This window comes from Castor canadensis, chromosome 9, assembly GCF_047511655.1.
Source record: "Castor canadensis chromosome 9, mCasCan1.hap1v2, whole genome shotgun sequence".
Classification (NCBI taxonomy): Eukaryota; Metazoa; Chordata; class Mammalia; order Rodentia; family Castoridae; genus Castor; species Castor canadensis.
In genome coordinates, this window is record NC_133394.1 from 114,717,058 (window position 1) to 114,955,785 (window position 238,728).

Sequence of the window (238,728 nt, forward strand, 5' to 3'; positions counted from 1 at the left end):
AGCCATCTAACAATCTAACATGTTCACAGATTCCAGGGATAAGGATGTAGACATCTTTGGGAAACCATTATGCGACCTTCCACAGGAGGCATGCATAAATGATGACAGAAGATCAATCAGTCCTTCATTAACAGACATCAGTTAAATGCTAATTTCCCCAGGGAAGTAAAGAAGAGACAGGAGGAATAGAGGAAGCAACACGGTAACATGATAGAGGTCTTTGTACAGGTGGAGGAATGAGCCATCTTACCTGGGCTGCACAGGGAAGCCCTCCTGCTGGAGGTGCTGCTTGTCCAAGAATTTCACTTCTTTCCACTATTTCCTGCACAATCGTGGCAGAACCAAAAAGACAAACAGCTAATGTGAGTGCCATTCTCATCATAGCTAAAGTTAATTGAGCACTTGTTGTGTTCCTTTTCCTGGTCTAAGATTTTCTACTTACAGCCATCCATTTGACCTGCACAACAATCCAATGAGGTAGCTCTATGATTATATCCATTTGTCAAGGTGGGAAGCTGAAGCTCAGAGTTTGCATAACAAACCCAGATCACATCGAATCCCAGCTAACAACCCTGAGATATTATTCTTATTTTACTAATGAGGACCTAGAACTCAGACATCAACTTAACCATGGACACCTAATCTGAAAGGTGCATTGTCAGTCTGCCTAGATCCAAAGACTGTGTTTAGAAAAAATAAGACAAGAAGATCAAGTGTGGCATTGTGGGGAGTCCCTCCAATTTCAGGTGATTACAGTCACCTGGAGGGCTTGTTACACGTAGATGACTGAACGCCCTCTCCAAGGTTCTGATTCTGTGGGATGGGGGTGAAGGGGGTGGGGTAGAATGTGTTCTAGGTGATGCCGATCCTGCTGTGAGAATCACTAGCACAGCAGTAGCTCATGTACTGGAGTTAGTTATAACTCTGAACCTGGCTGTGTTACCTTCAATAAAAGCTTAGCCTCTCTGAAACTGAATTTCACACCTGGAAAACAACAATTTCAGTTTCCTTTGTTGTGAGGATTTTAGGTGAAATAACATAGGTAGAGCTTTGGCTTCCTTTCTTCTCTACCAGTCTGCACACTGGAGAAAGGAGGGAACACAGGATGCAGCCCTGCTCTGAGCTCCTGGACTGAGTCGGCAGCTGTACTTGATCGTTGGATCTGAAGCTCTCCATGGTGTCTATGGAGAAGAGCCCCCTCAGTCTTCCAGCATATCCAAGGTATGCGCTACTTTGCCCTCAAGGACCATGAAGCTAGGAAGATGGTAGCCAAGAAGAACTTAACCACAAAACTACTCTAAGGCCTGAGCGTGGATTGCAGCCTCCCAGAAACCTGAAAAACTGTCTTATTTTGGGAAAGTGATCCTATTCTCCTGGAATGAAGCTACTTTCTGGGAACTTCTTCTGTTAAGGGAGGTGGGCAAGAGGTTTCAAACCACCTATGGCTACAGAGCCTGGGTGGCTGGTGAAACCGAGGGAGGAGTTTGGCAAAATGAACAGGTAAATGATTTAATTATTATTTTTCTTCTTCAGAAGGTTAGGATTTCAAAAGCTCCTCTTTCACTCATCAGCTTAGAACAAAAGAGTACCAGGGCCCTTAAGACTGGATGGAAGCTTAGCCTCATTTTTCCCAAGAGTGTCATCACTCTACAAACCCAAGGTGGCCTTAACCAGTGGTCACAGCCTCTTACCCACTGTCAGGCTGGTAGGTTTCTGTTTTGAGATGCTAAGATCACAAAACACAGCCATGAATTCTTTGAGAAATTTCTTGGTTATTAAGGTGTAAGAACAAAATTAGGTTCTTGGATATTTTTAACATCATCCCTTTGAACACAAAATGGGATCCTGGGAGAGTTAGTCTATAAAATGAAAATGAGAGGCCTCATGCTTCAATAGAAAGACAGCCCTTGCAGAAGTCCCACCCAGGCCCCTGGGTAAAGGCTGGTAAGCACTTAGCAGATGAGGTCATGAGCATCAGAAAAGCTGTATCTTTTGTGCATGTCGGTGGGAAAATTGGGACTTAAGAAAAGGAAGTCTAAGTCTGTATTTCCTAAACATTGCAGACTTGTGTATACTTGTGCATACACACCTTTGTTTTTTGGCAGCACTGAGAACTGAACTTAGGATCTCACTCTACCACTTGAGCTACCCTTCCCCCTCCCTTTTATTTTCCAGATAGGCTCTTGAGCTAACTTTCCCCGCGCTGTCCTCAAATTTCAATCTTTCCACCTTTGCCTCCCAAGTAGGGAGGGATTATAAGTGTGTGACACCACCCCCAGCCCACATGCACATCTTTAAAAGGGTAAGATTTGTTTTCATCAGACGATAAGACACATAGACATGGAAATGAATGTCATAAAGAAAGAAGTCCGTTCTACTCACAGCACCTGCAGGGTCCCCTGGGGAACACTGGTGGCCAGGAGGCAGGGGGAGTAAAGGAGGAAAGCCGCAAAAGCCTTCACTATGGTCATGGCAGGAAGGGATGAGCGAAGTAAGCCAGTTCACAATTGGCTAGTCTGGCAATTTTGGCAAGCTCTAGGGCACAGAGGCTGTTCTGGTTGTCTGGGACAACTCGGGTAGTGGGAGCAGGTGGACAATGGTCTGGAGTGTGGGAGTGTGATGGAGGCAGGGGTTGAAGACTTGGGGCTCGATTGGTTGGTTTGCATTTGAAAGTCTCCTTCCTCTAGGAATTAGCTGACCTGAGCCAGGGCAGTCCTCCAGCATTAGCAAGGCCCCAGCTGAATCAGAATCTTTAGAATACAGAAAATAAAACATAATGAGTACACCCTTGCACACGTGCATACAGTGCGGTCATCAGAACAGCACATAGCAAAAGGCTGGCGGCTAGCTGTCTAGCTTCAGTAGACCGTTTTGTGTTTCTTCAGTAGACCGTTGGCATTTGGACACCCAGGCTTTTTTCCCTGAAACTAACTGTGTGGGTAGCCGATGTTGCCTCGTCTCTGCAGGTACTTGCTGTGTCCCTTGCCAGCATGGTAGGGAGGAGGGACAGGACCCCAGTTAGGCAGGGTCTTCCCACTAAGAGAGCTGAGTTTTGTGTAAGTCTTCTAGGAGGGAGTGAAGGCCCTGAGGCTGCTGAGAAGGCTGATGATCGCGATTCCTATAGGTATGAAAGGTTTCTAAGAGTCAGCAGATATGCGTTTGCTCAATTATCTCCAAAAGGCTGATAATGGGCCTGGGGGAGCTTTCCCTGCTTTGGACCAGCCCTCACTTTGTTGCCCCTTTCTATACTCCATCCACACCCTTCCCACCATCACCACCACCAAGGTGGGCATGAGACTCAGGCCAAGTGAATCTGCAGGTCCCCCCATTTCTGACAACCTTGACCAAGGACCAAACTTTATGCAAGCTGGAACATCCCAGTCTCTCTCTGGGATTTCCCTGCTGGGTTCACAGAGCTGGAATTGAAAAACAAACAAAAAACAGTAAGCAATCCTTGCTGAGTATTAGGTGCTAGCCATACTCAAAGCACTTTACAGAGGTGATCTCTTTGAACTTGATCTTCACAAACACCCTAGAAGATAAGTACTATCATTATCCCTATTGTAAACCAGGAAAGACTGAGGCATGAACCAGACAAGGCACTGATCATAAACTCAGGAGTGGTGAAGTTGGGATGCTGCCTCAGGCAGCCTGACTCCTGAACCCTGGCGGTCCTCACAACTGTACATTTTCTCTGGAGTTGCTGGCAGCTGTGTTCCCTTCTATTGTGGAAAAACTGATTTGTGATAGAATAGAATAAACTGTTTCCATTAGGAATTGTTTTCAGCTGGACATAATAGAAAACCCAAATAACAGAGGCTCACACAGACTTAAGAGTTATTTCCCTTACCTAATATGAAATACAGAAGTAGGCAGCCATGGCTAGCCTGCAGGTCTTCTGTATCATCAGAGATGCAGGCTCTTTGTATCTTTCTTCTCCCCATCCTTAGTATTTAGTGTCCATCATCCAAGATGGCTGCTGGGGGCACCAACCATCAGGTTATGATTTCAGACAAGAAACAGGAAGACTAGAGAGAGAATGTGATCCTCCCAACAAAGACTCCATCCTACAACTTTTGCATATGTCCGTTGGGTCACTCTAGACTATTGGGAACTTGGAGATACAGTCTCAGGGTGGTATTGAGTAGCAATTCCCAGTCTCTGCCATAAACACAGATAGGTTCACAAGGACATTAATGAGCAAGCTTCTGTTTGTTCAACTCACTAGGTTATAGTGACAAAATTAAGAGAAGACTCCAGTCTTTTGAAGACCAGCCTAGGGCATTGGTCATCACCCAGAGAGCTCACCTCCTAAAAGCAGCAGCCAGTGTTGAATTTAGCATCCTTTTAACCTCAGAGGAAGATGCCCAAGTTCAGCAGAGTCCATCAGCATCTTTGTGCTGTGCTATCGAGCAGCTCTGCAAGGAAAGCCTCCTGCAAGGAAATTGCAGCAGGCCGATGCCATCGTCCTCCAGGGACTGCCACACAGCACGGCCAGAAGTCCCAAGCAAATGCACGGTTAGCTTTGAAGTTCTGTTGCAGCTCTCCAAAGACTTAGACCACCAAATCTATTCCATAAGAAGCTAATAATGCAGTTATAAAAAGGCCCCCAGAGCAAATGAGAATGCGTTATTCATCAAGTCAAATCGCCCTCATAAACAGGTCCTGAAGTTGGACTTCTCTCTAAATTTATGAAAGCAGTGAATTTATGCTATTTCATATATCAAATAAAAATAGACAGTGCTATGACATTTATAAGCTCCTTTCCCTCCTGTGTTATTCTTTCCTTAATATATATTCATAAGCACAAAGCATTGTTAGACCTGACTCATTCCTTAGGAAATAGATCAAGAATGCAAGAGGGAAAGCCTTGCTAGTAATGAACCCTAACCCACGTCTCTCTGTGGCTGTAAGATGGAAGAAGACACTGATTCCTCACAGATGTGTACATACTCTATGTGTGCTTTCAGATGGTCTTGAACAGCCCTCACCAGACCCACACAATCCATGGCTTTTTTGTTTGTTTGTTTGTTCATTTTGACTTCCAAGCCTTTATAGGTACAATACTCTCTGACTAGAGTACTTTTCTCCACCTTTTAATCTGATGAACTCCTATATGTCCTTCAAAACCCTATTTAGATGTCCTAGTGGTTCCTAGGATCCCCTGAACAAATTCATTGCTTTTTCCCCCATCCCATTCAGACATCATAGTAACACGATTAGCAAAATAAATTTTGACTTGTTTGTGTGTCTGCATCCCTGGTTAGACTGTGAGTTCACCAGCAGGAGCTATGCCTAATTTTTTTCTGTATCCAATGCTAGGTATCTAGAAAATACTCATGAATGTGATTGAATTTTAAAATGAATTGAATGCTAACTTACATTTTATACAAGTTTTCCTGCACTTCAAGCCCCATACTATTGTTTTCCTCCCTTATTTGCTTTTGCTATTCAAGGAATTGTGTTAAGGCCAGGCATGGTGGTATGCACATGTAATCCCAGCTACATGGGAGGCATAGGTAGGAGGATTACAGTCCAAGGTCAGTCCAGGCAAAATCATGAGACCCTACCTGAAAAGTAAACTAAAAAGAAAAAGGACTGGGGGTGTGGCTCAAATAATAGAGCACTTGCCTACCAAAGTGCAAAGCCCTGAGTTCAAACTCCAGTACCCACTCCCCACAAAAAGGAATTGTGTCTGCTATGGGAAATTCACTTTCCTCTTTGCATCTGGTCATTTTTATTATCTTGTCTGGTTCTTCCAAAGTATGTGAACCTTGGAATGTGGTGATGTGTCTTATAACTAAGCAGCTATAGAGAATTTTAGCTAAAATTCTCTAACTGATATAGGAAAATGAAGTGGATATTATTGAATCAGAAAAGTTATGCGGGAGACCCCTTATCTCTAAGTCTGATTGGCAAACTCAGCTCTGCAGGAGCCGGTGGGCTGTGTGTGAACTGGAAGACCATGGGAGTGTTTTGGCAAAGGACGTTGGAAGTGGGCAGGAGACTGGATCCACTGAGGTTCATGTGCAAGGTTACTGAACTTAGTCTTTGGATCCAATTTTCTATGTTGATGGCCCAGCTTAGGAGTTAAAGCTTAAGATCTGAATGATGGCTTGGTCAATGACCAAGAGGTGTGGGCTCTGGCACATTCTTTACTAGACCTCAGTTTCCTCCTCTGTAAAATGAGGACAAGGAGACTTAGAAGGCACCTGCTGTCACACATTGAACTTGTCCCTTTATAGCATCTAGTGACATCTGACTGGATCATAGCAAGCTGAGAATCAAACGCTTTCTTCCCCAGTTGAAGGACTTGGGTCAAGAGAGGTAGAGGTCATCCCTCCCTGTTCTTCCACCCCACCACTGCCCCTCACCTTTGGAAGAAAAAGATCTGTTTGCCTTTATGTAGAACCTGTGTAGGCACTTTGGCTCATTCACCAGATGTCCAATAGGTACTTCATTATGAATTGAATGACAGTCCTTCTCCCAAAGTCTAGGGAGAAAGACATATCAGTAAGGAGACTCCCACATACAGGCTAGAGAACAGGCTATAGGCAGATAGTGTGGTGGCAGAAGAAATGCAATTAAATCAAAGGTGCTGATTTAAGACATTTTGAAGAGATAGAAGTGATAAAAGTTGAGCGATTAGGTATAAAGGAGTTCAGAAAAAAAGAGGAAACAGTCTTTTCCTGGGGTGAGAAGAAGCAAGGCAGGTTAGACATTAAGCTTGAGATAACTTAGGGATCTCCACATTAAGCTGTCCAGCAGACAAACATATGGGCAGTTCTTGAACGCAGGAGGCTAAGACTGGTCCTAGATGGTAAATGATCTGATGTGATTATTTAGGAAGGTGTAGACTGGCTAAGCCTTTGATTGGGATATCTGAAAAAATGTTTCTTTGTGACTTTTAATTTTGAGGTTGAGTATGTCATTAGAGACTGTCTGGCTACACTGTGAGCCAAGAGTTAGCCATAAACTCAGAGACAGGAAGTTGCCATGCCCTCAAGGATCTCTAACTGGTTTTATATGGTTCAAAGATGGTGGCTGTGTCCTGGGTGACTGGGCCTCTCTACTCCAAATGAGTTTAGACTTGACTAATATTTAGGGGAAGCTAGAAATGCAGCTGGGTTGAGGCATGACAAACATAACTGTCTCCCTGACTCAGATTTTCAAAAGGAAATTCTAGGTGTGAATGAGTATGGGCAAGTGTGATAAGGTCAAGACTATCCTACTGTGAAGATGTGATGGCCCTTTCTCAAACTTCCTGCTCATGTACAATCTCCTGTGAAGAGATTAGTATCTTCTAACTAGACCTCTGGCTTCTGCCATGCAATTCAATATGTGCATAGCATGTGTCCCTTAGGTGTGTTGCTAGGTACATGTCGTCTGGCCATGTACACAGCACATAGACGAAACCTTTATTTTCCAGTCTTAAAAATGGAAATAATAATAGGCCTGGGGATAAAGTTCAGAAGTACAGCACTCACTAATGTGGGCAAAGCACTGAGTTTAATACCTAGCACCACAAAGAAAAGTTAATAAAATGAAAATAATTGTCCTACCCACTTCATTGAGTTATTATGAATTAATCCAAGTAATGTTTTTATAATGCCTAGTACATGGTAAATGTTAAATAAATGCTAGCGATTCTCATGTTTATGATTATTTTGCATCCTTTCCAGGAGGAAGAAAGTGTGCAAACTTGTCTTGGCCTCATATAGTCATCCAAGGAAAACAGCAACACAAATAAGGAATTAATGAAGAAAAGACACATGAGAGTATGTCATAGACCAGCTTCGACTGGCTGGGGTTGGAACACTGGCTGCACACAATCTGAATGCTGATGACTTGCAGGAGCTAAGCTCATTAGTGCGTTGCAAAAACCTCAGAACACCACGGAATCCAGTTAGCTCTGACCAACCACACTCTAATGACCTGGGTGCAAATGAGTCAAAAACACATGGACTAGATTTCTTCTTGAATACACGTGGGTTTAAAAATTAAGGGAAGAGGGCATCTTCCAAAAACATTTCGTAATATGCACTGAAACAGTAAATGGTTTCCTAAGCCGGAAACATCAATGGACCATCTGCAAGGCTCATTAAACTCCTGAGGCTGCAGGTTGAAACATTCAGGAAATACTTAGAAAGAGATCAAAGAAGCCCTATTCCAACAGCTATGGAAAGTGGAAATAGAAATAGATTTGGGGAGGAAGAAAGAAGGTGTTTTTTAACTCTGGTGAAGAGCATAGCTCTAAGAAAGAGAAAAAAAGACAGGTTAAACAACAACTTTGCTTCTTGGGACCAAAGGCAGGGTTGAGCTTTGGAAGACTGGATCCTGGGATCTTACTTCCAAGGTCTATGGGACAATGGACACATTCCTTCACCTAGGCTGTTTCCTCATCTGAAAATTAGGCATCTACATACGATGTCTTGGAAGGTCCCTTGCAGGTCTGAGCAATAGTCAATGGTCACAGAAAATAAGGACTCATCCTTGCCCTGTTGAGTCAGCAAATATCAGTTATGAATTAGAAATAATAAGTGAGGTGTTGGAGGATTTGGAAGAAACCATTCCAGAAGAGAAGACTTTCATGACGGTTGAAGACCTCTTCCTTTGTAAATGGGAGGCCTCCTAGGAAAACAGACAAACTCAAGTTCAGGCTGGAATGCTTAATATGGCAGGGCCCAACTGTGTGGAGTTTTTGCTAGTGGGTTTTAACAGCATCAGAAAAATTAAAGTAAATAAGAGCTGTGTCAATTCATATTTGACCAAATTCCAAGTGTCTGGATAAAAAAGAAAATCAGCATTTGTTCAAAACCAAATATCCCAGTCAAGAACATATTTCTGGACTAACAACAATAAATCTAAACTTTAATTATTACCACCATTTTAACTTCGTTATCAAACCTTTTGTTGGCTAAATTCCTAGATTCTCCATCAAGACACTGGAGTAACGGTTCCTAAGTCCTATCAGTACAGTAGTTCTGGTGCTGGTCACACTAAATAGCTGCTCACGTCACTGATGGCAAAAGTGGAGGGGAATTCTTTTAGATACTTTATTTTTCTCTAGAGCTTTCTTGTTTTCATCATATTTTATCATTTTTTCCTTATATCTGGATTTGTGGTTCACTGTGGATGTTATTGTATGTGATTATAAAGGTGTCCTTCCTTGTAAAACTCTAGATAGGAAAGTGACGTGCTGCTTTTAATTCACTCATTGAAACTCTACAAAGTTCTTTTTCTTGATAGAATCATAGCCTCATTGAGATTAAGTCATTCAAAACTAAATAACTTATTTAAGATTATTTTGTTTAAGGTTAGGAAAGCTACACTCAAAGTGATTCCACAAAGATTTGAATTATGATTTAAAAACCCCTGATCTCTATTGTCCTGCTTTCTATTATTCTTTTAATTTTTCTAAGCATTTCTTGCTAGAAAACGACATAATGTTCTTCCTAAAGTTGTCTAAGTAATGTGTTCTCCCAACGTTCATATAACAATGAATCAATTTATCTATTTAACAGTTTGAAATTTTTATTGTACATAGAAATCTTTGAAATTCTTATTGTACATAATGTTAACAGCTTTTATAATAATCAGTAATTATTGCAATGTATTCTAATGAATAACTTCAAATAAATAATAGATTTCCACATATGAAACACGTAAAGACATTTTTACATCAAGAATTTTCAATTCCATCTAAAAGAGAGTATTCAAACATTAACAAGTTTGACTAATACGTGTTGCTCACACTGCTAACTTCATTAGAATGATTAGATGTGATGGGTGTGATTGCCATCTACCCAATCACAAGTATCACTGAACTTACACAGCTCAGAGAGGCTAGAAACGACATTGAAGGAGCATCTGACCTAGTGGCCTTCCAAAAATGGAAAAGACGTGAAGTTCAATGGCAGTTTGTCCAAGGCCAACATATAGTGCATCGTGCAATGTTCAGGGGCTTCCCCCAGCCCTCCTCCACAGAATTCTTTGCTCCAACCATTTCTGGCCTCTTATTGCATCATCAGGGTTATGGGAGGAAATGACACATGACGTGAGAGAGCCACAGACCTGAACATGGAAGGCAGAAGCCCAGAATAACAGCGGCTGAAGATGGAGAGAAAGACAGTGACCAGAGGCTATGGGAGAAGCAGCTGTGGTCAAGATGCTGCTACAAGGAGAGCAGCTCAACAAAGGCTTCTGGGAAATCATGAGATCTGCTGGGTGGCAGAGGCTTCCATCCGCTGCTCTTCAAAGCAACTATTTGTGGATTCGAGACTTTGATGTGAAGTTTCTTTTCCTTTCGGTTGAATCACACACATTTATCTTTGAGAACAAGAAGGCTGAGTCTTATTCAAATGGAAAAGGAGAAAACCAACGCTATGCTAACTTTGGAATGGGAGTCACATTTAAATACATTTAAATGACTCTTAACTAGAAATGACAAATGGAAGTATGTTCCAAGCATATTAGAAATGTTCATTTGACTCAGAAATTCCACTTCTAGTCATCTGGACTAAGGAGAAACAGGGACAAAGATCTATGTACACAGGTATTCATTTTCCCATTATTTATAGGAACAAAAACACTAGAAATCTCCAAGAGGGAAATAGCTCAGTAAATTATGTATAACCACATCAGGAAATATTTTGTAGCTATTAAAATGTTTACAAAGAGCCATTTATTGGTTGGGAAAGCTCATGTATAATGAAAGAGTTTTTAACAGTATAAATACAATTTTATGAGTCTGTGGTATAAATTACCAACATAAAATATATGTCTGACCCAGGTGTTTGGTTTACATCTTCCTGAAGGTTCTCCAGGCTAAAACTTTTGGCCAGGCTCATGAAATAGACCTTAGGGCTTAAATTACTCACCTATCTATGCTTTGCAGGCCTTTGAAACCAATTTCCCCAGGGAAGAGCCTGGCCGTCTGGGATCAAGCACCTCTTCAGCTCCCTTTGAATGGAGATGAAATGGCTTTGTAAAGAGGAAAATTATGTTAGTTTTTAAAGGCGGAGCTCATCTCATTCCCTATTCCACTCTCACTTCCTCAGCCCTCACCAGAGTCACCCCAGGCTGTCCCTGAAGGCCCTTGGGTCTACAGCAGGGCCAGGGCCTTTCTCCAGAGTGTCACGTGAAACAGATGCAGCATCACTGGGAACTTGTTAGGAACAAACTCAGGCCCCACCCCAGGTCCCCAGATCCTCTGCATCAGAAATCCCTGGGGTGGGCAGGTAATTGGGGTTCTTTGGGATGCTGAGGAAGCTCGAGTTTGAGACCCACTGGTCTATACTAAACTTCAAATGATCACTTTTCAGCTGACAAGTGATAAGTGTACATATTTGTGAACTCCAAGGTGATGTTTTGATACATGTGTATATTTGGTAATGATTAAGTCAGAGCAATTGGTGTCCATCACCTCAAGCATTTACTATTCTTTTGTGATGAGAACATTTAAAATCCTCTCTTCTAGTTATTTTGAAATATAAAATATATTATAAACTGTAACCACCCCACTGTGCAATAGAATACCACAACTTTTTTCTATCTAACCACGACTTTATATCCGTTGACTGTCTACCCCAACCCACACCCCACAACCCAGCCTGTGGTCATCCACCATTCTGTGCTTGACATTTTTACTTATTTATATGTTTACTTGTGGTCCTAGGGTTTGACTTAGGACCTTGTGCTTTCTAGACAAGCTCTCTACCACTTGATCCAAGCCCCTAGCCCTTTTTGCTTTAGTTATTTTTCAGAGATGGTCTCACACTTTGGCCCAAGCTGGCCTTGAACTGTGATTCTTCTACCTCATAGTAGAAGAGGTGGAAGATAGTTGGGATTACAAGTCACCATGCTGGGTTTGTTCTTTGATATAGTGTCTTGCTAACCTTTTGCCTGGGCTGGACTCAAACCACTATCCTATTTCTACCTTCCAAGTAGCTGGGATTAGAGGTGTGGAGTGAGCTCACACAATATTTGTGTCTCAGTACCTAGCTTATTTTACTTAACACAAAGTCCTCCAGGTCCGTCCACATTGTGTCCATCAGGTGATTATTAATGGTAGACCTCACCACTGTACTGCCCAATACTTACCAACTCTGATGACTTTAAACCATTTTAATACTATGTTTATAGGTGATTAATTAAAGGATATGAAGTCCATCTATTTTCCCCTAGAATCTAGACTCTACCTATGAAGACTGAACATAAATTGTGCTGTTTCCCTGTCATCACCTTCCCTGAATCCCCTTTAGCTGAAATGACATTGGTCTTTATTAAGGGATGCTCTAAGGCAAAGCCCACAGACACAGCCCACAGTAGCATCACTGGTGCCAGGTGGGAAGTTGCTGAGGTCCGCTTCTCCTTCTCCACTCTAACATTCTCAATCCTCTCCTCCTATAAAATATTATATATTTTAAATTTATGTGCTTGTTTATCATCTGTCTCTTCCAGCACAATGCAAGATCCTGAACACAAAAACCAACAGGGCATTGCTAACACCTATCATGGTGCCTGACCCCTGGCAGGTGCCTAATAATAATGAAACTGGCATGTGATGACAACAGTACCACCAGCTACATGGCGCAAGGGCCACAATGTAAGCTTATTTGTGCCTGATCAGAAGGTCACCAACACTAGTATTTCTGATTTTAATCTTACAAGTACCAAGCATTTTAAAATTGACCAGGGTCTGTTTTTGGAATTGGTGACTTTCAAGCTTAGAGTAAACTTTGTACAGCACCAGAAGCAAGGATTAAAGTTTTTATGGTTTAGAAATTTTAGCCAATCCTTAGGTCTCTATTATGATCTCACTTTTGTTTTTTCTGTCTGCTACTCCTTTTAGATCAGTTTTTAGCTGATCTGATCACTGTGTTTTGTGACTTGGAATATCAGTGTCTAAGTTCCAGTGTTCTAGTTCAAATCCCATTCCCACCACTGACTTGCGATGTGACCTTGGGCAACTTCTAACTTTTGTCTGCCTCAGCTGGCTTCTTTGTAAAATAAGGAACGTAAGAATCTCTACTTCACAAAGGAAGATGCTAAGAACAATGCAAGTGCTTGGTAATTGTTAGCTGCTATGGTAGTGGGGGTTATTTTAAAAAACACCAAAACATAAACACACAGACATAAAGAAAATACGTTGTGTTTACAATGCTTATCTCTAGACTTGGGGGTTTGGAGAATCATTATTCTCTTCTTATACTTTTGTCTTCAAAATCTTAAACAAAGAAAAAAATGGAGTCCTGGACTTTTGGAACTGAATTTAAAACATATGACAAGAGGATTTACTCTAGTCAAATCCCTAAAGAACAATATACAGCTCTGTCAGAAAAACCTCCGCCAGCTAGTTTATCGTAGGACATGTGGATGGAGCATATGACAGTAAGAGAGAGGGAGAAACAAGATTCAGTCACAGATTGAGTTCTCCTCTGAGAATTCTGAACATCTGCATGTGGATATGAAGGAAGATAGTGATGGTTTTATGTTTCTTTCATGTGTTTTTCAACCACAATAAATGGGCTTATTTTCAGATTTTACTATTATTTCTACACTTCTACCCATTTTTATACTTAGCCTGAATTTAAATGAAAAAAGTATGAGGTAACAAACTGCAAACAATAAAAAAAAACCACAGTAATAAAACCCACGGAAACAAAGCGAGAACTTATCATCTTAGTAAAGAACATGGGATGGGGCCCTGGATCCTCTCTATTTGCTCTTTTACCTTTCACCTTTGACCTGGAGCTGCAGCCCAGGAAACTGATCTCTATAGACAACATCAGTTGGGCTCCTTTACTCTTTGGTGTCTTTCTGTTCTAGCTAGTAGGTATTCCTGGAAGCTGACTGAAGGGAAGGAAGAGAAAGACACTGAGATGTTTGGCCCAGGCCCCTTCCCTGCATGTCCCTGGGCTGCCAGTACCTGTGATCCTTCCCGAAGATCCTCTTCTTGGACAGCTGCAAGCCCCTTCTGTGTTCCAGCAACCATTTCTTATCCCTTCTTCTTCAGGCCCAGCCAGAATGGCTTGCTTCTGGCTTAAGCTAGCCCCAGGATGTTCCATCTAAATATTCTGGCTTCCTTTCCCCTTGCCCTTTGAACTCTTTCCACAGTAATCTTGTCTCCAACCACAGGCTCTGCAAGGACCCTGACTGACACAGAGGAAAACGTACTAAAAGACATCCAGTAAAGGAAGCCAGTTGTACAGCAAACAATTCTGAGCCTCCTAGCAACCAAGTCAAAAAGTATATCAGGTAGTAGAGTAATATGATTTTTTTTTCTTTACCTGGAGCTCTGAGTGCAATTTCTCACATGTGTCTTCCCACAATGAAAGACTTTTTAGTGTTCATGTATCCCACTGCTACAACGCATGAATCCTTAGTAAGAAGAAAATGGTTGGCATCCAGGGCTAATTGAGAAATGGTGCAAGAGTGAGAACTGATCATCACCATGAGGGAAGCTCATCACGTCTAGCTAAGGTCACATTGTGCCAGTGGGGTTAACATATTTCCATCAACTGTCCATCTTATTCACTGCACTTTGCCCAACACCACCTTCTAGAATAGTGATAGCCATAGAAGAGTCTCAACAAATAATCATTGAATAAAATAATGAATATCTTAAAATCTTCAGTGTCACCTTTGGCCTCTTAAATGTGACAGCCTCCAAAGCTCTTTCCCCTTGAGGAGGAAAGGTGATGGTGAACACAGGTCTTCAGCTTGGTTGTAGTTGGTCAGTTATCTGAGGAGCTGCTCAATGCAGCTGCCTGCATGCCATGCCCAGGCATTCTGCTTTCATTGGTTCAGGGTTCGTCCAGAGAATCAAGATATTTTTAACTATCTGGACTTTTCTTTTTTATTTTAGCCATTCTACCAGTGGGATTTCGTGGTAGTTTTGACTGCTTTTACCTAATGACTAGTGATATCCATCACTTTTCATGTGCTTATTAATCCATTTGTATATCATTGGGAAAATATCTGTTAAAGTCCTTAACCCATTTTTAAAATGGTTTTGTTATTGATGTTATTCTTGCTGAGTTGAAAAATCCCATATCAGATCATGATTTGCAAATATTTTCTCTCATTCTATACTTTGTCTTCTCACTTTAAATTTTGATAAAGTTCAGTTTATGTTTTCTTTTGTTATTTATGCTTTTGGTGTCATAGCTAAGAAACCATAAGCCAATCCTAGGTCACAAATATTTACTCCTATGTTTTCTCGTAAGTGTTTTATGGTTTTTATTCTTATATTTAGGTCTATGGTCCAATGTGAGTTCATTTTTGCCTGTGTTAGGAGGTAAATTGGCAACTTCGTTATTTTGTATGTGGATCTGCGTTTCCTTTCATCTGTTCTGAAACCTCTGCCACTGGGTTGACATGTTTAATGAATTCGTGCTTGCTGTTTTACTGACAAGGTAGATTCATATCTATAACTTTGTTGTATGTTGCTCCTACATACAGTATATCTTCTTTCATCCTCTCTTCCTCCATTATGCCTTCTTTGTGATTAAAGAGATAATTTCTACTGTGCCATTTTAATTTTCTTATTTGTTTTACTATATAGTCTTTAGTTCTTTTAATTGGTTGCTACAGAGATTAAATTAACATCTTAAAACAACCTACTTTGGATTAATACAAATTTAATTTCACTGGCATATAAAACTTTGGCTCCAATATAACTCCATTTCCTTTGCCTTAGTGATACTGTCATACAATTTATGTCTTTATATATTATAAACCCATCAGTGTGTTTTATAGTAATCACTTCATGGAAATACCTTTTAAATCAGATAGAAGAATTTAAACATTTGTGCTGTTCTTCATATTTTCCTAACTATATTTTATATTCTATTTATATTTTATTTTATTTTTCACCACTATCCTAACAAAGATACCTACCTATATTTTAGGCAGTTAATTTTCCTGGTGCTCTTACATTTCCTCATGTGTAGCTGTCTATTGTCCTTTCATTTCAGTCTGAACATTTTCCTTTAGTATTTCTTGGAGGGAAGAACTGATAATAATGAATTCTCAACACTTGCTTATTTGAGAATGTCTTAATTTCTCCTTTAAAAATAGACTTCATTTTTCAGAACGGTTTCACATTTTCAGAAAAAATTGATAGCTAGTACAGAGTGTTCCATGTATTACAGACAGGGTTTCTATCATTACTAGCGTCTTACATTAGAATAGTACATTGGCTGCAATTAATGAACCAGCATTGATACATTATTAATTAAAGTATGCAGGTTGTTCAGATTCCCCTAGTTTTTAACTAATGTCCTTTTCTGGTTCCAGGATCCCATCCAGGATACCAAATATATTTAGTTTTCACATCTCCTTAGGCTCCTCTTGGCTGTGACTTTGGCTTAGTCATCTTTGGCTCAAGTCTCCTTGGCTCAGCCTTCCCTTGTTTTTGATGACCTTGACTTTTTTTAAAACTACTGGTCAATTTTTATATTTTCCTTCTATTGGAACTTGATATTTTTCTCATGATTAGACTGGGGTTGTATTATAGGTTTGGGGGAGGAAGTCCACAGAAGTAAAGCTCAACTTTCATCACAGCATGTCAAAAGTACATATGATCGACATGACTATCACTGCTAATGTTGACCTGATTTAGGGTTCTTCAGGTTTATCACTATAAAATCACCCCCCAAACTATACTCTTTGGAAGGAAGTCCTAGGTGCAGAGTCTATGCTCCCCCTCCTTAAAGGCAATGTAAATTATTTAGAATTCTTCTGACAGGGAAATTTGTCTCTTCTCATTTTAAAATTATTCAGTTATTTGTTTTTGTTTGTTTGCTTGTTTGTTTTTGGTGTGACTGGGTTTTGAATTCAGGCCTTCATGCTTGCACAGCAGGTACATTCTGCTTGAGCCACACCTCCAGTGCATTTTGCTCTGGTTATTTTGGAGATGAGGTCTCATGAACCATTTGCCTTGTCTGCCTTGAACCTTGATCCTCCTGGTCTCAGCCTCCCAAGTAGCCAGGATTACAAGTGTGAGCCACTGACACCTGGCCAATTATTTCTTTATGTAAATACAGACTCATGGACAGTTATTTTATACTTTGGGTTACAGTTCAATTCTACTTTGCTTGTTGCTCAGGTTGTTCCTGTTCTGGCTGTTCAAGCTCCTTCCATTGCTCCTGAGTTCCTTTGACACCCCATCAATGTAAGTTTAGTTTTTAGTTTTTGTAGGGTTTTTTTTTTTTAGCACCTCCTTACTTCCCAGCACTACAAGATGCTCCTCTTGTATCCTTTCTGCCCTAGTCCTAGAATCAACCATTTCCTAAGAATCCCTGATTCCTTTACTGGATAATGGGATCAGAAACCAAGACATCTACCTGATACTTGATTTCTCCTGTGGCATTGTTCTTCTCTACCCTCTCACCTAAAAAAGTAAGAAAATGTGAGCTGTATTCTAATTCTTGCACTTACACATGCTGATATTAAGTTAATGTGAGTTCATACTGATGCCTAACACCATATGGATCATTCTAGTCTTCTCCACTTGCTTATCATTAAATTCTCACTTCAACAGTGGAAAGTCTGCCTCCCACTGAGTCCACTGCTCATTTAATTATTTAACTCCTATACCTAAAGAACCTTATCAGTTAGCATCTGGTGCAACTCTATTCAGTTTAAAGCCACTCAGCACCGTTTCCCTATACCACCCTCCCTGAAGTTGTTTCATGCAGTAATAATACAGTTAGAGTCTCTTGCTAAAGTCAACATTCTTTCCTTGGATCCCATGACCTCCCTAAATTACTTTCAATGTGCATACATTATGGTCCAGTCTTTGTGCTAGAAAATCCTATGGGTTCTGACAAATAAAAAGTGTCATGTGTTCCCATTCTAGTATGATAGAGAAGAGTTTTACTGCCTCAAAATCCCCTGGGCTTCCCCTATTCATCACTTCTCCTCCCTCTGAGTTCATGGAAACCACTAACCTATTTATCATCTCTACAGTTTTACTTTATACAGAATATAATGTAGTTTAAATTATATAATACATAGCCTTCTCAGACTGACTTTTTTCACTTATCAATATGCATTTAAGACTCATCCTTGTGTTTTTGTGCCTTCTAACTCACTAGTTTTTATCACTGAATAATATTCTACTGTATGGTTTATACAGTTTGTTTATCCATTTACTTATTGAAGGACATCTTGGCTGATTCCAATTTCTGATTATTACGAATAGAGCTGCTATAAACATTCACATGCTGGTGTTTGGATGGACATATGTTTTTCAAACTAGTTGAGTAAATTCCAAGGAGCACAGTCACTTAGTTGTATGCTGAGACTTTGCCTAGAGTCATAAAAAATTGCCTAACTCTCTTTGAGAGTAGCTGTACTTCTCCTTTTTTGTAAGATAGGTTCCTGAATATAGACTACTAGATTATATCCAGCCTTTTGTAGATGTCTTTCCACTGCCTTCTGGCCTTCATGGTTTTGATGAGAGGTCGGTTGTCAATCTTGTTTTGGTTGTTTTTTGGCAGTACTAGGGTTTGAACTCAGAGCCTCATCCTTGCTAGGCAGGCCCTTTCCACATGAGCTACTCAGCCAGTACTTTGGTTGTCAATCTTATTGAAGTTGCCTTGTATGTGGTAAGTCACTCTCTTCCTACTTTCCTGATCCCTCTTCCTTTTTCTTGGGCTTCAACAGTTTTATAATTATGCATTGAGGTGTGAATCTCTGAATTTTTCCTACATAAAGGTCATTGAGCTTCTAGGCTATATACATTAATGTTTTTCTTCAAAACTGGGAAGGTTTTGGCCTGGATTTCTTCAAATATTCTTTAATACCCTTTCTATCTTCCTCTCCCTCTGGAATTCCCCTATGTATACATTGGTGTGTTTGAAGACATCCTCAAATTCTCTAAGATTCTTTCCATTTCTTTTTCTTTGTTCTTCTGTTCTTCAGACTGGATTATCTCAATTAACTCATCTTCTGGTTTGCTGATTTTTTTGTTAAATGTGCTAGTGAATATTATGAATGATTTTTAAAAAATTTTTTTATTATTTATTGGGCTTTTTAATTCTAGAATTTCTGTTTGGTAGAAACTTCTTCATTGACATATTCTAGTAGGTTTTAAATTGCATTCATACCTTCCTTTAATTTTTTAAAATATTATTTCCTTTAGTTCTTGGCATATATTTATAATAGCTGATTTAAAGCTCAACATCTAGACTTCCTCGTGGATAGTTTCTTTTGATTTTTTCCCCTGTGTATGTGGGGTGCTTTCTTGTTCTTTGCTTGTCTTTTAATTTTTACTGGAAGCCAAGTATTTTAAATAAAATCATGTGAGGATCCCAGAAATAAGATTCTCTTCCCTCCCCAGAGTTTGCTGTGGTTGTTTTCCTGTTGCTTGTTTGTTTAATTACTTCCCTTATTCTGTAAAGGCTATGTTCTTTTTTATTTGCAGCCATTGAAGTATCTTCTTGGCTAGCTTAGTGGTCATCTAATGAATAGACAGAGATTTCCTTAAATGGCTTAAAACAATAAGTCCATCACCCTTTTCTGAGTGGTTTTATGTGTATGTTGTAGCATGATGTCAACACTCTGACAGTCTGCAATTCTACCCTAACCTTCACTACATGCTTATACAGAGTCTCAAGATCAAAAAGGCAAGAGATCAGGGCATACACATGTGTGTGACCTGGACTCCCAGAAAAACGTTGAAGCTTTTCAAAGTGCCCTTTGGACCTCTGTATGATCCTTTAAATGGGAGGACATTAAACACCATGTCCTAAAATACCTCAATCCATTCCCATTTTGGGACAATGAAAAGCAGGCCGGGTGGAACATCTGGATTAGTGAGATCCCACATGTTCACTAGGAATGAGGAAAACTAGTGTTATCTAGAGGACAACTTGCTTTCCTGCACATACACCAAGGTTACTTAGAATTCTAGTCATACAGCAGAACAGTGCAAGCTAATGTTGTCAGTGCTATGGCATCTAACCTATAAAACTCCTCTCCTTGCAGTGACCGTGTGTGGAACAAAGCACTGCAGAGAGCATGAGTGTTCTAGGTCTACTTGGCCTCCATTGAATCTTCCAAGTAGTGCTGTTGGATCACAAGGACTGAGCAGCACTGTTAGACTGTACACACTCCTCGTGGGCCTTCCCTGTTAGTAAATTTTTCAATAAACCTTAAATGTCACACACTGTTTCCAGGTATTTTCTTCAGTTTCTCAACAACCTCTCTCACTGCCCTATTACAACCTGGCTATGGACACAACCTCTTATTCTTCAGGTTTTCCTACTGGAAAATCCACCTGCTATCACTGCTTCCTGCAATGTGACACTAAGTAATTGCCACTGATTATTTTCAATAAATACCCTGGGGGAGAGGAAGGGTTTTTCCTGCTGAGTAAGGTCTGAGTCAGGTTAAAAATAGGTGAACACTGTTGAATCATGACAAATCCCTGGACAGAGGGCTTTGGGGGAACACAAATCCACTGTTCTCTCCAGCGACTGCTAGGCTGCAGGTGGTGTTTATTTCCAAGGCTACCATGGAGCTGGGGAGAGGTGAATGAGAATAGGGCTAGTTTATGCCACAAAGTTTACTCTTCTTATCAAGATTCAACTATTTTTCATGAATAAACTCTCTTCAGGTTGTTCCTTTGATTAAATACCATTGATTTGAAAAAGCGACTTTTGATAATTTTTGCCATTGTCCCCGATGCTTTTTATTGAGGAGTGTGTTTTGGAGAGCCATTGTAGAAGTGATTCTCTCTTCCACTTAGCAATCCCTCAAGTTTTATTGATGGATATAGGGCCTGGTTTTGGTCACAACTCCAACCTTGTCAGTCATATGACCTTGGAAAAGATACTTGACCTTCTAAGCCTCATTTCCCAATTTATAAGATTTCTTCGAGGATTCTCTAAGAAAACATATGCAAGAGCCTATAGTAAATGCTTAATAGATGTTTATTTTTGTTTTCATTTTGCTAAAATGAAATGGTGTTTGTATTCCACTCTAACAACAGATCTCCTATCAGCCTGGACAGATTACTTAACCTCTAGGCATCTATTTCACCTGTAAAATGGTATGATATACTTATCTCCAACATCCGTCCTTTTTTGTCTGCTAAGCAGATTAATAATGCAAACAAGGCAGAATATTTTCATTTACACTAAACACCACCGCTAGGCACTTTGAAGGTCAATGAAGCATGATCCTCTTACATGAACAAGATGTTATTTGCAAATATTTTGACAGTTTATTAAATTAAAAATTTGTTTAAACAAAATATTATTAACTTTGGTGGTATTAAATCATTCAGTACTATACAACTTTTAAATATGATTTTCATGAATATGAACTGATAATCTGTTAAGTAGTTTTTTTAAAGTCACTTTAAACTAAAAACAAAATGTTCAACTGTCCAAGATGGATTTAGAAGGAAAAGGTAGATAGTTGTCGCAAGAGATAAACTACTCTATACATACTCCTGTATATTCATGCAAAATATATGTAAAAATTATTTTTCACCCAAGAGCAAAAATCATGTTTAATTTAGTCTCAATCAAGACTGAAGTCAACCAAAAATACTAATCCTCCGTTTTAGTTCTCTTGGAATGGTAGTCTTTTTCTATAGAAATTTTGGAGTAACTGTGTTTCTAACTCCCAGGCTCTCCCAGGCTTATTCACAATACATACTCTGCTAAGTACATCTACAGTATACCCCTCTTCACACTAAAATCCACTCTAAAAGAAACAACATGGCTTTGACTGTGATAAATCTTATGGCCCACTGACTGTCTTCTCGCATGGCCTCACGGTTAGTAATTCTTCCTTCATTTCTCACGTCTACTTGAAAGGTTGCTTTATTATCAAGCAGCTGAAAGTGCTGGGCACACTGAGGACAAAAGCATACAAAATTTATATCAGAAATGTAATGGTAAAATCTTCCAAATGTTTAACATTTTGTTTTTGATTACAGAAGTCATATATTTTAAGGCTAAAAGTTACTTAGAATATCTGGGCACCGGTGGCTCACACCTCTAATTCTAGCTACTTGGCAGGCTAAGATCAGGAGGATTGCAATTTGAGGCCATACCACCAAAAATAATAATAATAATAATAACAATAACTATGCTGTCTTTTTGAGAGAGAGAGAAGAGAGAGAGAGACTGTGGCTGATCCTTGGTTCACCTGTAAATTTACCTTTAGCTACAGGGGACTAGTTCCTATTTCCTAGTATCTCAAGCTCCACCTTGCTCTGTTCTTTGAGGGTTTTGTTTCTTTTTGTTTTTTATCTGAGGGCTTTCTTTGGAATCCCAGAGTAACCATGGAGGCAGAGACAAAGGCCATATATGTGCCCAGTAGAATGGTTCCTTCTCCCACTGCTAGGTCTCTAGCCTATCAGGGGCCAAGACTGATGGAAAGCCCTTAGAGCACCACCTCCTGGAAAACCAGCCAAACACTGATGCTAACTTGAAAACAACAACATATCTCTTCCACCCTGGAAGGAGCAGCAATTCAAACCTCTGGAATTTATACTTATTTAGGATATAGATTTAACTCCTTATCTCCAATGCCCTTGCCTAGTGACTTACAGGACTGCTGAGTTACCAACAGAGGATCTTGCATGATATCCCTGGGATGACTGGGCATGAAAACATGGAATTCGTTGCTTGTACCAGATAGCACACCATGTAGCATCTTGACCTCCTTCCTGGAACTTTGAGATAGTCTGCAAAGGCTCACCTCAGGCTCTGGCTCAGAAACAACATGCAGTCTTCCAAAATGCAGTGTACATGGTGAATCAATGACCACAACCACACACAATGCAGTGTCCCCAGTAGCTAGAAAACCAAGGGATGGCAGGTGTCAGCCCCAGTCACCTGTTTTGAGGTTTATGGTCACCAGGAGGAAGTGGGGAATGCTCCCACCAAGAGATACAGTAAGGTGCCCTTTAACCTGAATTGACGACTGCCATCTTGTCATTTTGCCATCCTGATGCCAGCAAGCCAGAAGGCAGGAAAGGGGTCACTTTCCTGATGGACAGAGCCAACCATGAGATGCTAAGCTTTCTACAAATGGAGGCAAAACAGTGTATGGCATTGGGCGAATTCAGTGCAGGGAAGGGGGGGGCATGGGGGTGGGGATGATGTGACGGTAGACAAGGTCTTAGTCTTCTTCTGTCTAATAACAGGGATCAGCTAATTGCAGCAATCACAGCCTAACAAGGGCAAGGTACCCAGGGTTTGGATGAAGGTCTGGGTCCTTCTACTGCACAGCAGCATATGCAGGCCTGGAATGCTGGCATAGAGTGACAGAAGCGTAAAGTGAATAGAGAGAGGGAAGTGATTGCCTTCCATAATGGCCTCATATCCAAGTACAACAATAGGACAGGGACTGAGCCTGTTCGGTAGCCCTCCCAGCTTAGTCTTTTTAGAGATCATGGCCGACCGCTTTCTTACAGCATAACAGAATGGATTCATGGGGTGTGAATGGACCTCAGTGGTGTAAAGGGTAGTCTGTAACCGATACCATTGCTCTTCTACCCAACCCCAGAGACAGCTCCAAGCAGGATGTTGGCTGCCTTTCTCCATCACCTGTAGGAGAAGGGCTGTCTTCAGCACCTCCAGGGAGTTCATTCTGCTGCCTACAGGGAGGGAGGGCAAAGGCCAGGGATGTTACATACCCACGAACAACCCCCACCAATGGTGGTTAGGAGCCAGTGGAGAAACACATAAGCTTCCTTGCCCCGATGGAGGTCAATTCTGAGGAGCATTGCACTTGAGGAGTGAGTCCTCATTACTGTACCCTTTGTCGACAGCTCTTTCCCTTCTCTGCCTCACTTTCCCTGTTCCTTACTTATGCTTCTTGGGATCATCCTCCCAAGTGGCCTCCTTGCAGTCCAGTCCATGCTTCTGGATCTGCCTTTGAAAAAAGCCAAGTTGAGGTAGTGTTTTAAAAGTTAAAAACAGGGGGCAGAGTGTAGCGGGGAGAAATGGCCCAAACATTGTATGTGCATATGAATAAACAAAAAATAAAGTTAAAAACAAGGCCAAGCACAGTAGCTCATGTATGTCTGTAATCCCACCTACTTGGGAGGCAGAGATAGAAAACACTGTGATTTGAGACCAGTCCAGGAGAAAAGCTAGCAACCCCATCTTAACACACTAGCCAGGCATGGTGAAGCAGGTCTATATAATTCTAGCCATTGGGAGATTTAGGTAGAAGGATCATGGCCAAGGTCTGCCTGGGAAAAAAATGTTGAGACCCTTTCTGAAAAATAACTAAAGCAGAAAGGGCTGGGGGCATAGTTCACGGGGTAGAATGCCTGGTTAGCAAGTGCAGGTCCCTGAGTTCAAACCCCAGTACCACCAAAAAGAAAAAAAATTAAAAACAAAAGAGTCAATAGGGAGTGGACCAAGTCAGACAGAGTACCCAGGAAACATAAGTGGGGAGTGCAAACACCACACGTGCACTTTCATCCAAAGTCTGTGTCAAGGACTGGAAGCAGGAAACAAAGGCACACAGGTGTCCACGAGGACACCTTCTGTATGGCTGGTGTCTTAGGCAGGACCCTTTCACCCAGCCAGGTCAGAAGGGAATGATGTGAATACAGCAGACCTTATGTACCTGGAGAGTCATCATTGATTCAAACATTCGTTCAACAAATATTGATGGAGAGCCTGCTATAGACCACACATGGTTCTAGGCACTGGGGATAGAGCTAGGAAGAGGATAGACTATGGACAAAACCTGCTTCTCTGCACAGCACTCGAGGCCCTTCATGACATGGGGGCTGTGAGTGCTCGCCCTCTTCTCTCACCACCACCTTCTCTTAGATGACGCATGGAAATTCTGAATTACTTGTTCCCCTTGTAAACCTGAACCTCTGTCCATTTGCAGGCTCTTCTCTCTCTCTTTCTTTCTCTCTCCCCTCCCAGGAAAAGTGAAGGCAGGACAACTAAAACATTTTCTGCAATGATTTAGTGTATATTTAAAAGACAATAAGCAAGTAGACTAGCTTGTTATGTGTATGATCTATTCTGATCCTATGAAATTTGAATTATAATTTTTTCACTTGGTTCAAAACTGTTAACTACAGACCTGTGTCTTCTGTGCCACAAAAGGTAGGAAAGTAACAAGGACAACACAAAATTGAGAGAGAAGCAGGCCAGGTAAAGAGAGCTAGAGTGCACTTTGTCAAATACCATTTGTCTTTGTCCTCAGAGTTTGACTTAAAGGAACAAACTTAAGAACCTACAAGCTCAGGTGTCCCAGGAACACAACTAGGATATGATGCCCCCTGATTTCCAGCCCAGCTGTGCCTGAGAAGTGTTTCAATTGGCCAGTGCCCCTGCCATACTCCAAACCTACTGAACCAGAACCTCCAGTAGCAAAACTAGCGACCTGCAGGTCAAGGTTTTAATGTGATTCTGATGTGCAACCACTGCCCAGGGACCACTGTCATCTCATCCCAGTGTCTCACATGTGAACTCACTTGATGATAGTTAAAGCTCTTATCAAGTCCTAAACCAGGATATATAAATTCCAATTTCCAGACAGTAGAGAATGGTGGGGACTGTGGCAAACTGAACCCCTAGGCCCAGCCACTACTCAGCTTCAGGCAGCATTCTCATGGAAGTTGTAGTGTATTGGCTGGTGGCTCCCAGAACCAGGCCCTAACCCCCAGAACCTAGCCCTAACCCCCAGAACCTATAAATGTGACCTTATTCAGAAAAAAGTCTCTTTGCTGATATAATTAACAGTTTTGAGAAGATACTACCCTAGCTTATACGGGTAGACCCTATATCCAATAACAAGTGTTCTTATTAGATTGGGGCAGAGAAAAATGTGACACAAAGAAGAAGCAAAATGAAGACAAAGGAAGAGGCTGGAGTGATACAGCCACAAGCTAAGGAATTCCAGAAATTACCAGAAGCTGGAAGAAGCAAGGAAGACTTTCCCCATAGGGCTTTCAGCGGGAGCACAGTCGCTAACAATTTGATTTCAGACTCTGGCCTACAGAACTGTGACAATAAAGTTCTGCAATTTGTAGTAATTTGTTACAGCAGCCATAAGAAATTAATATGGAAGTACCTCTAATGTTACTAGATCTCCCCACTTTCTATGAGAAGGCAGAAACCTGGAATTTTTTACAACATGAAGAAATCTCCTATGCTTAACTTTTGACAATTTTAAAAATTTTGAAACTCTGATCTGGCCAAACAAGGCAGGCCAATTCTGGATTTCTGGTATCAGTCTGCCACTTTTCTATTAAATAGTCACAAAGCCTCACCTATGCTTAACTACCCATTAGTCAACTTCAGTACGCAAAGATTTTTGTTCTTTATGGGACTTACTCTGGAAATAGGCTCAATTGATTTCTGAACTCACAAGACAGGAAGCAAACAAATCTACTCATATCCATCATTGTTGAACATTAAAAGTGGAGAACATTTCAGGTCACCCATTTGATGAACTTGAGACTGTAAACGCATTGATTGGCTTTTCCTAACTTGACATGCTATATTTGTTTGTTTGGACACTTACCCTTTGTAAAGCTTGATTAACAACACTGCCTTGAAGATCAGTGGCCCTGTCAAAAGAAATCAGCCAGGAGCCCATCTCAGCTGCCTCCTCTTGGTATTCCTACAGAGCCTCAGACAATTGCTGTGAGACTCATTCTCTTCGGCAATTTTAATTTGCCATAACCTCATTAGCATTTTCAGATTGCTGAGTCGTTTTGCCTAGATTTCAAAGCATTTGGTAAGAGGAAATAACAACAAAGCTTCTCCATATTTGGGCTGGGAATGGCTAGCAGGAGACCTGGGCTTCAATCCCAGTTTGCCACTAAACAGCTGCATGACCTTGGCCAACTCTCTTCACCTCTCTAGGCTTCAATTTCCTGTAGCTGATCTCTGAATTTCCTTTCAGCTTTCAAAATTATTTTGACAGTGTAATTCAATTATGCAATAAAATCTCAAATCTCGTTCATCTTTCTTTGGGCTTACCCAAGGGTGCAGTAGGCAGATGTGTGCTTTCATTTATTCACCAAGCACTTATTAGTCTTCCAGAATGTGCCAGGCAGACTGTCAAGAGCTGGGGGCACAATCTTGAATAGAAGACAGATGCTGCCTCAAAGATCTTGCAATCTTTTAGGGGCTTGGAGTACAGCTGCAAAGAAATCAACTATTGTGATATAGCATTATGACAGGGAGATGTGTGGACCTCCAGGGGAGCCTAGGAAAGGCCAGGTGACTCACACAGGAGTCAGCTAGGGTCCCTGGAGGAGATGATACTTAAAATGAGCCTGTAGGGAAAGCAAAGAAGAGAACAGTCTTGCAAAAGAATAAACAAATAAAATGGCCTGGAAAGTACATGAGACTCAGAGAATGACCAACACTAATTATTAACTAAATGAGCAGAAGTCAAGGGGCAACCTATTGTTTCTTGTGCTCATTGTGCCTGCTTCCTCCCCTTGACTTCAGGTTGCCGTGCCCCTGCAACTGTGCTCACTTCCTTGTCCCCTCCAGCTTTTCGTCTTGTGGGTCAGGTGTGTGGTAAGCTCCATGTGTGGGCAGGGCCTGAGGAAGCACATCCTGCAAGATACCACATCAGCAAGGCTGGAAGCAGTGAGGATTGACCTGGGGCCTAGTTGGTCCCCAGGAGTTCCAGCATGAACTTTCTCTCTTCTACTTCACATCCATCTTCCCTTTCCTGCTACCTGCCCTGTGAACTTCAAGTTCATGAAGACAACAAATCAAGCATTAGACACAAAACTATATCTCATATATACAAATATGGTATATATGTGATATATAAAACACATACATATATACATATACATATATACACACATATATGATTTTGCTTCTCTGATTGAATCCTAACAGGTTCAGTGTGTTAAGGGAGAGTTCCAGATGCTCCTTAGGACATGCAATGTTTTCAGGTGACATTAATTTCCACCCAGATTATTATCAACAAACCATTTTATTTGTTTATCAGGAGAAATAAAAAACTAGAGCTCAGCCATTCTAAGAAATTTCTCAGATATCCCCAGGCTGATAACTTACATTAAATATTCTGTGTCCCATTCTAAGTGGAAAAAGTTAACTGCTCCCACCATGATAGTGTTTCTCCTTTTAAATTTCTATAAATTGGGAGAAGCCACTGGTCATCTGTGTAAGCTTTGTGATTCCATTTCCTCACCTGTAAACTGGAACTATGTTGGAATTAAAGACCCTCCAGTGATAAAAACAGACACATGAGAGACAGAGAAAATCTTGGCAAGGCAATTTCTATTGATCAAAAGGGTGCAAGCACATATTCACTCTAGCTAAATGGACACATGAGCACAAAATGGTCAACAGCAGCTCCTCCTTATATCCCTGACGCAGTTGTACCTGCCCCTCACCTGGGATTTGTCCAAGTCAAAGGTTTACAATCTTTCTTGATTGGCTAAAGGCATGGGGGATGGGTTAGAGCACATAACTTGGAGGGCAATTTTCACGGGAAATGGGGCTGTACAGAATCCTGAAGAAGAAACAGGAACCCTTTAAACAATGCACGTCACCTAAGATGGCGACCTGAGGAATTTTAAGTAATCTAAAAGGTAAAATACACTATGAAAGAAAAGATCGTTTTTCTTACAACTATAATTAGGGCATTGTGGTGAATAAGAAACAATGCAAGTAGAGAGATTTTACAATATTTGACACATGATAATCATTCAATTGAGAAAAGGAGAGTGAGGAGGTCTTGATTATGTGGGAAGAAAGGAGGAATATAACTGATAGAACAATAATGTCGCCATTTTGTGAATCAGCCAAAATGGCAGCCCCGCCCTTAAACAAATTCCCATGCTCTAAGACAGCCCCACCCCTACCAGAGACTACTGCGCATGCCCTAACTTCCTTACCCTCCCCCTTCTATAAAAGCCACTGCTCGCCCAGGCTCGGCTGTGCCATCTTTTCCCCGGCCAGCCTGGCAGTTTGGGCCTGCCATTAAACTTTGCTCTATGGATGTGGGTTTCCTCGTGAGCTTTCTTTGAGAGCGGCGTTTTTCAGCACATTTGGTGCCGAAACCTGGGATCGGGTTGAGTTCCTGGCACTGACCTTGCTCTCCCGGCTTTCCTCTGGGATCTGAGCTGCTTTACCGGGACCCCCAATCCTAGAAAGCGCCACTCTCTCACTAGCTCACAGGGAAGTTCCAACACCCCAGTGCACCTCCAATCCCTCCAACTGCCATCCACCACCGGCCTATCTTCCCTTAAGGTCATCTCTCCCTCGGTGAGTCCTCCTCGCACGCAGAGCTGTGGTCTCTCTCTCATTTCCTCGAAAACCCTAGCACTAAGACGCAGCTCGCTCTCGTCCCGGGAACTGGGTTCCCCACTTGGGACTGTGGACCCTCTGGTAGTGAAGATGTTCCTTCTGGGGGTTGTTTTCCACATTTCTCTCTCTCTCTCCTGAGGACCTGATATTTCAGGGACACCCATCATATCTCTCCTCAGGTCAGGCCTTCACCATGGGAGTTGGACCATCCCAAATTCCTTCAGACTCCCCAGTGGGATGTCTCCTGGCCAACCTTGGGCCCCTCCGCCTAATGCCTGATCTTAAGCCACAAAAGCTCATTTTTCTCTGTAATCAGGCCTGGCCCAAATATCCATTGGACAATGCCTCCAAATGGCCACTTAATGGCACTTTCAATCCCAATATTTTAAGGGATCTATGCAATCTCTGTGAGCGTGCTGGTAAATGGAAGGAACTCTCCTACGTCCAATCCTTTCCCTATCTCTGCATCAGACCCTCCCTCTGTACTTTCGGTTCCCCTGCGCAGATTCTATTAGCCTGTAAACCAGTTTCTAAATCAGCCAATTCCTCTCCCAATCCTCCTCCTTCCCCATGTAAGCAGACTTCTTGCACTGCTTACCATAGCTATCTCCTATCTTCCTGAAAAACTTTCCCTGTCATGGAGTTAAGCAAGATACTCCTTGCCAATTCTGACCTCAAGGTGGTTCCAGCTCTGGAGAGCTCATGCTCCCTTCCTGTTTGCTGAGACAAAGCCCTGGATTTATTTGGTGACTGGAGAGTAGAGGTTTTGTTTTGCTGAAAGCCTGCCAGTACCAATCAATGGGAGCAACCTAGAGACACGGGTGATGGCTAATCCCTCAGGCCTGTGTCATGCCTCCAGGCTCTGCCTTCCCCTCCCTTATGTAAGATGTCAGCGCACCTTTCTGCCTCCTCCATGGTCTCACCAGTGTCCTCTGTCTCTGTCTGCCTTCCCCTCCCTGGGCTTACTGGGACCCTGCCTCCCATGAAAAACCTGTAGCATGGTACCTTATGACTTAAGTTATTCCAACTAGTTTGCCAGGCCTCTCAGTCTAAAGTAACTTTAAATCAGCCGCTTTACAAAAGCGCTTACAAAAAACTGCGGCTGCCACGCTTATGCTCTAACCCTGCCCACACAAGGGGAGGAGGGAAAGCAAACAGGCGCACCTGTGCACAGGATGCCGGCTCCTGGACACAGCAAAAACGCCTGCCATAGCTAGGAAAATCCATAGAGAGGACCCAGTACATCCTGGAACGCCAGCCACACGTCGCGATGGCTGTGGCCCACTGCCACTTCCCCTAGAATAAACGCACACAGAGTACACAGGAAGGGGGGAGGGGCGACAGGCCGCATGATCAGGCCTAGTCAGTCAGGGTCATTTGTCCCAGGTGTGTGTGGAGGGAGTGGCACCTTGCACAAGTCCTGCTCCTAGCCCCACCTCACACCTCAGGGCATCAGACCCTTGTAAGCCAATTGTTAGCTCAAGGTTATAGTTCCAGAAATAACTAAATAGACATTACTGTGGTCTCTAAATTTCTCATTTAGAATTTTCTATACCTTTGGCCTCAGCATAAATTTTTCCCTCCAAATATTAACACTAGTTGTCCCGTACGGCACTGTTATCAGCCTGAAATGCCCTCTGAATGCCCTTCTCTAACTTTACAAATGATTTCTTCGTTAAAAAGGTAGCCTTTATTAAAGAGGCTGCCTGCTGTTAGTTAAAAGACAGGATCCTAACGTTTTGTTCTTTCTAGATGGGACCTGCATCTTCCAGTCTTCTGGCTGGTAGATGTTGGAAGCTTTGTACTGAGGTCGGCCTCAGTATGCCTTGGGTGACCAAGAGAGGTGGCTTTCACAGGGCTCCTTAACTTACAATAGACCTCTTCTATAAAAATAAAAAAAGTAAACTGAGGTCCCCTATACAAATTTCTACCTTCTAAGTCACTCCAATACTCAGAACCTCTTAACGAGTGCTTCCCTCTTCAACAGGCAATGGTAGGAAGAGGACAAATTGTATGTCCCCTTCCAGTTATCAGATCTAAGGGAAATTTAAAAACATCTAAACAGCTGTACTGATGCCCAAATACATTCAAGCCTTTATCTCTGTGACTAGACCAGCCTCTTATCTCATTAGAAAAGCAATGGGTTCTGGCCCAGGCCACTCAGGTTGGAAATGATTATATGACTCAAGCAGTAGAGTGCCACTTTACAAGCAGAAAGTCCTGAGTTCAAGCCCAGTACAGCCAAAGTAAAAAAAAAAAAAAAAATAATAATATTTGGGGCTGAGGAAGTAGCTCAATGGGAGAATGTCTGCCCAGCATGTGCAAAGCCCTGGGTTCAATTCCCCAGCATTACTAAAAAAAAAAAAAAAAAATGGTAAAGAAGATAAGTGGCATTAATGTCACTTCAGCCATCTCATAGTGGAAAAACATAGTTTAACCTAGACCAGATCCCTCATTCTTCAAGTGAGGAAACTGAGGCCCAGAACAGTTCAGAGACTTGCTCTCCAGAGTGTCAGCTGTCAATGTAAAATAACTTTACTTTACAGCAACAACCTATCAGAAAGCATACCACGGTGGACTCAGAGTCACAGGTGAGAGAGGTTCTCCTCAAAGATAAATTTCTAACAGTCAGTCCCCGATATTCGTAAAAACTCAAGACTGTGGCTGAATGGTAAAGTCATTGAACCAAGTAATACAGCTAGCCACGTCTGTATTTACGGCCATGTCTGTATGTCCGGGACCTTACTAACAGGAGAGAAAAAGATAAGAGACACCATGGCCTCATTGCTGCTCTCAGAGAGGGCCCCACCCGACTGGGGCCTGTATTCTGAACTTGCTACCATGGTGGATAGGAAGGGCACTTCTGCAGAGAATGCTTAAGGGGGGACAGCCCGGGAGACAGCCCCACCCCCAACCGGGACCCTGCCCTCTGCAAGAGTAACCACTGGAGGTCTAAGTGTCCTTGTCACCAGATGGAAGGCGAGGTGCCTCCTCCTATGGATTGATGGGTCCAAGCCTCCTGGCCACACTCCACTTCTTGGCAACAATGTTGAGGAGCCATAATGGCAGAAAAACAAAAGGCCATTTTCCTTCTAGAGAGTGGAGCCCGTTTCTGTTTTACCTTTTTCTCCTGGTCCCCCATCCAATGACAAAAGTTATCATTCGGGGCAAATCTGGCCAGTCCCTAGAGCGCTAGTTTACCTGGCCTCTGGCCTGCTCTTGGGGAGACCTCCTCCTCTGTCACTCTTTCTCCATAGTACCTGAAACTCCAGTGTCCCTGCTGGGATAGGATTTATTATCTCAATTAAAAGCTCAAATTCTCCTCCCCCCAGACAGCTATCTCTGCTGCCCCCTCCTTCAGGAACAAAGAAGATTCACAGTGTGGACTGATGAGATGAGTGTAGGGTGAGCCAGGACGGCCCTCCCTATTCAAATAAAACTCAAAAATCCCTCACAGTTTCCACACCCAAAACAATATCCCCTCAAGCCTGAGGATTGATGAGGCCTTATGCCTATTCCTAAAAACAATAAGGGCTACTAGTTAGTTGCTCCAGCCCCTACAATAAATTTAAAATTCTTATAAAAGTTAATTTTAAAATACAAGTTACAAAGTAAACAACTGGAAAGGATATAGATAGGTAATAAATGTATTTTTTGAGAAGTTAAAGGAAAAAGGAATGGTTTTTTGGATGAGAAGAGATTTTTAAAAAAAGGGTTTATCCTAAAGATTGTTTCAAATAGGAGGGATAAAAACAATCCATCAAAGGGTTTAGTATGTTATATAAAGATCTAAGTAAGTTTTAAAAGTGCATAATAAGAAACTTCAGTGTGTGATAAAGTTAAAGTTGAATATAATCTAAGAGTTGCCTAAAAGATTTTTAGGGTCATGTCAAACTAAAATCAAATCCTCTATGTCTATGAAATAACAAGGTTATCTTAATATTGTTCTGCTCTGAGTAACATCTACAAAAAACCATTACAGAGAAAGAATTTATCAAAGAAATTATTCGTGTTTTCTGCTGATCTTGTCAAGCTTTTAAGTACTATTAAATCAGAGTTCATTTACATATTTGCTTATGTGTCTTAAATGACCACCTTGTAACAGTGTTACGTTATACTTTATCTAAATATGGTACAAACATTTATATAAAATAATGAGCTAAAGCTCTCTTTTATCCAAGGGTGTTACATTTAAATCCTGACAGCCCCTGCCTCCCACAGGTCACCTATCTAGGTGTGGCCTTAAAGGGACAGACTCACTCCCTGAGTCATAAATGCATCAACCCAATCTTCCATTTCCCAGCCCACATACCATAAGACAGCTTACAGCTTTCCTGGCAGTTATAGGATTTTACAGAATTTAGATCCCTAGGTATGTAGTCCCTGAACAGACACCTTTTTATGCTCCTCCTAATATTCCTATTTGGGTCTTAGATAATGTATGGCCACCCATTTCTCTCTCTGTAGTTGGAAGACTCTTGGAATCCTCTAGGGAAGAACATCTCACAGTGGTTCTCCTGGCCAATGCCCATCCTGATGCCTGTGTTCTTGCTCTGCTATTCTTAAGCTTCCTCCCTTGTATCACACTGCATGTCTGCTATTGCTAATCAAAAACTTAACCACTTGTACCTCCAGGGACACCAACCTCTCCAAAACCGCCCTGAAAACCACTGTGAGGGCCCCATCCAGGACACCACAGGAGCCTGAGGATCTCGCCCCATACAACGCCCCCTGCCAGCAGGAAGCAGCTAAAGAGACCAATGCTTCATCCCAATTCCTGATCCTCAGCCCCTATCCTCATCATTATTTAAGAAAAAATGGGGGAATGACAGAACAATAATGTCAACCAAAATGGCAGCCCCGCCCTTAAACAAATTCCCGTGCTCTAAGACAGCCCCACCCCGACCAGAGACTACTGCGCATGCCCCAACCTCCTTACCCTCCCCCTTCTATAAAAGCCACTGCTCGCCCAGGCTCCGGGCTGTGCCATCTTTTCCCCGGCCAGCCTGGCAGATGGGCCTGCCATTAAACTTTGCTCTATGGACATGAGTTTTCTCGTGAGCTTTCTTTGAGAGCAGCGTTTTTCCTAACAATAATCATCTAAAAGTCAAGCACAGGTAGCTAAGAGTGAGCTCAGGAGCTTCTCCAAATTCACTCTGGGGTTTTGGTTAAATAAGCTTTGAAAGGCCTCATTTCTTAAAGAAAGAAAGCAGAAGATGCCCAGGCACAGTGGCTCACACCTATAATCCTAGAAATTTGGGAAACAGAAATGTAGAAGATCATGGTTTGAAGTCAGCCTGGGTAAAGAGTTTTTGAGAACCCATCTCAAGCAATGATTGGGGCTGGTGGGACACATTTGCCTTCCCAACTACATGGGGAAGCACAAATAGGATCTAGGTCCAAGCCAGCTAGGGCATAAAGTGAGACCCCATCTCAAAAATAACCAAAGTAATATGGGCTGGTGAAGTGCCTGCTTAGCAGGCATGAGAGGCCCTGGGTTCAACTCCCAACACCACCAAAGAAAGAAAGAGAAAAGCAAAGGAATAGTGACCCCAAACCAGAGGGAGACTTCTTTAGTTCCTTGATGATTGTGCTTGAGACAGGACACCTGTTTCTAGAGACCACCAGATAAATGTAAGAGCTTCAAGGTATTGAAAGATATGAAATTTTCTCCTTTTTAAAGTTAATTACACTTACAGTTTTTAAGGGGAGCAATTGTTTGTGCTACAAAAAAATAATGAAAAGCAGTCTTTCCCTATTCCTCCTCTCTTTTCTCTGTCACTCACTTCTTGTGTGTCCATTCAAAGATATTCTGTACATATACAAATGTATGCACACATATCCATACTCAGTGTACACGTACATATACGTGTGTCCACCAATACAGTACGAGTCTAATATATATGATAGTATAAGATGTATTTTATATATGTATAATCTTATTTTAATGTAATGTACTCTGCACATTCTTTTCACCTTTGCTTTTTATACTTTACAGTGTCATTGGAGTGTCACCTTTTAGGTACAAGTATGCCTGCCTCATTCTTTTTAATGGCAACATAGTGGTCAATTGTCTAGATATATAAAAATTATAGTAATTTTTGGCTTACACATTTACATCATTGCCAATTTTTTCCTATTAACATAACACTGCAATCAACATGCCTATACACGCATCATGTCACATATGTGTGACTACATCTTTGGATAAATTCCTGGAAAAGGAAATAATTAAGTCAAACGGTTTTATGCTGTTTATAGGTATTGCAAATTGAATTTTGTCAGTATTATATCAACCCACTGTCAAGTTTCCTGTTTCCCTACAATAACAACATGGCGTGTTATCAAAAACTTGCCTTTACAGTATCATTGGTGAAAGAGATATCTCATTTTATTGTAATTAGCATCTCTCAAAAAAGCAGGATTTTTTTCATATACTAAGAGTTATATAAAGTTTTCTTTTCTGTGAATTACCTGCTAATATGTTTGCCCAGTTTTTTCCTGTACCCAATAATTAAGAACACTTCTTATGTTATAAAATATAAATAATGCAAGTTAAATTACAGTTTGTCTTATAATGGTTTTTGCCATGTAAATTAAAACTCCAAGTAATATAGATTTGATAAAATATTGCTTAGCTCTAACCTATGCTTGAAATCACAGGGGGACAAATTTCTTTGAAAAAAATACATAGACACTATAAGTGTGTATTTATAAATATATATTCCATAAGTATGTATATTTCATAACTAAGCATATTTATATGTAAGATATATATTCTGTAGTTCCACAAATAGTAATTAGAGAAATATTAACAAATGTCTCTTTGGGGACTACAAAACTCTTATAAAACTTATTTCTGTTTCAAATTTCAATATTTTCAGGAATTTGTGCTACATATGGCATCAGAAGGAAGTATTAATTTATAATAATAACATTGTTAGCGGTGTAAAAATTAACAGTAGAAGAGTCACAAGCTGTAAGAGACACTGGTAGCAATTTGATTATTACACATCGTGCGCATGTATTGAATTACCATAATGTACCCCATAAAGAAGTACAAGTATTATGTCTCTATAAAAATAAGTTAAACACATTGTTCTCTCTAGCAGGAATAAAACCCAAAACTCTGAATCTGAGAACACAGAGGTCATCCAAAATGTCCCTCTGAAGACACTCTTCCACACAAGCAGTCTGGTGAAGTTTCTGATGAGTAAACGAAAACCAGAGAGCCAAGCATTTGGTCTCTTGTAGCACTTCTGATTCCACAAAGGAGTCTGGGTGAGTTTTGTCCCCTGAGATGAGGGGAAAATGGAGTCATTCTATTCTCTACTTGTACAGTCAATGGCTGTCCCAGGGCCAAATGTGAGGGAAGGACACAAGAAGAAAGAAACAGACAATCCAGACAAAATGGGAAGGGCAAGTGGAGCCTGAATGGACAAGAAACAAATCCAGAAGGTAGTCCAAACAGAAAACATCTATCTTCCTCCACCAAGTTGCATTGTTATTCTGGGAAGGCAGCCATCACTAAGCAAGCCCTGGCTCTTCCTAGTCCCTCCATGAAGAAGGGTCAAACACTCAGTTGCACAGTCCCATGTCTGTGACCTGAGACTTGCAATGATTGCTTCTTTTTGTGCTTGGTGTTATCAGACGTTCCTGGTTCCTTTGCTGACTCTGGCTCATAGGCCCATTTTCCTTCCTCCATATTGACTTCCAGCTACTCTCCATTCTGGTTCCCAAGTCAGTCTTTTGGCTTGAAGTCTTCTATTTCAGTAGCTGAAGGAGACACTCTCAGGAAGTGCAAGCAAATAAGATTGTGAAAAGGAGCTACTTTTCCCTTCCCTCCGCCAACAGGAAGCCCGAGAAAGCAATGTGTTCTTTTTTATTGTTTCATTCTGAGTCCCTATGTCTAAAATATGGGCCAAAAGGAAGGCAATTGAGTGGACTCTTCTATGGCCTAGGAAATGGAAACTTTCTAAAATCAACTTGTCTCATATTACCAGTGCACACTTCCAGTCTTTTTTAAGACAGGGTCTTGCTACATAGCATAGGCTGACCTCAAATTAGCGATCCTCCTTCCTCAGTCTCCCTAGTGCCAGAATTACACTTTCAATCTTTTAATAAACATTCTGCTCCTTTCCTTCTCTACCCAACCACTCACTTTGAAAGCTCTTCAGCTTTCACAGAACACCAAGCATCTGAGAACTATTGGGACTTAAGGAAATGGTAAATTATGCAGACACTGTTGATAAACTGGCTCTCTAAAACCAGCTGTCTGCAGATTTGCCAAAGTCCTGTTAGAGCCAGCAGAGACCCTGGAGGTCAACAAGTACAGATCACTGTCTTCTAGATGAGGCAGAGGTCAGAGAAGTTAACTATTTTGTTCAGGATCATTTGGCTGAAAGCCACAGAGTCAGGATCCTGATCCAAGACTTCTGACTGGAGGGCCAGTGCTATATCCATGGTTCTGCAAATAGCTCTATAAACCCAGAGTTCTTGCAGCCATAACATCTGACTGTCCATGGGGTAAGAATCCATAAAAGAACTGCTATACCCTCCCTAGAGTCAGACTAAGCAAATGAAACAGCACGTACACATAGACACAAACACATGCTTACACAAACAGACATCTTACCAACAGAACCTTTTCATTTCTGAAGTCAGACAACAAACCTTTAGCCCTGCTAACTTCAGTTGTGCATAACCCTCCATAGCCACAAATTGGGATGTTTTCTACAGCCTCAAACCACACCCCATTTATTCATCTAAGTCAGTGTAAACTTTTAACCAAGCCAGAGAAGTTCATTTCACAAATATCTCCATTGTGATGGCCCAGAGGTCTTTTGGGTTTGAGAATTATGGGTAATTTCATAAACACTTCTTACTGATTATCATTTGACTTTGGTAACTCTGAGATGGGGCTTGTCCAAAAAAAAGAGATTTAGAAAAAAGAAAAGTAGTGCAATTATGGGCTTTTGACTAAAACATGAATTTAAAAGTTTTATTTGGCTCACATCATTTTGGCCTTGGGAAGCAAGAGTTTTCCCTTACTTGTACTCTAGAATTGAACACTGTGCCATCTTTTTACATACCACGTATTTCATCTTCTCTTAAAAATGCACCAAAATGGTAACCTTATTGGAGTCAGACATGACAAGAGGTCAAAGTGTGCAGAGAGTGCGAGGCACACAGCACTCTGGGATGGTCAACTTCCTCTCCACTAGGCAGCAGCTGGCATTCGGCATGGGCTGTGGACTGTGTCTTCTACTTTGAGGAACTACATGTCCTCTTCGCCAGTCTCCTTACCTCCAGGGAGAACAGGTTCTGCTAGTGCTGTGTATGGGACCATCCCGTGTCCCCTACAGCTGCTCCAGGCAATATAATGAAATTACATCTTATCAGTTTACCATCATCCCGCTTGGTGGTGACCCGATGTCAGACAGGAAAGGTCACCTGCTACAGAGGAAGTATGCTGTAACCTACCCCAGGAGAGGCCCTGGACTAGCAGCATAGCTTGGATGTCAGCATGGTAGATCAGTGACTAGAGATGATAGAAGTGGTCCAGGCTATTGTTATACAACCTTCTGTTTCTCAGCCAGCACTGACTGCCACGGGGTCTATACTTGACTCTCAGCTATATTGCCTTCCTTTCTAAGAGCAGTGCCTGGGGGTCAGACCCTCGAGACCTCACTGAGAAGAGCACTTGTCTCTCTTCTCTCCTCAATACTTTCCTGTTAAAGAGCCAAATCTTCATTCAATCCCTCTGTAGCTACAAAGGATGGAACAGTGAGTACAATCTAAGGGCTGTCATGATTTATCATTTCTTTAAATCTAACACTTCATTATAATTTAAATATAATTTGCAATTTAAATGGTACATGTAATATATATATTTTTTTCAAGTACAAATGTTCCTCATCTTACCATGGGGTTACATCCTCATAAATCCACCACAAATTGAAAATATCATAAGTCAAAAATGTGTTTGATACATCTAATCTACCAACTGCCATAGTTTAGGCTGTAATACCTTAAATATGTTCAGAACACTTACATTTGCCTATAGTTGGGTAATATTGTCTATTCAAAGCCTGTTTCATAATAGAGTGCTGAATATTTCATGTAATTTACTAAATACTGAACAGAAAGTGAAAGACAGTTGTTGGGTCCTTACCATTACAGTACAATTAATGTATTTAAAGTACTGATTCTACTGCATGCATTTTGCTTTCATACTACCTCAAAGTTGAAAAATTGTAAGTGGAACCATCCTACCTGGGCACTGTGTGTGTGTGCATGTGTACATTTACAATGCATAAAAGTACAATTTGTCAATTTGTACAGCCAAAGCCTTTTCTTTCAGTGTGAGTTTAGTGCTCTATAAAATCTTTCTGACATCAACCATACCCGTAAGGCACTGTATGTTGCTGCTAATTTTAATCTTTTTTTTCCAATTTTTATTTTTTTATTATTCATATGTGCATACAATGCTTGGGTCATTTCTCCCCCCTGCCCCCACCCCCTCCCTTCCCACCCACTCCGCCCCCTCCCTCTCCCCCCCACCCCCTCAATACCCAGCAAAAACTATTTTGCCCTTATCTTTAATTTTGTTGAAGAGAGAGTATAAGCAATAATAGGAGAGAACAAGGGTTTTTGCTGGTTGAGATAAGGATAGCTATACAGGGAGTTGACTCACATTAATTTCCTGTGCATGTGTGTTACCTTCTAGGTTAATTCTTTTTGATCTAACCTTTTCTCTAGTTCCTGGTCCCCTTCTCCTATTGGCCTCAGTTGCTTTTAAGGTATCTGCTTTAGTTTCTCTGCGTTGAGGGCAACAAATGCTAGCTAATTTTTTAGGTGTCTTACCTATCCTCATATCTCCCTTGTGTGCACTCGCTTTTATCATGTGCTCAAAGTCCAATCCCATTGCTGTGTTTGCCCTTGAACTAATGTCCACATATGAGGGAGAACATATGATTTTTGGTCTTTTGGGCCAGGCTAACCTCACTCAGAATGATGTTCTCCAATTCCATCCATTTACCAGCGAATGATAACATTTTGTTCTTCTTCATGGCTGCATAACATTCCGTTGTGTATAGATACCACATTTTCTTGATCCATTCGTCGGTGGTGGGGCATCTTGGCTGTTTCCATAACTTGGCTATTGTGAATAGTGCTTCAATAAACATGGGTGTGCAGGTGCCTCTGGAATAACCTGTGTCACAGTCTTTTGGGTATATCCCCAAGAGTGGTATTGCTGGATCAAATGGTAGATCAATGTTTAGCTTTTTAAGTAGCCTCCAAATTTTTTTCCAGAGTGGTTGTCCTAGTTTACATTCCCACCAACAGTGTAAGAGGGTTCCTTTTTCCCCGATCAAGGATCTTAATACCAGACCACAAACTCTAAAGTTGATATAGGAAAGAGTCGGAAATACTCTGGAGTTAGTAGGTATAGGTAAGAACTTTCTCAATGGAACCCCAGCAGCACAGCAACTAAGAGATAGCATAGATAAATGGGACTTTATAAAACTAAAAAGCTTCTGTTCATCAAAAGAAATGGTCTCTAAACTGAAAAGAATACCCACAGAGTGGGAGAAAATATTTGCCAGCTGCACATCAGACAAAGGACTGATAATCAGAATATATAGGGAACTTAAAAAACTAAATTCTCCCAAAACTACTGAACCAATAAAGAAATGGGCAAGTGAACTAAACAGAACTTTCTCAAAAGAAGAAATTCAAATGGCCAAAAAACACATAATTTTAATCTTAAAAGATGAACAGAAAGTTAAAGATACTTCTGCAACAGATGGAATATAGAATTCTTAAATTTGTATGATTTTTTCCAGTCTTTTATACTTGTCTTAAACATGTAGTTAGATTTTATTTTGAGTTTTCAGTAGTGAATATTTTGTGATGTTTGTATCTGTGATCATAGAACATCATAATTTAAATAACTGATTTCACAGATGATCATGGTTCACTTAACAGTTTTGTTTTTACCTCTAGCACACTGAGAAAGAGTACGAAGCTGAGAAGGCCCAGATAAATGTTCATAGCCCCAATATTCACTGTAGCTTAACTGTGGAAGCACCTCAGATGCCATCAACTATTGAACAATAAAGTGTGGTACATCCATACAACTGAATCAATACTCATTTGCAAAGAGGAATAATAAATGATAAATGCCACGACCTGGATAAATCTCAAAAATATGCAAAGTGAAAGAAGTTAGACCCTGAAGGTCATAACTGTGTGATTCCATTTACATGAACTGTTTCAGAATAGGTAAAGCCATAAAGACAGAAATCAGATCAGTGGTATCAGGGGCTTTGAGGAAGCGGGATGCAGGACAGACTATTTAATGGGCACAGGGATATCTATCCTTTGGAGTGATAAAGTGTTCTAGAACTAGAAAAGGTGGTAGTTGTACATTGTGAATGTACTAATGCCACTGAGTTGCATAATTTTAAGTGATTTTGTATGTGAATTTGAGGCCACAAGAACCTCCAAGCCCCGCCCCCATACACACACATGTACACATCATGCACATTCACACAGTACACATGTGTAAACATGGGTAACCAGCTGAGCCAAGGTTTCCACAGCAGCCATCTCCCCAAACCTGACCTCTCAGTTACTCATTCTCTCTCTACCAGGGCCTGTTAACCTCCCAGTCTTAGAAGCATGGTAACCATAATATGATCTTTTCTCCTCCTTACCAGACTAAATTCCACTCTTCTAGAAGTCTGCAGTAAAATGACTGTTGGGATAAGTTTTGATGGGCCGGATGGGAGACTATTCTGAAATGATCTGAAGAGGCCACATTAGACTGTTCACTCCTCCATGAAAGTGCACAGGCACATGAGCTGCATGTTCCTCTCCACTTGTGTTCAATGAGGGGCATTGTTCCCTTTTGGTAGCACAAATGGGCCACGTCTGGAGAACGTGTTGAATACATCAATTGCTTCTTCCAAAACGTAGACATTATAAGCTAATCACTGCTGGTATCATACATCATCAGCCACACTGCCAGGCCTAAAACTTGTCTCCGGATGGGACAGGCTCAACAACCCCTGATGGAAGCTTCCAAATATTCCCCAAAGAGGGAAAGGAAGACTTGTAGCAGCACAGCTGGGCTGTGGATAGGAGATTTTCTCATCTCATCCTTATCTCTGGGAGCCCTACACAAAGCAGACCCAGCCCTGGGAGCAGCCGTGAGACACCAGGAATCTAGGGGAGAGGACTGAAGCCAAAAGAAAACAAATGTCTGCTTTGGCCATGTCCCACAGCTGACGTCAGTTTATTTTCCTCTCCATTGTGAATGGAAAAAAAAGTTACACGGCAGCCTGTGGAAATGGTAAATAGAAAATGTTTTGACGTTAATCATCTGTGCTTACTGTGATAAGCCACAGATGGCAGCAGCTTTAACTTGGGGCTCTAGTAAATTATCCATTCAAATATCTTTTCCAGAAAAGTTTATTTGCTAAGGAAGAAATGTCAAAGGACTAAGATGCAAAACAAGTTACTCCCACCAAGCCACAAAAACATGTTTGAATTTACATATTGTAATGAACTTGATACCATTTGTAACCCTGGGGTTCCCAGATTCCATAGGTGTCTGGCCACCCTTAAAGATCCAAATGAAATAGCTGGACACCTATCCCACATGTCATGAAAGGCCTCCCTCCCTTCAGATCCCACCCAGGATTGCTGGGGAGGGAGGGGCTTCTCATGTTCTCATCATCACTTCTGACTCCGTGGATGTCACCCTTCCTCTCTGGTCCACTTCATGCCATGCTCAACCCTGTCCAATCCCCAGTCCAGGGTCATTGTGCATCCTGTGTTTTGACTAAAAGTTGGAGAACAGAGAGGAATTACAGCACTGTGCATGGAAAACAACAATTAAACTACAAGTTAGACACCCTAAGTCATTGCTACAGCAGGGATTTTTAACCTCTGGTCAAGCTCCCTGTCTTAGATTGAAGCGTGTCACCAATTTCTGTTCCCAGCCTTAAACCTTCTCTTCTCGAGTCACTACTTCTCTAGTGCTGAGTGCACACATTCACACACACACACACACACACACACACACACACACAGAGGCATGTGTATGAACACACACACTAAACAATGCTGAGTTTAACTTCACATCTCCAAATACTCCCATTTACTGTGCTCCATTAAACAAAGCCTCCCCTACCCTGAGGCTCCACCTTTGAATAACAGAAAACCCTCACAGAAATTCCAAGTTCCTGGATTTCCTTTCTCCATGATCCTTTGTGTGAGAATGTTAGTTATACATACCACACAATTGACCATTTTAACCATTTCTAGTTGTACAGTTCAGTGACAGTAAGTACATAACAAATTGTTGTGGAAGCATCTTTTCCATCCATCTCCAGAACTTTTTCATTGTCCCAAACTGTCGTTCTGTACCCACAAGCCGTAACTTCTCATTTCCCAATTCCTTCTGCCCTCTGGTAACTATGAGTCTACTTTCAATCTCTGTGATTTGACTATTTTAAGTATTTCATATAAGTGGAATAATATAGTATTTGTCCTTTTGCATGTGGCTTATTCTACTTAGCATATGTCCTCAAAGTTCATCCATGTCGTGGCATGAATGTGAATTTCATTCATTTTTTAAGGTTTGTAAAGGTATGTTTTACCACATTTTGTTTACCCAGTTATTAGTTGATGGACCTTTGGGTTGTCACACTTGGAGCAATGCTCCTGTGAACACTTACTGTGTAACTATCTGCTCAAGACCCTGCTTTCAATTCTCTTGAGTGGAATTGTTGGATTGTATGGTAATTTGCTCTAATTTTTTGAAGAACTACCATCCTGTTTTCTATAACTCATTGTAGCATTTTACATTTCCTTCAGCAATGCAAGAAGGTTCCAGTTTCTCTGCATCTTTGCCAACATTTGTTTTGTTTTCCTGCTTATTTGCTTCTTACGATGTGCTTCTAATTAATGTGTGTGACTAACGTGTGAAGTGGCACCTCATGTGGTTTTCACTTGTATTTCCCTAGTGGTTAGAGACATTGAACATCTTTTCATGTGTTTCTTTGCCACTTGTAAGTCTTCTTTGGAAAAAATGTCTACCCTAGTCCTTTGCCCATTTTGAACTGGATTGTTTCTTGATGTTGAGTTTCGGGGGTTCTTTACATATTCTTGCTATTTATCCCTTTCCAGACATATGATTTGCAAATATTTCTCCCCCATACCCCAGGTTTCTTTTAATGCTCTTGATAGTATCATCTAATGTTCAAATGTTTTAAAGTTTGATAAAGTACTAGGTACCCACATTTTCTTTTGCTGCCCATGCTTTTGTGTCACGCAAGAAGTCATTGACAAATCCAATGTTGTGAATGCTTTTTCCCTATGTTTTCTTCTAAGAATTCTATCATTTTCACCCTTATGTTTAGGTCTTTGATCCACTTTGAGTTTAATTTTTGTATGTCATATAGAGCAATATTCCAACTTCATTCTTTTGCATGTGGATATCCAATTTTCCCGGTATTTAAAAAAACCTGTCATGTTTCTATTTAGTGGTTTTGTTACTCTTGTTTAGAATTATTTGGCCATGTAAGAATTTACTTCTGGGCTTTCTAGTTCATTCCATTGGTCTGTATGTCTGGATTCATGCCAGCACCACACTGTTTTGATTTCTATAACTTTGTAGTAAGTTTTAAATCAGAAAGTATGAGCCTCTCAACTTTATTCTTATTTTCAAGACTATTTTGACTATTCAGGGGCTTCTGAGATTCCATATGAATTTTAGGATGGGCTTTTCTATTTCTGTAAAAAAATATTTTGGAGTTTTGGTCAAGATTGTATTGAATCTATAGATTTCCAAGTGACCACATCCTTTTATAAGTTAAAATACTGTGTGTTATAAGTACAAAAGTTCCCATCTCCATTCCAAGATTGTTCCGGACATAGGACAATCAAGCTTCACTTGCTCTAGGATTTCCTGCCCCTGGGTCATTTGTCCCTACATTCACTTCCCTCATAGTCACAAGCCAGTGGCCAAGGGTAATGGGACAACAGGCTTCATCCTTCATGTTTAGCAAGTCAGAATGAAAAAAACCTCCAATCACAGAAGAAAACTTATTTTCTACATCCTACCAACACCAACTTAAATGAACTGTACCCAGTTACCAATAATGGTAAAGACAGACATTGATTACCTCAGTTCCTGAACCAATCACAGGCAAGATGATGGAATTACTACAACAGGCTTAAATGAGTCGGATTATATCATTGGAGGTAAAGATGGGAGTTGCTTCCTGAGCTGTGCAGGGAAAGAAGAAATGACCAATCAAAATTGTGGTTCTGTTGGAGGCCAAGGGGGTGAGAGGGAAGTGAGTCAGTAGTGTCCCTTCAGATTCTACCTCAGGATCTCTGGATCTCTGACAGTGGGGCAGGAATTGTGTGTAATAAAAGATTTAGTGTTTCAGCAGGGATAAGCCTAAATATCGTGAAGCATTGAAGGGGCTTACTACCATGGAATCAAGCAGATTTTATCCAGTAATAATAGTGGATTATATAAAAATATTAAGGAATCTTTAAAAACCCTGAATTCAAATCAAGTGGGGCACTGTTTATACCTAAAACTTGACAAATAATATATTTTTAAGTCAATCTGAAGGTGTACAATGCTGGTAACAATAATGAATTTGTGAGGCACTTTAAATTTTTCTCTACATTCTACTTTTTCATTTGATCAGGCATATGAATGCCACAACTAAAGGAATCATTCTGTCCATTTGCTTTTTTAAATTTTCCATTTCCTTTTCACATACCACCACTTTATCAGCCTCCTCCAGTACTTTGTGGATTTAACCAGCTGGTTGAAACAGCCCTGAGAAGAATGGAGGACAAAACCATGACTGCTCATTTCCTTTGAAAAAAGAAGGATCAACTGTTTTGCTACTTCTTCCCAGAGGAATCACTTGAAACTGTATAATCTCATGTGAGAATTGACAATGATTTTTAGAAGTAGTTGATGCTTCTAAAAATTTGGAGTAAAGCCAAAATGTTTTAATTAAAACATTTTAATATAATTTAAAATTTAAAAAAATATATATATATTTTATATATATTATATATATATTTTTAAAAATATATATATTTTTATATTTAAAAAATATAATTTGGCTGAGCACTGTAATTCCAGCTACTTTGGAGGCAGAGGGTTGGGAGGATCACAATTTAAGGACAGCCTGGGGAAAAATTAGCAAGACCCCACCTAATTTAACAAGACTGGCATGGTGGTTCACCTCTGTAATATCAGCTATGAGGGAGGTATAAGAAGGAGGATTGTGTCTGAGGCCTGAAGCCCTCCCTAAGAAAAAGGGAGAACCTCCCTGAAAAATAATTAAAGCAAAAAAAGGGTTAGGGGTGTGGTTCACGTGGTAGAACCCCTCCCTAGAAAAATGCAAGGCCCTGAGTTCAAACTTCAGTGCCATCAAAAAATGTGTATGCACATAACTTAATCAATCTAAAATATTTTTACACAATTTTCAATCTAAAATACTTTTAAATTATTGAATCCAAATATAGCCAAGCCAATGTTTTATTGTTAGCAACATAATCAGATTAAAACACATTAGAGGCATTCATCTGGACAGAAATTTGATTGTGATTAGGAAACCACTGAAAACAGTCCTCTGTCCTGCTGTGGCAAGTGTTGTGGGCCAACAGTCATATCTAACTTTCAACTCATTTTCATTCAGTTTGTCAGAATGAAGTATTCAGAATGCTCACTCATTTCCTGTGAATTACACTAAATCCTTTTGTGATGTTTTATTGCACCTGTTAGAAGATATCTACACTAAATAAGGCTGAAGATTTAAATTCAGAAAGTCAAAAATGACCATGGATTTGTAATAACTGAAGACAGGTGAGGCTATCTACAGTTGAAGGATGTGCTCTGTACCTTCTGCCCACATGCACTGTGACCACATAGTGACCTGCCTTTAAAGCAGGTCATTTTGCCACCTCCCATTCATGTGTGCTCCTGAAGACCCAAGGTCTATTTTTCTAACAACTCCATGAAATTGTCCAGGAAGGATTTCGGGCAGAACATGTCACAACTTAGCTTTCATTGAAATGCTCTCTCTGCTACCTGCGGATGTGTGATTTATGACTGTCAAGAAAACATCTCAGTTTCCAGTGAGAAGATAAAGAAAGACTGCAGTACACACTGCCCAACTGGCCAAGGTTCCAGTTGTATGGCATCTGTAACAACATGAATGATAAAGTTTTTGTTTCCAATTTCCAACTCCAACTTGAGTTGAAGAAAGTCAAGCCTTCAGTTTTTCCTATACACATAGTGGTTAATATAACACTCTAGAGTTTTAGATTTTAGAGTACTAAGTCCAAGAATAGTATAAACTAATGAACCAAACACTTTATTGGAAACAATAAAATTATTTTCTAAAAGTATATTATTCCACAAAAAATCCCCTAAATTCCTATGAAGCAGACCCAGTAAAACAGTTCAAATCTCAAATAACCAAAAGCCTACAGAAAAAAAAAAAAAGCACCTTTTTCCAGGTGAGTTAAGACATATATGCCAAGAAGAAAATCTACATTCAAAATTTTTGAATCTGATTCATTCTGGCTAAATAATGTCTCAGAAGTTCATTCCGAAGACTTGGTATCTATAGCCATCAAGTTTCTAGAAACTCTGAAACTTTTCATTCTGTCAGGAAGTTTTCAGGTTTATGTGCACGGGAATACTAAGATTTGGTCATAGTTTTAGGGTCATTTGGGAGATTATAGGTGAAGATAGTAAATAGGAACCCCAGGGGGTTTTACAGGTAGTTCCAGAATTTCCGTGTGCATGTAGTAGATGGCTAGTTTTCTATACAGAACTGTGTGACAATGTATTTGCAAAGGTTACTAATAATGTCTGTCATATCATCAGCCTTCTCTTTATTAAAATAAATAAATAAAAAAGCACAAATTATTAAAATATATTTGCTATGGTTTGTCCGCACCAAAACTCTTGTTGAGGTTTAGTTACCAATGCCACAGTGTTGAGAGGTGCTGGGACCTTTAAGACAGAGTCCTGCTTTTCTCACGGGAGTTCTCACTCTCTGGGGACTGGATTGTTTGCTACAAGAGTGAATTGTCACCAAGTGAACATGTCCCCTCCCCTCAGACTCATTCTTGCACACAGCTCTCCCACGCATGCCACTTTCCCTTCTGAGTTGAATCACCACGAGGCTATCACCAGAAGCCAAGCAGACGCCAATACTGTGCTCTTAGACATCTAGAACTTTGACCTAAATAAAGCTCTTTTCTCTATCAGTGCCCAGTCTCAGGGATTTTGTTTACACAAAATAGATCAGTAGCATGGTAGGTGGATGAAGATGGCATGAGCAAGTGCCACATTCTTGGACATCCCAGACTCCAGAACTACGAGCCAAATGAATCTCTGTTCTTTATAAACTACTCAGCCTCCAGCTCCGCCATAGCACAGAAAACGGACTAAAACAGATATGTACCTACAGACAAGCTTTGAACTCCATCTCCCCAGGTATAAAATATAAATAATACTATTGGTTGCTCCTACCTGATTTGTTGAAGAAACAAATAATATGGCCTATGTGAAAGCAACTATAAACTCTGCATGTTTGCACAAAGATTTGTCTTTAATCTACATCAATGAAGCTATGTCCCTGGGTTTTGTTCTCTAAGTGTATTGAAGGACAACACATTGAATTGGTAAATCAGGGCTTTTCTCTTCCAGATTTGAGGATACCAGTTCCAGTTCAGTGTCCTTTAAAATGAATCTGCCTTTCCTTTATTTGGCTCATAAAATCTGCAACCTTCGGGGAAGGCTTGACTTTACTGTGTGGAAAGAAACCAAAAGAGGGAAGAGAGTTAGGTTAAATGCATCCAGCAGGCTGTAAGACTTGGTGTCCCTTTGCAGACTCACTGCCTGCCAAGAGGGCAGGTGTGGGACCCCTGGGCCCAGGAAAACAGCCTGAGACTCCAAGAGGGGAGGTGCAGGAGCAGAGGAGAACATGAGCCCAGGGCAGGTCCCAACTGGGAAATAAAATGGGTCAAATCAAGAGTGCTGCTCACTCATAAATCAAAGGAAAAACTCTCAGTGGGGAAGTCGCCAGGAGCGACTGGATGCTGGCCAGAGGGAAGACATGAAACGATTATGGATGTCCATTTACCCAGACCACAGAAGTAAGCAGATCCATTTTCCATAATGAAAAGACTAAGGTGGCATGGCTGCCTTATCCATTCAGATCATCACTCCTTCCTTCTCACACACGTCACGGGACAACGGTATCTCACACACATCTTGCAGCACCAAGCAGAACAACTCAGATTTGTTGTATGAATTGAATTGAATAAAACAACTTGAAGCCAACAAAAAAGAATCCGCTAATAACTTTTTTCTGAGCACATGTCATGACAAAATGAACTGTGCTGAGCAGGGTTTGGCTCTAAAGAAAAGAGGTAAACCTCCATGTGTAGTTTGTGAGAGAAGATCAGTTGTTTTACAGTTTCACTTCCTACTTTATCCACACCAAGTCCAGTTTTGTTACAAGTGTTGGAATGTCATTTAAAGACAAAGTACCCAAGAACATCAAGACACCTTTTTGCCCTAATGGGCTTCATTTGTCTCTCCAAGTTCATCCTGTTTTACAAATGAAGGATCTGAGGTATACATCTCAGTAATGGACTAGGACTCAAACTCAAATATGTTGCATTCCAGGTGATTCTGATCACTAGGAGTGCAGAGCACCTGAGGACTTCAGGTGCCCAGGGGGAATTAGGGTACCTTGGTTCTGGCTTAATATTGAAGTTGAGGGGTTAGCTCAGGAAAGTTCTGAGCTCTGGGAAGGAACTTTTAATGACCTCCTGTTTCCTTCCCAAAATTCCCTCTTCCTTGAACATCTCCATCCCCACTATCTGCAGTTAGAAATTCCACAGCCTCTAGCACTACAATGGTGTCCCTAGTGTTCCAAAATCCAGGATCCAGTTGCCTTGAGCAGCCATGAGTGTGTGATCTTCTGAACATGCTTGACTAGAGGGTCACATGCCTATCTCTGGACTGGGGTTGGTCAACAACACTGAAACCAACTGGACACTGTTACTGGAAGAACAGAAGTTATGGGACACAGGAAGAGGAAATGGATGGTGATAGATAAAAGCAGTAGGTGTCTACTACACCTACTGGTGACCATGGGACGTGAAGTCTCCCTCCTGCCAGCCTGGAGGAAGATGTTCCAGGCCTAAAAGCATAAATAAAAAGAACAGGAATAACACACTCCTCATTTGCCTTCAGTAGAAGATAGTTTCACGCTTCCTTTCTTTCTGTTAACCACTTTTGATGCTGATGATTCCATCTGCACACAAAAAAAATTGGTTTAACAGCTTAGAGTGCAACATGTTAAGAAGAAATACATTCAACCTGAGGGGAGGAGCATTTGCCATTTTTTTAACCAGACTCTTTTCCACTGCTTCTTACCTCTACTCACCCTCCAGGGGCTAAGGCAAAGTATGTGATGTTGGCTTAACTGGGATTCCACTACTTCTGGGTGGATGGACAGAGATGAATTCATGCTGTTGGTGGTAGGCAGCTACTGTGGTTTGATTATGATCTGAGTGTGTTTTTCAAGGGTTCACGTGCTGGCATGCTCCTCCTGCTTAGGACCTCTTCTGCCTGGTTTCTTAGGTTCCTGCTCTCACCTTGCAGACAACTGCCTTTCATCAATGCTCTGTTTTGCTTTGCATGCAGCCATTGGTGCAGGAGACCTGAGAATTAGCTAAATGGCACGGAGCCATCTAACACAAACCCTTCTCTTCTGTGTCTCTCTAGATTATGCTCAATTCATGGAAAATCCATCCTTTCTAGTATTCATGGGATCCAGGCAGCGTGAACTACTCTCTGTAATCACAGCTATGGTTGGAGGGCCTCTGGGGACTGTAACCTGCACAGCTGTGGGTCTGGGAAATATTGCCCTGACTGTTTCCAGTCCAGGTCCTAAGCCTGAATCACTTTTGGAACTTTCATGTAAAGGGTCGCTCTCCGATCATAAGTCTAGGCATTTCATCTCTTGGGATATCTCAAAAGTCAAAAGTTGGGAGGACTTAGATAGGGAATAAAGAAAAAATTTATAAGAGCATATCATGCTTTGGCAGGGCTCTTCCTACCCAGATTCAGATTTAACTAAGGTATTAGGCCTTTCCTCATCTTCTTCCATGATTCCAAATACATTAGGGATCTCTGTCTGATGCATTATAAACTGTTCTAGAATTTTCCATTACATATATATCCTGCCTTCTCTCTCTCTCTCTCTCTCTCTCTCTCTCTGTCACACACACACACACACACACACACACACACACACACACTTACTTATATGGAGAGAAGGTAAAGACCACCAAGATAGTCAACCATACATTCACTGTGATTATTGATTGGTAGTAAGATTGCAGGTGATTTTATTTTCTTTCTGCTTATTTGTATTTCCTACTTTTCAACGACAAATGCATTTTAGTTGTATAATTAGAATTCAACAAGCATGAAAAAGAGAGAAAGAGAGACTGGAAAACAAGTTCAAGTCCTTAAACTGCATGTTTAAGATCTACACATAAGTATTAGGTTAAGGCCCATGGGTTTCCACCCCACAGATCAGAGCCAAAATCCCATTAATTTCAATTGGTTAAGAATAGAAATTATAACATACTCAAATTTGTCTTAGAATCACCTTCTTAACTATGTAGTACTATTCCCCTCAAAAAGATTTTTAACATACATGCTTTTGCTTTTGTGTAAATTGTGTTAGCCTGAGTATCTTTCCGTTCCATGGAGTTTGTCTGAGAATTCTTAGAGCACCAGGATTTCCCTTGACAGAGCAAACTTCTGGCCAGTTGACAGTTGACTTGAAAATTGGGCCTCATTTTTCCTTGTATTCAAACTGTAGAAACATCTTCACAAAGTTTTAAAAGACAATTATCTTGTTCTTTTTTCCTACTTATTTTAAAGAAGTTGTAATCATTTGACTAAAGCTAATATGTTTGCAATGGAAACATATTATTTTATAAATTCTCAGCCTCCTTATAAGCAGGGCGAAAAGGTCAGGATCCCAAATAAATTGATAGTGTGAATAAAAGGAAAACTTGAAATCAGTCTCTAATATCATGGAGCCTATAGAATTTTCTATCTTGTGCACAGTATAGTCAATTCCCTGTATAGCTATTCTTATCTCAACTAGCAAAAACACTTGTTCCTTCCTATTATTGCTTATACTCTCTCTTCAACAAAATTAGAGATAAGGGCAAAATAGTTTCTGCTGGGTAGCGAGGGGTAAGGCGGGGTAAGGGAGGGGGTAAGGGAGGGGATGGGGGAAGGGAGGAGAAATGACCCAAACATTGTATGCACATATGAATAAAATAAAATTTTAAAAAGAAAAAAAAGTTTTAAAAAATAGGGAAAGAATGATGAGTCAAGAATGAGGCTGGGCTGTGGAGGATAAGCTGTAAGATAGTGGGCATAAGATAAAGTAAGTCATTTTTAGAGTTCCCTTTGAACAGCAAGAGCTAGATACAGAAGTAATGAGAAGAGACTGGTTAAGAACATGCCATGGGCACCCAACCCACCTGGATATGAACCCCAGTCTCAGACATCACCCTTGTTAGACTTTGAAGACAGACACCACTTAAACTTGCTGTGTTCTGATTTCCTCTTTTATAAAATAGGAATTACAGTAATACCTTTCTATACTTCTAATTTTTGTGCATTTTTCTATTTTTGTTTTTTTTTCTGTTTTGTTTTAGAGGATTAAGACACTGTATTGCACCTAGCAATACATAGTTCTCAATAAACATTAGCCTTGAAAATTCTAGGAGGGAGATATCTACTTCCTGACAACATGTAACATGAGCCAAGTTTCTCTGCTGCCTGGAATAACTTAAAAACCAGACAAAATATATGAAGCAAAGGTTTTTCAAGATATCAGACATCAGGCAACAAAGGACAATGCTCCCTGTGAGAGGAGAAACAAATGAAGTGAGCCCTGTGATTGCCCCCAGTTTACTAACTGGAAACTTTCCGGCCCACAGAGCAGAGAGGGGAAACCGACTCAAAGTCTGGCAGTCTCTCTGAGTTGAGAGGACAGAGTTGAGGGTCTGGGGATGTGAAGGAGGCTAGAGTTTTAGAGCAACATACTAGAGGGTGAGGACTGTGCAGAATGAGACGCCTGGAGTTCTGAAAATGTTCCTAAACTGTCTCCAGCTGAATGCTGATCAGCATATACACATGGGGAAGACTCCCCAAGGCTGGAAAAGAACTACTTGGGAGGAAAAGAGGGAACAGACCTTGAAGATCACAACAGGCCACAAATAGTTCCTGTTCTCACAGGAAAACCTCGTAATTCAATCATTGGTGGAATACTAAGAAGGGCTTGACTTTAACGGTGCAATAAAATTAGCCCTAAACTTACTTTTGGTGTTACTTAAGTAAGAACTTAAGAGCAAGTACCAAGAGGACCAAGCTGTGTACCAAATAATGAGTAGTTAATTAACATATTAGCTAATATGACATGATAAAATTATAGGCAGATTTGTAAGGAATAAAAAAGAGAAAACATAGTTTAGTGATATAAGGGATGAGAGAGATGACATCACTAAAGACTTCACAGCTATTAAAAGAATAATAAAGTGAATATTGAGAACAACTTCATGCCAATAAATTCAGTAACTCAGATGTAATGCAGAGAATCCTTGAAAGAAACAAATTACCAGTGCTGCATGGGAAGAAATAAATAACTTGAATATACCTGTATACATTTTAAAATTTGAATTTGTAGTTTTAAAACCTTCTTGTAAGGAAAATCCTAGGACCAGATGGCTTCAGTGGTAATTCTCTGAAATATTTAAGGAATACAAGATATCAATTCTATATGAATTCTTCCTGGACTTCTAGGAGGAGAGACAATTTCCCAACTTATTCTATGTGATTAGCATTGCCCTGCTACCAAAATCAAGATACAATAAGAAAAAACAACTACAGATGAATATCTTTCATGAACATAGATGTAAAAATTCAAACAAAATTTTAGGAAAAAGAATAATATATCATGACCAAGTAGGATTTATTCCAGGAATGAAGATTAGTTTGACATTCAAAATCAATCAATGTAACTCACCATTTTTATAAACTTTTAAAAGGGCATGTGAGGAGTGTTGGCTCCCATTTCCTGTATGGGGAACAGGAAATGTTTTTCTCTTTTTCTCTCCCCCTCCCGTATCTATACTTTACCCTGTTATATGAAAATAAATCCTTACTAAAACTTCAAAAGGAGCATATGATATCTCAATAAATGAAAAAAATGTGTTTGATGAAATCAAACATCAACACCCATTACTGATTTTTAAAAAAATCTCAGCAAGCTAGAAATATAGGGAAACATCTTCAACTTAATTAAAATGTTAACAAAAACCTACAGCTAACATCATACTGAGTAATTAAAAAAATTGGATGCTTTTCCCTCCAAGATCAGAAACAAGACAAAGCTGTGTACTCTCACTACTTTTATCAAATCATTGTACTGAATTAGCCAAGTAAAGGAAATAGACAGAATCTAGACTGAAAATGAAAAAATAAAACTATCTTCAAGTGCTGGAGGCATGGCTGAAGCAGTAAACATCTGCCTTGCCAGCACAAATCCCTGGTTGAAAACCCAGTACAACCAAAAAACAAACTACCTTCACTCACAGACAGTATGACCATGATGGGATATGTAAAAAAATATCCTGAGACGTACACAAAAAAGTTACCATTATGCATGGTTAAAATGAGAATGAGAAAGACTGACCATACCAAGTGTTGGCAAGAGCGTGAAGGAAATGGAACTTTCATGCAGTGCTCAAGGGAATGTATAATGGCATACACTTCCCAAAAGAGCTCTTAAAATTTTATCTACCATGTGACCCAGACTTTTAACTTCTAAGTATCTACTCAATAGAAATAAAAGTGTATGTTGATACAATGACTTGTACACAAACGTTCAAAGCAGCTTTAAATTGTAATAGCCCCAAATTGAAAACAACCCAAATATCCAGATAGCTGAGTTGTGGTATAAGCATACAATGAAAAGCTGCTGGCAATTAAAAGGATTACACTATCGATACAGACAATGGATGAGTCTCAAAATACAGAGTAAAAAAGGAGGACTTATTGTATGATTCCATTTATATAAAATTCTAGAGAATGCAAATGAGCTTATAATGACAGAAAACAAATAAGGGGTCACCTTGGAGTGTGCAGAGGGCTGTGGGGAGGGATCTGTGAAGAGGAAGAGGAAACTGACTCTGGGAATTTGTGGCCATGTTCTTTATCTTCATTGTGATGCTAGTCTTATGGGACTGTACCAACTCATCAAATTATATACCTTAAATAAGTACAGTTCATTGTTCGTTATATCCCAGTAAAGCTGGGGATGCTTGTTTGTGTTTTTAAGACAGGGTCTTGCTATGTAGCCCAGATTGGCCTAGAGCTTGCTACTGAGCCCGGGCTGGGTTGAACTCTCAATCTTCCTGCCTCAGTCTCCAGAGTGCTAGGATTACCAGTGTGTACCACCACATCCAGCTTAATAAAGCTGTTTTTCAAAACCTCAAGCCTAATCATTACAGAATCATCCTAAGTACCCAACAACAGATGAATGAAGAAAGAAAACACAGTATATACACATAATGGAGTATTATTCAGCCATAAAAATGAAATCATGTCATTTGCAGCAAAATGGGTGGAACTGGAAGGTATTCTGTTAAATAAAATAAGCTAGACCCAGAAAGATAAGCACTGCACGTTCTCTCTCATGTGTGGAAACTAAAAACAGTTGACCTGAAAGTATAATATTGATTACTGGGGATTGGAAATGTTGCAGAGTGGATGTTGGAAAAGGGAAGTTGGATTTGATCAGGACACATTCTATACATGTATGGCAATAAAACACTGAACCCCATTAATATGCTTGATGAATATGTGTTAATAAAAGGGAAAAAAGAGAAAGAAATAAACAAAATAATTATTACTAAAAAAAGTCTAATCTTGAAAAAAGTCTGCCTGGGAAATGATAATCTATACAATTTATTCACTATAGAATTATTTTTGATAGGAAAACTTAAAACAAATCATATACCAATATAACAGTCTGAATTAAGTATGCCATGGTGCACTGACCCAAACATTAGAATATTTGCAATTGTGAAAAGAAAGAATGAACAATGTCTCTCTGAGGTACTGACATGGAAAGGTCTCCAAGATCTCACAGAATGGAAAAAAAGCAAAAGCAGGGTGCAGACCTCACTCCTAGAGCCTTGTCCTTGGGGAGATTTCACTTTCAATTGCCCGTGGACCACACGGAGAGGTCAAGTTTCCAGGATATTAAGGAACTGTATCCAAGTGTTTATTTAAAGATGCCAGCTCATTTTGAATCCTGACTTTTTCCCCCTTGCAATTTAAATTTAAATTTTATTTTTGCATGTGTGCAGATGGGAGAGAATAAGAATCTGTACTTAGATGTGATCATATATGTTCTGAAAGGATACATGAAATTTTAAAATAATGAAAGTGAAAGGGGTGGCTGGTAGAGTAAGGACAGCAGGGAGTCTTTTAAGATCCACTGAAAATCTATATTGAAATCTTTCTTGATCTTTAAAAAAAATCTACCTGAGGGCTGAGAGAAAAAAGAATTTCTACTGATAATTCTGAGAAGGTATATTTTATTTATTCAGGAGTCTGGAACTAAGACTGTATGTCAAACTTCACGGTTTCTTCAACCAACAACAAAAATGTAAATAAAATAACTAAACTTCAAAGACACTCCCTTCTAAGAATTTACCTTGCTTTCTTAGACCTCTTACTAAATTTCACAAGGTTTACTTTAATTTTCCAGTGTATCTGCCCAACGTATCCTATCTCATATACCTCATAATATTGGTTGAAGCCATTAACAAAGTCACACAATTGGTTAAAATTCCTCGTTTCTATATTCCTAACAAACAGTGATCAAATACTCCAGACATTTGAAAGACCTGCATCTGTTCTTCTCCTTTTTTGCTTTCCCCCTCTTCCTTTAGTCTAGCACAAACATCAGACTGAATGTCAACAGTCCCTGGCAGACAAATTAAGAAATGAAATGATTGTTATTTTTCCAAACAGTTGTTTCTCTCATGTGAAAACGAATGATTAACTGTGCTTGAGATTATTGAATGAAAAGAAAGGGGATATTGAGGCCATCACATTCATACACCTAAAATCATTAAATCCCATTTACAGTGTAATGAAATCTACACAATGCAACTGAAAAATATTTGCCCATGGATGGCTGCCTCCCTGTGATCATCTGAGCCTTCAAAGAATTTTAGACAATAGTGGATGAAGAGGTTTCTAAATATAATTTTAAATATATATTTACATGCATTTGTATTCAATGGGTTAGTGGCATAGGTCCATTTTTATCTGGGATTCAATTTTTCTCTTGATTGTCTTGATCTATCTAATAAATTCCAAGCAATTATGACCTGCACCATATCCCCAAATTAAAAGAATTTGGCAAGAAATAAATAGAACTTTGATTTTGCTTTCCATCCACTCATCAAGGTTATTATTTGCTATTTGTTTGGTTCTTTATTCCTGTGGCTCAAAAATCTATTTTATTGGAAAGTGACGTATGTTTTAGAGAAATTTAATCCAGGATTACCTCTTGGCAATCAGCAAACAAAAGCGAAAACCAAATTCGTTGGCTATTGTTGCCTTAAAGAGTATTTTAGGAAACACTTCTTTTTTGTTGTTTTTGATTAGTGTATATTAACTGTACAAAATAACTGGTTTTGTTATGACATTTCATACATGAAGTATACATACTTTGGTCAATCCGCTATTGCCCCCTCTTGCCCCTCCTCCCACCTCCCGCTGGTCCCCTTCCTCTTCCCAAAGAGGGAAGAAGATGTGTATTCTTTCACATCTTTTTTTTAAATCTAGAGTCAGCATATGAGAGAAAACATGAGACATTTGTCTTTCTGAGTCTGGCTTACTTTGCTTAACACGATAATCTCCAGTTCCATCTATTTTCCTGCAAACATCATCATTCTTATGGCAAATAATATTTCATTCTATGTATGTACAGCATTTTCTTTATCCCTTCATCAGTTCGTGGACACCTGAGGTAATTCTGTAACTTGACTATTGTGAGCAGTGCTGTGCTAAACATGGGTGTGCAGGTGTCTCCATTGTATGCTGACTCTGATTCCTTCAGGTATATACCAAGAGGATGGTATAGCAAAACATTTCTTCATCTTATTTTATTTGAAATGGAAAACTAAACAGTGAGCCCCAGAATTGTCCTCTTATAGACATTCATGTCTTCATTTTCTCTGTGACTCTAGTGGGATTGGTACATTTCGCCTGAGATGCCCCAAACTGAGTTTTGAAAAGGGACAGTTCTGAGATTATTTTTTTTAGATGGATTTGTTCTTCATAAGTGGCTCCACTTCTTTTTTTTTTTTAAGCAAACAGATTGCATTGGCTTCTCCAGATGTAAGAAACCAGATTCATTTATTGTACACATGCATTCTTCCTAAAACCTTCTAGTTTCTAGAACTTGGTTCCAGGACCTGCGTCCTGGGTGTGTGGTCTATGACTCTCACAGGAACACCCCAGACTTGTCTTAGTGCTCTGCCATTGCCATCGCGAAATTCTTCATTATAGAACAAGAGCTCTGGATTGTCGTTTTGTATAAGGTGTCCTATATTACATATAAATTTTGCTCAGAATTCTTACAGAACTCTTAGAGAATAGAAGAATTTTTAGTGTTAAGTGTTAGAACACTAAAAATATTGCAGATATTAATTCCTTTGAAACTTGAGCAAAACCACTGCACGATAAGTCTTGTCATGACTCCTTTCTACAGATGGGGAAATTGAAATGCAAGAGAATAATGAAATTTCTTAGAAGTACTGTTAATTGTGGAGCCAGAATTACATCCCAGGCAGCCTGACTCCAGTGGCTCTTGTTCCTAACAAGGTGAGAACAGTTTACAGAAAATTTCAGAATCACCTGGCTTTCATAGCACAGCTCCTATCTCCCCTTAGAAAGTCAAACTTGTTTGTGCCTGTATTTTCCCTGTTTGTACCCAAGTTTCAGATTGTAAATAACACTGTGGATGTTTTAGTTAGCAGAATTTATAAGGTTCCTCATTTCTTTGATCTATAAAGTGCCCCATCTGCAGTATATCCACAGACCAAAAGATTAGGTTTTAATGCTTCTGGGAGACTCCCCATTACCTTCAATGCATTTGGGAGGTTTCAAGTTGATTTCCTAATTCATATATTTACTATCCCAAGAGATGCTCTTACTTTTTGCTTCTTTTTAAAGGTGGGCTATGTTCCTTGGCTGCACTAAAAATGCATTTTGCCCCCATAAAACTTCCTTTAGCAGACTTCTAAATTAGTTTGCCTTCTGTCAGGAATGAGACACCAGCTTCTGAAGACCCATATTTTCTATGTAGGGAAGGTAATAAAATCTGACAGTCAGCATCTATGAATAAAAACAGTGAAAGCAGAAAGGAATTCCCATTTTGCAAGACATGGTAATAACTCAAGGTCAAAACATCTGAGCACTAAGTGATTTAGTCAAATTATTTTTAAAGAAAAGAAAGTATAGCATAACTACCTCATTGGAAAGAATATGACAGAAGGTGCTGGAAGGGATAAGGTCCAATAAAAGCAGTGAGAATAATTCAACCTGGTGACTATGAGCTTTATAGTCAGAAGACCTGGCTTAAAGCCTTGGTACTACACTTACTAGAAAGTAAAATCTTAGGCAAAGTTTTCTCATATGTAAACAAACACCTGCTATGTGCCAATGGTTGTGTTAAATTCTGGGTACAAAGAAGTGCCTGAAAAGCAAACAAACATGGTGCCCTGACTACCTATGTGCTTGCAGTCTTATGCTTATAAGACACGGTAAGTGTAGAAGACATGTAATGGGGTGTAGCATCATTCTATATTTCCACCTCTAAGAGGAAGTTCTTGTTATAGCCTTTAAGCAAGGGTTAATGGGATGATCTATTTCAATTTGGACTGTCTCCTCTGAATCCCAGGACAACTGCCCTGGGATGTCTGTTTCTAGCTTCTGAGTTTACACTTCCAATGACAGCTATATCTGACTCTTGGCTTAGGCACCCAAGGAGCCAACACCTTCCCACTCTCCCGTGCTCCAACCCCTATCTGCTAGAGACTCCCAAAAGTTCTGCTAACCTAAGCATTTCCCTCCACTTCAGTCATTCATGTAGCACTTTTACAATTTTCATTATTTGCAGACCACTTGCTCTGTGCTTCTTCTCAGTGTGCTCTGGAAAACACCGACCATGACTTCATGATGTTACAACTCACCATGCCTCTCACTGAGCACTATTGTGTCTAGGTTTCCTCTGCTGTCTGCTCTCTTTAGGGATAACATTTCCAGACTCCTGGATACATGCAAAAGTGCATCTTAATGCATTTGTTGGCCAAAGTCAGGATTTACTGAGAGTCCATGCTCAAAATAATGCTGCCTTATAAAAACATGTGCCATTTCTGGTTAATGTCATAAGCCAACCCCCCTTACAGACACAACACCACTTAGCCACTGCATGTGGCTATGGAACTACTTTATACCCAATACCTCCCAGGACCCGAAGGTGCATCATGAGTGCAGGAAGCCCCAGTCGGACAGCAATCTGAAGCCATGGTTCAATCAAGGTTGTGGGACAGAAACACACAATGAACATTTTTGTCCTTTCAATATGTTAGTCTGGATTATCAAAACCTGACATCAAGAGAGTAGAGAAACTACCAGATGCTGACCGTGTAGTTGTAGTGTTGATTCTTCAACTCAACCCAGTTTCCCTCATTTATCCATTTAATATAACCTCTCATCCACTGGCCAGCAGGACAAATAGGGATTGTTTATGGTTTTTAAGACAAAGCAGGAGCTGTCAGAGTTTCCCACTTGAAAAAACTGCTTCCTGTTCCTCCTCACCCACGTGGGGCAGGCAGGAGGCACAGGAGAGCTCAGCAAATCTCTCCTGGGTTCCCAGGTATTTCCATATTCTATGACAGAAACAATGATCCACAATATTCTTGAGCCCATTCTCACAATACCGAACATTACATTACCTTGGGAACTATCTCATCTTGAAGCTCTCAAACTGCATTTTGAGAAGACCAAAGCAAAGGAGAGGTGAGGCCAAGAGGAAGAGCTCAGTCTCCCTCCACCTCCACCCCTCTGCCACCGCTATTGTTCCCTCTCCATGTCCACCACATCACTAGGACCTGCTTTCATCCTATTTTTTATCCTTGCAGGTTTTCCAAGTAAGATTCCATTTAAGAAAAAAGTTGTGATTGAAGTTTGAAAATATTTGATCTGACCCAACTCTTTTTGTGAGTGTATGGTACTGGGGACTGAATTCAGCACCTCCAGCCAGGCGTTCTACCACTTGAGCCTTGTCCCCAGTCGTTTTGCTTTAAGTTTGTTTTTCAGAAAGAGACTTGCACTAACTTTTTGCCAATGCTGGCCTCGAGCCTTAATCCTCCTACCTCTGCCTCCTGAGTAACTGAGATCAGAGGCCCTTTTTTTTTAATATTACAAAGTCACATTATTCCCTAATTTAGTCCTACCCACCTTCCCAGCAGCAAGTAAGTACCTAACTACGGGAACTCAGAAAAAGCCCAGCTTCAGCAAGACAGTAGACAAGAACCTCTAGCTTCATATACGTAGATATCACCGCTGAGCTACATCCCAGCCCCTTCACCAAGATTCTTTAAGCAAGCACTATGGTATTAGCAAATTGAGTGAATCTAAGAAACTAATGCTTTTTGTTTATTTGTATCAATTTGAGTATAATTTTCCAGCCTTAGAGAAAAATAAGTGTGAGCCTTTCCAATGAGAATGCTCAGGAACTTCCCTACAAAGCCACCAGCCCCACCTGGACATTCTTTCCTTTAGAGGAAGCCCAACATCTTCCCACTCTCCCATGCTCTAACCCTTATCTGCTGCAGACTCCCAAAGGATCTGCTAATCTCAGCGTTCCCCTCAACTTCAGTCATTCATGTAGCACTTTTACAATTTTCATTGTTATCTGCAGACCACTTGCTCTTTACTTAATATTTTCTTTAGATCAGTTCATTTTTAATTTTAGCCATACCCTAAGCAATAATATCCATGCACTCATGAAAAAGTGTGCATTTTTACTAATATACCTGAAAACAAAATCATTAAAATAAAAACTTTTGCATCCAAGCCAAATCATCTTGTATAATGTTTGGGGGAAGACACTGATCTAAGTCATTCAGCAAACAGTCTCTGAGTCCCTTACCTCTACAAGATGTTAGTTATACAAAAATAAGTAGTGGGTTATGGTGAGTTTCTTATTTCTGACTAAGATATTGAGAATGCTGCTGAAGCTCAGGTGCCAAAAAGTTTGTCCTCACTTTGTGACAGATAGAAACACATACCACTATGAGAATCCATTTTAATGGGCTCTCTGTGCATGTGTGTGTGTGTGTGTGTGTGTGTGTGTGTGTTTGGTTGTAGGTTTTTGTTTGTTTTGAACCATGGCATGCTACTGTCATTTGCAGCAACCAGTCATTGTCAATAGAACTCCTGCTTGAAACGAGCAGGGTTCACATTCTATGAAAGCACTTTTGAAAAGGAAGGGGTGCCTACAGCTCCATAAGACAAGTCCCTAAGTGGCCAAAATTTTCCCCTACCCACCAGGACACCACTGCATGAAATCATTTTCCAAACTGCTCAGTCATTGCTATTATCCTTAAAACAATCCCCTGGGCAAACAAGTGAGGAACACTAAATTATAAAAGGAAGAAATGAGTTTCTTTGCTGGGAAACTTCTCAGAGCTTTTCTCTACTAATATGCATTGCAATTTTCCAAGACAGGGTTATAGTTTGCTTGTTTCTCTAAGTTATCTGAACATGGAACCCCTTGTTAACAATCATTATACTGGACTTGTGTTCCATGGAATGCAATTTGGGAAATATTCTAGACACAGCCTGCAGTGTAACCTCAGCCAAGATTAAAAGACAAAAAAAGAAAGGCAGTAACTTTGACTCCTTCTGTTTTTCCTTGGACCCTTCCTACAATTGGCTCCTTAGTACTGGAGAAATGGAATTTTACTTAGAATTAACAATTCTATGGGATAATTTTAGAAATAAGATAAGAAGAGAAATACTGGCACATACAGCACTCCCCAGTGCCCCTAGGAGATGGAAAGAGCCTCACCTCACTCAAAGGAGTGTCCTGGATACAGGGGTCAAGAGAGGACAGATAGCTTGTGGCGTCTGGGTAGACGTCACTCAACGCCTGCATTGGGCAGTTGGTGGTGTTTGGGTTCTTCCCTTGGAACATCTGAAGTCCCACAGGGAGTCAATGAAGATGGTTCCAAATACTTTCCTAGGACTAAGAATATAAATTTACGTACAAAACTGGAAAAATTTCAACCCTCTTTCTCCATAATGTGGGTGTTTGGGTTTTTTAGAAAATACTTTTCCAGTAAAATTGCAGTGTTTCTCCTCAGACGTAAACAGCAGCTCAAGGGCAGATGATGAAAACCGTAGGTCTCAGACCATGAGTTGTAAGAACATTTCTACCTCAAATGTCATGGAATTTCTGGGGCCAAGTTAAGCACAGCACGTGTGCCATACTGATTCCCAGAGCAGCTGTTACTCCTGTTCTCACCAGAAAAGGCTATGAGTCATGTTTGGATGTCTTGGGCTTCGTAAATTGTGGTAAATTGAGTTAAAATTCTCTTTTTCCAATGCAGTTGAGCAACAAAAGTCACTGCTCTTGATAACATAAAATTAGAGTTGCTGACCTGTGTTTACAGGCCTGTGGCAGGTTCATAGGCCCCGTTACAAGAGCTCCTATATTTCAAGCCCATTCCTTTCCAGGACAGATTGAGTGCATACAAGAATTATTCCTTTCTCCTTTGGTCTTCCCGGGCTAAAATTCTACACTGCAGTCAAGTTTAATTTTTCAATAAAAACTTCCAACTAGATAAAAGAAAAAGCTCCAGAGATATGGTCAACTGAATCTGAAAAAGGGGCTAAGGGCCTGAAGAACCCTCAGAGGATGGGAAGGAGAAAACCTCCATTATCAGTTCAGTAGGTTATTCAGTTATTCCCCTCTCTGCATTCAAGTCCTTTACAGAGATTTGTTGCACCTACTTCCATCAAGAGATGTTGTTTGTTTCCCAAGTCCTTAGATCTGAGCTGGGTTTGGAACTGTGGCCCACAGAATGTGGAAGAAGTGACCATGTGCCAGGCCTTTGACTTTTATGAACAGCCCAACCCAGCTGCTGGAGAATGGGACAACATATGACCCTGGACAATCGACACCATTATACCAGCTGGGGCATATGTGGTGGCACACGTGGTAAATGTGCTACATGTGGTCCATGATAAAAGAAGACCCATGTGACAAAGTCTAGCCAACACGAGATATTGAGCTGCAACTGACCACAGATGCACAAGCAGCCCAACTGAGGTCAGCCATGCCTGTCTAAATGGTCAGAACCGATGTAGCCGCCCCCATTGACTTCTGAGCAATAATACTTAGTTGCTGTCTTAAGGTTTGGGATGGCTGGATGGCTGGCAATAAGTAGTTAATACAATTATAATCATAATCTTCATCATCAATGCCATCAATCATGTTGACATTTTTTTTCATATCTACTTCATCTACCCATTTCCCCTATTATTAACATTGTGCATTAATGTGGTATCTTTGGTATAAGACGTGAGCTAATATTAACAAAATATTCTTTTTTTTTACTTATTCATATGTGCATACAATGTTTGGGTCATTTCTCCCCCCTTCCCCCACCCCTTCCTTTACCCCCTCACTCCCTCCCTCTCCCCCCCACCCCCTTGATACCGAGCAGAAACTATTTTGCCCTTATCTCTAATTTTGTTGAAGAGAGAGTATAAGCAATAATAGGAAGGACCAAGGGTTATTGCTAGTTGAGATAAGGATAGCTATACAGGGAGTTGACTCACATTGATTTCCTGTGCGTGTGTGTTACCTTCTAGGTTAATTCTTCTTGCTCTAACCTTTTCTCTAGTTCCTGGTCCCCTTCTCCTATTGGCCTCAGTTGCTTTTAAGGTATCTGCTTTAGTTTCTCTGCGTTGAGGGCAACAAATGCTATCTAGTTTTTTAGGTGTCTTACCTACCTTCATACCTCCCTTGTGTGTTCTCGCTTTATCATGTGATCAAAGTCCAGTCCCCTTGTTGTGTTTGCCCTTGATCTAATGTCCGCATATGAGGGAGAACATAAGATTTTTGGTCTTTTGGGCCAGGCTAACCTCACGAAGAATGATGTTCTCCAATTCCATCCATTTACCAGTGAATGATAACATTTCGTTCTTCTTCATGGCTGCATAAAATTCCATTGTGTATAGATACCACATTTTCTTAATCCATTCATCAGTAGTGGGGCATCTTGGCTGTTTCCATAACTTGGCTATTGTGAATAGTGCTGCAATAAACATGGGTGTGCAGGTGCCTCTGGAGTAACCTGTGTCACAGTCTTTTGGGTATATCCCCAAGAGTTAACACAATATTCTTAGCTAAACTTGATAGCAACATTAGGATTTACCATGTCGTACATTCTATGGATTTTGACAAATGTATGACAAGCATCCATCATTACAGTATTATACACAACAGTTTCACTGCCCAAGAAATTACTGGTACTCTGCCTCTTTGTTTGGCTTTCCCATCTCCAAATTCCTTCCAACAACTGACCCTTTTCCTGTGTCCATAGTTTTGCCATTTCCAGAATGTCATGTTGTTGAAATCATACAGTAAAATACAGCCTTTTAGGAATGGCTCATTTTTCATGTTCTATGTGTCTAGTCCTATGCTACTTTTAACCTCAGGAGTATCTCATTTAATTAATCCCCTAGAGTATTATTATTATGTTCAGTTTATGGAAGAAAGAACTGAGCTCAGAGAAGATCAGTTAATTGGTCCAAGGACACACTAGTAAGTGCTAGAGCTTGGGAAACTCAGACCTATTCTTACTTTAGATCTTAAACTCTTAACTACCATGAGAAAAGTTGCACAGTGGTGACCCAGTGGCCACACACAGCCTACAGCTTTGTTTCATTTGGCTCACCTAGTGTTTTAAATACAATAAAATTTTAGCTTTTCTTAAAAATTATAGGGTATGGCTGTTGTAGGCCTGCATTCTCACAGGGCAATTGTCTTAATCAACTTGGGCAGCCGAAGTACAAACTATAGATCATCTGATGTAAACAACAGACATACCTTCCTCATAGTTCTGGAGGCTGGGAAGTCTGAGATCAGGGGCCAGCAAACTGGTTCCTGGTAAAGACTCTCTGGCTGACTTATATTTGCCCCATTGCCTTCTCGCCATGTCCTCACATGGCAAAGAAAGGGCACTCTGGTTGTTCTTCTTCTTCTTATAAGGTCACTAATCCATCATAGGGTCCCATCCTCAAGAACTTATCTAAACTTGAATACTAACTAAGGCCTTATATCCAAATACCAACACAGTGGAGGTTGGCACCTCAATCTATGAATTTTGTAGTGACATAAGCATTCAGTCCCTAACAGTAATAATTGGCCAGCATTACACAGCATTTGTCCCATTAGGACATGAAATTGTACTTCTCTAGAGTCTTCGCCACTCCCTTTAGAATTGAACCTGATCCTATTCACTTATTTGCAATGTATCTCTGGCTCCAGTGGCATCTGAACTGTGACATACTCCCTCCCAGAGATGCTAGCTGGGAATCTTGCAGGCAAAAGGACAGTTCAGCAATAAATATGAAACAGCTCAACTGTGACTAAAATATCTTGCTGCCTCAGGATTGTCTTGTGCTCATGGGAAGTTCTCAACTGCAGTGTAGAGAACCTTAAAGTTCGCAGTTCACTGACTTGATGCTTTCAGGCCTGAAAACTCCTCCCAAAGAGGTGTGGGTTCATAAAAGCTTCTGTCACTCTATCATTAAGATGACCAGGACACCTTGACATTGGCTTAATGACAAGAACAAGGGACCAGTGAGCCAAACACTGGCTTCTGAGAAGGTTACCTCATCTGAACCATTAAGTCATTCCCTGCAGACAAAAGTCTTCTCTTCTTAAAACCGCTGAGAGAGCCAATTTTCTAAGCATTGCTTAAGAATGTAATCCAACATTCAAGAGTTCTACTGATTTGGACCAGGGATAGTGGCATATACCTGTTGTTATCTTGGCTACTCAGGAAATGGAAGTAGGAGGATGGTGGTATAAAATCAACCCAGGCAAAAGTGTGAGACTTTATCTAAAAAATAAACTAAAAGCACAAGAACTGGGGCATAGTTCAAGTGGAAGAGTGCCTGTCTAGCAAGCATGAGGCCCTGAATTCAATCCTCAGTACCAGAAAAAAAAAAAAAAAAAAGGTTCCACAGCCATTTCTAATGCTTGGTGGTCAGGTGAATTGTACCTTTGCTGAAGTTTCTAATTGCTTTTAGCTTTGAGCATGAAAACACTAATTAACTTCATCCCTGATTCTTTTAGGAATTCCTTTCATCTCTGACTTCCCATAGTTACATCTGAAGGAAGAAATTCTTTTTAAAAACCTCCACTGTCTGGTAAAAAGGATGGTCCAGTTAAAGGAATATCTTCATTCATCCAAACACCTTGATGAATGTTGGACCTGAGAATGGTTCCACACCTGAGTTGGGAATAAGGGCTGGCAAGAATTGAGTTAGAGGAATATAGAGTCCTGGGAGATAAGTGGAAATTAAGGAATAAGAAAATTAAGAGAAATCCAGAAATTTAGACATAAGTGTTAGTAAAGTGGCAAGAAGTCTGGGTATTACATAGTGTGGCAAAGCTGGTAAGACATCTAAGGGTGCCAGGTGTCTTAAAACAACACTGAAAAAAAAGACTTAATATGAAATTCTGATGATTACTGCATAGTGTGCTGATACAAATATCTCCCAGGGTTACCACAGGCTTTTGGTAAAAGTGTACTGCAGTCTACACCTGTGTTCACAATTGTTGGTGGGGGGGTTGGGAGGACCAAGAAGAAGACCCTAAGCTTGGTACCATCTGGGGCAAAAAAACTGAAGCAGATACAGAGCACAAAACAAGACATCAAAGAACATTAGAAATAGAATCAGAGGTGACAGTGGATTTCAGTATTTTCGGTGGGCATTGAACTTTCTCGGTCTTTGTTTGGGAACTTGGGCCAGCCACTCTTATCTAGACCATGAGCATTCAAGAAACTCGAGATGACATTCAAGCCACATAACCATTGGCTTTAATCGAGAATTTTTCCATGGAGATCTTCCAGCTGGTTCCATTCAACCTGCCCCAGGCAACTATAAGCAAACCACAGGCATTCAACGTTGTAGGAGAGACAGGGCGTCCAGACAGAATGAATGTGTGGGCCGTGGTATATGCATTTTCCCAGCAGCTTCTGAAATTAAAGAAGTTTGTAATTCAAGATTTGCACAGTAGTTGTATAAAAGCAAATGGAATCTGCTTGAGGTTTCTAGATGGATTATGAAAAATAGGAATCCTCAAATTGCACTGAGTTGTTTACTTTCACAAACATTTCTTCAGAGTGCAGGATATTTTGCCATCATGAGTTGGTGAAAATTTCAATCCCAAGGTCTTGCACATGTCATTCCTTTAACTGGACCATCCTCCTTACAAGACAGTGGAGGTTTTTAAATCCCAATGATATCAAGATAGAGGAATCTTCAAAAATCACTTTTCATAGCAAATATAATTTAACTAGTATAGCAGTTGAGAATGTGTTCAACTTTGAGTTGTCTGAATGCTAGAAAAAAACAGGGTATTGATCATGTAAGAGTTTATTCTCCCATTAAAAGAAGAATGAAGTTGTGATTCCAAGAAGTCTGAGAACCTGTACCTCTTCTGTGGCTCTACTCAGACTTCATCTGTGGCTTTCATCTTTTGGGCCCCATTATATGTTGAGGGAAATCCAGCCAGGACAGGAGGAAAAAGGAAAAAAAGGGGCTTGTTTCCTCCTCTTACTATGCCCCCTTAGAAATCCCATTCCAAGCTCTGCTGCATATGGGTAGCCAGAACACAGACTCCCGGCTACACTTCAGCAAGGAAGACTTCCCAGCAGGGCACCTAGACCAGGGTTTTGCTAAGAAAGTGGGAGAAGCAGTGTGGAGGCAACCGGACCTCCTACCACTCTCCTTGATTCCTAGATTAATTTTCTTTTTGGTGCAGCTAGAAGCTTCTGGCCTTTTTCCATTTTTCACTTCACTGAAACTATTTAATAATGTTAATTCCGTTTTATTTATAATTTACAAGGAAGATTTAATTCATTCCTACATTTTAGATTATCAAATTTTACAAACTTGAAGTTGATGCCCCTGTGAGAATGCTGAGATTTCTTCTGTACACATTATTTCTACTGAAGTTAAATATTTTAATATCAAATATTTCACTTTAAACTTACCTCAAAAAATATTATCCCACCATACTACAATTTAGATGTTGACTGTCTGTCAAAGATCCATGTGTTGAAGGCATGGCCCCCAGGATGGCACTGTGGGGAGGTGCTTTGGAGCTCCAGGAGAGACTTTGTCATTGGGAGAGTGATCTCAAAGGGGACCATGAGACCCCAGCTCCTACCTTTCTCTCTTTTGCTTCCTGGCCATGAGGTAAACAGTTTGCTCTGCCAGATGCTCCCCACCATTGTAGTCCAGCACCCCACTAGAACCCAAAGCAATGGGTCTGCCTGGTTAGACTGGAACCTCCAAAACTCTAAACCAAAGAAAACCTTTTCTCTTTACAAGCTAATTGTCTCAGCTATGTTATTATAGTGATGGAAAGTTAACATATATGCCGATTGATATTACAAAACAGTATAAGTAATATTTCACATGATTGAAAATTCAAACAGCTCAAAGTGTATAAATTTGAAATAAAACTTCTTGTGCCTATTGCATTTCCCAAAGGTAATCATAATTAGACACATCTTATGTGTTCTTCTAAAAAAAGCTTAATGTATATTAATTTAGTTCATAGATAACCCATGAGAAAACATAGAGTAATTTGGTATGAAAGAAGCAGAGAGGAAAAGACTCAGTGAGAGACCCACAAAAGGATCTGACACAAGGAAACCCAGAAGGAAGGAAAGGCAAAGTAAACCCACCCCATCCAGCCTAGGATTATGGAGTGAGACAGGAGAGAACGTGCTTGGGGAAGTACAGGGTAGGATACCCGTGCATCTCCCTATCCAGAACGAGGAGCAATGTAATGGCTAAATTAAGAGGAATTCTTGCCTTGCAGGCTGTTTGGGAGGAGAGTTTCAAGTAACCCTGCGGCCCTGAGGCATGACCTAGAAGACAATAGGTGCAATGCTTAGGCTGTCTAGGCCTCAGCTTGCCTCTGAGCCCCTACTTTACTGTGCTCCATGAATGCAAGTTGCCTTGCCAGTTTCCTTCTTCTTGGGAGAAGCAAGTATACCCACAGCCCTAAGTACAGGGTAGACAGCCTGGGCTGGAACTGAACGTACTCATGGCAGGAACCCACAAGAGGATGGGAGAATGTAGGGAGGATAGCCTAGAACCTAACTTGTCAAGAAAGACTAGACACACATTCATAACCCACAAACATCAGCCAAGATGCCAGCAGATCCACTCAAGACAGGACCAGGTCCATCAGACCTCGTGGGACATGAGCTGTGCCTTCCAAAAGACCAGTACAAGGTTTCAAGACACCCATCCCACACTCACTTGGGTACCATCTTGAAAAAGAGTAGCAGAAAGAATGAAGAAATTTAAAATACTAAGAAATGATTCCCTTTACGAAAAACAGGTCTCACTAAAGGAGGTCACTAATGGGAGAGGAAAGGTAAAAGAGGGAAGTTAAGGAAGTGAATGTGGATAGCCAAGCTATGGGAACAGCCAAGATGCCCCACTACCGACAAGCAGATTAAGAAAATGTAGTATTTATACACAACGAAATTTTACTCAGACACAAAGAATGAAATTTTGTCATTTGCAAGTAAATGGATGGAACTGGAGAACATCATCTTAAGTGAAGTTAGCCAGGCTTGGAAGGTCAAAAATTGTATGTTCTCCCTCATATGTGGATTATAGATCTAAAACAAATGCAGTAATATTATTGGACATGGGTCACACACTAAGGGGAGAATGTGCACAGGAGGAATAGGGAAAAGGAAGGAAACCTAAAACTTGAATGTGGCTGATATGCCCACTTTAGGTGAGCAAATATAGCAATCTTAAACTGGCAGAGGCCACTATGGGAAGGTGACCAGGAAGTAGTGAAGAGGTCTGGTAGAGATGAACCAATTCGTGTTGTAATACACATGTGCATGGAAGCAACGCTAGGAATCTCTCTGTAGAGCTATCTTTATCTCATAGCAAAAATGCTATGTCTTTCTTATTGTCTCTTATGTTTTCTCTTCAACAAAATTGAAGACCAAGAGGGCAGAACAGGTTCTACCTAGAAGTGAGGAGGGATGGGGAGGTGGGGAGAGGGAGGTGGAGGGCAGGGGAGAGAGGTGGCCCAAACAATGTATGCACATATGAATAAATGTAAAAACAATTTTAAAAAAGAAAGTGAATGTGGTTGATACACTTTCTATACAAGAATGAATATAGAATGTTTAAACCTGTTGAAATCATCATAAAAAGGGAACTAAGATAGAAAGGAGAAAAATCAAGGGAATGAACCAATTTGGGTTATAAGACATATATACATGGAAATGTCAAAATGAAACGCCCTGTATAACTATCTTATACAATCAAAAATGTCTTTTTTCAAAAACAGAAAACAGGAAGATAAAACAGGTCCTGTCTGGGGGTTGGTACCATTGGGAGGGGGGAGGATATAAAGAAATGGTGTAGAAGTGTGAATGTGGAGGAAATATTAAATACTCATGTATGAAAACAGAAAAATGAGACCTGTTAAAACTATTCCAGGAATGGGGGAAGGGAAATAGCACAATGTACCCCCAAGAATAGAAAAAAGGCAAAAAAAGAAGAAATGATTCCCTAAGACACTGGATTAAACATGAATAAATTTAGTCCTGAATGTAAATTGGATTAGGGTCAATCAATCCCACTACCCAAAGAGGTAGGAAGGAGGGGAGCTGTGGAGGCAGACCTTATCAGTCAGTCCTATGTAAATACAGGTGCTTGCTCTGCACACCTGCGGCCTCACCAGAACTGCGAAATGCTAATTACCTAAGGGGTCCAAGTGTCAGCTTGGACCTCTACCAATGTATCTCTACCGAGTCCCAAGTGAAGATCTACCTCCATTGCACAGTGAATGATGGACATGGCTCATAAACTAAGAAGTGACAGGGCTAGAGGAAAGGAAGGATTCAGCTAGTGCTCTTTCCACTGAGCAAGTGACTGTGAAAGTTCCAGATGTTTGCACCAAGGACTGGAATCATCAGCCTATCATACCAATGGGCACTGCTCTCTAAATGTATTGGCGTTTCTCACTCCAACCAAAGAGTAAACCTTGGACAGAGACGCCTCATGCACCAAGCCCAGGTGCCTCTGTTCATTGTTCTGTTCTGCTATCCCCACCCTCTTACATCCACAAAGCCCTGTTACAGTCCCAGTCTCAATGTCTCATTTCATTTTGTGCCATAGACAATTTATTTGCAACTTTCTCAACTCCCACAAGACCTCACTGTGGCTACATTGGTCTGATTTAATTAAAATCAACTCTTGAAAAGATTCATGTACAGGACTTGACCTACAACAATATACATTGCTCTTCCTTGCTAAGTTACTGGAAAAGCATCCATAAACTCCATTGAACTAGATTGACTGCAGACCTGACCATATCATCATCCCAGAAGTTATTTGTCACTTCCTAAACTGGTTTTAAGCCAAGTTCAGGTTCACAGGAAGCCCCAAAAAGCTCAGACAATGATTCCAGGGTAACCAAGATTTGAGCTGTGTTCCCTTTAAGAGGGACTGGAAATCTAGATTGGAAATGATGTAGCTGAATCTGCTTCTCTTGCTCTGTGGGCTCCAGCTGCTTGAATTTCATTAGGATGACTTCTCGGGCCTTCAGATCTTGTTTCACGTCAGGCTAAGTCTGGTCTTGATTAAAGTTACAGTGAAGAAAGCATATGGCAGTCAGAGAGGGGGAGGCCCGGTAACAAGCCCCTGCAGGTTCATGTTGAAAAAGAGCCCATAAAATGTCTGCTGTTTCTTCCAAGTTGGGCTTCAAATGAAACTCAAGCTTGTGTACTGACTGGATTTCTGTATTTTAGTTAATTGAGTTTTTAATTATTAAAAGTGAGACTGGCGAGGCAAGGATTTAGCAAACGAAGAATTAAAATAGCACATCAGTGAGGCAAATTTTCTCCTAAGTCCCCCAGCATTGTTAGTGTGGGGACTCTGCTGTCTTCTATTTTAATAGGAAAGTAGGAGGGGGTAGAACTGTGACTGTTGGAGTTTGCTAAGTGTTTGCATCTGCACAGTGGAAGGCATAATGCCTTTAGCTTTCAAATTCTGTTAGACTAGACAAAACACTTCTCCTAAGAAACACTTCCATTAGACATCAGAATTAGCCATACAAAGAGGAAATGGGGCCATGCTCCCTGTTATCTGAACTCCAGGACAGAATATAGCAGAATTTATCCCCAGTTACTTCTGCAGATAAAGGATGAGGAGTCTTTCCAGAGCAGCCTCATTACTGAAGGAATTAGTGCATGGAGTTTTGTCTTGAGTGCTCATGAGTTCTTTGGCCATCTAGGGATTTGAACTCAGGGCCTTATGCTTGCTAAACAGGTGCTCAATCACTTGAGCCATGTCCCCAGCCCTCATGAGCTCTTTATCTTGCCTTTCAGTAGAAGTGGAATTTCTTTTCTTCAAATGTTTTTGCTTGTTTTTTCTTATGGTCATGCAAAATAATTCAAAATAGGATGATATATCAGGGTACTCCTGATGTGACCTTTCTTTAAGTTTTATTTTACTTTTAATTGACATATGGAATTGTACAACTTTATAAGTATCATGGGATGCTTCAATACACATATATACATTGTGTAGTGATCAAGTCAGATAATACACATATCCATCACCTCAAACATTTACAATTCCTTTATGGTGAAACATTCAAAGTCCTCTCCTCTGGCTTTTCTGAGGAAACTTCTTCTTTTTAAGATACCTGCTTCCTTTCCTATTAAGGCAATGTATTATTTAATCTTTTTATGTACAGCTTTTAACTATTCCATTCCATAAATGTTGATTCCTTGTAAAGAAACATCAGTAATGTGCTTGCACTGCATCTTGTAGGAAAACCAGGTCAGTCCTGGAAATCTGCACACTCTACTTGGTTCTCCTAGACTAGCATAGGAGCCTGCTCTCAGATAAAATCCCAGGATTCATGGAAATGCCCACGATGGCCTGTGGCCTGGAACTGCAGACTAGAAAACATAGCTAGAAACTCAGGGACATCCAGGAAATGAGCAGCAAGACTAAGAGAAGGGAATAAGGCTGGAGATGGGCATTACACAGGGAAAGAAGATCCTCTGTGTCCTCAGCAACAGACAACAGGTAACTTACAGCTGCATTTGAGACTCTGTGGAGAGTTGAGTTATCAGCACTTTCACTGAGCACCTGCTCTGTATTGTTTCAGATTCATTTCCCACAAACATCCCATTTTCTCCATCAAGAACATGAGTCTCTGGAAAGTGAAGTGACTTGCCTAAGTTCACGAGGGAAGTTATGGGCAGAGCAGAGACTTCTATGTCTGTCCTGGACCCCAAGTGTGAGAATTAGTCCACAGACTACACAGGCTTGATCCTGCTACCCAGAGGATCAGGAATGGTGGAGCACCATGAGGCTCAGTAGTTCTGGGGACAAGGGCGGGAGGCCAGAAAGAGCAGACAATTTGGCTGCCACCAGAAGCAGAAGCAAATGTTCAGACTCCTGAGTTACCCAGTTACCTGTCACTCTTCTTAGCCGCTGCTGTGGTTTGGATATGGGTTGAGTTTCTTCGTACTCAGGCCTGGGCTCCGTGGTTGGTGTTGAGATGATAAAACCGTTAATAGGAGGCACCTAGTGGAAGGTAATGGGGGCTCCAAACTCATGAGTGGATCAATGCTGTCTCATAGCAGTGGGTCAGGTCTCATGGGACTGAGGTTATTGCCCATGAGAATATGAATCTGGCACACATTCACCTTCTGCACTTGCTCTCTCCCAGCATTGTGAGGCCATCTGCCATAAGGCCTTCACCAGCAGAAGTCTAGCAGATAGTGGCACCATGCTCCTATTGAACCTCCAGAACTGTGAGCTAAATAAACCCCTTTTCTTTATAAAGAATCTAACCTCCAGTATTTGTTATTATAGCATTGGAAAGCAGACTAAGACATCCACCCACTTTTTCACTCCTATCAGTCTCTCTCCCCACACACTTCAGATATACCCTTACACTGACTCCTCTACAGCCTTCTCGTTTACTCTCTCCTTTTTCCCAGTATATGAGGAGAATTCCCTGCTGCTGGTAGAAAAGTCTGCTGGCAGTGAAGGATTCTTCCCAGTTAGAGCAAAAATCTCAGAAGAGAGAGGAAAGAAGCTAAGAAACAGAAATTAACACAGCACAGGTACAAGATGGTGCCATAACAGGGGTCCTCCTCAGGAGGTCATTTCTTGTCTTCCCTCTGTACCCTCTTGCTCCTCACACAGTCTTCCTACAAGGCCCCTCATCCTCCCACAGAAATGAGATCCTCACTCACTATGTGAGGGCAATTAAAAGCAAAGGGAACACAAAACACTTAATCAGTTGTCTTGAGTTTTCTGGCCCTAGTTTATGGTAATAAAAAGCAGGCCCTTAACCCATAGAAAATTCTAGAGATGGACACAAGAGTCTCTGAAGGCAGTGCAGGTTTGCCACTTTCTATAAAGGCATCAGTCAACAGACTGGCTTTCAGTTTTGCTCCCAGGTCTGTTACTTTACCTTTAAAGACCTGGAACTTTGAAGAAATTATGTTGGCACAATATGCCCCCCACACCTGTTTATAGGGCAGAGGTGTTTTTTTTTTTAATAGTCTAAACTACAAGTTTGAGGGAAAGCAATAAAATTCTGATTTTTCCTAAAGCTACTTATAGTACTTTTGGAAAATAACAGACACCTTCCTTTGGTTCCAATAAATTTACACCACCATGGAGAACATTTAGAAATTAATGACTCCATTTAAATGTGTTTCTGCACTGGGGAAAGGGGTCTTCTCAGAGAGGGAACTTTGTGCGACATCAGGATTATCTCCAAACAGAGTATTTTTCTGAGATTTCTTTGCTAAATACTCACTGTTTTTCAAAGCAGAGATTGCTGGAGTGCTGGTATGCACTGCACCATCCTGCAATTATTAGGTTAATTCTGCTTAAGGCAATTCTCCAATATAGAGAGACTAGAGCCAGACACAACACATTTCAGAAAGTCCCTCTCAAGAATGTACAGTACGGTTGTATCCAGCAATGAACAAGGCTCCATTCTCTTATGCTTAAATGTCTATCTTTCTGACACAAGATGCTCTCTTCCAATATGAATGTTGGAGATTATATTTTGCTCAAATAAAGCAGTCTTTGTGAGTTGAATCCCTTCACATAAAAATGCTGCCAGTAATGATGCCTGCACATCAGACTGGCAATTTAGTCTCAAGGCCTATGGTAAGACCTAAGACAGTTCCAGGAATAAAATGGAAGTGTGTTGATCAGATCCATGTAACACAGTTCATGTTAACAAAAACCTAAATTGGGCAAGTCATCCTTATTTCTTAGATACAACCCTTTTGTAGCAAAAGATTGCTGATAAATGTCTAGTTTCATCTGGGACAAGCAACTTGCTTCTTGTGTTTGGTTTGGTTTACAACATGGATCACTAAACAGGCACAAATCACAGCAGGACCCTCTCACCAAAGTCCAGGGAAAGCAGCCAAATTGAGCTGGTCTGCAGACAACTGGTGTGCAATCCCACACCAGGAGAGTGTGTCGCCACCCTCATCCTGTCTTTCTTTGAAGTGTTGGCACTGCCATAGTTCATCACAGTTTTTTTTTGTTAAGTTTATTTTTAATGCTGTATAAAAATATTATTTGCATCCGATGCAACTGCCTAACTTGTTTCACCTAGTCAAAATGCTGGTCCCATTATTCTTTTCCCAAAGAATCTCAGAAGAAAGGCAGAAGCCCTGTGTGAAGGAGGAATGGTTCTGACGCTGTCTTTTTGAATGAGGCTTCTCAGGAACTCTGAAGATGCTGTTAAATGAGTTCTAAAGCCTCTTCCTTCTTACCAATGTGCCCTGCACACTTTGGGCACTGCATAACTACATGGGACACTGTTCTCAGCATAGCCCGGCTAAGCAGGGCTACTCCATGCTATGCCACACCTTGCTTGTGGGTTACGAGTTCAATAAGGAGCTTGCATCAGCACGTAAGTCAACTGTGTCTCTAAGCACGTTGTTTAGTGCAGATGTTTCATTGTTGTTTTTGATCACAGCTAAACATTCTTGATAACGGAAGCCAGGCCCCCCACTTTCATTCTGGCACCAGCTTCTACTTGTGAACTGACATTGTGAGCAGCAGTGGTTGAATGTAGGCTGCTCCCTGAGTTTCTGAAAAGCAAAATCCACAAACCTGAACGTGGACACCTGCTTCTCACCTCCCCTCACTTTCTTGGTAACGAGATCTCTCCCAGTAGCAAAACTAACAAAAAGATCTCTTAGAAAACAGGTGCGTTCAACCTCTGCTTTGTCCTCACCTGCCTTCCTGACACCTTTGACATGTGAAACCTTTCCTGGACTGCCATTGGAGCAAAGGTTCAATTACACTCTAAGATAGGTGCCTTACCAAGGATGACTTCTGTGTTCCTAACACCACACACAGTGTCTGCTGGTGAAAATTAAATAAGAGCTTGCAGTGCTAGATAGCACCATTCTAGACTGGCCAATTGCTTATGTTAGGTAGCAGTTTCCTGGCTGTTGATAATCAGCCCACAACCAGGAAGAGTTTCCTTTGTCCCAGGTACTCATCAGTGACAATACCATTACAACCCAGAGGATGCTAGGCGTCCTCCTCCCCAAAAGTGTAACCCAGATAGTTGAGGCCTAACAAGCTAGGGATAAAGCCTGGATGGCAGAGAAAATAGAAAGCCCTTTGTAAAAGTTTGCTTGGAGACTAGTATTTTCCCTTGCACACAGAGGTGTGGGCACTGGTTGAATGTATGTTTGACCTATCAATCACTGACTATAAAGACAAATTTTAACATCAATGTTCTCTACATAATTAACTTTCTAAAAACAAACAGACAAAATACACCAAAGCAATCCTCGGAAGCCGAACTGGAAAGCTATATTTTTGACAGGAGACATTCCTACTACTTCGAAATCATTAAAAAAAAAAAAAAGCTTTGATGCTGTTTTTGTTTTCAAACAGAATTTTGGCTTTTCAAACACTCTAGAAACATCACTCTGGTAAGTCACTGCAATTTCGTAAGTCACTGCAATTTCTTTGACGTATCATTCTGTCTTCCAAGTGACAGCTAAAAAACTTGCTTGAAATAACTCTAAAGGTTTCTGAAACAGAGCTTCCTGGCAGGACCTGGAGAGTTTGGGTCATATGAAATACTAACCATCTGAAAAATCTTGGAAATCTTAGAGGATGAAAGAAACCATCAATTTCTCCTCTTCCATGTTTAAGAGCAAAAAGTTATGTCCCAAACATTTATTAATTGTATCTCCGTAAGAACTCTAAGTTGACAGGAAGATGGTGTTAGATGACATTTTTTTAAATACCAGACTTTTTTTGTTTGAGCAGAGAAATTGTTTCCTGACCTTTAACAGGATCAAATGCATAAATCCTTTATTGGGTATAATGACATAGCTACTTAATACATTTTCTTTCACTCTTTGTATTTTGTGTCTGATCATCCTCCACCAATTTCAATTATTCTCCACATTTATAGAAAGCAGCAAAACCAGTAATGAAGTTACAGATGTGATCTGAGGAATTGCTCTTTCCCTTGTGAATCTTATTGATAGCTCCTGTTCTCTCATTTCCTAAGCAACATTGCCATCTAGTGGCTAACTGCATGCATTTCCAGGGAAACTCCAGGTTTAAGTGAACCAGAGATCAGGACAGCTACAAATAGGATTGATTTATGGTCCCTAGAATTTCCTCTAATTATGGATTAAGTTGGTTAAGGAGGGGAAATCTTACAACTTTTATTTCAAATAATCAATGTCATTTTATATTACCTCCATTGGATGTTCAATGGAGAAAAACTGAATTCAATCAAGGAAAACATTACGAAAATGTTTTCTACCATATGTTTAAAATTAAGCCTGTGTATTTCAAATACTGCTACATTCAAATTGAGGTTACACTTGGCTCTTTCCCAGAGTTCTGTAGAATCTGCTTTTCAGTATTAAGATACTACGGTGAGGAGGTATTATAAGGGGTTCTGTAAAAAAAAAAAAAAAAGAAAAATGTTCTGGTGTTTATAAATAGAAACTAAAACAAATTCACATCCAATCTTCACTTTGGGGCATTTAGTGTTTTTCCAAGCAGAGCAAAAAAGCCAAATCTCTCCGTTCAATATTTGGGGAAGTTCCAGCTGAGGTAGGCCACCTGTGGGGTCTAACATTTGGATGTCAGTTTCACTCATTTTGGATATTTCCCTAGAGGTGCACATGAGTAATCACAAGGCTGATCCCCAGTCTGTGTCATCCAGGTAACTTCTAGCTTCCTTTGACAGATGACAGTGACTATTCAAGGCATTACCCATGGGGACTTGTCATTCTAACTTTGACTCCAACTTTCAATTACAGTGAACACAGATCTAGATGATGAAAGGGAATGGCTTCTAAGTTTAGTAAGAAATACACATTCTGACAGCTCTACAAAGAAGTTGTCCAAATACAAAACCCAAAAAAGGAAAATTTGACCTCTAGAGAAGTGAAATAAAACTATTTTCTCATCCTTCTCTTTTACTAAAATTTCAGTTATATAGCCCATAATTCACCATGTTTATATGTATGTATGCAGATAAAGACTAAATAGACTCAATTTTCACAAATTTATCGATTTCTGGATTGAGGCAAAGTTTAATATGCTTGGTGGTTTTTAAATTACTTTGTCAGTGTTTGTTTAGAAAGTTAGGGCTGTATAATACATGCAATAAATTCTTTCTGTAATGTTCCACTTGTAGGTTATTAGAACTTGTTCTGGACCAGTGTTTTTCAAACCTGACTGCTGATGTTAAAATACAAATGTCCCTGGAGCTTCTCAAGTAGTAGTCTTAGGGGAAATCCAAGTCTATCTCTGTAAGCATCAAGTATTTGAGTCACTGAACAAAGTGGGAAAATACTAGCCAAGATTTTATCCAACTGACCCAAGACCTAAGAATAATTATAGTTCAAACTTATTGTAAGTATAATTTATTTTTTAAGAATGCAAAGACTGAAAAAGTTGGAAAATAAATATTTAACAATTTCATAAAAGTAATGCATTATATGAATCTGGTATATGTGTCTTTCCATAGTCAGTGTGTTCAAATATGTGCCTATGTATTTCATTAACTTATAATATACTGAGTTAGGTGCCTATATTTAAGAAGTGATAATTAATTTGTAGTAAGACTAGAGAAACTGACACTCTGAAAAGAAAAATTAGAAGAGACCTTTGGAAGAGAAACTAGAAATGAAGATGAAAAAGTATAACAAGGTAAGGAATTTAAGGGAAAATGTGAATACTGGATAAACAATGCTGATACAAATATTAGAGATCAAAGGAATTTTATTTTATGATGCAATTGATAGAAGGGTATAAAACAGACAAAAAGAAATACATATATAAAAGTCAGTGATAAATAAGAGATTTCTGGTTTTGGTCTTTTATTTGGTAACTAAGTTTATTAGTCCAATATTCAGTACTGTAATGAAATACCAGAGGCAGGCTACTTTATAAAGAAAAGTTTATTTTGACTCAAGATTCTGGAGGTGTGAGGTCTAAGGGCCACATTTAGTGATGGTCTTCTTGCTGACAGAATCTCTAAACACACACATCATGTGGCAAGACACAGGGAACACACGCGTGTATGTGTTCTCTTCTGGTTTCTTCCTCTTCTTATAAAATCACCAGGATCCAATCAGGGGAGCTCCACCCTAATGACCTTATGGAATCCTAATCACCTCCCAAAGGCTCCATCTCTAGACACCAAAATGGGATTGCTATCTGAATACCTTATAATAGGAGTTAAATTTCAACCCATGACACCCTGGAACGCGCCAACCATATCCAAATCACAACATTAATTTATTGGGTATCGGGCGACAGAATCAAGACTCTTCTTCACATGTTGTAGAAGTGGCAAAACAACTCCCAGTGGTCGGCAGCATTTTGATTCTTAACACGAGTCCTGAGGAAGCATATCCCAGAACACATTTTCTAGAACAAGAACGAGCTCCACAAATCAACAGGTCCCATGGCAAAGTAAGCTTCAGAAGGCTGCATGTGGCTTCCCTCAGAGAGTCCACGCATGGTGGACAATTTAGAGAAGACCTTGAACTTAACACTAAGCTCAGCATTTTCCAAAGCTACCTGACCACAGGACACTTTTTTTTATTGCATATTTTATTAACATCCCATGAAATAGTGAGAAAAGGGTGGGCTCAAGATCAGGCAGCCTGCCTTTGAATCTCTGCTCCAACATTTACCATCTAAGTGACCCAGGACAAGTTACTTAACAGTGACCTTGAGCCTTAGCTTCTCCATCTATACAATGGGTTTAATAATGTAAAAATGCTTAGAACAGTATCTGGCACCTAGTGAATGTTGATTAAGTACCAGTTATTAGTATTCTACTGGAGGAACATCAGGGTATGTTAAGCTTTCTATCAAATTACCAATAGCACAGTATTTAAATATACAGTATTAAGTTATCCCACCATTCTTATAATATCTAGAAGAAATTTAATCTTCCAATTAAAGAAAACCATAGTTTTAAATTTTTTCCTTTACTCTTACCTTTTAGTTAAACAATTCAAATTCTGATCTTCAAGAAAGATCAGAAGTGAGTCACATCAAAGGCAGAGATTTGGAGTGAAGAAGTGTACCGAGCAACAGGACACAGTATGGACACAGCTTGCTCTTGGATCAGAGACAACCATCTTCCAAGGTGAAGATGCTGGAGAAAGAACTCTCGTGACCAGTAAGGTGCACTCACGCAATGCGACAGTGGAAAGGGTGAAATCTGCTTTTCATGCCCGCCTGGCTCATGCCCTCCACCACCCCATTCAAAGGGAGATTTCCTGTCACACACCCTGCCAGCCCTGCTCAACACTACAGGCTCTAAAAGTCTGTCCTCTCTCCCTCGATCAGGAAAGATTCAAAATCTCACTTGTTTTATGAGGTTATCCTTAAGAGTGTTCAGTCAGAATAAAGTACTAAAAGTAGAGTAAATGCTCTAAAACCATTTGCAAGTACAGGTGGCTGGGTGCGAGGGACCCTAAAGTCTGAACCCTCTGGCTGGAGGAAGCAGTCTCCCACCCTGACTATGCATCTTCTCTGGCTCAATGAACCCCTCTTGCTAAAGAAGACTGCAAAGTCCCTTGAGCCCTGCTTGCCATTGCCGACACACTACTCAGTGGCACCTGTGTCTTTGCACATCCATTCTCACCGTGAGCTGCATGGTGCTGGGAGAGCTCTGTCCTGGAGCTCTGGCTAAGTTATCACATGGTGATGAGTCCAGGTTTTCTGGTGACAGTACCAGGGAAGACACTAATTCAATTCTATGTCAACATTATGGACTTAATTATTACTTATCACTAACAGTCACTCACCCAGCCTCTTGGAGAGACCAGAGACCCTGGAGAGGTACACAATGCCAAGGAGTGCTAGACATGTTCTCTCCAGAGTGTAAGTCTTGCTCACCATTGCATCCTCGAGGCCTAACTCAGAGCCTGGATTATCACATAACAAAATAACAGCAAAGGTTTCTTGAATGGATGTGTGGAAAATGTATGAACAAATAACTTTGCGCCATTCTAACTTCAAACTCATGATCCACAGGGTTGGGCATTCTGAAATCTATTATTTTAACATGATTCTGATGTCCCCTGGTCTAAGAAGATAGAAGAAAGAGGATGTGATGTCACATCCCTAGCACCCCAGCACCAGAAATCAATGACTGAAAGATGTGACCCATGAAATGACACTCAAGAGCTTCTGAAAGTTGGCCAATTACTAAATAGCTTTTCTAACTTATGTTTTATATCATCTTCTAATACACTATTTCATTTGTATCACTAAAAAATTTTAGGTACCTTAAACTGTATTGAAATAGACCTGAAACACACTTACTTGTCACACCAATTTGTTGCTCACCTACTATAAAGCAGCAAGTAGAAATATCTGCTCAGTTTTGATGAGCAGTTGTCAGTGATATTATATTACATATGTTCATAGTGACCCCCAGAGGACAGTTTTTTAAATGTGAAATTGTCTTACTACATTTCATTTCGAAATAAGAAAATTTAGTTCCTGTCTTATTTCCAAGGCCCCTGCTCACTCACTGTATTAAGGCCAACACACTTCACTGCTTTGGTATTTAAATGACATATACTAAATGTCACTTAGCATGTGGATCCTAGGCTCAGATTTCAATGACCTAGTGCAGTTTGTAATGCTAGTTTCTCAAAAGCTCCATGATACCTTTAATTTATAGGTATGAAGTTATTTACAGCAAATACTACTAGGAAATCTCCCACTCAACTGAAACCTTGTCGAATGCTATTGGCCGCCATCTGCCTGAGGCAGATAGATTTGCAGGTTACCTAAAAGAAAGTGAGAACGGTCTGCAATTGCCCAGTTACTTAGGAATACAGCAGGTGAGCACACCGGTGTGGTAATGGGAGGTGTTAGAACTGGTCTTGGTGAGCCCTTCCTCTCCTGCCTCTCACACTCACTGTATTATTAACAATGCCAGGATTATAAACTCAACAGATAGTCCTTAAAAGACTGAGTAATTCACCTGTGGATGATATAACTGAGTTACTTCTCTTATGTACATTACCCCACAATTCTACTTTCTCTTTTCATAGCTGCTTAATGTGGATATTTGCCTAATAGTTGAATGTGTTCAGGTCCTTCTACTGGTATCTAACATTTCTCTTTTAAATTTAATGGATTCAACTACATTTTTTTCAATGGCAGGAAAGTCACCAAGGAATACAACTGGACATAACATTAAACTCCATAAAAACCAGCCCCTTATCCACTCGTCTATCTTTATTTATTTATTTGCTTCTTTATTAGCAGTACTTGTTTAAACTCAGGGCCTTGCACTTGTTAGGTAGGTACTCTAGCACTTGAGCCACACATCCAGCCCTTTTTGCTTTTAGTTTATTTTTCAGATAGGGTCTCACACTTTTGCCTGGGACTAGCCCTGGACCGTAATTCTCCTACTTTAGTCTCACACACAGCAGGAACTGGAGGTGTACACCACCACCATACCCAGACTATTTTTTTGAGATAGATCTTGCTAATCTTTTACCAGGACTGGTCTCAAACTGCTATTCTCCTATCTCCACCTCCCAAATAGCTGGGATTGCAGGTATGAGCCACTGTGCCTAGCTTCATTCCTCTATTTTTAGTAGTCTGTACTGTAGCAAGCACACAGGAGGTGTTCAGGAAGTGGGGGAACAGATTCCTTATCTATAAAGTTAAAGACACACCTCATTGTTGTGGGAACAGCTGAAATAATGTAAGTAAAGATTCTACAAAAATGGTAAAGCACTACCTGAAAAAAGCAACTTGAATACAACAAGCAGAGCTGTGGATAAAATACAGCAAAGCTAGCAAATAAGCTACTCTGTGGAATTACAGCAATGCCAGGGTCAACCTCAGAGCACAGCACATTCACTAGGCAGTCACTGGGTGAGTCATGGCCATGGGTCAGCCTCACAGGCTAGAAATGGGTGAGGGACAACTCTGAACCTGAATCTGGAAGGGAATCCCTTCACTGCAAAGAGCTCACTGTTACAAAAGCCCCTTTTCTTGATTTGTTACATGTTAAACCAATAGTGTAGAAAATAACATTCACTCAGGGTCAAAAAAAAAAAAAAATCAAGAGCTTTTCAATTTTCAAAGTCTCTAGGTTAAGGTGCATGCCCAGATGAAATGCACACAGACCAGCCTTCATTGGCTTCATGCATTCTTTCCAAAAATTATTCTAGACTATTCAGCTTTCCTTGAAAAAAACCAGAAACTTGAGAAATGGCAAGTGGCCAGACAGGACTGACGACAAATAACTGATCTATGTGCAACTATTTCCAAATTACATTATATATCTGGCTCCTAAAATAAATTCTGATACAGAGGCATTCTCACTGCTCAGTGAGATTTTAGAAAAGACTTTTAGCATAGAGCACAAAGGAACTATTGCATGTTTTTAATACACACTGAATTGCCCAGGAATGCAATTGCTATGAAAATCTAGGCAAGACTGTTTTTTGTCCAAAACAGATCAAGAGTTGCTCAGTATTTCAGAAAGTCACCTCCAATGACAACATGCTCTCCTGTCGTCAGTACAATATGCCCTGTAGCTGACGATTCCACATGCACGTACTACATAAAAATTAAATATATAATGCCTTAATTTTTATCTTCTAGCCTGGCTACACCATGCTTTTTAATTGAAAGACATGTTAACTTTATTAACACTTGCCTTCCTTTTCTTCTGCTTTATTTTATAGTATGGAAAATTATTATACTCATTGTCAGAATTATATGCACATATAGATTAACTCTGGCTTTCAGGATATCCAGAATAAAATAATAGCTCAGAAGTATTGAGCCTGCTAGAGTTAAGAGAACCACTCATTTCATCCAGCCAGCTCACTCTACAATGAAACTGAGGTTCAGAGAGGTGCAGTAACTTGCTCAAGTCCACAAAGCACCCTAATAAGCCAGGGAGACTAGGAGCTACCGAGGCACCCAGTGCTCCTTCCAATGCACCACCTGGCTCAAAGAGATGGTGACAAAAACTCACACTTCAGAATGAGCTGGGGACACCGGACTCCAGGGGAGGGGCTGAGGGAGTCCCCAGCACAGGGGCTTGAAGTGGCTGGTTTTGTTCTTTCCACCTGAAAAGATTTAAGTACTACTTTGGGCACTGAGCTGTCCCCAGTTCAAAGTTTCCTTTGAACAGTCAATGGTGAGGCTTGTATACAAGCCTGGTTTGAAAGTGTTTAAAACAAAAAAAAAGCAGAAAGAACATTATCTTCAAAGAACAATAGTTCATTCTTACTTTGGCCATGAACTTTCAAGAGTACTTCACAATGAAGTTGTGAAGGAAACTAAACTCACAATGAAGGGAAATAAACTCAGTTTTAAATCAATAAACGATGCCCAGTTTTAGGCCTTAGGTTTAGGTGTTTTAGTCAGATGGAGTTTGTAGGATGTCTGGATTTGCAAACAACTACGTAGAGCAGGAAAAAAGGCCAGGTCAGGTACCTTTTATATTTAACACATGCATTAAAACAGTTAGAAACATTCCTAGGAGATAAACACGAGGTGATTAACATTGATCTCAAAGCTGACCTCCAATCAAATCACTGCTCTGAATTTACAAAGAAAGAAAATCCTCTCCACTAAGTAGCTCTGACATTTGGTACTCCACTAAACCAAACTCTCAAAGTAGGAACAAAGAAGCAAGCCAACTAATAATGCTCTCTCCCAAATTATCTATTTTTAGTCTGAAGTTACTGCTACTAGGATAAGCTTCCCAACAAGAGATTGGAGCTGTCTTTCAAACTTAAAAGGTAATTAAAACACCAAATTTTGGTTTCAGGTTAAAAGCTGATACCAACATTAGAACATTTATGATCAATCTGTGAACTAAAATGACCTGTCCTTCCTTTTGGACTGGCTATGATACAGACTTTCCACTTTCCACTTTTGTTCCTATAGTTGCTATCAAAGAACCTACTATTTCAAAATGGAAATCCTGAAAACCTTTGTTTCAGGACTTTGCTTCAAATGAATGTGATCCTAAATACCTATACAATTGTTTTTATGAAATTGATGGAATTTGTACCTATGAAATAAAATAAAATAAAATGCAATGTATCTAAAGTTACAAACGAGTTAAGCCAAAACATTTAACTCTCTGTGTGGAGTGAGACACAGAATTGCCTTTTCACATCATGTTAAGTGAAGTTGGAGGCAGACAAGACAGGCAGATGGAAGCACTGGAGAGGTCAGCTGTTACCATGGACTATGGTGAAGGAACATATCTGGTGGTTTTAATACCCTAGGGAGAAAAATAAACAGCTTATCACTATGGTCACTTTCTTAAATTTTCCTTTGGAATTGTCTAAACGAAAAAGGATGCCCAATGTAGGTTTACAGCAATTAAACCTCTATTGGAAGGTCCTCCTTCGTAACCTAGCCGGAGGGCCCAGAAATGGATGGTAGGAGGTGCAGGGAAAAGATATTCCTTAGGAAGGCAGACATTCATCTCACAGCAAAATGCTGGGCCTCTGAAAAAAGCATTAAAAATCAGAAAATCTTATCCACTTAACAATGTCACTTACTTGGCAATGTACATCTTATGGGAGAAGGACTTCGACTTCGAGATATCTGGAAAATATAAAAGTTTGATATGAATTAGACCCAAATGGAGCTCAAAGGATGAATTACTTTTGACATTTTTTTCTCAGTACTAGCTACTTTACAACTATTGTAAACTAGGTACTTTATAACTATTGTCTCCCCCACCAGACTGACCATTATGATTCCTTTTCTGCTTTTTTGAAGTAAATGGACACTGAATTTGGTTTAAATTATTTTATTGATTAAAAGCTAAATTCAATGACCTAAGAGCAGTCATATTCAACTCAATGCTTTTCATAAAATAATAATTTTTATTATAATTAACTAATGAAAGCAAAATAATGATACGAGCTCTGGTAGATCCTTTATAAAAGTTGTCTCATGTGTCCAAAGTCTTGCACTATTAAGCAAGGTCACTGAGCAGGTAAAAAGGAATCATTTTCAAATCTCACCTTTACTTTCATTAAGCAGAAACAACTACTCTGTAACTACAAGTCTTGTGCTGGCCATACCATTGCTTCTGTTGTGAACTCTCAAACACTTCAGATAAATAGATGTTAACAAAGATAGAATCTATTCTGAATGAATCAAGACCTTAGATAAGCCCAAAAGACAGACTAACCAAAATCGTTCATGTGTACCTGATTTTGTTGTAGGGAGAGGATGATGGAAAAAAAGAAGGAAAGCTGGCAATGGCCTCACCTTTGAGAACAGAATTTATTTCCTTGGCTAAAGATTAAATTATTTTGTTCTCCCTGAGCACAGAATAAGAGACAAAGTGAAGAGGTTCACAGGTGTCCCAGGGCTCATCATAGAGGACGTTTTGAATAAAACTTCCAGAATTAAGTCCGCCATGGCAGAAGCATAAGAAGTGTCTGTCTAATGTTACTTTTTCCTCTGATGGGCGATTTCCTTTTGGAATAGGGAGACCTTTAACTTTCCCAGTATAATGCTCCCAACATTTCCTTTTTATTTATCAGCCCAATTAATGCACTATTCTTTTGCTTTTACCTACTGTAAATACTTATTCATGAATACAGATAATTGAGTTATAATAAAATCCTCCAAAGCAAAAAAATGAATCCTTTGCATATTTTTTCCATTTTCCTAGAATTTCTTAAGCCATTTTCTTTCCCTGTTAAAACTCCATCTATTCTAAAAGACCAACTCAAGTACCAGCCCCTCTTCACAAGCCATCTCTCCTCAGTGCCATGACTCTCGGCCTCTGTTTCATAGACTGTATCATATTATGGACTTATCAATCTATAGACTGTTTCACAGTCAGTTCATTTGGTTAAATCATGTTGATCGTCCTATACGGAGACTCATTCAGGAAGAAGACCAAGTTTAGTCATATTTGTGTCCCTCCCAAAAATGGTATCCACCTGAAGGAATGTTTAAGAGGGAGCCTGCTGGAGAAATAACAGGTGCTAGCTAAATTTGGTAAGGAAGGTGAGTCTTATTAATGGCAAGGTTATTTTGTTTTGCTTTGCTCTGCTTGTTTTGCAGAGGAAGTTTTGCCACTTTATGGCTTCAAATGCAAGACCAGAGACAATTTGGAAGAAGTGGAGCATAGCCAAATATTCTTCTTTTCCACAGCTCTTGTTTCTAAAACAAGCTGTAACACATATTTGAAGAATTTTTATTTGAAAGAATAGCAATTGTTAGGAATCTGGTGTTCACATGTCTTGGTCCAGCCCTATATTCAAAAGGCATTGATTAAATATTATTTGTTGAATAAAGGACAGTGGTGAATCATACTGATGTTTATGGGGGGTGTTATCTCCATAGCTTTCAGAAAGTTTTGCTGTTATTTTTTAATTTTGGTGGCAATAGAAGCAGTCTTTCCAATAACAAAAATACACACAAAAAATCTTATTTTCAATACTTTGAAGTTGGGGACAAATTAATATCCTCAATGCCCTTTATAAATTATTGGATTCTAGACTATTTGAGTAATTTCTCCAAACTCACACAGTAATTCCTAGAAGAAACCAGGACCTGAGCCCAGATCCCATACTCTGTTCAGAAGACCATCTGATCTTTAATAGTCCATGTGATTCAAAGATAAAAATAGAACTATGAATAAGTAAAGTCTATTAGTCATTGAACAACTAAAAACAACAACAACAAAAAACACTCTACTTCCTCCATTCTAGAATAGTACATTCTTATCTTATAATATTCTAAAAATCATTTCAGGTTAGTGTTATTGTAACTGATTCTCTTTCTACCTATAGGCTTATAATCACCTCTTTTATAGGCGACTATAGAAGCAAAGAAAATGTCGATCATAGGATGTTTGGTGTAAAAAGATTAGACAGATATGTACCGTGCTTAAACCAATGTGGCTACGAGGGTAGATAGGACTTAAACTCCTGCTTCGACAACGAGTTACAGATCGCATTGAATTCCACTAAAAAAGAGAGAGAAAAGTAGTCACCAATAGGTGAGAGCCAACATGGCTTAAAACAACATGTGTGTCCCATCACATGATAGATTTTACTGACAGCATTATATTTTTCCATGACTGGTCACCAGCATGAACTACAGTCCTTTCATTTCCTTTAGCTGGTCAATATTTGGCAAAAACTTCTCAAACAAAATCCCATTATAATGAACTTTGGGATATTCAGATTCTCAATACTAGTAGAATTTTTAATGAGTTTTTTATATGTGAGAAATCACATTTGAATTTGCAAGTGTTGGCAAACGTATGCTCCAAGTGGGCAGGGATTGGTGGCTGTTTTCTTCATTGTTAAACCCACTTGGCACCTAGGTGCAGTGCTTTGGTCATGAATAACAACAGAATAAATAACTATTAGTGAATGAAATGAAGCATCCCTGTGGCCTATCTACCCTCTAACTAAATTTAAAAAAAGAAAATTACGTCAAATTCACCAAGTTGCATAAATTACACACATGCTATTTTTACTCTGTGTCAATAATATCTCAATAAAACTTTCTTTAAAAAGTAAAGAGGAGAGAGGTGGGGCAAGATAGCAGATTAGAAGTGTCCACTATTTTAACTCCATGAATAAGAAGAATAAGGTAACCCAGGAGAGACTGTACTCTGGAAACAGAAAGAGAAGAGCATCAAGAATCATGAAACAAGTGCCAGGATAGCAGAAAAGCACAGAAAAAGTCAGGCAACAGAGAAAAGTAGCAAACAGTTCCAAGCCCAACCCTGGCTCCCTGGGAGGGATAGTAGAAACTGGAGATGACATCACAAGGTAAGACAGTTGGCCCTGCTGACAGACTGACAATTGCAGTTGCAAAATAAGCCCACATCTCCCACAAGCTTTAAACCCAGTGCAGGTATTTGCTGAGATAATGATTGCTCCAGTGTGGAAGGCTAGCCCCCATAAAGAAAGACATTCCTATCTCAGAGGGCTATTGCACCATCTTGAAAGAGGATCTACTGATTGAGACTGAAATACTCTAGGGGCCTGAAAACAAGGACCATTCATGGCCCAGGGAGTCTTGGGACATCCTGCTACAGTAACTGGGTGGGAGACAGCCACCAGAGGAGGTCAAAAAGAGGGAGAGGGCCAGACTTGGTCCTACAGAGAAGTGCAAGCAGTGAGGATATCCTATGAGCCCTGCCCTCCCTGGTGAGGAGGGAGTCTTATCACATCACCTGAGGCTTGGGAGGAAACAAAGCACTGAGCCTATGGCTTGACTTAGTATTTGGCCTCCAGGGCCAAAAAAAGTGAAAAGTCACATAAAAAGGCAAACCTATCATAACTGCAGATTTTTGAACAGAAACTCTAAAAACAAGAAGGGAATGGAATATTTTCCAAGCCCTGGAAGAAAATAACTTTCAGCCTAGATTAATTTATCTAGCAAAGCTAGCCCTCATAATTGAAGAATTAAAAACTTTCTGTGATAAACAAAAACTAAAGGAATTCATGACCAGTAAACCAGCACTGAAGAAGATAAAGGAATCCTAGACACAGAAGAGGAAGATAAACTCAAACAGGAAAATACAGAAAAGAATAAATTCCACTAGATGAGTATATTAGCAAATGAGGGGTAAGAAAGAAACAAACAACATAAAAACAACAATATGACAGGAAATACTACATAACTTTCAATATTAACACTGAATGTCAATGACCTCAACTCTCCAGCCAAAAAATATAGAAACAGAGGTTGAATTAAAAAGCAAGACTTAAGCATTAGATGCCTACAAGAAACACATCTCACTAACAAAGACAAACATTGGCAGAGAGTAACAGAACAGAAAAAGATTTTCTAAGCAAATATATCTCAAAAGCAGGCAGAAGTAACTAAACTCATATCTGATAAAAAGAGACTTCATATCAAGTTAGTCAAAAGAGACAAAGAAGGTCTTTTCATATTAATAAAAGGAACAATCCATCAAGAAGAGATAACAATTGTTAACATATATGCACCAAACATTGAAGCACTAATTTCATTAAACAAACACTCTTAGACTTAACAAGCACAGATAGTTCCAACAAAATAAAAGTGGGAAACTTCAATACTCCATTCTCACCAATAGATAGGCCATCCAGACAAAAAATCAACAAAGAAACTTCAGAATTAAATAATCTTGTAGACCAAATGGACTTAACAGATGACAAAATATTTTATACACATTCTTCTCAGCAGCCCATGGACTCTTCTCTCAAATAGATCAATTTTAACACATAAAGCAAGTCATAACAACTGTAAGAAAATTGAAATACCCCTCTATATAGTATCATATAAAGGGGAACAAAACTAGAAATCAACAGCAAAAGAACTACAGAAAATACATAGAGACTGAACAAAACATTGTTGAATGACAGTGGGTCATTAAAGAAATAAAGGGAGGAATCAAAAAATAAAATGAAACACAACTTACCAGAACCTTTGGGATATAGCAAAGGTAGTACTAAGAAGAAAGTTTATAGCTATATAAGTGCTTACACACACACACACACACACACACACACACACACACACACACAAAGATAAACAACCTAATGATGCACTGTAAGTGCCTAGAAAAACAAGAATAAGCCAAATTAGTGGGTGGAAAGAAATAACAAAGACTAGGGCATAAATTAATGAAACTGAGACTTAAAAAATACAAAGAATCAATGAAACAAGAAGTTGATTGCTTGAAAAGATATATAAGAATGGTAAGTCCTTAGCAAACTAACCAAAAGAAGGAGGGGAAAGTTCCAAAGTAATAAGAGTAGAGAAAAAAAGGGGAAATTACAACAAATACCAATGAAATCAGATCATTAGGGAATACCTCAAAAACTTATATTCTAGTAAACTGGAAAATCTAGAAGAAATGGATAAATTTCTAAATGTATTTGACCTACCAAAATCAAGAGGATATAAACCACTTATTTTTTTAATTTTATTATTCATATGTGCATACAAGGCTTGGGTCATTTCTCCCCCCTGCCCCCATCCCCTCCCTTACCACCCACTCTGCCCCCTCCCTCTCCCCCCCACCCCCTCAATACCCAGCAGAAACTATTTTGCCCTTATCTCTAATTTTGTTGAAGAGAGAGTATAAGCAATAATAGGAAGGAACAAGGGTTTTTGCTGGTTGAGATAAGGATAGCTATACAGGGAGTTGACTCACATTAATTTCCTGTGCATGTGTGTTACCTTCCAGGTTAATTCTTTTTGATCTAACCTTTTCTCTAGTTCCTGGTCCCCTTTTCCTATTGGCCTCAGTTGCTTTAAGGTATCTGCTTTAGTTTCTCTGCGTTAAAGGCAACAAATGCTAATTTTTTAGGTGTCTTACCTATCCTCACCCCTCCCTTGTGTGCTAAAGCTTTCATCATGTGCTCAAAATCCAATCCCCTTGTTGTGTTTGCCCTTGATCTAATGTCCACACATGAGGGAGAACATACGATTTTTGGTCTTTTGGGCCAGGCTAAGTTCACTCAGAATGACGTTTCTCCAATTCCATCCATTTACCAGCGAATGATAACATTTCATTCTTCTTCATGGCTGCATAAAATTCCATTGTGTATAAATACCACATTTTCTTAATCCATTCGTCAGTGGTGGGGCATCTTGGCTGTTTCCACAACTTGGCTATTGTGAATAGTGCCGCAATAAACATGGGTGTGCAGGTGCCTCTGGAGTAACCTGTGTCACAGTCTTTTGGGTATATCCCCAAGAGTGGTATTGCTGGATCAAATGGTAGATCAATGTCTAGCTTTTTAAGTAGCCTCCAAATTTTTTTCCAGAGTGGTTGTACTAGTTTACATTCCCACCAACAGTGTAAGAGGGTTCCTTTTTCCCCTCATCCTCGCCAACACCTGTTGTTGGTGGTGTTGCAAATGTTGGCTATTCTAACAGGGGTGAGGTGGAATCTTAGCGTGGTTTTAATTTGCACTTCCTTTATTGCTAGAGATGGTGAGCATTTTTTCATGTGTTTTTTGGCCATTTGAATTTCTTCTTCTGAGAAAGTTCTGTTTCACTTGCCCATTTCTTTATTGGTTCATTAGTTTTGGGAGAATTTAGTTTTTTAAGTTCCCTATATATTCTGGTTATCAGTCCTTTGTCTGATGTGTAGCTGGCAAATATTTTCTCCCACTCTGTGGGTGTTCTCTTCAGTTTAGAGACCATTTCTTTGGATGAACAGCTTTTTAGTTTTATGAGGTCCCATTTATCTATGCTATCTCTTAGTTGCTGTGCTGCTGGGGTTTCCTTGAGAAAGTTCTTACCCATACCTACTAACTCCAGAGTAGTTCCTACTCTTTCCTGTATCAACTTTAGAGTTTGTGGTCTGATATTAAGATCCTTGATCCATTTTGAGTTAATCTTGGTATAGGGTGATATACATGGATCTAGTTTCAGTTTTTTGCAGACTGCTAACCAGTTTTCCCAGTTTTTGTTGAAGAGGCTGCTGTTTCTCCATCGTATATTTTTAGCTCCTTTGTCAAAGACAAGTTGGTTATAGTTGTGTGGCTTCATATCTGGGTCCTCTATTCTGTTCCACTGGTCTTCATGTCTGTTTTTGTGCCAGTACCATGCTGTTTTTATTGTTATTGCTTTGTAATATAGTTTGAAGTCAGGTATTGTGATACCTCCTGCATTGTTCTTTTGACTGAGTATTGCCTTGGCTATTCATGGCTTCCTGTGTTTCCATATAAATTTCACGGTAGATTTTTTCGATCTCTTTAATGAATGTCATTGGAATTTTGATGGGAATTGCATTAAACATGTAGATTACTTTTGGGAGTAGCGACATTTTTACTATGTTGATTCTACCAATCCATGAGCATGGGAGATCTCTCCATTTTCTATAGTCTTCCTCAATCTCTTTCTTCGGAAGTATATAGTTTTCCTTGTAGAGGTCTTTCACATCTTTTGTTAGGTTTACACCTAGGTATTTGATTTTTTTTGAGGCTACTGTAAATGGAATTGTTTTCATACATTCATTTTCAGTTTGCTCATTGTTAGTGTATAGAAATGCTAATGATTTTTCTATGTTGATTTTATATCCTGCTACCTTGCTATAGCTATTGATGATGTCTAGAAGCTTCTGAGTAGAGTTTTTTGGGTCTTTAAGGTATAGGATCATGTCATCTGCAAATAGGGATATTTTGACAGATATAAGCCACTTAAACAAATCTATAACAAGCAATGAGACTGAAGGAATAATAGTCTCCCAACAAAGAAGAGCCCAAGACCAGACAGATTCACTCCTGAATTCTACCAGACCTTTAAAGAAAAACAGCAATTCTCCTCAAACTATCCCATAAAATAGAAAGGGAAGGGATGGTATGAATCCAGTATTACCCTAATACCAAACCCCAATAAGGACACAACAAAAAAAGAAAAGTATAGACCAATTTCCTTGAGGAAAAATAGACACAAAATTTCTCAATACAATACTTGCAAAGTAAAATATATGAAAAAGATCATATACCATGATAAAATTGGTTTCATCCAGGCATGCAAAGACTATTCAACATGCATAAATCAGCAAATGTCATACAGTATAAAAACAGAATCAAGGACAAAAATCACATGATCTTCTCAATAGATGTCAAAATCTAACATCCCCTCACGACAAAAGCTCTGAAGAAAGTAGGAATAAAAGGAACATACCTCAACATGATAAAGGCTATGTATGACAAATCTACAGCCAACAGTGTACTAAATGGGGAAAAAACTGAAATAATTTCCAATAAAGTAGGAATGAAACAAGGATGTCTACTCTCTCCCACTCTTATTCAATATAGTACTGGAATTCCTGGTCAGAACAGCATGGTAAGAGAAAGAAATAAAAGGGATTCAAATAGGGAAGAAAGAAGTAAAATTATACCTACTTACTGATGATATGATCCTACATTTAAAAGACTTTAAAGATTCTACCAAAAAACTCCTAGATGTCATGAACATTTTTGGTAATGCAGCAAGATATAAAATTAATACACTAAAATCAGTAGTTTTTCCATATGCCAACAATGAACAGGTTAAGAAAGAAATCAAGAAAACAATTTCATTCTCAATTGCCTCAAAAAATATCTAAGAATAAACTTAGATAATGAGGTGAAAGACCTGTACAATAAAAACTATAAAACACTGAAGAAAGAAATTGAAGAAGTTACCAAAAGATGGAAAGACTGTCCATATTCATGGATTGACAGGATTAATATTGTGAAAATAGCTACACCACCAAAAGCAATCTACAAATTCAATGCAATTCTCATCAAAATTCCAATGTCATTCTTTGCAGAAATAGAAAAATCAATCCTAAAATGCATATGGAAACATAGAAGATCCCAAATAACAAAAGTAATCCCAAGCAAAAAGGGCAATGCTGGAGGTATCACAATACCAGACTTCAAATTATACTATAGAGCCATAAACAGCATGGTACTGGCACAAAAATGATGTGAAGACCAATAGAACAGAAGAGAAAATCCAGAAATAAACCTACACAGCTGCAGCCGTCTCATTTTTTTTTTTCAATACTGGAGTTGAACTCAGGGCCTACACCTTGAGCCACTCCACCAGCCCTTTTTAGTGATAGGTTTTTTCAAGGTAGGGTCTTGTGAGCTATTTGCCTGAGCTGGTGTCAAACCATGATCCTCCTGATCTTTGCCTCCTGAGTAGCTATGATTACAGGTGTGAGCCACCAGCACCTGGCAGTCATCTGATTTTTGACAAAGGAGCCAAAAACATACATTGGAGAAAAGACAGTCTCTTCAACAAATGGTGCTGGGGAAAGTGGATATCTACATGTAAAAGACTGAAACTAGACTGGTCTCTCACCTGTACAAAAATTAATTCAAAATGAATCAAAGATTCCAATGTGAGACCTGAAAATTTGAAACTACTACAGAAAAACATAGGGAAAACACTGGAAGATGTAGGCATAGGTAATTATTATCATTTTTTTTTGGTGGCACTGGGGTTTGAACTGAGAGCCTCATGCTTGCTAGACAGGCACTCTACCACTTGAGCCACTCTGCCAGCCCCAGTAGGTAATTATTTTCTGAATAGGACTCCAATTGCCCAGAAAATAAGAGCAAGAATTGACAAATGGGACTGAATCAAATTTAAAAGCTTCTGCACATCAAAAGAAACAATTACAAGAAACAAGAGATAAAATCTCTTTGGGATAAAATCTTTACCAACTATTCAGTGGATAAAGGATTAATATGCCAAATATACAAAGAACTCAAAAAAGCAAACACCAAAAAAACAAAAATCCAGTTAATAAGTAGGCAAATGAACACAGTTCTCAGAAGTACAAATTGCTAATAAATACATGAAGAAATGTTCAACATTCTTAGTCATAAAGGAAATGCAAATCAAAATGATGCTGAGATTCCACCTCACCCTGTTCAGAATGGCAATTATCAGCAATTAGCAAGAAAACAAACAACAACAAATGAAGATACAGGGTAGGGGAAGAAATGTAAACTAGTATATCTGCTATGGAAACCAGTATGGAAGTTCAACAAAACACTAAAAATATTCCTATCTTATAACCCCTTTATATCACTCTTGGGTACATATCCAAAGGAGTGTCAACCAACATACAAGAGAGATATCTGCACATGCATGTTTATAGCAGTACTAGTCACAATAGCCAAGGTCTCCAACAACTGATGAATGGATAAAGAAAATCTGGAATATGTACACAATGGAGAGGTTGTTCAGCTATAAAGAAGAATGAAATTATGTTGTTTGCAGATAGAATGGATGGAACTGGAGATCATCAGGTTGAGTGAGATAAGCCAAGTGTCAAATATTGCATGTTTTCACTCATATGCAGAATCTAGACCTAAAATGATAGTTATAATGGGATATGTGTGTTAAAGGGGGAGTGCCGGGGTATATGTAGATATATGTATTCATTAAAATAGCATCATGAAACGCACCAAGTACCATTTGAAAAAGGGAGTGGAAGGAGGGGAATTAAGAGAATATAATATAGGAAGTAAACTTGTCCAAAGCATACTATACACAGCTAAGGAATTATCACAGTGAAATCCCATTATACTACTAATGTATACTAATTTTAAAATGATCTAAGGGCCTGAACAGACAGAAAAGAAAAATTAGTTCACTAAAATGAGACTTTACAAGTAAAATATTTCTTGAAAATTTCCTACATTCAACTCTTCTTTTTCAAGTCCTTTAGAGTACTATCATTTTACTTTAGGGTTTAAGCTTGGGTAAATGTTGGGGATGTTCTTGATGGGAGAGAAGAAGTAAGTTAAAAGACAATCGCTGTTTGATGTACAGCATAAGAATCATGGATGTTTTCTCTTACTGCCTTCCAAACTACAGTGCAGGTAAGAGTTTCTTAACAGAGAACAATTGTAGGGGCAGGAAGCATATTTTTTGAGACATTCATTGGAGAGCACATGTGATTATCAGATCAACAAAACCCAATTTTCATGGGCTCAACTTTCATAGCACAAATGTTTCATTGAAGTAGTATTCATTATAATGGGATTTTTAAGCTATAAGTACCCTTATCCTATGTTCTTTAAAAATAAACTACTTCCCTTCTCTCTCTCTCACAAGCTTTCTTGCACTCCTGTTCCTACGACCTAACTGGGGGCAACTGGAGATGCAGAAAAGACAAACAATAGAAGACAAAGTTGGGGCCAGGTGTGCTGGGTGCTCAGATGGAGACACACAGCAGCCTTGTTACTTCTTTTCTATGATAACTCTTCTTTTACTTTGCTTCTTTTCTTTATCTTTAAAACTTTACTTCTAAAGTCTTTCTTATTTACTATTTTTTAAAACCATGCTTCTTTTCTATTCTTTAAAGTCTTTCCTTAGACTTGCACTGCCCCATGTTCTCTCTTAAAGTCTCGGTGTTCAGACTTGCAGACAAACAACAGCAGCCACGTCTAAATCTGCATTAGCATAACTCTTAAAATCTTGGTCCTTAGACTTGCAACTGTCCCATGTCCTCTTTAGCTTCTCTTTAGCTTAACTTTTATAAAGCCTATGTATAAACTTCTCAGTGCAGAAAGCTGCTCTGGTGCAGACACAACAGTCAGCAGCAGCAGAAGCCAATCAAAATCCCCCACCCTCCTTCAGCAAGTCTTTTATATCCAGTGGTAAACAAGGAGGTGGAGCAACAGTTCTCGGGGAGGGGCGTGACATTGTAACAAGAGAAACCTGCCTTCCTACATCTTTCTGTGAATATAAACAACTTAGGAAAAGCAGCTGTGCTGCATTTTGCCTCTCACTCTCTTCTGCGGCTGGGGCTGTGCCAAACTCAGCCTGTAGATCATTGAGCACAACTGTGTTTATGTCAAGTTCTCATAGGCTTCTCATAATCCACTCCCCGCACTTCTCCACTATATTTTGCCATTAATCACTTCAGTACTATTGTCCAGTTCAGCGAACAGGAACCAATGCCACCCAGATTTGCTCTGGACCAAGGGGCTTCATTTCATAATTCACCCAACTCTTTGTAAGAAAGGCAGAAGTAAACACTGCATCAAATAAACTGCACAGAATATCCAAACATCCATGGCCACCAGTCCCAGTACCCAATCCCCACTACAACACACATTGCATCACCTACAATACACATGTTCACACATTTACATACCAAAGACTCCATTTTGAAGGCTGCTCAATTATTCAACATGTTCAAAACCTTCTATAGCCAGTATATATAGGAATCAGCTTTCCAAAACTGATTGGCTCTCCTCTCCCTCATGTTCTCCAGCCACTTTTCTCCATCCTCCCCACTCCCCACACATCATACCAAGGAGAAAAAAACAGGGCTCAAGTAGAGCTTCCCAAAACGATGAATTATCAGTAAAGAATTGACCAACCATTTCCTGAAGGTCAACTGGTCACTTTTGAGCAATAAGATTACAGAAAGAAGAGTTACAGGGCTTTGCCCTGAAAATATCAAAATATGACTTGTTCCACCTTATAAATAGAGCAACAAAAGAGATTGTAGCCAAGAAATTTTGAAAGTCATCTGAGAATCAAAGAAGAGAAGCTATTCTCTCCAAAGCCATCTCCTCCTTCTCCTTGGCATGAAATCTCATCAAACAACTCTTTATCAAGTTGTTTTGTAGAATCTTTGGGTTTATAAATGTTCTTGAACTTGTGACTCAAACACTGGGGATGAATTATCATATGCAGGGCAACCATACAAAAGCGCCTCTCTTGGTGACAGCTTCTCCCTTCATAATGACACAGTCATTCTCCATGAGAGCAGGCCACACGTGATAAAAGACCAAGGGAGCTGTGAAATCAGAGTCATAGCTTCGGCGGTACCTATTGTAAATACACAAAAAAAGAAAGAGAAGTTAAACATTGTTTTTTTTGTTTTGTTTTGTTTTGTTTTTTTGCAGTCCTGGAGTTTGAACTCAGGGCCTTTGCTGGGCAGATGCTTTCCCACCTGAGCCATAGCCCCAGCCCTTTTTGTATGTGTGTGTGCTGGGGATGGAACCCAGGCCTCCAGATGCAAGATGCAAGGCAAACACTCTATCCCTGAGCTATATCCCCAGCCAGAAGTTAGGCAGTTAGGAAGCATGACGGGGAAACCTCAGTGTAAATATTCAGTTTAGATTACGCTCAGCTCTAGATAAATCTGAATCCTAAGTCTATTATTAAAGAGATGGATGTGGACTCTTGGAACAGGAGCAGCAACACCTAGAACCCAGCATGGACTTGCCATGTCAGGCAGACTAATCTTTTTCCTTATCTTCTCAGGATTATCAAGTCAGGGAAATGCTGGCAACACAGAAAATCTGGAGTCCCATAAGGTTTCTTAAAAGATTTTTTATGCTGCCTCTGCAGAGAAAATAAAGAAAAATAGGTGGATGGTTAACTTAAGTAGATGGATTGAAACTGGTTCAATGATCATATCTGACAAGAGGTAATTAATGGAGCAATGAGACCTAAGGGCTCTACAATCCTATGATAAGTCAACATGTTTATAGATGACTTGTATAAAATACACTCAAAGGTGATGGAGAAAAAGCGGGGGGGGGGGGGAGTAAATGATAGTGTTGTTAAAAAATAGCTCAACAAACTGGAACAATAAGCTGGATCTAATAAGATAAAATGCAATGTAAATACATATGAGATCCTTCCACTGAATTCAGAAAATATTTATTTGAACAAATAGGGGAAATATCTGGTTTAATCATAGCATAAATGAAAAATAAAATAGTACGTTTCCGTTTTACTTTAAATGAGTTAACAGTGTTTTAAGGCTAAAAAAAGAAACTATTGCATAGTTGAAGTAATAGATGGGGAATGAGAATAAAAGGATCTTTATACTTCTCAATTTGTAAGTTAAAAATAGGGGTCTATACTCGATTGTGGACACTTTCATCAATGGAAAACCCAGCAGAGCATGGAGCACAGGCCAAAGAAACAAGATCAATTTGATTAATTCCTCAAGAAGTCTTCAACCCACTCCCTGTGAAAAAAAAAGAAAGAAAAAGCCAGAAGCCATGAAGCCAAGAGAAGGAGAACTGGAGTAATTGCTTTCAAATGTGTGAAAGGCTTCCAGGTGAAAAAAAGGATTCAACTCGTTCTGTGACGTTCTAGAAGTACAGTGGTCCCTTGGTATCTGCAGGGGATTGGTTCCAGGACCTCCATGGATAACAAACACTACAGATGTTCAAATCCCTTATTAAAACGGTATAGTGTTTGCAGATAACCTATGAGCATCTCTCCTGTATGCTTTAAATCATCTCTACCTTACTTGTGATTCCCACTGCAATGTCAGTATTATCTACACAGTCATCATACTGTATTGTTTAGAGATTAATGTACATATTCAATAGAGGTGCAACTTTTTTCCTGAATATTTTCAATCCCCAGTTGGTTGAGTCTGCAAATGGGAAACCCAGAGATACAGGTTAACTGTAGAACCAAATCCAGTCTTTGTTAGAAAGTTCAGTTTCAACTGCACAGCCAATCAGACACAAAAGGCAGTAGGCTCCCTCTGGTAAGAGGCACGTAGTCAGGAGGCCCAACAGAGGTCTGTGACGTGTGCAGACTCCATAAACTACAATGGGTGAATGTTTCTGGGTGGTACCATCCATTCTTCAAAAGAAAAAGAAATAAAAGAAGGTGGATGATAGTGATATACTCTGTAAGGCAACCACATGCCCTAAGGTAACTAGAAAGCCCTTCACTGGTGTGATCTGCCTAAGTGAAGGAAAGGTATATGAGTCCCCTCATCAATAAACTTGCAGAGTACTGGACAGCCACCTACCCATAAATGTAGCTTACAGGAAGACACAGAGCTAATATTTCTTGAGTGCTTACTACATGCCAAGGGGTATACTAAGTGTTTTTTCTGACTTATCTCAGCTAACCTATAACCCTAAGAAGTAGGCATTATTATTTTCTACTGAAGACGAAGAAGAAAAGGAAGGAACAGAAAAATGAAGTAAATATCCAAGATGAACAACTAATAGAAGGTGAGCTGGGATTTGAACCCAGGAAACTCAAGCCAGAATTTGTATTCTTAATTACTAGCTTGGTCTCTTCTCAGATTAATCTCCAGCAATAGCTAAGATCTCATCATATCTTAATAAACGTTTACAATTAATTTAACTTCTTCTAACTTATAAGGAGACTATTAAACTTATATACCTTGGCAGAAATCCAGTGGTCCTAGACAAGAATCTAGAATATTTGTTTTCAAACATCATTGTTCATAAGGCACGCATGGGTGCTTGTGAAGCTGCATCTTGCTTAAGCTACACCCTAGGCTTACTGTATAAAATATGAGGAAATGTGGATCGGGAATGTGTTTTTCACAAACACCTTGAGTGATCTGATGCAGGTGACCCATACCTCATGCTTTGAGAAATCTGCAATAAAAACAATCTACATCATGCAACAAAAACAAATAAAAAGTAATACACATGTGCATTTATATAGCACCTTTCTTTTACAACGCTCCAGACAGGCTCCAGGTACTGAGTTCTCCACAAAGGCCCTCGGACTGGTAGAACTGGTAGAGTGACTGCCTAGCAAGCTTGAGGCCCCGAGTTCAAACTCTGGTACCACCAAAGGGGGTAAAAAGTTCTCCCAAAAGGCCCATATGCTCAGTGGAGAATAAGCCCAGAAGGGAGCTGGGCCCAGAAGTACAGAGAAGTACATGACAAATCCTGGAAAGCTATCGATTTCTCACACTGCAATTCTTTCCCTTAAATGTTCCCAGGGAACAGAGAGAAGTCAACTTATTAATGAGCAATCTTTAGCTTCTGGCCTTGGGGTCTCTTACTTGAAATCATTGAAGACTTCTCCATCAGCCCCGAATGCAATGTCAAGGGGTGGATCTAAGGACTGCATTGCAAAGGCGATGCAGCAAATCTCCCGGATGAAGTTACTGAGGAGGCAAAAGTCAACTTCAGGAGGGAATGAGATCTTGGGGTTGACGTTCATGGCTCGGATCACATCCTGAAAAACAAAAGATGACACCACCAGGTTGGCAATCTGTGACATTCTGAGGATTCCAACATCAGTTACGACTGACGGGAGGTGGGGAAAAAGCACACGAGTAAAGATAAGCCAGGAAAACAGTGCACAGGCTGTGAGGATGTTGTCACTTACTAAGAGAGAAGGAGGAAAGAGGACACAGAGCACAAATGGCATGTTAAAAGCCAAGGGAAAACTCTAAAAAACTAATGGAAAAAACTGTTGATACCTTTTATTTATTAGGTCCTTATTTTTTTAATTCTTGGTAAGTGTATGAGGTGCCAGCATACAACACTGACTTGTTCCTAATCTACACTAACAATTAAAATAACTCCCTTTTAATGAGTGGTCAATATGTGCCAAGTCTTGTGCTAAGCACACATTGAATCCCCTCAGTAACTCTATGGAAGAGTGATCATTATCGCTCCCATTTAAATATTAGAAACTAAAGCAGAGAGAGTTTAAATAAATGTATATGGCCATACAGCAGTCAAATGGCAGATTTGGGATTCAAATCCACACTTATTTCCAAAGTCCTTGCTCTTAAGAGCTAAGATATTTATCTCCCAGTCTTAAAGATCAGTCTAGAGAATGGAACTGTAAAGCTTCCCTCATAAAATGTCTAAGAAACAGCCAATAATAACAGGTTACAAAGTAAATTGAATGTCGTTCTTTTCTTCTCTTCCATGACATAGAAGCAATGCTAAACACGGGATGGGTTCCTGAGTTACCAGTGTTTGAATGTCACTAGCTGCAAACTAGTCTCAAGAAGAGACTCAGCACTTACATTAACACTACTTTGGGAATCGTAGAGATCAAGATGACAAATGATATATTCCAAGACAGCATTCTCAAAGTCACTCGACCCCACGTAGGATGGTGTCAATGACTTCCTCACCCTGATCTTGAAATGTCTGAATGCCATTTTAGCCACATGAAACGCCTCCTGCACATGAAAACACGGCAAGTGTATCAGGTGAGAGGAGGAGGTAAAGAGGTCCAAAGAAAGGAGTTAGAAAGAAAAAATGTAACACTATATCAATCTTTGAATAACTAAATACAGAAGCTTAAAAGTATTCTAAATCTGGGAGAAAATACATCTCTCACTTTTGGAAGGTGCATAAATATATACACGACAACCCACGATCACTAATTTCAAGACAAGTGACCATTTGTTGGGGTAATTCCAAGTGCAAGAAGCAGGACAGTGCAGAGACTTGGGGCATGAGTTCTCTGCTATGGACCTGCAGCAATGTCATGTTACTACTGAAGAAATAAGAGAAAATTATCAGTCTAGTGTCTGTTATACATCCATTCAATAAACATTTATTATAGGCCTACATATAGTAGCCCTTGGGACAGTAAGCTTTTCAAGAAAGGCACGTCTTTATCCTTACACTGCTTTAACCAATTCACTGCATAATTCTTAAGTATATAAACCAGGAGTTGGCAAGCTTTTTTCTATAAAGAGCCAGATTGTAAATACTTTAGGCTTTGCAGACTACAGAGAGTCTCTGTCACATATTTTCTTACACCCTTTTAAAAATATAAAGCCAGGGCTGGTGGAGCAGCTCAAGTAGTAGAGTGCCTGCCTTGCAAGTGAGAGTCCCTGTGTTCAAACCCCAGTACTAATTATATATATATATATATAATTATATATTATAATTATATAATTATATATATATATATATATAATACCCTCTTACTGGAAGGCTGAGGTAGGAGGATCATGAGTTACAGGCTAGCCTGAGCTACATAGTGAGGACTCTGTCTCAAAAAAAAAAAAAGTTCCCAGCAGTAAGGGACTTTTAGAAACCCAAACCAGGTCCAGATGTAGTCCATAGGCCATAGTGTTTGCTGACCTCTGATATAAACGGATAAAACAGGATTTCTGGTAATTCTGCTCTCATGTTAACATTTGGTTGTTTTGAGCATTTATTCTCACAATGGACTCTTAGTATGTCATCATGGCACCACCCATAGAACAAACCCTTTCCTTTAGCAGCTAAGACCCATCATGTGCACATTTTTAATGTCCCACACTCAAGTATCCGGCCTATTGCCACTTTTAGTAACTACTAAATAGCTGTCGAATAAACAGAGAGTTAATACAATCATAACCTCTGCCTTTTCTCAGATCTTCAGGAAAACAATCAAAAGATGGCCATTTGCAAGAATGTATCAAGTGTGCTCACATGCTCATACAAGACAAAGGATACAGCGCAAATCAACTTAGTATAGTCCCATTTGAGATGGTCCTGCAACGAATGCCTGGTTAATGGGGAGTTATTGACTGTGAAAAGCAAATCACCTCCCCCGCCCCCCCTCCCCCCCGCAAATATCTGTAACGGCAAGGAAGAAAGGAGGAATGAAGGGAGGGAGGTGACACGTGATCCCCAGCTTTGAAGGTTGTACCATTCGCGCCACCGAAGCGCTGTCTCCGCCGCCCCCGCCCCCGCGGTCCCCCGGGACGTCGGGCAGGTGTCACCTACCACAGTGGCGATGTAGATGATTCGCTGCACGGTCTCGGCTTTGTCGATGCAGCGCCGCAGCAAGCCTTGCGCGTCCAGGCGGGCCTGGGAGTAGGCGTCGCTGAACCGGGACAGGAGCGCAGCCTTGCGCGCCACGCTAGACAGCTTAGCGAGGTTCGGGGACGGACTTCTGATCTTGGCGAGCGCCGAGGTGGGGCTGGCAGACCGGCTGCGGCTGCGCCCGCGACTGTGACTACGACTGTGACTGCGACTGTGGCTACGGCTGTGACTACGGCTGTCGCTGCGGCCTCCACTGCGGCCCCCGCTGCGGCCCCGGCTGCGGCTGCGACTGTGGCTGTGGCTGTGCCCGCGACTGTGGCTGCGGCCGCGGCTGTGGCTTCGGCTCCGACGGGCAGGGGTTGGAGATCGGCTCCTGGTTGACCTGTGGGTGAACGAGAATCAGCTGGGGCTGTTGTTCCTGGACTCTGGTTATTTCTTCTCTCCGATATATTCTGCAGATGGCACACAGGAGCATTACACATTTTCCCAGGCAGGGCTAGCTGCCTGGGACGACCCCGCACCCACCCCACCCCACCCCACTAGGCCTATGGGAAGGCCTTTGTCCCCAGAGGCCTCAAATAAGACCACAAGCAAGAAACGGTCCCCAGTCTTGGCCTAGTGAGTGAGAATTAAACGCTTTCATTCATGCACCAATCTGATTCACCCCAAGGCCAGTTTGAGCTGTTGGCCATTTTACAGATGAGGAACTTTTAATAGCTCTGAAAAGAGTAATAGGGCCATTCTGGAATAACACAGACAGCATAGGGCCAGAGTTAGAGGAGAAGTCAGATTTTGTTTTTATTTTGTTGTTTTTACCCTGAACTTGGAGTTCTAACACATCATGTAGCACCTCACACAAGGCTTGTGGTTTAAACTGAATTACCAAGTGCAAAGTAAAATAGCAGACCAACAAGGTGGAAGAAAATGGGACCCCCAAAAAACCTATGGGGCTAAAGTAGTAGGAAACAGTGTAGTGGCATGCTGATAGGCAAACTGGAGAGGTGGGAGCCCTTCTTTGTAGTGTTTGCCAATTCTCACGGTGCAAATACTCCCACCCTGCAGCAAGGTACAAACCAGCACCAGAACTGAGGGATCCCAAAACTGAAAGCTCAGGTAACATTTAGGAGAATGGGGACAGGCAGGGATTGGTGCTTTGACAACCTGAATTAGAACATGGTGGGGAGCTGGGGAGGTGTTAGAAAAAATAAGGGAAATGCAGAGATTACAAGGAGAAACTCTCTGCTTTGTCCTCACTAAACCCTGCCTTAATGGCCCGTGTTCATCTGTCCTTCAACAGAAAAAGATTTCACAAAAACACTTAACCTACAACACCATCACCAAAGTGAGATGGGAGAAGATCTCATGCAGCAAAATGGACAGCTGTCCACAGAGAAAGGATTCCTAGGCCTCATAGAAAAGAACCAAACCTCATATGACGGAAAATTTTTTCAACGTGGGTACCACCTCTTGTATGATCAATCCACACAAGCCTAGTTTCAAGCCAAAGACCCTTTGCTCATCTCTCAGCCCAGTATAGTGCTCAGGGACTAACAGTCCAGGAGTTGTTTTTTCTGTTTGGAAGGATGAAGTTAAAGAAAACAATTCCTTTACAAGCCAAAGTTTCCCAGGTTGTTGGGAGTTGGGTTTACAGTGTCATTTTACCCATCCACCCACCCTATTCAGGCTTTTCCTACTAACTCAGAAAAAAGAACCTAAATAAAATGATCTGTGAGATTTTGTCAGACCTTCCTTGATGACCAGATTTTTCAGCAGACAGGATAGCTATCTCATCCTTCAGGTTTTGGAGGTTTTTCTCATAATCAGAGCTCCTCTGGTCCGAGCTCCGCTGCTCTGCTCTGAGCTCAGATGCATGCTGCTTGCTGGAACTCTGCTTCTGGGATCTGTACTGATCTGTGCGCCTTGGCTCTGAGTTTCTGTGGCGGGCCTCCTCCTGGGCTTGAAGGGATTTAAGCCTGTACAGCAATGAAAGATGGGGGTGGGGAAGAAAGGGAAGGGAGGGAGGGAGGGAGGGAGGAGAGGAAAAGTGATTAGTAACATTAGTCTACTTAGTGTGCCACGTGGCATCAGAAAACACTGACGGAAGTACACATGCATAAACTAGCAAAGAGCAGAACTGCGAAGGTCAGGTGCCATTCCACATGGGCAGCCTTGTGGGAAAAGGTTCTCAAAGAAAGGATATTCATTCAGATCCTCCAGGAAAACTGGAGCGGACCTGTAGCCATGCTGTTCCTTACTGACCTCATCTTAACTGTACAAAACTCTGAAAACATTTGACCTTTGAAACCTAGTACCAAGCTGGTCTAGAATATAACCTCCTACCCTCACTAGTTCTTCAGTTCTTTTGAACAGATGGAATATGTAGGGGAACAGCATGGAAATTGAATGAGATCCCCAACATTTGCCAGAAGTGTGGACCTATAAAGGTAATGTAGTACAGAAACAAGCAACAAAACTTTAGAAACAGAATTGGCTTGCTCATTAAGATACAAAGAGGAACAGTCACTGCAAAACAGAAGTGACAGTTGTCAGAGAACATGCTGATGAAAATGATCTTGATGTAAGATGAGAAAGTAAGGAGTAAGATTTAGGAGGGTGTAGAGTAGCTAAAAATGTAATATGACTAAAAGCTGCATACAAATACGTAGAGAAGAGGGAAATCATAAGCACTATCATCAATAAATCTGAAGTGTAACAAATAGGCAATAAGAAGTAAAATGATGAAGGGGAAAATAGAAGTGGGAAATGTGTTCCAAGCTAAGATTTATGGGTATTCCTGAAGAAGTCAGAACAACCAGGACACATGTGAAAACAATCAAAAGGTGTGTGTGCATCTATGTGTCTGTGTATGTATAAAATATATTTCCCATTTGCTCCTTTGTTTTTTTCAGGAGGAGAAGAAATCAAACTTAAGATCAAGAAAGGTATAGCCTTAAAATTTCTGTGTTCATTTTCCCTTTGAAGAAATTGATCTTCAGGAAATAATATGAAATCCAAATTAAGACTTTCCAGAAAATCATCCCAATGTTGTTTCTAATGTTAAAAAACAATATCCAAGTAGTATCCAGCATGAGGAAAATACCTAAATGATGGAAAATGATGAACCTACTTGAAATTAAGTTCTGCAGTATTTTTTTCTTAATGATAGAGGAAAACAATGTTAGATGAAAAGAAAAGGTCCGAAGTTTATACTTACATACTTTATTCTGTATTCTTAACTCTTTCAATATATTAATTAGAAGAAATATCAAATGGTAACAGAAACCTTTTAAGAAGGTTTTAAAATTCCTTTATAGTATGTTATATTTTGAAATTGTCTATAGTAGATAAAAATATTTTTGTAATAAGAAAAATACATAACACATTAAATAAAATACTGCTGTCTTTTCTCTTTAATTATGAACAGATTCTTTTATACTGTAATGGAGTACCAAAAAAGCTGAAGTCAACAATCCATCAGCAGGCTACAATAATCCTATTGTTTTTTTTCCTTACTGCTTTTTTAGCTGATTTATTTCCTCCTCTGCAGCCAAGAGGGATATAGTTGATCTGTTCTTGGTTTCTTCAAGAGTCTTTCCACTTGCAGCCAGACTGTAAGAGAAATTAGTAACCAAAAACAGATTTTTTTCAAAATTGGTAGACTTTCCAAATCAAGGCTTAGGTTCTCTCAGAACTTTTGGCATATAATGTATCTTCAACATAAACAAAATCAAATTACAAGACATCTGGACTCAATCAGATAACACTGCCAATATTATTGTGGACTTGCATGCAAAAACATGCTAGCATCCTTTCCTCAATGTCAAACACAAAGCAATTAACAGAGCTACTGCCCCTAGAAGATTATGTAATAACTTTTTAGATAGAACACAGAGGACAAAGAAACTTCTTCAATTCCTCCTTTTCACCCTCCTAATTTATCTACTCTAGGTGCATCCAATCCCCAGGTTGCCTCTTTCTATAAAAATCTCCATTTTTCTACAATATACCATTGTATAGGTTCTCATTGTGGAGCTGCATTTTACTTATTTGTCCAAGACTTTCTAAATGTAAAAAAATGTATGTGCCCATCTTTGAAGAAAGTCCTCCAGAATCACACTTGAGTCCCAGACATTTCATGTCTTTGTGAAGCCTCTGATTTCTACCACAAACTAAGCACAATTTCCCTAGTAGTCAACGTAGTGCAGTCATTGTTAGCATCAAGGAGTCTCTTCACTTTACAAATCAATAAATCATACTCTTTCTTTAGATCTATCTTAATGTAAACATACATGGGAGTGGGATGGATGACACTGGGTGAAGATCACTGCCTCTCAAGGAAGCTGCCCTAGCACACCCTTCTCTGACCTGTCTCCCTGGAAGATCCAGGCTCTTTCATCACAGTAGTTCTCAGGCTAAGCATGAAATTCCTTTAGGTGGAAGAATAATGGAAAGTAAAATACTGAGATCCTTTTTGGGATCTTTAAATCCCCTAAAGTTCATGTGTTGAAGGTTTGGTCCCTAGCTAGAGGCACTATTGGGAGATGGTGGGAGCATCAGAAGGTGGGGCTTGTGGAAGATATAGGCATTGGGAGCCTGCACTTGAGAGAACATATGCCATCATAATACTATTTCCTCTCTCTCTCTCTCTCTTCTCTTCCCCCTTCACTCCCTCCCAGCCACCACAAAGTGAGGAGCTTTGTTTTACACAGACTCCCCACCACACTGTTTGGCCTCACCACAGACCCAAAGTAAAAAGGCAAGTGACCATGAACTGAAAACTCTGAAACTGTGAACCAAAATAAATCTTTCCTCATTTTAAGTTGTTTGCCTCAGGTATTTTTGTCACAGTGATGGGAATATGACAACACAGATCCTCACCTGGAAAGTAAAACACACTGAGAAATAATGGGAAAATAGAATCCTTATCAGTCCCAAAGATCCAAGCCAATCAGACACTCACCCAAAATTCTATCCCACCCCCTCCTCTACCACCAGTCCACATGCCACCTGACACCCTTCTCATTTATCTCATTGCATTCACATTATAAATGGCTGAGGGCAAAATTTTATTTTATTCATCTCTATCCCTGGTAACTAAAACAGTGCCTGTTACACAGCTCTTTCTTTAAAAATTAACAAATGAATGAAAAAAAAGTTGAAATTCTAAAAGAAAACCAAAGTATCAATGACTTCACAATACGGCAATTGAAGGTTGAAGGGAAATTAGTGTGATTTAATTCAAATGTGAAAATGTTACAGGTTATACAAAGTAAAAATGGGAAAATGAACACTTTTTTCAAGAGAAAACTGTATAAAATGAAAAGTGGCAAAGAAAATGCACCAAGAAAGGAAGGAAAGTACAAACAGGAATAAAAAAATTTTGGTTTTATTCCCAAGACATAGCATACCTGTGTGAGCACAAATACAAAAAAACACATGCTAATTTCAAATGCCTGGTTGACATACAGAGAAAAGGAAGATAAGTATACTTATGTACCAAGAATTATACTCATCAGGTTAACATATTTTATTTAAAAGTTTTGTTATGGACTTATTCATTCACTGAGCAAATTACTGAGAACTTACTACGAGCCAGGCAGGTGCTCTGCAGTGAAGTCACAAGAATGTCAAAATGGCCACGTGACAGGCGACACTTTGGATCGTCCAGTCTAGTGGGGAGATGCACCATAAATATGCAAGCAGGGCCATTTTTAACATTCCCAGTTGTAATTAAGTGTTGGTATGGGGAAAACAGATCACTGTGAAAGAGAATTAAAGAAGGAGAGAATACCTTTTGATGTAGGATGGTCATAGACTCCAGGAGTCACATTCAAGTTGAGACTTGAAACATAATAAATAGCCAACCATACAAAGAGCCAGTGGCTGGCTGGAAAGTTGTTTCAGGCCAATGGAAGAGCCCAGGCAAAGGCCTCAAGGTGAGGAAGTAGACAGTGATTGGACCAAAGACTGGCTTGAGATGAGACTGGAGCAGAGGCAGGTCCTGACTGGGCAGGGCACTGGGAACCCTGGTAAGGAATCTTTATTTTCTCAAGTATAAAAGGAAAATATTAATACTTTTCAAGCCAAGGATTTGCATTATAGAATAAGAGCTACTATATATATTTTTTCTGTGGGGAAAATGAATTATAGTTGAATAACAATGAATGCTGGGATACTAGCTGGAAGGCAACTGTTTCAGGCAAGAGACATCAGAGGCTTGAACTAGGGAAGTGGAGGTGGAATCGGAAGAAACGGACAAAGGGACACATGTTTTGGAAGTAGACTCAACTGGACATTCTAGAAGATTGCATATAAAGGATGGAAAAGCAAGATTCATAACTAGAGCCCAGGCAGAAAATCTATCAGGCTTCACCTGTCTGGGATTTCATTAAACCTGGGCAGATCTGTCATCTTTAGGCCTGTATTACTGGAATTTGCACCTTGGAAACTGAGTAAGAATGGAACTAGTGTTCACAGAGTAAGGCAGGGGGGGGTCCCTCCTTGGGAAGGCCATTCATTCCACTGTAGGCAGGGCCCTGACCATAAAGAGCCAGGCAACATGAGAGAGGGAAGAGGGAGCTGGCTACCATAAATTGGGGAACAGACTCAATCATTTGAGGTACCTTAAATAGAGGTATTTTATTTAACAGATAGGTTAAAACAAAACCAGAAAAAAACAGCAAACTGCATCATGTATGCAACTTCCAAATAGTTCTGGGAAGAAAAGTATGTATAGACATATGGCACACACAGAAATGATAAAGCAAATAGGACAAAAATTACATGAAAGGGTATATAGGTTTTCTTACTACTATTCTTGCAAATGTTCTATGTTTAAAATAATTTCCAAATAAAATAAAAGGTTTTTTAAAAAGCATGCTTTCACCCAGTTTCTTAGATTCTGGTGAGCCTTATAGGTAACATCAGATCCATATACCAAGAAAAGGAAGTGGTAAATCCTGATTCTTTTCTGTTCTGACAGCAAGAACCAGCAAATTCTAAATCCCTGCCTTACAACCAAAGGCAAAGGGAGGGCCCTCACCACCTGCAGCAGTTGCAAGCTAATGTTCCAGGAAACCTAATCAGACAACTCCTAACTCAGGGCCGATCAGTGTAAAACAATGGTGCCCAGGTGGACCCAAGGCCAGCCCAAACTAAGAAGGCAGAACAAGACCCACAACAACTCATCTGCAGCACCAGTAGAGCAGGCAAGCTCCCCTCTCCTCTAGATGCCAATCTAAGGAAAGACAAGAGAAAAAGAGGAGTCCCAGTGAGAGGGCAAGACCAGATCAAAGGGAAATTTGCCTTTGGAATTTACATCCTCACTCAACACAAAGGGGATGACAATAAACCAGGAAAGACCATAGAAGTTGTGAATTTAAGGACTGGTTGATGTGATTGAAACACATTAGAGATATTACACTTTTTGCATGTTACAGATGGACATTTTTGTTGCTGTAGTTATGTCACTGCTCACTGACTGTGATTCCAACGAGAAAACTGGATAGCTGTGTGGAGGTACAAGCACATACAAAGGAAATGAATGAGTAAAACAAACAAAATGTTGATGAGAGATAAGTAACAAGTGAATTTCATCTTTACATTTCTATTTGTTGTCTGCATTTGAGAAGGAAATTGTATTCTTTTTATTATTGAGAAAAACTGAATCAATAGATATTTTCCTTGTGGGGAAAAGAAAGGAAAGCTCATGAGAGAACAAGGCAGAGTGCCACACACTATTCCATCACCAGCATGAACATTTCCCTGTTTAATTACAACAGATGTCCTTGCTGCCCCGTTCTTGTCCATGATGCTGTGGCAGCAAAACACCTTACTGATGGGTTTTGTTAAGTAAGTTGAACGCAGTTGCATACGTATTTGTCTATCTTCCTCAGTTTTAAACCCAAAGCCTGGGATTTTCTTTGCAGTGATTCCCTAAGCTTGCTACCCTGACTTTGCCCCAAGCATGCATCTGATATCTGTTCTTGCCTGGCATTGCTTACCTTTTTAAATTCATTTTTATACCTAATAGTTATTCCCAAATCTTGACTTGTCCATATAAAAAGAAACAAAAACCTCTGACTTTCTCAGGCATAAATAGGCCCTTAAAAGACAACAAAAGATGGATGCTAATGCTTAATTGTCCTCTTTCTCTCATCTTTCTTCTAACAATCTTTACTTATTTATGAATATAATTTGATAGTGGGCCTACAGAGAAGCAGCTCCACAGATGGGTATGAGGGACCAAAGATCATAGAGTAACATAGATATTCAGTCCCCATATTCAAGACACTGACTCCCATCTCTGTCTGTCTGTCTTGTCTCTCTCTCTCTCAACACACACACACACACACACATTACTTATTTGCAAATGCCCACATTTTATACAAACCATTATTCTCCTTCCAAATTTAAAACAATTAAATTTAGAACAATTCTTTTGGGAAAAAAATAACTTGCATTCCTCTTACTCGTCTTGAACCTTGTTGAGCTGGTTACGAGTTGAGTTCACGTCACTGTCTAATAGGTCTTCATCCCGAAAATTACTGTCTTTTTGTCTCTCCCTATCAAATGTGTCCTGGAAAGATACACAAATCAAAAAAATAGTTACGAGTACATGAAATGACTTGGATGGATTACAAAAATGTTGAACTGAGTAAAAGAATTCAGACACAAAAGAACATATAATATATGATCCCATTTCCATAAAGTTCTGGAGCAAAATTAGTCTAGAATGGTAGAAATCAAAAGTCTGTCTACCTGGGAGTGGCACAAATAGTGCTCTGGAGTGATGGAAATGTTTTATGTAAGGGTGTAGGTTTTATGGATTTATTCATTTGTCAAAATTCATGAACCTGTGAGTTTCACTGTTATGCAAATTATACCTTGATTTAAAAAAAAGACTTTGAAACATCATCCTAAATCTCTATACCCAGAACCACACCCACAGGGAGTGAAAATCTGAGAAACATCCAAAAATTAACAGGGCAAAATAACTTCTTCATGACAACTGGTATCTACAGAGTCCTTACTCTCTGCCAGGTCATCTGCAAGTTTTTCTGCACCCTTATTGCATTCAGTTCTCACAATGAACCTATTATTAGATAAATAAAATCATTGACCCCATTCAGCCAGTAAGGAAATTGAGACATAAAAAGCTGAACACCTACCTGGGGCCATGGGTCTAGTTTTCTGCCCAGTGATCTCCAAGCAGGAATCTTGTAAGACCCTCTTGCTTAGAAACATCTGCTCTAAATGCTTCTGTTTTAGAAGGGATTTTATGTAAATCAGTTTAAACATTTGAAAGCAAAGTTTCTGACTGCTATGGTTTAGATGTGGTTTGAGGGTGTACTCTAAGCACTTGTGTGTTGCCAGTTTAGTCACCAATGTGGCAAGGTGAGAGAGGATGTGGAACCTTTAAGAGTTGGGGAGTAATTAGGTCACCGAGGGCACTGTCCTGGAAGGAACTGATGCAGTGATTGTGGGACTCTGGTCAGCTCTTAAAAGAGGGCTGTAATAAAAGAGCAAACCTGGCTTCTCCCAGCACTCTGGCCTCTTATCTTGCCATGTGACCCCTCCCTTCTACATGTACTTCTGCCAGTATGATGCCATCACTGCTGAGGTCCCCACTAGAGCCAGCAACATGCTGTTGGGACTTTCTTTCAGCCTCCAAAACTATGAGCCACATAAACCTAGCCTCGGGTATTTTGTTGCGGCAACAGGAAATGGGCTAATATATTGATGTTCTGCTTACTCAGTATAACAATGCTTAAGCAAGCCATGTATTGTATTTCTAGTCTGGTCTCCAACTGTTTGAAAGCTGACCCTGTTCCATGGAATCTAACAGTATGAATCCCAAACTATGACCTTTTTTTGCTAAGTTTTCTTCTTATGTTTAAAGGTCCACTTTTAGTGCACTGTTTCAGAAAGTCAGGAGTCAGGGCTGGGGAAGTAGCTCATTGATACACTGCTTGCCTAGCATGCACAAGGCCCTGGATGTGATTCCCCAGCACCACCAAAGGAAAAAGAAAGAGACAGTCAAGGGTCATCATTTAGCATCCCTACCTGTAGCGAGGGGACCTTGCTGTCAATAGGTTTTCCCACAGAAGCAGAAGTAAAAGAAGCCTCCAGCCAAGGCAAAAGACGCAACTTGATGGTTTCCACACCCTCATTATGTCCTCCTAAAAGAGTGCACAGATCAGGTCAGTGAGCTTGGTCAGAGGATAGATGAAAAAAACACGGAGTGGGGGGCGGATAGGGAGGCAGAGAGGGAGGGAGGGAGGAAGGAAGGGAGGGAGGGACGAAGATAGGGAAGCACAAGCAGCTCTCACCTTCTTGGGCTGCTGTCGTGAGGATCCCAAAAAGTTGTCCCTGCACTTTGGCAACTTGTTCAATGAGCTCAAGGCAATAATTTAGGTTGTCATCACATGTGTTATTCTGTAAAGCCAAAACAGCAGATATCAGTGCAACAATTTCGTTCTGCTTGATCCAGGGGCTGCCTGGCTTGGGCATGGTCACCAGGATCTATTCCCCTTTACCCTGGAAATCTCTTTCCCCAGCTGGCCATGAGATTGAGTTCAGTTCATGATTGAGAAATGATATGTCCCTGGGCTGGCCAAAAAGAAAACCTCCTGAGAAATTCCCTTTTTTTTCCCCATCTACCAGCCAAATGTAAAGGAACCAGAAGAAAACTTCAAGGGCAGCAGGGGTGGTGAAGCCCCCAGATTTGTAAGATTACTGAACAAACACTTACACTGAACTGCTACATGACTAAGAAAGTAGGTATTTAAGCCACTGAGATCTGGGGGCTACTTTGGATGGCAATAATCCTACTCAGTAGAAACTTGAAAAAAAAATCCTCTTATAAAGTGAATAGACCTTTTGTAACACAATACAAATTGCTGTCTCATCTGTTTTATTGGTTCTTCTCCTCTACATAAATCCAATTTTTATATCTAAGACAAAAGAGAGCACTACTTCTTTAACAGCAAGAAGGTACTGATGAGTTGAGGATATAACCCACCAGTTGTATGATCTTATCACCAGTGTGATAAGATAAACAGATGACACACAACAACTGTGGACAGACAGAGGAGTGGACAGGTAGTGGGATAACAAGTCCTATTGGACAGGTGAGCATCAGGTCCACTGGAGAGCCCACTGTCTTAAAAAGTCAGGGAAGGCTTCCAAGAGGAGGTGAAATTGAGCTGAGAAGACATTAGGTAGACCATCAGGGGATACAGGTGGCCCAGTGACTGTGGAACCTTTTAAGTAATGAGAACAGACCATGGGAAAGTCAAGAACTGGACCTTTTAGCTATCATTCTGCTTGATCATTTTTTAGTGATATTTTATCACTTCATTTGCTAAACCTCTAATTGATTCCAACAGTAAAAGAAGGAAGGTAACTGTAAGCAACAATTAAATCGCATGAGTGTAAAAATGCATAGATTATATGTCCCCTCAAGTCACAACGAGGCAGTGGCCATCGGCGTCATTTTGGACACCACAAATCTCAGAATAGGAAGGAAGGTATAAGGAGGATAGTAACTCCAGAGGATAGAAGCAGAAGTTTACAAGGAAAATGCATATCTGTGTCACCTAGGGAAATGGTCTACATAAGCAGAAACCCCTTTGAGAATGGAGATGATGCCTGTCTGGCTCCTTCCATTCCCAGCTCTGCATTCTGTAGTGTCCGTTTATCCAAACAGATGGATGAGGGACAATGAGATGACTCACCCACCTTGTTTTCATTACATCCTTCCCATATGCCAGCTATGATTAGTGCTTTATACATATCAACTCAGTTAATCCTTGCAACAGTATATTTTAAGGTAAAAGAACTATTATTATTGTTCCCATTTTTCAGATGAGAAAACTGAGGTGCAGAGAGGTTAAGTAACTTGCCCAACACTATCCAGCTAATAAATTGTCCGAGCTGAGACTGGAACCCAGGCAGTCTGGTTCCAGAGCCCATTCTCTTGACTACTAACTTATACTGACTTTTCTACTGGGGTTAGCATTGGGGGTAAAAGGAGGACTGGACAGTGTGACAGAGTGAATAGGGAAGGCAGTCAGGGTCCTCTGAGGAAGGACACTTGAACCATATCCTGGATGATTCAGGGATGCAAACCACAAGAAAAGAGCATGCCAGACAGTGGGAGCAGCAAGGGTAAAGGCCTTGGAGCAGGAACAAGAGTGGAAACCTTGAGGAACAAAGGCAGGTGGATGTGGCAGAAGCACGGGTCAGAGAGGACAGGTCTGGGAGAGTCTTGCAGGACTCTTGGCTTACAACTGAGAGGACAGCTGGTTTATTTTTCATGCTTGATAAACAGTACTGGCGACTTGCTCTGCTGTAACCCTGATTTCTCTTATAGCCATTTTTGACTCCATCTCATCCTTCTATCCTTTCCTCTCCCCAAAAACCTGAGTTGTGTTTAAAAAGTGACTTTATCTTGTGATCCTGCACAAGTTACTTAACCTCTCTGAGTCTATTTCTTCTTCCAAACAATGGACAATGAAGCCCTGCAGAGTGTTAGGAGATTTAAACAAAACAATGCATGTCAGCCCTTCAGAGACAGAAGGTATTAAACAATTGGCAGCTATGAGGTGGTGTTCAGCATCAAAAGGAGTCAGGGTTTAAGAATCAGGCAGCCCCTGGGTTGGGCATGGTGGTACACAGCTATAATCCCAGATATGTGGGAGGTGGAAGTAGGAGGATCACAGTCCAAGGTGGACCTGGTCAAAAGTGAGAGGCCCTATCTGAAAAACAAACTACAGCAAAAAGGTTTGGGGGTATGTGGCTTAAGTGGTAGACCACTTGTCCAGCAAGTTGAAGGCCCTGAGTTCAAACCCCAGTACTATAAAAAAAAAAAATGAGGCAGACCTACATTCTGCTTTCCCTTAGAAAAGACATCAACATAGGAGGCTCCACTTCCTCATTAGGAGGTGGTTGAGCTTGCAAGCTAAATCAAGTGCAGAACCTAGCATGAAGAAGACACACAATAATCAGAAGCATTACTGTGGCAGCAGGACTCCTGCATCTTGCCCAGGGCCTGGTGCATAGTGGGTATCCAAAGGCATGTTTGTGTACACAACTTAAACATCAGAATAGGATATACTTTGTCATATCATTGTACTCCCAAGACATGTCACAACATGCCACATCTCACACAAAGCATCGTCAAGGCACACAAGTTGCAAGAAGGCCACACTGTCTGACTAAACCTAAGCCCACACAAGGTAAACAGCACAAAGACATGAGCCAAGGGCACCGTGCCCAGAACACAGGCTCTCCTGGTCCACTCACTCACAAATCACCGAGTTCCTAATACAGCAGAGTACACTATACGCATATATGGAAGTTTCACGATGAAACCCCTTTGTACAATTAATACGTGCTATTAATTGTACAAAGGGGTTTAAAAAGAAATGAGAGGTAAGAAAAAAGAAGTCAAATACTCAGGAATACAATTTCCAGCATTAGAATCATAAAGAATATGTATTCTTTTAAAGCTACTAACCTCTGTACAACGCCTATGGACTACTAGCCTCCTTTAGGAACCACAAGAGCTATGAAAATACTGAGCTTTGGTCAGAGGCAGAATTCTCTGGATTGCATGAACACCTTCTGCAATTGCAGGTTTTTCTGCAACAAAGTTCTCTTGAGATCTTCCCTAAACACATCCCAGAAGATGCTTTTCTCATACACATAAGAAACAATGGGAGCTTAATATTAAGAGCAGTAGCAATTCGAGGCGGAAGGTTTTTGAGAGCAATTTACAAGACAGAATCTTAATGAACCCACCTGTGAGGCAGTGGAGGGCAGGGAAAGGCCCAGGTTTCTGATTTGAGTCACAGGGGACCACAGAGGGATTGTGATGCTATTACCCAACCCAAGGCCATTGCTCAAGAAGGAGAGAGACAGTGAGACTGGAGAGAGGATAGTTTGCTTGTTTAGCAACTGTTGGGTTAGTGCACATGCAAATTCCTGGAAAGCAGGCACAGGTCAGTAGCCATGGAACAAAGCTCTACCTGAGAGTTGCCAGTGTCTTTGAAGTAGCCAAAGCCACAAAATTTGACAAGATGTGTCATTACTGAAGAGAATTCAAGGACATAAAGGATAGGAAAAAAAAAAAAAGAATTGAACTTGACCTCTAGTGCCCATGACAGCAGTTGTAGTAGAATGTGGTGGGGGAGGAACTGAGTTATTCCTCGTTTCCAGTTTGCACTGGGTTAGGGAAGCATGTGGGAGCATAGGAGCAGGAGAAGCAAAGGCAATGTGGGCAGATTACTTCTAGAAGTTTCACAGTATGGGGAAGGAAAAGAATAGGATATGGCCTTGTTCCCAGCCCCACATCACCACTCTCTTGATCAAACAAAAGCTCCCTACCCATCAAATATAAATATTGCCCAATTTTCAAGTTTCTCCATAATATGTTCCTATCCAACTCACGTAGCCTTACTTCCTTCTGCCTGCCTAGCTCTTTCTCCACTCCAGCCACGAACCTATTCTGCCTCTGCTCGTGTGCGGCCCCCCTCCAAAAGGACCACCAGCCCTTTGGCCCTTTCCATTTGCTTTACTCCTGAGCAGCCTCTGCCTAGTTATTCAGTCAGCTTCTGCCCACAGGAGCCTGGCATCACCAATGATCCTCTCAGACCAGCTTTCCTATTCTTTACTTTGAGTTACTTCCACAACAAGAAAAAGAGAGCAAAGACATGGTCAATATGCTTCTCACTAAATTAATACAGTTTATCAATAAACATTTTCAACCAAATATGGAGCTTCAGTTTTAAAAGTTATCTAAGCCCATCAATTTCAATACAAAGTACAGTGGTTTCCAGTGACTTCAGTCTCACACACACAAATATGCTTCAGTGTATTAGACAGAAGTCAACTCATCACAGTTTTCCTTTAAAATATAAATGCTATTACAGCATTAAATGTTACTTTTTTAAATCTCACATTACGTATAAAGGGAATACCATTCCTTTCTGACAAATTAGAGAATTCATAGATGAGTAAGGAAAAAGAGAGGGAGGGATGAGCCAGTGTGTGGACACTAGGCAGAAGGGCAGGAGTTTGTATTCTTCTGCAGGTAACTATGGAAATTCACACATGGAAGGCAAAAGCCCTAATTTCTACCTTCCCCTACTCGGTTCAGAATCTAAATTCATGGGTGTGGGGTTGAAGGAGGATGGCAGGAAATACGCACTACAGGTAAATGGAACATCCTTACACCTGCCCACCCTCTGGGAGAGACAAGAGAATGGGTGTAGCATGCCAGACCCTACAATCAAATTTAAGTCCCACCCTTTCTCACTGAATGAGACCATTTATGTAGCCTTCTTCACTGGATTTTATTGTCTCTTGACCCATGGTGATTATTCTTTCATTATTTGAGTATGGTGAACTCCTTAAAATTAAATGATGATGATGTTTACATTAATAAGTTTATCCAAGATGAAAATAAGAAAAGTCAAATTTTAAAAGTTGGTAGCCTGTCTATTAAAAAAATAAAATGCTCTGGCGTAATCACTTGTCAATTTCTTTTGCAGCCAAGAATTCATCATTAGTAACTGTGACATCAATTAAATATTCCACGTCTCCCCACATTTCTTGGGCTGCCTTACAATTAGATTGGAGCCACACAACTACCTATATGCTGTATTGTAATGTTTTGGACAACAACAGACCACATACAAGAAAGTGGTCCTGTAAGATTATATTACCTAGTGATGTTGTAGCCGTCTTAGTTTGTGTAAGTACATGCTGTGATATTCAGACATCTGAAATCACCTAAGGACACATTCTCAGAACACACACTGTTATTATGGGATGCACAACTGTGCTTCTGTCAGAGGACAACGGGCAAAGAATCTTGTGAGTCATTTAAGAGCAGTGCAAGCTATTCATTTTTCTTCCCTTGCCACTCCACTAGACAGAGGGTGACTGGAGCCAGTGATGGAGGAGAGCTGCCATCAGACTTTCCATGAATAGGGTAAAAAAAAAGTCTCTTCTGGTGAAACACTGAGATTTGGGGGTTATTCATTACTACAGCCTGGTAAAAAGATACAAATCATAAAAGAAAGAAAAATGTTCTCTATGACATACTGATTAGATTGGATCCTCAAGAATGTGGACGTATGTTGACTAAAGAGGAGGGATGATGGTGGCAGGGAGGCTGTTTGAACACACCATAGCAACTACAACTACCTTTTGTATTAGGAGTCAAGCATACTTTGGCATAGACTTCTATTTTAACCGTGAAGATTCGTCTAAACCAAACAGAAGAGACACCTCTCCTCTTTATGCATTGATACAATAATAAATTGTTACTACTTATTAGTGCAAACGTCTATAGCACAAAAGAGTGATGAATGAGGAAGTTTCCTGGTATTATCTGTCCCCTCCCATATTAAATAATTAAAAGACTCTAATGTCCTGGTGTCTACTGTTAAAAGAAATGTCCTCTATCTACATGGGAGGTGGAGATGGGAGGATTGTGGTTCGAGACCAGTCCAGGCAAAAATCAAGTTAGTGAGAACCTATCTCAATAACAAGTCAGGTGTAGTGGTACAGCTATAATCCTAGCAACATGAGAGGTAGAATAGGAGGACAGCATTTGAAGGTCAGCCCCAAGCAAAAGTATAAGACCTTATCTGAAAAATAAATTAAAGGAAAAGGGGCTGGGGGCTTGACTCAAGTAGTAGAGGGCTTGAGCACAAGGCCCTTAGTTCAAAACCCAATATTGCCAAAAAAAAAAAGGAAAGTCATCTATCCCATCTTGGAGATGGGGTTATCAAGGGTACAGTGCATGCTTACCATTTGCTACTATAATTATATAGAGGACAGCTTTAAAATAAATCTCAAAGCATCTGATTCAGGTTGACTCCCTAGGCTACAGGGCTCTGTGAGAAAGAAAAGAATCTCAGAGTGAGATTCTCAGTCCAGAACTGACCTACTACAGGTACTGCTAACATTGTAAGGTAAACTCATCTTCTTATGCTAACCTCTCCATGGACTAATTGGTAATCAATCAAGGTGATTCAAGCCTTTTGCAGAGTTATCAATAAAACCATACAGATATTGCATGACAAATTTGGGGTATTTGGGCAGTATAGTCTTACATGAACCTTAAGGACCATCCCCAGCCTTTGATCTTGTTCACTTAATGTGTCAAGCTAGTTTATGAGAGATTGATTCATGCAATTTCCTTCCTAAAGTATCACCCAGCCCTGTCTGTTCTCCCTAGAGTTCCTGGTTTCCCCATCTCCAGGCAACTCAAATTTGACCCCTTCCTGCATTCTGCTTTCTCCCTATGGCCCCTGGGGTAAAAGCTAGACTGCTGAACACAACACCCAAAAGGATCTTCACCATCTGGCCCCAACCCTCTATCTACTCTGCCTCATCTCACTTCCATTCCTTGTCTTGAACTAGCCACAGCCCTCATCACCCCAGTATGCCAGCTCTTCGGCTTCCCAGCTTTTTGCACATTTTTTCTTCTCTCCTTCCTCCTATTCCTGCCTCTGAACTTCAAAGGTAGCCAAGTCTTAAAGGCACAGTCCTCATCAACAGTTAGGATGAGGCTTACACTACTTCAATCTCCATAAGGAAAAGAGTCAACAATTCTTGATGCTGTTAGCATTTGTTTCTCTGGGGGGAGAGCTGGAAAACATTCTCTTCTAAGGATTTTTTTTTTAAAAGTAAGCTAAAAGCAGTTCTCCTAGGAAGCAGGAGGCTGTGAGGTATTGTAAGATGAAAACAACAAGCCAACAAGTTTATAAAAAGGCATTAGGACTCTGAAGAGTATTTTTTAAAGAATTTACTGTCTGATGACAAATGTGGTAGTCCCCCTTGTCCATGGGGGTACATTTCAAGACCTCCAGTGGATGCCTTATACTGCAGATAGTACTGAACCCTATACATACTGGATGGTACAATATGTTTAAATTTTACATGCCCTTAACATTGTAACATAGTACAAGAATTAATCTGTTCTTCCATGTTGTATGCCCTCCTGCCTCCTTGGCTTCACTACTCTAGCTCTTTGGGGCCATATTAAGCAAAATAAAGATCACTTGACAGTGACAGTGACAGTCCATCTGAAAACTGAGATAGTTATTGACTAACAGGTGGGTAGTGTATACAGTTTGTATACGCTGGACAACTGTAGGCAAGAAATTACATGAAACAACTTCTAGTATAGCTCTCATCCCACTACTCAGAATGGCACAAAATTTAAAACTTATGAATTGTTTACTTTTGGAATTATCCACATAATATTTTCAGACCATAGTTAGCCAGGTGACTGAAACTGGGTTAAGGAAAACCAGGGATGGAGGGGGCAGTTACCGTATTGGATACAATGAGCCAGGTTGTGTGTGAGATGGCAGTGATGCCAAAATTAAGGTGGAGGTAATGAGAACGGATAAGAAGGAAATAACATGAAGATATTTAAAAGAAAAACTAAATAAGATCTGCTAGTCCAAATAATAGCTAGTTGGAAAAAGATTTTTTAAAATTTGCATTGTGATCTAGAATTAATCTAAGTCATTTATTCAGTTTCCTTGAAAATAATTTTTCCCAGGAAGATGACTTTAATCATGTTCTAACTTTTAAAGAGAATGTATGGCCTGTTATTTTGCTTAATTAGGACTAAACCAATATGGTCACAGTCAGCTAAATCAAACTTTCATAGCGAACAATTTACAGTTTGTGGGGGAGGGCAGTACTGAGCACTAAACTCAAGCCTTGTGCTTGCTACCACCTGAGCCATACCCCAAGCATTTTTTGCCTTGGTTTTATTTTATGCCCAGGCCAGCCTGGACCACAACCCTTCTATTTATGCTTACCATGTATTTGGGATGACAGGCCCACACCACCACATCTAGTCATTGGTTAAAACGGAGTCTCTAGAACTTTTTGCCCAGGCTGGCCTTGAACAGTGATCCAGTAGCCAGAGTAGCTCAGATTATATGCTTGAGTCATCATGCCTGGTCTAATTTATAGCTTTTAACAAACAATTTCTCTGCAACCAACACGTTAACTAATGGGGTTTCCTGCAATGAATATTCTTCATTTTAAAGCTTAAGTCAAAAGTCCCCATACACAACCTTGCAATATTACAGGAAAGTGCTTAGCAACTAACTGAAACCCAAACTACAGATGAGAAGATATAGAATAAGTTCAGATGTAACTTCAATTTATGCTAGGTTGTATATAAATATCATATCGTCTCTCTCTTGAGCTACCTAAAGACTGATTATTAAAACCACTTTTATCTTCTTATGCCCTTAATTGTAAATAGTGGCTTTCTGGTTTCAATTCAATTTTAACAAAAACTGAATTAGAGATAGTTGGGGATCATGTTTAATTCTACACTGAATATGAGGTTTTTAAATATAAAAATGAGAAAGAAACTGGTTGTCTCGCATTCATTCAGTCATTAACTATTCATTGAACAACAACTAGTAGCCAAGAATTATTTTCCTTTTTTTTTTTTTTTTTTGGTGGGGAGTTGATTTTCTTTTTTATTTTATCCTTTCTATAAGCAGTTAAAAAAATACAATCAACTCAGGTTTAAGCATCCCACTTTTAAAAATCATCAGAATGCAAAAACAGCCACTGCCCAGGTTTAACTTATATATTTACATTTGGGGTTGACATGGCCATAAAGAAGTACTTAGAAGGCAGTATTACAAAATACACGAAAGTGCTCTTTCTGTTCTTTACATTTCATAAAAAAGCCCTGCTTCATTTCCAAATGAGACACTAGAAAACAAATCACACGAACTGCTTACTATATAATTTATATATAAATTATAATTATAATTTCATATTTAATTTATGAAAAATGCCATCCAGATTAGTGACTACAATGGCTCAGTTTGGGAATTTACATCTATATGGAAGGGATGGTCTGAGCGCCCAGTTGGGCATCTCAACCTGTTCACCACACTGCCGCCCCTTCCCTGGATAAGGCTGGGACCTGCTTGCTGGGGAGAATTGTTATGGGTGAGGGTAAATAGCAGTGGTGTGGATAAAACAGAGGGCTCTAGAAGGCACCTGGGAGGAGAAGGAGCACACCTCTTTCTCCACAGTCACACAAAATCACTGAGCAGTGGGCCTTCAGCTATGCCCTGGTCTCCTCTCCTGAGTAGTCTGGAGGGAGGGTTGGAAATCAAAGCTCATCTGTGGGAGAATGCCATGAGCAGATGATTCCTGAAATTACAGGTGGCAGAGGGAGTGATCTTAGAGGACTTGCGTATCTTACCCCAAAAGTCCCAATAGGGATGGTTTCTATCTGACCACAAGAGTAGCATTAGGCTATAGCCATATGCCTGTCAATTTGTCGATTAGCCTAGTGAAGAACCTGAGGCCCCCTGGCAGATAAACTATCTCCACAAATGGTAACCACTCCCAGATCCTGTCCTCCATCTGCCAAGCTCAGGAACAGCAACTATCTTCCTCCCTCTCATTTTCTAAGTACTAGGAACAAAGCAGTGAGCAAAACAAGGCAGAAATCTCTGCCCTCTGGAGTTCACATTCTAGTAGAGATGAAGGGAGACTGACAATAAACGAGAAAATAAGGAAACATTAGAAGACGTTGGTATTATGAAAGAAATAAGGCAAGGAAGGGAGACAGGGAGTGCCATGTGTGAAGGTACACAGCAACTGCAATTGTAAACAGGATGGTCAGGCGACCTCTCTTTCTCTCTCAGAAGGTGACATTAAGACTTGAAAGAGGTGAGAAAGTGAGAATGTTACCATCTTTCCCTGATAGCAAGTGCAAGCTTTCCAGGCAAGTGCAAAATGTCCTGAAGAAGGAGACTATCTGGCAGGCTCTAGAATACTGTGATCCCAGTCAGTAGCCACCAGCTACATGTGACTCTTTGAATTTTCAGTGAAATTAAAAGTGCAGTTCCTTGATATACACTTGCCATGTTTTAAGTGCCCAGTAGCCACCAAATGGTACTACGAAATATAGAACCTGTCCATCATCAAAGTTCCATTGATCAGTGTTTCGAGAAAGCCAGTATTGCTGGAGTGGCTTGAGCAAGGGGGAGAGAAATAGATGAGGTCAGTGAGGCTAACTGTGTAGGACTTTGAAAGCCATTGTAGGAATTTTGGTTTTTAATTCTATGTGAAATGGGATGTAATGAGAAGTAACTTGATCTGACTTGACATTTAGGAGAATCACTGTGGAGCCGAACATACCTGTAATCCCAGCTACTTGGGAGAAGGAAGTAGGAGGATCCCGGTCTGAGGCTTCAAGAGCCAATATGAAAACCAAACTAAAGCAAAAAAGGGTGGGGATGGGGGAAAGGCATGGCTCAAGTAGTAGAGTGCTTATCTAGCAAGTGTGAGGCCCTGAGTTCAAACTCCAGGAACCACCAAAGGAAGCAGCAGAAGAAAAGAAGCAAAAGGAGGAGATGACAATCGTTCTCACTAGAAGAACCATCCAATTGGCACTATGAGAAGTGAGAGTTCTAAGAAAACAGGCCCTGAATATACAGGAGATTCTTCAACACACATGTGAGAGATGAAACAGGAGTAGAGGCCGAAGAGTGAGGGTGTCAACATTCAAATGTGAGCATTGCCACAGAGCTCAAGAGAAATGATGAAGCTGAGAAACCACCACAAGGCTTGGAAAAGGATTGGTCACTATGCATGCAGCCACCTCTGTAGAGAGGTAAAGGGCAAAGCTAGGTTAAGAACAGAGAAATGGAATGCTACCAAGGCAGGAAAATGAAATAAATTATGGCATGTCTCACTTCTCAAAGGGGGTTCCTAGGTTAATTTGTTCCAATCACATTAGTGTCATTTGTGTTAAACATTGTGGCAAACAACACCTTTTATTGCCACAGGGCAATAAATAAAGCTGGGATGGGGGTGGGGAGGTGGGGGTATAAATGCCTATACTAGGGTGTATTTTCAGTCTTCTGAGACTAGGTAAAAAGTAGGTACTTTTCAAAGTGGTGGTTGGAACCCAAGTCTTTTGTAATAAAGGGGTAATTTTAATTTGCCTGACTACGCTTATTTTCTTTAGGGATCAAAGCCTAGGCCTCACTTATGTTGAGCATTTTGCTTAATTTTTGGAGAAGAAATAGTCTGTCCTGGTACTTTAAAGGGAGGGACAAAGTGAGAAAACACCATACACTAGAAAGGAAGGCTAAGAAGAAAGCTCTGGAGTGGGAATCATGACAGGGAGGAGCTCAGAAACAAGCTGATCTAGACTCAAAAACCTGAAATTCAGAAAGTAACTTTACATATTACCTAGTCCATTGAACACATTAGGTACCAAGATCCAGAGAGGTTAAGTAAACTGCCCCAGATTAAACAGCTAGTTCTATGCAGAACCAGACCTAGAACCCATGGCCCAGGTAAGGGAGGGAGACATTAATTCCCAGTTCACATCACTTTCTGCCTGACAACTCTGCTTGCTGTGTAAACGCAAGTACCCCGTTTAAGGCACACAGGCAGAATGTAAGGCAAACCTACCACTGGGCTTCGTTCTGGGTAGGAGCACTATTACAGAGAGCCAGGATGGGGTAGGGATTAACAATAGTTGAAGAGTGCTTATGGGTCTGATGGCAGCATACTGGCCCTGGTAGTGGGCCTCCTGAAATCTGCTTTAATGCCTTATTGCCATGTGACTGCCACACAAACGAAACACACGTTACCAAGTGTCCGTTTCACTGAGTTCTGTAATAAATAACTCCTGAGTGAATGTTTACTTTTAAAAAAAAAAACTTATTCCGATACGATGAGTATCTTGAAAGTGGGAGACTTTCGGAAGGGGAGGGTGAGGAGTGTAGTAAAAGAATAATCTAGAAGCAAACGGTGTGGATTGAGCTGGCCAGGGGTGATGGGAGAAAGAGTAGCAGGCAGGACCAGACTGCGTTTTCCGTTGCTACCCCGCCGGCGTCCTTAGTTACCACCCTGGAGCAGAAGCTTCTCTTTGCTTTGAAGCGCCCCGCTCCGCACACCGCGCCACCCCAGCGCCGCCAAAGGGCCCCGACGGATTTGTGTCGTTCCTGTCCCCCCCGATCTCGGATTAAGAGTCCCCGTTAGGATCACAAGCGGAAGGCTTTGCAGAGCAGCTTCTCCGACGCCAGCCCCAAGGGTTTCCTAGACCCCAGTCGAGGCTGTGCGTGAAAGTGAGGCAGGGTGAACCCCAGCTCTCCCACCGGACTCACGTTGTAATCCCTCATCCAGGCGTTGAGCTTTTCCTGCAACACCCGTAAAGATTCGTTCGAGACCAGCCTCCTCAGGTTTTCCGCCATCGCTCGCTATTTTGCGCACCCCACTCTGAGAGATGGAGATGTACAAAGGACCAGGCGATGGTGGCCTCCGCACACAGCGTGATGATGGGATGCGAAGGGTGTTATCTTCTTGGGGGGCTCAGAGCACAGCTGGTGTTTCCATCCTCCCCCTCGGGTGGCACCGGGCAGGATTCGGGAAGCCGGGGGGAGGCGCCCTGAGCCGCAGCCGCCGTGCCTCATGCGCTGCCCGGTGCGCTCTCCGGGCTCCCCCACCGCCACCCAAGAGCCCGGGCCATAAATATCCCGGCGATTATTAAACAAACCTTGACGTGGCAGGCTGCTACCAGGGACGCTCGAGGCCGGCGTCCGGGCAACGCTCCGCAGCCCCGCCCTCCCCGCCCGCGTGCCATGCTGCTGCCCCTGCAGCTGCTCTTCCTACACCTCCAGCTGCTGCTGCTGCTGGCCCGGGGCGAGGGCGCCAAAACCACTGGGACGCGGGTTTGGACGGGATGGGGGGGAGGGGCTCGTGCAGGGCGCTGAGGCCCCAGATGGCACCTGCAGGACTCCTGGGTGGACCTAGATGGAGGCCTAGAACCTGGTCCCCAGCCGGGCTCTGGGTAACCACGCGCGTGCCAAAAAAAGCGAGAGTTAACCTGGGTGGAAGTCTGGATAAGGTTCTCAGGAAATCGTCTCCCTGGCTCGTACCTCTGTTTCTTTCACCTTTGAGAGAACGCTTCGTTCTTGAAATTTTCGAGAACTAAAATTTCAACTTTTTCCTACTTCCATTTTTGGCTTTGTTCCTTCACCCACAGGAAGGGCGTCTAAGTCAACAGATTTTAGGAACAGGATGTTCACGAATTAAACTTATTACTTCAGGTTTGGGTAAGATTTGGTGGTGTGTTTGTGTGTATGTTTAGCGTCATTGAATTTCATTTAATTCTATAAAGTTTTATTTAACTCACAAGTTTTTAATTGAAACGTTGTGAACAGTCCTGCCCGGCTTGTCACTATTTCAAGAGTAATTTTCAGCCACAGTGATAGTTTGAAGTACTTACATGAAAACATTTCAACCATCATCTCTCTCTCTCTCTCTCTCTCTCTCTCTCTCTCTCTCTCTCTCTCTTTTCAGTACTGGAGTTTGAACTCAGGGCCTTGAGTTTGCTAGGCAGGCACACTACCACTTCAGCCACATCTCCAGCCCCTCCCTTGTTTTATATACCATCAAATGATGTGCTAATTACAAATCATCTATTCATTAAAACAGTGGCAGTGCAGCTAGCTAGCTTAACTCTTTTCTTTAGGTACTTGGAAATATATGATCATATATTCAGTTACCATAAAATTCAGAATTTGCACCACCTCTTGTTTTTATTTCTTTTAAATGAAGTGATTTTTCTGCCCACTAATTGAATGAAAGACTCATTTCTAGAGCCTGCACTCCTACTATATTCTGTAGGCCACATAATAAGGACTATGAGGGTTCAGCATGTTAATCATAGTAGAATAACAGTTACTAGAGTAAAAGGAAACTATTCACTAAACATCTCCTTCCCCCCCAAAAAAACCATGCATATTTGAATGTATACATACATATATAATTGAAAGAAGGAAAGGAATGGAGAAAGCCTCATGGATTTCCTAATTTGGAGCCAATAATTGTATATTTCAATAGGTGGTAGGAATCTGAACAGTCCTGTTTACTTGTTTGCAAAATAAATAAATAAATAAACCAGAACAGTTGTTTATGACAAATTAGAAGTTAAGTCCTTTTCCTGGCAGTAGCCACCTTAATCCACCTGTGATCACTGGTTTATTCTCCTGTATAAGGGCAATAGTTCTTACATCACAGGACTAAACTGAACTGAATTAAATAAGGTAATTCACATAAAGCACTCAGCACAGTGTTTGGCATATCCTGTAGGAAGGACTCAACAAATCCTATGATTGCTGCTAGGAATGAAGGTCACAGCCTTATATTTAATAAAGAAAACTAGACTGCAAATAATTTAAATGTTCAACATAGAGTAATGGTTGAGTAAATCAGGTATGAAATATTGTATAGTAAAAGTCTTGTCATCAAAGACTATCTAATATCCAGGAATTCTCACTATATAATGTTAAGTGAAAAAAAGTAGGACTGATTTATATTGTGTTAAATTACATAATATGAATGAACAAAGGTGTGACTATGGGTGATTTTAATTTTCTTCTTTATACTTTTCTGATTTCCTAATTTCTACCATGAATATGAATTGCTTCTAAAACTTATTCAGAAAAGCTAGCAAAAATATCAATATTTAAGTTACTGATTTAAGACAATATGCTCTGATCAAATGTCTGTATCACTAACTTAATAATTAAACTTACAGATTCTGAGGACAGAATGGGTACTTGAAATCACCTTAGGCTATGTTACCCGGTGTTACTTATTTCCACACATCCTCTAGTCCTACATGATTCAACACTTCATGCCCTGTCATTATTTGCACGTGTTGGTATCACTAGAACTCAGACGCATGTGTTATGCATAGCAGGACCTTTGTTTATTACTAACAAAGAAGCATAAACCTTGTACTCAGTGATTCAAAACAAAGGAAAGGTTTCAAGTACTTATTCATTATTTACTCCCACTAATTCCAAAGAAGTATTTGAGATGGTTTACATCTCAAAAAGACTTGTAGAAAAATACCATTGTTAGATTAGGAACTCTCTTGAAAGGAAAAAAGGAGGCCAGACGCCAGCGCCTAACCTGCTTGGGAGAAGCTGACCACCATGTGAGCTAAGAGGCATGCGGTACTCCCACAGACAACCCTGGACCAGATCAGCACAGCCCCTGGACAGACCGACTCCCGCCCAGGAAAAAAAACAAACTGAATAATAAACAAGCAGCTGGAGAAAAAAAAAAGACACATAGCAAAGAGGGCAGGGTGTCCTGAGCACTGAAGAGGGGGTTAGGGGCAATCCCTCACAGAACTGTAAATAAGCTGGCCAGAGAAGGCAGGAGCCGCGGCACCCGCCCAGCAACCAAGAGCCGGAAAGCTTGTGAAAAGTGGCGGTGGGAGGAAAACTCCACAGGAGAGGGTGGAAGACCAACTTCCCACGTTAACTGTAAATAAACACGCTGGAGAAGGCAGGTACAGTGCCACCTCCCCCAGTGAGCTTGGAAAGGGGAAAGCTTGTAGCAGTGGTCATTGTGCCCAGGAGAACTCTAAGTAAACAAAGCCTGAAGGGCCAGGTGAGTGTTAAGCTCACTCCTGAGATCTGCATAAATAACGCCTCCAGAAACAGCAGGCTGACAGCAGTGGACAAGTGAGCCACAGCCTCAGATAGCCATTCACAGAACAGTCTCCAGACTCTTTTTTTTTTCTCTTCCTTTAATAAGACAACAACCTAACTACACCTGCATGCTGAAAAACTTACTGAAATTGTATTGCATCTGAACTTGGGAGACTCTGTTGTGTTTTGGTGGGTTTTTTTGCTTTTTTGGTTTTTTTCCTGTTGATGAGACAACATAACTACTTCTGAGACACCATCTCCAGGATTGGAGGCTAAGGGAACTAACACCAAAATTATTAAGACTGAAACTTCATTGCATTTGAACTTGGAGATTTTTTTTAAATTATTTTATTTATTTTTATTTTTTTCTTCCCCTCTCTGTCCCTCTAATGCCTGTTTAGCTTCCTATAGATTAGTAAACTATCTCTCCCTGTTTATATCTTTGACATGGTTTTTTGTTTGTTTTGTTTTGTTTACTTGTCTGTTTATTTGTTTTTCCCTTTTTCTTTACCCTCTTTGCTTTCCCTCTCCTCTCACCCTTCCATTCTAAATATCACCATTGTTATTATTACAAGCTAGAAAATACTTAATTGCACACAGTACAGGGACATTAACAATACCAAGGGCAATGATGGGAAGACAGAAAAAACTGGGAAACCAGTTTCCCCACAGCAAGAAATTAGTGCAGGAACCAGAGGGAAATGAAGAAAACAGATACTCAATCCAGATTCCAACAAAACGAAGAAAAACTACGCCAAAGAACCCAATGAAGCCCACAAGAATAATTTGAAAGATGAAATCCTCTAAGTAATCAATGAGAATTTTATAGAGATGATACTGGATATGGTCAACCAAAATGTACAGGAGACACTCAAGAAATTCCAAGACAACAAAAATAGAGAATTTGAGAAAGCACAAGAAGAAATAAAAGAAACCACAGAAGCACTGTATAAACACCAAAGTGAAACAAAGAACACGAATAATAAAGAGACAAATGAACTCAGGACAAAAATAGACAACATTAAGGAGGAAACAACTCAGGATATGGAAAACCTCAGAAAAAAGAACGAAAAAGAAATGCAAAACAAAATGGAGGGCCAATCCAGCAGACTAGAACAAGCAGAAGACAGAATCTCAGAACTCGAAGATGAAATGGTAATTAAAGGAAAAACCAAAGAACTATTAGTTAAACAACTCAAGACCTGTGAAAAGAAAATGCAAAAGCTCACTGATTCCATCAAAAGACCAAACCTGAGAATCATGGGCATTGAAGAAGGAGAAGAGATGCAAGCAAAGGGAATGTGTAATATATTCAACAAAATAATTACAGAAAATTTCCCAAATCTAGAAAAATCTATGCCCATACAGGTGCAAGAGGCCTCCAGAACAACAAACAGACCAGACCAAAGTAGAACTACCCAACAGCATATTATCATTAAAACAACAAGTACAGAGACTCAAGAAAGAATATTGAAGGCTGTAAGAGAGAAAAAACAAGTAACATACAAAGGTAAACCCATCAAAATCACAGCAGACTTCTCAACAGAAACATTAAAAGCAAGAAGAGCGTGGGGTGAGATCTTCCGGGCACTGAATGAAAATAACTTCAACCCTAGGATACTCTACCCAGCAAAACTATCATTCAAAATAGATGGAGCAATAAAAGTCTTCCATGATAAGCAGAAACTAAAACAATATGTGACCACAAAGCCACCACTACAAAAGATTCTTCAAGGGATTCTGCACACAGAAAGTGAAACCCAACATCACCATGAAAGGGCTGGCAGAACCAAACTACAGGAAAAGAAAAAGCAAGAAAGTAGAGAGTAACCTCGACTTAGGTACACACAATCAAACCTTCAAACAACTAAGACAACTAAATGGCAGGAATCACCACATACCTATCAGTACTAACACTTAATGTTAATGGACTTAATTCCCCCATCAAAAGGCACCGTTTGATGAACTGGATTAAAAAGGAAGATCCAACAATTTGTTGCTTACAGGAGACCCATCTCACTGACAGAAATAAGCATAGGCTTAGGATGAAAGGCTGGAAGAAGATTTACCAAGCCAATGGCCCCCAAAAATAGGTAGGAGTAGCAATACTTATCTATGACAAAGTAGAATTCAAACCTACATTGATCAAATGAGATAAAGAAGGACATTCCATACTAATAAAAGGGGAAACAGACCAAAAGGAAATAACAATTATCAACCTATATGCACCCAATGTCAACGTACCCAATTTCATCAAACATACCCTGAAGAACCTAAAAGCATATATTAACTCCAACACAGTGGTTGTGGGAGACTTTAATACCCCATTATCACCAATAGATAGGTCATCCAAACAAAAAATCAATGAAGAAATCCTAAATCTAAAACATACCATAGATCAAATGGACCTAGTTGATGTCTACAGAACATTCCATCCAACTTCTGTACAATATACATTCTTCTTAGCAGCCCAGGAACCTTCTCCAAAATAGATCATATCCTAGGGCACAAAGCAAGCCTCAGCAAATATAAGAAAATACAAATTATACCATGCATTCTATCTGATCACAATGCAATATACTAGAACTCAACAACAAAAATAAAAACAAAAAACATGCAAAGAGCTGGAAACTGAACAACTCATTGCTTAATGAACAATGGGTCATTGATGAAATAAAAGAGGGAATTAAAAAGTTCCTGGAAGTCAATGAAAATGAAAATACAACTTACCAGAACCTATGGGACACAGCAAAGGCAACCTGAAAGGAAAGTTTATAGCCATGAGTGCATATATCAAGAAGACTGAAAGATCTCAAATCAATGACCTAATGATACATCTCAAACTCCTAGAAAAACAAGAACAAGCAAATCCACAAAAAAATAGGAGAGAAATAATAAGAGCTGAAATCAATGAAATAGAAACCAAAAAAACCATACAAAGAATTAATGAAACAAAAAGTTGGTTCTTTGAAAAAATAAACAAGATCAACAGACCCCTGGCAAACCTGACTAAAATGAGGAGAGGAAAAAAACCCAAATTAGTAGAATCAGGAATGCAAAAGGGGAGATAACAACAAACACCATGGAAGTCCAGGAAATCATCAGAGACTACTTCGAGAACCTATATTCAAATAAATTTGAAAATCTTAAAGAAATGGACAGATTTCTAGGTACATATGATCATCCAAAACTGAACCAAGAGGAAATTAATCACCTGAATAGACCTATAATACAAAATAAAATTGAAGCAGCAATCAAGAGTCTCTCCAAAAAGAAAAGTCCAGGACCTGATGGATTCTCTGCTGAATTCTATCAGACTTTTTGAGAAAAACTGATACCAACCCTCCTTAAAATGTTCCACAAAACAGGAAGGGAAGGAAAACTGCCTAATACATTTTATGAAGCCAGTATTACACTTATCCCAAAATCAGGCAAAGACACCTCCAAAAAGGAGAACTATAGGCCAATCTCCTTAATGAACACTGATGCAAAAATCCTCAATAAAATAATGGCAAATCGAATTCAACAACACATCAAAAAGATCATTCACCACGACAAAGTAAGCTTCATCCCAGGAATGCTGCGGTGGTTCAACATACGAAAATCGATAAACGTAATAAACCACATTAACAGAAGCAAAGACAAAAACCACTTGATCATCTCAATAGATGCAGAAAAAGCCTTTGATAAGATCCAACACTATTTCATAATAAAAGCTCTAAGAAAACTAGGAATAAAAGGAAAGTACCTCAACATCATAAAAGCTATATATGACAAACCTACAGCCAGAATTATACTTAACAGCGAAAAACTGAAACCATTCCCTCTAAAATCAGGAACTAGACAAGGATGCCTACTATCTCCACTCCTATTCAACATAGTACTAGAATTCTTAGCCAGAGCAATTAGGCAAGAAGAAGGAATAAAAGGAACACAAATAGGTAAAGAAACTGTCAAAATATCCCTATTTGCAGATGGTATGACCTTAAAGACCCAAAAAACTTTACTGAAAAGCTCCTAGACACCATCAATAGCTATAGCAAGGTAGCAGGATATAAAATCAACATAGAAAAATCATCAGCATTTCTATACACTAACAATGAACAAACTGAGAAAGAATATATGAAAACAATTCCATTTACAATAGCCTCAAAAAAATCAAATACCTAGGTGTAAACCTAACAAAGGATGTGAACAACCTCTATAAGGAAAACTATACACTTCTGAAGAAAGAGACTGAGGAAGACTATAGAAAGTGGAGAGATCTCCCATGCTCATGGATTGGTAGAATCAACATAGTAAAAATGTCTATACTCCCAAAAGTAATCTACATGTTTAATGCAATTCCCATCAAAATCCCAATGACATTCATCAAAGAGATTAAAAAATCTGCCGTTAAATTTATACGGAAACAAAGAGGCCACGAATAGCCAAGGCAATACTTAGTAAAAAGAACAACGCTGGAGGTATCATGATACCCAACTTCAAACTATATTACAAAGCAGTAACAATAAAAACACCATGGTACTGGCACAAAAACAGACATGAAGACCAGTGGAACAGAATAGAGGACCCAGATATGAAGCCACACAACTATAACCAACTTGTCTTTGGCAAAGGCGCTAAAAATATACGATGGAGAAAAGACAGCCTCTTGCCAGCTACACATCAGACAAAGGACTGATAACCAGAATATATAGGGAACTCAAAAAACTAAATTCTCACAAAATTAATGAACCAATAAAGAAATGGGCAAGTGAACTAAACAGAACTTTCTCAAAAGAAGAAATTCAAATGGCCAAAAAACACATGAAAAAATGCTCACCATCTCTAGCAATAAAGGAAATGCAAATTAAAACCACACTAAGATTCTACCTCACCCCTGTTAGAATAGCCATCATTTGCAACACCACTAACAACAGGTGTTGGCAAGGATGCAGGGAAAAAGGAACCCTCTTACACTGTTGGTGGGAATGTAAACTAGTACAACCACTCTGAAAAAAAATTTAGAGGCTACTTAAAAATCTAAACATTGATCTACTATATGATCCAGCAATACCACTCTTAGGAATATACCCAAAAGAATGGGACACAGGTTACTCCAGAGGCACCTGTACACCCATGTTTATTGCAGCACTATTCACAATAGCCAAATTATGGAAACAGCCAAGATGCCCCACTACTGATGAATGGATTAAGAAAATGTGGTATTTATACACAATGGAATTTTATGCAGCCATGAAGAAGAACGAAATGTTATTATTCGCAGGTAAATGGATGGAACTGGAGAACATCATTCTTCGTGAGGTTAGCCTGGCCCAAAAGACCAAAAATTGTATGTTCTTCCTCATATGTGGACATTAGATCAAGGGCAAACACAACAAAGGAATTGGACTTTGATCAGATGAAAAAGCAAGAACACACAAGGAAGGTATGAGGATAAGTAAGACACCCAAAACACTAGCTAGCATTTGTTGCCCTCAACGCAGAGAAACTAAAGCAGATACTTTAAAGCAACTGAGGCCAATAGGAGAAGGGGACCAGGAACTAGAGAAAAGGTTAGTTCGAGAAGAATTAACTTAGAAGGTAACACACATGTACAGGAAAACAATGCAAGTCAACTCCCTGTATAGCTATTCTTATCTCAACTAGCAAAAACCCTTGGTCCTTCCTATTATTGCTTAAACTCTCTCTTCAACAAAATTAGAGATAAGGGCAGAATAGTTTCTGCCTGGTAGCGAGGGGTAAGGGGGATAAGGGAGGGAGCAGTGGGGGGGGAGGGGCCAGGGGAAGGAGGAAGAAATGACCCAAACAATGTATGCACATATGAATAAAATAAAAATTAAAAAAAAGAAACAAAGTGAAGAACCCAATACTGGCTTAAAAAAAAGAAAGGAAGAAGCAAATAAGCCCTAAATTTCTGCCTATGTACTAAGACTGAATGTCATTTTACATTTTATTTCTTGTGGAAGTCAAGGCAGAAAGGAAAATAGCTTTATGATTAGGATTATTTGATTTTTCTAGTACACATTACATTTCTTTGAATAGAAACACATTTTCCTGGTACCAATTCTAAAGTGTTTATCCTTTTTTATTGTATGACATAGGTGAAAGGTACCTTTAATTGCTCTTTCTTTTAAAGTATAGAAACAATCTTGATATGGCTGTTTCTTGAAGCTGCATTTGAACAATGCTTAAGGGGGATTAGAGTTGAGCACATGTCATGAAAGAGTAGACCAAGTAATTGACACCCTATTCCTTAGTTCTCAGAAGGAACTACCTGACACAAGCTTAGGACTTGCACACCGATAGGAATCAGTGGCCATTTTTCCTACGTGCCTTTAATACTGTTCTCTGCAGAGCTTTCCCTGGGCGCTATTCACCGTCAATTTAAGAGAGCAAGAGCTTGGAGTGCAAACGTCTTATGTTGCTGATTAAAGACCTTAAAAGCAACTGAGGCCAATAGGAAAAGGGGACCAGGAACTAGAGAAAAGGTGAGATCAAAAAGAATTAACCTAGAAGGTAACACACACGCACAGGAAATTAATGTGAGTCAACTCCCTGTATAGCTATCCTATCTCAACCAGTAAACACCCTTGTTCCTTCCTATTATTGCTTATACTCTCTCTACAACAAAATTAGAAATAAGGGCAAATAGTTTCTGCTGGGTATTGAGGGGGTGGGGAGGAGAGGGAGGGGGTGGAGTGGGTGGTAAGGGATGGGGTGGGGGCAGGGGGGAGAAATGACCCAAGCCTTGTATGCACATATAAATAATAAAAGAAAAAAAAATAAAGACAATCCATGTGTTTATGTCAAAAACATGCAGTCAACACAGTTAAGATTCTATTTAAAAGGCTGGTAAGCCTACTTGTTTTAATATATGAGAAAACACTAGTTAAATAAATGTTTTGATGCTCTAATTTTGTCCCAATTTGATTACTTTAGGATTTCATCAAATAGGTGATTTTTTTAGAGAAGTTTTAAGAACAATAAACTTGGAGCAGATAAACTTGCTTTATCTCATCCTTTATTAGTGAATTCTAATGACTTTATGTAAGTCTTTATTCATTCTGAGCCATAATTTTTCATCTATAAAATAAAAAGCATGGACTAAAAAAGCTCTAAGATCTCTTGCTGTTTTAACATACTAGGTAAGCCCAGAATTGAGCAAATCTTGCTCATTATTTCCATTTTTAGTTCACAGCTATTCTGAGAGCATTAGCCAATCACCACAAGTTTAGCACCTTTTTTGAGTACAATCATTCTGCAGTCTTGCTGAGATAACTAATATCCCAAACATCCAAACAAGGCATTTCTCCACAGTTGCACTTTTAATAAATTTTAACCCAGCTCAAACTGACAATCACTAACTCTCCAGTCCCCCTACCCCACCACGGCACATTACTTCCTTCTTTATGCTTTTCTCTAACTTTTCCCTTCTCTCAGCTTTTGGATGCTGTAGCAATTATCACACTATAAAATAAACTTATTTGTCTGCCTCCTATATAAGCCTGAGCTTCTTTAAGGAAAGGACAGAGGCTTATTCAGCAGAACAACCAACTCATGAGAAAAATAGTGAAAAGAGAAGGGAAAGGGAGGGAGAGAGGAAAAAAGGGAGGAAGGGAAGGAAGGGAGGGAGGAAAAGAGGGAGGGAGAGAGGAAGGGAATGGTCGGCCGCTTTGTATCTGATGTCATAATACCATCCAGGCAGAAAAAGGCAGATTCAACAGTTGGCAGTTCTTATGGTATCAATCCTACCACTCAGCCAGAAGCCATTTAGTCTAAAAATACAATGTGTCAAGCATCTAAATGGCATAGGCTTTCTGAAAGGCTTATTTTTATCCACTCTGAATTTTACCTATGTCAGTCAGCTGGAAGAATTTTTGCAATGTTAAGAAGCTAACACAAGATTATCCAAATGTACTCAGTGAAGTGAGAGCAATGCATATTTGTTTTCACTACACTAAACATAAATACATGCAATAAATTATAAGTATATACAGTGGGATGGTGGTTTCCAGTGCTTCCTCACTAGAACAGGTGCAAACTCTTGGTCAGTGTGGCTATAAGCATAGTCTCTGTTCTGGCCTGGAAACTCAGGGCCCCGATCCTCTTCTGGGTGTGCCATGCTATTCTTGTCCCACTGCTGTCTTTGTTTCTTTGGGTCAGAGTCTGTATTGCTATTTGAAGAAAATCCTCTAGCTTTTGTTGACCACTTGAATGAGGCTGCTTTTAAATACAGTATTCATTGGTGATATACTAACACATTTTGCATCCAGAGGTAACTTTGTTCTTGTAGGTGACAAAACACTTCCTTGACCACTTAAAGTAGGTATAATATGTATGATATTTACCTAAATATCCTTCCTACCTCTGTCGATGTTTCTCTAACATGAGTGGTCTCCATTTTCATTTCAGGAGCTTCATTTTGTCCTTTTTGTTCTCTTTTCATTGATAGAAAAGTAGAACACCACCACCAAAAAAAAAAAAAAAACCACTGAACTGAAGGAAAAACTAATTGGTTAGGATATGAGCTGGAGGCAAGTTCCCCCACTGGGCAGCATTTTCAGCTCAAAACATCAGATCAGAATTTTCCTGTAAAATTACATTATGTCCACTATTGCTTAAACTCCAAAAAACAAGAGGAAAACTATCATCTTAGCACATAAAGAAACTATTCAACATTTACAACAAATACAAAGAAGGAAAAACTAAGGTACAAGTAGTGTGATATTTACCTGAATATCCCTCCTATCTCTACCTAGGTTTCCATTATACTTAGTTCAATAAAGAAGGCATCTCTGCCCTCAAACTTTTCAGCCCTGCTAGCTAAATGCAATGCCAAATATATGGCTCTGTGAAAATGGCCATGGAAGAAGCGAGCTCAGGACACATTAGCATACTGCAGAGGAGCAGAGGGAATGGTGGACCTGGTAAACACCTTTAAGCACCTGAGAGGCACAATGGAACAGCATTAGGGCAGTTCCTAGGATGGGTAATGTTGAAATGGATCCTTTTCACACATTTAATACACACTTACTGGATTTCTACTATAACACAACCATCTTCCTTAAACATAAGGCAAAGTCAAACTGAGTTCCTGCTTCTTAGGATCTCACGATCTGGTCAAGAGATATAATAACCATAGTTTAGTGTGACAAGTTCTAACAGAATAGATACAAAACTATGGAAACAGTGACTTTTCCCTTACTTCCTTTCCTATTCTCTTGAAGAAAGGAACAGGGAAAGCTGGAGAAGAAGGTGACATGTAAAGTCAGTTCTGGAAAGATAGCGAGGAGTATATCAGGAAGAGAAAAGAAAGTGGAAACAGGAGGAATCAAAGCTATAAGGCATAAAACTGAATGGAGAGTTAAGCGACGATGCATACTAGTCCAGGGTGACTACAGAGGAATCAGACTATGACAGACAAGCCTGACAGGAAAGTCCTGGGGTCAGTTATGCGAAGTCCTGCATATCCGTATCAGGCTTCAAAAATTGATCCTTATTTCATAGGCAGAGGGGAGGTAGTTAAGGGCTACAATGAGTGATGGCATAAATTGGATCTCTTTTTTTTTTTTAATATCACGTTGGAGGTCCTAGAGGTTAAGCTTGGAGGGAGTGGAGTTGGACCCCAAAAGTGCACTTAGTAGAGACAGAGTGATAAGGGATAATGAGGTCTTTCTCTGGGGTACAGTGTAGAATGTATTAGAGGGACACATGGCAGAGATATGGAGGTGCTAGTAACATTTTTTACCCAATAAAAAAAATCCAATTATACTCATCAAAATTATTTATTATGTTATGTATTTGGTATGTTCAGTACTTAGAGCAGTATAGAATATTATTGCCTCCGGTTTTTAAGGAACTCACAGTCTAGTTAGGAGTAAACTATGTGCATGAAAAATTAAATGGCATGCAATATATATTAAGTATCAAGTGGGTTTCATAGCAAATTGGAGCAATAACAATTAAGAGGAAAAGCCAGAAGATTGGCTATAGTTGTCAGGAGGTGGGAGTGAGGTTGGTCCTTACAGAAGGTAGAAGTTGGAGAGGTATAACCCTATTTCCCCATTCAAGGACACTGAGGGTGTGACTTGTGTGCATCTTTTGGATGGGGGGACACTATTCAATCCACTACAAAGTGAATGAAGGAATAAATGTCTTTATGATCTGACTCATATACCAACCCTAGAAGCTCTGATTTGTACTTCCAAAAGTAGCAAAATGAAATGCAGAAGTGAAGACTTTAGTCAGATGAACCTAGGTTCAGTCCTGGCTCTTTATTAGGTGAAAACATGGTCAGCCATTTAACCTCTGTAAGCTTTGATTTGTTCATTTGTAAAATAGAGACTATATCATAAGACTGCTAAGAGAATTAAAGACATTGCCAGGCACACCACAGTCTCTAACTATCATTATTTGGAGAAAAAAGTTGGAAGATAATACAATTGGGAATGACTCACGTTAAAGTCGTGGTTGCATGAGTGAACTGGATCTCTTTTAAAAGGACAGAAATTGGCATCAAGAAGAATACTGGGTATCCTGTCAGTGATGGAGGTCAACAATGAGGAATCCAAGGGAAGATCATCTTCAGACAGCTAGCTAGTGGGGCACTTGGCCTCAAGAAAATCCATTATCAGGTATCTCAGTACCTAAGTGACTGAGATTGCAAAATCAAGGCAGGGATTGTAGTATTAGAAACTGGAATAACAGGCAGATTTCAGATACATTTAATAATTTTCATTGCTTTGTCAGGCATTGGGGATAAAAGGATGAGACAAAGACCTTTAATACAATGCAATCTGAAGCATTACACAGGTTAGAAACAGAGTTAAGGACCAGAGCACCTAAAACAGCCCATGAGAGTCTCAGAAGGCTTTGAAGAGAATATAAAATTTGGATGGATTCTTGAGGATAAATAAAAAGCACATCTGCCAATGAAAAAGAGAAAGACTTTCCAAGCAGAGGAAAAAGAAAGCAAAGCATAGGAATTAAGAACTACCTTACTGGATTTGAAAACAGGAACCTAGGGTTAGTCAAAAGCCCAGTTAAATGAATTGATAAATGAGACCAGAACCAGACTACTAACACAGAGACACTGCTACCGCCCAGGGGCTTGGGTTATTATTTATAATCTTCTTGCCTAAAATGCATGTTTGTCCCAGAGACCAATACAGGAGCAAGCCTTGAGATGTGAGTCAGAGGGTTCCAGAATTTGACAAAGAATATATGCAGATTGATGACCAGATGGGCTTTCTCTGTTGTACAGAACATCAGCTTTATGCTGTGCCTATCCTTGAATTATTCCATTTGATAAAGCAACAGTTTTGACATAAGCCACTCCATTTTTCAATATAAAGAGAATGGAATGACTCTACATCTTGTTTATACAAGTAAACTACAGTCTGCCAGCAACCATGATGTGCACACTGATTACTTTTGTCAATAAACAAGTATATCTGTAAATATATCAAATCATATCAGAAACACTAGACACATGAACTTATTATCACCACAAATGTAACCTACTCGTCTGGGACTATAAAAGAGGGGCACACCAAAGCTGAGATGTGGGAGGCACACTGACCTGTTACCCAGTCACCTGTCATGAGCCTCATCCAGGAAAACTGCCAAGTGAAGGACCTCTGCCTCTGTCCCTGGCCTCCAGCCTAGGTGCAGTTTCTCCTGCCATGACACACAGTCCACTTCGAACTGATACCCATGACACCTGGGGCTGCATTTGACAAGTCTGTACCTTGAGTTCTGTTCTGTGCCTTGAGATTTGCACTTGCAGTTCTTAAAACTCATCTGGTTCCCTACAGAGACTTTTCTTTGCATCATATCAGCCCTCTGCCTCTGCCTTCAGTATAACTCCTCTAAACTACAGCCTCTTTCACCCTTTCATATTGGCAGAGCACCTGTCTAGCAAGCTCAAGGCCCTGAATTCAACCCCCAGTACCACACACACACACACACACACACACAGCCTTTTATTCATTCTGTAACCTATTGTGTGAATCGTAATGTGTAATCTGAGAGTTAATATTAGTGATTGCGATTGGAATATAGAACTTGTAGTGCCAGTGGCTTATGGCTATCAAGTGAACTCAGTAGTACTTAGCAAATTAAAGCCAATAAAATTGATGTAGTTTGTGGATTTATTCACTAAATTTTGACATGGTAGAAAAACACAAGCATGTCAGTCTACATTTATGATATAGCTTGCTCACAACATGACCTTAACCAAAATCAGGGAAGAGAATGGAAAAAGGTTAGGAGGCATTTATGTGACAGATTATCTAATTTAAACTTCACAATAAGCCTTTAATGTAAAGTTGGCAGAGCAGTGAGATAACCAGTCCAGTTATCAAAAAGCAAAACTGACAGAGTACCTGGAGAAAGGAATTTTCCTGCTGAGCTAGGTAGCTTGGGGCCTGATGGTGCTTTCTTGAAGTCCTTCACTGCATGAGGAAGAAACAACTCTTCAACCTTGGTTGTTCCTCTCTTCACTAAATTTTCTTTCATCTGAAAGAATTATTGGATTTTATTAAGGACAGAAAACAACAAATGTGTACTCAAGTCAGTTGTACCTGGTGTGCAGTAAATGTCTGTTAAATTAGGTCCTAAGGATATACGTGCTCAACACGATTTCCCACCCTGTATGGACAATCCCCTACCATAGAAGCCCCAGATTTCCTAGGCCCTTCACAGTTAAGAAGCAGCTCTAAAGCCACTTGGTGTCCTCTCTGGGGGGCTGTTTTCAAGATTTTAGCGGCCTATTCAACAGCTGTTAACTTCTGCCCGCGTTACACCGCCCCTTGCCTGCCCAGGAGTACCCTGGGTGTAGCCCCTTCGCACCGTAGCCAGGGAGGTCCTGGCCTGTGAGGCAAGGAGGGCGTCGCAGCTCGGGATGGCATTAGCCCTCCATGATGGGGTGGTGAAAGCGGAGAGGGGTGTCCTGTACTTTCAGGTGCCCTTTCTGGGGGTGATGACCGGGGGGCTCGTGGAATCGCTGACTACCCTTGGCGGCTGCGCAGTTTACGGTCCCGCGCGCCAGCAACCCCCGCGGGGCTCTGAACTCCTCCCCCAGGGCGGGGCGGGGGCGGAGCCAGGGCCTGGTGTGAGCCCCGCCTCCAGCGCGGCGCAGGCGCAGATGTGGGGCGAGGCCGGGCGGGGAAGGCGCGGTGCGGCGCACTCCGGGCGCGGGAAGATGGCGGCGGCAGCGGCGGCGACGGCGGCTGCCGAGCAGGTCTGTGAGTCCCGCCGCGGCCGAGGGCTGGAGGAGCAGGGGAGGCCGGGTCCTGCCGGTGGAACCGCGGTAGGCGCCTGGGTCAGGGCGCGAGGGCCAGCGGCGGCCCAGCTCACGGGGCGGGGCGGGGCAGGGCGGCGGGAGTTGTCCGCAGCCGGGATGCTGGCCAAGGCCGGGCGGCACCCCAGGCAGGAGCTACCCGGCCCGGGAGAGCGAGACAGCCAGCCGCGGCCCTCTGCCTGGCCCCACCATCCCTCGGCGGGACTGGACAGCGGTCACTCACTGTCCTGAGGGGCCGGGAGGTGACGGTGCCCGCCGGGACGTGCCCCGCTTCGCTGCCAGCAAAGATGCGGATAAAAATAACCTCAGCCCGGCCTGAGGCTCCCCTGACACCCGCCAAGAAATGGTCATCTGTTGTCTGGGTGTGCGGTTGTGTTCACGTCGTGTTTTTGCCATCCTCTATATGCAGACATCCCAGATTTCCCCTCCTGCTTTGTGCGTTGCAGATTTAGTCACCAGTATAAAACTCTTGAGCAGTGGGTTTTAAATCACCTTTTAAATGCATTATCAAGTGTTTCCTGATTGTGTTGTAAACTTGTAACTTGGAATAGTTTAAAAGCTATCCCCTCCAATCAAGGTATACTAATGCACATGCATTCGTGCATCTCTGTGTGTGAATTTGAGTATGTACATGTCTATACAGATAGAGTGGTTTGTTATAATAAAAATAGTTTTCAGAGACACTTCTCATCTCTTGTCCCTCTATAAAAATAACTGATACGATGCTTTCTGTTGAAAAGGCCTCATTCTTTAACACTGTTGAGAAAAGTAAATGAGCTATGTTGCCAACATTCTTTTTGACTTTTGGAATATTTTCTTAGGTGATTGACGTTTTGGAGACCTGTTATTGTATGTTCCAGGAGAACTCATTCTAAGGGACAGAAAAAATGACATGAATTCTGCCTTTAAGGACCTTGAAATCGAACTACAAAATAGATGCAGAAAAATCAGCTGAAGACAATAGGCAAACTGTAGAATTACAACCATAAAACATAAAGCAATGAGTGAAACCCAAAGGAGACAAAGCCTGGAGTTGTTCAAATTAAAATTGCTCCTTGGCTTCTCTGGTTTCTCTTCTAACTTAATCAACATCTGTGTCAGATGATTCCTATACTATCTATGTCATACCTGTTGAGTTCTTGGGAGTCTTGAGGTTTTGTTCATGCTGTACACATAAGCTTGGCAACACAATCCATTCCTCAAACTCCACTTCAAATCAATGCATTTAGGTCTTCAACCTTGACGTTCCACAGGCACCTGAGACTCAAATATGTTCAAAATTGGGACTGCATGCTATTTACTATTAAAGGGCTACAACAGCCAGGTGTGGTGGTGTACACCTGTAAGCCCAACTAGTCGGGGTATAGGTAAGAAGATGATAGCCAGGCAAAAAGCATGAGACCCTATCTGAAAAATAACAAAAGCAAAAGGGACTAGAGGTGTGGCTCAAGTGGAAGAGTGCCTGCTTAACAAGTATGAGGCCCTGAGTTCAAATACCAATACCCTAAAACCCCCCAAAGAAAGCTGGTGGGGGGATGCTACAGCAATCCATTTACTTAGTTAATCTAGTCAGAAACTTAGGAGCAGGGCTGGCTTAGGGAGCCCAGAAGAAATCCATATTGGATGTTTGAACAAGGAGCGCCACATTTATTTTTGCTCTGGACTCCACAAATTGTGTAGCTGATCCTGCTTGGAAGTCATCTTAGACCTCTCTGTGTCACACTCACATCCAGTCATTTTAAGTCTTCCCAGTCTTTCCATTGCCAAAGTCAAGGCTCAGAGGAAGTCAAAGTCACTGTCAGAGGAAGCTCCTGCTTTGCTATTCCAGTGCAGCTCATTTTTGGCATTTGCTTTAGTGTAACTCTAACTTGTATCACTAACCTTTTTAAATTCTCCAGTAGTTCCCAGTGCCTTCAGCACAAAGTCCATCCTTCTTGCAGTGGTACTTACTGTCATTTACTGGGCCCTAAGCACATCTCTCACATTTTTGACTCATTCCTATATCTGTCCTCTCCATTCACTACCAAAATTATTTTCCCCAGAGACAACTTCTACTCATGGTATTCATGCTGTTCCCTTTGCCTAGAATACCCTTTGTACTCTTGCCCGGCTAATTCCTATCCATCCTTCAACATTCAACTCAAACCTCAGCTTGTCTTAGAAACTGTCACTGTGGGAAGCTCCTACCCCTTAATAGGGTTACATTTCTCTTCTCTTTTGGTGTATGCACTGCTTTTCCACAGCATTTACATTGCACTGTAATTGCTAGTGACCTTGTCTTACCCCACCAGCCTGTAAATAAGCTTCTTGAAGAATGGCCTTATGTCTTATCAGTTTGGAGTCCCTGACATGCGACAACTATTCAGTAAATATTAAATTCATCAAATTGAAGATAATGAATGTGAATTGGTGGAGAAAGTAAAGGATGTCACCCAGGATAATTTTATATGAACCTACATTCAAACTCTGCTTAAGACTTTTAAGTTGCTTGCCTATTAAGGCTGTCACAAGACCATACTGTGTCTATGTAAATTAGAAGAGAACACCTTTTTCTTAAAAGTATTTTACTGCTTTTGCCTGAAAAATAATCTAAGTATATATGTACCTCTAGACAGTCTGCAGTATCATGTATCCTCTTAAATGTTGCAGCCTCACACAGTACACAATTTACACAACTGTTTTCAGCAATCTGTTTTATTATAAAATTGTAGAGTAGATTGTGGTTAGAGCCTTCCCAACCACTCTGAAAATTTTAAGTTTTTATCTGCCACATTACTCAAAATGGTCTTTTTCCATTTTCCATAAGCCTTCAGTCTACTGCTCATGCTACTACACTGAGATTACAGTTACCTTCTCCACTATTTCTTAGCGGAGTGGCCTTGCCTTTTACATCCATTGGAAAAAGAATGTTTCCCTTACTTGATGTTAATCTTTTCCATCAAGTTTCACATGAAATGGAACCCTACCCTTTAGGATTATTCTTTTCTCTAGTGTTCTAGATTGCTTTCTTTCCTGCCTTCTGAAAGGTCTTGTTTCCCACTTATGCTCTTCTGGCTCTGAGAGCTTTGGTTTTTGCTGCCGTGTTAGGCAGCTTTCTGTTATAACAAATACCAGAGATGATAAGCTTATAAGAAAAAATGGTTATTTGGCTCACAGTTTCAGAAGTTCCAGTCCAATACCAGTTGCCCCATTCCTTTTAGGCCTCAGGTGAGGTAGCACGCCATGATGGGATTGCATGCATGATGGAACAAAATTGCTCACCTTGTGGCCAGAAGTGAGAGAAAAAGGAAGGGGCCAGAAACCTGCCCGTAATCACTTAAAAGACCTCCCTCTAGAGCCCACCTTAAAAGCCTTCTCCACCTGCCAATATTGGTAAGCTGGGGACCAAACCTTTCCCACCTGGACATTTAGGGGACACCTAAGCTCCAAACTGTTAACAATTGCCCTTGGCTTTTTCCCCCTCTGCTGTCAAACATACAGACATTTCCCCAAGTTGGGAGAGGGGGGAAGAGACTAAAACATACCTTTCCTCTAACAATTCATAATTCTTTAGCTATAATTTTCTCCCTTTTTCATCCTTTTGAACTTGAAAATAGATACATGCTTATGGGCATCTTTTCAGGACTGTCTGTTCTCTCCTTATCAATTTGCTACTCAAGATTTATCTTTGAAGGTCAGTCACTAAGACACTTTTTGAAAAGATCAACAATAGTACACATCCTTGGCTTTCTTATTGTATCTCATTTTCCAGTTTTCCTACACATTTAGTTTCCCAAAACTACACTGCATCCTTAGCTCTTATCTTCCTTCAATACTGTTTTTCACAGTGAACCAAGGTGGTCTTATAGTTTTAATTACCTGTAGGTTGAGGACTCTCAAATCTGTATGCCAGCCCTGAATGACCTTATATGTAGTCTCAAGGTTCCAGTTGTCTTCCAGGCACATAGTATTTTTTATTTAATTCAAATGTGACTGTGTAGATTCTTCTCTCTTCTTCATTCCTCTTAACTAATCACTGTTCAGTAAAAATAAGGTGTTTTTTTTTTTGGATATCACTATAGATTTCTCTTAAATCTTCTTTTTTATTCCATCTTAGTTAGTCCCTCCTTACCTCAAACCCCCATTACCACAACATCCCCAATAGCCTATTTACTGATATTCCTCTGCCCTAACCTACAAATGCCCATCTAAAATTTAACTGCTGAGCATATGTCATTCCTGCTCAAAAACCTTCCAATTAAACAGAACATAAAGATTAGAGTCTGTACTCTGATATCTAAGTATAACCAGATTTCTACAACACAGGCCCAACTCCGGGGGTTCCACATGTTTAGTTCAGCTGTTCAGCCAACACACCATATAAAGAGATGAGTAGTAGTGAAGGGCAAAGAAAGGAGATTTCTTAGCAGTGCAGTCATGCTGTGGGAAGAAGCAAAGTAAGTACTTCAGCTCATGTTCTAGGATACAGACATGAGCATTAGATTTAAACATGAAAGAATTGGGGCAGAGGGCAAAAGGTATGCATAATTATTAAAGAGCAAAGTCGTTACTTGAGGGGAGCAATCTGGTCATAAGTTATTTTTGCCTGGTGGGTAGTCTGTCCTGCTGAGACTGTGTTGTTCCTTTCCTTAGGATAGTTTATTTTGTCCCTCTTATCCCTCCTTGTAAAGATGTTAAATCTGTCCTGCCCGTCCTTGGCCTTCCAAGGATGGCTGCAAGGTGAGAAATGCAGAGAGAAATATGTCAAAGCAAAGAAGATGCAAAATGGAGGTAGAGATGAAAGCTTTTCTTCTCCCTTAGGTAAATTAAACTTTGGACATTTGCAGGCCCAAGAGAGGAGTCAGAGCTTTTAGCAAAAGTAGTTCAAACGTATCTATTGTATAAGAACTTTCTCAACTTGGCCTCACTTTTCCAGTTTTATTCTCCCAGCATTGCCAGATCTAACCCACTTACTTTTCCCTGTTTCCCTAAAACTCCAGGTCATCCTGACTCTTCCATTTAAACTCTGCAGCATGTTTTGTCTATGTTGTTTATTCTGGCATCTGAATATACAGAGTGCTTTATTACATTATTTTACATTCACAAATCAGATCTGTAATACTTAATGGATAAGGATCCTGTCCTCTGTTTTTTGTGTTCCAATATATGGTATTAGTGTCTAAGCATAATTATGTACACCTTCAATAACTGAGTTTTCTCAGAGCTCTGAAAAATATGTAAGTTAGGCAGTATCCATTTCTTCCCATTTGTTTTGTGCTTGTGTTATATAAGTTTATTACCTAATACGACATTCAACCAGAGTTTAGGTGAGAGGTTCTCATTTTTTGGTCCCAGCTTCTCTTTATACTCTTAAAAGCTACTGAGAATCTCAAAGAGCTTTGCTTATGTGGTTATATCCATTGGTATTTACCATATTAGCAGTTAAAACTGAAAAAATTCAAAAACAGGTATATTCAAGCAAGCATTCCATTAGCCCTTAGAGTAATGATATCATGACATATGGTCATATAGCATTATTCTGAAAATGTGTCTGTTGTTCCAACCCTGAAAGTGTTCACTTGACGCTCCTCCCCCTCCACACACACAACTCCCCAGTCCACACTTTATTCAGTGGATTTATAAGTAGCAAACTATGTCAGCCATATTCAAAGCAGAAAGAGAAATATGCTACCAAATAGTTGCCCTGCAGGTTTTTGTGTGCAATCCCTCATAAGTAAAGTCTTTACTTAAAGCCCACAACTCAGTGTGACTTGCAGGTTATTAGTGAAACATATCAGTAACCAGTTCAGCTTTGTTTAATTAGGAATTTGATCTTAATAAGTACATCAAAAATGTATAATTGTTCAATTGCTTTTCATTTTCAGCAAAGTTCCAATGGGCCTGTAAAGAAATCCATGCGTGAGAAGGCTGTGGAGAGAAGAAACGTTAATAAAGAGCACAATAGTAACTTTAAAGCTGGATATATTCCAATTGATGAAGATCGTCTTCATAAAACGGGATTGAGGGGGAGAAAGGGCAGTTTAGCCATCTGTGTGGTTATCCTCTTGTTTATCCTAGCTGTCATCAATTTAATTGTGAGTATCCGATGCAGAATACTCTTTTTAATTACCATGGGGAATTTTTCATCTTTTTTACAATGATATCATGAACTTTGTTTCTGTAATTTCTTTTGGTGCTGTCTTATTTTCTGCTTTTATATACATTTTTTGTCTTCTATAGGATTTTGTCTTCTATTTGGATTTTAGTTAATACTTTTTGTATTAAACAAAAACCTAGTAAACTTTGATCTCAAGCACTGCAAAAATAAATGAATAGATCATAAAATTTTAAAATTCTAGTAGGCTGATATTCTCACAGATTAATCTTACTTAGAAAAAATGTTGATGTTCCCATTAAAGGACTTAACTTTTAATGAAGGCAGAGTCAACTCAATAGAGGAGAATTTTGCCATGCTTTCATTCAGCATTTTTTATACTTTGTTTTGCCTCCTCAGCTAGATTTTAAAATTATAAACTCTTTGATGGCAGTAAAAGTTTGTATTTTGTGGTCCTAAGTCCCTGTTGTCAAGAATGAAAGTATCTCATAGGCTAGGGAGCTGGCATAAGAAGAGGATTTTTAATTTCAGATTGTGACTCTCTAAAGGATATGTTTGAAACCCTCTGTTATGTGTGTAAATGGATATTTTTAGAGAGTGATTATTGGTAAATCTAAGACTGCTTGTGAACACAGAACTTTGAAAGTTTCAAACTGCAGTTTGAATCTAACCAGCAAGCAGGCAGCTTGCCCTCCTAAGCCCACCTAAAACTTTAAAAATTCCATTTATGTTATTTTTTTCTTCTGATGATCTCCAGCAGTTTTGTATTTTATGTACAGCCAAAATGCTTTTTGTCTGATTCTTCATTAAAGTCAGCAAGAGCTGGTATTAACACATATTATAGTGGGTACCATTAATAGCTTTACTAGGAGTACATATTCTGAATTTATTTAATCTTACAAATTAGTTTTGTTGGAGACTTTTGGTTAAGATGGCAGAATAAAGATGTTTCTATCCTCTCTCTTAAAAAGCTCATTCCAAAGTGACAATGTCAGGAAACACAAATATCTTTGAAGAGAATGTGGAAAACTGCTGAAGTCCTGAACCATGATGTATGATGACTACAGAAGAATGGCAAATAATTTCTCAGAGAGCGGAGACTGTGTGTGTGTGTGTGTGTGTGTGTGTGTGTGTGTGTGTGTGTGTGTGTGTGTGTGTGTGTGTGTGTGTGTGTGTGTTGTAGTAGCAAGATGTCTGGGCCACTCCACTTTCAGTTAGGCCACTTCTCCTCCTAACCTCACCCCAAATCAGTGTGAATTTGGATGCCCTATACCAGGCAAGGTTCTTTCTGCTGGTTTCCTTTATTCAAAGGTGGGTACCATGGCTTTCCATCCTAAAAGCAGGGCAGTCTGAATGCTGAACACTTAGGCTCCTAACCCCCCTCCCTTGTCCTTCTCTATCTCCAGCTTCTCTGGTCGCATGCAAGAGATAGAAGAGCCCTCTCTGGGGAACTGAAGTACCTAGAGAAAAGAAGTGAGATTATAACATTTTAGCAGGTCCCAGTGAAAAAGTCCATTGTTCTCTCTATGGTGAAGCCTGCAAGTCATAACCACCATTCCACATACAGAACTTTATGTGGACCTTTTACATCATCACTGTTAAGTATGAACACTAAGCAAGGAAGGGGTTCATAGATTTTTGAGGAAAGCTATAAAGGTTGAAAATGATAAGAGAGCAAAACACTTAAACCATGGGCAAAGTGAAACTCGAGGTAAAGAAAATGCAAAGATCGACAGAAAATCTAGTCAACACCTTCAGAGAAAGAGGAGGGAATTTTATCCAAGAAATAAGAATAGCATGCCATTTAAAAGGAATGTTTAAAGAATAAGGAAGAATTCATAGAAATAAACACACAGGAGGATGAATGAGATGGATGAATATTGGAAAATAAATAAAAGCAGCTCTTCCAGAAAGTTCATCAAAGTTAAAGAATCAATCTGGGATCTTTCTCTTAATAGGAAATTCAGAAAGTGAGGCTAGAGAAAACACTGGAGAGAAAGTTACCAAAAAAAAAAAAAAAAAAATCAAAAATTCTGTAGAGCAGATTGGGGAAAAAAAAAAGACATTCAGGCCATTACTGTGAAATTTAAGAAAACCAAGAATAAAAAAAGATTCCAAAATCTAGAAATGGGAAAAACTGGTTGTGTTTAAAGAATACAAAATCAGATTGGTATTGGACTTCTCAAATGTAGCATTGGAAACTAGAAGACCCTAAAGCCAAAGTTCAGAAAGAACAATTTCAAGCCTAGAAATTTATATTTAGCCAGACTGTCAGTCAAATGTGAGGGATTATGAAAAGACATTTTTGCCATGCACATACTCCAAAAATTTTCTCTTCTCTTACATTGTTTCTAAGCCACTGTTACCAAAAGAAAGCACTAAACCAAGAAAGTTAAAGACAGATACAGGAAGCTGGTATCTCCCATAGGAGAAAGACCAAAGAAAATTCCAGCGTGGAAGTGAAGGGAAAGTTCACAGTTACAGAGGCCCAGAGACTAATCAGCCCAGATTGGAGCAGGAAGGTTCCAGAAAGATTTCCCCAAAAAAGAAAAACATTATTTGAGAAGCTTGAACTTACAAAACATTTTATGGAGAGATTTACAAAACTATTGGAGAGTTTGAAATTTAGTTAGATTCTTAAGCAAAAAAAATTAAAGTATTAAACTCTCAGAGATACAGAGCTCAAAAAAGGAACTACAGTCATAGTTTGGTGTTTGTTTTAGCAGCAAAGAACATTTACAAGACCATAATACTGAAAATACACAACATGGATATAACCAAAACTTGAGGTTGGTATTCGGAAAGAAGAGGTATAAGCTAAAGTTTTCACCGGCTAAGATAAGAAATTAATAGATAAAACCTAAACTTGACATTATAAAAATGAAGAAATAACATTATACATCCGTTATTTAGAAATATGGAGACAAATGAATACAATAGCTAAAGTAGATAGATAGACAAAATAGCTAAAATTGTTGAAAGTGGTTGCCCCTGGAGAACAAGATGTGGAGAGGGTAGAAAAAATAAGAGACTGCTCTTTATTACAGACCTTTTAGCACATTACTCTTAGCTATTTTTATTTAATACCTTGATAAAAATGAAAATGTTTTATAAGTAGATAACTAATTGATAATGTTCATCTCACTGATTAGACATTTCTGGATGGTTTTAATGTTTCAGCAGTGATCTTTTCTAGTTGTTTTCCAGGTGTCAAGTGTGTGCCGCCTATTAACTGTGGGCTTGTGCTCTTTTTCAGATAACACTTGTTATATGGGCTGTGATTCGCATTGGACCAAATGGCTGTGACAGCATGGAGTTTCATGAAAGTGGTCTACTTCGATTTAAGCAAGTATCTGACATGGGAGTTATTCATCCTCTTTATAAGAGTACAGTAGGAGGAAGGCGAAATGAAAATTTGGTCATCACTGGCAACAATCAGCCTGTAAGTCACCACATTAACTGAAATGTGGTGTGAATGGGAGAGGGGTATTAGAGAATAAGTCTTTGCAAAACCTAGAGTTGATTACTGGAAATAGATGTCTTCTTCACAAAAGTATTAATGGATTCATTATATGTATTTATAAATGTACTCTATATTCATAAATATTCAACATTTAATATTGTTGATTTTATAATCTATTAAACTTAGGTGCTTTGTTAATATTCTAAATGATATTCAGTGGTAGCATTAATAGATATAGTTACTTAAAATTGGTTAGATTACCCTTTTACCTCCTATGAGGAAACCATTAAAAAAGCACCTTCCCTGATTAGAAAACTATGTGTTTTCTGGGAATCTGGAAGAGAATATGCCACTCTACTCAGTGAGAAGACAGGCCAAGTGACTGTGGTCACATAGGCTTTTAACTGAGTAAAACCTTCTCGCCATCTTAGGCCTTGGCCTGTGTTAGCTATGACCAGTATTTTTGTACAGCTATGTCACAAGTAAATGCATACACCTTCACTTTAAAGAACTATTCTCTAAAGTAAATGAAGACAGGATGGTGCAAGAGTATTTGCAGTCAGTTTACTGTTGTAATTTTTTAAAATAATGTTCTTCATGAATTTTGGTTGCAGTATTCTTTGAAAACATACTCACAATAAAATATTCTTTGAAGATTGTTTTTCAGCAAGGGACAACAAAGCTCAGTGTAGAAAAGAACAAAACTTCTATTACAAGTGACATTGGCATGCAGTTTTTTGACCCAAGGACTCAAAATATCTTATTCAGCACTGATTATGAAACTCATGAGTTTCATTTGCCAAGTGGAGTGAAAAGTTTGAACGTGCAGAAAGCATCTACTGAAAGGGTATGATTTATTTTCTTCACTTTACTAATAAGAGAGAATTATAGCCTAAAGTTATAAAGTAGGAGAAAAGTTTTACAATTTTACAGTTGTTATGAAAGGATGCATTCCAGAACCAGAAAGGGTTAATTCAAGATCCCTCATTAGCTAGCTTGTGTGAGCATTATCAAGTGCTCTCTTTATATCACTTTCCATGTCTATAAAAATTTCCTTTCAAAGCTCCTGGTTAAAACTCCTATTTTTGTGTTTGTAGTAATAATCCACATGTTAATTTAGAAACTCCATTCAGTACTTATTTTTTAATTTTTAGATTACCAGCAATGCTACCAGTGATTTAAATATAAAAGTTGATGGGCGTGCTATTGTGCGTGGAAATGAAGGAGTGTTCATTATGGGAAAAACCATTGAATTTCACATGGGTGGAAATATGGAGTTAAAGGCTGTAAGTATATTTTTAAGAATTTAAGAGAAATATTAAGTTCTTGGATGAATAACTCCATGTGTGGAATAGTACACATTATTAAAAATGATTTAATTATATTTTTTATTGTGGAGAGATATTCAAAATGTATTGTGAAGAAAAAAAGTTAAAAAACAATTCATGCAATATCTAACTTTTTATTTTTCAGCGGTATGTATATTTATAAAAACCTGAAAGAATTAAGTCAGAATACCAACAATGTTTAGCTACGGGGAGTATCAGGATGACAGATGACTGAATTTTATTTTTACTTCTGCTAGTTTGTATTAAAATTTTTTGTGTTATTTTGAAAGATATAAAACAAACCTTGTTAAAGAGAATTCTGGAAGGTCAAAATATCCATGCCCTGAAATTGTTGTTTTAATTAAGATTCTTCATATTTCCTGAGTTTCAAATCTAAGTGATGTGAAAAAACAATTAGTAAATATGTAAAACGTATTTTTATTTAGACATCTGTTATTAACTGCAAAGGAAAAATATTTTTGCCTTTATTGTCACTGTTGAAAGTGAAATATTCTTCGTGCTTCACAGATTACATCTGAACTTTAGCAGTTATCATACATATACAGGAGGCATATGTTCAAAAATTTTACACCAGCTCACAATTCTGGTCAGAACGTACTTGCTCAAAATGCTGTTCTTTGAACATTTGCTATATACTACTTAAATAAAGCTAATTAAATTTGTCTTACCAAGCATTACAAAATATTGTTAGCTATAGTCATCCTGTGTAACAGAACACTAGAATTTATTGCTTAAGAAATAATTTAAAGAAAATAAAATTAAATAGCCACAAGATGGCAGCATTGGAATAAATATTGAAAAGTCTCTTAAGAATTACATTTATTCTGTATACAGATTGAGCATCAACCACTAAAATCTATGCAAATACTCCAAAATCCTCAAAACTCTGAAATCTGAATCAGTTATAGTCCCAAGCATGTCAGATGAGGGGATACTCAGCCTGTACTACCACTGCATAACAAACCAGCCATTTCCAGTACTTTATAACTACCTTTCTCCCATTGCTTTAAATACCCTTTATTAGCTGATGACTCCCATATTTGGATCTCTTCCCTTAACCTTTGCTCCAAACTACTTACCCTCTCCACTTCCATATCTAATAAACATCTGAAGTCTAATAAGTATAAAATCTTGATATCCTCACTCCAGACTCCAAAGGCTATTACCTGCATTTACAGGTCTGGTCCCTTATTTCCTTGTCTCGTGTCCTGTCAGACGTCCCCTCGCCCTCAGTGCTTTATCCACACTGGCCTCCTACTGGTCCCTAGAACACCAGGCACATCCGCACTGTGGGGCCTTGCAGGCACTGTGTCCTCTGCTTGGAGTGACATTCCCCAGTTACCTTGGGGCCTGCTCCCTCACTTCTAGTTTCTGTTGGAATGTGACCTTATCAGAGAGGCTTTTTCTGACAACCCTGTGGAAAATAGAATCCCCAGCTGGTCACTCTCTGCTGACCTTGCTTTATTTTTCTTTATAGCATTTATCCTATCTTGACAATAGTTTTGGGGCTTTTTTTAATTGCCATAGTTGTTTTGGTCACAACATTACTCTCTCACTGCCTTCTTTTCTTGCTAATTTTCCACTAAGTTTTGTTGAATAACTTTGTTCTAGACCTATTTGCAGCAGTAAATAAATCGTATTGTTATCCTTCTCCCAGGAAAACAGCATCATCCTAAATGGAACTGTGATGGTCAGCACAACCCGTCTACCCAGTTCCTCCAGTGGAGACCAGTTGGGTAGTGGTGACTGGCTGCGCTACAAGCTCTGCATGTGTGCTGATGGGACTCTCTTCAAAGTGCAAGTAACCAGCCACAACATGGGCTGCCAGATCTCAGACAATCCTTGTGGAAGCACACATTAGAAGAACTCCAGAGGTCATCAGTGTGTTCTTATCTTGACTTGACTTTTTTTTAAGTATGCATGCAAATCATGTTTTTACAGAGTTTGTGATAACTCAACAATCATTTTAATGGAAGGGCACTACTGTATTATGTAGTCTCGATGTTTAAAATATTTTGGCATCTGAATTGTAGTACATTTTATTAAGTTGCACTGATCTTCAAATGATAGCTCCCTAAAATAATTACGAGACGTTAATAAAATCAAAATTAATCTTCAAAGAAGTATTTTTAAAGTTTCCTATCCCTTGTCTAAAGGGTAAATGGCTGAAGCAGTTCTTCAGACTCATTACAAGGGAGCTTTTGGCAATTTAATGGGGATAGATGCAGTAGAGATGTTTAAAAGATGTACCATCCATGTTTCATGTTGTTTTATGGCCTCTAAAAGGAAAGACAGGTTTTTAGTGCATTAATCTTGAGCCATATTCTCCCATGCAAGTGAAGTCACTGAGGAACTTTACATGTGTAAGATAGTAAGAAAGTATGGTTGCTTAGTTTTACACTAAGAAGAAAATACTGTGTTACAGAATGTTTATTTGAAAATGGTAAATACTGAGTTTACAGTGAGGTAGAAATTAAAACACAATCTCGGCTTTAACTTTTAAATAATAATGATAGCTGTCATTTATTGAGCCTCTTCTAATTCCTAGGCATTGTCCTAGACATTGCATGTTTAATATCTAATTCTCATTGCAACTCTGTAATGGTGTTATTGTCCCATTTCTACCCATTAGGAAACTGATGAACAGAGAAGTTAAGCTTGCTTAAAATCACATAGTAAAAAGCCGAATCAGGATTGGGATTCAAATTTTGATGTATGTGATTCCAGATACCGTGTTCTTTTTACTATCTGCACTGAATTCTCAAATTATTTAAAACTCTGGAAAGATTTTTTAAAAAGAGTAATGCAAACTTACCTAAGCAGGTAATAATCAAACAAAATTGGTATGCTACTCTAGTTAGAAGATAAATCTTATGTCAGACAAAAAAAAAAAAAAAAGACCAGTCACTGTTTGCTTAAAGAATTTAAAGTATCTTAGGCCAATTCCAAAGTATTCTGTAGAAAGGTCTACTTGGCCTACTTGTTAATATGCCCATTTTCTACCCAGTGGGCCTTGGCATACTGGAGAGTACCTAGTGGATTACAGAGATGCCAGAATATTTATAGATTCAGCCCTTGGAGCAGTTCAGTGGCAAATGAGGAGGCTGTAGGCTCAGACAAGTCCTGTTGTCCAGAAATGGCCTGATGTGTTTACTCCAATGCCCCACATCAGTATCACACTTTCTAATGTGTGCTGTGTCTAAAAAATTAGTCAGACTGCAGTGTACTAAAAGGTGCTAACGCAGGAGCTAATACAATTTTCAACTAAGTATAAGAATTTATCCCTGCTTCTAACATCACTATCTCATTGTAATTATTTATAAACTGCAGGTCCATTTATTTTTAACATATTTTACATTTCATTTGAAAGGAAAACTCTGGAGATATACACAAGATCAGGGGTAAGGACCTCAAAGTAGATTACTATAAAATAGGAAGTAGAGGCCCAACCTGCACTGAACTATAGCTGTATTCTGCCTTGGTTACTTTAAGTTTCTAGATAGGAAGATCAATGCAAAAGACAATTCACACAATATTGTCACAGTTCTCTCTGATAGAAAAACCTATATGGAATTATGACAATGAAATCCCCTCATATTATAAAAATAAAATTATATTTTATTTTTGATAATTCAAAAGTAAAATAAGAATTTTAAAAATCTATTACCTTAGAGATCAGAAAGTCAGTAAATTATCCTAATGTAAGAATTGACTAAGTACCTAATACTGAGTGCAGTTTTTAAATGCAGAGAGAGGGAGCTTTATGACCTCAAGTATCATTAATTGTAGTGACATTTGAACTCATTTGGATGTACTCAATATCATTAATAGCTGAATGATACTCAGAAAAAAATCATCAGAATTTTTTAGATGCTTAGTAGATTTTTAAGTCGTATATTCATTACTTGTCTGTTCTATTTAAATTTGTTTTAAAAGTTTCTTTAAATATTTTTACTAAACTCACAACACTATATTACAAGGTGTTATTTATTGAATATAACTCATGAAATAATCTATTTTTACTTCTCTTTGAGAAATACTTGTGTTTTTGATACATCTCCATTAAGCACTTTTGACAAGAGAAGATACTTTGATGCTTTTACAGAAACCAGGTTTTAGGATAATCTTTACATAATCTGTGGTTTTTCCACTGAAATGCAGGCCTGGAAAATTCACTGAGAAGCATAAGGAAAGTAAAACACCCATTTTACCTCTGACCTATTCTGATTCACAGTGAAGCTTCAGCCACTCAGTCTCACCACCAGATGGCAGTTTTCCACAAAAGAAAAATTTGCTTCTTTGTGCTGTATGTTCAGTCCCTTGCGTTGACCACGGATAGAACCAGCAGCAGCTCTGGGGAGGTGAATGACATAGGCAGGACCCTGGGAATGGCACAAATTACGTTGGTTTAAAGAACAATATTCTAGACATGATTACAGTGGTGGGGGGACACAAGAAATAAATGCAAGATTTATCAAGATCGACTAATGGGCAGATGGGAAAAATGCAAAACAACACAAAGTAGGGACTGCCTGCAATATTTTTAAAATATTTTAAATATTTACAGTGTTTTTGCTTGTGAAAACAAAAAATAAATTTTGTGTGACAGTTTTAATGATGAGAGGTAGAACTTCTACCTAGTTTTGAATGAGTGTTTTCTAAGGTAGTAAGACTGTTATGGTGCTAAACTTGACAAAGAAGAGACCATTGAAATGCTGATAATTTTAGGAATCTCTTAAAAGCATCAAGAGGACAGAAGTTACAAATTACATACAAAAATAAACCTATAAATCTGTTTCAGATTGATAACTTGAGTTTAAGTTAATTCAGTTTGTAATAATTACTAATGACCTCTTTTTATAATAAAAGTTCTGTAAACTTGTTTGTTGTTAATTTTTTTTAATGGTTAGATATTAAGGGATTTCTCTTGATCACATAAACATAATGAATTTAAGTATGTCTTGAGAATGGGACACCGTCTTTATGTAGTCTCTGGAATCAGGGTTAGAAAGTTGTATGTTCCCAGTTTGGTTAGTCAAACCCTCGGTGCATTACAGATGGCCTCTCCCCAGTGTCTGGGAGGAATGTGCATACTGTCACCCTGGCAAGAGCCTGGAGATGAAAGGGTGAAGGCTTGTCATGAGCTAGTGTGATGGCAGGCTGGGTGGAGCCTCCAGGGCTCAGGTCTGAAATCCCCACCTGACTTGATTCAGCTATAGACCTACTTGAAAACTACCTAAGGATCTTAAGGTATGCCTCAGAAGCAGCGTTAGTTATTACCAAAAGTAGCCTCTTTCCATCTTTTCTTTATAGAAGCATGAATTCTTCATTTCCTTTCTAATGCCTTCTCCCTGTCTCTGTCAGTCTCTGTTTACACATACCTCCAGTATTTCTGCCTCCTCATACTTCAGCTTGAATTTGTCTATTTAAAGGCTTACATTTTATTGTTTCTAGTTTCCTTAGGAACTTCTGGGGTTCTTAGTGATTTCTTACCTAGTACCTATAAATTGGTATGTAATATAAATAAATTTTCTTTATGCATTAATACCTTTCATTTTATAAGAGATTAGCCTTATCTGTTTCAAACTCTCAAGTCTATTCATTATTAATCTCTTCAATTTAAAAATAAGGCAATAAAAATATTTAATTTATGTCCTCTTAATAAAAAGTTTTTCAGCCATATCTTTCTCTTCAGTACTTCAAAGTAATGTGTTATGATGGCTATATTTTTTGCTAATGTTATATTAGCTAGGTGTACAGTTATATAGATAATGATTTTAGCTTTGAATGTAGAAACAAATATCTTTCCTAGTGGCAAATTAATTCCGTTTCTAGTATTGCATTAAGGGCACAGTATAAATCACTCCTCCCAGTTCAGAGCCTTGAATTTAGGTGCCCTTCAAAATATGGGAGAATTGACCTTGTATGAAACAAATGTTTAAAAGTTACATTGTGAATTTCACTTAATGCATTCATTCATGCAAACAGAGCATAGCCTAGTGAGAATATAGACTTAAAATATAAAACATGGAAACATATATGTGTGTGTCATGATCCTTACCATCTTTTAAGATGTTCAAAACAGACACAAAAGTACTAACAGCATAGTATAGCATTGACATCTTGTTAAACTGAATATTACTAGCATGTATTCATTCAATAAATATTGAAAGATTTGTGAAAGGTTAAAGACACAATAGAAGCTAGAGTGGGAAAGAGGGTCTCAAACGATAGACTGAGATGAGTTTGGAAGGATATTAGAATTTAGACTGCAGAGGAAAGGCATTGAGCTTGGAATTGGGAATGAACTAAAAGCTAATTTTAGAATGAGAGACATTGTTTTTTGCTCAGGCCACACCTTGCAGTTATTCCATGTGAACTTAGCAAGTTTAGTTCATAAGGTTAGCTAGATAATGTGAAGCTTTGAATGCCAACCTGAAGAATTTGGACTATAGGCAATAGGAGCCCTTTGACGATTTTGAATGAGGGCAGTACATAAGGAAAATAGTATTATGGGAAAATAGTACCTTGGAATTATCTGGGATTGAGACAAAGTGAAGAGGCAGGAAGATCAATGAAACCGTTCTAGCATTTCAGACTAGTGATGAAAACTAGAAGGGGTGCTGTTAGGCCAAAAAGGAAGGAACACCTTGTAAACTTGCCATGTAATTATTTGTATATGCATTGCTTTTTTTAAAATAAAATTTACAGTAAATCACAAAAATCCATTTTCTTTTAAAATTTTTGTATATGCATTCAGCCTATCATTTGTATGTACTTGTTTTAAAACTTACAGTCGCTTCTCAAGTATTTTGGTGAAAAAGATAATGTTTCTGTATCTTATTACATCTTCATGGTTCTGAGGCAGAGTGTCCTTTTTTGACTCATTTTATTTACATTGTATGTATTTAAATGATTTGAAAAGTCCTCAAAGCCACAAAGGCAAAGCTTGTTGTTCTTTTGGGTAATAAAAGAAAAATCAAATTGTTTCTTTTGTGAGTTGAACTTTCTACTCTTATGGGCAGTTTACAGTTTAGTATAATTGGATGCCATTCTTATAAACCACGTGGCTGATTATAATGTTCAAGATAAGCACAATAGACTTTGCCCTGTGCTAATGGCCAGTGAAGAAACAGAAACCTTTAATCTGGATAAGTTTGACTCACTCCTAAGCAGGCTGCCAAGTGAATGATACTGGAAAAGCAGATGCCGAGGTGAGGTCTTAGTGAATATGTATTTCCTGAAAAGTCAGGTAGTCCTTTCTTTAAAATGTCACATAAATGTACTTTTATAATACAGCTATATCATTTTGGTATACATTTTAATGCCTTCATTTCTAAGAAATTAAACCTTCACTTAAATTGACAGCCAAATAACTTAAATCTTAAACTGAAAATTAAATTTTTTGCTTCTTAGTTTTTATACAAGTTTTTTTTAAGTCAATTTATTATCTTTTTTCAGGCATTATGAAAAACCACTATTTCAAAGTTATTACCATAGTTATAGGTCTCATCTATCCTGGAACAATGGGAAACCCATCAAGAAAAACCAGGATTTTCTTCGATTCTGAGTACCAGTGGAAAGAAAATCTTCTGGCAAATTGTTCTTCTGTAAAGCATGATACACCTGTGGATGGATCACAGTCAGCAGCCACAGTGGATGTAAGCTTCCATTTCCTTAGCATTCTCTCCCAGTCTCATGTGAGAAAAGAAGAATGGAAAATAAAACATCTGAACCTCAGTAACGATCTCCTATGGAAAATGACCTCATGCCCTCTCACACACTTACACACTTTGGAAGTACTAGACCTCAGCAACAATGCCATCTGCTCCATCTCTTTACATCTGCTCAAGACTCACTCTTCACAGCAGAAGTACCACAGATGGAGCTTCCAAAATGGACTTCCGTTTCTAAAGGTGCTACTTCTTCAAAGAAATAAACTCAGTGACACTCCCAAAGGTAAGTACAGTTTTAAAAGATGGATGAGTCAGAGAAACAAATATTCGGAAAAACTACTTTATGTTAACAAGAATTCTAGATTTGTTTTCAGTTTCAAGGAAGCAGCTGGAATTAGGGCAGGGCAAATACAACAAAAAGGAGTTCTTTTAGTGTCATTGGAAGTTATAATACATGGAATTAATAGTGAATGCAATTTGATTTCCCTTTAGTGCAACTCATTACATTAATTTGTTGGGAGACACTAGGAAGTATTTAAGTGTTAAATTATAGTGTATGATTTTAAGTCATCTGTTTTGTCAGATATTTCTTAATATGCAAAAGCACTGAGAAATGACTAGATACTAACATGTAACAATTCAAATTACATATGTTCCCATATTGATAATTTTTGTCCTTGGAATACATTTTGCCTCTTCTTAATCTAGTTGTGCTTCATACATATACAGAAATATGCCAATAGTAGGTATTAGTAAGTAAACATCTCTTATCAAATCAGAATCAGAACATATTAGAGTTCCTTTCCTAATATGCTAAGTTTTATTTAGAAACTATGTCAGGTTCATAAAGCAAAATTTCCTTTGCCCCTTTTGTATTCTGTAGTACTAGACAGTTCCTTTTCCTTGTGTGTGTTCAGTCTTGCTCACTACTTGCTAAGCACCTACTTTATGTAAGACATTATGCTTTAAGAAAAATAAGGATGTTGTCTGCTTTCTCCATCCCAAATTATTTCTACTTAGTTTTTCTCATTTTTCAGTTCTTAGTGTTCATCTTTTTTTTTCTCCCTCCCCAGCTTCTAACCTTGTTCTAAGCATCTTTTTTGGCAGTAATAGACCCCAGGTAGAGCATGACTACTGCAGTTAGTTAGTAGACTGCATGCAGAGGCCAGGAGTCTCCTCTTTCTGAACCTTTTCCGTAAAAACAATGTGTAGTATTTTCAGTGCCGTGTGTCAACTAGTTAGATTTTATTTTATAATTTCTATTTCACTGCTCATATTACAGAAGCAATACCTGCTATTTATAGAATTTTAGAAATCAAAGAAAAGGAAAAATTGAAATCATTCATGTCATGTACATCCTTCAAGTTTACTATTTAGGTCTATATATTTTTCTTCTAAAATTTGATAATACTGTTCATTATATTTCATAATTTATATTTTTATATCAGAATTTTTTTATTTTTTATATAATTGAGCAATCTTATAGAATTTTTAAAATAAATAGTTTTCATATATACATATGTCATAATTGGTTTAATCAAACATTCAGGTTTTTTCTTTTTTCTTGATGAACATCATTGTAGTTACACACATCCTTATGGGAGAACATATTTTTAATTAGTATGTATGAATCTCACTACACAAGTTCAAGTGTCCTAGAGATACAGCCTTTCATTATCTAGAACAACATAATTTCTGATTCTGAGACCCCATGATTACCTTTCATTGGCATTCTCTGATTTTTCACAGATTTGTACCACAGCTATAGAATTCTATGCTGACAAGGTTATCACCTTGTCAAGGTGTGCATGCATGTGTGTCTGTATCCCTTACCCACTGCTGCCCAGAGAACATTTCAGTTAGGAGAAAATTTCTTTCCCTTTATATTTCTTCAAAACCTCGTATGTCTACAAATTCCTTTCCGCTACAGATTTATGACTTGTAGATCCTACTGCCTTTTGCCTTGCCATGTGTCTCTCTGGGATAGTGAACACAGAGCCTACTTTCTACCTGAATAAAGAAAGAGAGAGGACAATATAAAGAAGAAAAATACAAGATTAATATGACAAAATATTATCACACCATAGAATAAAGAGAAAGTGCTGAGCCTCTCTCTTGCACCTGTATTCTGAGCTAATTGCAGTGATGGCTAATACAGTTCCACTTCTGGGCCAAATATCTCAATATATGTAAGTTAAACGTAAGTTTTAAGTTAAACTTTTGCCTCCCAGAATTTCAGGTAAAATGTTAAACTTGCATAGGAGGAAAAAGAAAAGAAGAAATGATCAACTCCTACATCTGAAATTCTGTTGCAATTCTTTTTTCTTTGTTTATTCATTTATTCACATGTGCATACATTGTTTGGGTCATTTCTGCTCCCTGCCCCCTGCTCCCACCTCTCCCCCGTTGCTACCAGGCAGAACCTGTTCTGCGCTTTTCTCCAGTTCCGTAACAAATGAGACAGACCATTGAGACAGGAATAAGGGACACTGAAGTCTTAATGGAAGCTATGGATCTAATCAGATATAATCCAGAGTCCTTTTATCCAGGCATTTTATAATTTGAATTGATTCCTATAATCATTATACACTTGAAGTTTTTCCTAGGTTAAATCTCCTTCCAACATCACTTCCCACTTTATGATTGTGTGCCTGTGGCTGGGTTACTGACCTTGAAATCCTATTGTGGAAAGAAATGGCTGGTAAGAAAGAGGTGCTGCCTGGGGTACCATACTACTTCTGGCTATTCCTTTGCTCTTCTTTGATTCCTTTACTCTGAATCTGTTGAAAGGTAGCATCTGGATAATGCAGATGTGACTCAACTTACAATGGGCTCACATCCCCATAAACCCATCATAAATTAAAGATATCATAAGCCAAAAATGCATTTAAATACACTGAGCCTGTGCCTCTGAACATCATAGCTTGGCCTAGCCTTCCTGAGATATGCTCAGAACACTTACATTAGCCTACAGTTGGGAAAAATCATGTAACAAAGCCTGTTTTATAATAAAATGTTGGATATCTCATGTATTTTAATGAATGCTGTACTGAAATGAAAAAATAATGGTTGTATGGGCACTCTTTCACACCATGGTGAAGTAAGTCACAAAATCTTAGGTTGACCTGTCATTAATCAGAGACTGTATAAGATGTATTCATAGAATTGTGAGCATTAAATGAAAAATGTACCTCAAGAACCTAGTTTATCACACTATCTGCCATAATAAATGGTAGCAATTAAAATATGTAGAAATTGCTTTGTAAACGTAAAAGTGCTCTGCAAAGCATTCATTTTTATTACTCTCTAAGCACAAATTGAGAATAAACTGTATACTTAGAAGCAAATAATTAATTTGTTTTTCTCTAAATCAAGTTATATTTTAAAATGCTAAATAACTATTGCTGTGGGTGGGATTCATAGCCCACTACAATTCATGAGCACATCTGTGTCTGTTTACATATGCTTGCATTTATCTAAAATAATAATGGACTAGTGATATTAGTGATATCTCCAAAGGCAGTACTCAGGCACCTAGCCATGTAGCACATGCATGCCTTTATAACTTGTGTTTTTAAATGTTTACATAACATTTTATAAAACATGTTTTAAATGTTTATAGAACATTCAGAAAGGTCCATTTTTATAAGGGTGGAACATCACATTAACTAACCTATTGTCAAATAATCTGTGTTCAGAGTCAACTCTAATGTCACCAATAAGCTTTGTCTTGGGAAAACACTCAGGTGTGGTACTGGTCAATGCAAGTTACAAAACAGAAGCCAGACATGAATTTAACCTTAATGATGATTCTACCTTCCACTGATAATTTGGAGTACAACATTAACAGCTAAAAGTGTCAGTGAGTTAGATTTCCTTCCTTCCTTTTTTTTTTTTGGCAATACTGGGGATTGAACTCAGGGCCTCCTGCTTGCTAGGCAGGTACTCTACCATTTCAGCCATGCCTCCAACTCTTTTTGCTCTTGTTGTTTTGGAGATAGGGTCTTGCTTTTTGCCAATGCTGACCTGGACAACGATCATCCTATTTTATGCTTCCTGCCATCTAGGGTGTCAGGTGCATAGCACCACACCCAGCTCTTTTCCATTGAGATGGGGTCATGCATACCTTTCTGCCAGGGCTGGCCAGGAGCCATGATCCTCCTGATCTTAGCCTCGCACTATCTTGGGTGACAGACACATGCTGCTGCACTCAGCTATTGGTTGAGATGGGGATCTTGTGAAGTTTTCGCATGGGCTGGCCTGGACTTGTGATCCTCCTCATCTCAACCTCCCAAGTTGCTAGGGTTACAGGGGTAATCACTTTTCTGTTACCTGAGATAATCAGCTTTAAAAGAGGAAAGGTATATTTTGGCTCTCAATTTTGAGTACATGTCAGGTAGCCCTGTTGCTTTGGGGCCTATGTTGAAACAGCACATCAGGATGACAGCATGTGGTAAAGGAAACTGCTCACCTCATGACAGCAGGGAAATGAAGAGCAAGACCTTCTCCCATAATCTCCTTCCCAGGCTCCCAGTAACCTGATACCTCTGTTAAGAGGCCACCTCTTAAAAGTTCTGCCACTTTTCAATAATGCCAACCTGGGAACTAAGGCTTTAACATATGGACTCTTTGTGGAGATGCTTATCCAAGCTATAGATAGCAGTTTTCTCAAAAAAATTAAAACAAGGGAATCACTCTGTAGTTAAAGTGTCCCACCTCCATCCAGCAGTACCTGGAAATGTACTGGGACCTAAGAAGATACTGAAGTATCCTCTCATTAACTCACCAAGTTCCAGAACTCAAGGTATAAATATATTGGAAAGTAGATGAAATAATAATGACATTTGAAATTAGTAGAATTTTAACAAAGAAATAATGTGTGTTAAAAAACAAAGCTAATATTTTTTCATAGGGAATTAAATGTTTCATCTTGGCTGCCATTAGATTATAGAGATACAAATAATCAGTGATATCAGAATCAATTCAGAAGAAACAAAATGTATGTAAAACAAAGCTAAGAGGGCAAGTCTTTGACTCACCTGTATCATTAAGCACAATAGTGACCCAATGAATAAGATATCCAGGACCTCTCTAGATTCTATTCAGTCCTTAATACTCTTTGAACTAAAATCTGTAACTCCAGAATACCATTGTTTTATATTACCAGATTATCATGTTTGGGAAAGCATTAAGAAGTTCACAGTCCAAAGGAAGTATTTACTAAGGTGGAGTAATGTCTGGGTATTCTCTCCTTGCCCTTTTTTAAATTGACCCTGAGATAATTTCTTGGAAATAATAAAACTGCCTCTGACTACTTAAATACAAAGGCTAGTCAGATTCCTGCCGGAAGGAATTTGCTCATGCAAACACCAGAAAGCAGTTCAATAAATAATTCCATTTCTAAAATTATCCCGTGTTTTCCTCTCAACATTGAACTTCTTTTCCTGAAATATGGAACCTATCATCTGTTTTCCAATCCCCAGCCAGCACTTCACAATCTATTTCACTTACTCGGATGAATGCCCATCATTTTCACCATTCAGAAATAGAAGAAATTTTTCCATTAGAGAGGTGATTGAACTTTATGGACTTAATTTCCATCTCCAAAAGAAGTTTACCATTCTGTGGGAATCTCAGCTTGATATTTTTTTTTCTGTTTCTTTTCTTGGTGGTTCTGGGGTTTGAACTTAGGGTCTTGTGCTTGCTAGGCAGGCATTTTACCACTTGAGCCACTCCGCCAGTCCCTCAGCTTGATATTATGAGGGAAGTTAAATAAAATGATTTCCTTGAAACTATTCAAAATCACCCTCTCCCATGCTTGGCATGTTCTGATCCAATGTTCATTTACTCTTATACTACTTCCCTTATATTTCTGTTACTCTATTTACCTATTTAGGACCTTAAATAAGTTACTTAATGAAAAAAGCCTCCTGTTTCTTATCTTTAACTGAGAATAATTATATACATATAGTGATGATAAATGTAAGACATCTCTCACAGTACTGGTATGCAGCTGGTGCTCAGAACTGGTTGCTCCTCTTAAGCACCATTGGACCATCCTGTACTTCTAATTGTGTTTCCCATCCGAGTCTTTGCTATAATGGTCACTTTGTTGACTTCAGGTACAATAATTGATAATTGACTCTAATTGACTATAAATGTTCAGAATTTTTATGAAGTTCAAAGGATTTTTCATTAGTCTTATTACTACTGTTCATACTTGTGTGGGTCTGTATAAAGGAGACCCCTTTTTCTGAGTGCTCTCTGACCTGTCCTCTGACTGAGTCACACTGATCTGTGAAACCATTGCCACTATCAAAATAAAAACCTAGCCATCACCTCAAAAGTTTCTCCATGCCCTTTGGTAATCTGTCTTCCCACCCATCTTCTCAACCCAGGTTAAACACTGATCTCTAAGTAGCATAGATTCATTTGCATTTTCTGTAATTTTATATAAATAGAATTATTCCAATACAGATGGTCCCTGACTTAAATTGAACTATTTTTTGACTTTGCAATGATGCAAAAGCAATATGTATTCAGCAGAAACCATACTTTGAATTTTGATGTCTTCCTAGACAAGAGACATGCAGTGTGATATTCTGTTATGATACCAGGCAGTAGCATAGAGCCACAGTTCCCAGTCAGCCACACAGTCCTGAAGGTAAACATCCAATACCATACAGCACACTGTACTGCTAAGCTATGATGCTTGGCAAGCTAAGTGTATTACATACATTTTTGACTTAAGATATTTTCAACTTATGATGGGTTTATCAAAATATAACATCATAAGCCAAGGGAGCATCTGCAGGTACTTAAAGTTTTGGTCTAGACTTTCAGCATAATTATTTTGAGACTTACTCATGAGATCATGCATATTAAAATTTTATTCCTTTTTATTGCTATGTAGAATTCCATCATGTGTGTAGTCTTTCATCTGTTGATAAGCTGTCTTTTGGGGCTGTTATAAATAAAACTGCTAGCTAACAGGATGGAGAAAGATAAACCATTAGGTAAACACTTAATCAAAAGAAAGGTGGAGTGGTTATATAAATTTCATACAAGCAGACTTCAAACAAGAGAAATTATCAGAGATAAAACAATTTATACTGATGAGGTCAGTTCTTAAAGAAGACATAATCTTAATTTGAATACATTTAACAACAAACACCAGAATACATAAGCGGACAACTGATAGCTCAACACTCTCCTGTTAATAATAGATCAAGCAGCAAGTGATCACAAGCACCTAGTTGACTTAAATAGAGCTATAAACAACTGGATCCAATGGATATTTATAGAAGCCCCATCTAACAGCAACAAGTACTCTCTACCACTTTGAGCCATGCTTCCAGTTATGTTTTACTTTTTAAGAAATTGTCAAATTGTTTTGCCATGTGGGTATATCATTTTAAATTCCCACAAGTATAGTATGAAATTTTCAATTATTCTACATACTCACCACACTAAATATCATCAGTCTTTTTAATTATAGCCATACTAATTGGTATGTATATATACCAATGTATATTGATTGGCATAGAACTATTTAATTTGTATTTCTTTAAATAGTATTGAACATCTTTTTGTGTGTTTACTTGACATTTGTATATATTTGATGATATTTACAAATCTTTGGCTCATTTTAAGTTTTGTTACTGAGTCTTAAGAGTTCTTTATATAATTCTATATACAAGTCCTTTAACAGATATGATTTGCAAGTATTTTCTCCCATTCTATAACTTGAGTACTCATTCGTTATCTTAATAATGCCTTTTAAAGACCAGAAATTTTTCATTTTTACAAAGTCCATATCATTAATTTATCTTATACAATATATTTTGGGTTGTATATAAGAAATATGGTATGACCCAAGGCCAAAAAGATTTTTCTCCTATGTTTTCTTATAGAAGTTTTATAACTTTAAATTTATTATCCATTTGGAGTTAATTTTTATATGTGGCACCAGTAATATATAGTTTTATAGAAATGCAGTTATTTCAGGTCTATTTTTTCCTCTATTGAATTACTTTTTCACTTTTGTCAAAGATCAATATGAGTGACATTATTTCTGAATTTGTCTCTTCCAAAGATCCCTGTGTGCATCTTGACCCCAATACTACAACATCTTGATTTCTGTAGATTTGCAGTAATTTTGAAATCAGATAAAGTCCTTCAACTGTGTCCACTTAAATGTTGATTTGATTGTTCTAGGTGATTTTCACTTCCATGAAAATTTAGAATCAGCTTATCAATTTCAACAGAAAATCCTGCTTTGATTTTTATTGGGATTGTGTTAAAGACATGGATAAATGAGAGGAGAATAATCTTAGCAATAGTTAAGTCTTCTGATACAACATGGGACAAATCTGAATTTACTAAGGTCTCAAATTTCTGCACCAGTGTCTTAGGGTTTTCAGGTGGACATGCCATGCACAAGTTTTATCAACTATAGCTCTGTATACTTCATACTCTTTGATACTACTTCAAATGAAATTATTATTCAGTCCTAGAGTATAAAATCCATTGGACTTTTATATGTTTGTCTTTTATCCTGTAACCTTGCCATTTTTAGTCATTGTTTTGTAGATTCTACAGGTCTATCTATAAGGATAATCATGATATCTGCAAATAAAAGCAGTTTACTTCTTTCCGTTCTGGATGCCTTTGTCTTACCTTATGAGAATTTCCAGCACGCAGTATGGAATAGAAGCAGTGAGAGTGCATATCCTGGTCTTATTTCTAATTTTAGAGGGGAAGCAGTCAGTCTTTTGTCATTAAGTATGATATTAGCTATCAGTTTTTCATAATTACTCTCCAAGTTTACCAAATTCTCTCTATTCTTAGTTTTCTTAGAGTTTTTATCAGACACAGATGTGGTATTTTACAAATGTTCTTTCTGTATCTGTTAAGGTGATCACATTTTTTTTCTTTTTACTATGTTAATACAGAAATTATGTTAAATTTTTTAATACTAAACCAATGTTGCATTCCTGAGGTCAATTCCATTTAGTCACTATGTATTATCATTTTATTTATTGCTGGATTCAATTTGATACAAATTTTATTAAGAAATTTTGCATCTGTTCTTGAGGAATATTGGGCTGATTTCTTTTTTTTGTACTATCAGTGTCTGATTTGGGTATCAGAGTATTTCAAGCTTCATAAAATAAGCTGGGAGATACTTCTTCCTCTTCAGTATTCTAGAAGAATTTGTTTAGAATTGGTTTATTTCTTCCATAAATATTTAATAGGATTCCCCAGTGAAGCCATGAAGTTATATTTGTAGGAAGGTGTTTATAAGTTCTATTTCTTTAATAAATGTAGGGTATCCAGATTATCTATTGTTTCTTGAGTGAGTATTGATAATTTGCATCTTTCAAGGAATGTGACCATGTAAGCTATCAAATTTTTATATTTTATTCCTTTCAATATATATTGGCTATATAGTAATGTTTCTTCTCTCAGTATTGGTACTTATAATTTATGTCTTTTCTTTTAGGTCGACCAGACTTAATTTTTTAAAAATTAATTTTATTGTTCTTCTCAAAGGACCAACTTTTTCACTGGTTTTCCTCTATTACTCTTCCATTTTATATTGCATTTTCCTTCTCTACCTTTCCCCTGCTTACTTTCAGTTTTTTTAATCTTAGCAGTTTTTTAAGGGAGAAGCTGAGATTATTGATTTGAGCCTTTCTTCTTTTCTAACCTAGGCATTTCATGCACTAAATTTTCCTCTGAAAACAGTTTAGCTATATCCCATAAATTTTGAAATGTGGCATTTTCTTTTTAATTCAGCTCAAAATACTTTCTTTTTTGATTTCTTCTTTGTTCCATGGATTATTTTCCAGTTACTTCTTGGTTTCTCAGAGATCTTTCTGTTATTGATGCCATACTGGTCCAAGAATATTTTGTGTCTTGAACTCTTTTAAATTTATTATTTGTTGGATGACCCAAGGCATAGTCTTAAAGTGAACATATTTTGCTGTTGTAGGATGGATTGTTTTATTTCAGTTAGGCTAAATTGGTTGATAGTATTGTCCTTTTGCCTTACTGATTTTCTGTTTACTTATTCTATCAGTTATTGAGAAATGGGTATTAAAATTTTTTGTATTACATGTGGATTAGTATATTTCTCCTTGAATTTCTATCAGGGTTTGTTTTGTTTTTCCTTTTTTAAAAAAAAAAGTCATTTGGAAGTTCTGTTGTTAGGTGCATAAATGTTGAGGATTATATGTTCTCTGGATGAATCAGTTTCTTTATCGTTATGAAATTATCCTTTTAATCCCTGGCAATATTCTTTGCTTTGAAGTGATACATTCTTAATATAGCTATTTCATATTTCTTCTGATTATATTCAGCATAATATATCTTTTTCCATCCTTCTACTTCTTTCAGTAGCAGTTTTGTGAAAATAGAACTTACATACCATAAAAGTGTATGATTCAGTGGTTGAAAGTACATACACAGAGTTGTGCAGCTTTTACCACTATATAATTTCAGAACATTTTAATCACTCCCTACATAAACCCCATAAACATGAGTTGTCGTGGCCAGGTGTGGTGACTTACACCTGTAATTCCAGCTACTTGGGAGGCAGAGTTTGGGAGAATCACAGTTCAGGGGCAGCCCAGACAGAAAGTTCATGAAACCCCATCTCAGTCAATAAAAGATGGGTGTGGTGGTACATACCTGTCATCTCAGCTATGTGGGATGCATAAATAGGAGGATCACAGTCCAGGCCAGCCCAGAAATAAATGTGAAACCTTATCTCAAAAATAAATAGCAAAAAGGGCTGGGGGCATGACTCAAGAGATAGAGTACTTGCCTCGTAAGTACAGTGTTCCGGGTACCAATGCTCCCCACAATAAAGACACTAGTGATTGACTCCTTCCATTTATTGAGTTTTTAAAAACAGGTTTACTAAGGTGTAATTTGCATATAATAAGTAGTGTATATTAAAGTACACAGCTGGATATGTTTTGCCATATCCTTACACTGAGAAGCTATTACTACACTTAAAGAGTGAGCATGCCCATCGCTCCAAAAGCTCCTCATGCCTTTAATTTCTCCTTCCTGTTCCTTACCATCCCCCATCCCAAAGGCAATCTGCTTTCCATCACTATACACTAGGTTGCCTTTTCTAGAGTTTTGTGTTTTCAGTATTCCAGCTTTTGTGCAGAAATCAGCTTTTATTGTGCTTCCCGTCTTAGTAGTTGGGACTTTAATCTTTTAAGATTATGATTTTCAGGATTTTTAGACTTAGAATTGCAACAGTCAGGATTGTAGTGTATGAGATTGTGTCTTCTGAGTTTATGGTTAAGCGCCACATTTTTCTCTCTCTTTTTTTTTTTGGCAGTACTGGGGTTTTAATTAAGGGCATTGCACTTGCCACTTAAGCCCTACCCCCAGCCCTTTTTGCTTCATTTTATTTTTCCAGATAGGGTCTTACACTTTTGCCTGTGGCTGTCCTTAGACTGCAGTCTTCCTACTTCTGCCCCTCAAGCTGGGATTGCATGTGTGCTCTACACATCTTATTTTTTGAAAAAGGGTCTCACTAACTTTTTTAATTGTTTTATTATTCATATGTGCATACAAGGCTTGGGTCATTTCTCCCCCCTGCCCCCACCCCCTCCCTTACGACCCACTCCGCCCCCTCCCTCTCTCCCCCACCCCCTCAATACCCAGCAGAAACTATTTTGCCCTTATCTCTAATTTTGTTGAAGATAGAGTATAAGCAATAATAGGAAGGAAAAAGGGTTTTTGCTGGTTGAGATAAGGATAGCTATACAGGGAGTTGACTCACATTAATTTCCTGTGCATATGTGTTGCCTTCTAGGTTAATTCTTTTTGATCTAACCTTTTCTCTAGTTCCTGGTCCCCTTTTCCTATTGGCCTCAGTTGCTTTTAAGGTATCTGCTTTAGTTTCTCTGCGTTGAGGGCAACAAATGCTAGCTAATTTTTTAGGTGTCTTACCTATCTCTCACTAACTTTTTTGCCTGGACTGGCCTCATACTTCAATCCTCTGATCTCTGCTTTCCACAAAACTGAGATTATAGGCATGAGCCACCACACCTGGCATAGTACCACATCTTTCTTCTACAGGACTATTTTTAACATTTCTTCTAGTGTGACTGTACTGCTGATGAATTATTTCAATCTTGTGCATCTGAGAAGTCTTTATTTTTAAAATATATTTTCACTCCATAAAGAATTCTAGGCTGGTAGATTTTTTTAACCTTTTTTTAAATGTTATCTTCCATTTGCATTGTTTCCAGTAAAAACCTGCTCGTATCCTTACTTTTGTCACTTTTGCAGTATTCTGAGCACACCATCAGATTAAATTTTTGCAGTCAAAGGTAATGATGTTTTCCCTTAGAATTTCTTCCTTTCCATTCTTCTCAAAAAACAGTGTCCCCTAAATTCAACTCCACTAAGTTCATCTAGCAAAATGTCAGAGCAGCCTTTCTTCAGGCAGATTATACTCTTAATCCAACTGTTGTTTTGTTGTGTGGAGATCAGAATATTATCTGTGGCTGATTTCTGGAATTCACCCAGGTCAGAAGCTCTTCTGAAATCTTGATGGCACAACACCTGGCCCCATCCCAGTCAGGTCTGTGTGGACTTACTGCCCTGGGTTTCCCATAAAACAGAATTGATAAGCTATTTTTGATGCTGTCCTATCGTAGCTTCTGTCTTTACCTCCATCCCAGCATCAGCCTGTTCACAAGTGTGTCAGCACTTATAAAACAGTCCAGCATAATTCACGCAAAGTCACCTGAAGCTGAGCTCACTAAACAGCTTAGAGTCTATAAATAGGAAAAATATTTTGGCCTCTACTCGTAGACATCTAGTTGTTATTCCTCAAGGAATTATACCTATGATCTTGAAGGTTACACAGTGGGTCCGGGTATGTTCCATATGTCCCTCGGGGGGACTAGCTGATTAATCAGGCCATGCTCTTTTATTGGTATACCTACCACATAGGCATGTTTGAAGTCTTTGCTCACATCACCTCTGCTCACATTCCATTGGCCAAAGCAAGTCACATGACCAAACTCAACCCAGTGGGGTAAGGAAGTATATTCAGCCTATGGAAGAGTGAATAATTTGCCAAATCATAATCCAAACTATTAGACCTGGCTTCCATTGGGCTCTAAGTGCTTGAAGACCATAACTCTCAAAGTCAGATCTCAATTCCAACTGTGAAAGCCACGGTTTGTTTTGTTTTACTTTGTTTTGTTCTTTGAGATGGGGTCTCACTGTGGTGCCCAGGCTGGTCTCGAATTTCTGAGTTGAAGCGATCCTTCTGCTTCAGCCTCCCACGTGCTAGAATTATAGGAATGTACTACCACATCCAGTGAGAAATAATTTTTAAGAAAGGTAACAGGCATGGAGACCTTAAATGATGTTCCTTGACTCACATCAAAATCACAAAGGTGAAATAAAATTCATCTCTTAAATCCCTCCAGGTCCCGCTCAACTCTATGACACAACGAAGATAACCAAACAACCTCCAACACATTTGGCAATTTCACTATGGATTCCCTAGCTCACACTTTTCCTTTGCTTAGAGTTTGCCCTCTGCTTCTTTTCCCCCTCTCTACATTCAAGTTCTCTTTCAGGATCCTGCCTGCATCTTTTTTGTTGTTAACTAAAAAGATGGGCATTTTTAAAGAGTGATGGTTAAGAAATTTGGGGGTTGACGCCAGCTCTACCTACCATGACACTGAGCAAGTTCTTCCCTTGACTAAGCCTTGGTGTTTTCACTTTTAAACAGTAATAAACCCTGGGACTTTGTGAAGATTTATAAAAAGGAAATGTTTGTATATTCTTAGGGCATAAAGAATGAATAATTAAATAGGAATTTAAAATAATTTCTTCAGCTAGTTATGAAGCTGGGCACCAGTGGTTCATACCTGTAATCCTAGCTACTTAGGAGGCTGAAATCAGAAAGATAGTGGTTCAAGGCCAGCCTGGGCAGGGAGTTCACAAGGCCCATCTCAACCAATAGTTGGGCACAGTGGTGAGTACCTAGCAACCCAAGCTAATGGCAGGCTAAGATGGGGGGAATCATGGTTCTAGGACACACAGGCAAAGTTCATGAGATACGATCTCAGTAGAAACATGCTGGGCATGGTGGCACATGTCTGTCATTCCAATGTCAACAGGAAGCTTAAAATAGAAGAATCACAGTGCAGCCTGACCTAGGCAAAAAGTGAGACCCTATCTCCAAAATAACCAGAGCAACAAGGGCTAGAGGTGTGGTGCAAGTAATAAAGCGCCCGCCAAGCAAGCACGCAACTCTAAATTTAAACCTCAGTTCCACCAAAAAAAGAGAAATAAAAGCTAGTCATGAACTCTCCTTCCACTGAGTTCCTAGGGTACTTAATTCAGTTCAATTAAGCACTGAGAGATTTTAGGAACCAGGAATTCTCATCTCAAATTGGGACAGGCAGGTATCATAAAAATGTAAGGGAACCTGTAGCATCATTCATATTGGTGTCATTTTTTCTCACAGACCCATATGTTTGCATGTTAAAACATACAGGAATATTCTTCTTTCACAAAGAAACATATTTTCTCCAGAGGTTATATTCAAAATATATAAAAGCTAATCTTCATTCTGAGTCCCCATTCGGATGTCTCTTGACTGTGGTACTGCAGCAGAGTCCAGCTGGATTGGGAGGAATTAGGGGAGGATACACAGAAGTGCCCAGGGTAGAGGACAGCACACAGGGACTTCAGTGATGGCCACTGTGGGCAGTGTTTCTTAATTGGATATGCCAAGTGAATGTCAGCATTGATTCTCTCCCGTTGTTTTTTAAATATACCGTCTTCTTGGCCTATATGTTGTGTTCCTGCTTTTTAATGGAAATATGAGCACAAAGAAATCACAGTCTTCTATAAGATAATGCCCCATCTAAAGTAAGCAGCTCTTAGCTCCAGCCAAATATTACTTGATGCCAGTTAGAACTTCTCATTTTTCAAGAGAAGTCAGAAATGCACATTTTTGTATTGAATCTTTAATGTAGCCTCAGTGATTTTTAAATCACTGTACAGGCTAAACATGGCCTCTGGCCTATAGAATGGATACTGATAGCTGGCATTTCAAGAATTCAGAGATGTGAATTCTGCCCTGAAGGGACAGGCAAACAGACAAGTAATAGATAACTTTATAGTTGGATGAACTAATTTGTATAACTAGTAATGAATTCCACCAAACTATGGATTCTATGACCCACTATCCTCAGCACCAAATGCCTTACTCATAATTGATTTATTGCTGAAGGTCTCTTGCTTAATCTGTACACATGAACATATGACAACCTCCATGTTACAGCCATTTCAGTTAAATCGTCATCTCTGCAAAATCCATGTTGCAGTCAGTACCTTGCAAGGAATAAACCCTTCTGGAATTGAACGAACTTGATCTGTTATGCAGTAGTTAGTTAAAGACACAGACCACATTCAAGAACAGAGCAGAATAAAATGTAAAACTGCAGGTACTTCCTTGGGAGACCCATCTGGGAAATCAAATTCAGAAGTCTGCTATGACTGGCACCTTATTCTCAATCTTTATACTCAGTGCCAAGGGGGCTTCTGGGTACTCCCTGAACCAAATGAAATACAAAGGCAGAGACCAAAATTCAATTTCATTATTGTGCTGGAAAATAAAATCTATTGTAATTTACTGCCTTTGAAAAATACAAGAATACATAGAAAATAGACATGATACCAATAATAAGCAGTTATAAGGAAGGATATGGCTATAAAACAGAATAAGAAAAGTTTAAAACTGGAAGATTTCGTCTATATAATAAATCATTTTTTAAAAACCTCTTTTCCTCTGTTAGCATAGCAGGATCATTCAGTTTTACCCAAGTAGACAAATGTCTATATATCACCTCCCTTGATAATCAAGGTTGGATTTTTGCCAAGTCTGGTGGTACATGCCTATAATCTCAGCTTTCAGAAGGCAGAAGTAGGAGGATTGTAGTCTGGAGCTAATTCCAGGCAAAAAGCATGAGATCCTATCTGAAAAATAACTAAAGCAAAAAAGGACTGGGTATGTGTCTCAAGTGGTAGAGTGTTTACCTAGCAAGCGTAAGGTCCTGGACTCACAACCCCAGTGTTGCCAAAAAAAAAAAAAAAAAAAAGCGGGGGTTGGATTTTAATTGATTCTTTTATTTAAAAAGTAGCACACACTCATTGAAGGAAAGATTTCAAACGTGTATAAAATTTTTCTATAAGTTCCCTCCCATATCCCTAGTCCCTTCTCTCAACCATTCTAGTTCTCCAGTGTAATGATGACTAATAATTTGGTCAGTTTCCTTTCAGGCCTTTTTTCTGCTCATTCTGAATACATCCATATGCTTGTATATGGCTCCTCTTTCCCCACTCCCAAAACCTTGGAAATATACACTATACTGTTCTGCAGCTTAATTTTTTCTTTCCTGGTCAGTCAGTTCACATGCTGATCTATACTATTCACTTTTAAGACTACTTATTATTTTATAGTTTTGCTATATCATACTTTTATAGCCATTAATATTGTCTCCAGTTTTCCACCATTACAAATACTGCTGCAGTAAATACCACCGGTTTAGACTTTAATTTACTTTTTAATTTTAACAGGGCTGTGGAAACTGAAGTCATTGCAGAATTTGGATCTGTCATTCAACGAAATACTGCAAATTGGGTTGTCTGATTTTCATAACTGCTTGCAACTGGAGAACATCTATTTAAAGAGCAACAAGATTTTTAAAATTCACCCAGAAGCCTTTAAGGACCTCAAAAAATTACAGGTTCTCACATCATTTTTATACTATCTTAAATATGCTGATATATAGGTAATTATACTAGAAGACTGTTTCCATTAAAAAGGTTCTCCAGGTCCAGTTGTCCTGTTTGTTAATCAAAACATGTAAGCCTTTTATAAGATCCCCTAAAAGAGCCAAAGCCTCTTTCTTGCCTCAAAAATCAAAGGCCACAGTAATGGACATAAACATAATTCTCAGCAGCAAGAATTGGCACATTATTTCTCTAAATTGAAGTCCAACTCCAAGTTTCCACTTACTAGTTGGCAAGAAACTAATTGTTATTTGTGAGGCTGTCTCCCTAGGCTGCAGGATCAGTCAAAGGTCCCAAGGATTATGCAGTCTGGAACACTTAGGGAGGTCCCTGGGAACCACTCTGGCCAATGCTGAGATGTCAACAACTCAGGACTGTAGGGCTGCAGGCCAGTGACCTTGTTGGTTCCATGCTTAAAATGGACATGGGAGAATAAAAATGAGATGGAAACATGCACACTTGTGTAGCGCTTACCATAGTAACCCCCCACCACAGTAAACCCCCTCAGCCACTCCAGTGTGGCATCCAGAAATGACCTGGGAGAATCTTGGTCATAACCTCTATCACCCACACCTGTTCTTTATACAGGTCAGTGTTGTTCAGTTGATGATGTGAACATGTAATTTTAAATGTTCTAGTTCTAGATTTAAAAAATAAGTAAATTTCATTTTAGTCATATATTATTTAACCCAATAGGTTATCTTTTACACATGTAATTTATATAAAAAATGCTAGCAAGATATTTTACATTCCCCTTTTCATGCCAAGTCTCCAAAACCTGTTGTATATTTTACATCCCGACATGAACTACTCACATTTAATTGCTCAATAGTCACATCGTGGCTAATAGCTGTCATATTAGGCATCATAGACACAGACAGCTGCTGTTTTCCTGGTGTTACGTGAAGTGCTGTTGAAGCAACCTACAAGTTTCTAGTTCTCCCCCTTCAATGGCTCCTGAGCCCTCCTCCACCAAAGGGAGCTAGGGAAGCAGTGGGGGGACTCTGGAGCTTACTGCTGGGTTCCAACCTAGGCCCTGCCACTTTCTAGCCACACTATCTTGGCAAGTTACCAGATCTCTCTGTGCCTTTTTTCCCATTTGTGAAACAGAGACAACTCAGCTCCTGACTCAGTACTTGGATAGAGTAAATTCTTTGTACATATAACCTGCATATAGAATTTTTAAGTGGCCATAGTGCCCTGCTCTTTTAATATACATCTCTGATTGTGCTACTGATTGGTTAAAACACGTCCAAGATTGCATGGCCAGAGCCTTGTTCCTGCCTGTCTCTTCAGCCTCATCTCAAGCCACCCTCCCCTGGCTCACTGCTGTCCTGTCTGTTTTCACCTCAGGCCCTCCCTACTTACTGATCCTTTACCTGCAAGAACTAACTGGTATTAATCCTTCCTGTTTGGGGCAGTTGCCACTTTCTCAGAGAATTTCCCTTGGGACTCCAGATTGAATTAGTCCCCCTTTTTGGATACTAATAATGGGGTCTACCTTTTTCCTCATTGCACTTATCCCAAAAAGAATGATTTAGCTTTGGGTATGCTAGTTGCATAGCATGCAGAGCTATGCCCTGCATGTCCTCTTTGAGGACACACAAAGATTGTCTTCTTTGTGTCTGTTTTGTTTTCTGATGTTTAGCTAATAAGACACATTTAAAATTACTTGTTGAATAAACAAAGGAATACATGAAGTTCATGAATAGTTGCATTATTTGTCTATTGCTGCATAATAAATCACCACAGCTTAAAACCACACACATCTATGACCTCACAATTTCTGTGGGTCACCCAAGACCTCCACTTCAGGGTCTCTCCAGAAGCTGCACCAGTGTTGGCTAAGGCCACAGTCTTCCCTGAAAGTCCAGCTGAAAGAGGGTCTCCTCCCAAGTTTGCCTGCTGTTGGCAGGACTTACTTCCTTATTGGACAGTTGAACCTGAGGCTCAGCTCCTTGCCAGCTGTTGGCCTAAACCTCCCCTCAGGTTTCTGCCCTGTGGTCTCTCCATAGGGCCATCCATGACCCTGTACTGTAGCTGGCTTCAGAGCTAGCAGGCCAAAGAACCTGCTGGCAAGATGAGCATTTCTATTTTATGAAATATAAGCACAAAAGTGACATCCCACTGTTGCAGTACATTGGGGACAAATGATACTGTCTGACTGCCACAGTAGTTACTAGAACAGAGGAGAAGGCCCACTTAATTTCACCAGTGACAGATTGTCAAAGTACTGGGGAGCCTCATTTAGTGCACAGCATACTGACTGTAATACAGTTGTATATAGAATTTGCCCTATGTCTGTTTTACTTCCTGTGCACATTTATTGTTCTTTATGAGTCTTCTGCAGCTCACAGGTAAAGAGATGCCACAGGCAAACTAAAAACCAAATCTGAGAATGTTTTTAATACAGTTGTAATTCTCAATTCACTGGAACTGCCAACCACCATACAATTTCTCTTTCCCTAATATGCCTTCTACCTGCTTGGCAATAACTAAAAACTGACTTTCGAACGTGATGAACATACTTGGTACCAGAAAGCTGAATATCACAATGGATGTTGTTTTTCTTCTAGAAGATGAATTTAATACTTGTACCATTCTATGTGTCTTCCCAAGTGGAGGTCTTTTCTGAAGCCAGATAGATTTTTCAAAGCATAAATTCATCATCATGTTTGAAGGGAATAAAATAATTTTCCTTGACATTTCAAATTAGCATTTCGTTTTTCAATCATATCTCATTCCTCTTAGATGTGTGATTTGTGAAGCAATATTATATGCTTCTCCCAATCCTTCCCAATCCCTTTGAAATTCTTGTACATGGGTATTTCTTTAGCCAAGACTATACTGTTTTAATATTTTCTCAGAAATTACTCTTCCTGAATCATTTTCTTTCTTCCTTCCAGTTTTGCTTTCACTTCCATTGTATTAGTTTTATCATTACTGTGAACAAATACCTGACAAACAACCTAAAGGAGGAAGGATTTATTTTAGGTCATGGTTTCAGAGAGTTCAGCCTATGCTTGCTTTAACCCTTCACTTGGGCAGAACATCATGGTTGTGGGACCCTGTGGCAGAAGAGTTTCTTCATCTCATCACAGACAGGAAGCAGAGGGAGAGACAGGAAATGCAGGGACAAGATACAAGATGCCTGCAAGAACCCACCCTCCTCCAGTTAGATTTCACCTCCTAAAGTTTACATAACTTCCAAAATAATGCTGCCAGCTGGGGAGCTAGGTTTTAACACATAGCCTGTGTGGGGTATTTTATATCTGAACCATATCATCCATGATTTGTAATATAAGATGAAAAATTCACTAAAAAAGAAAATAGCTACCAGAAAACCACCAGAATAATTCAGTCTGTTGTTGAGGAAGAGTAATACATAAGAAAGCTACTGATTCTAGGCAAAGCTGGCCAAAGTGAAGCATTTTTTCCTCCCAATCCCAGTCTCCTACTTCCTATTTTTAGCAACCTACCTGTGCAAGTCAAGACTGCTTGACTACTCAGCACAGAAAAGGCCACCCTCTCTACCTAAGTTCCCCCCAAATTAAAATTCTACTCCTGGTGGTTTTGTTTGTGGTGCTATTGTATTGTTTGAGTTATCTCTTCTTAGGAATTTACAAAAACTCCAAAATGTAAATGCTAATTTTTCTCTGATGTTTATAAAATAATTGGCCTTGGTAATATTCACCTTTTCTGATTTTCACCCATGGTTCTCTTTTGTTAAAGCAAAGTTAGCATTTTCTCTCTTATGATTTTTCTCTTCTCCTATAACCAGCAGCCACTCCTCAAATGCCATGCCCCCACCCTGGTGTCTCATGCCCCAGACCTCCTCCCCATTAGTGGAACACTCACTTCACTCTAGTGTGATGGCTGAAAGAGCGTGTGTTCTGCAATGAAGGCTCTGAAGCCAGACCAGATCACAACTGTGACATTCCATTCATTCATTTATTCTTTACTCAGTATCTGCTCAATACCAGGCCCCTGTACTAAGATCTATGTGAAACATACTATGTGGCTTGGTCCAACTTCTTACTCTAAAAAAGGGGAACTGTGGAAGTTGTTGGGAGAATTTGAGATAATACATGTAACACACCCAGCAGAGTGCCTGGTACAAGCAGTACTCTGAAAATGGTAACTACAGCCACACCGAATTATGCTTTCCCTGCATATTGTGCCACTGCTGTGTCCACACTTCCTGCTCTGTGTCTCTAGAGTCATGAATCGTTTTTGTTCCCTAGTCTCCCCACCACCTGCATTTCTGATTAGGTTAGAGAAATTAGTCATCTTGCAGGTACTAAATAATGGCCATGGATACAAAGAAATGCACTACTCTCCTTGAGATAATATTTGATGCAAAAGGTTTCTCTTTGCTACTTCTGGTCAGCCACATTCTCTGTGTTCTGTTTTCATCATTCCACATGTTCTGATACTTTCAACATCAGTGTTTCTAGAAATTCTAGAACTGGATACAATTCTAGACCTTGATAGCACAGGAGTCCAGGATTTTTTTTTAACAGTACAAATTACAAATCATAGGAAAGAAATGAGGACAATGTTTGGGCACCTAATATAGGTTTAAAGATTTCACATGCATTTAATCCTTATAGCCACCATGAGAGGTGGACTCACAGAATGTAAACCGTTTGCAAGACTCACAGAAGTTTTAGGGATAGAGCGAGATTTAAACCCAGTATTCTCTAATTTTCAAACCAGTTCTAAATTCTTGTTGTTTCCATAGAAATATAAATATCTTTCTGTAACTTATTTAGTCTTGCTCTATAATGGCTCTGTTCACAGATTCTCCTAAATTTGTTTCTTCTCAAGCAGGTTGTAGACCTCAGTAACAATGCTCTAACCACCATCCTACCAATGATGATCATTGCTCTAGAATTTCCTCATCTAGAGGTTGACTTGGGTGATAACAAATGGCAATGTGATGATAGCATGGGGGTCTTCTATACTTCCATTTCTGAATCTTGGAGAGAAAAGTGGGATATAATTTGCAACAAGTCTGAAGGTAAGTCAGCAGTGCTTCTTTTCTTTGAACTGATTTAATTTAAACTGAAATATAAGAATGTAGTCTCATTTGAAACCAGGGCAATCTCTCTAAAAGCAAGAGGGCTGGTTCCTAGCATTACTCAGCCTTGAGCTAAGTCATTGAATAATCATTGGTGCCCTACTGGTACCAATTCTTCAGTTCATGGATGATTTTCTTCACATGGCCAAAGAAGCTTAGTTCAAATCCCTAGGAATCATGTGAATTTAGTCAAAAACATAAATTTCAGTAGAAGAAAATTTTGCCTGAAGTCCCAAAATGTCACAATTCATCCAAATTCTTAACAATTGATTAAAGAAAGAATTTTGGACCAGTCATGCTGATGTATGCCTATGGCCCCAACTACTCAGGAGGTAGAGATAGAAGGATCATGGTCCAAGGCTGGCCTGGGCAAAAGTGTGAGGCTCAATCTGAAAAATAAACTAAAGCAACAGGAATGGGGAGTGGCTCAAGGGGCAGAGTGCTTGCCACGGAAGCAGAAGGCCCTGAGTTCAAACCCCAGCACCCACAAAAACAATTTCTAAAAAAACTTAAAAAATCTGAAACGTATTTTAAATGTTTGCTAACCCTATGAAAGTGTGTCTTCTACATACACAAAACAAAGACATTTTCATTTTGTTTTGTTTTTGTGATAGTAGAGGTTGAACTCAGGGCTTCGCACTTGCTAGGCAGGCGCTCTACCGTTTGAACCATGCTGCCAGCCCAACACACATTTCAAAGTATATTTTCCATTGACTTATTCTTTGCCCCCACACCTCTCTCAAGTATATTACTGTAGTTGAACATTCTGGGAAGATTTTTTTCCACTATTAACTGTCTTGAAAAAAAAGTCAGATTAAAAATAAATGAGTCCTAGACTCAGTCCCATTCAGGACTACCATTAAGTAGAATCATGGCCATGCCTATTAGATTTGGAAGAAATGCACAAAGAGCAGAGGGAGACCTGAAGGTTGTCAGTCACACTTGCTTTGCTCCTTTATACGAGCTACACTGGCATTTCAACAAGTAGAGCGCAGAAGGAAAAACAAATGTTTTACTGATTACCAGCACTGGGGAGTGGGGAGGAAGCAATTCTTTAAACCTGGGGAAGGCAGAGGCAGGTTTTATGAGGTCTGATGGAATATTCTAGCAAATATGAAGTAGTTGAGGGCATAGGGGAAGAAGCAATGTGGCTGCCCCCCAGTCTGGCTTCTTCCTCTCATTGACAGTTGTTAGACAGGAAGCCTAAGAAAGACAACCTTTGGGCCTATAAGCAGCAGATCTATGCCTGACAGCCATGTGTACATGTGCTCAGAGCCATATACATACTGTTGGCATTAGATAAGAATGAATGAATGAATGAATGAAGAAAAGCTACTTGGCACCAGGTAATAAACACTTGAATGTAACTAAATAAGGACTCAGAGAAGCTTTGAAAGTCCCTAGAATCTTATTCAAGTCTGCTCAGTGTGTGTTTTTTATCTCCTACTTGCAGGCAACAAAGAGGCATATTCAGAGACTCCCAAAAGCAGAATTTCCAGGGAGACGCACCTTCTTCAGACTAATCTGAAACACATGAAAAGCCTCATAAGGAGCAAAGCAGAGAGGGCGGGAGAAGGATTGTATTTGCACTTTTCTCCTGTGGGAATGGAGGTGCATGCTGGCTCTCATCTCAGAGAGATACAGGCACAACGGCCAAGACAGGGCAGAAACACCCAGGATGAGCAAGCCACTGACAGAAAGGACAATGATTCCCCAGACCTCACCTTGGCCGTTTGTCTATCTGTGTTCATCACATTCATAGTGGCTTTCTTTCTCGGGGCTTTCACCAGGCCCTGCATTGACAGACTGTGGCAACAAAGATGTGGTAACAAAAACCCTGGTTCCAACAACACCTATTCAAATGAGGGCTTCTATGACGAATTTGAAGCTGCAGGCAGCATACAGCACCCAAGGACAGATCTGCGCCAAGCTTTCCACCATCAAATTCTCTATGAGAACCAGAACTCTTCCTGGGTGACAAAGCCAAACCTGCATGCCTCCATCATTCCTGATGAGACTCTAGGAAATAGTAGAAAGGAGCCTAGTAGTTGGCAGAGCTCAGAGCAATGTGGAGACAAAATCAGGGCAGGAAGTAGAAATGACAATGGGCTTTCAAATGGCCATGCAGCCCATTCCACTCTCCACAGGCATCCAAAGGCTGATGATCATGAACTAATTTCAGCAGCACAAGACCACACGTATAGCAATGATATTCTCAGGGAATTAATTTATGACTCTGTGGCCCAGGAATATTCTCTCCCTGAGCACTCAGTGGGTGTCTCTTCTGTAGCTGGTACATTTCAAACTGTCTCTGACTCCACCTATAATGATTTAAATGAATTAGACCCATCACACTTAAGAGAAGTGGCAGCTGTCCTCTCCAAAATGCCAACACATTCAAATGCACAGGGTGCTATAGAGAGTAAGGAAAGAGGGCACCCTGAACACTCACCTTTGGAAACCACCAGCTCACAGGTGGAATTTTCCAAGGAAATGCAGGTGAGAAATTTCATCAGCTCACAGGGTGCACAGCAGCCAAGGCTCCAGGAAGGTGGAGAAGAGCTTCCAGCTTCCTGCAGTACAGTCCTGCATGGTGACCCCGGAGCTGCAGACCCATCCACCCTTCCACCAAGTTGGCACAGTGATTTCCACGTCACTCCTGCTACTGAGGAGCCAGTGCAGAAAGATGCTACTTCTGACTTTCAGTACAACTTGGAGATGGACTATGATTCTGATGAAGGGTCTTTGTTTACCCTCAGTTCAGAGGAGTCAGAGGGTAGAAGGAGTGTGACTGAAGAAGAGGCACATGGTGAAGACAATGGCGGAACCAGCCAGCCTCTTCAGGTAGAAGACTTAGGGGAACACAAGGACACTGTGAAATCAGTGGAAAGTCTTGACGACAACATCACCTTGCAAAGGATTCTGGGGACATACGAAACTCTAGAAGATCACTTTGGAAAACCTCTCATTTCTGGTCCAGACTCTGGTTTGTATGAGACTCGCCTGGAAAATGCCTCTAACACCAGTGACGCCGAGGGCCCTTTGGTCTGGCCCAGGTTCCTGGGCAATAGGCCTTTAAGTGATGAGGCTTCAGGGGTAACTGTTTATGATTATGACAAAAGTCTTCAACCCGGGGCAGTGGAATGGCATAACTCACTGAGAGACCTACTGTTTTCAAACATGGACATTTTGCCACCGACACCACCACATTCTGCTGAAGATCCCTCAGATCCTGAGGAGACTGCCACAGAAAGGACTTAGACATTTTTAAATATGAACCTTTCATTCAGGGACTAAATGTTCCTCAGAAGGATAGTGCTTCAAGATCAATAGAGAGGAAAACTGAAGACCCCCACAGCAAGATTCTCAAGGGAGGACCTAGATTCCAACCAGGTGGACACTGATGTAAATGAGTTTATATATTACTAGAGAACTGACTATGATTCTAGAAATTCCAAGCACTGTTGTTAGAATCCTGGGGTGGTGAGCTGACCTGTCTGGGTGGGGCAATATTTTGAAGACGGTTTTAAGAACCAAGTGCTATCATTATAAAAGCTTACAAATAAACTCAGTTCACTAAAACACAGAGAACTTCAGTGATAATAAATGAAGGTAAATATTCAAGGGAGAATCTATTGCAGGAAGAAAAAGAGGATTCTTTTATGCTCAAACGAGGTCCAGAGAGATCTGATGGGAGTTGGCTGTGTATGTGAAAAACAGCTCCACTGTGACAAAGACGTTCAATTTGAGTGTCAAAGAGAATTCAAATGACATTTTTAGTATCTATTGAAGCACTTACGTGACAATGCTGAAAAGAGTTTAATGAATTCTTCATAAAGACTAGCACTACTTTTTGGAGATTGATCATGAGACTGCACAATTGGAAGGATTCAGAGCAGTTCTAAGTATTTTTAACAGGTTATGTGAAAAGAGAAGAGGAACCATTTTCTAGAATAAAATGTAAATTAAAAATCAATTTTCAAGAGAAGAAGTGATGTTTTCTGTGCCATTATTCTTGACAAGCCCTTTCTTCATATGACTCCCCATTTTGTCTCTCATGAGCTATTCTGTTTGTCCTCCTCCTTCTTTGATGTTTTCTCACTTTGCTTTCTGACTTTCTTTACTTGTACTCTTAAAGGCAGTATTCCTCCAGGATTTCTTCCCACTCTTCCTTATGACCCCTTTGCCAACACTGAAAATAGTAAGGAAATAAATTGCAAGACAGGTTTTGTAGGGGGCCAATGGAATGTTCTGGCAAACGTAGGCACCACTACTTCACCAACCAGCTCAAAACAGATGATACAGATCTACATATTCCTTAGTAGATCTTTAGTGTGATCTTTAGTATTTCTCTTTGCCCCACTCATCCCCAATTCATCATTCTTGTGTCCAATTCATCCACTCTACTGCTCAGAAACCTTTGATGATTAAAAAAAATTATTTGATGGCTCCCATTGTCTATATAAAAACCAAATTCCATAATCCTACTTTTCCAGTTCCAGCTCATGAGATTATCACCTTACCATGTATTCTATTCTAGTTTATATTATTTACATTAGTTATTAATGCATTTCTTTCAACAAATTCTTGAGGCCCTTTACTGGACCACTGATCAAACTCTCTCCCACTGCTCACAATTGATACATTAAACATTCACTGACCTTAAGTTTTTACTGAGAAAATTTAGGCTATAAGGAAAAAATTCCTTCAGTCTCCTACCTATAAATATGTTTATATCAATATCTATCCTTATTCTTCCCCTCCAATCTAAGAAGAAGAAAAAAAATTTTTTTTTTGGTCAAGGATAACCCCTCCAGTCTGCTCTGTCTGCAGTCCACTCGTTCATGTTTCCCATTATGGCCCTTCCAAGCTCTGGGTCCTTCCCAGAGTCTGTAAGCATGCTCAAGGCCTTTCAGTACTAAAATTAAAGGAACCACCATCCAAAGGCTCTCTCACAGTACTCTTTTCTCTCTCATAGCTAGACTATGGTCAAAGACTCCCTATTGACTCTTAAGCTCATTCTTCTAACCTGTTACCTCAGTGGTCACCTGCATCTTCTAATTGCCACATACAATGGACTCTCCAGTCTTTGCCAATGAAAGTATCTCCAACAGTTGACACCCTTGGTCACCCCCACGTGGAAACTTTTTTCTGTGGCTTTTGTGATGTCAGTCTGTGAAGGGGAGAATCTATAAAGAAGGACACAGATGGCAAGAAACAGTGATGACTGGAGAGAGTTTAACAAAAGAACCATTTGCAACAATCCAAGCAGGATTAAAAGAAACTTGCAAGGGAACATGAGGACTTCAGGCTAATCACTCTTAAACATGAGAAATAAGGGGTGTTGCAGCTACCAGTTTGCCTAACAGGAGCTGCAGCCTTAACATAGTCACTAATGATGCCCAGTCTAATGGGAACAAGTCAGACTTTCTCTTCTCCCCTTCTCGTCTCCTGACACTGCCTTCAGAGCCTAATCCCTGGAAGCCAGAAGGCAAGAGAGTTAGTTGATGCTATCCACAGTGGTCAGCCTTCTGCAGGAAGGGGTAGAAAGAGAGTGAAGAATATTCTCCACACACTTATTCCTAGTTCTACTTCTTTGCTCATTTTTCCTCATACTCCTTTCCTCTCCTCTGCTCACCAGAGATTGGGGCTTGACTCTCCTGTCTCTCACTCAACTCACTTTCCATGAGAGCTATCAGTCCTTATAGCTTTCATCACCACCTCATTGCTAATATTTCCTGTTTCTGTAACTCCAGCTTTGAAATACTTTACACATTTAGTTCCCTCTTGGACATCTCATAAGCGTTTCAATCCAGAAAGAAACTCATTAGCTCCCTAATCCTCCCCACCCATCAAATCTGAACCCCTGTGTTCTCATCTCACTATTTATCCAATTACTCCATCCAGAAACCTAGGAGTCATTCTTTTGATATTTTTGTCTTCACATCCCATATTACATGGATTATTAAGTACAGCTAATTCTAACCCCTAAATTTCTGTCAAATCTATTCCATCCTCTCTGTCCATACTGCCACAGCTTCAGCTGTCACCTTGACATGCTATTAGGTCTGTCCTAATAGTACCCCAATTGTTCTCTGCAAATTCTGTATTTGGGTTCTCCAGGGAAAAGGAACAAGTGGAATATGTATAGATATATAAAAATGACTTCTTATGAAGAATTGGCTCACATGATTAAGAAAGATGAGAAGCTGGAGGCCCAGAAAAGCCAGTATTCAAGTTCTATATCAAACTAGATCTAAGAACCAAGGAGCAGATGGTGTCAGTGCCAGTCTGAGGCCAAGAGCTCAAGACCCAGGAGCACTGATGTCCGAGGGCATGAGGAGGGAAGTTCCAGTTCCAGAAGAAAGAGAAAACCCCTTCCTCCTCTACATTTTTTGTTCTGTTTGGGCCCTCAATGGATTGAATGCTCTCTAGCCACATGGGGGAAGGTGGTCTTCTTCACTATGGCTACTGACTCAAATGCTAACCTCTTCCAGAGACACCCTCCAAACACCCAGAAGTACTATTTTGCCAGCTATCTGGATATCTCTTTGCCCAGTCAAATTGAAAGATAAAATTGATCACCCCTTACACCTCTCACATTATTAGTCAGGGGTAGTGTGATGCAGATTTGATCATGTACCATCCTGATTAATCTAGTATAGGCTATTTTGATTCCCTAAAGCTCCATATAACTCTATCTCCTGGCTTTTGCCCATGTCACATCTACCCATGTCTCTTTCCAATCCAATCCAAACAAGCCTTCCACTAGCTGACTAGCTGCCACTTAGGTCTCAGCCTTATTGTCACTTCCTCAGGGATATCTTGGACCCTGGACTAAGTTAAAGTTCCCTATTATAAACTCTCATTTTACAACTTTGCTCTTTGCATAAGAGAGCTTATCACAAGTTCAATTAAATAGTTGAGTGATTATTGACTTAATATCAGTTTGCCCATTTTATACTGGAAACTCCATGAGAAGAAAATGAGTCTCTGTCCCCAAAAGCTGGCATGCAGTAGGTTCTCAATTCCTGCATTTATTGAATGAATAATGAAAAAGCAAACTCTTTAGTGCAGGACAAGGACATCCATGACTGGGCCCTGCTTGCATCTCCTGTGCTCAGCCCCATTCTGACATCCAAAATCCAAGCCAGCCATACCAAGCTGCTCACAGTGACAAACACACCAGCCTGTGTCATTCCACTACGCCATTGCCCAGTGCTGCTGCCTGCTTTCTGAGTTGCATATCTGGTGTCACTGCCAAGACCTGGCAAGTATCTATCTACTCTTTGTTCAAGACTCTGTTTAAGGTTCACCTCCTCCGTAGGTCTTTCTCTCCTCTTTCTACCCGAGTACAACTGGCCTTGTCCTTCCTTGAGCCTCCACTATACTGTTTGTGCATAGTGGAAGAAATGAGGCTTCGTGTGGCTTGACTGAGACCTACTGAACTCTTCGGTTACCCAACTTCTGACTGTTCAGTTCCAATGTGAAGTCTATGAAGATAACGTCTCAGAACTGGTAGTTATTCTTAAGGTGAAAAATTACTTTCTCTTCCATCAGCACAGAGAAAAAAGCATAAACAGCCTTGACTATTTTTATTTGTTTGCTGGTTGGTCTGGCAGTAGGCATAAACATCACAGACACAGCAGTTAAGCAGCTCTATTCCTCAGCAAGCCGCCGGCTTTTTGTAGAACACATTTCAAAACCCCTTTCTCAATATGCCTGCTGTCAGCTTGGCTATGGTTGCTTAATGTAAATGAGATTTTTAAGGCCTACCAAGTCCAGATTTTCAAAATACCTCACCTTTTGGGTCTGTCTGAGATTGCCTCATGCTTTAAGCTACCTGAGTTCGACAAAGTCCCTTTTCCTCAGCTTTCCCTCTGTTTTACTTTCACTTACTTTGATTATGTCTCTAGCTCTGCTGTTATATAACTGGCCTTTAAAACATGCCTTACTTTTTATTCAGATAACCCTTTTTGCATTTCTTTGGCAGAGGAACTGAAACAAATTTTCATGAACCTAACAATTCTGTATCAGAATATTTTAGTCTAGGAAGCACTTTAAAAAAATCTCTGGTATAATTTTTCTTTTCATGTTTTAAAAACCATTAAGTAAGTCTTGGGCCAGTGACTGAAAACTCAAAATATGAAACATTAACATCTGGTTCTCTTTGAAGAGCAGCATCAATGAATTGTCTTTTTAGTGTTTCATCCTAGAAACCTTTCAGTTTCAATACAGTCATTTCGTGCTCAGATCAACAAAACTTTTCCCTAAACCAGGAGATAAGGGCTGGGCCCCCACCTCTCAGAAAGGTTTGGCCAGTTCTTTTCAATGACACACACAGGGCACGGGGAGAATCAAGAGAGTAACCAAGAATAGGCAGGAATGACTGCTAGAACCACCAAACAGCACGGAAATGCAAGCCAGCTGATGTCCACGTATGTCCAGCCTGTTTAAAATACAAAATCCACTCCTTTCAAGGTTACTAGTTTTCTTTGAAGTACTTTCAGACCCAAGGAAGATGGAAGCAGGAGGGATAGAAGATATCCTATGAATGGAAATTTTGGTGACGGTCACTAGTGCTTTCCCCTAGATTAATATGTTGTCAAGTAGATGTCAGACAGAGCAGATCTTACAAGCCTGGCTGCTAAGACATAAAGGGCCACAAAGGATCCCCTCTTTTTGTTGTCTGAAAATCTCATGCTCCTGAAAGGGAGGGAAAGACTAATGACCTGAATCAAGTTTCTACTTTACTGTTTCTCTACTACCTGAAAATTCTTGGTGATACGGGCAATGAAAATGTTTCTGAACTTTAAGACTTGGCAGACTCTCTTGATAATTCACCATGTAATACTAAATTATTGTCACCATAACAAATAAGGACATGCCAAAACCCTTGGGCCAGAAATCTTTTCAGTCTTTAGCTGATATGTGTTTCAACTACCTGCCTGTGTGTGTGTGTGTGTGTGTGTGTGTGTGTGTGTGTAGAATCTTAAAGCTATTCGTAGGATTAAACAAGAATAATATCATCATTCATTTGAATAAATACAAACTACATATAACACTTGTTATTTAAAAAGAAAATTTTCATTATTTTCTTTAGATGTCATTACTGACTGACTCCTCACAGCTCAACATTTTAATTAACCATATATTTTGTTTTATTTTTAAATGTTCAAATTATCATAGTGGACCCAGCTCCCCCTTTAAGCTGGTTTCTGTGTCTTTCCCAGATTTCTTAAGCATTATTTCTTCTTGGCAACAAATGTTCCAAGACAGTCTAGAATATTATCCCAAGAATGGAAATTAGCTTCTCCTCAAGGAGCCCTCTTTCTTTGAGTGGAGAATAAATAGTTCAGGTTTTCTGCTATAATGTGAAATTTGCATTGCTGAATAGGCTAATGTTCTATAAATCACAGACTAAAAGCCAAGAGGATTATGGGGCAAATAAAGTTGAGGAGACCACTGAAAAAGTAAGCAACCTTTAACCAAAACACTAAAAAAAGTCATCGGTATCTTGGAAGTCACCTTGGGTGACCCAGCAGGCAGCTAGGCATGGCTGGGAGCTACAATAGTAGAGAAAAAATTCACATAAACTGCTCAGTGGAAATCTGGCTGTAAGCACAGCACCCAAAAGTGGGATGCACCTCTGTGGGCCTTCTGGGAATCCTGTGTGGGTGTCCATTTTTAATTTTGTTAAAATACAACAAAAGGAATACTGCTCCAAAAACAGCACCCAAGTTGTGGGGGGCGGTGTCTTCCAGCCAGAAAGGAAAAAAGGTTGTAATTGTCCTGCTCTTTTTGGCTTCCCTCACTAGGAGAAATCTGATATACTCCAACTTGACTTTTACTTAGACTGACATCATTCTGTAATGTACATGAACTAATTCATGTCACAGATATATGCTTTGTGAAGCCATCAATTTCCTCTCAAGTTACGTGCAAGACAAACCTCTTGAATCTGAGCTGACCTGTGCCTGCCTGAAACAATAGAGAACAGTGGCAGTGATACTGTGAGGCTTTTGAGATTGTCATAAGAAGCTTGGTAGCCTCTGCCTGCATGTCTTGGCTATTCACTCTGGATGAAGCCAGCCACTATGTAAGAAATCAAGTGATCCTAAGCCCCCCATATTGTAAGGAAGCCCAAGCTAGCCACATGGAGAGGCTACCTGAGGAGAAGTGTCCAACTGGCTTCCGGTTATTCCAGATATGCTAACCTGGATGCCAGACGTTTGAATTAAGATGATTTCAGAAATAGCCAGGGCCTGATTGCAACTCTGTAAAACCTGAAGCAGGAACAACTAAGCCAAACCCATCAACTTCCTGAGCTGTGAGAAATAGTAGTAAGTCATTTTGTTAAACTGCTAAGAGTAGTTTTTGTACACATAGTTAGCCAGAAAAAAGAGAAATATGCTGCATTAGAGTATAAAAATTAAGCATGGGAATGCATTAATATTATTGTGGGTATCGTGTTGAGGTAGTTATTGCCAGGCCACTTTAGGGGGTAGAGCTGGAAAAGATTTTTTGCATACTTGAATCCATTAATATTTATTAAGGTTAGTTTTAGAGGATGCACAATACATAAAAAACTGAGTTTAGTAGCAAGAAAACAACCCAATTTGAAAGTAGGCAAAGGATCTGAAGAAAACATTTCTCAAAATAAGAGATATGAATGGCCAACAAGTACGTGAAAAAGCTCAGCATCGCTAATCATCGGGAAATGCAAATTAGATCCACCATAAGACATCATAATTTAAGACATACCATTACTGCTGACTGCTCAAATCCCTTTATTTAGATTTACTGGAGTTGAATGAAGCATAAACAACGCTTCCTCTTGTGTTTAGGTTTCAAAATTGTTAAAGCCCTGTTATTTTTACCAAAGTCAATCATTTCAAATACCAAAAATTAGAGTATACTTTCTGAAGTATGAGTAGAAGGAGAGACAGCTTCTAGTAAGGAAGACAGAAAACATTTGTGCTCATTAACACATGCCACTTATTACCTATTAATCTCTCTTATCCTAATTGTGTTTTGTGACTTTGAAACTTTTCTAAAACCTGTTTCATGATTAATTGCTTTTATCAAAAAGCAATGTATTAATAAGAGTTCTGAGAGCTTTACAACAAAGCAGTGGAAAACAGAGACAGTGCAGTCACACTTCCTCTCACCTGAAGCCTTGTCTCAACCTGTTATTTAACAATTATGCACAATTATGCACTTAGTTGTAGCATCTTCTCTCTCTCTCTCTCAATCTCTCTCTCTCTTTCTCTCTCTCTCTCTATATATATAATACACAAATATACACACACATACATGCTGGGTGTTATATATGTATATAATGTCCATCAATACATGTATATTTAAGTGTAAAAGATTTTGACTTACAGCTCTTTTTGATTAAAACACATTCCTTTCCTAGGTGTACATCGTGGCATGCACCTGTAATCCCAGCTACTGGGGAAGCACAGGCAGGTGTATCACAAGTTTGAGGCTAGCCTTGGAAAAGTTAAAGAGACCTTATCTCAAAAACAAAATAAAAACAAAAGGGCTGGGGTCATGACTCAAATGATAGGGTGTTGGATGTTTGCCTAACATGTGCAAGGTCCTGGATTCAGTCCCCAGAACTACAAAAAAGAAAAGACTTTCCCGAACCAATTTAATTTTTTTTTTTTTTTGCTTCTTACTCTTCTCAAAAAGGGGCTTCTGGTATTCTGTATTGTGTAATCTTCTACCTCAGTTCCTTGCCCTGTGACTTTGCCACATATCTTGCCATTTCGTCTGCAAGCTGCCTTCCCTAGGAGCTCAATGGTATCTGAGCATCCCTTGACTGCATGAGTCTCCCACCCCAGTGGTTAACAGGTTGTCTCGGCTCAGGTGCTATGAGAGTTGATGATTCTGGACCAATTCTTATATTAGTGTTACAGATCAAGGAAGAGATGTGAGCGAGGAGGGAGTGGGTCACTAGGACATCGTGGCTGTGGTTCATGAAGGTGTAAGCCTGTGCAGTAGCAGGTGCATGGCGTAGAAAGACCCAGTTGAGAGAAATTATAAGGGTAGAATCCTCAGCGCTGACTGACTAGTCCATGCCTGGCACACAGTGCAGCCAGACAGATACGTGTCAAACACATGGATGGAGGAATGAAAAAAGAGAGGGACGGAACACAATGAAGTGCAGTAGGTCTTTTAAAGTCTAGACTAACTCTAGATGAGTCCTCACTCCACTGCCACCTATTTCTATACCCATGGCTGCTGTTGTGCTTTGAATATGGAATATTCCCCCACAGGCTCATGTACTGGGGCCTTGGTTGTCAGCTGATGCACTTTTAGGAAGTGATTGGGTCCTGAGGGCTCTGCCCTGATCCATGATCACCCTTGATGGATTCATGATATGATGACACTGTTGGGAGGTGGTGAAAAGCAGAAGGCAGGGCATAGTTGGAAGGAGTAGTCACTGGGGTGAGCCCTTACAGGCTGTATCTTGCCCTTCCCTTCCACTACTCCCTTTCTCTGTTTCCTGTCTGTGGGAAGGTAACTAGCCCCTGCCAGATGCTCCCCCTAACAGGAAGCTCTGCCTCACCACGAGCATAGAATGAATGGAGCCAAGGATTAGGGGCTGAAATCCCTGAAACCCTGAGCCAAAATAAATCCTTCCTCCCTTCAGTTGTTTATGTCAGGTGTCTTTTCACAGTGACAAAAAGTCAGACCAATACACTGGCTAAAGAAACAAAGTTGCAAGTGAGGTGACTCATGTTTGTAATTCCAGGCACCTGGGAGCCAGAGCTAGGAGGATTGCAGGCGCAGGTGGGCAAGATCAAGACCCTACTAGAAAAATAAACTAAAAACAAAAAGATCTGGGGGTGTAGTGCAGGTTCTAGGCCCTGAGTTCGGACCCCAGTACTGCCAAAATGACAGAGAGAGAGAGAGAGAACAGAGGAAAGGAAGGAAGGAAGGAAGGAAGGAAGAAAAAGAGGGAGGGAGGGAAGGAAGGGAAGGAAGGAGGAAGGAGGGAAGGAAGAAGGAAGGGAAGGAGGGAGAAAGGAAGGGAGGGAACAAAGAAAGGAAGGAAGAAAGGAAGGAAGGAAAGAGAGAAGAAAAGGTAAATTGTACTGGGAGGGACCTACACTTTAGATTGGGCTGCTTGCTTCCTGGTGGTATCATTTCATTACAATTATTATTTGGAATTCTTGCTCTTCTGTGCCAAGGAATGATTTCCTCCATTTCATGCCTGTGAATATCCCACCTACCCCTCAAGACCCAGCTCAGAAGTTGCCCTGTCTTCATGAATCCTCTCCTGATTGTTTCAGAATTAACCATCTTACTCCTCTCTGCTGGTTCAGGTCCCACAAATGCCTAACACTCACTTCTGTGTAGCCTTTCTTTCAGTCTGTTTTATACTCCATCTTTTTTCTGACATAACTGTGTCTCAGTAGAAGTCTTTGGACAATCTCTAGAGAGCCAGCCCCTTCCCTAAAACTGCCATGTCGTGAAAGGCTTTGGCTTATTTCCTTCAGTTATTAGATTGTTCCTCAAACACAATCAAACAAAAGCTGGCCAATAAAATTCAGTTACTAGCTAGTACCTTAAGTTTAACCCCAATGGCATGTTTGAAACTTAAGAGTGGAATTGACTTTTCGCCCTATGTTTTATTTGAGACTGGTAGGCTATGGTGCCAGGGCAGCCTGACCCTGAAAGCTGGCCTCCCTTGATATGGCTCAGGACTACACCAGTGCCCATGAACAGTGAGGACCCTCTGACTTCCCCTGCAGGGTGACCCAAGGCACGTCCTGCTGCTCCCACGCAGAGACCTCAAGCTATCAGAACAACTCCTCCCCCACCCTTTCTGGGAACACTCTGTGCTCTGCCCAGAAGGGCTGGAAATGACATTAAAATTTTAGGGGGTTGCTTAGCCATACTCCATGGGGCTGCACCAAGATCCACTTTAGAGTAAAAGGAACTGCTTCCGATTCCATCCCTGGGATAGAAAGGCGACTAGGATTAATGCAATCCGTGTCCTGTAGCATCTGGACAAGGAGCTCACTGACCACCAAGATCAGGTTAAATATAGTTCTCCCATCCCCCACATTCTAGTGTCACATACTGAAACAGAATTTAAGAAAAGTCCAATTTCAGGTAATCCTAAAGCAAACAGAGTTGACTATTGCATCTCACTATAAAGTAGTTACATTGCTGCTGATAAACAAAGAGAATTAGCACAACCTGTACCGATACTGGCTGAACATCAGAACCTGCTTGATGCAGATGTTGCTGGAAAGAATGGACCCAGGAGTTCCCAAATTTTTTGCTAGGATCAGGTGTACAGACTAAAAATGCCTTTCAAATAAGATGTAAAGTGAACCAAAAAAAGTTTTAAGGTTCCTCAATGTCTGTTTTGGGGAAGGGGAATAATTTATCCCATGCCTGTTCTCTTAGCTGTTTGAGCGGTATACATCAGGGGGATCATGGTTGGAGACCAGGCTAGGCAGAAAGTTAGCAAAGCCCCAACTCAACCTACAAGCTAAGAGTGGTAGTTCATATCAGTAATCCCAGCTATGAAGGGACATAGGTAGGAGGACTTCAGTCCAAGGCAAACCCTGAGCAATAAATGTGAAACCCTATCTGAAAAATAAATAAAGCAAAAAAAGGCTGGTGGTGTGCTCAAGAGCATGGACTAGCAAGAGTGTGAGGCCTGAGTTCAACCTGAGTAATCGCAGTGAATTAAGAGCTCATTTTCCATTCAAAGGCAAAGCTGTGCCCATTTAAGTGGTACCTGAATACACCTGTGAAAAAAACTAGTTACACCTTCATTGACTTTTTTTGTGGCGCTGGGGACCAAACCCAGGGCCTGTAGCATACCAGGCCCTGTACTTCTGAGCTGCACCCCCAGCCCTGTGGACTATTTTTAGACTCACCAATTAACGTTTTTTCCACATTTGCTTTCTCACTCTCTGAATACATTTTTTTCTTTTAAAAAACTGTATATTTTTTAATATACATAAATTTTTATATATAAATTATATAATACATTTACATATATATATATATATATATATCTAAATCAGGTAGTGATACAGGTGTCCATAAAATCCAGACATCTAGGGAATGATCATAAGGTGCTCACAAGTATTTTCCATCTGAAACAATATTAAATGTGTTCCCTGACTCTTCAGACACCTTGTCATATCAAAGTTGATCTAGATACACTCTTGTCTCATCTTGAAATCAGCTCATTAATGTTTATCACATTCCCCGGGTGCCGTCCACACATCCTCCAGCATTGAGGAGTGAAATTCTGATGTGGGAAGATGAGAAGTAATGTTGAGAATTTTTCTCCCCTGCTCCTTTGTTTTCCAACTTGTCATCCCGATCTTTCTTCTAGCTGATGTAGGGAACTGAACTGGCCTTGGGGAAGTATCACTCTGGTTTGGCACAGTTTCTAGTTGAGAAATGACATCAGACTGTAAGAGCAATATTTACACCAACCTGTTCGTAGATAAGGAGAGAGAAGCACAGAGAGTCCGTTTCTGTGCCCCAGGCCATCCAGCTAATTCCTGTCCCCAGCCACAATTCCCTGGGGATGCCTGACTCCGAGGGGCCTAATCCATCCTCCACACACTGCTCCTGATGCTTGCCTCCCCCTGGCTTGCAGCTTGATGGGAAAGCCCTGGCACCCAGGAGGTTTAGGGGACATTCTTTCCAGGATGTCATAGTGCCTTGCAGACTCTCTTTCCCAAAACAACCAGCAGCCTGTGGCAGCAGACACCATACCTGGCACTCTGACTGCTCTGTTACCTGTGAAAGTAGGCTGTACCTAGTGGTTAGATTTAGCTCTGTGCCTTCCACAGTTCCAGCCCAAACCATCATCTTTGTGCCATCTGAGGTGGCCCCAGAGAGCCAGCTACAAACGTCAGGGCTTCCACCTTCTTGTCCTTTTTTTACCCCTCCCTCTCTCCCTCCAGATTCAGGGAAAGCCTGGCAGCAGGGGACCTGTACAGCCAGAAGAGCAGAAACAACAAAAATGGCCCTCAAATGCCTTTTTTTTTTTAAGCAGCTGGACTGTGATTGTTCTGAAATTGTTCCTGTTAAAGACAGCCTCAACTCAACTGGCAGCAGCCCCCTTTTCTCTAACCCCAGCCTCCCTGCCTCCATTCCCAAACTTCCTCCTGCTTCCCAGCCTCCACCCCTCGGGCCTCACAAGGAAGACTGGGTGGAGCAACAAACAGAAGATTTGAAGAAAAGAGTCATATGCCCCTGCTGGTTCCCTGAGGAAGATCAACCTTTAATCAGGGCTGCCTGCTTCAGCAAATAAAAATCCAGAATGCCCAGGGAAGTTTGCTCTTCCAATAAATAACAAACACTTTCTTAATACTTACCTATATCCCATGCAATATTGTGGGGACCTATTTATACTAAAACATTTTTTGGTGCTTCTGTCAATTTCAGAGTCCATTGGGTGGCCTGTATTTCCTCTGGGAACCTTATTTAAATGTTCAAATAAAATAAACTAAAAAAAGCTTCCATGCAATGTACAGAAAAGTTCTGCAGTTCCAACAAAAGCAGGAGAGCGAATATTGCTGCAGCAAAAGCGTGATTAGCTGTCTGGTATGTTCTGCATGAGGCATTAAACACATACCACCCATGCCTTTGAGAAAGTGCCTCTGTCCAAAGCCCAAGCAATGATTTACAGAACAGTAAAAATGGAAATTCACTCACACCCATATGCAGGGGGGCAGAAATCCCAGAACATCAAGTCCTGCCTGTAGTTGCCAGGGAAAAACAAAATAAAACGTGACAAAACAAAATGACTTCACAAGTGTTCCTTACCCAGAAGCAAAGAGCTACTTGTCACGAGAGTGGATTAGGTAAAGCTTGCACGGTTCCAAGTGGACAGGCTTCTGCTCCATTAGGTTCTGCCAATGGTAGGCACAGCACATCCTCCACCTCCCCGCCCACCTCGAGCTTCATAATGCACAAGCTTTGACTTTGGCTGACTCTGCGGCCTGGAAGGAGTTGTTACCTTCGCTTTAAACAATATGGCACATTTAAAATACATAAGCACTGCTCTGGCTTGCTAAATTTTGTACAAACATGCAAGAAATGTGTTTGTATTTATCATTCAATTCAACCTGTAATGTGCAAAATGCTGGTGGTCCCCGGATGACGGTGGGGTGTGAGGCTGGGCCCAAGCAGGGGCTGAACCAAAACATTCCTGCCCTGCAGACCTTGGACTCTTAGTTTCAGGGGAACAGACTCACCAAAAGTACAGACGTGCTGTCCAAGAAGGTGAATTCCGGATTTGGGAGGGGAGGGTGGAGGAGAGGAATAGAAATGAGAAGCAAGGAAGGTGAGAAGCATGCATGCTAGACTTTTTGTCCATAGTTTAATGTAATTTATGGATTAATGCAGAAGGAATGCCAGTGTATTGTTTAGACCACATATCTAAATAAGAGCTGTTAAATTACATGCAAAATATAATGGGCTACAGCCCTATGTGGGTCAGTAAAGGAAAACTCAATTTGCAAATTCATGAATGAGATTCTATTTACATTTAGTTATGAAAACCCAACCACTTTGGACAATCTAAATCGACAGATGGGAGCATGTAGAAATTTTATCTTTGACTATATAACTATGGGCTCGATATGTGAGCAAAATTCAACACAATGGGAGAAATGCAAATGTAGATTTGTTTGTATATATGACTACCACTAAGCAAAACATGAAATCTTTCCTTTTAAAAATTGTGAATCATGATTCAGAGGTGAGAGCACAGATTGCTTTTTCTTACTTTCCGTTAAAACGTGACCACAAGCATACTTCCCACTAGGTAGCCAGACCCTGCTCTTCCCCGTAGAAGCCCTTCCAGCTCACTCCTTCCTTGGCCCCCAACATCCCATGCTATGTGCCCTGCCACCTCCACACCCTTGGTGCCCCATTCAGCCAAACTGGCTTTTCTCTGCTTCTGGAACATATCAGTTGGTGCCACTGTTACCAGATTTGGGTCAATGGGTCCTGGGGCCAGAAAGTCTTTGGTCTCACTGGAGAAAAAATTCAAGATGGACACAGAAGAGACTTTAGCAGGATCAAGTCTATTAATGGAAAGTGAAAGCAAAGCAAAAGTGCACCCTCTAGGTAGGTGAGTGGGTAGACTCAAGAGGGAATGCAGTGCAGGAGGTCTTAAGACCTAAACTTTTACTGGTGTCTGCAGACACCAGTGGTCAGTCCTGGAAAACTAGGTTTATGTGTCATTAATTTCCAGAGACTGGGTTATTCATCGTCAGCTCCTTCTGCATGTTGGGTGGGGGAATTCATGGTCTTGGATGGTCACACAAGGGCTGTCATTTTTTTCAGGCTGCAGGTGTCTCAGGTCAGCAAGACTCTGTTGTATGTCATCATCAGTCCAGGATGTAATTCTTTATCAACATCCAAGCTGTCATTCAGCCATCAAGTTTCCTAACTCCCTGCTTCACATCTGTGTCACCACCACAGAGGCTTTATGTTTGCTGTTTCTTCTGCAAGGAAAGCACCATCTATAGTTCCTACTTGTTGTAATGAAGATCTCAGCTCAACTCTCACTTCTGTCTCCAGACCTTCCCTTGTCTGGAGAAGCACACCCCACTCAAGGCATTCTCTATCGCCTTTCAGTGTTATTATCTTCATGCCTTCTAAGATGACCCACAAAATTATTGTTTTCTTATATTTTTCTGTCTTCCCAATAAGGAAAAAACTTATTTCCTGGCCACTCCATTGACCAAGAACACTGGGGACAGTGCCTGGTATACACTAGATGCTCAATTAACATTTATTGATTGAATCTTGACTCTAATGAACCAAATAGAAGAGGTACTTTTCAGCTACTCATAATAGAAGGACAAATCTATTGATGATGGGAACAAGGTCCCTTACTAATCAACCAACTTCAGAAATAACCAAAGAAAAATCTTGTATTGACTTTGTGTGCTATCTTGGGAAGCATCTTCATGTTCTAGAAAATTGAAAAATCAGAAGAATGTTTACTATCTCTGTCAGGGATAGTAACTGAGAGTTACTTAACTTTTTTTTTTTGCTTAAAAATTTTGTCATAAAATTTTAACAGAATGGGCTACAAAATATGAGGAAGGAGATGCACCTATAGTTGTGTTTTTAAGAAAGAACTGGCAAGGCTGGCAGAGTGTTTGCCCAGCAAGTGTGAGTTCCTGAGTTCAAGCCCCAGTACCACCAATAAAAAAATAGAACTGGTAAGGATTCCTGTGCTCTCCAGATCCCCAGGGGTATCAACACTCATCTTTCACTTTGCTTTGTCTCTCTTCTTGGCCTTTTCTAGCACTTCAATCAAAACCCTGAACTTGTCTGGGCTTTTCCCCCATGCTTGGACACCACCCTGATTTCTGTGTGATGTTAGTGCCTCGAGGTTCAGCCACACATCAATAGAAACTTTATTATAATCTTCTGTGGTCCCGTCAGAGACCTGTCTGGAGTTTAGCACTCTTCAAAGACAAGGAGCATGTTTATATAATTCTCTTGGTACAATGCCTCAATCTACAAAACTGGCAGTGTGAGCACAGTCAGCCCTCCAATGGCCCCCTTGCATCTCGTGTGTGACTATTTGTCTGCCTGGTTACCCTGAAAGCTCTTTCCAAGGGAGCATGGACAACTCCACCATGAATAGTAATCTTGCAAACCTGAAAAGTGAGGAGAGTTAATAGTTTCATTTTCTTCCACTACTCTTGAATCTCATAGAAAATCACAAGTCAGAATATCTGGAGTCTGGAAATTAATACATGCTGCTTGTTTCTAGGAACATTAGCCATCAGGCTTTGTACAAATTCAGGCTCAGTTGCAGCCAGAGTCAAGTTGCCTACAATGAAAACAGTGGCAGATGGTACAAGTGAGCCCTCTGACTTGGTTTTTTACTAAACTTCACCAGGTGCTCACCAGACAGCTTGGAGCAGAGATAGAATAATTTGTGTAATACCCAGGGAATCCTGAGTTGAGAAAGTCTACCTTTTCTACAGCAAACTTTCTCTCTGAGGAACCAGGTGGTGTGGCACACACATGTAATCCAAGATCCTTGGGAGGTGGAGATGGAAGAATCATGGTTCAAGGCCAGCCAGGGAAAAAGTTAGTAGGAGATCTTATCTGAAAAACAAACTAAAAAGCAAAAGGACCAGGAGTGTGGTGCAAGTGGTAAAGCACTTGTTTAGCAAGTGTAGGGATCCTCCCCCACCTCACCAAGTGCCACTAAGAAAGAAAGAAGGAAGGAAGGAATACAAGGAAGGAAAGAAAAGACAGTCTGTTTTCTACCTGCCAGATGTCACCTCATCCCTCCAGCTGCTCCATGAGAAGTGGCCTAGGACAGGGATGAGATCTTTGCAGTCTTGGCACAACCAGGAGGAACTTATAGGAACCACATAGCAGTCACCTCTCCTAACAAGGTCCTGATGCTGTCTGAGGACTTGGCTCCTAAAGTTTCTTCCTTTTGAAGGACGGACTGCAGGAGGTCCCAAAAGGTGATAAGTGGTCAAGGAGACACCTCTCCTTCCCAGGAAACTTCTGTCTGCACCTGAGAGACATCTCTGCCCTCAGGCAATACTCAAAAAGGCTATGAAAACCCAATCCCCAACCCAACCCACGGGACCACTGGTTTCCGGGTCCCTCTGCATTCCCCACTATGCAGTCTTTCTCTTCTCTTCTCTACAAATAAAATCTTTCCAACCTCTGTTGTTGGAGTCCACCTGTGCTTTCATTCTCAGAGTGGGCTCAAAAACTCTGAGCACCTGAAATTCCTGTGCATGTCATCCATGCATCATATCTGGTGACGCATGAAGGGACCAGCCATCACCTGAGGTCAGTATAGGTTGTGCCAAACTGGGAAAGGCTGCCTAGGAATGTGACCGTGAGCATCCAGCACTCTGATGGAGTCTGTTCCCCAGGAGAGCCGCCCCACCACGGCCTAGCTACGGTCCTCTCAGGTTGACCTTTTCTTTCTCTCTCTCTCTGTCTTGTTAAGGAGGGTCTCTCTCTTGGGAAACTGAGGAAAAACTCTGAGCCCATTACAGCTGTAAGGCAGGCAACTTGAGAGAACTCAGGTGCCGGCTGGGGGCTTATACTGGACTGCCAATGCTATGTGGGTGGAGCCAGACTTCAGTGTACCAAGGCTTTTTTTCCCTCTCCTTAAACTCTCTCTCTCTTTCAAGAGGAGGTCCAAAAACAGCTGGTGGAAAACAAAGTTTCTCTTCAAGGTGTTCTGGCCCAGACACTCCCTGATGTCATCTGAAGGCTGGAGATGCAACTTCTTTACCCATCCTGAGGCTGCAAAGACAGCTAAGTCTCAGACCCCTCTAGCCATGTCTGTGGCAAACAGACAATCAGATCTGTGGCCCAAGAGTGGAGGTCACCCCTTGCTTCCAGTACTCCAGTACTGAGCTTGGGCAGAATTAAACCTGAACAGCAGTGGTAACCAATAATCCCTTGTGCATTGAGCCTGGAAGCTCTCTTTTCCCCCAATCCTCAGCATCTCCTTCCCCTTTCTCAAATGGTTCAGGATGAGTGTCCCCCTTTGCTCTAAACAGCAGTGGGCTTCCTTCTTCAGAGATTGGGAAAAATCCCTGTAGGCACCAGAAAGTGCTAGTCTGTATTTTAGGCTTAACTGTCTTTGTCAAGCATCACTGGTTAAACTGGTTAAACAGGTTCTGCAACCTGCCCTCAAGGAAAAGAAAAAAAAACAGTTAAAAGGCAGAGACCTCATGGTCTTCTCCATTTTTGCCCCTTACCAAAGCAAAAGCCTTCAGACACTCCCTCTATTTTCATAGAAAATATATGCCTCACAGGATACACAGGGGGACAGAAGTCTATTTCATCAGGAGTCCCCATCCACACTTCTTCAGGGGTCCTCCCTCTGGCCATGCAAGCCCTCTTGGTTACTTCGATAGAGTTATTTTTAAATTACAAGGCTTCAGCCGGTAGAGGAGAACCAGGCCTATCTGGGTCACAGAGCAAACAGGCAAGTCAAAATAGATAAGAGATTGTCAAAGGTCATGTCAGTGGGGTGGGTGCACCTGAAGTGCCTAAAAATCCTCCATGACCTTAGCCACAGGTGGCAGTGGCAGGAGCAAGGAAGAGCAGGACGCCCTCTCCCACTAGAGTTTCTCCCTATCTGGGGACACCTAGATAAAAGGAGAAACCTCTGTTAAAGTGACCAGTTTTCCCTTGTTTCCCTTCAGTAACAAGTCTTCAGCAAAAGTGACCAGTTTTCCCTTGTTTCCCTTCAGTAACAAGTCTTCAGCAAAAGTGACTCAAGTTTTACTGCACCCATGCTTGGCCACAGTATCCTCTGGGAATGAGGAAAGATGGCCACAAGGAGGGAGCATAAATTATAATACAATTCTTCAATTAGATATATTCTGTAAAAGGGAGGGAAAATGGACTGAAATTCCATTTGTTCAACTGTTCTTTTTCCTAAGAGATCACCCAGAATGGCCAAACAAATACAGGCTAGATATCCAGACCATGAAGACCCTTTGCAAAAAGCCCCCAAACTCCCTTGAACCAAAAAATCCATCTGATACTCCATCAGCTCCCCCTCTCCCCCCTTATCCAGCTACCTCATCACAAGACATCATCCCACAGGATTCTAACCCCTCCAGTTAATTCCTGGAGATAGGGCTCACAGTCCTTTCAGAGTGAGTGAACTTAAAGAAATAAAAAAGGATTTAGGAAATTACACAGAAAACCCAGATCAGTACATCCAGGCATTTAGAGACGTCAGCCAAAACTCTGAACTGAGCTGAAAGATGTAGTGCTATTGCTATCTCAGACCCTCACTTCTCTGGAGAAACATCAGGGTTCTAGATCAGGCAGTCACAGCTGGAGACAATTATCACTTAGATAAAAGCGGTCCTACAGGCCTGTCTCAGACTGGGCCCTCATAGGAAGAGGAGGGGGAGGGAGAAGAAAGACAAAGACATTGGATACCTAAAAGGGAACCTCAATTCCCAATTCCAACAGGAGATCAGGGAGTGCCTAGGTATGACCCTAAGTGGAACCCTGATGACAAGGATGAATGGAGCCATAACCATTTCATCCACTGCATTCTTGAGGGTCTAAGGAGAGCCAAGGTAAAAACCTCTTAATTACTCCCAGGTCACGGCTGTACAGCAAGGACCCTTAGAAACTCCAGTAGCTTTCCTACAGAGACTTAAGGATGCTTTACAAAAGCATACCAACATTATACCAGAGTCACAGGAAGAGGAAATCGTCCTAAAAGATAAATTTCTAATACAGTCAGCACCAGATATCTGTAAAAAGCTTCAGAAACTGGTGGCTGAAGGAAGCAGAGATCTAGACCAATTGGTTCATGGTCTTAAAAAAAAGAAAAGAAGATCCTGGAGAAGGAAATAAGAAAGGATAAATGGCAGGAAGCCCTGATTGCAGTACTCAGAGAGGCTTCCCTGGGGCAAAGTCCAAACCCGAGGACATGCTTTCAATGTAGACAGGCAGGCCATTTTAGGAGGGAGTGCCCCCAGAAAAAGCTACCTCCAGAACCCTGCCCCATTTGTTGGGGAAAACATTGGAAGGCAAACTGTCCCCGGTTCCAAGGGGAACCAAGACCAGAACCTCCCACCCAATGTTGGGTCCTGGGGCCTCCCATACAGGCTCCTGTGACCACCGTAAAAGCAGGGGAATCCTGGGTTATACTCACTATTGAAAAGCACAAGGTCAGCCTCCTTATTGATACTGGAGCCAGCATCTCAGCTATTCCTTTCTCTCCCGGACCCAGGTCCTCCAAGAAAATTACTGTTCAGGGCATATCAGGCCAGCCCCCTAAGAGCATTATTTCACTCAGCCTTTAGCCTGCTCCTGGGGAGATTTCCATTTCTGTCATTTCTTTTTAATTGTCCCAGAAACCCCTACTCCTCTGCTAGGGCAAGATCTCCTATCTAAATTGGAGTTACAGTTCCTTTTACCCCCAGGAGAGTACTTTTGCTTGCCCCTAATACAGGAACAAGTAGACCCCACGGTATAGACAGATGGACACACCGTAGGACAGGCACAAACAGTGGTCCCAGTCCTAATTCATCTCAAGGACCCCTCCTGATTTCCCCATCAGAAACAATATCCTTTAAAGCCAGAAGTTAAGGAGGGGTTAATTCCCATAATCAAAGACTTAAAGAGAGAGGGACTGCTAATAGAATGCTCCAGCCCTTATAATACTCCTATTCTCGGTGTCAGGAAGGGACCTAACAAATGAAGGCTAGTACAGGATCTCCACATGATCAACGAAGCAGTAGTGCCTCTCCACCCTATAGTTCCAAATCCCTATATGCTTTTAGCCCAAATACTTCCAGGTACCGCTTACTACTCTGTCCTGGATTTAAAGGATGCCTTCTTTTGCATTCCCTTACACACTAAAAGCCAATCTATCTTTGCCTTTGAGGACCCACAAGAAAGTCTGGACAGGTCACCTGGACTGTCCTCCCCCAGGGATTCAGAGACAGCCTCCACCTCTTTGGATTAACTCTAACCCAAGACTTGGCAGAGTGGCAATATCCACAAGCTACTCTGCTACAATATGTAGATGACCTCCTGCTCTGTGGACCAAGTGAGCCTGTCATTTCACAAGCCACTGAATCCTTACTGAACTTCTTAGCAGACAGAGGATATAAAATCCCTAAAGAAAAATCCCCATTGTGTCAGTCTAGGGTTATACATTTAGGTCTTGTCCTGGAGAAAGAAATGAAGGCTCTAGGAGAAGACAGAATCCGTCCAATCCTGATGTTTCCTCTACCTAAGACTTTAAAACAATTGAGGGCCTTTATGGGGGTCACAGGATACTGTAGAATTTGGATCCTTGGATATGCAGACCTAGCCAGGCGCTTATATCAAATCCTTAAGGAAGCACAGAAGGATCCCCAGCCCTTTATTGAATTGGATGACAAGTCAGAAAATGCATTCCACCATTAAAAAAGGCTCTTATGATAACTCCTGCCCTGGGTCTTCCAGTACAAGACAAATTTCAATTATATGTCTATGAAAAGAGAGGACTGGCCTTGGGAGACCCCGCTTCAGGGTATCACTCCCCAGCCAGTAGGCTACTTAAGCAGAGTTAGATCAGGTAGCCAAGGGATGGCCAGGATGCCTCAGAGCAAGGGCCACAGTAAGCCTTCTAGTGCCTGAAGCTCAAAAACTTATCCTAAACCACCCCCTAATGGTTTATACCCCACACGACCTAGGAGGAATTTTCAACTCAAAAGGAGAACTTTGGTATCTGACAGCCCTCTACTTAAATACCAGGCCCAGCTTCTGGGAGGGACAGAAATAACTTTAAGGACCTGTCAGAGTCTAAATCCTGCATCCCTTCTACCAGAGGCAGAGGGAAATCCTGCACAACGTGTGAGGAAGTACTTAAGGAAAATTATGCTGCCCGACCTGACTTAACTGATTGGACCTTAAAAAACCCAGATCTAGAATTTTACACTGATGGCAGTTTCTTTGTCAAGAATAGTGTCAGACATGCAGGGTTTGCAGTTGTGACAGAATTTGGCATCCTCAAATCAGGTCCTCTTCCTCCTAATACAAGTGCTCAATTGGCAGAACTAGTGGCCCTAACAGAAGCCCTAAGACTGTCAAAAGAACAGACAGTCAACATCTATACAGATTCTAAGTATGCCTTCCTGTCCTGCATGCTCATCCAGCCATCTGGAAGGAAAGGAGAATACTAACTACAACAGGAACAGCTTCCCATAAAGATAAAAAAAAGAGGTTACTTTAATTGTTTTAGGTAAAACAGCATTAGTTACAGACCTAGCTGGAATCAGCTGTGGGGTGATTGCCAATCATGTAACTGCAAAAGAAACCTAACCAAAGTGGTAGAGGACACCTCAGACCAGGTAGGCCTTGCCATTAAGGACATGTAAAGGTCTTTGTCCTCCCTTGCCTGTATGGTCATGGCCACCGCCTGACCCTAGATTTTCTTTTGGCCAAGCAAGGGCGGGTATGTGCCATCACCAATACCTCCTGTTGCACATATATAAACATTTCAGGCATTGTAGAAGAACGTGCAGATTACATTTTCCAACAGGCTAAATGACTCCGGGAGCAATCTCTTGAAACTCAGGTTTCTACTCAGGTATGGGACCAAATAAAATCCTGGCTTCCCTCCTGGACTTGGCTCCTAACATTTCTGGGGCCTATAGTTGCCATTATTCTCTTGCTTATATTTGGGCCTTGCATTTTTAAACTTACTTGTCAAGTTTGTTTCTTCTCGCCTAGAATCCATCAAACTACAAATGCCTCTGATGGAGATGAAAATGACCTAGTACCGCAGTCCCCTTGACAACCCCTCTCATGGTCAACCCTGACGCTGCGGGCCCCTTCATTGCCCCCTGTCAGCAGGAAGCAGTTACTGAATAGACTTCATGGTCCCTATCCCTAACAGCAGTTAGGGCGACCATTGAGAGGGGGGATTGAAGGACGGACTGCAGGAGGTCCCAAAAGATGATAAGTGGTCAAGGAGACACCTCTCCTTCCCAGGAAACTTCTGTCTGTACCTGAGAAACATCTCTGCCCTCAGGCAATACTCAAAAAGGCTTTAAAAACTCAATCTCCAACCTGACCCACAGGACCATTGGTTTCCAGGTCCCTCTGCATTCCCCACTATGCAGTCTTTCTCTTCTCTACAAATAAAATCTTTCCAATCTCTGCTGTTGGTGTCTGCCCGTGCTTTCATTCTCAGAGCGGGCTCAAGAACCCTGAGCACCTGAAATTCCTGCGTGTGTCATCCGTGCATCACTTTGAGCCAGGAGGATCCCTTTTCTGCCCATGATGCCCAGACCCCAGGCTTGCTGTTGAGGAGAGGAGCGAGTGAAGAAATGGGAGTGAAAGGCTGGAGCCCTGACTCTTCTGATCTGGTGGGACTGTGGGAGGTGGTAAGAGAGAGGCAGGCCTGGAGGACTGAGATGCCTTCCTCAGTAGGAGGTGGGGGCAAGGCCAGAGGAGGCCAGGAAAATGTGCGGTCTCAGTTAGGTTCCTGGGAGGGTGACCACCTCAGAGGCTTCCCCCGTATCAGTCTGGGCCCCCACAGCCTTAGTACAGCCAATGAGACTCAGCGGTATGCTTTGTGAGGGAGGCAGATGGCCGGAAGTGGGCTGTTCAGAGCTACCTTTGCTCCATCATGGTAGGGCTCAGACCTACACAACCCTGCAATGACCCAGAGTGTGTGTGTTTTGGGGGGGGAGCGGAGAACTGGGTCTAGTTTATTTACCTCCCAAGATTCCTTTGATCACAAGTTTCTGGGCCCACTCATGGGGCTGCTACCAGCCTCGCAGTCCCCATTTCATCTGTCACAAGCTAGCAGCACACCGCTGCTGTAAGCCCTAGTATCTTCAACCATGTAACGGGGTAAGAATAGTCCCTACCACAAGGGCTTATATGACTACTTGGTGCCTCCTTTTCCTCATCTGTAAAATGGAGATGGTGTTAACATCAAAGGATTGCTGTAAGTGTCCTAAGCCAGAGGCCAGAGGATTCCTTGGGGCACTCACCCCAAGATCAAATGGGGAAAAGAAGTGATGAGAGGCGAGAACTAACTGTTCATACTGGGAGGGATGACTAGCATCTCCAGCCCCACCTTCAGGCTACTATGAGCTTTAGGTTCAAATAGAGAAAGAATGGGACAGGGGTGAGAAGCAGGCACAATTAAGCAGTCTTGGTTGATCTGTGATCTGGCTCTGCAAGGTGGCTGCAGAGAGAAACCGCTGTCATGGCTTGAGGGGGAATACAGTTCTCATCATGAGATGATTGCCCTTGAAGGGTGGGAAGAGGGACCTCCGGTTCCTGGTCACTGTACTGGGGTAGTAGCTCCCATTTAGGAGGTGACAGTCTCATTAGGGGATTATCTGACTGCTGGGAGCAAGGGGCTGGAGCAGGTCATGGTGAATGTCCTGCAAAGAACTTCATTACTTTCATCTCCAGCCTTGAAGGAGAAGGATTACAGCTCTAGATGAACTCCCCCTAAATGATTAACAGCCTAAATTCAGAACTGAGCAGGAGACAGATGCAAAATGAAGGCAGAGACGCCAGGCTTTACCCTGCTTTTAGTTGCTCACCAGGCGTCTGTGCGCCCAAGTGAAGAGTCAGTGCATTCAGCAAAAGTGGCCTGGAAGTCTGCGTTACACAAAGACTACATGATTTGATGTATGCAGAGCACTTGCAGAACTATGTGGCACGAATACACACCACATGAATGCTTCTTGTTATTGGCATTCTATTTCCAAGTAAGGTTCACTTCATTCAGGTTCTGCTGAAGCACATTACTCAGGAAATTGTAGTTCTTCAGTGTCACTAAATCATAGCCGTTGAGAGCCGAAAAGGATTTTACAGACAATTTAGTCCAGCACTTTTGTGTTACAGATGACAAGAGCAAACTCAAGAGTTGTGTGCCCAATGTCAGTGAGCCCAGCCTGTCAGGACAAGGATTAGAATCCAAAGCAATGCTCTTTCCAAAGTGCCACACTGGGCTTCATCCAGATCAAATCAGGTTATCAGTGCCAATGGCCCCATTCAAGTCAAAGCTTTCACCACAGTGATCTAGCCTCGGTGCATAAGGCAACACAGAAGTATATGGAAAGATTTGGAAATTGCCCCAACACCACCACCATCCCACTGTGTCTGACTTTGGAGGACCCACAGAAACCTGATTCTTTACTCCTGTAGCCTCAAGAGATGTGACACAGTCCCACTCTGTGCTCTTCCCTCCATTGTGTTAGATGGAATAACACTCTCCTCACTTTCCCCATAAGAACTGGAGCGGGACTCCCTCCTGATGCCCCTTATGGAGTATCTTGTCTTGGAAGGAGCTATGTCTCCTGCAGCTGAGCTCAGAGCTGCTGTTTCCTTTTGGCAGCTGGATGCTAATTGGTCATTGATCTTTAGACTCTGCTTTTTTAGGCTCTGGGATGAGAAAAATGTCTTCCAGACATTTGTCTTTCACAGTGCTTTCTTTTTAAAAAAACCAAATCCATTTCTTCTCCATCCCTTCCCCCTCTTTTGCCTCAGTTCCCACTCCAAGGAAGATCCTTTCCATGTGCTGGGTTACTTAACACAGAGGGGCTAAAGCTAGCCGTAACCAGCACAGTGGTAATGGTGACTGTCATGATTCTCATTCACACATACATCTTAGTGGAGGGCAGTATGGATTTGAACTCAGACCTCATCCTTGCCAGGCAGGTACTCCACCACTTGAGCCACACCCATTATCCTTTTGCTTTTAGTTTATTTTTCATATAGGGTCTTGCACTTTTGCCCCAATGACCTCAGACTGTCATCCTCTTACCTCTACCTCCCAAGTAGCTTGGATCACAGGTGTATGCTACCATGTCTGGCTTGTTTTTGAGATGGAGTCTTGCTAACTTTTTGCCTGGCTGTGCTAGGATTGTGACCCTCCTGTGTTCACCTCCTGCATAGTTGGAATTGCAGGTGGGCATTACCATGCCCAGTCTCTCATTCATATTAATTCTTCTTGGCATCTATCCTCTTGTCCCGTCTCTGGCTTGTCACCCTTGACCTGCATCATTTGAAACAGTCTCCACCCCACTGTCCAGCTCATGCTCTGCATAGATGAAGTCATAACCTGAGCTGCTTGGCTACCTTACTTCTGCTTTAAGCCTGGTGAACTCACCACAACCCTGAGTTTCCAGGCTTAGCCTTGCGTATCAAATTAACCCACCTGGACAATGTCCTGGACCCCAGTAAAGGCTTCAGCCCACATGTCCTTCCCTCTTTCCCACACTTCCAACCCACTGGTTGAGGCACCTGTTCTGGATGGCCCCCACTTCCCATTGACCCTATAGGCTGTCCTTCTCCCTCTGGGATCTGTGAGCAATGAACCCGAGGTTTCCACCATTCCAGTCTAAATGTCCCTCCCTGTGCCACACCTGACTACAGCTACCCTAACTTAAATACCTCACTTTAAACAAATCCTAACAGTGGTATTTTGCAGCGTGGAAACAGGCAAACAGCATCCCTCACCCCCCGCCCAAGCTGGCTGTTAAACATTTGCCATACTCCACTGCCTCTAAGCCTTAGTCACTCATCTTATAATAGGTCTGTGAATAGCACCTGACCTATGTAGCTGCTGTACATTAAATGAGATCATGGGTGCACAATATCCAGGAGGCGTCTGGTAGAGAGCGCTCTATGTCATTGTTGCTGCTACCACCTCTTCTTCACTAGACTATGGCCTCTGCTGTGGCCTGAAAGTTTGTGTCTCCCAAACCCATATGAGAAAATTAATCCCCAATGTGGGGCCTTTGGAATGATATTGGGTCGTGAGGCCCTCCATCGTGAATAGGGTTGGTGCCTTTACAACAGAGGCTTCAGGAGCCTGTTTGCCCATTCAGCCATGTGAAGACACATAGAAGGTGTCATATCTGTGAAACAAACACAGAATCTACTGGAGTCTTGGTATTAGACTTTCCAGCCTCCAGAACCTCTCATTCACTCATTCAACAAACATTATAATTGGCCCTGCCATGCTTCAGGTAAACATTATATGTCAATTATCCCACACCTATGTTCATTTCCTCCAAACCCAACTGCATCACAGCCCTATTCTGAATCAGGTTCTGTGAATGAGTTCAGGTAGAAAACGGGCTATGCTGAGAGCGAGGGAAGTATCAAGTAAGCCTGGCTGTGAGTGACCAGTTCACTGCAGGGACAGGATTTTATTCTTGATGTCTGTTAACCCCTCAGTAGAACACGCCAGCTGCACCTATGTGAGCCTGAGCACAGGTGTGCATGCTCCCACCCACACGCACACGCACACACACTCCATATGGGGAAGACCCTCAGGTTTAAACAGCAAAGTCAGGGTCAGTGGAGGCTGAAGGGGCTGTGGCTGCCGCCTTTCTACTTCCTGTTTGGCTTTCAGCTTTATTAATTGATATTGATTGATTGATTGATTGATTGATTGACTGATTTCACAATACTGGGGATCAAACCCAGAGCCTTGTACATGCTAGGCAAGCGCTCTACCATTGAGCTACATCCCCAGACCAGTTTTAGCTTTTCTTGTCGGTCCCTATCATCACCTCTGGATGGAAGAAAGGGAAGTTGAAGTTGGTCAAACCCTGGCTGTGCCTCTGAGAGGCCAAGACATGTGAGTGGAATGGGTCCAAATGTGTTTCCCCATGAACTAGCCAGCGACTGACTGGTGTGCTGGCTTCACTATCTGTTTTGCCATTTGGCACAAGCTCCAACAGAGCTATAGGAAGAAAGGGAAAACATTACCTGTCCTTCCTTTAACATTTTCAAGGTCAGTTACTGATGCCTGGCTTCCGTCCTGCCATAGAGAAGAAGAAGGGGAATGTGTTTTTCCTACTTCCTCTTTCCAGTTCCTTTTCTCTGCACACATCCTCACCATGCCTCACTCACTTTCCTCTGATCCCCATGCTGGACGAGCTGCTGACCCTCCCTCCTCCAGCACCCCTCCTCCTCCACCCCTCCTCCCAACCCCTCCTCCTAATCATTCCTCCCAATCCCTCCTCCCCACCCCCTCACCCCAATCCTTCCTCCCAATCCCTCCTCCCCAATCCCTCCTCACAATCCCTCCTCTATAATCCCTTCTCACAATCCCTCCTCCACAATCCCTCCCCACAATCCCTCCTGCCCAATCCCTCCTCACAATCCCTCCTCACAATCCCTCCTCACAATCCCTCTCCACAATCCCTTCTCACAATCCCACTCCACAATCCCTCCTCCATAATCTCTCCTCCACAATCCCTCCTCCACATCCCTCCTCCACCCTCACCACCTGATCTGGGCCACCTTGCTTCGCTTAGTCAACTTGCTCCCAGACAGACAGATCTGCCCTCTTGACTCACCCCAACAAGGCTTGGAGATTTTCAGAGAGCTTAATTAAGAACCCGAAAGGCTGGCTGCGTGAGCTGGCGTTCATCAACATGGTGGCGATGGTTGGAAGGACGTTGAATGGTTGGAAGGACAATTCTGTATCTGCTGGTATTCCGCAGCCTCCCCTTGCCATGCAAGGCCCCATCCGCAGTGGTGCAGAGAGACAGAGCTCCCCAGATCCCTGCCCTAGCATGCAGCAAACATCCATTCACTCTTTGAAACAGTGCAGTGGGATCCGTCCTCTGTCTGAAACATCACATGTCCAGAGCAGGGGTTCCTCCCCTGCAGTTGAGGAAGCCTGGCATGCTGCCAGTACAAGGGACATACCTAGCTCCTTCCATGGAGCTGCCCTGGCCCAGGTGGATTCCTTTGCTGGTGAGGCCAGTGATGCTTCTCTGCTTTCTTTGTTTCAAGCCTAGAACCTGGGCATGAAGCCTCTTGACCCACTGGGTCCCAAACAGCCACTGAAGGTAGTGCCCACATGTACTGAAGGCTTCATCAGAGAGCTGAGATATGCATGATGTAAAAATATGCTCATGTAGGGTTTTATTTTTTAAATGAGGAGAGTGATAGTGTCATTTACATTATTTGTTTTTACTTGTGTAAAATATATGACACATAAAATATATTTTACTTGTGTAAAATATATAACATACATTAAACTTTCCATCTTAACCATTTTAAGTGCTCAGTTGTGTTAACTATATTCACATTGTCATCCAATAGCTCTCCAGAAGTTTTTCACCTTGCAAAAATGAAACTCTGTTCCTGTTAAAGAATAGCTCCTCATTCTCCCCTTCCCCCAGCCCCTGACAATCACTATTCTTTTCTCTCTGTCCTTATGAATTTGACTATTCTTATTCTAGGTACTTTGCATAAGTGAAATCATACAGTATTCATCATTTTGTGACCAGCTTAGTTCATTTTAAATAATGTTCTCAAGGTTCATCCATGTTGTAGCATGTGCCAGAATTCCCTTCCTTTTTAAAGGCTGAATAATATTCCATTGCATGTCTACACCACATTTTGTTTATCTATTCATCTGTCCGTGTACACTTGGGTTGCTTCTACCTTTTGGCCATTGTGAATAATGTTGTTGTGAATGAATGCATGTATAAATATTGGTTTGTAGCCCTGCTTTCAGTTCTTTTGGGTATATACTTAGAGGTAGAACAGCTGAACCATACAATAACTCTAATTTTAAGTTTTTCTGTTTATTAACTTTTAAAATTTGGATATATTTGTTATACATTGGGATTTCATTATGATATTTCTATACATGCATATAATCTACCCCAAGTAAATTCACCCCTCTGTCACTGCCATAAATCTCCCCTCCTCCTTTATAAAACAATTTCGACAGGTTTCATTCATCTATATTCATATATGTATACAAAGTATTCCAACCATGTTGACCCTTTTTCCACTCTCTCCTTTCACACTCTTCCTTCCCACTGGTACTCATCCCCAAACAAAATCAGTTTTACATTCAGTCATTCTTTTTTAAAGACTAGACTTGTGTATGAGAGAGAATGTGGGATATTTGTCTTTCTTGGTCCAGCTTATTTTGCTTAGAATAATGATCTCCCATTATATCCATTTTCCTGCAAACAACATAATTTCATTCTTATTTATAGCTGAGTAATACTTGTGTGTGTGTGTGTGTGTGTGTACACATTGATGGGTACATGTGCTGACTGCATATTTTGGCTATTGTAAGTAGTGCTGTTATAAATGAGAGTACACAGCTATCTCCACTGTGTACTGCCTCACGTTCCTTTGGGTATGTGGCCAGGAGTGGTACAGCAGGATCATATGGTAGTCCTATCTTTAGTTTTATGAGGAACCTCCATACAGCTGCACTGATTTACATTACCACAAACAATGAAGAAGGTCTTTTTTTCCTGACATCCTGTCAGCATTTGTTGTTTGTTTTCTTGATCATGGCTGTTCTAACCTGTGTGAGACGGAATCTCAGTGTGGTTTGGATTTGCATTTCCTTTCTGACTAAGGATGTGAACATTTCTTCATGTGTTTATTGGCCATTTGCACTTCTTCTTTTTTGAGAACTGCTCAATACATTTGCCCATTTATTAATTGGACTATTTATTTTTTGGTGTTTAACTTTTGGAGCTCTTTATAGATTATTGATATTAATTCTTTATCCGGTGAATAACTAACAAAGATTTTCTCCCATCCTGCAGGTTTTCTTTTGTTTCTGGTAATGTTTCCTTTCATTTAAAGAAGATTTTTAATTTGATGCAATCCATTTTTCAATTCTTGTTATTTCCTGAGCAATTGGGGTTCTGTTCAGAAAAGCTTTTTTAAATGTCTGTATCTTCAAGGGTTTTCCTCTAGTAGTTTCGAGGTTGCTAGTCTTACACTAAGACCTTTGATTCTCTTGGAATTGATTTTTGTACAGGACAAGAGACATCTTACACCCTCACTACTGTGCACAAGAGTTCTAATATTTCCACATCCTCATTAACACTTGTTATTTTCTGGGATTTTAAAAGTAGCCATCCTATGATTATGTAGGGTATTCTTTGAAAAGATAAATTTATTTCATTGTCCTTTATTCTAGGATTATTTCTTTTCTTTTTTAAGCTAAAATCTTTCATCAAATCATGGTAATTTAGGGAGGTACTGTTTTTGAAAAAATATCCTTATATGAAGGATGAGAAGTTGACATTGGTATGTTAGTCTTTAAAATTAAAAGAAAACTTTTAGGTCATGAAATTCAAATCTAGAGATACTGAGCAAGGAAGAGCAGTAAATGCACTGGCCGATGTGTCTGGCCAGAGAGAAAGTTTAAAAAGCAAATGAACTGACTCCATCACAGAGAGAATGGAGACAGAATAACAGAGTGCCCAGTTCAAAGGCAAGTCTACAACCTCTGATGTAGGATGGCAACTGGACAGACATCTGCAACCACAGGGCAGCACCCAGCCCCACCCACCCCACTTCTAGTGAGGCCATTAATGGAGATTAGATGTGAAAGAAATGGAATGAGCTGTTTGACTGATCATATTTTATAGCATTCTTTGGATTTTTTTCTACATAAAGAACTCACAGAAAACTGCATTCTTTATGTGGCTAATAACTGTACTGGAATTTGTTCCAAATCACAGGATTTCAGGGGAGACTGCATGTAAAAGTTCTTCCAGAAAAGCTGTTACACAGAGACACCTTACACATAGCAAAAAGTCTAAAAAATAATCCAGCGCACACCACTCCACTTTTTTAAGATCTGGGATATTATTTCAGATGTTGTTCTATTACAGGCCTGATACCATTCATGCTTCTGTACCTTGTTGATAATTCTCAGCATCAGAAAAAGAAAAATATGATTGATTTCACATGGCAGAAATCAGAAAGGAAAATATCACAGCACCACTTAGAAGATCCAACCCAAGTAAAATTTATGAGACGAAGACTTATATTAGTGATTGGATTTGGATTGGATTTTTTTAAACATTGTTATCTGGAAGGGTGTGTGTGAATCTTAATGATTTGGGAACACGTACTTTTGAATGATTCCCTGGGTAGAACATCACTATGCATTCAGAATGGATGTAATTTTCTGAAAATAACTAAAAGTGATTCAGAGCCACATCTGGTGACGGTCACTGGAATCATGCAGAGAAATGATAGTTTCATTTAAAAAAAAAAGAAAACAGAGACCACAATATGACTACAAAATAATATAAGTGATTTATGAACCTTTCTGAAGGCAATTCCAAAAGAAGAATTCAGAAAATATTTATGAGCAATGGAAGCATTATTTCAAAAAGTTTGTAGGAACCCCTACTATGAAGAAAAATCTACAAGGTTAAACTCTGCTGTGAATATTGGAGGGGAAACACAAAACATTGTTTTCCAAGAATCCCTGGTAAGTAATTCTTTTGGAACACCAAGCACAAGCTGAAAACCCAGAGGTCACATGTGGCCCTCTCCTCCCCACCCCCTTGCTTCCAGGCAGAACCTGCTCTGCCCTCTTCTCCAATTTTGTTGACAAGAAAGACATAAGCGATAATAAGAAAGACATAGCGTTTTTGCTAGTTTGAGATAAGGAAAGCTGTACAGAGAGATTGCTAGCATGCTTCCATACACATGTGTATTACAACCTAGGATTTAATTTTTTTTAAAAAGTTAATTTCCAAGTAAAGATGAACACTCAGCTGAAGTGTGCTGTTAGTGTGAAGCATGCTTTGGGGTCTGAATCCTGCTCTGTCACTTCCTATGTGTTGGACAAAGTCAAGTCAGTTAACCCTTGGGTGCCTCAGGTCTGGAATAACTCCAGATAGTCTCCTCATCTGAAAACAGGGAAGGTAACATTATCACCTGCATTGGCACTGTGAGCTGCAAATGAGACCGTCACTTGCCTAACACACAGTAAATGTAAGTAACCTACAGTGGAAATGTCGTGCTTTGCTTTCTGCCAGAGGTAGGGTATGACTGTTCAGTTCACATGGGACAAAGGCCGTTCAGAATACGAAGGTTCCTATTAGATCTGGCTTCACCCATTTATATTACCTGTCTGATCTCCAAGGGTATTTGCAGCTGGCACCTCCTTCCTTAGAATCATGAATCTGGTCGAACAGCCACATTAAAGGGAAAGAAAGAATTAATTACCTCCCACCACAAACGTAGCAACAGATTTGGGCATGCCTGCTTTCAGCCTGTCCAGGGCCACTTGCAGGGCACTTGGGTCTGTAATCTTGACCCACAGCAAAGGGGATCTTCTTCAGTGAATTATAGCAGAATCAAAAAGTCACTCACAAGACACACAGACTTGCAGAGCAAATACTGTTTCTCTCTTTCATCTAGAATGTTCTTCCTGGGCCTCCCACCACCCTAGACAGAAGAAATAATTTATACTGGCCAGTAAAAATATTCCTGGCTCTTCCAATTCAGACTGTCTGGTTTTTATTCAAAAAATTAAATCTAATTGAACTCTGTTAGGACTAGCTTGAACACTCTTATTGGAATGACTTCATCTCTCTTTCATCTACTCCACGTTCTTTTTCTCAGGCTGGTGTCTGAGTAAGAGTACGAGGGCACACTCTGTTAAAGGGAAGGGGTCCTCAGATTTGGTTTTGCAGGAAGTATATCTCAGGAATTATCGGACAGAGAGAGCAGGCTTTCTGTAGAAGAGGGAGACTCCCTCAACTCAGGTCCTTGGGTGCCATGCAAGCCAATCTCTTCCTGCTCTACGCTGTCTGGTGAGGTCCAGTGAAGAACCTACAAATAGGTGCAAATTGTGTGGTCTCCCAAGGCTTCTCTTGTTCTACTAGCTCACCCTCAGCCTTTACACTTACTTAAACATCTTAGTGGAATCATTCTTACCAACTTGCACAGCATCCAGGAGCAGCTACCCCAGGCAAGGAAGTGCTCATGGACTGTTCTTCCTTGGAAGCATGTCTTTCTATGGGTTTCAAGTTAGCTTGTTGACCTTAAAACCTGAGCTCACTGATAGGTTCAAGAATCATTCTGAGTCTGTAGATGTTTCTGGCAGCTCATTGCTCATGAATAAGGTCTCAAATATTCAAGAACAAGACCATGGTAAACCAACAATGTAAAATGATTCAGAGATAAACTCAGATAATTTATCTGAGGTAAATTCAGAGATAGAGAACAGATCAACAAATATTTAATGAAAGCTCCTGGATATTAAGAATAGATGGGGAGGCAGTGGACCAGGCTGCAAATAAGTGATACAAAAACCCCACTGGTTTTCATGAAAAGCCTTTCTAAATTACAGAATTAATTTTATTATTATTATTTTGACAAAAAGATTTTAAAGTTATAGAAGGGACAGAAATCTTATTCATCACAAGTCATGAGCAATAAGGAGAGGATGTCAGTCATGCATTGCTGGTTGCTGAAGTTTGGGACACAGCGGAATAACAGAACCCAAATCTGTCTTGTTGAGAGAACCCTAGTCAGCGCCTCTCCTGAAACAGACACTGTAAGTCAAGGAAGTGCTGACTCCTTGAAAACCTGGCATTTTTAAGGCTCTCCTTTTTCTAGCCGATGACTGAAACAAAATGGAGTTGGTTGTGGCACCAAGTTGGCATCTGAGAGTATGCTTAAAATTAGTATTCACATAATTAAATCACAAGACAAGTCATTAGCACACTGAGATCACTCCTGGGCAAGCAGGAACATTGCAATGTTTACAAGAATTCATGTTGGCTTCATTCAAGACTCATTCCAGCAAACAAATGCTTGGCCATCTGCTGACACCCGACTGTTACCTGGGTTGGAACCAGGGTGTCTCCAGACAGCCTGGCACCCCAACAGTCTGAGCCAGGCCAGGGTTCTGTCTTCTCTCACAGCACTTTCTTAAACCTCTAAGCATCTCCAGAAACACAGATTCACAGAAAGAAGTGAGTCAAAATGATATGAAATGTTAATATTTTAGTTGCTAGAAAATTCCTTGGACATCTTCCACTAACTTGCTTAAGAACTTAATTGAAGAAATTTCTAGTTTTCACTTACTATAAGATGAAGTCAGACCAAGCAGAAATGTGAACGTTTGGGAATGCAGAATACTCATAACACCTTTGAGGGAAAAAAACAAAACAGAACTGTTTCTCGTGAGAGAAACGAAGGCTATACTCATTAAACTTCACACATCCAAATAAACAGAAGCCATGAAGCTCTGACACAAAAAGTGGGAGGACCTACTGAGCAAAGCATGACATTACAAACTGACGTGGAGCTTTGGAATGTCCTTCTTCCAAGGGTATTCAGGTTTGAAACTGGAAAGGCCTGGAGAAGAAAAGTGCTTTGCAAAGACAAGGCTCAGCTATTGTTTGTGTCTGAAATGTCCGACCCCAAAAGTCCATGTGTTAAAGGGTTGGTCTCCAGCCCGTGGCTTCATTGGGAGGTGGTGGAACCTTTTAGGGGTGGGGCCTAGTGAAAGGACTTAGATTATTAGGGACATGCCCTTGAAGGGGAGCTCTTCTTCTTGCTCACTTTCACTCCTGGCCCATGTGGTCAGCAGCTTTGCTCTACTGCTTCCTCTGCCATGGCTTGCTGCCTCATCACACCATGGTCTAAAGGCAACAAAACCAACAGATCGTGAACTGAAACCTCTGAAACTGTGAGTCGAAATAAACCTTTTCTCTTTTCAAGTTGATCATCCTAGGCATTTATTACAGTAATGGAAAGCAGACTAACACAGGCTCCTCCTGCTTTCACGAACTGACATTGCTCACAGTCACACTCAAGCCCCTCCAAGGTCAGAAGCTTCTACTCGGTGGGTGGCCTCCCCCAATTCCAAGCCCTGTCCTTGACTAGGCTGGAGGAAAGTTTTTCCATTGCAAGCAAAGGCGTTCTACTCTAGTGAGTTTGTAATCACACCAGCAGAGGGAAAAGCTAGTATTTTCTCTGGGCAAGAGAACATTCTTTCATTGCATAAAAAATTGTATTCCGTATCATTGCTGAGCATCTGTGCAAGAGCAGTTTATAAAGTTGCTAGTGAGCCAGGAGGAGCTGTGCAGGATTGCCTGAGTTCAAATCTTGCCTCTTCCCTTATTATCTGTGTGACCTCAGAGAAATTACCCAGTCTGTGCTTATGAACTTTTTCATCTGCATGATAGTAATAAGGTCCACTTACTTTCTGTGTAAGTAGAATAATAATATATATCTCACACTGTTGTAGTAAGGACTAAGTTATTGCCTATAAGAGCTTAGGACAGGGCCTGCCTCATAGAACACACTCAGTATTTGTTAGCTGAGTGTCAAAATTTTCCTCTCAATCACTGGTAGTAATCTAGATGGAGGGACAGTTGAGATCACGTGGCTCAGTGGAGGAGGGGCACCGGAGAGGTCCAAGGGTGTTTGTTAACTGGGCCTTCATCAAAGCCCTTGCCCCACAAAGGACTTTTGCAAATTGCCCTCTGCTGGTCTTTGAGGTCCCTGGTTCATCTGATTCCGTTGTAACCACCTCGGGTCCATCTGGATGTTTTATAAACAGCTCTGCATTGCGCTCACTGGCCTGATCCTCAGGCTGCATTAGCATTTATACAGTCACAGAGTGAATTGTTGCTGCCTTACACAATAAGCATGAACAGTATTTAAACAGTGATTCAAAGATTTTAGAACTTCAGTAAAATGCACAAATTCAGATGCCCATTTGTGCAAGCAGAATGCATAGACCCAAAAAGGGCACAAATATCAAGTGTCAATGCATTATCACAAAGGAAAGGAAACAGTATAACCATCAGCCTAAAGCAAACAAATCCCTAGCGGAACTTGAGAACTTCACCCACCACCCATGCCCTCTCCTCACGCAGACCCCTCTCCCTTCCTCCAAGGTAAGCAAAGTGCACTCCTGCCAGCCATGCATCAGAGATCCAAAACCTCACCCAAACTGGATAGCGCCAGTCATTTAAGTTTTTAATTTTAACCACCCTAGGTTTAAAATAGTATTACTAGGGATCTCATTTGTATTTCTCAAATCACTGGATTGCTTAATTGCATAATTTTTTTCTATGTTGATTGAGATCATTGTATGATTTTTTTTCCCTTTATTTTAAAAATAGAGTAGATTGCATTCTTTTTCAAAAGTTAAATAAGTTTTTCATTCTTGGAACAAGCCCAGTTTGATGATATTTGTATTTTTGCTCAATTTGATTTGACATAATTTTGCTTAAGATTTTTACATTTTTGTTCACAAAAGAAATTAGCCCACAATATTCTTTCACTTAAAGTTCTTATGTTACACCAATATTCTACAAAAAAGGTTTCAAAAAGTTGGTGTTGTCTCTTCCTTAAGTGTTTGGAAGAATTCATTGGTGGGGCAATATGAGCTTGAAATTTTTACTTTGTTTTGTAGGAAGGTTTTGGTGTTAACTTCTTATTAAGCAGAACATACAAAAAATACACAAAATTTGTTCAGAGGAATACATTTTTTACAAATCAAATACAGTTGTGTGACTAGCAGATCCACAAAGAAAACAAAATTGACACCTTTGATGCTCACATCTTATCGTCTACTAGTCATTACTTCTCTTACCAAACTACTATGCTGACTTCTAAGATCATGGCTTAGTTTTGCTAGTGATAATGCATATTTTTAAAAATTATTTTCTCCTGATTCTAACATCTGTATCACCTGAGTACCCGTCTTTGCTAAGTCTTATCTTTGGAGATTGGGTTATATTTTCCCGTTTCTTCATAAATTAAGTAATTCTGGGTTTTATCCTGGATATTGCAATTGTTATAATGTGGAAACTCTGGATTGTGCTAAATTCTTCCAAAGAGTATTGATTAATTTGTTCTGATTTAAATAATGGACTCTATTGACTGACAACTAGAAATTCACTTTAGGGGTTTTCTCTGGTCTACCTGCACATGGACAGTTCAGGGATCAGTTGAAGAGTTGGGCAGAATTTATGCTCAATATTTGGGACTTCTCGCTGGCTCTATTTCTGGGATTCTCCCCTTCACTTTTTACAGTCTGCAGTTTGGTTTCCCTGAAATCTGTTCTCTGGTTCTTTGAAATACTGTGAAATGACTATCAAAGTTTGGTTCACTCCTCTGGTGCTGACTGTGGCATGCTCTAGGCTGAAAACTATTTTTAAAAATAGGGAACTCACTTTGTGCCATCCCATTGATTCAGCTTTGCCCTAGACTTTGCCTGTTTTACTTGCTTTCCATGCCTTGAAGTAGTTTTTTAAAATGTGCCCACAGCTACCTATGGGTATGGCTATTTAAAAAGATTTTCTGTCTTTTTCTCCCATAAGTTTTACTTGCATTTGCCTCAGTTTGTTTTCTTTATTTTTTCCTGCTTCTTGGAGCTTTGTAGCAATCTTGAATTGGGGCTCTTTGTCTTTTATCAGTTTTGGAAAATTCTTGGAATATTCTCTCTCTCTCTCTCTCTCTCTCTCTCTCAGCAGTTCTGGGATTTGAACTCAGGTCATATGCTTACTAAGCAAGCACTCTACTACTGAGCCATGCTCTTAGCCCCTTCTTTTATTTTGGTTTATTCTTCAGCTAGGGTCTTGTATTTTTTTCCAGGGCCAGCCATGAAGATTCTCCTGCATCTGTCTCCGGCATAGCTGGAATTTTGGGTGTGTATCACCACCCTGGGTAGAACATTAATTCTTTAAATATCCCTTCTACCACTTTATTTGTTCTCTTTTTCAGAACTCCTCTTACACCTGCTTTTGACTTTTATATCTTACCATAAAGATCTTGGTTCTTCTCTATAAATTTTAACTTTTGGTTCTCTCTGTGCTTTACTGTAGACTTTTTCTGACATAGTTTTTACTCACTCATCCTATGTTATAGGATCTAATCTTTGATCAAGTCTAGTCCATGGGTTTTGAATTTCATATATTGATTTTTTTCAGTTCTAGAGTTTTCACTTGATTCTTTTTTATAGTTTCAGTTATATGCTGAAATTCTGTCATGTAAGTTCTTATACATATTGACTTATAATAACTTAAACTCCATGTCATGTCTTGGCAAAAGTGTGAGACTGTATCTGAAAAATAAACTAAAAGCAAAAAAAAAGACTGGGGGCTTGGCTCAGGTGGTAGGAGTGCTTGCTTGGCAAGTGCAAGGCCCTGAGTTCAAGCCCTAGTACCGCAAAAAAAGGAAAAAGATCAGAGCAAAGGGCTGAGGATGTAGCTCAGTGGTAGAGTACTTGCCTACCACGGGCAAGGCCCTAGATTCGATAATAATAGTAATAATAATTTGATCAAAGAATGGGTCTGGACCTGGCACTTCGGAGATTAAAGTTACTCGTCTATCTGTCAGGGAATTGGACAACACTCACACTGCTGCTTTTTGCTAGCCAGCTTTTACTTCTGATTTACTGACACAGAAAGAAGGTAAAATTTCATTTCTCCCAGTCTTCATGACACTGTAGATGTTGCAGCCACCTGACTGATTCACTGTATTCAAATTCCTGAGGGAGTACGAAAGGTTCAGCCAAACCAACGTACAGATGCACCTCGACTTAGTGGGGTTATGCCCAGATAAAGTCATCATACATTGAAAATGCAGCAAAGCAAACATGCATTTAACACACCTAACCTACAAATACAGCAACTTTGCAACACAGTCCACCATGCAGTGTTGGTTGGTTACACACATAGGCCTGTTTGTGTTCCTGACACAGAGCTGAGGTGCTCTGCCCACCATCTCAAGAGTATCATCCCACATATCTCTAGCCCAGGAATAAATTAAAACCCAAAGCTTGAAGTGTGGTTTATACTGAATACATATTGGTTTGGCACCATTATAAAGTCAAAAAATCCTAAACCAAACCATCCGAAGTTGGTAACCACACATATTGGCTCCCCTTGGGGTTAGTGCGTACTTCTGATTCAATCCTCCACAGATGGGATGGTGTGAGGTCACATGTTCAAAACAGGCAGCAAAGTCACAGTTTGAAGTAAAATTCAGCAGACATTATGGAGAATCATATCTCACACGATGAAATTTGTTAATGTCACTAGACTTTCTACTTCCTTCATCTGTTAGCTTTACTGATTTAAATGTGTATTTCTTTATCATGAGTGAAGCAGAGTTGTACTTCATGTATGTATCACTCATGAAGGATATCTTTTTCCAGAAAGAACTTATTTCTGGTTCTGGCAAGCAGTTAGGCTAGGGAAAACCACCTTAATCCCATCAAGGATTGAACTGATTTAGAACTGAGTTTTCGTCCTGTGTGTACAGGTCTAGCTCACACTTACACTTAGCTCCCTCTAATTTTCCTGGACCCTAATCCTATTCTTTCTGGCAGACTCTGAACACTGGCTTTTGTCACTCCACCCCGTGGCACTTTTCAAGGGTCTTCTGAGCTCCCTGGCCTCTGTGTTCACTTTCAGAACTGAAAACCTGCTGTGAGAGAAAACACTAGACTCATCTCTCTTGGCTTCTCTCTTCTTCCAGGTCTTTACCTCACATTTTTTTACTTTATTAGTAGTTTTTCAATTTCTTCAAACAGATTAAAAAATTTTCCAGCTATTCTTAGCAGGAGGTTGTCCAAGATAGTTTAGTCCCTTTTAGAAGCAAAACTTCATGTTATCCAAATACTTGCAAACAATGTCATCATTTTTAGAATGAAAATTAGTCTTATTTCCCAGGCCTTTTGGTGCTTCCACATTACAGATACTCTTTTTAAAATAACATTTAATGCATATATTAGTTGTATAGGGGGGTTTTATTGTGACATTTCCACATATGCTTACAATGTATCTTGGTTAGATTCACCCCTACCATCATTCTCTTTTATTCCCCTCCCCACTATTTAAAACAATTTCAACATGTTCCGTTGTTCTGTTTTCATACAAATGTACAAAGTACATGGACCACATTCACCCTCCTTTACCCTCCTATATAGAGGCTCTTAAGGCTAACTTTTATATTAACTGTTTGCACCTGATGGTTTTTCTGAAGCGTTTTCTAAAAACACAGGGCAATGTGGCACATTGTCTGCTCTTGCCATAAATAGACCCCAAATTCAGCCTGAGAACTCACAAATGTGAAAAGGACTGTCAAGTCTGAGCTGCGGTTTTCCCCATCCCAATGATTGATTTTGTCAGTGATGAGGGCTGATTTCCAATACTGTCTGGGAGATGGGTAATGACAAGTGTTAAGCTAATAGGATAGTTGGGACAAATTCAGAAGTTTTGAGTGGATCCTTCTCCATCACCACAATGGGAGTCTCACATGAGAGAAGCAACTCTCATCCCTCCTGTTACTTTCTTATATGCCCAGCCCCACGGTGCATTCTAGCTGGTCTCTAACAATCACAAGAACCTGGAAAATGACTGGGCTTATCATGGACTCTTTGGCTCTTATGTGAGGTACTGTTGAGATTTCTCACCAATCAGGAGATTCTTTTGAAAAGACGAGAGGTTCCCAGCTGTCATGTGACTTCTTAAGGGAGCCCTTACAATATGTTTTCCGACCTACCTACTTTACCACCACCTCATGTTACAGCCTCCCATCTTTTGATGAACCTGATATCAGGACCACCTGGGTCTATGGAGCTCATCCAGTCACTCCCCAAATCCTGGGTTAGGGAGCATGGAGCTGGACAATGACAAGACAGGTAAATTTCTGCTTCTTTCCTGTATTTCATAAATACGTTGCCATGTACAATGTATCCAGGTCCTGGGATGAAGCTACCAGAACCAGCCTTAGTTTCCTCCCACTCACCATTCCATTTCTAGATTGCTCCTCGCAGGAGTCTGTCTTTTACCTGGTCATTTCTTGGTTTCTAGCACTTCTATCTTCCAGGATACATGTCAAGATTCCCTGTAATCCAGGTGTGGATCCAGCTCTGGAGGCGACCTTGCACCACAAGGTGAGTCTCTTTCCTCAGTGATCATAAAGTTTTCTTCTACCTTAGCATCCTGAATTTGACCTCCTCTGATGTTTATTCTGAATTAGAAAGGAGTCATTTTGTATTCCTGGTATTGGAAGGCTGGGATGGATGCAGGTGACTCTTGTCCTTCTTTTCCTCTTTAACCTACCAAGTGATCCCATCTAGTGCCCCAGAATAATCCCATACATGTCCATCTTCCATTTGGCCTATGGGTGAACAGCTACTATAAGTCACCAACTGGATTACGCCACTCCAGAAGCTTAGAAGTTCCTCATGCTTGCCTGTGCCTCTCCATTCTTACACGCGGTCATTCTGCCCAAGCTGGTTGACCATGCCACTAGGGCTAGTCTATGTTTGAAGACTGGTGGGAATGAGGACTCATTTTAGCAATGGGAACTTCCACTTTGCTTATCATCCCTTCACCTAGTACCTAATGTGAAGTATATGCAAGCATTCAAGGATCCACAATGGTTGAAGTCGGTGGACACAGTTTTGCTGGGACTCCATTTTTTTCTCAGAAGGAAAAAAATGGAGTTCATAGACGTCTGCACAGAGGGACAAATCCCCCAGGTCAGCAGAGTTCAAGGCCCAAAACCTGCTACTTTTAATGATGATTTGGGCTAGGGGCTGAAGCCTGTCTGCCCATGTCACCTGGACCTAGCGTTCAGATTCAGGATCCATGAATTCTTACTGTGAAACAGTTACCTGCTTAGTCTTCTATATTTCATTTCTTGCAGAGAAATGAGACATTTTATTCCTGAGTAATCTTTCCTTATTCTCTTCAGGGGCTCTCATAAACTTTCACTTCTCTCCTTGAGCCTTCTCCTCTCCTCTTTTCTCCCTCGGTTACAGTCTGAATGTGTCCACTCAACATTCCATGTTGGAGGTTTAACTTTTAGCATGACTGCATTTGAAGATAAAACCTAAGGGGCTTAGTGAAGGTTAGATGCGGTTATAAGGTTGGGGCCCTGTGACAGTAAATTTTGTCACCTTAATTAAACAGTGGGATGTTCAGATTGCTAGTAAAACATTATTTCTGGATGTATCTGTGAAGGTGATTCTAAAAGACAATAGCATTTGAACTGATAAACTGAATAATGCAGATTTGCCTCCACAGTATGGAAGGGCACTATCCAATTTGTCAAGGGTTTGAATAGATCAGAAAAGGTAGAGGGAGGATGCACTCTCTCTCTTACTGACAACTTGAGCTGGGAGATCAGTTTTCTGGCCATGATTCTCAGGCCTTCAACCTGGAATAAAATCTACACCATTGGCTTCCCAGCTCTCGGGCTTAAACTGCATTGCCAACTTTCCTGGATCTCCAGTTCGAGACAGCAGATCATAGGACTTCTCAGCCTCCATAACCACAACTCAGTACCTAATAGTAATTTTCTTTCAGTATCAGGGATGAAACTCAGGGCCTTGGGCATGTTAGGCAAGTGCTCTACCACTGAGCTACCTACTAGCCAATAATCTCTTTATATGTATGTAGTCTCCTATTAGCTCTGCTTCTCTGAAGAACCTCACCAATACAGATTCGTGTACTAGAAGTGATCCTAGAAGAACAGAATTTTAAGGATGGGTTTTCTGAGTTGGTTATAGTTTTGCTAGACACTAATGACTCCATTTCTAATAGTAAAGAAGGCATTGATAATCCATGTGTGATCTAGCAATAATGATAGGCAAAACATTTGTATTAGATATTCCTAATTAGCTGATTATAAAAAAGCAGTCAGCTGGTGACTGTGTATCTAATACTTTCCAACACTTTTTGAAAATTAATGAATATACAGTTGGATAATATCACTGAAAAAATGATGAAAAAAAGGCTGAGAGACTTAAATTCTAACTCAAGTGCAGTAAAAATGACCAGATGGCTTTGTGTGTGCTCTGAGGAAAACCTTATCTCCTATAACCACAGGGTTGAGTTGGTTGAAAATTACACACAATCTCATCCTGCAATTGAGACTGGGGGGTGTGAGACCAGCAAGTGTGAGGCCCTCAGTTAAATCTCCAGTACCCCAAAAGAAAAAAATCATCTTGCAACTGAATGAATTACAATATAAGTTGAACTCCAGCCTGGTAGAGTGTCTACTTCTCCAATTCCATTGATTGAGAAAGAATGAGGACTTTTGCACTTCACTTTGTAGCTCTAGGAGAGATAGTTCTGTTCAGCTGCCCCACAGTGAGTGACTGGGAAATACCATCTGCCTTGGTTTAATATAGAGGAAGTGATTCAAAGGCTTAGGGAGATTGGAATGTTAGTGTCAATTTGTAATTTAAGACCTCTTACTCATACTCAGAGGGTCCTGAAGAATCCTAATACACCCATCTTTCCCCCACAGCACTATCTGAATGCCTTTAAGCTGCACTTGCTAGGGTAGTCATTCATGGGTTGCCTCTGAACTTAACAGTGGGGACCAGTTCTTATGCCTAGACCCTAACACCATGTCTGATATTCAGTCAGTGTCCCAACAATTGACTGTGTGCTTGACAAACATTGGCTCCTCCAGGCCCCGTTCTGCTTTCCTGCCTGCTGAGTCCCAGGCTGTCTTGACTTCTGTGCTGCCTCCCAGGTGGCTTTGGTCATACTGCACTGGGGGACACTTTGTGCATTTCCTCTGTTCCTTTGTGTGTGTACCTTTTCTTTTCAGTCTTCCCATGGAAGCAGAGGCTGACTCAAGGTGTAGTAGGGTAGAGCCTAGTAGAACCCTGGCAGTTAGATGTTAGGTAATGTCCTCATTTGCGCTTCAACATGGACTTGGACAGTGGCATTCTGCACTAAACACAGAGCAGAGCAACTTAAGCATACAGGGTATGGTGGGATGGAAGAAAGTGCAGAGTTGAGTTAGAAAATGCAGGTTCCAGTCCATATCCCCTGCAATTACCCAGTGTGAATTTGAATAAGTCATGGAAACTCTGTGATACATTTGTTTTTTCATTTTTCTAAAAAACCCTACCCCGTAGGGTGGTTGTATGGAAAAAACACTTTGTAAACTTTGGAATATAATTATAAGACTTGGATCTGTCCTTGGATGAAAGTAAAATGGAAGTCATCCAAAACTTGAAATAATCTCACTGATAACTTTCAACTCCAGACACACACACACGGCTCTCAAGGAAGAGAAGAGATAGTTAGCGAATAATCATATTCTGATGATCAAACATGGGACTATAAAATCTTATTTACATTGAAATCTTTATGGGCAATCTCTAATTATCAAACTATAGTTCTTGTTTACAGAGTTACAAAAGAGCAAGAAACAGCCCCAAAATACTCAACTGCTATCCTCTGAAGAAACAGACTATATGTAGCCTTGAGCTAGGAAACATGGTGACCACGGCGCTTGTAAAGCATGTTGGGGGATATTCTTATTTAATCTGCAGTAAATATGTTATAGAAAACTGAATTTGCTCAAACTGTAAATGAATTCACTAGCTCTGGGTTAATTAATGTACCACTATATGTTTGATGTGTTTTGTAAGTCAGCACATAGCATATCCTTATGAGGGGAAGAAAGAAGGGGAAAGAAGGGAGAGGGGGAGGAGGAGAGAGATGAAAGGAGGATGAAAGGAGGAAGAGGAGGGGAAGGAGGGAGGGGAGATGGGAGGAAGGTTAGAAGAGAGAGGAAGGGAGAAAGGAAGGGAAGGAGGGAGGGAAGGAGGGATGGAGGGAGAGAAAGAGAGAAACAATCAGTAATTGAGTTGCCTGGGCTTGGGGATTTCTTGCAAAAGGGCAACACAAGACCCCTGAATGAACTAAGCAGTCCATGAATTTACAATGCCTCAACCTGGCAGACTTGTATTTTGTGCCCTCTCCATCAAATTGCTGGAATGGAGATAGATCTAAACTTCTGTTTCCCTACTTTTCCCGCTAAGTGACTTTAAAACAAATTACTTAAATTCTCTCTGCATTGGCAAAATAAACCACAAACTGTTTCTCCTCCTGTCCATTCACAACAGTCATCCCTTCTGACATGATGTGTGGTGGTTTTCCCCACCAGCAAGCAAACAAGCAATTAATTTTGCAACAGCAAATACCAGCAAGGTGTTCTCTAATTTGATTTAATTCTGACATTTTCTACTCAGAGACGTGCCCTCTCTGGGTTTGCACCCTCCAGGAACGTCCATCTGTTTAACTAGCCAGCTTTCTAGACCATCCTCTGAGTTTTTATGGAGACAACATTGCGTGGGCAAGATTGAAGCATGGAGAACTGTGTTGTGACGTGGTAGGACAAAAAGGGTCTGACATAATGGCAATGAATTGGATTGGAAATCCAGCAAGACCTGTCCAGATTCTTGGCTTCTGTGTAGCACTCCTATCTCCACGGTAGGGGGCAGGACCTTTCTACAAGGAGGCCTTATGACTTACTATCAGACAAGGATAGTTAAGAGAAAGAACTTCTTTATCGCCAGCTCTAAGACATGCCTTGGGTAAGAGAAATACACTGTGTGGCCTACTTTGGAGAGGGAGTTATAAACCATGAGCCATGAATGAAAACCAGAAAATGTACATATCACATTCTCTGAATCTCATTCTCCGCCACCTACTGAGGAAAGGTGTTTGATGAGAACAGTGTAGAGCACATTGCTTGGCTGACCACCTTCTCTTCTCAAAGGAGCTAAATAATATCAATAAGGTGCCAACTGGCCTTCTCCTGGAGTCTCCAGACTCCAGGACACCAATCTCAACACAAGATCCCCCAGTGTGCACCTCTCAGGACAGATCTACACAGACTCCTGATTTATCCCTCTAATACCTACACTCCAAAAGGAACTCCCAGCTCCAGCCAAGTCAAGTGTCTTTCTGGCCTAACATTTATAAATGGCTGATGCCAATGCACTTAAGACCTCCCATTCAGAGGTCCTTCCTAATTCTTTCATCTGTCGATTTTCTACTTTCCAAGACCTTTTTATGCACCTAAAAGCTGTTAGCAATTTCACATAGGCAATTTGGTGATACATTGATTATACTGAGAATCTGAAAATCAACCTTGATATGAAGTATACCTGAAAGATTTAGAAGTACTTTGAGACATGCAGTCTATGTTGCTAAAAGGCATGTGTTATTTTACCTAATGATTCTGTGATAGTGTCTGTGATAGGATTAAATATTGTCCAAGTCCATTCCCAAGCTGGAATACATAGGAGTTACCACAGGGAGCAAAAATGAATGACCAAGTAGGGACAAAGAAAGTGTGGAGGCTTTCAATATTAGGGGAAGTTGACCCCAACCTTTTTATTTTTTTTTTATTTATTTATATTTTTTGTTTTTTTTTTTCATTTTTCTTTTATTATTCATATGTGCATACAAGGCTTGGTTCATTTCTCCCCCCTGCCCCCACCCCCTCCCTTACCACCCACTCCGCCCCTTCCCTCTCCCCCCCTCAATACCCAGCAGAAACTATTTTGCCCTTATTTCTAATTTTGTTATAGAGAGAGTATAAGCAATAATAGGAAGGAACAAGGGTTTTTGCTGGTTGAGATAAGGATAGCTATACAGGGCATTGACTCACATTGATTTCCTGTGCATGGGTGTTACCTTCTAGGTTAATTCTTTTTGATCTAACCTTTTCTCTAGTACCTGTTCCCCTTTTCCTATTGGCCTCAGTTGCTTTAAGGTATCTGCTTTAGTTTCTCTGCATTAAGGGCAACAAATGCTAGCTAGTTTTTTAGGTGTCTTACCTATCCTCACCCCTCCCTTGTGTGCTCTCGCTTTTATCATGTGCTCATAGTCCAATCCCCTTGTTGTGTTTGCCCTTGATCTAATGTCCACATATGAGGGAGAACACACGATTTTTGGTCTTTTGGGCCAGGCTAACCTCACTCAGAATGATGTTCTCCAATTCCATCCATTTACCAGCGAATGATAACATTTCGTTCTTCTTCATGGCTGCATAAAATTCCATTGTATATAGATACCACATTTTCTTAATCCATTCGTCAGTGGTGGGCCCCAACCTTTTTAGTGACTTAATTCACTGGTAATGAGTATAGCTACAGCTCTATACTCACACATTTATCTTACAATTTCTAGAGAACACTAGTTTGTAATTTAGATATTCAAATTGAGGCAGTTCTGTAATGTCATTGCTATGAAGTATCAAAGAGTTGGATTCTTCACAGTGATTTCAAAGGAATTTCTTTTAAAGTAATGAACACATTTCTTTAGAAGAGATTTACATTTAAATTTTTTAAAATTTTTCCATTTAATTACAATTGTCATTTTTTGTTTTTCGGTTTCTAATTCTTGGCAAAGCCTACTTACCATGATTTCTAAGCAAGTACTTCTATACATGCAATGATTTTATTTTTTGTTAAGATGATTGGAGATAAGTGCTCGGAATAAATTCAGGCAGGGAAAAAGCAAACATTTTTCTGCTGAATGTGCCCACAGTGTTGCTTTCTGGCTATAAGTGTTCCAAAGATAATTCTTTTCTAAAGGAACCATAAAAGCTTCTAATAGTCTCCATAAAAGCTACACTTCACAGGATTTGGAGATACTGTTCAAGAAATGAGTCTGGAATGATGTAACATGTTACACTAACCCATGGAGAGCATGTCCTGCCTTTATTTAGGTGCAAACAAATCGAGAAAGGCACTGT

At 40.2% G+C, this 238,728-nt stretch overlaps 3 protein-coding genes across 9 annotated transcripts; 2 read left to right on the forward strand and 1 right to left on the reverse strand.

Annotated features, from left to right (window-relative positions):
• Positions 1–81,180: 81,180 nt before the first annotated feature.
• Spata18 (spermatogenesis associated 18) lies at positions 81,181–146,097 on the reverse strand. 5 transcript variants are annotated; one of them, XM_074042268.1, is made up of 16 exons: positions 145,883–146,097; positions 145,417–145,549; positions 135,755–135,783; positions 135,417–135,524; positions 116,813–116,918; positions 116,547–116,662; positions 114,953–115,059; positions 109,995–110,090; positions 108,227–108,454; positions 106,443–106,863; positions 104,738–104,896; positions 103,757–103,932; positions 100,656–100,779; positions 90,350–90,433; positions 87,999–88,044; positions 81,181–87,715 (listed from the first exon to the last, which is right to left on the reverse strand). In XM_074042268.1, exons 4-16 carry the CDS (start codon positions 135,417–135,419, stop codon positions 87,708–87,710), a joined length of 1,674 nt encoding a protein of 557 aa, XP_073898369.1. In that variant the 5' UTR covers positions 135,420–135,524; positions 135,755–135,783; positions 145,417–145,549; positions 145,883–146,097; the 3' UTR covers positions 81,181–87,707. The 5 variants fall into 5 exon arrangements, with proteins under 5 accessions (XP_073898369.1, XP_020020938.2, XP_020020939.2 ...); XM_020165349.2 differs by lacking the exons at positions 135,417–135,524; positions 135,755–135,783; positions 145,417–145,549; positions 145,883–146,097 and adding an exon at positions 129,683–130,055; XM_020165350.2 differs by lacking the exons at positions 90,350–90,433; positions 135,417–135,524; positions 135,755–135,783; positions 145,417–145,549; positions 145,883–146,097 and adding an exon at positions 129,683–130,059.
• Positions 146,098–146,178: 81 nt separating this feature from the next.
• Positions 146,179–164,228, forward strand: Sgcb (sarcoglycan beta). 2 transcript variants are annotated; one of them, XM_020165352.2, is made up of 6 exons: positions 146,179–146,273; positions 152,198–152,407; positions 155,684–155,869; positions 156,546–156,737; positions 157,045–157,176; positions 158,897–164,228. In XM_020165352.2, the coding sequence occupies exons 1-6, from the start codon at positions 146,235–146,237 to the stop codon at positions 159,098–159,100; spliced, it is 963 nt and encodes a 320-aa protein (XP_020020941.1). In that variant the 5' UTR covers positions 146,179–146,234; the 3' UTR covers positions 159,101–164,228. The 2 variants fall into 2 exon arrangements, with proteins under 2 accessions (XP_020020941.1, XP_073898373.1); XM_074042272.1 differs by having other exon boundaries at positions 146,199–146,342.
• Positions 162,356–190,874, forward strand: Lrrc66 (leucine rich repeat containing 66). 2 transcript variants are annotated; one of them, XM_074042271.1, is made up of 5 exons: positions 162,356–162,489; positions 164,701–165,198; positions 181,557–181,726; positions 186,606–186,795; positions 188,309–190,874. In XM_074042271.1, the coding sequence occupies exons 2-5, from the start codon at positions 164,706–164,708 to the stop codon at positions 190,114–190,116; spliced, it is 2,661 nt and encodes an 886-aa protein (XP_073898372.1). In that variant the 5' UTR covers positions 162,356–162,489; positions 164,701–164,705; the 3' UTR covers positions 190,117–190,874. The 2 variants fall into 2 exon arrangements, with proteins under 2 accessions (XP_073898372.1, XP_020020943.1); XM_020165354.2 differs by lacking the exon at positions 162,356–162,489 and adding an exon at positions 164,302–164,453.
• Positions 190,875–238,728: the final 47,854 nt, after the last annotated feature.

Excerpts from the sequence above, each read along its gene's own strand:
- Spata18 (XM_020165349.2), bottom strand. The coding sequence starts at position 129,769 with ATGGCGGAAAACCTGAGGAGGCTGGTCTCGAACGAATCTTTACGGGTG. Across the intron at positions 104,897-106,442 it reads TCATCTACATCGCCACTGTG|GAGGCGTTTCATGTGGCTAA; the intron begins GTAGGTGACACC and ends TTTCATGTGCAG. Across the intron at positions 88,045-90,349 it reads GCCACATTGGTTTAAGCACG|ATATCTCGAAGTCGAAGTCC; the intron begins GTACATATCTGT and ends TATATTTTCCAG.
- Sgcb (XM_074042272.1), top strand. The coding sequence starts at position 146,235 with ATGGCGGCGGCAGCGGCGGCGACGGCGGCTGCCGAGCAGGTCTGTGAG. Across the intron at positions 155,870-156,545 it reads TCACTGGCAACAATCAGCCT|ATTGTTTTTCAGCAAGGGAC; the intron begins GTAAGTCACCAC and ends TATTCTTTGAAG. Across the intron at positions 157,177-158,896 it reads GAAATATGGAGTTAAAGGCT|GAAAACAGCATCATCCTAAA; the intron begins GTAAGTATATTT and ends TCCTTCTCCCAG.
- Lrrc66 (XM_074042271.1), top strand. The coding sequence starts at position 164,706 with ATGAAAAACCACTATTTCAAAGTTATTACCATAGTTATAGGTCTCATC. Across the intron at positions 165,199-181,556 it reads ACTCAGTGACACTCCCAAAG|GGCTGTGGAAACTGAAGTCA; the intron begins GTAAGTACAGTT and ends TAATTTTAACAG. Across the intron at positions 186,796-188,308 it reads AATTTGCAACAAGTCTGAAG|GCAACAAAGAGGCATATTCA; the intron begins GTAAGTCAGCAG and ends TCCTACTTGCAG.